This window comes from Cataglyphis hispanica, chromosome 1, assembly GCF_021464435.1.
Source record: "Cataglyphis hispanica isolate Lineage 1 chromosome 1, ULB_Chis1_1.0, whole genome shotgun sequence".
Taxonomy (NCBI): Eukaryota; Metazoa; Arthropoda; class Insecta; order Hymenoptera; family Formicidae; genus Cataglyphis; species Cataglyphis hispanica.
The window spans coordinates 10,944,003-11,201,516 of NC_065954.1; the positions used below are offsets into that span (position 1 = coordinate 10,944,003).

Here is a 257,514-nt window from a genome sequence, read left to right on the forward strand (position 1 = left end):
CAGAAAATTACTGAACAAAAGTGAAGGGAAATTTTTTTTATATATTGTATTACATTTATGTGCACATAACGATTATATTGTATTATCTTAATACTCTTGATTAAAACTAAATGATGAATGACATAATTCCTTTTCCAATTTTAAAAGTACACGTTAATGCATTAACGTCGATATATGAAACTCTGAGGTTGATATACTCTTTCTTTGATCACAACTTTAAACATTTTTTTTATCGCATCATTAATGATCATCATTTTTTGCATGATTGAACGTATGCTCGCAAACTGGTACGTTAAATAAATAATTGCGGTTGCTAATACGTTCAAAACAATAATATAATATACGTGTGTGTTGCAAAGTAAGTTTCGCGAGTAACAGACGTTTCGACGTAAAAACGGACACAATCGTTGGACGATATATAGAATAGTCGCGAGATTCGCCGCAACCTCGAATTAATTAAAGCACGAGATGTGGGAAGCTCTCCCGTGTTAGAAACGTGGCTGTGCCCGTTCATGCGGCATGATTACAAATGGTAGAATTTTGCTCGCGTTAACCGCCAGTGTGTTCTTGGCATTGAATACGACATCGTCGTAGGGCGCCTACGGCATTTTCGCCTGCCCGATGTGATATGTTAATTTATTTGCGTTAATGCACTGTGTGATCGCCAAGAGTTTCCGAATCACTCTCGTATGAAATCTGTCCTGTGCTTCGGATGTTCTTAAAAAAATTATTAAAAAATATATAAATATGACAAATAATAATAATAATAATAATAATAATGATAACCTTTTTAATAAAATTGTATGTATATTCTTACTTCGTTTTCCTTCCTTCCTCCCTCCCAATTTTTGTTTCTTTATGTTGTTGTTTACATTACATTTTCAAAGGACCGATATGTAGGTTATCTTTATTTACTTTAAGAATCGAATTTATTGCTTAATTAAATATTTTATCAAGTATACATCGAAAATTATATACGCTTATTTATAATATATATATATATATATATTTTTTTTTGTAGTATAACATAAAATAATTAGATACAGAGATAAATGTCTTTATTGTTATGAAAGCTTGTAAGAATTAATAATTAAATTATTAGCGTAAAAAATATGTGTATATATTTTTATATACTTTGCAATATTAATGTAAAAAATACTTTGTTTTTTCAAGAAACTTATCGATTGTCAATGAAACGGCTGTACTATTACTACAGCAAAGTGTTCATAATTTAAGAAAATCTGGCTAATACCGCGCATTGTCTGTGGATATATATTCTGAATAATGGTTTTTAATAATTTAAATTGAAATTCATAATTCATGTCGCTGATTCGGTTTGCATTTCTGGCTTGCTGATATTTTCGCTACGCACTTCGTCACTTTTATATTTCTTTTCCTCAAAACGCCGACTACTCTGTTGTCGCATAAGAAATTGGCTCGTACTCTACGTCTTACGTGGAAAGAAAATAAAGCTGAGCGAGAGATTATGGTCGTTTCTGATTTATAAGTCGCGACTATATTATATATTAGATTTCACGATCGTAGAAAAGATGTTGCAAGATGCACAAAACAGATGCATCTATGTGCATATGCATTTGAACTGACTAAATTTTTGTGAAACAAAACAATATTTTTTAATAGAATAATCTTTTTGTTATCAAACCTTGGATAAACATCTTCTAATACTTAATTTTTTTATAAAGTTTGATCTTTATGCTTAAGTTCAATGATTTTTTTTTTTTTACAATACGATGTTATAAAGTAATCGAAATTAAATAAAGAGACTAGGATTCTCTTTTTTCTAATTACATACCTAAAGTTTTATTAAAACAAATCATGTTTTGATTCTGAGATTAATGTGACGATATTTATATTATTTAGAAATTTCAGATGTAATAGATAAGAGATTAATAAGATGTAATAAATAATGAGATTAATGTTTGATAAATTCAATATTGGAAATTGGTGTGACTTTTGCAGCATAAGGCAAAATTGTGATGTATCGTTACTGTTCCATGGAATATCACCTTTTACTATATCGGTATTGCAGCGCAATATTGTTCTGACCAGCCTTTGTGGCTTCATCTGCGAATATCGTCGTATTTTCCATTCAATGGGATATGACATATCCTTTGTGCGTCTATAATTGGGTAAATTAAATTTTCCGTTGCATGCTTCCCCCGCGATTAAATCTGATATGTAAAGATAACTTAAAACGATTTTTACAATTTTAAAGGACATGAATATATATTTCTTATATTATATATTAATATAGGATTAATTTTTTTATTAGTTTACATTTTTTTATTAATTTGTGAATACATGATATTATTATGCATATACGATAATAAAAATAAAGTATAATGTTGCTAATGTTTTCTTTTAGTCACTCGTGTATTTAAGGATGTTCTCGTGTATTTAAAGATGTACAATAGTAGCAAAAAATTGTCAAAATTAAAAAGAAAACATGTTTCTTACCGTTTATACTGTTTGAAAAATTAAAAAAATAAATTTGGGTTATGAGGAAAATTAAAAGTATCGCAAAATAATATGGATTTTGACGTCTTCGTAAAGAAAATAGTTTTATATAAAATTTTTTCTTATTTATGGCAAAAACTTTTGATCGTGACTATTCTCTGAAACCAACTGCAAAAACAATAAAAACGAGTAATTTGCAGAAAGAGAACAAGAGACAGATTTTTCTACAATTTTTAGTAAATAACTTTTAAACGAATTAGTGGATCTAAATCAAATTTTGCACAAATATTTAGCAGAATTTCTTTAATATATGAGAAAATTTTTATTTTATTGGTAATATTTTTCTTTGTCAAAATTGTCAATAAGTTCTACAATAGGCGATTTTCCATAAGAATCAATAGTAACTTTAAATTTAAATAACTTGCAAACCATTAAGAAAATTGTGCTTAGTTTTTGCACAAATATTTAGAAGAAATAGTAGAACAATCTATAAAATTTTAATGCTTTTGTTAATATTTCGATATATGTCACATACATCCTTAATATAGCTACATATCCAAATAATGATAAGTTTTTAATAATAATGATGATGTTTTTTGATTGGTTTTATTTATTTTTGATAACTATAAATTAATGTATTATTATTACTGTTTTATGATTATATTGAAACCATACTTAAAGAAAAATATTTTTTAGGAAAGTCGATGTGTATGATAATATTTTGGTCAGACACAGGACTGTGTGCCTTTTATGCGTTTCTGTATTTCTCTTCAAAAGTTTACAGTATCTCTTGCGTAATATTTTCCAAGCTACAGCACAGGCCAGCAGAAAGTAAAGCTAGATTCGCAATATAAATCGAATATCCCGAGACCAACGAGAGCGAAACGAAGCAAATCGGTTTCAGGCAATCCTGAAGAATCGAAATTGAAGTCATATATTTTCTTGAAAATATGATCATCCGGCAATGTTGGGAGAATATCAGAACACATGAGAGACAAAGCTCGCGTTAGAAAAATTTCGCCGAAACAGCTTTGGTTTATAATAGAAATTTACACCGCAAGAGTACGGGACTTCTCTCATAGAACTTGTACATATGAATATTTTGTCCAAGTGTTTCTGGTTTTCAATAAAAAATATTTTATTAAAAAGTAATAAATTTCCGCAAAATTTTTTGTTATAAAAAGAAGAAAAAAATGAAGAGCTTTTTGCATGTATTATAAGTGAAGTCTATACTTAAGTTCAAAGATTTTTTTTTTACAATACGATATTATAAAATAATATCGAATTAAATAAAGAGAATAAGATTCTCTTTTTTCTAATTGCATACCTAAAGTTTTAAGACAAATCATGTTTTGATTCTGAGATTAATCTGAGGATATTTACATTATTTAGAAATTTTAGATGTAATAGATAAGAGATTAATAAGATGTATTAAACTTCAAAATTATAAATGTGTTAATCTTGTTAATCCTACAATTTCTTATCGTGCAACAAGCATCAAATAATACTAATCACATGATAAATGCTTAATAAATGACTTTCTGATTTTCATTTTAATGCTGCAACATAGGAAGGGTGTTGTACGGGTTCTTACGGCTTCCCGTATCGATATACGCGCAGCTTTCACGGCCGGATGAAAAACGTGAAACGTAAGCGTATATGGCGAGCTCGATTGTCCGACGTCGAACAATGAGAAGGGCCATACAATAATGGCCATAGGCATGGTCTCGCGCGTTGAATCGTATCGTTGCTCGAAAGTCTCGCTTTATATGTCCCTCCTTCCGCGAGAACCATGTCCCCATCATGGCATACCTGTAATAATGCAGGGTTATCAGAATGTCCGAGCCGTTTGCTCCGCGCATTATGAGCCGGCAGGTGGGCGAAGTAAGCGCGCATTTTCCATCCCTCCCTCCGAATGCGTACATTTCTCTATGGAGGTACAAACTGCATGGTGTTTCTCGCTTGCGTGGATTTCAATTGCCGTTGAAAGGTCAGCGGTCCGTGAAGAACCGTATTTTGACCCAGGCCAGGGGGCACCGTTAATTACGCGACGAGTTTTTGCGTGAAGTCGTGGAATGCAAATATACGCGCGTTCGATGGTGTAAATTCATTTATATTATAAGGAATGACGTTTCTGACATACTTTGTTATCTATAAGATTTTTCAGTACTATTTCTCATTACAAGAGTTTGTCATTGATTTTTCTTTTTCAATGAATACATTTGTCTTTCTATTTCCGAGAACGATAAAATTATAACTCTAATGTTTAATTCAAAACTATTTTAATTTTAAAGGCAAATTTATAGTTTCTACATCTAATTTTCGTGAATTTTGTTATTTTATAAAATTGTTTAATTAATCTCCTATTGTGATTATATGCAAGATTCTATGTCAGTCCGGAGATTCTCTGCGTCAAATTACATTCATCGGCAGAAGGTGAGACCTGTAAATCGTACAGCATATCTTTAAATTCCACAGACAAATTCTTGCCCGTGTTCAAGCAGCAACATTTTCATTTAGAGTTCTTCCTTCATTAATTCGCATATATCACATCAAATATGTGTGCCATACGCCCTGAAAGTTTCAATTTTGTCTCGACGAAGATATATAGATTTGCATCACAAAAGAAAAAGCATAATCTTAATTTTCATTTTGATTATAATAGCAAGATAGTATCTCGCGGCTTTTTCTTTTCACATGCATATTAAGATAGCGAAAGAAGTCATTCTTACAGATAATTTCTATCAAGTGACTTGAAATTATAAAGAGAAGAAGTCCCGATATATATGACAGTCTTGATGCAATCAAGATTACAATTTGCATATATTTGAGTGTTGAAACACAAGAAAAAATTCCTTGTTATATCAAAACAAACATTTCCAGATCAATTCAGATGATTGAATTTTTAATCGGATAATAACGTATTTGATTTTATAGATATTGCTTACAAACATAATGATTCCTGCTAATAAAGACATTGTAAGATATCATGTAGAAGATTATCCAGCTATTATTTTACTTTCACCTATGAAGGTGCCAAAATAAAGTGAGAAAATAAATAAATAAGAGAAAAATTTTTTTATCTAATATAAGTTATATAAAAAAATATAGTTAAAAAATAAAAATTTGACAGAAACAATATAAATGATTTTTAATTCTTTTCGTCGTATAGAAACCATATAATAATTTATGTTTGTTTCTGTTCATGAAATAACAAAATATTTCAGTTTAAACATGCCATGGATAAATATATACTATCATATGTGTAATAAAAGCTGTTTTGAAAATTATTGTATGTTTTGTATTTTTAATTAATTTATTTTCACTGCTTTGATATTATTTTATAAGGAAATAAATATATGCAATACTTGCTATCATCTTTCAAAATAGGGCGGGAGAAAAACATAAATGTTTACCATTGATCGTCATTAATCGTAATTATTCGTGTTTGATCGGCTTACTTGAGAGCTTCAGGGGTCGACTTTAACGAATAACGAAAACATCTTACTGCCTAGTCGGCATGTAACTGTTGTATCTGACGAATCCTAGAATAATAACAGCATGCGCCGCTTAACGTTGTAAGTTGTATTTTCTTTTAACATTATTTCTTTCTAATGTATCATATATTATATTCTATTAAATCAAAGTTTAATTATATCTATATAAACATCAAATTTACATAATTACAATGCAATGAATAATAAGTAATAATAAGTTTACATGTCTAATAATGTTATGCGTGCAAGTTTCTAATTTTACAGTATTTTACTATATAAAAATAACAATAGGAAATTAAAAGTTTTTCTTTTCTATCTTGCTTTAAATGCTTTTGAAACAACCTTTGTGATTATGTTTACGTAAATAAATGCAAAGATTGTTGATCTAGTTTCTGTTTCTAAACTATTCTGTTGAAAACATTTTACGTGTCATGTATACAAACATAATTATATGTCTTGTAATTCGAATTTATGGGATAAGTTCATGATGTTGTTAACGATGACTTTTTCAAACGTAGCAGTATTTCTTTATTCTTATTGTGAGATGATTATAAATTAATCACTTGGTTTTTTGCAGATATTTTAAAATAATTGTCACAATATTTGGCGTTAATGGTTATATGTACGAGAACATACCATGTGCTTCATGTATTAGAAATAATGACGATGAAACATATTACATACATAAGGAATTTTGCGATGGGTGTATTCCAAATTTTGACAATTACGGTATATTAATAAATACCAATACATAAGCAAAATCATAGTATCAGTCATTTAATTATATTTAACTGTGCATTATTATGCAAGATATCATTATTATACAAGATATCTCACGAGGAAATCGACGAACATCTAGAATGTGTTCTAAAGTCATTTGCAGCAAAAAAGTTGATATGTACTATAAGTTAATTCGACTCATTTATTGAGCTATAAACAATTTTATTAATATTTTAGACAAAAATTACTAGGCATTTTTAATTTTTATGTAATTATTTTTATGTAATTATTATTCACTTAATCAGATTAATTATTGAAAATCACTTGACACTTTTAAATAGTCTAAACAATCAAAATGTATTCGAAAATTTATAGTAGTAATAATAATGTATGGCTATAACCTTGCCACTACCCAAACCCTAATCTTCGATGCGAAAGAAATATTTAGAGTCACATACTGCGTATCTAACAGAAATCGATGTTTTGAAAGAAACGGAATCGTTGTCAGAAATATGTGTTACTGACAAGAATTAATTAAATTCTTTGTATCTCGATAACCGAGTCAAATTGATCTATAATGTATATTAACTTTTTTCCTTAGACTTTGAGAACACATTTCTAGAAATTTGTTGATTTCCTCGCGACACATCTTGTATATAGCATATGATGAGACTATCGCAATTGAAATGGTTTATAGATAAGATGTATTAACCTAACATATTGCAAATATCGCTTTTATGAATATGAAAGCGATATTTGCAATATGTTAGGTTATTTTTATTTATTTATTTATTATTTTATTTAAAGCATTATTTAATCTAATATTAATCAACACGATATTTTTGTAAACAAACTTAATTTCTTTCTTAATATTTTTCTAGATTAGAGATTTTTATCTTTTATTCATATATTTTATATATTTGTCTTTTATAATGCAAAAATTAATTTATCATTTTCGTGATAGCAAACGTGTAGATTAAAATTCAGATTTAAACTTTTTTTTTTATTGATAAAATATATAATTTTATATATTATTCTAAATATAAATAATAAAAAGAATATATATATATATATATATATAGTCATGTAAATTTTAATTGATGTTACTCTCCGTTTTTTATATTTAGGATATTCTTCTTTAAATTATTTTTTAAAGATATTGATGAACTATACCAAAAGCATTCCCAATGAGCCATGCACTGATTTTTACGAGTTAATCTGCGGTAGTTGGGACAAAGCTAATTCTCTATTTCACTCGAAATGGTCTATCAAAGACTATAACGAATATATGATTTATTATCGTATAAAATGTATGTATTTATCTTTCCACTATGTAATATGTAATTAAAATCTCACATATACAAATAATGCTTTGAAAAGTGTTTAACAGTATTACAATTGTCATAAAAATTTAACGATGAAATGATAGCAATGTAATATTACAAGTTTTTTTTTTTAGTATTTTTAGAATATACAACATATAATGATTCCCCATTCACAAAAACAGTCAAACAATTATATCGATCATGCATAGATCAAGGTAGAAAATAATTGTTATTTATCTCATTTATTCTTATTAATTTTTAAATTATTTTTTATTCTTTCTAACTTTTAATTAAAAAGTTTTAATCTAAAAATTTCATAATATGTTTACAATAATTATTAATATTAAACAATTTAAAAAACTACATTACATGCGTGTTTTTCAATGTAGCTTAATTAATTAGTAATTATTAGTAGCTATTTTTTTAAATAAATTTTAAAAATATGTTTCCAATTATTTAATACCATTTTTATCTTTTCATATCTATTGCATGGCAGACTCTCTTGAAGAAAGAGGGATAAAACCCATGCAACAAATGTTGGATGCCACTGGAGGATGGCCAATTTTAATGTCTGAAGAAGAGTGGAACGCGAAAAATTATACTTGGCAAAAGATAGACAATAATTATTTTAAATTATATACCTTTTCTATTTTGTTCAATATATCATATTCAACTGACTATGATAATCTTGGCATATTTGTGGTATATATTTCTATTTACATATATTTATGTATGAGTATGTGTTTTTTGTTTGCATATATGGGTATGATATATAGGTACGAATTTTTCCGTGAGCAATTAGCTTTAAATACGCACTCTTTATGACACGGAAATAAAAAAATTGCTAAGCCGATGTCAAAAATGCTTTGATTTTAGTCGAAATTATGTAGGAAAATGATTTGGGTGTGCGCTAAGAATATTTTGATAATAGTCCGATTTATATTTGACTTGTCCACATAATGTAAACAAATATGGTTACAGATATATCCATCTCTTCTGTCTTACGGTGACAAATTAAAATTTGATACACAATATATATATGAACATTACAATATGTATTTAAACACAATAATGAAGGTAGTACGTGCTTTTGCAAAAAATAAAGGAATTCGAATTCCGACAAAGAAACTGCGCAATGATGTAGAAGACTTAATTAAATTCGAAATATTTTTAAAAAATGTAATTATTCATCTTAACATTATGCAAGAAACTTTACATATATATAATATAAAAACCGTGGATACACTCACATATATCTGCTTTAACATTTGCATAGATTATTGGACACAAAAAAGAAATCATTGGAATTGGTAATAAAATGACGATTGCGGAATTACAGGAATATTACGACCTTGCGGGAATTCAACATGCTACAGCAAAGGTAATATTAATATAAATATCATTTTTACAATAATTAATATAAATAATTAAAACGTTTCTATTATTGATATTGTTGTATGTTTCCTATATTCGATTTAATATAAAATAAAAAAATAAAATTTATGTAAGCTTTATCTATTGGACAAAATATAGCATAAAATAATATTCTTAACAAAATATAGCGTTAAGTAATATTCTTAAGTTGTAAATTCAAATTGTAATATTCAAAGTTGTACATATGTATTAATATGTGATATTTGTCTTTTAATAAAAAATAGAGTATTAACATCACAATATTGCTATTTAATAAAATTGTTTGTAATCACATTTCTATTCATTAATGTTTATAATTTTTTTGCAATATACAAATTTCATTTTATCAATATTATTTTAGATTAATTGGTTTGAGAAAATACAAATTGCCTCCAAACTACTTGGCACAACTGTAGATGATTCTGAAACTGTCCTCGTGTTTAATATAGATAGTTTACATAAATTGGCAAATTTGCTAAGTGACACACCGCAACATGTAATCGGTAATGTATCAAACAATATTTCGATTATAGAAATGAAAAGTCATACTTAATTATTTTTCCACAGTGAATTATTTACAATGGCACGCCGTGAGTATATTTATGGGTAATTTGAATAAGCAAATGAGAGATATTGAATTAGATCTTTATTATGCATACAATATTAAACTTCACGATAAGATAAAACAAGAACAGCGGTGAGTTGTAAATATTAAATGTGAATACTAAATGTAACTTTGGATTTTTTGGATAGAATTTCAATAAAATATCTTTTTTTATCTTGTAGGTGGTTAAAATGTATTCGAGAATTTGAAATGAAAAATATTTTCATTTCATCGTATATGTATAATTCAGAGACATGTTCAGTGACTTCAATAATAGAAATTCTAATTGTAAATTTTTATAAATCCATTCTATTTAAAAATATTAATTAAAAATGACAAAAAAATTTCTAAAAATTATTTTCGCTATTTAAGGTAAACGACTTATTTAATGACATAAAGAATGAGATGATGGATTATATAAAATCTTTAATATGGCTAAATAATTTGACAAAAAACTTTGTGGTAGAAAAAATTAATAATATATCACTGAACATTGGTTTTTCTGATTGCTACCGGAATCAGAAAATACTGGCGCAAATGTATAAAGAAGTAGGAATCTATTGTATACATGAAGTTAATTTTTTGTTATATAAATAATTATAAATGCAAATAACTTGAATTTGTTTTAGTTGAAAATTGATGACAATTATTTCACAAATATATTGTCTATCATAAAATATAGAAATACGATATTAAAACAAAGAAGTTTCCGTGAATCTGCGCATAGAGATAAGAATTCATATGGGTGCATTTTTATTATTAAAAAATTATTTAGCTTTAATCAAACATGTGTGTTGTTCATTTATAAAACTATATTATACTTATAGGTGGCCATTTGATCTGTTATTTGACAATTTCAGTTATGATCAGCAATCTAATGAGATATGTAAGTTTGCAATTAGCGTAAAATATTCGGCGCGCGATGTATGACCCAAATAAAATTTCACACGCACACATAATTTATTTTTTTTATAATACTTTCAGATATACCTTTTATCTTCATGCAAATTCCGTATTTCTCATCAAAATCTTTGTAAGTGCAATAAAATATAAAATATTATTAAGAAAGAAAAGAAAAATCTTATTTTATAATTTAAAATTATAATTTATTTTTCAGTGCCCCTAATTACGGCGGAATAGGTTCGGTTATCGGACAACACTTGGCTTACATTGCAAATTTGTATATGGGTGAGTTTTAACTTTTATATAATAAACTTTCAACTTCATTTTCTATTTTATTTATTTTATGGAAAACTTATAGGATTATATTTTGACGATTATGGCAATGTAAAATATGATATTGGAGTCGTACAAGCTTTGGAAAGAAAATCAGAATGTCTCTTGAAATCAATTATGAATAACATTAAACAATATCGCAGTGTTACTCCAAATGTAACAACCAAGAATCTAGAATATATTCAAGTATGTACATCACTGTATTAATTTATGATAAAAATTTGCCTGTTCATATTAATATTTATTTCTTTGATAACATTTATTATAACAACTAAGAAGTGCAAAAATATAGGCAAAATTATGTGTGGCATATAATCATGAATTTCTAGTAGCTTATATTTTATAATTACAACAAATTTACATCGATCGGATTAAAATTGATTTTAGTTGTATGAAAATCTTGCTAAGAATAGAGCATATATTAACACACACTTCATTGGCACACAAATCGCTTTCATGGCATTAGAAAAAAAAATGTCATTATCGATGTTAAGCGACATGCAAACAAGTGACGCAGCTGCAGATAGTTGCTGCCAATCAAAAGACTTTCAAAAGAAAAGTATAATCCTGGAGAGAATGTTCTTTTTTAATAATGCAATGGTAAATTGAAAATATGTCTAGATATATGTATATGTATATAACATATTTATATAACAAATTTATATACGTATGTATTATTATAAAAAATCATCCTTGGTTAATTAAAAATTTATAAGTAAAAGATGATATCAAATTATGCTGTAGTTATCGAGAACTAACAATAAGGCTACAATCACTCCAAGGTTGATGAAATGCATATTTCCTCCGTTTTTTGCCAACCTGGTTGGCAGCAATCAGGAGTGAAAGTGTTTTTATTTCTGAGACTTTTTTGTTCTATAATTTGTATAAATTATAATTGGATCTACAATTTGTATAAATTATAATTGCATCTACAATTTATTTTAAAGATAACATGCGGGACAACACTTCCTTATAAAGAAGATTTTATTAATATCAGTACTACTAAAGCGCAAATTAATAGCAATCTGGCTAATATAAAAGGTTTCTCTGAGGCATTTGATTGTCCAGTAGACAGTCCGATGAATCCTAAATTGAAATGCAAAACTTGGGATAAGGAAACAAATTAAAAATAATGAAAAAATTTAAAAATTCGGATGACATATTATTGACAATTCTGATAAAGCATCATCATAATAGAGTTTCCATGAATATAACAACGTCATTAATTGCTGCCGCGCATAATTTTTTTTCTTTACAAATAGGCTAGCACATCAAAAATACAAAATATGATCAGAGATAAAAAAAATTGTATCAGATTGTCTTATATAATTAAACATTATATATATACATATTACATATATTTTAATATACATACATACATACATATCTATATATGTATATGTATATATATATACATGTATATTAAATATTATATATCTATTCTTTTCTCTATATATTTTATACATTATATATATATATATATATATATATATATATATATATATATATATATATGATACTTTTATGCAATCTTCTGTTGAGCCTTTAATGTGCGTTAATACAAACGTTTTTATGACACGAAAATAATAGCAGCATTCATTCAAATTTTAATTATTTAACGGCAACTATAATTGTGAAATTAGAAAAATATTTGTAACATTTATTATCAATTTTTGATGACTGATTGAAACAATGATGACAAGTTAGTATCGTGAGCATTTTGTTAATGTATAAAAAATGTACAAAAAAATAAAGAACATAAAAAAAGATAATTATGCAAATATTGGATTTCATATTTCAGACTTTCACAGAAAGTAATTTATTTCGCAAAAATAAATGTACAAATGTACAAACACATACACACACAATCAGTTTTTAAAAAAGTCTTTTTTTGCAAAGTGGGCACATTTCGGACTATATTGTTCCAGCAATATATGTTTTCGTCAAATGATGTATTTATTCAATGATTTGTCTTAACAATTTATTTTACCATGATATAAGCTATATATATTTAAATTGTTGAGTAGAATAGTAATATAATACAGCATCATTAAGTCATACATTTTAGGATAAAACACATTATATTTTACTATATTTTCTTTTTTTAAATTTCAAATCTTTTTTCATTTCTTTTTTTACTGTGAAAAATAGAAAAAATTAATAAAATAATCAAATTTTACATATATGAAAGAGAGAGAGAGAGGGAGAGAGCATTCTTTCACGTTTCTCCTAATTTTTTTAAATAAGGAGAAATATATCGAGAGAGAATATTGCATACTGTCATATTAAAACCACGACGGAACAAATTTCACTCATGATTGTAAAGTTCTATCTTCTTATTTTTTTTTTTTTTGCTCCTATGTGCTCCATGTAACAGGCCTTAATGACGAATATTAACCTACTTTTAAAGCTCTTTTTTTCTTCGTTGTAACTCAAGCTCGTGAAAACTTTAAATCGCTGGCGGTCGACTCGCTGATGGATCTAATCGTGAATGGTGCGAGATTTCATTTGACTCTTTAACGATCAGGGTCAGCTAATTACTTACCCGACGCTATTTGTCATTGGCCGGGACGTTATTAGAGTTTGTTGAAAATGCTCTTCTTATCTGTAAGTTTTCGCGCATCTGAAATTAGTAAATTTATAATTTAGCCGGGGGCAAGTTAGATCGAAAAGTTTCTCGCTTATGTCAAACACAAGACCGAGACAGAACTTTTGATAGAGTCAGTTTTGGTATAGCTGTCATTTGAAAGAATTGAGAAAAAACTAATAAATAAAGATGGAGATGGGAGAGGAAAATAAATACATATTAAATCAAATTGATTATTACAATTTTTTTTATAAATTTTTAATTTTATAAAACATTTATATAATTGTTATAAATTCTAAAAAATATCAACACTACAATTACTAGAATCTTACGTATGATTTAAAGTTCTAGATAACTTTGGTCTTTGATAAATTAAAAAAGCTACAAAGTATATTAAATCTTTTCTTGTCTCAAATTCGCAGATGTTTTATTCCCGAGGGTATGTACGTGCGACACGATTTCTCAATGAGTTACCAAAGCTCAATCTGCACAAGTTTTTCAATTTTGTGCTCGTAAACTGTTATTCCAACAACTTTTGCAAATTCATATAGTATTACATTTATCAATAGTAAATAATATGCAACTGTTAGTATTAAATAACATATCTATAATATTTATAAAATATAAATATATACTATTTTTCTTTGTGAAATAGTAAAAATTTGTAAGCATATTATAACTTAATTTTTTTAACATCTTTGCAAATAGTATCAAGAAAAGCACACTCGCGACCGGATATTTATGTCATGCGCGAAAAAATATCTCGCCATCTCCTCTCCTGATAGAGGATGTGCTTGTCTGACGCGGAAGCGATGGGATGATGGAAAGTTAGGCGAAACTGAAAGGGTCTTACTGCATTTCATTCGACGAGCATCGCTAGCAATATCCTGCGTATCATCGCCGACGAGCGCAAAACTCGTTTCTCTCGCGCGATGGCTCCCTTCTCTCCCTCTGTCACCTTGCACCGAGACGGACTGTCAAGACGCGATGTCCCTGCGAACTTTTCAAGTCGTACCCGTAAACACATTTCTTCACGCGGACGAAAATAGGAGCGGGTAAAGTTTCTGGTCTGCCGAGAATGCACCGCCATTCGCACATACTTCCTTTCTTTGTCCAAAAATTAAAACCAATGTAACTTTGCTGAATCCGGATCGCGATGATGTAAGAAAAAATTTGTCCTACGAAAACACGAGAATGTTTAACTTGACGCGCGCCGTCTATATAGCATTAAAAATTAAAGTCGGCAAGATCAATGAGATCTTAAGAATGTTCTGGATGTACAATAGTAGCAAAAAATTGTCAAAATTTAAAAAAAAACATATTTCTTGCGTTTATACTGTTTAAAAAATTAAAGAAATAAATTTGGGTTATGAGGAAAATTAAAGTATCACAAAATAATATGGATTATTTTGATGTTTTCGTAAAAAAAAATAGTTTTAATTAATATTTTTCCTAATTTATGGTAAAAACTTTTGATCGTGAATATCCGTTGAAACCAACTGCAAAAAAACAATGAAAAACGAGTAATTTGCAGAAAGAGAAAAAGAGACAGATAATATTTTTCTACAATTTTTAATAAATAACTTTTAAACGAATTAGTGGATCTAAATCAAGTTTTGCACAAATATTTATTAGAATTTCCTTAATATATGAGAAAATTTCATTGGTAATATTTTTTCCTTGTCGAATTTGTCAATAAGGGCTTCAATAGGCAATTTTCATTAGAATCATTAGTAACTTTAAATTTAAATAACTTCCAAACCGTTAAGAGAGTTTGTACTTAGTTTTTGCACAAATATTCAGAAGAAATAGTAGAACAATCTATGAAATTTTAATGCTTTTGTTAATATTTCGATATATGTCACATACATTCTTAATTCTAATATTTGTTTTCAATTGTTATTTGTGAATTTCAATGATAAATATGATATGTGTTTTAATAATTCCCTATCGAGAGAAATTGTAAATCTTTGACGATTTAATTAGCATTTTTATGAGGCATGCGTGTCAAGATATTTATCGTCTTATCTCGCGGATGGACAGCTTTATCCTCTTGGGTATGACTCGGCTTCCACTTTAAGGAAGTAGTTTTAAATTGCTTTGTCGCGACGTGAAAGTTTGCGCTAATTTTGCGGATCTAGTAAACTTTTGGCATGACTGTTATTTCGGCTATTTTATGAAAATTCATGTTTGTTCACAATATCCTCGCGCGAAAACTATCTTCACGAATAATATTATTACCATTCCAATAAAATATATTATTTATAATTATTTAATTTATTCATAATTTATTACATTACTTTTTTTTTACAGCCAAGACAAAAGAGAAATTCTAAATAAAGCAATGTTTTTTTCATTTTATACACATTAAAATTTTAAAATAATTATTTCTCGTGTTTGTAATAAATAATGTAGGTGAATAAGCTCGTAAAGTTTTAAAATTGAATTTCACAAAATTTTTATTTCCGTAATAAATTAAAAACTACAATCGTAAAAGTTCTTAATGCAAAAATTTCCAGTGCAATGCAATGATATTTCTGTCCAACAAGTGGTCGGATTGAAAAATACGGATATTCCAAGCATGGATTTAATGCGACCATAAGATGCGATAGACGAGTATGGAAAAAGTCGATCGAGCAAATGTTGAAACGAAACTAATCCTACACGCGCATTTCGATAAAATGTCTGCCGAGAGTTAAGAGCATTAAAGCGAATACTTTATCGATCGTAATACATAGCAGAAAGCTGGAGCTCCGAAGAATTCCATTGCACTCATGCATTGATACGCGTAAAATGCATATTATTGCAACACATTGAACAACTATTAATGACTGTGATAAAATATCTCTTGCATAAAATAAACAATAAACATATGAAATACTTTATCTATAATATATTGAGTATTGCAAATATTTGTATATATCCAATTCAAATAATTATTATTTCACACATCAAATAATTGAATGTGCTTGAAATAATAATATTATAATATAATAGTAACATTGAAGTTATCCGAATGATTTAATTGAGAAATTTTTTCTTGTAATGCGTTTTTTCATTATAGATTCTTCTTTAATGTGATTGAACTAAAGCTGTGCTGGTTTTTTAATACTACGTAACACATTCTGAATAACGTAACAAGATATAAGTGCACATTTTGCGTAAATGCAGTGTCGCCCTGGACAAACGTGGAAGCGTTTAAACTTATTTCCTGCTGGTAAAGGCGCATAAGCGGCCGTAATAGATGGAAATTAATGCGACGAATTAGCATTTTAATTCGCTATCGCCGGTGCAGCGAAGGGCATCGCTTTTTTTTCTCTCTTCAACGCGAACGACTCGACGTGAAGAGAATCACTGCGAACATCGCCCCTATATTCCTTTAGTGACGTAAATATTTTAACGGGTCGAAGCAAGTGGTGAAGTGCCTTTTCGCCTCTCCAACAGTTCACCGCGATAGTTCAATCCTTGATACGAGTTTCGAGAGAGGAGAAATACACTTTTCGAGCAAACCCGGTCGAGTATTTGCTCGTTACGTTTCGGCAGTAATCACTCGTGCGAGCTAAATTTTCTTCTTAATATTTAGGTTACTTTAAATTTGCCTTTTTTTTCAACAGGCGATGATAAAATTGCCATGTTTCTTAAAATGCTACAATATACACAATGTTTTGATAATGTCACATCAGTCAATTACATAAATTACATAAATTTCGTTATCAGATATTTGTGTAAAAATAAAAAATGTGTACCGTAATTTTAAAATATTATAATAATAGATATTTTATGTGTTTAGATGTTTTATATATTTTATATGTTTTAGATTTCAAAACTCTCTAACATGACTCAGCTAATCCTGAACTTAATTTGGCGTTTCTTGAAAAAATATATCCAGAGGTTTACTAATACAATAAGAGAAAATAAAATTTTCTCTACTTGGTTTTTCTAAACGAAACCATCAAATTTTGCGACGCTAGATTGCTTTACGAATCATACACTTTCGTTAACTGGAATCGCAGAAAATTGCCGTTGCTGCATTTTGTCGAGAAGTAAGTTTTTTCATCTTCTACTACATTACGAAAAGTAAGAAAAGAGAATTCGAGTAATTTTAATCAGAAAAGCGAAAGTCTGGAATTCAAATATTTCAAGACTTCAAAAAAATCAGTGAATTAAAGCGTCTATTGATACTAGGATTCTTTTTTATTCTTTTTCACGAAGTTTCAAAGACGGAAGTGCATGTTTAAAAATTCTTGGTTTAAACATTTAAAAATCAAATTGAAAAAAAAATTTCTCATGGCGTTAAAAAATATACAAAATAAAATAAATATTATTAGTAAAGCAAATGTAGTAATATTTTATTAAAATATTATAAAATTAAAAAAATTTAATTAATTGGGATTGAAAGCAAACGAATTTATGTGTTTATATGTCTATATACATTTCTGTATATCTATATTTTTTTTTTTTCAAATATAGCAGATTATAAATAGATTAGATTAATTGGAAAGTATAATATTCTAGAATTTTCATATTATCGTCAAAATCTCTACTGTCATATTTGTGAATCTACTGTCATATTTGTTAATATATCTAGTTCTACAATTACATTACGTAACAAGTTACGATCGTTTTAATCTGTTTCATGAAATCAAATATACTCCTCTCATTTTATCCCGTCGCAACTGAAGCAATAAATCACAAAGACATTTCAAACTCTGTTTAACAATAGGTAATTCAGTGATGCTTTTACGATTGTTTGCTGTTACTTCGCAAGTGAGTTCATGTATCGCGACGCGTCCGAGTGTTACATAAAATGTGATAAAATAAAATCTGCGAGATAAATCGCAAATCTCATCTCGGGCCAAGCGCGATCTGCGAGGTCAGGAAATTACAAATATTCGCGACAAAACTATAGATGTATCGCGTACGCAACCGAGATCGTAAAAAAGGAACGAGAATTTCGCATAGCCGAGAGATACGTACGACCGAAAAGGTGAGAGAAGGTAGAAACAATGAGAATTTGATCGTGGAGTGCCGCCGTCGGGACTGAAATGGAGCAGATGGCAGATGCAAGAAGCGAACAGTCGCATTAATATTTATTCTACGTACGTCGTCTTTCGTGCTTTCAACCCCGCGGCTCTTTTCCTCCGCGGTAGCCCACACGCTCTTGCCGCGATGAAAACTTTTGTCAAGGGAGAGAACCGTACTTCTTCTTCTCTGTTACATACCGTGTGTTTGAGTATCAAGCAGCGCGGTAGAGTGTCTCGACGTCAAATACCTACATACGTAAAAAGAAAAGACAGATCAACTAGATTCATATCATTGTCTGTCGACAAATATCTATCGTTTCTCTTTGATACGTAACTTGAGATATATTTAAAAATTCATAGTTTTACGCACAGATAAACACAATTACGTTTTGCTAATAAAAAACATGTATAATCTGTTTATTAAAAGATCGTAAAATGATATAGCGGAAAGAAATGTACGTAAATCTTGCATTAATTATAAAAAATTGTTAATACTAAATTTAAGAAAAATTTTAATAACAAACTTTTTGAGACTTATATTGAGCATATGTATCTGCTTCATATATTGTGTATGTATATAAACAACCATTGCATATACTTATGACTACACTTTTGAGGACGAAAGAGAAAGACATAAATTAATTGGAAAGTAAATTCCATTTCTTAACTGCCTTGAATATTAAATAATTTTTAATAATAAAATTTCAATACAATTTTTCTTAGAAAAACACTCGTCGTTAATTACGCCAAGTGTTGTCTTACTTTCGTCTTTAAAATCGTCTTTAGGCTAAACGTAAATTTCTTATCTAATTTTCTTTGACAGAAGGATCCTTATCACGGCCAAGTGATCGTGTCAAGGTAAAAGGTCAAATAAACACTTGATGAACCTAAAAGGTTTCTTGCCCAAAAGTTCTTGTATTTGTCGGTATCCTCATGCTATATTGTATCTCTAATGTGATTAAATCCTCATTATGGCCGCGGCTTGTTTGCTGTCGAAATTCGCTTCTAATAACGTCACGATACGGCGTGTTTCGCGAGAGCGTTTGCAACTGAGAGCCGCTTAGCTCACGAGCACGAAAGCGCATCGACGAACTTGTAGAGCTAGAGAGCTAGTCGCAGACCCAGCTGTCCTGGCAACTTCGTCTCGAAGCGTTTAAATCCATAAATTATGGACGGAAGGACATAACACCCGTGAAACATAACTAGTGAAAACGTGTATCGTCGATGCCTATTGTCAAACATTAAATTATATATATATATATATATATATATATATATATATATATATATATATACATATATACTTCTCTAATATATATATATGTATATATATTATATAAATTAAAAAACAGAGATGTTTAAGAACTAATATATTTATATATATACATTAGTTTTAAATTTTTCTGTTTTTCTAAAAAATTAAAATTTTTCTTATAACATATATATATATATATATATATATATATATATATTTTTTTTAAATATATATACATATATATATTTTTTAATGCCTTAAAATTAAAATGTTTTTGAGAATCGAAGGATAGCCTCTCTCTCTCTCTCTCTCTCTCTCTCTCTCTCTCTCTCTTTTTGCGATGCACATATAATGCATAAATTGATCTTTCGTAGATAAGCTTCGAGCTTTTCTTTACAGACAGATAGATTGGGATCGAAGAGTTAAGCTGCAATTTTGCTTCGTTAGCGTACGAAGCTTAAACCTAACTACTCGAACATGTGCATTATTAAGGTAACACCGTTAATTGATTCCTCGCTTGAGATCCGCACTTGCATATAACCATCAGAGATCACGTACATTGGCATGCAAGTATCAATAACAACTGGCTTAATCTCCGTCTTGATTAGAGTAATAGCATAAAGGAATAGTCAAGCTTCGATTTTCACAGTAAGTCTGAATGTAATCGCACCAAATTAGAGAAGCAGCTTATATAAAGTAGTTTATTTCCCCGCACTCTGTACTTGAATATCGGAAATATCAAAACAAAATGTAAAATGTATTTTATAAGTTATGCAAATTATATGTTAAACAAAATTTTGATATTTAATAGTTTTTTTTTTACAATTTCAATTTAATATAATTTTAATTTTTAATTTTCTAATAATGACAATATATTAATCTTTTAACAAATCTGCCAATTTCTTGATGCAATTTTTGTCTTTTAAATCTCATTTCCCATTCTTCAGTATTTTGTCTTTAATGTTTTGCAAAATTATTTTAATATTTCTCTTTTCTTTTCGCGATTTTATTTTTTTTTTTTTTACACAGTACTCGAGATTAACTTTTATAGATGTACAAAGGAAGAAGATTTAATTTTATAATCCCAGCGATTCGTAATAAAAAAAGTAATGCGAACCGCACACGTGTATACGAGTATACGCGTGTGCACGAAAGTATATATTTACCCGACGCACAGCTTTCCACGTAGAATTATTTATCTGACAGCATGCGCGCTCGAGAGTCTCATGAGAAATCTCCAGATTCGCGTTAGCCGTCCGGACAGTAATTTCTGGACGATAATAAAAATGTCTGGCCAGACCACGCCTTATCATTTGCTTAACAATTCGTGCAATTACAATGAACGTATGTGGAGCACTTCTCGGACACTTAACCGCGGAGAGAAACAAATGCGTAAAATATGTGTGTATGCGAAGCGAATTTTAATGCAATCTATACTATTTGATAACGACAAATAAATAACATATAATATAAAAAATAATAAATAAAGATAAAGCGAGAGCAAAATTCGCATAAAATTTATGCGAATAAGATCTACAATCTGAAATACAATGGCGTATATTTTAATAATTAATAATGGATAATTATAAACAGGATACGATTTGTCATTCATTTAGAAAATATGATATCTGATGAAATTATACATTGCGCAAAATACTGCGTATCGATTATTGAAGTTTTCCTGAAATTTAATTTAAAACGCTGCATCCGTCACACGTAGATTTTCCCGCGGACCATATGCCACATATATGATGGTTGATCGAGCAGATGCAAATATAATGCGGACTGCATAATGCAATTCAAGGGAGCTCGAGAGAAATCGTAGTCTTCTTGTATCTAGCGCGAAATCCAATCTCCAGTTTGAATACAGCCGTCCCTTGGATCGAATATTTTGTCTCAGGCGTACCGTATTATTATGAGCAGACAAATACGCAGGATAAAATAAATATAGGAAACGTATTTTATATTTTTTATATATAAGCACATTTAATTGAAATTAATTTTAAAACAATATGATAAAGAAGATAAATAATTTTGTTGGATATAATTGAGAAATTTTTATTATTTTTTTGTTTAAAAAAATCATGTATATATATATATATATATATACATATAATATAAAAAATAAATATAAAATATAAAAAATATAAAAAAATAATATAATATAGAAAAACTTTGACAGAAACTTTGAAATATTTTATTGAGATATCGTCAAACTGCATTGCTCATTTTGGAATGTACAATTCTCCGAAGTAGCTGCCGATCCTGCGGCGTGCGAGACAGTTTCCGATTCATTAGCGCATATAATTAATGGCGAGAGCCAATGTTTCGCAATTTCGCGGACTCAAATTACTTTGAAACCGCACGTCCTTCAAGATAAAGTATTCGTCTATCTTGGCAAACATTTGTGTACAACGAGAATATGAACGATTAAGCGGGTTAAATATGATCAGTTTAACTTGCGCAAGAAACCGTATTCGAGTGACGTTAAATCATCGCATGTTTTCTTGCTTGTCGCTATATGCAGATTAACAATTTACAAATTAACAGTTGCAGTAAATCTTGAATATTATAAATAATAAATTTCCTCTCCCTTGTCTCGCGAGCAATGTAACGTTCGTATAAAGGACATAAATATCTATTATAGTACCGTAATGTCTTACAGTACATCATACACAGTCATACCTGCAGTTTCGTCTGTTCTGTAAAATGCCCCATTTATATGTTTTAGATGTTAGACGGCATTTCGGTATCTTCATGCCCGAATGAACTCGAAACTTAAAGATGAAATACCAATCTTTCGCGTATATATTTTTTGCCAAACGCACAGCGACTAACTGCTGATAAAGCTGAATGATGCATAACAGAAGTAGCTGACGAGTAATATTGACAATACAATACATTAATTACAAGCCATGTCACTGACGTGTTGTACTTTGCTGCAAAGAGAACGTTATAATATTTATTATTTCATCGTAGATATAAATGAAAATTGCGATAAAAACGCAATTAGAAATATATTCTACCATTATTCTTACACATCGCAGAGCTTATAAATGGAATTCTGACAAAATGTACTAGCGTGTTTGCATCTAAATTGATAATTAACTCTGCATCCGGCTACTGTACCCGTCTTTCGCTTACTCCCTCCTATCCGCCGTTCATTTATTATCACGATGGAACACGATGCGATACGTCTCAATCGGCGGGAAAATATATTCCCCGATTTTGCCTGATAAATCCGCTTGCGACCTCACCTCGCTTCATCATTCGCGGGTAGATGCGCCCGGCAGCGATCGATTTAATCTTTATTGTTGGGAGGATGATTAAGGTGGTCGCCTCGAATGTAACGAAAGTCGACTCGTCATCCATTTCTACAGGCTGAATCAGCTCGTTGCGCGCATCAATAATTTCAGTGGTACGTGAATGGAGTCGATCGGTACCGATATCACGTCCAGCTACGTGCCGGCACAGGTGCAATCTCTGGAATATCGAAAAAAAGTAGTATCCACTACGACATTTGTGACAATTTGTGAGCTTTTCGGAAAGAAAGTTTCAATATTGACTCATCAATTTGCCCCAAATAACGGCAGTCCTTTTATGAGAGAAGGATCTCTTGATGATAAAGTAATATCGAACGGGGAATCGTTTGAATTAATTTCGAATTTTACTTGACAAAAATGCAAAATATGCAATAAATAATAGACTTGAGACTTGTACATTTTATTTTATTTATTATAATGCAAAAAATAGCGTTAACATGCGCATCTTTACAGCCATCGGAATTATGAATATTAGATTCTACAATTTTATTTTAAATCTGTATATAAAAATAAATGCATTCTTCAATTTCCCAATAGCCAATTCCCAATATAAATTTTGTAATATATTGTTCATTGAAAAGCACTAATAAATGCGTAGATATCTAATCTTATAATAGAAAAGTAAAAGAATATAAGTCTGTTGAAAAGATGTAAGATCTTACTGTTGCCGTAAAAAGGTCCCCGGTCCTATAATAGCGAATGCTGAGATCGGGACACAAAAGATAACGGGTTGTTATAACGTCTACGGTGCAGTTGCAGCCGACATAATAAGCTCGAGTAATTCCACTCCATGGAGTCACGATCGTCCTTACCGGGCGCTCGATAACCGGGAGCTGCTGGTCGCCGGACATAAGTAATGAAAGGAGGAAACCAAGTTTTCCGAATGCTTCTCTCGTCGGGCGGATGTAGGAGGCCAAAGAAGGCAATGACTCTCGTGTAAAAATGGCATGGAAGTTGAAGAGGAAGAGGGGGACACAAAATGCTGCCTGGAAGCAGTCCAGCTTTGTGCTGCGGAGACCACGTTCAACGACGTGTTTTACGTAACTCATAATCACTCCAAAGTCTTATTCGCGGTGGAACAAGACGCCGATAAAATTTTCTTATCGTGAATTTTCCCACGTTGTCTTAAGGATGTTCTGGATATACAATAGTAGCAAAAAATTGTCAAAATTAAAAAGAAAACATGTTTCTTACCGTTTATACTGTTTGAAAAATTAAAAAAATAAATTTGGGTTATGAAAATAATTAAAGTATCGCAAAATAATATGGATTTTGACGTTTTCGTAAAAGAAAATAGTTTTAATTAATATTTTTCCTAATTTATGGCAAAAATTTATGATCATGAATATCCTCTGAAATCAATTGCAAAAAACAATGAAAAACGAGTAATTTGCAGAAAGAGAAAAAGAGATAATATTTTTCTACAATTTTTAGTAAATAACTTTTAAACGAATTAGTGGATCTAAATCAAATTTTGCACAAATATTTAGCAGAATTTCTTTAATATATGAGAAAATTTTTATTTCATTGGTAATATTTTTTCTTTGTCAAATTTGTCAATAAGTGCTACAATAGGTTTTCCATAAGAATCAATAGTAACTTTAAATTTAAATAACTTCCAAACCATTAAAAGAATTGTGCTTAGTTTTTGCAGAAATATTCAGAAGAAATAGTAGAACAATCTATGAAATTTTAATGCTTTCGTTAATATTTCGATTTATGTCACACACATCCTTAAAAGATACACGGATTAAAATATATATGAATAAAAAACGATTCTGTAAAACACAAAATATATAATCTTCGAAATAAAATAGATGGCTTTAAATAATTTTAATGAGATTCTGTGTTTCTTTTTTTATTTTTTATTTTTTATTTTCTTAAATTATCTTGATAATCTTGATATTTGTGACTATAATTAGATGTCAATATTAAAATAGAAAGCATGTAATTTACAATATTTTGAATACGAATATGGAGTCGCGATTGAATAAATATGAATATATAAAAATGAGAAGATGTGAATTTAACAATTAAAATCAATCTTTATATATCAGAAATCAAAAACACTTAAACATAAAATTATATCAGACATTACTTTATACATTTTTTAGTTATAATAAATTTTTTATAATAAATAAAACAAGTTGTACAAAATAATATCTAGTACACAAATTATATATTTCACTTTTTTATCAAATCAAATTCAAAGTCGATTTAAACTAATTTTTTTATCTTACATTTCTTTCATAGATTCATGTGTCCTTTTTTAGAATTTTTGCATTGCGCATCCACTTACTATAATACTTCTTTTATTGGTAATCATTATTATACTTCTTTTGTAATCATTATTATACTTTCTTCTTGTTAATCATTGCAACAGCTTTGAAAATCACATAATTATTTTCTATCCAGAATCTTACGACTTCTCCTTGTCGTTACGTAGGTAAAAATAAAGAAACGGAATGGTATATTATTTTTGGCTGTTAAACGTCCCTTTTTCACTATCGGAGATCGTTAAGCGTCTCGTAAATCCAAGTCGTAAAGACGAAACTTTAACACAGGTCTTTCAGCGACTTCTTTCTAACGTGCTGCGATATATAAGATTTTTGTCTGAAATTTGAAATTTTCTGATTACGCCTGTAACAACCTCTGCGCTTTTTTATTAATTCAACCCTCTGGAGAGAGAAAACTCTGGAGAGAGGCAAAGGAGTAATGAAGGGGAGATTATAAGCTAGAATATACGTTGTAGAATCATTAATATTAAACTCTCTATATTAATATAGTTAATATATACGTACACACGTGTACTTATATAGCAATTATTATTATATATTTTATTTAAATATCCTTGTAAGCTTTTATAATTTTATTGCATTTTAACAATATTTGCAAATATAAATATTAATATTCAACTATTGTAAACATCAAAATTCTATAAAAAAAAAAAAAAACTGAAAATTACATGTCTTTATACAAAATAATTTTCTCTACGCGTATACTCGCTTTAAGGTATTAGATTCCGCGGACTCGACGGATGCCGATTAACTCGGAAAGACCGGGAGATTTATTACGAGTGAATTTACAATCATTCGTGGTGATTTCGAGGCGTCATACATGCCGAAAAGCGTATGAAATCGTTTGGATTGCGCTGTGAAACAGAGGCGTACGTTCAACACGGATGTTTTATTCATGCGACGCGAGGGCGGTCCGCAGCTACGACGAATATGGAGCATCGTGCCCTCGAAAAGGATAAGATCCCGTGAAATTGCCGCGGATGATAAATTTCAGTTTAAACGCCAACATGCACGGTTTAAGGTGTTGCATTGCGCTGTTCCTGGGAACAGAGGCGACGTTGTCTAGTCGTAAGTGGCGAACACGGAACAGGATGAAGGGAGCAGCTCTCCATGGTACATGAAATAACAAGATGTTCCATTTTTTTCTTCACATAAAAGTTTCACAAAAAAAGTAGCAAATTTCGAAAGTTCTAACGGATTAGGGATTCAGTCTATTTTAGAGAGTCAATAAATTGATTTCTTTTTTTTTTTTACATTTTTTGAAAGTGTGACTTTTGAAGAATATGTCCGTCAAATCTTATTGAAAAGTTCGCAAAATTGACAAAGTTAATTGCCAAAGTGAATTGCCTTTAAATAGAATAGCGCGTATGTTTTCAAATGGATCTGCGATCCTTTTAGGCGCGTTTTTCTCAGCACACTGTTTTCACAGTTGGTTGAATACCTCTTGACACTAATTGATCAAATAACTCCCTTTTCTTTTTAAATAAACGAGAACACTTTTTGGAGAATATTTAAATGGAATTAAAAAAATTAATAATTAATATTTTTTATACTTTCATGAAATTCATAAATTTCAGCAAAATTGAAATATTTAATTTTAAAATAACTACCTTGTCATTTTTTACTTTTCAAAATAAGAATATATGTAAAATGCCAAAAAGATCATTTTCCAATATTCTCCAAATTTTTTTTTTTTTTAATTATCAATTTTTCGTATTACTAGAGTAAACTGGGCCTTTAAAGGAATAATTCTTATTAGAATAAAGATTGATTTCACTGAATATGCAAAGTGACATTTAATGCACTTATATACATGCACAATCATCCTTCTTCAATATTATCATTCTTTTTTAACTTATGTTTAATATAAAATTTAAGTTTATCGCTTTCCGATATATGCGCGACATAATGCACAGTTCTAACCATTACTCAATAGCCAGCAATCCATAAATTTTCGTTGCACCTCGTAGCAATTTAATTTGGAAATTTTGCAGTGTGCAGTAAGGCTCTCAATGGCATCAACGTCCGAACGGAGACTGTGGTCGTATATTAGATTTCAGCTCTAGTAATCCGTCTTTCATCGAAGCACGGTTTCGCGCCGTGATACGTTCGCGGAGAATACTCAAGCTCCGTGCAACGATTCTCGAATAACGCCCGATCGATTATCGCCTTGTCCATTCGTTGCTCAACGTGAATCGAATGTGACTTTGAGATATGGTGGTACTTGGATCGTGACAGACGACAACTCGTGGAACAAATATATATATATATATATATATATATATATATATATATATATATACTTGATGCCGTGATTAACTAGGTTTCTCCTGGATAGAGATACAATTGTCTCAACGTCTGCTTCTGCGTCGATCGTTATTTATTTACTGCAGCAATTTATAATGATTTCTCTTGGGAAATAAATGTCAGTAACAATTGTATAAGCATTAAAATAATTGTAAGTGTGATCCAAAGGAAAAATGAGCTTCTTATTTAACGAAATTAAAAACATTACATAATCTTGTATTATTTATTAAAGTTTATTAATATTGCTGTCTATATATGCAGACATTTCTTTGATAATATTAACAAGAAAAAATATCAGACATCGAGCGCAATGGGGATATAGTGTAGCAATTGAAATAAATGATTGCACGAGAACGAAAGGCTTCTTGTTATGTACGTTAAGAACGTGCGGCGAATTTTCTAGAGAATTTCCGAAACTTTCCAGACGCGCATACGACCAAAAGATAAGAGACAATACAGCCAAGATTAACTTAATCGCTGAATATCTAAACGGAAATATCTTTTTCTAAATGTAATTTCAAAACGAAGTTTCCATCGTAATGTGCTTGAGTAATTTCGAACTTATTAAGCGGATCATAAGGTAATACTCGTATTGAGATGATTCCTCGGACACTTAAATCGTCTAGGTACACACTGCTGGCAGTAAAATACACATATATATATATATATATATATATATATATATATATATATAAGATTGTAATTTTAATATATATTTAACAATATATATTAAATATATATTATATTATATATATTAAATATTATATATTATATATTAAATATTATATATTATATATATTAAATATATATTATATTTAATATATATTGTCCAACAATATATATTTAAATAATATAAAAATATGAAAAAAAAATTCAAATTACAAAATATATTTAAATAATTTTACATTATACATTGCACTGATATTCGCGAACTATATCCATCACGTTGCGAGCGAAACGTTTGATAGACCGCGACACGGAAGCGGGGGAAATACGCGTGCCTTCAAAGGGAGATCTATCGTCCCCGGGTTTAGCAATTCGCGGGGATGAAAAGGGAGGGTTCCGTATGCCCGCTCGGGGAAGAGCATCTTCATCAATCACGTTATACGGAGAATCTGGAAATTCCGTTCGCGGGACGCGCTAAACGCTTTCACGTGTCCCAATTTCCGATGGCAGTCGGCCGATGCATACCGCGGCGTGCCCGCGAGTGTAGTCAATTTGTTGGAATATTTTTGTCAGACACTTTCTCTCTCTCTTCTCCGCCGCGCGGATGCTCTAATTGTCGACTTGACCCAGGACATCTATTTTCTGCCTTCCCTGATTTTTTTTTCCTCCAGAAATCACAGCCCGTCTCCGGAGAGACAGCGAGGCTATAAATAATTCTATATATGCGAGTTCCGTAGACTTTTTTTTCTTCCCATACTATCGCGATGCAAGCGTGCATCGTAAATAGATAAAATCGATTCTAAGATTTTAAAAGCAAATTTTATTTTAGATAGTTGATTACTTATCATTTCCTTTTATGTAAGATTAAAAAATATATGATATGTAGCTATTTTCAGAAATTTCGAAAAGTGACTAATTAAATACTCATATTTTTTTCTATCATCGTAAATTGAATTAAATATTAATTCAATGATAATGCGTATTGGAACGAAAAAAAATATTGCAGTTCTCGTTGTGTAGAAACTCCCGATAATCAATTATGGCTATATCCTTGGATCGCTGACGAGAAGGCTGTACAACTTTAAAAATACAATCGTATAATGCAAAATGTTATGTAAATCAGTCTCTTGCAACGACAAACCACACGGTTCACTTTGCTTCTCCCGTAGTCCACAATCTCGGCACGATGTAGAGATTATAACTGGATCAGTCTGCGTAGGGAAATAAATTTGATTCAACGCGGAAAAGTTTTCTACTCTCGACAGCGTTTTTTAGCGCCGCATTACCCTCATATCTTGAAATGCTTCTGCTCTTCTCCACTTGTAAGCTCTCGTCTTACTCTAAATGCTACATAAGGATGCGAAAGGACACTTAAGCCTGCTTTACGGAAGCATCGATTGCAGAAATATGAGGTTTATATTCTTTCAAAGTATAATTAGTTTTATGGTACGGAAATTAACGATGTAATAACTGAAAGAAAAATAACGATAAAACTATATATACTGTATATATACATACATATATACATATATGTGTAAATTTAAATAATTTAATTTAATATGTTGTAATTATTTTTTTGAATCATACTTTTATAATATTAATAACTATATACAATTATATATAAAAATAACAGATTTATAATATTAAAAAATTGGAAGCGTGAAAATACGAATAAATGAAAAATTGATTTCTCGTAGAAACGTATTCGAAAATTATTTTTTTTCGTTATAGCAATTAATTTGTTCGAAATACTAAGTTTCAATTTTGTTTTAAGCAAAGTTTTGTGTTGGAAAAATTAACGAAGTAATAAATAAAAGAAAAATAATGATAAAATTATATAAATTTAAATAACGGTATAATTATTTTTTACACCGTGATACTCTTATGTAACATCGCAATATTACAAAAATAATAGATTAGTAATATTGAAAAATTTGAAGCAAAAATGCGAACAAATTGAGAATTGATTTATCAAAGAAACGTATTCTACGAGAAAAATATTTCTCTCTCGTTACAGCGCTTAATTCATTCGAAATACTGAAATGCAACTTCGTTTCAAGTTCTTGCCACATATTTCTCTGGCATAATACATCCACAAAACTTTGCGGGGTAGCTGCGGAGAAATGATTAGATACGCGCGAAATATGTGTTGAATTATTTACCGTGACAGTGATAAAACCGACAAGGGTAATAATTACGTTTGCGCAGTTTAAATTGCATTCCATACCGTAATCCGCATTTCCGTAGCGCGCCGGCCGCGCTCTCGTTTTATATCACCCTCTCTTATACATTTCTGCCATGCCATCCGCCTTCACGGTATATCTTGAAGCTTTGTTCACGAGCGCATGCATGAGAAAAAGTACCAGCGGCAGGATCTCTCGGTTTTATCAAATAGCGCACGTGCGCCATTCTTGCTTTCCGTAGAATGAATCGAAGGAATCCGCGCGTTTGTATTCGAGATCCGCTTACAGTCACAAAAGGGATGTTGCGTAAAACTGCCAAGAGATATAGGAAGAGGGATATGGGGACTAACTCAAACTATAACAAACGATAAGTTGAATTTATTTATTTATTTGTTTCAAGCCGCGATACTTTTTCCTTTTTCTTTATTTGTTTGAAAGTATACTTTTTTAATTTTGTAAAATTGTTATGCTTTAACAGCTGAAAAAATGAATGACATTTTGTAAGTCGTGTGAGGAATTTTGGAAAAATGAGTTAAGTACATCAAACGATACTAAATTGCTTTATTATTGAAAAAAATGGCGTTATTGTATACATATATTATTCGCGTTGCAAGTAAATTAAATATAAATTGCTTTTCTGGAAAAAGTAATTTCACGCATATTAAATTTTTCGTTAACGCATTCTCTTGCAAAAATAAAACCTTGTTGCTTTATGTGTAATTTCTCGGGAAATTTCGGTAGAATTTATTGAAAGCTTTAAAAACATATAGCCTCTAATAAATATCATTTAAAATAAATTGATTTTGCTTTTGAGATAGAAAAAAAGAGAGAAACAAATAAATCCAACAAATTTCCTGTTTCCTACATTTCGAATGTTTGCAAAATATCGAGAAATCGATAGATTTTATTGAATTCACCAGACATGCTTTTTAAATCATCAGCTAAAAATATATCAATTCCTGTGATATTAAATCATAAATATGATATTTTCAGTGAAAAGGACACGTGTGCGTTATGTATGACAATGTTTTATAGTTTGGTGCAAAATCATAGTTAGTTCGCCACACAGCAAATAGTGCATTAGGTTACCAGTTGACCATGCTAAGACCTACCGCGTTGTAGGAAAGATATATACCGCCTTTTGTAAGTCGAGACGCCGACTCCTGGCTTAACTGTAACTAAGAAGAGCACCAGAGCAGATCTCTATCGACCGGCGTTTTCACCGACCAAACTCTTCTGTTTCTGTCTTTAATTTTATTTAATTACAATTAATATAATCGATGAGCTTGCCTTCCAAAAGAGGACTCTTCATTTTTTTTTTTTTATTATAAATACACAAAAATATATCTCTAGACGCGCATAAATATATAAATACAATATTTTGAAAAACAATTTAGATTGATTGTCAAAGCCACGTGTTGATATACATATATATTCGTGTGAATCATCGGTGGATCTTGTCACTGATAACTAACATACCGTTTTGACGATGCATGGCCATTCTCCGTTTCTGGATCACGAAACATATATACATGCGGGGTAAACAATACTGGCCACGTGTATGTTCTTACGTGTTATGCAGGTATACATGCTCGTCTTTCAACTTAGTTGACAGAAGCTGCTTCAAATCCGTGCGATACTAACAGCCGTTAAGAGCGTGTCAATGACATCTCTTCTCGAGAATCGATGCCGTGATCTCCTGTAGCACCTGATTTGCAATTAATCCGAACGTGCAAGAGAAAAACAGTTATATATATATATATATATATATATATATATATATATATATATATATATAGTATAAGTCGACCGGAGTTTTCACCGACCAAGCGGTTTCTCTCTTCATTTTGATTAATTATAATTGATGATCATCGATAATTAAAGAACCATATATTCGTTAGTAATGTAATATGCATAGACATTTTATTTCATGTTTATATATTTTACGAATTCGCATCACGTATGAGGGAAAATGAGAACTTCGTAGAACCCAGGAAATGGATTCGCGGGGTGCTTTACGAGCCGTGCATCATATGGGGAGAATTCGCTTCGATTCTCGGGTTTCAGGGTAGGCACAAGACGCATTGACGGAATTCACAGTGACCGGAAATGGAAACACGAGAATATGAGAGAGAGAGAGAGAGAGGCAGACAGAGAGAGAGTCTCGGAAGATCAATGTCATAAACGAGTGAATAGCAAATAAAATTTTAGAGAACAAAAGGTAAAGGAGAATATATAATTAATCATATTCTCTGAGTACTTAAATTTTTTTTTATAACGACGTAATATCGTTAGGCTATTATTCATATAAAAATCAAATCTTTTTTACGATTATATCGTTCTTGTGTTTTCGAAGCTTCAGTTTCGAAAATAATAAAGAAAATATTTTCATTTAAAAAGAAATAACAAAAGAAAATGGAAATTGTGTATAATTTCCTTTAAATTGTTTCAAATTACATAATTATAATTAATATAATGCACACGTCAAAATTTTAATTTTGTTCATGTTTTCAAAAGCTAAATACGAAAATGCTTGTTTATCCAGTTTATCAGATAAATTATTATTGCAAATGATTGTTCTTCTCTTTAAACAATAATAACAAAAATAATAATAATAATACATATAACTACATTATAAATATCCATAATGATACATCTCGTATATTACAAAGAAGTTTTTAGGCTTTTTGTTCGTATCATTTAACCATAAAATTTCGTAATTTGATACGTTTAAAAATTACATATCTTGATCCCTATTAAGTAATGATTCATTTTTATATAATTTCTATTCTTTATTCTCTTTTTCACATTTAATATGAAAAATACAATCTTTTTTTACATTTTATAATATTTTTTTTATAATTTTCTATAATAAGATTTTTTAAACTTTAGAAGTAATATTAATTGTATTGAGTGTAGTAGTGCGATCCGCATGTAGAAATTAAAAATATAAAAAGAAAATAGAGGACAATAAAATTTACATAATTAGTTAAAAATTAGATGCTTCAAAAGATACGAACGAGTAATTTAGAGAAAAAGAAGAGAGAAAGAGAAATGGAGATCAAGAGATCATCTTTTGAATGAAAGTAACTTCAAAGGATTAAATGCTTTATGAGGAAGTAAGTAACTAAAGTTGAGTTTCGCTTTAAAATTTTAAAACAGCAGTTAGAGCAGAAGAGGCGCTGTAAAGTTACAATCAGACAATAGGATACATGTATTGTAATATTCCGCATTGCGGTCTATTTGCAAAAGGATTGGTATCTACGATAACGTCCTAGAAAAGATTCAATTGAAAGGAATAAACTCGCATTAACAATGTTTTGAATCTTACACTGAGAAAAAAAAGTTGTTGATTTGATTAAATGTGTTCAAGTGATTATTATTTTTTTAATTGAAATATTTAAGTATTTAAATAAAATACGACATGTTAAATTTAACATGACGTATTTTGACTTAAATACTTAAATATTTCAATTAAAAAAATAATAATCACTTGAACACATTTAGTCAAATCAACAACTTTTTTTTCTCAGTGTATGAAGTGTAATATTGCCCGCTTATTGAAGTCGCAAATAAATTTTTGTTGCCGTTATTTATCGATAACAAATTCACTCGATCGATTATACTGTCTCTGAACAATCGTTTCAGTACTTCAGCACTTTGCTTTACGCTTGCAATAGTAAGGCAAGTAATAACATAATCCGATTTGTTACTTCCAAGAACTTAAATGTAATGCTTTGGGTTGCCATGGAAATCGTGTGTTTCATCTCCTAAATACATATATAATGGATAATATTAGTACATCATTAGTTTTCGACAGACTGCCACGATAGTTCGTATAAAAATATTAGTAAAATATTATTTAATATTCAAGAATTAAGCTTAAAATTACGATTAGATCTCATTTTGCGTACAAGCATGTGACTTCACTTTCGAAATGGATTTTAATAAATCAAGATGTTTTGCTCAAATCTTCTTTGACGCGCAATCTGTGTTTATTTGCGACTTTCCGATCTTTCCAAACGTCGAAAATTCAATCGAGACTGCAGTCAATAATCTGAAAGTTTTCGGAGATTTTACATCCACTCCATTGTCCAATAGCTCGTACACATACATATAACACGTGTCATATACATAGTTATGCAATCGCAGTTTTCGCAATCTTTTGTACGGACGTGTCTTCGTAACTTGTCCTAGTGCCGCGCCTACTAAAGAAAGTAATTTACTTTACGTGCAATCAGATTATACCAAATTATTCAATAAGTGTTTTTTTTTAAATGATCTCTTTTGATCTCGCTCGTGTATTCGTTGCGTGCGAATTACGCCTAATATATGAGGACTTTTCTGAAAAGTTTTTATTGAGAAACGCGTACGCATAAAGTGCTTGTATATCGTATACAATAGCAATCATAAAATAATAATGTTTGTGTGTAAAATTATATACAAATTCTTTTTGTTGAATTTAATTATTCGACGTAATAAGTTTGCGTATAAATAAATTTGTGCTAAAATTAATATCTTTTTACGTTGCACATGTGTGATAGGATCTCAATTTATTATTGGGAACGAAATTGCGAAAAGAGAAATTTATTCTAGAATCACAAAGTCCTCTTTCATTTCCTTTTTAACATTTTAAACATACAATTAATTATTTTGTTATGTACATTCATTACTTTCGTCAACATGTGAGACGAGGAGTATAAATTTATTATTTGTATAAAATAAAATTTGTATAAATAAATAAAATATTTATATATATATATATATATATATATATATATATGTATGTATACAGGGTGTCCTGTATAGAAGGTACAGAAAATAATTGTTTAAAAAAAAAATATGCAATTATTTGCAATATATTTTTATAACAATTATTTATTTTTTTTTACACCATTTGATTCATCTTATTATTCTGTACATAAAAGTATTAAGATACAATTATCGAAAACTAAATAATTTCGAGATATTTTATATTAAAATATGTCAGATTAAGATTCAAAATAACTCAAAAAATCCTTAATAAAAAAATACTTTATTATAGTGTTTTGAAAAGCTCTCAAGATAAGCCACAAGAATATGCAATAAAAAATAGGGATTTCCATTTAAGAAATTAAAGGTGTCCTTGACTTGATCTTAACGATGTCATCCAAAGTCAAATCAATGACATCATCTTATGTTCCCCTCAAAACCATACAATTTTTGTTCAAAACGTTTTTCTCTAAAATGCTTAGCTTTTGAAAAAAAAGAGGTGTACGGGTGATCTAGGATACCCTATATATATATATATATATATATATATATATATATATATATATATATATATATATATATATCAGAAAAAAGATGTAAAGAGATTCTCTATGAATTGATATAAGTGTTGATTATTCGCGGAATGAAAGCGTAAATGTATATGGGTTGAATAATTAGTCAGTTAATTTGTAACGCGTTTAACGCGACTTCTGTCGATCCTCGAAGTTATCTCTTGCAAGTAGTGACAGAGAGGATTAATTAAAGAGACGGGGGACGCGGAGAAAGGGGTGTTCTTTTACGTCTCTTCAAAAGAGGCAGAGCAGGTATGCTCTCTCGCTCGCACGAGAAAAAAAAAGAAGGAATCTTCTGACGCCCGTGATGTGCGAACGTGGTGGATCTCTTTATTTTATGCAGCTTTACGTCTCCGCTTTTTTTTTCTACTTTTTTCTGTCTCCTTCGCGCGCATCCTGTCCTCTTCATTCTATCACCTGTGTTCCATTTACAGTCCATTTTACACGAACAATATCTAGCTAATGAGAGACAGTGATCTTTTAATTTCAAAATTGTCCGTGTAGCTTTTTCGTAAAACGTAAAAGATGAAAATGACTAATATCTTTGTTTTGAAAAATGCTTCTGGCTTCGATTTAAAAATGAAAGAAAATTTACGATTAGCATAATTTTTGTTTAAATATTGCTTTCTGCAATTTGTCAAATTTTGTTGAATGTAAATTTTACGATTTCTCGAAGAGTCTGCTAAATTCGATAATAAATTCACGCTTCACCGTTTCCTTCTGAACAACCCTCTTTTCAACGATTACTGTATTAGAGGACATGAAACAATATCTACACACGTATATAAAAAGCCGACTAATGGAGTATCAACATTCGATGGGGTGTTAAAATGCGATCAGACCCGATTGCATCGAAAAAGAAGAGTAATTCATGGAAAAGAAACCGAAGAAAGTCGCTCTTTCTTCGATTTCTTTTCCGGAGTAGCGTCTCGTAATCAAATCACCATTTCGCCAGCATCGTGCATATATATGTATACGTACTCTGTTTCTGTTGCGGATTCGGTCGCTGTCGTTATTCTTTGTTGTTCACACATTGCTTCAGTCATCTATCCGCCAACGCGGATGCTGTTTGTCTTACCACGTTTTGTATCAAGCTACATCACGGCCGCATCCATTGCGATGTACCCAATGCGCATACAATTCCTCTCTGTCACTTTATCTCTCTTTCTTTCTCTCTCTCTCTCTCTTTTTTTCTCTTTCTTTCTCTTTCTTTCTCCTTCTCTCCCTCTCTCTTCTCACAGACACAGTATTGCGGAAAATCGTGAATTTATTTCTTAGGCGAAGAGATTTTCACCAGATTGTTTTTTTTTTTTCTTTTACTTGCGTTCATTTGTATCGGATTCGTCCATTTCCGCGATCGACCATTTCTTATAAAGACACGGAAAACGAAAAGGGAGACGCTAATGAATCTATTCAAAGTTATTGACGATTTAATTTTCCGAAAATTGATAACAATCTATTGTTTCGTTTGAAATCGTATGGAAAATTGTATTAATATAAAAAGCCATGGACAGCGGTAATGAGAATTTAAATAATAAAAAGTCAATTTTCACTTTATCGCATTTAACGAAGAGTATAATGTGAGTTAAATATATATTTTAATAAAACCCAGGAGAGATATAAAAAAAAAAAAACATATTTAGCTTTTATGGTTAAAAAAACTAGCAAAGTTAATAATAAGTACAGTCATGAAGTTTTTCTAAAAAATTCTCAGATTGAAAAAAGAATGACAATAAACATAATACGTATTAATTAGAGAATAGATTCATTAGTTGTTAAAAATCTTACGCCTTTCAATAGTTTTGATCAGCACTTCACTAAAAAAAAAAAAATTTTGCGAGTGCATTTACATGTAAAAAAAAATAATAAATACAAAGATAAATATAATACATGTCTCTCTCTCTCTCTCTCTCTCTCTCTCTCTTTCTCTCTCTTCCAAAACTCATTTCTTTTTATTATAAAAATATTATCTAACATTATATAATTGTTGATAAGTAAAAAGTTTACTCATCAAAAAATATAATATTATTCTCTCTCATATCTATTATAATTATTATGATAAAATTTTTTTCAAGTAAAAGCATATATATATATATATCAATCTCTCTTTCTTCTTCTTTTTCTCTCTTCCCATATTTTATCCCATTCTATTCGCTGTACTTTCTCATCCAAGGAGCTATGATTTGGAGGCTGCTATGTACATCACTACTTATTCTATTATTCCGCAGCTCCTGCATAATATAAAGTCACACAACTGAGATAGCAACGAGTATCATTCTCGTCTGTGAATTGCAGCCTTTTTTTCTCTCTCGCGGTTTTGCTCTCACGCCTATGTATTTTCCAAGTGCACTGAATCTTGTTTCATCTCTCGGAAATGCGCATCACTGCCGGTTAGAGACGGTGATTAAATAACTCATCGTCACTATTTTGCTGCATATACTGTAAAAAAAAAAATATTCAAAAGTGTATAAAGAATAATTGTGTAAAATTATACAAGAAATAATGGAAATGATATATTTCTATTATTTATTGTATTATTTCTACATGATTCAATATTTTTTTTTATTAGTATACATATCGCGCTATAAAATAGTTTTAAAAAATTTTATAATTACAAGTGTTAATTGAAATGATATCAAAAACGCCACCCAACTTGTTTATTTAACGTCTTGTTTGCGTTGTGACATAAAAACAATAACAAAAAAAATTGACTTCTGCTCGACGACGCGTTTTACTTTAATTAACGAATTCACTTCCGTTTTCCGTTCCTTCGCGGCAGTGTCTTTTCTAATTCGAACTTCACCAGCTGGCCTAGCCTCGAGGGAGCAAAAGGAAGCCGAGATTCGATCTGCCCTATTTTTATCCGACCGCGTCACTTGGATGATTTCAGGTCCCATAGATAACTTCCACTCGCATACCAGGCGTTTCTCCGTTAGCATCAAAAATCGAGTAGATTTTATACGGTATTTTCTTAAGATTAGGCTTAAACGTTACCGATGCAGAATACTAATTATTATTTTGCAAATATTTATAGTATATTAATAATAATATGAATAAAACATAATTCACGTAAATTGATTTTTTAAGCAAAATATTTTTTTTTTTATATTAAACAAAAATAACATTTTTATTAAAAAGGAAGCATCGAGTTCTTTTATTAAAAGATTTAATTAATTAATTTCTCTTTTTATATATGCGCATGTGAATTTTTAAATTTCAATAATTGATTTATATTAAATACTTTATGTAATCATAATAATATGTCGATGTCAAATCTCTCATCATGTTAAAAGAATGAAGTTGATCAATTTTAATAATCTGGCATGGAAAACGTCAAATCCAAAAAATCAAATCAATCGGCTAAGCCGCTTGTTGAGAATATCAATCGTGATAGGATAATCCGATGACAACTGACTCTACACGCGTTACGTAATTTATATGCACTTATTATTCATGTCATTGGCAATGCGGGTATTGTGTCCATAGTTGTGAGAGTAAGAGAGAGAGAGAAAGAGATAGAGTAAAAATTCAAACAAATGTTGCATTACTCTGTACCTCGGTTGCAAACTCGATCACGTCCATCGTTTGTTTCGAGTAGGGCATCGATAGGGCGTTTCTGTCGAATTCGAAATAGTATTTTGATCTGTCTTCTGGCATCCGGTTCCGATTTAGTAAGCATCGCATGCGTCTTAAAGGGTTTCATCTGTCAATGCCGTGTAAACGGAACGTTAGGAGTAAACGCAAACCTGTGAGAAACGTGTGGCGGTTAAAGAAATAGATTTTCTGCGGTTAGAGAAATAAATTTTCTTCCGAGATAATTTCAGTATAATACATTTTGGTTTACAAATCTCAACAAGTACGAATAATAGAGCAACGTAAACATTATAATGTATGATGGATGGAATAAAATGGTATAAAGCTGATTGTAGTAAAATGTGAAGCAAATTATAAATATTTTTACACGAAATATATTCTTGATGTAAATAATTATATGTTAATTTAAAAATATAAAAAAGTCTGATAAATAAAATAATATTAAACGAATGGGAAAACTGTAAAGAAAATAATTCTCTATAGAAAAAATGTTAATGAAAAAGATTATGGATATTTTGGCATAATATTATTTTTCATTTAATCTTTAATGGATTTTTAATGAAATTTTCATTTAAGGATTAGTTATTAATAGATGTAATATTAAAAACATATTACATAAAGTTTTTTTCGAAAAATTTAATATAACATAAAATTGATAAAAAGTTATTTTCAAACAATTTATGACAAACAATTTATAAATATATATTTAATTGATTACACTCCCTTATTTGAATCTTGTATCTACAAAATTTTCAATTATAAAACCTTCACATTTGAGCGGAATTGTATTTCCTTTTCTTCTTTCATTTCGTTACACAAAAATTCATACCGTTAATAGAAAATTATTTATAAAGTTTATCAAGTTGTCAGCCGATTTGAATATATAAAGGTTATTCAGGTGCTCGTTGCGCTTCGAGGTATCTCAAAGGTGTCGGCTTTGTTTTTGCATTTCAATACTTTCTACTCCGACAAATGGTGTCTTTCGTCGACAAAGCGTGGCGGCTTTAAAAATAAACTTTACATAAAGATGACAACTTAACGAGCAAAACTCTTTTCTTCCTACGCTTTCTCAACAAAGACACATCAACGAGCACAGATGCAAAACTTTTTAAAATCTCTCTTTTTATAATTTTTTGTAACATGAACAATACATTATTTGAGGCAATCCTATTTTAATGATAAATTCAACATCGTAATCTGGAATCAAGATAAAATATGTTATATTTATTATTGTTAATCAATTTTCCTCATCTCTCTATTGTTCATATTTGTGTGAGATAGATTCTGCGTATGTCGGTTTATGCGCTTTATTTAGATTTTATTATTCAATCACCACGGTGATTGAGTTTTCTTTACAGAAAATCGCGCAATAGTTTATAAAAATGTATTTTTTTTAGCGTGATAAATCACGAGTGAGATTTTTTGGAAGTACCTCTCGCAGAAAGAAGTCATTAACTTTTCGATTCGCTTGCTTGTCTCTCTCTTTCTTTTCACCTTTCTTTCTAACTCGCGCAACTGTCGAGAAATTATTTGACACATTGTAACAGCAATTCCGTCAACCTTTCATGTAATACTGGACTGCTGAAAAAGCTCATTTCAGAAATGTTTTACCCTAGAGATGTGCTTTCATGTACATATGTACATAGATAGACGACTGTGGATCTATTTGTCGTGAATTTCAATGTGCGATAAATGCATCGTTTTGCATGTAGAAAGTCGAAACGGTAGATGAGGGCTATAAAATAGTCAGTAGAACGAAAAGAAATACATTTTCCGATAGTGATTAAATGAGAGATGGAAGATTACGACAGGATTGATCTGATTGTAAAAAAGATTTATTACTGTTATTGCGTATCATTATATGAATAAAGAAATTTCTGAGGTTTTTCTACATACATACACGTGATATTAAAATCCTCCAGCAATCGCATCTCATTTATCTCACAATATGATATCGCGATATCATAAAATATAAATGTAATAATTGTATATAATTAATGTTTGTAAATATAATAAAATTATAATTATTATATATATACAAAATAAAGAATATTTTTTATTGGCATGATAATAAGCAGATTAAGTATGCTTATTAGGAGCAAATTTATTTGACAAATAGAATGTTTTTTCTCGCTCATGCGATCACATTTTATGCGATCATAAGTTATTTCGTCTCATGATATTCTTAATAAAATTTTAACCATAATTCTCTACTGCGAGAGGAATGACCTCTTAAAACTTCACAATCATTTTCCAAATTTGGTATTCATCGAATTGCAATTGCTCCAAAATTGCGAGCGCGTTCATCTAAAAGAGAGATTCTGCTCTCTGCGTCTTTTTCAAATCTATCTTATACACTGGCGATTATTTTAATAAAAACTAACAATAAGTCCTTGGATTTAAAGAGTGCTCCAAGTGAACTCGGGATCGCGTTTGCTTCGCGATCATTGATCCGTTTCGAATATACTATATGAGCCTTTCAGCAGATTGATTTTGATTCCTGATCACGCTCCAATCTTGAAAAGCGAACGTGACCCGAGAAGTAACAAAGGATAGAGTTAACAAATTCGATAGTTTCAAGAGTGCTTAGGATAGTTGCTAAGTTTTCCTATTGATCCAGTGTTGGAATATATTTAGATTTTGTGATTATACAGGGTGTCGTAAAAATTTTGACACACCCAAAGTGTGAAGGTAGATTAGGCCAAACTGAGTCGAAAAGTCCTATACCATTTTGCAAAATTCGCAATAGTTTTTGCGTTATTAATTAAAATATGTGAGCTAATGAGCGCGTTGAAACGTACACAAGTAATTCATAATTCATAATTCACTTTTCGACTCAGTTTGGCCCAATCTACCTTCACACTTCAGATGTGTCAAAATTTTTAGGACACCCTGTATTTCCGTGATTATTTCTGAAATAATCGTGATGATTTAAATTGAATTGCGAATATACATAATGCCCGCTGATTAAATCTTATTGCCAATTAATATCTGATGATGATTTGAATGATGTATCTTGTCAGATATTGGTATCGTATTACTTGGATATGTATTATACGTAAAAGAGTGATGTGCATAAATAAATGATTGATCTCTTTTTTTTTATGTGTAGTAGTGCAATTTGTAACAAAAATTAAAAAAGTGCAAGGAAAGCAAAGAGTAAAATTATTATAGAATTAAATTAAAATCATCATGTATACAAACAATTTATTAATATTATACCGCAAATATTTAGCAGTAATTTTATACTCATTACGATACATTGAATTAATTTTGTTAATAGGAGTGGCAAGCCATGATTGAAAACTGTTTATTGCGATGTGTGTGTCTCGCTATACATACGAAATGCTACCTGGAAATTTTTCTGGATTTATTCTATAAAAAATGTTAGGCTTACCTTATTTACAATTTACCTCTACGTTGGTCGAGCACACAGGACGGTCACGCACCACCACCGAAAATGTTGACAAAATTGCAAGAGTCCTTCGTGAGGACCGTCGCCAGATTTAGTCCCTTGTGTGACTTCTTTCTATTCCCAAAAATGAAACTGAAGTTCAAAGAACGACATTTCGAGACAGTACACAAAATGGAGAGGATGTTTCACAGCAAAAAGATTTTCAGAGATAATTTGAAGAATAGCAAATGCGCTGGGATGGCTATAAAGTCACAGAGAGACTATTTTGAAGAAGATGAAGGCGAATTATAAATAAAATAAGCCTAACATTTTTTATAGAGTAAGTCCGGAAAATTTTCGATAGCATCTCGTACATATAACGTCTAGATAAATTAATAAGCAGTCGCGCGACGGGGCGTGCATTAAGACTGCGATTTTATTTATAACCATGGCCGTAAAAACACTGCATGACGTCTTTCAAAATTGTTATAAATCGATAGCGTATAATGAAGTAAAGTTAATGTAATTCAACAGCGACATAAACATATTACGTCAAAAATGTCTATTAAAAATTATATTTTTATATGGTCGCAACCGACGAAGAAAAAAACAATTTAATTAATTAAGTTATACTGTATTATTATTAATTAATTAGTATTATATTAATATTATACTGTAATATTATGTATTGCGTAATGCGTACATTTATTGTAAAAATATATTAATAATTAAATAATTATATATATTAATATTAAATTCTATAATCTCTACAAATCCTCAAAATAAAACAAATGATCTCTCATTAACCGATGTATAACAACAGAGTTGATAGCATTGAAGAAACATTGATCTGTAACATAAAATCATAACAGCATTTAAAATAATCATTATTTCAATAAATTGTTATTGTGTGTAAATTTTATATTCAATGTGTACAATAATAATAAGCAGATATATAAATATGAAATAATAAATAATATGGAATAATTTTATAAAGAGAGGAACTTTCTTTTTAAATAAAAATTTGTGTAAAATTTATATATAAAAAATCTCTTTCTTCAATTTTCTCTCTCTCTCTCTCTCTGATTTAAATTATTCAAAAAACAAAAACAAACTGAATTAATGCTCGTATGCAATTTATGTATTTATAACAAATAATAAATATTCACCTCAGGATTACTCACTCTGCCGAAGCCCGATGCCTCTCCTAGAGCTCTTCTTTCTTTTAGATTGTCAGAGTTATGTTATTAGGGTTCGTTGATTCATATTATACTCGTGAGGAATTCATACACTTCAATAGGTGCGATACTTTGCATTTCCGCACTTAGACGCGTGAGATTTTGCATGACACTCCCGACTTTGAACGCGCGACATTTGCACTCTCGAATTAATTAAGTCACGAAAAGCGATATCAATCAGTAAAGTTAAAAACTGCGTTATTTAGCTTTTCTTTTAGGATAAAGCTTTCAGGTACTTTTTCATCAACATCAAGATGTACCCGTTGGGTGAATTATATAATATTGTAATATTATACAGGGTGATATGTAAAGGACGAAAAAAAAGGTTCAGGATTTTTCGACTCATTTTTTGATAAAAAATAACGCTATGTACTTAGTGAGCGGTCTTTAGATATCACCCTGTATAATTTGTATTTATTTTATAATTGAAAGTTTATATATCCTTATATAAGATTTTAATATAAATTTACAAATTAAAAATAAAAATAAAGATATTATTTGCAATAACTATATTATATTCAAAAATATAAATAAACTTGCCGACTGTTCTTACGATAGATTTTGATCAAATGAATCCTTACGCATACTCGACTAAATGAATTACGCGATCTTGATCCGACTGACAAATTATATTTTATTCGACAAAAAATTTTAAGTATCGAAGTATATTTGATTCTAAGCATTATTGGAAAAATAATTATTGCTTATAAGAATCGCAAAAAAATAATAATTTATAATTTTTATCGCTTCGATTTCTACAATACGATACCCCAATAACATAATAAATGCATAAACAATGCAAAAATGCGCTTCAATAAAAAGCAATCGTTACTATAGACGTATATTGTTATTATTATGTATTGTTTATCAAAAATTAATTAATTACGAATTCTTTTATATGTGACGTTTCAAAAGTCGATAATAAACAGAGTGCCTCGTACCATTACGAGATTGAGGAGAGCGCGTACATAAGTTGCGCGACGCGATGACAACGCTGAGACACGTGAGCGAACACGTGAGCTGTCATCGTCACGTCGCGTGACTCGCGTGCCCGCGGGATGCGATCACGCGCCTCACATATGACTATAAGTGCGTACGCGTTACATGTGCGTAGTACGTAGTAGCCGCGACCTATCCTATCCTCTCTCCCTAACCCCCACCCCCTCCCCCTCCCCCCACTTCCGCGCGTGCGTGTAATCACTCATTCACAAATCGCACAGTAAGGACTCTATGGAAAAACAACGTAGAAAGATATACAACAAAGATAGATCTTCGAGCAATCGCGCGCTCTTCTCTCATCTGGAAAATGCAATTGTCAGAACTTCTTGTCTATGACTTATGTGATTTAACAGAAACGGAAAATTCGCCATTTCCCATCATTCATCTTTCTTTAAAATACACTTTGGCTAAAAAGATTATTTTCGTGCATGCAAATCGCAATATGTCCGGCTTATTATATGAAAATAAAAACAGCGATGAGATTGCATGGATCGTTTCTAATCTTTCTCAGTAATCTTAAATTGATGCTCGAAGAAAAGGCTGATCAAGACTGATATTAGACTGAATTCTCCCGACATCCATTATGATTATCCATTTGAGACAATTGAACCACCTTATACTCTTGCTTTCATTGCCAGTTATCAAGTACATTGAGCTTCGAATATACCTTTGTCTATCGAGTTGCCAATGTATTACTGAAGAGAAAATAGAAGAGAGACAGAGAAATAGAGAAGGAGGGGTAGGAGGAGGGGGTAGGAGAATGCAGTCGAATTACTTGCAATAATGTCAGACACACTCGCCTAACTTCTCGATACGTCGGATCCTGCTAACCCCTTGGGGAATGTTCGAGAACCTGATACGCTCGACCTATCTGCTCGATTAAAGAAATCGATTCCTCACCCTCTTGACGCTGCTGAAAAGATCATACGAACACATGGATGATAAAGTCAATTTCAAAGTTTTTCTTTTTTTTTTTTTTATGCATTTTAATAGATATTGTTTGTAGAAATTTTGAGATGAAATAATATTCTTATAAAATTATTATTATATTAAAAAGTACATATTAAATTTATGATAATTTAAGAATTTATAATACACATAAAGTGCACTCTAAATAATAAAATGATAGAAAATATAATATAGTAATAAAATAATTAAATAATAAAAATTATATAATATAATAATAAAATATTAAAATAAAATAAAAATAATAAATGTAAAATTATTTTTCAAATTTTCAGTTAATTTCATTCAACGTATGTATTTTTAAAATAATATTATATTATGTACTTATGCTTTTTCACTGCTTTGAAATAATTCAAAGTATAATTTGCTGAAGCAAAGCAAAGCAAAAAAAAAAAAAAGAAATAGCGAATAATAAAATTACCTTATAAAACTCCTGACATTTATTAAAATTCTATTTTATAAAGCACTGATATCGGGAAGGACGTTATTTGATGGAAATGATAGAATCGAATGCATTTTGATTATCCAAGTGGAGAGAGAAATGATGAATTACGAATCCGAATACATTTGCTTAAAGTATATAGTGACGGAGTTCCGATCGAGAGCAATCCCATCCGCAACGGCCGCTTGAAAATATCTGTTTTCCAATAATCTGTCAGTAGCGTAACCGCGTTTACGCGTCGCTATCGTTTTTACGAGTGCCAGTTTTTCGCAGAGACTCTCCCACACTGTCATAGAAAAGAAATCCGCGCTTTCTCGTGCTTATCGCGTGTGTGCACACACTTCGATGCGCTATGAAACAGGAATGCCGTGCGATAATGCATATACAAAAATCAAAAGATAATTGTTTTTATTGCGAAATGTCTCTCATATTTTTTTTTTGTTTTATTTTGATCTAATTTAGAAAATTTTTAGTAATCAACAATTAATATCATGACATTTTATCAGGAATATGCGACAAGTTGGCTTAACTCTTTTCTGTTAACAATTTCCAATAACTTTCAACAAATCCTTCTCTTCTACTGTAAAGTAAATCCTTTTTTCTATACCATAATTTAAAAAATAACTAATAAATATTTTCTAATTTAAAAAATAACTAATGAATATTTTACGAAGCTTAAGTTTCATTAACTTTCGTATTCCGTTCTTGCGCGTTTCATGACGTGGTCATTCATGGATTAATACAGCGAATGGCAAATCTGATGTTATATTGAAATTAACGCTAGTTTCAGTAATAATATCATTTATATAATGCTAATGTTATTTACATATAGCGTTCATCCAACACCGGGTGATCACCATGAGCATTATTCAGTGTCAACCGGTCTGTTATCTCGTGTATCACGTGCGAATTGATTAGTTGGATAATATTCTCTTATCATGTATCAGTCTTAACCTCTCGGGAAGGAGAAGAGGGGGGGGGAGGGAGGAGGGGGTATGCTTTCATGCAGATGAAATTACGTGCAAACATTAATCACGTAGCGACCGGTCATTTCTGCGATATGGGTATCTCGGGGTCGGTACTGGCTATGAGCACATTGTTATCATAGAAGGCCAATGAATTTTTTGCTACAACTTACAAAACACATCAACCACAACACGTAAACATCGCTTGATGTCTCGACATCATTTAAATTTTTCGTCAATTATTTCACTTCCGTCAATTATTTTGCCTTCCCTAATTCTTTCGACTAATTTCTTTTTGCAGCGCAATTCCTTTTCATATATATGTTTTAAATATAATTTGTAGTTTTGTAATAAATTAATCTACTTCACATTGATTTAATTATTTTATAATGAATTGATTGAAAGTATTAGAAATTATTTGCAATTAGCAAATGTTATATATTTATTATATAATAATTTATTAACAAGTTTTTGTTGTTTTTATTAATAAAAGATTCTCGGAATTACTGATGCAAAAGGAAAAAAGACGTACTTAGAATGAAGATGTATGTAGCAAAAAATGTAAGACTATAAAGATCTAAAGTGGTTGTAGCTCAAAGTTATATATCATACGACGGGCTTCTTGTAATTTCGACATATTAGCGAAAAAAGTACATAGAGTTTTCCGAGCGCTGAACTTTCGTCGGCGGCGAATTATGCCTCTCTAAATCGTGGCTGCTTACAGATTTTCTTCGTATTACTCGCTTAGCATAAATTTGCATTCCTGGACGAAGCAGGCAGACTCGGGGCGGCCGAACGTCATTCATATCAGACGATGACGCCAATGTTTGGAAAGTTTGGATGGAAAGGTCGGGAGAAAGAGAGCACTGAGAGAGGAATTTAGGAAAATATCATAACTATACACATGCATAATAGCATGTGCGCTGTAGTAAACGTCAATCAGATTTATCTGAAATTTATTTAAAAATTTACAAATATTTAAAGTTTGTTCATCATATTCCTAGCAAAGAGTCTCACACAAAATTCGAACTATTTATTGCGTTTTCTTCGTGTTATAATTGACGGTAAATAAATTTAGACATACATAGATAATGAAAAGTTTTAGTAATATTTTAGCAAAGAATTTTGAGAAATCGTATTACTGTTCAATATTTTGCTCTAATAGCATTATTTCTTACAAAGCCACGTGTTTAAAATTTTTGTTTTATATTAATTATCGCTGCTTGAGTTATTTCTCGTGATCATTGCTGGAGATGAGTGAAGACATTTTATCATGCGCGCCAGAAGATTACGTTGCAGAAGCAAACGTGTCCCGACGAACAAACCATATCCCGTAAACCGTAAGTACTCACTTTGCGGCGTAGAGCCGTCCGCTCGGCCTGGTTGCAGCTCGCGTGTGCTTCTAAGCACTCAAAAGTAATAGAATCTCCAGTTTCTCCTTGCGCAGATACAAGCGGAAACGTTCCACATTTGACGCAGTAAACGAAAGGAATTTATTGTCGCGACGTGGAGAAGACAGTGAAACGCGTTTTAATATTACTTTTGAATGGAATATAAGAAATCCGATGTCGTGGACTGTCAACGATTGACTGTCAATGAAATCGTCATCGAAATTACTTATTAAAAATTAATTATTTTTCTGTCAGCCATCACGTTAATTATGTATAATTCATTATGTGAATAATTTTTTTAAATAATTTTTTCTTAAAAAAGATTATACTTTTTGTTACACTTTTTGGAATCTAACATAATAAACATATTAAAATATACTTTATTGCATTAAATTATTCACACTTGTTAAAATTAAATTTAAGTTTAATAATGTTATTATTTGTTAAAAGTATTAATAAAGTAAACAAAAAAATATTAATCTACCGGCAGAGAGATCAATTTCTTTTCTTATTCCAGGATCATATATACAAGTAGACAAGGAACTATACAGGGTGTCCTAGACTACATCCCTTTTCTTTCAAAAACTAAGCATTTTAGAGAAAAACAAAATTGAACATATTTTAATATAAAATATCTTGAAAATTATTTAGTTTTCGATAATTGTATCGTAATACTTTTATGTACAGAATAATAAGATGAATCAAACGGTGTAATGAAAAAATAAATAATTGTTATAAAAAAATATATTGCAAATAATTGCATATTTTTTTTTGAACAATTATTTTCTGTACACCATTTGATTCATCTTATTAGTCTGCACATAAAAATATTACGATACAATTATCAAACATTAAATAATTTTTGAGATATTTTATATTTTATACTAAAATATATCAGATTAAGATACAAAATAATTCAAAAAATTTTTAATGAAAAAATACTTTATTATAGTGTTTTGGAAAGCTCTCGACATAAGCTATAAGAATATGCAATAAAAAATAGGGGATTCCATTTAAGAAATTAAAGGTGTCCTTGACTTGACCTTAATGATGCCATCCAAGGTCAAATCAATCAGACACATCTTATGTCCCCCTGAAAACCATACAATTTTTGTTCAAAACGTTTTTCTCTAAAATGCTTAGTTTTTGAAAGAAAAGGGGTGTACGGGTGGTCTAGGACACCCTGTATACCTTAGGGCTCATTCACCTAGTCGCTTGTAACCTGATAGTATGTTATTATCTAACGGAAGCTGCAAGCTATTGTATGTCGTATTGGCGTTGCTATCATGGATCGAAGAGGGAAAAAGGTAGGATGAGATGTAAAGCTCGAAAGGCAACGATAAGAATAAGAAAAGCGTGGATTGTGAAAAGCTTGAATGTGCCTATCTCGAAAGAGTCTTACTACGGAAAGCAATAAAAAAAAAGTAACAAAGCGATGAGAAGTAGCGCAATGTCTCTCATTGTCAGTTTGCAATCAATTTTCCTGGTATTTTACATAATAAATACATCACTATTTAATCATTATATGCGATCGTAGTATAAATTATATTATACGCGACAAATTTGAAGGCCGTGCGTTAACTTTGGAATGGCAGAAAAATCGAGAAAGGCACAAGATACATCCAAAGTATCGACAGTCGATGGGAAACACGCGACTTTATGAATGGGCCTTCATCCCGCGCGAAAGCTGCGAACACGTACGACGTAGTGCAGTGACGTGTCAAAAGTCGCACGTGAGATTGATGAGGGTCCCCCGGGGTGGATGTTGCGGCCTCTCGTCTCGAAAGTCGCATGTATTCGACTCTTTATACGCGCATGGCACATGCCATGTCCAACGGGTGTTCGCTTCAAAATACGCGGTCGAACCGAAGTTCGACATCAGACATGAGTTTATCGACACGGGATGTGGAGATATGTACGTATTTTATGCCTCGAGCTTCGTCGCGGCGACGATGTTGCTTCGTTAATTACAAACTCCCCTCTCTCTCTCTCTCTCTCTCTTTCCCTTTTGAATAGGAGGTCATACGCGTATATAGGAAGGACATACATGTATGTACTATCGTCCCCATCGAAGTTTCCGCGGACACGTTTAGCTGACCGGACGGCGAGTTTGGCCGGGTGCGGACACCCTGTAAATTCCGCCCTAAAGCAGATTTCGTCGATTATCCAGAATGTGCTTCGAGAGCAAGTGTGAGGTGCAACAAGTTTTATCGTGCTGGCCGACAAGTGCTACGACGGCGTGACAAATCGCGCCTAGTATTTCACATTTTATGCTATATAAGGAGCGATATCGTAGAAATAAACGACGTCATTTAACATTGTTATAGCATATAATACCGTATTCTGTCTTTAATTAAACGCGCGGAGAAGATGATAGGAATCTGAGATGAGACTTTCCGTCATCGAAATGTGAATTTGACCTTATCGAAAATAAAATTTTAAAGGCGACGCAATTTTAAATGTATGAGAACGGTCTGTGTAAGGATCATGTTTATTCGACTGTAGCACGCATCACAAATTCGAAAGATAGACGTAATGGACGGAATCGCATAAAATAGTAAGCTTTTAAGTTTATGGGTCAAGAGGACAATGATATATATATTTCATATTTTCTACCCTCTTTTCCGCTATCTTCTATACAATCTTCGTAATACTAATACTAAAATATAAGTGCGCATCATGAATTATCTTTGTGCAGCAATGGAATTTATTTCGTTTTCTGCTGCTTTGTCCAAACGGGAGAAATGTTATTTTTTTATTTAAGAAAACGAGATGAAAATTTTCGAGAGAGTACTTAATATTAAAAATCATGACCATTTTATATTACATTTCCGTCTTTTCACGGTTAGAATAAAAAGATTGTAAAGATAAAGGATAAATCTATATATATACGGTAATAAATAATTGAACGTTCCTCTAAAGTTTCCTAAATTATAATATTGGGCTTATTATTATTGAAATTTATATTGCTACTTCGTGTCGGCATACCAGACGGAACCTATTTCCAAACGTAAACTTTGCAAGTAAAGTGCTTCCTGTGTAGAGATAAGTCGACGGGAGCCAATATTCAAATCACTTGGCAACCATTCCTCGATCTAATCCCAGCACCGTGGGTGGCGCACGGACGAACGCGAGATCACGAGAACGCACCTGGCAATAACGAAACGGTCGTGCGGCGGGCCCCGATTTATCGGTTCTGGATAACCTGGTGACATTTACCGGCGCGCAGCAATAAATCATAATTGTCGCACGGCTGACGTATTCGCCGATACACGAGAAAAGCAATGAGGATCCTCCGCATCCTCCCGCCCGCCACCAATGAGCCACTAGATTAAAGGGTTCGACGATTTCGAATAGATTCGTCTTCCATCCTCTCCCTCGCGAAGGGTGCTTCAAGTTGTCGTAAAATATCGCGCGATTTATTCGCGGCAAGCGTGCTCCTGACTGCCGCGAAGAGTGCGCGATGCGAAATCGATGACTATTAATGCTTCGCGGGAAGGAGCGTTTTTTTTTTGCAAAACCGTGCAAAAAATATGGGTTATCGATTTGCATGAATTTATATTTCTGATTTGCCTGATGAATAGCTGCGGGACCTTGAATTTTTATTGATACATTGATACACAAGATTCTTGGAAAAAATCCTCGCGATATCTCTCTCATAAAATTCAAATATATTTCATAGCTCAAGTTGTATGAAAAAGATATTTATTTGAGAAAATGAATACATATAAATAATGAAAATAAAACGAATTAAGAATTTTTAGAAAAAATTTTTAATACATAACATCATAAGATATATACGCATTTAATTGTGAGTTGATTTTACTCTGTATTCATTCATGCATTTCTTACAAAACATTATTAAATTATCTTTTCTGTATTTTCTGTATCTATTATTTTCTGACTAAAATTCTTTTGAAACATCGATTGTTGTGCTTGTGGTGCTTTCTGTATTCAAACGTGCTCGCAATCCGTTTTCAAACTGTCTACAAAGCTGCGAACTCCAAACCTTTCTCCCTGCGCATGGAGTTTTGGAACGACGTTCAAATGCTTATCAATTGGCAAACGCAGTCCGAAAGTGAAAATTATAGCAACGCGCAAGGGTTCGAAGTGCGAGAATAAAGTTGCGCCCATGCTCAGCATTCTAATGCAAGTGTAAATCGATTGAGTAAATTGCAACTTTTGTATTGAATTACCATTTCAACTATTTCGACGAATACAGTTTTTATAAGATAAGATAAGAATATAAATTGTCAAATAAATTTACATTGATTTTTTTAAAAAATTAATTAATTAAATTCTGGCACAAAATAATATGCGATTATAGTTGTGCAGTGTGTAGATAATAAAAATGTGATGCTAATATATTATGTAGTTTATCTGAAGAAAATATCAGCGGCGAATATAGTCGCATCACATTTTTCATTTTATAGTTCATTTTGGCAAACGACTTAGCATCTATTTTATTTGATCGCACGATGTAGAATGCGTGATGTAAAATGGAAACTGAACGATTCAGAGGCGACGAATAGAATGCACAATCTTTTCTTAGGAACGCGCCGAGTTCCTTCTGCGTGACATGCATTTATGTCACTCACCTCACGAAAGATTTATTTTCAACTTTCTACGGAGAGCCACCAACTTTACTGAAGAGTAACTACCATTTTTCGAATATTTTGCGAGCGTTGCCACGAAACGAAATACATGAACATAATTCATTACTGCAAGCCAAATTGTACACATTTTTATCATTTATTATTTACGAACATGGTATGTTAAGTATAAAGCAACAGATGCTGGAAATACAATTTTATTTGCATTTTTTAGGAAAAGATATATTATTTAAAAAAATTTTATTTTTATTAATTTTAATATTTTTGTGTTTACTCTATAAAAGTGCATTTATGTTATATTGTAAAATAAGCATATATATATATATACATATGTATCTTGTATATAATATAATATATATAACAATAAAAATAATATATATATGTATGTATAAATCATATAATTTTATATTATCTTTCTTTTCTAATATTTTTCTTTTCAATAATTGCACTAATATCGTTGAGAATTGTGTCTATTATTGAGACTTACAATTGATAAAAGCATGTACGTCACCGATTATGATGCGTCGATTATAGATGATACTTTGTACGATAACACGGTTTCGCTGAATTTGAGTTTAACCAAGCTGACACTATATCTTTGGACAATGTTAAAGGGTCTTGTAAGTTTTGAGCGGCGCCGCCGCGGTTGAAAAAGCGTCTCTTGTTCGCGCGGTTCTAGTAACCGAAGTCGCTAACGAGGGAGCCGTCGCTTTTACAGAAATCTTAAGGATTACCGATCCCGTCATTCTCAAAGTCTGACATCTCGTATAACGCAGGAATCTATTTTTTTTTTTTTTCCCCCGGTCTCTTTTTACGGCGCAAGATGATCTGCCGTTTCATGGGTTGACAAGATAAATTGATACGTCAGAATGTTTCTCTCTTAGCACTCGTAAAATTCGCTGATTACTACAACCGCTTGTCGCACTGCAAAGAGGGAACAAACGATTGAAATTATCTACGTTTTATTAACGTTTCTTAAAACGGTTGTTGAAGAACGTCCGGCACACACGCACCAAGCGACATTTCTCTTGGAAGCTTCTTTAGTTAAGTTATACTGGTCTTGGAGTAGCAGCACGGCGCGGAATTATTGATCGGTGATATTTTGATTCTCGTTACCATGCAGCAATGCTCTCACCTTCTCCGCGTCGTGTCTCACCGTGTCAAAATACTTGTGAATAATTCCAGGCAGCGGCGGAGAAAGAGAGAGAGAGAGAGAGAGAGAGAGAGAGAGAGAGAGGGACGACGTCTCTTCCGCCGCAGCTGGTAACCGAGATTAAACCGCATCCGCGATAACCGCGAAACGAATCCTCGCGAGAATCGACCTTTCAAATTGGAATGCACGCTGTCGTGTTCGATGCAAACGTAATACTCGTCCGCATCTCGCGCCGTTATATAACTAGAATACCTGATATCTCGGCGTCGACTATCGTTAAAGTGGTCTCGTAAACTCAAATTAAATTCGTTAATTTTTTATTTCTTAACGCCGTGTGTGTGTGTGTGTGTATGCACTTGCCGCTCGCGCGCTCTCTCGTTTAATTTATCTCGCTATTTTTTTTTTTTGTTTCTTTTCGGTACCTCATATTTCCCGCATCCTTCAACTTCGAATTTCGTGCCACAAACTGCGATTCAGCAACGGATTAACGTCCAAATGCATCCAAATGCGGTTTGTACAACTGAATCAAGAGCTATTTGAGATAATGATTTTGGGATTTATTAGTTTAATGACGTAACACACGATTTGAATTGAATAGCATTGTAATACATGGTTTACATTTAATCATGAGCAGCCAACCCTTACAATTATTTCAATGTTGGATTATTCAAGCATAGTCGGTCTTATTATTCTTACTTTCATGAATACGTACTGCAGAAATAAATGTTATAAATATTATAATAGTGTGTAAACGAAATATTTATCAATAAATGAAAATATCTCTGCATATATCTTGGAAAAAGTTGAAATGAGAATATTTGTTCATTAAAATAACATTTAATTTTATACAAAGATATTCTAACAGTAAATCTGACGTAATAAAAAAGGCCAATTGCTGTTACCTGAAATTATTTCTGCTCAACAAAAAGAGAAAAAATATTTAAAAAATGTTTAAAAAAGTAAATTTTTTTTTGGTCACATTTATGGATGATTTTTTGTACCAGATCTTGAAACATTTCGCCAGCCTTGAATAATACCTTGAAGCTTATCGCGAAATACACATAATCTTTGTACGTCGAAGCGGCGAGATATGCATGAATGTGCTACATATGTCGCGGATAGTCGCGCTTCAGTAAATACGCGGCTTACGCTTCTCTCGTGATGCGCGGCCGTTTCTCACCGTTTCTTTTACTTTTCCTTCACCGCCTCGAGTCGACGCAATCTGACAAACAAATATATTTCAAACCGCCGTCCGTGAGAGGGGAATGGGGAATTCGATTATACGACGTAGCCGGGTAGTAGCGAAAGAGCGAGCGAGGCAGAGGCAAAAATCGAATCGCGGAATATAGAAAAGTTTTCTCCTTTCGAAGAAAGCTTTAAAGTAATTTTAACAATACTGATTTATTAAAAATTTTTTAATTATGAAATATATCGTTTACTATCTCTCCCATTATTTTATATTTTATTTTAATGTCGGGAAGATGACACGAGATATTATATTTATTGATTGCTCGACTTTTAAATAGCAAGTGCTCTCATTTTCTCGTTCGCTTGACATGATTCTTCAGATCCCTGACTGATCAGAAAGACTTTTTTCATACAAAATTTTTTATTATGTTAATTATATGTATATTTAATGAAATTTATAGAGAAAGGGTTTAATAAAAATTATCCGATTTCCAGCTTGTTTCATAATAAAAAATAAAATAATTGATGAGAAAATTTATAGCATATTTGTTGGTAGTTATTGCATATCGAATTAAGGCTTAATCTAATTTTTCGTATTTTATGCGCGGGCTGCGCGCTATGTATTCGATATAAATCTGGATTGAGCGGGTTAACAGTTTCAGAAAGGATCGTTTTATAATTCCGCGGAGGCCGCAACGGGCACATGTGTTTCCTATGGGCGTCGAACGGTTCTTACTGGTACCCTTTCAGAAATCGATCCACACAAACACGCACACAAACTCCCGACAAACGTCCCCGCGCGGCAGTAATATATCACTCTTTAAGACCTCGCTTCGGGAGGAACCGTGAAATACGACGCACCAGCAACCGCGGCGAGTGTTGCAAGAGGCATTACACGTAGCGACGTCAGGAAAATCTTGACTGGGCTCCCGAGAGAAAATATTTTACTTAGAGGATCCAAGAGGCGCGAGCGCGTGGAATTTATCGTCCATATTATTACGCATGGGCGCGCATCGCGTTGAGAGAACTCGTACTGTGTTCGAAAAATATTTCGCTTCAATTCGGCTGTTTTCATTCGCACTCGCAATCGCGATAATACGACTCGCAAGTCGAATGCCATTATCTATTTAATTCAGTTTCGTTCGTGTAAAATTCGTTTGCGTCGAGATTAATAACGGTTGCATCGTAATTTGTCACGTTACCCGATGGAAAACAAAACGCTGCTGTTGTTTACATTCACGGTATTACAAATAAAAATGAAAACAGCTCTTCCCGAAATAATTGCCACTTTCGCGTGGATGAGTGTTCCTCGATTATCGATCGGATTCTCTCGCGAAGAAAGAATTCGCCGGCAGGCTCTCGAAATTCTCTCGCCAAGCAGCGGTACACCGCAATTCGCACGAGCATCCTCGTTAAGGGTGCCCCCTCGACACTTTATACACGGGTCCGATACGCTCCCCACCTACGTTTCTTCCGCTCTACTTTCCACAAGAGTGCGCACATGGATCCGCATCTCGTGGAGAACAGGCGTCTCGGCGCCCGATGCATCGTAACTAGCGTTGTAGCAAGAATAATTGGCACTTTGTGCGCGCGACTGCAACTCAATCGTGTGCATCCCTATGTATTTTACGAATTTTGAGCGCGACCTCTCATCTGTTAATCTCGAAAATTTACTAAATAATATTTCGAAAGTTAAATCTTCCCCATTAAATCAGGACGTTTTGATTTATTCAAGAGCTTTTTAGATAATTCAAAAATTTAATGAAACTTTATAATTTAAAAAATTGAATAATTTTAAGAAGCTTTTATCGTATACATATTGAATATATAAGATTATCAAAAAAATAGAGATTTATTGATATAAAATAACATCAATGTTAAGCTATTAAATTGAAAAATCAATTAAATTTGATTTCAATGAAATTAAATATATAGTTTCCCTTTCAATTATTCCAACAATTTGATTCTTAATTACATTTTGTTCGCACGAACAACAAAAGAGATAAATATAATTTGAGGAATGCAAACTTTTCTACTGGCACATCTCACTTTTCTTATTCTTTTGTCTCTCTCTCGATCTAGCAATTTTCCCATCTTTTGACTTTGCAGCCCATCCTTTTCAATGCCACGCCGTGTAAACTAGCCGAGGTGCTGAAAGAACGGACGACGTGGAAGCGAGCGTTTTCCTTATTTATGGGCTTCTCGGAATTTTCCCGCGGACTTTAACGCCACCGTCACCTGTCTAATTTATGAAAAATTCCCAGGCCCGAATTTACGGAGCGTGAAGACGTAGATCTCGGTACGTACGGTAAAGAGAATGACAGAGAGACGGACGTTCTTGCTCCTCTTTATGATTTAATTTTACTGCCGGTTTGATTGCTGGCGGAAATAATATTCTATCTGCGTTGATATAATAATCAATGTGAAATTGTGTTATATTATTTTATATCATATTATTATATTATTATACTATTATACTATTTTATAAATTGTGTTATACTATTTTCTATTATTCTAAACACGTGATTAAAAAAAGTTTTATGAATATAAGCGATATAGTTTTATTCAAAATATACTATCTTTAATTTAAAAAGATTTACAGATTTGTTACAATAAAATACTGAAAAAAAGATTTGGCAAGTGTAAGAATATATTATATCGCCTATAAATATTTTCGACAATAGAATGTATTAATTTATTGTGGAGAAATTTTTGAAATTGACTTAATTATAATGTTTTCGAATTATATGAATATTTATTTTTGTATTATGTGCAAGCACACACATAAAATAACTTAAAAAATTTTTTTAAAGTTGATATATGAAATGTTGCTATATTTAATTTTATATCTTTTTATAATATACTCTCTCTTTTAATAATTAAAACATAATTGCATATTTTGACGAAAAAAAAAAAGGATAAAAGCTAGAAACGCTAGAGATATATGCATAAATATGCAAATTTCTTGGAAAAATTGTGTCTAAGTTAACTTTATTTTATTTTATTTATTTTTAATGTATGGGATGTTTTCCATAACAATAACAAAATATTTTTTATTTATTAATTTTTTAAAATCTTTATTTTAAGTTACAATCAATCTCAGCATTGTTGCTCGAATATAATGAAATAAATATTATTACCCGCATCTCGATTAAAATGTTTTCAATAATATTTTGATGAGAAATTTTTGTCATACATAACATGGATAAACTTTACAAATAATTTTTTCATATACGTTGTATATTAAGCGTTTCATCTTCAAAGTTCTTCTTCTTCTTCTTCTTCTTCCTCTTGAAGATCTTCAAAGTTCATCGATTGTTAATTCACGACGTTTTGTGCATAATGCATTACTTGCTTTTCGACTTACTCAGAGAGAAAGAGAGACAGAAAGAGAAAGAGAAAGAGAGAGAGAGAGAGAAAGAGAAAGAGAGAGAGAGAGAGAGGGGGGTGAAAGAGAGAGAGAGAGAGAATAAGATAGAAAGCCTTTTTTATGATAAAAAATAAAAAAATAATTATTGTACTTGTAAAATTTTTAACCATAAAAAATAAAAGGCGCAATAATTAATATACTGACATGGGAAAGAATTAGGATGAGGTATCGTTCTTTTGGGCACGAATCTTGCCGCGGATTATTTTAGGAAGACCATTAGTTTTGTATTTTGTGCAATTTTACGGCTGGCAAACGACCTCGGACGAATCATGAAAGGTTTTCTTTGACGCCGTTGTTTTATTTGAAAACGGTAGCCAATCATCGATGTATCTCGGATTAACGTTTAATGCTGAAACGGATAGAGAGCATTTTTTTTCTCGTATTTTTCATTCGCGAGTACGGCAGTTTCTGGCATTGCGAGAGTTTAGTCGTAACGATGATTTACGTGTCCCGTTTGCTTTTTGTAATTGACATATCGAGCCAGATGGTGTACATTGTTGACAGTTTTACAAAACGAGAAGATTTTGCGAATAATCAACGCGGATTTAGCGGAACATGTTTTGCAAGAATAATGTTTCGGAATTATAACAAACGAAACATGAAAAACTATATTTATACTTATGATATTTTATATTATTTGTACGGCCTTTAAATTATTATTATTATTAACTAAAATACTATAAGCGCGCGCGCCATTTATGTGTACTTACATATTAACTTTAGTTCTCCGTTTTTACAAATTAAATAAAAATTACACAGGCACTTAATATTTAAACTATCAAATCAGCAGCTAAGTTTTGACAAGTTTTTATTGCTATAATTATATTCATGCACAGTGCAGCGTCAAGATAATCAATCAGCATCGCTGAAAAGGGATAACAATACTGCGAATATCGGTTTAACATGTCTTTTTAAAAGTGAATATGTCGATGAGAGCTATTCACGACACATTATAAGAATGTTATACGTACGTGTGTGTGTGTGTGTTATATAAAATATTACAAATTTTTTGTAAATAATAATAGACAAAAGTAATAAAAAAAAATTGCGATATTTTTTGCAATATTGATTTGAGCATAAAAATGTTAAAAGTTTTCTTTTTATCTTGCGGGGATGCTATCCAGAACTCTAAATAAAAAACCGGAAATGCCAAAAAATTTTTCCCACTTGGATATATCTTTATATGATACATAAAAAATTGATTTCCCAAACACGAAAATATATTCTATTAGAACTATTACGTTTTTCTTTTAATTATCTTTAAAATTTTAAAAAGTTTTAATCATTAATAGCGTTAATTAATTCTTTTGTTGCTATTCATATTGCCCGATGATACGTATATTGTCAGATTTTCGCAGAACGTCATGAAAAAGAATCTCTTGCAATATTAGTTAGAGCGTAAAAAATGTTAAGAGTTTCTTTTACATCTCGTGAGATGCTACCTGGAATTCTAAATAAAAAGTTGGAATTGTAAAAAAATTTATCTTTGAAATATTTAAAATTTCGTATGTATGTCATAGTACAGTATGTCAACAATATGGTATTTAGCCTTGGCGACGTAAACATTGGCGCGTTATTGTTTACATATGGCTTTGTTATTATTCATTCGGAGATATTTGAATAGAACTGTAGTGGAGTGAGACGCTCAAATTCCTTTCCTGTGTTATCATTTGCACGGCGATATTAGAGCAGTAAGTAGTAGAGCACGAGACTCTGTCAAATTACTTTTCTAAATACGATCGTGTGGTAAAATAATTTGATATGATAAATATTAATTATTATAATCTTTTACGTAACGCATTAAATAATATGTCATTATATCGCAATGATAAAACTCGAGGCGCGTATTTCGTGCGTGATGTTACACTGATGTTATAATGAAGAAGAGACAGAAATCAAAATTATAAATTATTGGCGATCTTTTGCTTTTTTTATAAGCAATAATTATTTCTTTAAAAATACTTAAAGTTTAATTATATTTTGTTCAGTGTTTTTCCATTTAACTTTTCGATTTAAATATGATTTGGATTAAGAACACATAATAAAATAGTCGAATCGCAGGTCAAAGTAATTAACATAATGATAAGCGTTGTGATATATTAATCATCGTGCATAGTATAGATGCGATGATCGCGCGGTTAATCTTGAATTTCGGTTCGAGAATTGGCTGTTTGGGGGCACGCTCTGCTTTGACGAATGGTTCGGCCTGAATCGGTTAGAATTTGATCGATTTTGGAATCGTCATTCCCTTCTCTTATATCGTTTATCAACAACTGATGACAGTTGGCTGTGCTTTATTAGGTTCGATTTTCGCTCACCAGAGAAGCTGATCTTTCATTTTTTAAGTGATTTAAATTGTGAGCACTTACAACATGGGTATCTTCATTCTCAACCCTCTCTCAGCCTTATGATAAGCTGGTTTCAGTCTGTATGATAGAAACTTGGTAGTTTGTATGAAATCATTCCTAATGAAGTTCGAGTCAGCCCTTGATGAGGACAAGCGCGGACAAGAATTAAGTGTCGATTCCATCAATCGATTTCGAATCCCATATTACGCGATTATTAAAAAAAAGCTCCAAATATCCGTCGAAACATTTTTATTTATCATACCTTTTTTCGGATATTTTTCTTTAAAATTTTAAAGAAATGCACCAATAATTTAAATACTTTTCTTTACAATTGAAAAACGAACAATAATGACTCTTTTGATCATAATTGTTTGTATTATAAAACTTAATAAGTTTTAAGCCAGAAATATAAAAAAAAATCAATTTATAGTTCTACTTATTCATACATATCCAATACTTATATATATTTTTATATAACATATGAAAAATTATGATGTTCGAAAGGCAAAAGTCTATTTTATTATATATATAATTATATATTTTATTATTATATAATTATTGCATTTTCCTATAGTTTTAATAGTTGTGTTAATTTTAACATGTTCTTTCAAATCTATGGAGTTTCAATTATTAATAGCGTTAATTAATTTTTCACACACATGCAGTGTCGAAATAACATGGAGGAAAAGAGGCAACAATATTTGCGAGTATCGATTTAACGTGTTTTTTTAAGAGTGGATTTACAAATTACAGAATATAATATTTAACTGATAAATTTCATGCAGAAAGAAAATTTTATATTCACGAAAAAAATATTAAAGCATTTAAATAATGAATTTTAATATTATATAATTTCTTAATTTACATATTTGCAATAAATACAAAACAAGAAATATAAAAATCTGAATTACAGCAACATTCAGCATATTAAATAACTTGGTAAATAATTATATTTATAACATTATTCAAATAATTTTAGACTGTTTGTATTGACTACTGATAATTGATGTTTAATTAATTTATTTCATTTGTTTGAATTATGTATATTTTAATTTTTTAATTTCTTATTTAAAAAGCATCATTTTTAATTTCTTATTTAAAAAAAATGGAAATATTTTTATAAAAAAAGCGATATATGTTTTTTAATCTTTTAATATATTAATTTTTTTATAATAATATGTTAATTAATAAATAATGTGTAATAATGTGTATAATAATATGTTAATTAAATTAAAAATGGTACCCATCATAATTTTTTTTTTCATATAACATAAAATAAATAAAATAAATAAAACTTTAACTAAAATATTTGTTTCAATTATCGTTTTAGAAAGTTTCTAACAATTTAAAACAATTTGAAAATAATTGAAAGCAATAAAAGATTCAATATTCGCTGGCAAAGAGTTAAATATAAAAGTTAAATATATAAAAGTTAAATATATTTACTTTATATATTTTTTGTTTTTTCTGTTTTAAAATATTGAAACTATATAACTTTTTCATTATTTTGTGCATAATCTCGCAAATCCTTTATAGATTGTAACATATGATACTTAATGGAAATCCAATTGTAATTTAATAGAGTAGCATGTGATACATTAAACAAATAGCTGAATATTAATTGTCATAAGCCTTTGAGAGAAGCAGACTCAATCAATAAGCATGTTGTCTATCAGGGAAACATGTTTATCATCGTTTCGCTGTCCCTTCGTAAGCTGGAACCAAATGAAACATTATATCAGACATTTTGAGTGTGCGGAGTGTATTTTATGAGCTTGCCTTGTTTCTCAGGCTTGTTTAGAAGAAGGAACTTTGATATGCGCGCCGAGGTTGCATCGTTATCCAACTCACAATATTCTCCAAAGCTTCGATAAATTTTTGCAAACTCTTGCAATACCGTTATTTAAGGAACAAGAAGCAAGTATGAGAGAAAATTATGTTTTGCACTTGTTGTTTTAAAGCTGTAAATCAACTGAGAAACCGAAAACTTGGTAGAGAATGATGTTTATTCTCACGATGCTTAATTATATCGTAGTTTTGCAAAAATCTTTCTTTAATATCATCCAATCGTTAGTAAATGCAAAATAGATCTCGTATAAATTACATAATCTTTAATGCAAAGAAAAATTATTAAATAATTATTGTGTAGTTTTGAATTATAATTTAAAAAATAATAAAAATTATACCAGTTTTCTTCGTGACTTATTTTTTATATCTATTATAAACAGTCTCTATAAATGTAACATTCTCCTCGTAAAAAGATGGAAAAGTAATAAGCTGGGATGTTGAATCGAGGTCGGTAAAATAACTAAAACACTCCGAATCTTCAGAATGTGCGCTTTATGAGGATGCTATGGTAATGTCTTTAGCGAAATTGGCATAATAACATTAAAGACATCTTTAAGTTTTACGAATTAATAATATTATTTTTGCCGTTCATTTGTCTTATTTTGTTCAAAATGCATTTGTTTCATTTTATTATGTACTTTCTAAATTTCATATATTTTAAATCCATATAATTTTGTAGCAACATTCAATTCTCAAATAATATATAGCGAAACATTTTTCATTTTGAAATATGATAAATATTAATAATTTTAAATTTTATTAAAAAAAAATTATGTAATTTATATATAGAATATGAGATAATATATATTGATATACATTTGATATTTGATATTGACATTTTATTCTACTATATCGATATTTAGATAAAAAAAGACGTGCATAAGTTGAAGTGCAAAAGAGTTTATAAATTATGTTAAGTATAAAGTGTTAAAAAAGTAAAAGTACTACGTTGAATAAAGTTTCTTGAAGGAGTTGGAACGTTAAAACGCATCTTTCACGTTCGAGAGATTGTCTTACAATGTAGAATGTATAATCTGCTTTATTTCGTCTGCATCTTTCGAACGTTGCGAAATAAATTTCTCCAAAATCACTTACTTACCTCTTGACTTCTTATTTCGGAATTTTCAATAAAAATTTTATATCTATATTTACTATTATATATATATACTATTATAATATTACAGCACAGTAATATTGATTACTGACAGCAAAACTTATTGACAATCGAAGAGAATATTTAATTTTTTATGATAATAAAAAAGATTTAACATGATTCCTCTATTGAATGAATATTTTTTAATAATGGAGAGTTAATCAGTAATTTAAATACATCTTATCTGCTTTACAAGATTTATTTTCGACGGTTATTTAATTCGCAATATCTTCTGATATTTCGACCTAATCTGTGCTGACTATACAAAGTTTCTTATAATAACAAGAAACAAGAAGTCGAGTAAAATAATTTACGCAATTACCTAGGCGTTCGTAGACAAGTCAACTGTAACTAAGATTTAAGAATAGATATAGAACTTCAACACGAAGTCGCGTTCTCGCTTTTCTCTAAACCCGAGAGTTTGTTCGCAACATTTCTTCTCTTCAATGCCGTGTTTTTGGGCAACCGAGTGAATGAAATTAAACTCATACGCGTATCGACCAGACGTCTCTCTTCGCGTATTCTTAGATCGTTCTTTTACGTTGTGCTCCAATGCACATGGCCCTCTTACACTCGACGTACTAAAGCTGTTTGTTATCTCTCGACTACACCGCGATGCATCCAGAAAAAAGCCTGTTCTTACATTTTTGTCATGTGTATAGCTAATACGTAGCACATATAGCACAGAAGTGCACTTTATAAAAGGCAGAGATTGAAATATTCATTCGATTGGTCTTAAAGTGCATCCTAATCTTCGTATTTTATTCGATATGGAAGTGATTGAAAATCACAAAAAATGATTTATAAAACAAGGAATTGCTTAAATTTTTCATTATTTTCAGCTACATAAGATTTCACTTACATAAAATGAATGATAAAATAGATATTATTTGTGCATTTCAGGTTATATAAAATGCAATGGAAACACTAATCTACGGACGATTATATCATCTTATATTATTTTTTCTATGTAAGGAAAGATATAAGATGATTTAATCATTATATCATATTTCATTATAATATAATAAAGTTAATATCCATTTTGTTATTCATTTCATTTTGTGTTGCGATGTATGCGTGAAAATAGTGCAGAAGATGACCAAGAGAATTATACACATTGAAATTAAAAATTGCAATGGAAAAATTTGTTGAGAAAACTAAAGAAAAAAAGCTAAAGTTATAATAGAAAAAATTAATTTGCAACTTACTTTACTGCAGAATAATTGTTTACCAGTTTTCATCGGAAGCAAGAATAATAAAGCTTGATTATAATTCTGTGTACACTTTTATATATTACAAGAGAAAACTACATACTAATAAAATTTAGAATGTACAATTTAGCGTAAAATAACTGAAAACGTTTACTGCCACACAGTCGCGTCAAATCTTTATATTTAATGATTTTTTTTATATATGTGTCCTGTCGGAGATTCGAAATGCTGTGTATGAATCACATCTTGAAATACGACGTTATGCATATTTATCAAAATAAATAGATAAATAGATTAGTTTTAGAATTTTCCAGAACATAATTTTTAAGACATGCTTTCGAAAAGCGATTTTATCGCATATTTTCCCTTTAATCATAATGTCAACATTTATATTTAAATTTTTTTTTCTTTACTCCCGCATTATCAATTTTTAAAATACACATTTATTAGATTATTAAAGGATATAAAATTGTATATTTTATTTTAATGTTTGGGATAATTTCCAAGTCTATTTTCTTTCAACAAGAAAATATAATGAGTTTTTGTACTTTTCGGAGTGAATTAAATTTCAGAGTTGCAGATATAGAGATAACTATATAATAATTCTGTTAATTTAAATAAATTTTGCGTTTTTTAACAAATTTTTTATTTACAAAGACGTATTTTTCTCATGTGAAAATTAAAAATTTTAACAAATGATGACAATCTTTTCAAACAAAATTCACATTAATTAAACAAAGCTTCCTTTATGAGGAAGCAAAAATTTGGTGATTAAAATATTATCCAGTAATTTTATGGCTGTTAAAAAGTATTTGTTAATAAATGCTACATTATATTTTGATTATAATTGTAAAGAATATATAATATTATAATTAAAGTTGATGATATATTAATATTTAATGTAACAAAAATTTAATTGCATTTATATTGCGTTTGTTATCTATATATTTTATTATTATATTTATATATTTTTTTTTTCTTTCTTTGGGTGCATTATTAATATAGTAGGATTTATATATCTTTGCCAATGTTGGACATCAAAATAAAATTATTATAATGCAACATTGAAATATTTAATCAAATAAACTATAGAAAGAGAAAGAGAGACAGGCAGAAAGAGAGAGAGAGAGAGAGAGAGAGAGAGAGAGAGAGAGAGAGAGAGAGAGAGAATTAATATAATGTAATAACTTGCATACAGTTTATTTACCAAATAAAAGATGTTGCTCTCTTTGCCTTATTATTGATTGCTCCGTATATTCACTTGCGTAGATACAAATCGATCGAATAAGCAGCTAATCATTTGCGTTCTAATTAACATGACACGATAATCTCTTGTCACATGGTACGGTACTCCTGATGATTACGCGTGATATATACATATATTTAATACGAGTAAATAACGCGGAAAACACTTTTCTTATTTACTATCTATTAATACATGTCGATCCAATTCGGCATTGTCGAAGTATTTGTTCGTGAATCGGATTCGCTCTCAACTAGAGAGAGAATAAAACATTTTGAAAAATAATCTCACATTCCATGAGACTACAAGGTAACTGCTTAAAGAATAGCGAATATCTCTTACATCGTAAGCAAGATCAGGGTTATATGAAACATTTTATAGCTGTATAGAAAGTACATTTGTATGTGTGAATATATTTATCATTTCACATATCTTCACATTATCTCCAATCCTATTCTAATATTTGCATATTCTCTTATATGTGCATATTGATTTTTATTCTTGATAAATATTGTTTAATTAACGATTATATATGTATATATTTTATACATTATATATGTATATTTTAAAAATACGCAAAATTATTGAAAAATCAGTAGATGCTCGATTAATTGATGATAATTAGAAACAATAAATATATTCAGATATAAAACTCGTGCTTTTAAATAAGGTTTGATACAATTACAATGATAGAGTTTATTATAATGAATTGCTCTCTCTCATTCATTATGCGAATGTGACACATAAATTCATTGCTTATTCATTCATCTCGTCGATAATTTTGATGCTGTTGTATCATCCAATCGATCGCGATTTGTCATGCACGAATCTCGATCTATTTTGACGAATGTTAAATAATGAATAATAAATACATTATTTTTAATCAATATTGTGTGTGATACATGTATATATTTTATGTACTTTAGATCAAGAAGAAACCAATAATCTACTTTCGTTTTTCTGTTATTCGCATGTAATCATATATTTATTGGTTTTATACATTTTTGACAAAACATGTGACGTCTCGCATGAAGACGAGCTCATCTCGCAGCCGAAAATACAACGAAAATGATACATCCTGTATAGAGGGGCGAGAGAAGCCAGCGAGCCGGCGAGCGGCGAGCGGCGAGCGCGCATGCGTCGATCGGTCGTCCCCACTTGACGCGACTTTCAGAAGTCCCCCACCACCCGGTTCAGTCGCGCACCGACCACCGAGAGAAGTGTGTGTTTTTTTGTTTTCGCTCGCGCGGTTGATCGCGATTGTCGTTTTGACTTCTGATAAATTGGATTCCGTTCTTCTCGGAAATATCGTGAACGATCTTGCGACGCGAATGGCAGTATCAAGTTCGCGCCTCGGTACTTTGTGATCCCAAGTATAATATAATAATATAATATAATATGCGAGCGCATATCGCTTGACGCCGGTTCGGAACAATTAGATTGCGTGCAATCGTGCGATTTTGTGATTCTAACGATTTCAGCGATAATTATGGATGATTGCCCGTACGCGCGCACTGCGGCCCACATCGCGGTCGCTCTGAGTGAGACGTTATTACGTCACGCGGCTTGATGAATTGGCGGGAATCCGAGAGGAAGAATCAGTGTGAAATTCGCGCAAATGCAAATCTACCTAAACAACGCGTCGCTGGACAATATGGCGTATCGTGGAACGTGCCGATGCCGTCAAGCTTGATCCAAGTAGACCAGCCGGAATGATCGATCCGAGTTCGACGACTTTGCGGCGGGTGACCCGTTGACGTTGAATGGCGGTATCTTGATCTCGCGCGGAATCGATGACCAACAGTGCGGGTGGTGCGGCATGTCGGTGCGCTAGCAGCAGCATACCCGGTTGTGTGACGTCGTTGTAAAAGTTGACTGATTAGTGTGACGATGATTTTAATCAGTGCAAGGAAGCGGCGAATAATCATGATCGTGCTGGCGGTATCGTTGCTGCTTCTTCGGGCTCATCGAGCAGCGGGTTCCGAACGTTTGGGTGAGTCAGGTTTTTTTCCTTTTTGTATCTAGAACGAAAATTCTGAAACAGCACTGTTGTAGGGAAATTTAATTTTGGCGTTGCAGGCAACACGCGAATGTTCGACTCGTGACGAATATAAACTGGGAATTTCTAGCTTTAGCTTGGAATGTGTATCTATTTCTTTTTTCAGTTATTATTTGAAATCAAATATACTCAAAAGAGAAAAGTTCGCCAAGAAAGAGATTCACTTTTAAAATTTTAATTGATTTTTAAATGCTTTTTATGTGATAATAATTCTTCATATATTTGTCTGCAAATATCCGTTATGTATATTTAAATCACGATTGGCATAAAATATTTTTTTTTTATACATTATATATAAGCAAAAATTGAGTTCTACAAAATCAATTTTTGTTTCGTTAAACATTAAACCAATTGCTAAATAGTATACCATAATTCTTTTTTATATTGGAAAAGAGAGAAAATCACCAAAGGAGGTTTCGTAAAGATAATCAAAAATGATTCAAAAACAGAAATTTTTCGAGTATAATGCGACTGATAAAAAGATGTCTACAAATTTTAATAATAAAATGTAATATATCTTACGTTAACTTTTATATTCAAAACTACTTTAAAAAGATAATTGAGTTATCTGTTCTACTTTTTTGCCTTTTAGTCGGATTAAGATGACAAAAAATAAATAAAAGAGAACATAGAAGGGAATGTAGAATAAAAATTCTTATCCAGATTTAATGCGAAAGTTTTAGATTAGCTGAATTAAATCGCGTCGTTACTTAGTCTGGCTGGAGGCAGCTTCATATGCGTTTAATTAAGATATTAGAGAGTAAATTGAGGGAATTGCCGTTCGGGAGATGTTGCATATCGTTCGCGTTTAGTCTCCTCTTTCGCATTGCCTAAGGCACTATGCACACGCAGTCCTGTAATAATTAATATAATCAGACCTAATGATGTTAAAATCGATATCTCGTCTCGTGGTATCCGGGCGGAGTTGGATGTTTACTCTCTTTTCGGTTCATAGAACAAATTCCGCGCCATAAATCATGGATTATTGTGAGGCATGAATTAGTTGCGACTCAACCACTCGTAAAATTAATTCTAGCACGTAAAATCGTTTACGCATATAGATAACAGTTGTCGAGCGCGTTTTATGTCGGCATGTACGTTCGCGATTAAACGAATATATCGTGGGATTTGTAAGAACCACCCGGTTGTATCCGGCCACACTGCTATGACAATTTACGACGGTACGTATATCGTTGATTGCCAATTTGTTGGGGGATTAGCGATTAATTCGTTAATAATTAAAACTGAGAGATAGATGTATTTAACGTGACGATTTTCGAAAACTTAAATTTTTTGTCAAAACTTTTGTAGATTTTTACGTAATGATTATTAAAACGGAAACTTACAAACTTATGAATCTGGTCGAATTTTCCGTTGGAATGTTAGAGCCTTGAGTGGCAAACCACTGTGGAATTTCAGTATACAAAGTCGAAGTATTAGGGGGTTATAGGTTACGTTAAAGTTATTAGCAGGAATTCCAAAAGAGCAGCGTTACATAGGAGCTGAGATATTACTTTCTGCAGTAACGTACAATTTTATATAGATTGTGATTAAATCGATTAATCTATCTAGCTTTAATCTTGTATTTTTGCAGCGCTAATTATTTGGAACGATCTGTGTAGGAGTATGCCACAGAAATATTGAAATAACGATAAATATTATTAGTAATTTACAATTTACAACGAATACATAAATCTATTTGCGAATTGTTCGATCCGATGGTGTTAAGATTAGCGATTTCACGATTTATTACTTGAAGATTTTTCTATTTTTCGCTAATGCACATCTGGATCGTATTTCGTTTGTAACGCGAAGCTCCGCTGAAACTCTAGTACTTACGTCCGAAATACTAGATGATGTCAATTGATCAGCGGCGCGATCGAAAGTTGCTCGGTGGTGCACACCGTCATGTAGGTGCTAACGTGTGCGAAAAGCAGAAGGGAAAAAGGAAAAAAAGAAGCGAATAAAGACGGGAGAAGAATGGACAGTGCATTTACGCGGGACGGATAGCCGCGCGGGAGGAAGGCGCGTAATTACGCTCGTAAATCTATCGGATGTTTTCCAAGAAGAGAAAAAGAGTCCCACCGATGGCACTTTATCGATAGCCCGCGCGCGCGCGTTTTCATCTCGCTCGTAAATTCTTATTATAATTGGCGCGATTACAGCGACGGACGGAAATCGCGATTGGCGACGATTGGGGAGGGAAGAGGGAGGGTCGTTGCGGCTGCTGCCTCGGTAGTTGAAAAAGTCGCCGCTATCTCTATAAATCGTTCAGAAACGACGAACGCCCGCGGGCTTACGTATAGTTGAAGTTTTACCGATTCGCGTGAGCGATACGTGAAGGAAAAAAAAAAAAAAAAGAAGGCTAGGAGGAGCCGGCGAAGAAAGAGCTTCGCTAGGTAATGTGAGAACATTCGGCTTAAAGGGCTCGAGACGCGCAACGATCTGTAAAAAAGTTATATGAGAATGTAGAGATAGATATTCTGAAATCTCTGTGTGTATGTATATAGATCCGAATCGTGTCTCCTTTTATAGATTACTCGAAGCAGTATCGGAGAATGTGGGATTGAGTATAAACTTGCAGAAAATTTACGTCGCATTACTGGCGCCAAGGCTTTGCGCTCCCGGGCAAATGCTTTATATGTAACAAAATCTTAATTATCTTGTTTGAATATCTTTGTCGTCCTCTCCTATAAATTGCATAAAATCTGTACGAAATGAGGTCACGAACTGCAGGCGGGAATGCGCACCTATCTGCATTTCGCCGGGAACAATTCTTCCGTGCTCATAATTCAGCGCTGCCAGCGAAAAAAACGGACAAGTCGTAATTTTCACTCTTTCGTGAAATAGATTCGAATATTCGAAAATTAATGCAAGATATTTTATATTCGCAACAGTCGCAACCGGTGAAATACGAGTTCGGTCCGGCTATGCGCTTCGCGTCGAAAGCTGTGCGAATACCAGCGAACAGTTTCGATTAAAATCTCTGAATTTTCTTTTCATCTCGTTTCGATATCTCTACGATGGATCTTTGTATGTGTCGTAAGAAGAAACAAGGAGTGCAAATATAAATTATAAATATAAATTGATACTGTTATTAATATAAATAATATTACATATTCTTCGTGTATAATTAATTCCTTATTATTTAAACTAAGTGGTAACAGATTGCCCTGGAATATCGCTTACCGTTCGCATTAATATTCATAAAGTTACAGATGCTTGTATGAAGTAAAACAATATGCTTGCATGCATAATTAGTTGCTTTATTGCGCAGTTTCAAACGTCGAATATGATTACATTACGTTATATTGTTTGAGAAATTGTTTGGAATGATTGGGAAAATCCAAAAGACGATTTCCTGTAAAATATTCTTTTTGAGAGACTTTATTAGTTTGATATATTATATACTCTTCTATATGCTTCCTTAAATATTATTTATCACATCATGTGTATCGTGTTTTTCGACTATGAGTGACGTGTATGTGTTTGCCAATATCGCAGGTGAATTCATGATCGACGTGATAAACGCGCTTTTGTCGTGTTACTTTCCTATTGACATCTTCTCTCCTTCTCAACCCTCCCCACATTCAATCTCGCACATTCATTCTTTTCGGGATAAAAGTTTCGACGGGAGAGCACTTCGTTTTCAAGCTTTCCCATTTCCGTTTCCACCCTCGTCGCCTTACGGTCGCCGCAACAGAACGCCTATTTCTCGACTCTCCGATTCAGCAAGTCGCATAGCAATAGCGTAGCGTTGCTCTCGGCTACGGTTTAGTAGCGGTCTACACTTCGCGGAAGTGCATTTTACCTATTGTCGGGTTGGCTCGTCTTTCTTTCCGAATTGAAAGCGTGCCGAATCTACGTATCCGGCCTCGTGTAAATATCCGGTTGCATGCACGTCGCTTCTACATCGTTATTTGTAATGCCAAGGCTGCTTTTCGTAATGCATATTCGGCATTTGTGATTTTGGACGACGCATCGTCACGATATTCGTATCCGTATTTTCGTTTAGCGGCAAGTTTTTCGCGTCTCTTTTCAATTTTTAGCAACTTTTATAATTTATAAACTTTATATTAATAAACTTTATAATTTATATATATATATATATTTTACGCATTTATTTTAAATATGAAATTTTTATCACTTTTATCGTGCAGGATCAGTGAAAATTAAATTTCCCTTGATTAGTTTGATTTTATCTGAACCTATCCCGATTTCCTATCAATATTCTTGAAAACAAATAGGAAGATCCAAAAGCTCTGGTTGCTGCTTCGAAATTGCGATTCTGACGGGCGAGATAAGGTGCACAGCTGCATGTTTTAAACATTAGGATACGAGAGGTCAAAGTTCACTCCGAGATGCAACGAATGTATTACAAGCAAGTCGCGGTAACTAGATTCACGATTTTCCAATGATCGAAATACGCCTCTTGCTGGCCGAGAAAAAAAAGAACAGCACGACGTAGCAGAATTTTCTCTTCGTTTTCTCTTGCTCACTCGTTTCGCGAATTACCATCTTCTTGAAAGATTCGCGCAAGCTTTTCCAAACTACACGCTCGCGCACGCGAAAGCATGCAGTTCTTACCGAATTGGTTGTCATCGCCTGTACATGGCAAACTAGCGTAATTTCGATCGATGAGAATTTATGGCCAACTGACCGTATCTGTTTATCTATTTAGCAACACACGCGGCAACATCTACAATAGATAGATATAATTCGCGATGCATGTGATTAACGGGGAATTATTCGGATGACGCGAATCATCTCGCGTCGCGTTTATCCTTTACGATTGATGAGGTGACGCGCGAATAATTTTGCGAATTGAATGTGTATCGGGTATGCTTGTGAGATAATTATTAGCCGTTAATTTGCAATCGTTGCTATTTGCCTAATGCTTATCGTATATGCGCATTTGATAATTTATTAATAATAATGTATGCATAAGTAAACGTGACATGCTCGTCAACAGAATTTGGGGAATAAATCCATCCTTGATGCAAATTTCGTCTTGCAGTTGTGCCAATTAGGATCAATCGTGATTTCTAAAAAAATGCTCTCGAAACACGTTCATTAATATTTACTTTGCACACGTATTATGTATTTCATTTTTATTCTAAATATATTGTGATGAGAATCGATCCGGCTATTTTAATCCGCGTTATTCCAAGGAAATGGGAAAGCAAATGAATATTAAATTGTGATTTTACAGATTTAGTTAAATTTATAATTAATTACAGCGTAAAAAATATAAATGACATTACGGTAAAGATTATTATCCTATACATTTTAACATAATCTGTACGGCTTTCAACTTAGATTGCTGTATGCCTATATTGAAGAAGTTGTATGTACACGTGGCTTTTTGGGGCATCCAAATTCCGCAACTTTTGTTAAATAGCTCTGCTCAGTGACGAGCGTTGGAGCGAGTTTCTCAATTAGGATCTCCAACTTGGAGGAAGCTAAAAAGATTAGGCGATTCTCGCTGTTTTAGTCGAAACTGTTTGCCATTTTAGGCTGGAGAACTTGGTATGATATCGGACTAGTTTATTTTATTATGTCGAATGCTACACATCTGCGATCGCACACATTTAACCCTCTATGGGCCCGTGTAACTTTCAGGTCACATTTCAATTTATCGATATTTTACCAAATAATTATGCAAACATTATAGGCCGCGTGACTTGAAAGTCACATAGTGAATATTTAAAACAAATTTTTTTTTAATTTAAAACAAAATTTATTTAAATTTAATTAACATCAGGACAGGATTTAAAACAAAAATTCGGCCCATAGAGGGTTAAGTTAAAAGCAGATGTAACGGTGAATTTTGTAAATTTCTACAATTAAACAATGGCAGTATTATCATGTATATTACAAATTGTTTTATGCTATTTTCTATTGTTTATACACATTAGTTAGCGTTGCTTGGTAATTTCAAATAATGCGATTTTAACAAGCCATGAGCACATTGTATTAAATCCGTGCGCATAAACCCACTTTTAAAAGCTGCATTATCGCGCTAAGCGCACATTTGTTATACGGTAATGGTAGAAATTGAAAGCTGAAGCTGGAATATTCTTTCGCTGGTCAAATTAACCGATGCCAATCGCTTTATAAATCGGAGCGTACTTGATAACCACGTATCGCTATTTCGTGTCCATTTTACCGTAAGCTATTCGCAAATTTATTGCGGCTATAGATTTGATCAAGCTTTTCACACACGTGTACCACGCGCTTACTAATACGATACTATTTAACGGCGTCGCGTCTGATTAATCAGATTATTTGATAGTAAAAATATAAAAACTAAAAATATTCAACGCCAGCAATTATAATGACGAAAGGCGCAGCTCGGCGCAGCTTATAACAAAGAAAAAAAACGTGTCGGACTTTTACTATACGAATTAGTTTTTATATCGGTGATTGTCATCCATCAATATGTCATATAAAATTTCGCGATATTGTAAAATATAATATTTCATCAAGAGACAGTAATGTCTCGCACCGATACGTTATTAACGCGCGAGATTTCCAAACCTCTACTTTCATTAATAATTTGACGACGTAATAACGCGACAACATTAACAAAAAAAAAAAAATATATTTACATGCTATAAAATATATTATATGACGTTGACGAGATATTTGACAACACACATGCAATTACTTCTTCTTTCTCTCTCTCTCTCTCCCTCCATTTCTCTAGCTTAGGATTTTATTTAAATACTCGTTTGATGCCAGATTGTTATGTACATGGACATAGTTTGACGTAACATTGCCATTTCCATGGGAACATTGAGAAGAGTTTGCACAAAGAATTAGGTGCAGCATGCGGGCGGGAAACGGGGGCAAGTAACTTCCCGAAAACCGGGAAGAGCAGGATGGCGCGCAATGTTGCCGCCGGGATGTGGCGCTGAATCACGGCTGCATCTGCCGTATATTAGTTTCCATTTCAGTTTCCCCAACTCTCGAATTCTCCTCCTTCGTTCCTCCATGGCGTGTGTTTACGCTTTTCCCCTTTACACGCGAAAGCGGCGACGAGGTTGTTTCTGTAGCTACTTAAAAAAAATATATATATATCCTAGCCGCAACTGCTTAATTAGAGATACTAGCGGTCTAATTATACTCGTGGATGGACTGGACGGTAGGTTGTTTCGTGCACGTAGTGTCCACAGCGGAGAATTTCATCTGATGGTTTTTCATTCCGCCGACCAATTAATTTTTACGCGCATTTTACGTGAATACGACAACATATGTTTTGCTTTCGTCGTGCGAATAAAATTGTCACGGTCGTTTAACGAAGCAATAATTTTAATCTTTTAAATGGGAGCAGTGCGGAGTCTTTTGGTACGCCTTTATACGGGACATTTTTTCACTTACTCATCGTTATTAGCAACTACATGTATAGAATATATATTTATCGAGGTATTATTCCATTATTAAATTTGACCTCCGTTTTTGGATATTTTTGATAAATTTTTTTTACGAGGCTGTTTATCTTGAACGATTCAATTTCAAAAACGCTCATAGAGAGCTCGCTTTTTCTCTGTTTGGAATTTTCAACCACTACGCGCTTTTAGTCGAAACTTTTTAGCATGATTAATATATGTGATTTATATAATATACATATGACACGTCCGCCATCTATCAATTATGATCTCCCAAAATCAGCAATCTCAAAAACTTCAGCTATCTTCCAAAGATAAGTCTCTAAAGGTTAATATCGTTGTTTCTAAATGCCTTTAATAGCGATGACTTTGCCGCGAATGGTCCGGACGACGACACTTTCATGAAAGGAAAGACAGGGTAAAAGCATTATAAAGAACCATCGTGAGAAGCATTCTCGCAAGATTGTAGCGCGTGAGAAGAAACAGAGATAAGCTTTTATTGCATGGAGACATATTAAAGTCGACATATTAAAGCTCCCGAATCAACTGTGTGACGTAATTTTTTTAGAGAATTATTCAATTTGTTATATTCTATAATTTCACAGCGAATGATATCGAATGATATTCAGATAATTAGAGTTATTTGACAAAGAATCATAGGATTTGGGATTGTCGAATGCCATAAAAAAACATGAAAGAATCAAGCGCTGCTGAAAGCTTTTATATAATTGCATGATCAAACACGTTCTAGCTTTCCAATCGAGCTACGATGGAAATAAAATTGCACGCTTCATCTTTAACTTCTCCACTTCCTCTGGCAAAGAATAACTGACGTATTTTATTTCATGGTAGAGAAATGTATTCGAGTAACGACGTATATATAGATTCGGTGAGGACGTGCATCGCGACGTGAATCTGAATGGGAGAGAGAGACACGCTTAGAAGAGACGTAGAATTTTGTTGGAGAGTCAGCGTATCTTCAAGATTCTCGAAATTAAGGAAAGAGAAATTGATATATTATATATTCTTCGTGGAAAAGAATAGAGATTTTTCGGTATCTCAGAGCATATCACGAATACATAAACACAATAACTGTATGTTATCATGATCAGCGAATTTACATTGCCATGTATCAATGAATGCAATTGGATAAAACGTGTTTTGTGCGATGGTCAATTGTCTTTGTATTATTTATATCTTTCTTCTCTCGTTCGACAACTCGTTTTTCTCACGATTGACTAAATTACGAGAGTTTGCACTTAACCTTAAGTGGCTATTGCTGTTGGAAAGTAGCTGTATTGCAAGGTGCTTGGCAATGACACACTTTGTCTAAGAACGATAGTATTACAAATAATATTTATTGTTGAATAAATTGTTTTTAATACTTTCCGACAAAGAACGTAGTAGCTGTTTGAAACAATTATAAAATATTTTTGTATCAATATTTATATTTTTATTATTTTGCAATATGCAAGAATATGAAAAATAACACGGAATATTAAAAATTAATAACTGCATTGATCGATATCGATTATACTAAAAATAAAGTAAATAGAAATTCTGCATGTTAATGTTGCTTTTAATTCGTTATTTTTGCTGTGGAGTTTTTGGCAAGTGAGAATTTTTGAGGAACGATGCTGCCGTTGTACGAACGGCATTCGGTTCATTGACCAATACTTCAATTTCATGGTTCATGACATGATAGAATGCGCAACAACAGATATTTTTTTTAATTTTTTCTATTTTTATTTATAAATAATGTCTTGCAGCTACTCTTGTAACATGTTTATTGTTTTTCAATAAGTATGTTCCCTTTAATAAATTCAATAATCTCAAATAGATTTTATATTTTAACACGATAAAAATGGAAATTATAAAATATAGCTGATATAAATAGCTGATCTCTTTTTTAGTACTTCATGCAAACGCGTACGTCCTATATATGCATTACACGTTTTCAATTAAATAAATTACCAGAAAGTGCTTTTGATAATGTAACATTCAGATTTCGTAAAATCATTTCCGAATAATTTAATAATACATATTGTACGCAGCACTGTGTATGTTTTTTTATTTGTTATAATAATACATATTTACTGCTAATTATGCAAATATTTGTAATGGCGACACGAAGAGAATATTCCGGAATTATAGTAATTACGAATAAATGGTATGTGCTGATATATTCTTCATGAAGGCCTTGTAAATTATTTTGATGAAAAGCAACAGTGAAAATATCATGTACCTTTTTGCTCTCATTAGTCAATAATGAATTTAATATGATACATGTATATAAGCAGAGATTTCTCTATTCTTAAAAAAATGTAAAAAAATTTGAAATATATTTATTAATTGATACACACACATAGTGTTAGAGCGAGACACTTTATACACTAATGTTTATAAAACAGAATTAAAATTAAAGAGTTAACAAATATATTTACGCAGAAAGGGAGCGAGAAGAGAGAATGGGGGAGAAATGGGTTCTATTTAAATAAATTTACATATAAAATTTACATATAAAAATGTAATGTTTATTTTTGTATACAATGTCAATCAATAATTTGCTTGAATTTTTTTCTCCATGAATTTTTTCTCTCTTGAATGTTTTATTTTATATTTAATTTCTGAATCTCATCAAAATAATGTTTGGGATAATAGATTTCCATTTTGGCTGTGTGCCATGAAAGGACGAACGACAGAGGAGGAATGGAAAGTCACCGAGCAGTCTCACGCGACTTTGAATATTTTTATATCTTTAAATTCTGAATTAGTGGAAATTCAGCACGGTAACGAACATATTGGAATGTCTCTCTGAATCCAATCGCTTTATCTTTTACATTATTTCACGGTGAATTCTACTTCCATTTTTTTTTGCGATCTTTCATGGTTCTTTTATTTTGAGATAAAGTTTTTAGTTTTCCCCTACATTCTTTAAGCATTTACATTAGTTATATAAAAAATTGCATTCTTTCTTATTTATAAAGATGTAATATATTCTGGCAGATAAAAATAGAAAATAAAAATAACATTATTTTAATTTGAAAAATAATGAAATATTCATATGTATTACGAAATTGTTTGAGATAAAATTCAGAGAGCCTTGAAGAAGATTTCAATTAATATTTTATGGCAATATTAACACCACATCAATAATTTTCTTTTTTTTTTTCATATATTTCTTTAGATTATAATTGAAAACTGTCTGATTAAGCCAAGTCGTTATTTCGAATATTTTATACGATAAAGTACTCGAAAGAGTACATGGGTCACTTCACATGCGAAGGGAAATTGGTTTGAATGCGGATGGAAAAAACGTGTCTCTGTTATAAATCAACCTTTTTTTCCCAGCGGAGAGCGTATTCGACTAAAATTTTGCCATCTGGATTCTCTTTCGATGTACGTGAGATACTTCATTACTATCTCGCTTCCATTTATAGTGGGAAATGAGATCCGCGTCGCGAAACCTGGAAAACAATATTGCGGAAATATGTAGTTCCAAATTGCCAGACATTTTACACTTTTTCTCGATTAGGAACTTTCAGACGCATTTGTCAAGATACAGGTCCAATATAAAAATCTATAATTTTCACTTTTCTTTTAACGTAATGTTTGTGAAATAATATCTCATTAAAGATTGTAAAGCAGAGCTACACTGTTATCATTTCTGATATGGTGCAAAAATAATATCAATTTCCCAAAAATTTATCCCGAGTATGTTCTTATTGTTTAAGCTCCCCAAGTTTTTAACCTTGAGGAAGTTTCTTTTTCTTTAAACGCGGAATAGAGGGAATATCTCTTTTAGGATAGATCTAAGATCATGAAATAGCGTTCCAAGTTATCCGTGGGATAAGGATTTCTACGAGAGTAACTCGGCGTTGCTCTAGCACTCTAGCTCATTCGTAATCCGTGAATAATGAGCTTCACCCTCGGGATCTTAATCCCGTATTGTGCGTCTCTGTGGATTAGCTCATTTGAGTATCCTGCTAGATATATACATAAATGCAATAATCCGCGTAAAAATACGAGAATACGAACAGTTTATTTGGTATGAAAATATTTGCATATTTACGCAATTTATTCTTTCACACGAAGATAAAAGTTCTTTCTATAAAATAAATTTTAATAAGAGAAATCGCAGTTTTTAAATATTATAATACAATATATATTATATGTAATTCTCTTTACTCTCGTATGATCCCTGATTGCGTTACATTTTAAATTATGTCTATAAATTTTAATGTGCATGAGAAAGATACATTGCTTTTGAAATATCGTAAGAACGTTTTTGCTTGCAAATCGGATTCGAGAAGCGCTTTAATATCGCGCATCTATACTTAATCCAGAAGTAACAAACTCTATCTCGACGATGACGCTTCTTAATCCCCGTATTATCCTACGTGTCTACGGGTCAGGCAGGCACATCCTTTTAAGCTCTTATCCCCGTGCTCGCGAAAGGGTGGGAGGGTGGGGCGCGGGGTGCATTTCATAAATCCTGGCGCAAAAGATAAGTGGGCCTTGAATGTCTCTCGTACCGCTTCCTTGGCAGCGGTTCATGATTTGCCAGAATCTTCTCAGACATTTCGGTGCGACAAACGGAGCGGGAGCTACGACGGTTATCGCAGTTTAAAATAAAAATCTTAATTACCATCGAGTTTTTTTTTGCACGTGTGAAACGATATAATCTGTTTTACGTTACTTTAAAGCGATATGATTAAATTTATCGAATTTCTATTTAAACTTGATAAAAGAGACTTATAATAATCTTCCTTATCATTTATTAAAAAAAAATATTGAGAAATAATATAATCGCTTTTTCGATAAAATACTTTTGAAACAATTACTTTCGCTTTGTTGAAATTTTACAGTACAGTAAGTCGCGTGCTCTCGCTGACGTTATCAATTTCTTGTGTTCCGTGAAAAAAAAAAAAAATGGAACGAGTACTTATTCAGGCTTTTGAAGCAGAGAAAAAGAAGCATGTCGTAAAAGAGTAGTATAGCAAGTGTGGCTAAGTAGACCAGACAGACTCGTAGCCTCTCGTGATAAATGTAAGGTGACACGTGACCGATAGAGTGGAAGAGTGACACGCGACAATAGGGGCGATGTCTATAAGAAGAATCGGGTCTAAGTCCACCAGTCAGTGGGCCAGGAATACCCAGTTTGCAGTTACCTGAACGATATGAAGCCATAAACGCGATAAAGAGCCGGATGTGCTTCGACCATACGCTCGCCGGAGCGTCGACGTAATCATCGATCCGGTTTCTGGAGTGCCGTAAAGTTGGTCCTGATGGTTCGGCACTCACCACCCTTGAGGCGTAAACGTTCAGCCTGCAATTTGCGAAATATTTGTCGTTATCTTGTTGCACGCTTTGCATACAAACGATCGTACCCGCATTGCCCGCCGGATGATTGGCCGATCGATTGTTTGTTTTGTAAATTTCACCATCGTTCAGATTTGAAGGAATTTACGAGGCTCTTTTAGAGCCTTTTTGTGTGCACAGGCTTCTGTTTCGTAAAATATATGTGTAAAACATTTTTTTTTTTTAATTTAGACATATTTAAGGTGCTCACATTCTAACGCGTATTATTTAAAAATATATTAAGTAATTAGTATGCTTTTAAATAATGTATGCTGGTAATATTTAATAATAGCTTTATTAATGTTTGCGGCTTAATGATGCCTCACTAAGTCTCCTGTAGTAGTTGCTAATTGTGGCTAATCCCTTATAAACTTAATGCTTACTAATTTATTATAATTATCTCAATCTTGATAGATGCGAAATTTATCAAGAGTTTACCTAGTAAAATGAGTAAGCTTTCGAGAATTTTCTAAATGAGCGCAAGCATTAAATAAATGTTTAGATATTCGGAATAATTTATTTATATTCATATGAATACATTGATGACATATGAATATTCTTGAAATATTTCTTGAAATACAAGAAAATTGCTGAAGCATAAAATTTTAATTCGATATCATAATTTTCAATGCCTCTTATCTTTTTGAACGTTCTATACATGTTCTTTGGCATCTTTTAGTCTGCGAAAAAGAAATAACATATATTTTTTCTGTTCTCATAAAGTGAAGTATTCAATATTTTGATAAAAAAAGAAATTCTATGAAGGAAAATGCGATTGATGGAGAAAACTTTGAAAACATCTAACATAGACGATGCATAAGCAGCAACATAAACAAGAAAGACGAAGTGACAATCGCGCAAAAGTTACAATCAACGCTGAGACTTTATTCTAACAGTAATAATTACATCATCTTAAACAAATTGCTGAGATCTGACGGTTACAAAGGCGCGATGTAGTAACTCGTGCAACTTTAATTCCTTACATAGTTTTGTTCGTGCAATGATAGATGCGAGGTACAGTCGGTGCAACACTCTAATTATATTATATGTGGCGTGTAAAAGCGTAGCCACGCACGATTTCAAGCATCTTGCTTCGCTAAAATTCAACATCGCCGATGCATACGTAATAGAATGAACCGCGGAATTCTCGCCACGCGATCGTATAAATCCGTTTGTTAAAGTTTTCTCCGCGTCCATCGCGCGTCCCACTTTTATTTCAATGTTAAAACTCGCGGAATTATTTATCGTGTTTTTTTTTTTTCTATACGCTTTTAAAATAACTTTCCTGTAGCAGCTTTCGCAACTCACCTACGTATTTAATTCTTGACATGTCCTGATTCAGCAAAACATTGCTTGTATTTATTCTCTTTATGCATATCATCAAAGGATTGTTAAGACTCTCCATTAATGTAGCATCGTTGCCAAACGTTTTTATATACGTTAAAATATATTACAAAATGTAGAATGTGTTATATTATATAATAATGTATACATATAAAATTTTTATCATCTTCCGAATTTTATGTGTGAAGTAAAATCAAAGAGATACATTATATGGATCACATAGCATAATGCATTAACGTTATTATTTCGACAGTCTCATTCCGTCTGTGTTATCGGATCTCTTGGACTAAGCATATATGTCGCAATGCCTTGTGGTTTCACCGGTGAAATCAACCAAGTGCAAGTTCGCTAATCTCATTGTAAGCCGGAAAATCGCCTCGAGGCCCACAAACCTCGAAGGATTAACACGCACGGAGCAAGGAAATCCCGACAGGGGTTTCTGACGGGTTTCACAGTTCATGTTAACGAAAAATTGTGCGATCCGGGATTTCGAGTTGGATATTAGAAATAGGAGTTCTGTTATAGACATAGATAATGATGCATAAAATATGACTAAAATGATATAATTATCGTATTGATTGCATTGTATAAATAATTTGAATACACATATTTGGGAAATAATTAATTCAACGACATTGTGAAAGTTGGAATCTCGAAAACGTTAATATTTATTAAATATTCAAATTTAATAAAATTAAAAAAAATTATTATAAAAAAATATCAAAGTGGTTTATGAAAATTGCGTAATAATTTACGCATATGCAAAAGATTGGATTGTGTGAAAATTTAACTAGATTTATTTATTTATTTATTTATCCGATATATAATATAATTTTTATATTTATTTTAAGAGAGTTATACATTATATTCTTAAAAAAATATTATTTTAATAATACATAAAATGTTTAAATTCTTTGTATTTTATATTTTTTTTTTGTATTATTCATACTCCGGGCCTATTATTGTTATTATTTTTAATTTTTTTTTTTTTTTACAAATATTCAGTTCTTTTCTCTCTTTTTTTCTTTTTTGTAATTAAATAAAATAAGAGCAGTTTACACTTTGACGAATATCAAGCAAATTTATTTTTCAGTTTTTCGATTTTTTATAATGGGTTGGGAATATATTACATTAACCAGAAATAATCCTATAAGTTATTATTTTTATATTGAAATGTCTCTAAATTATTTTAATGCTGGATGAATATGTACATATATATTATATTTTAGTGTTGGACGGATGTATACATATATCTAAGATATATCGTAACGTGCTTTTTGTGACCGATTGAGGCTAATACTATTTTTGTATATCGAAGGTCTCTCAAACTAACAAATCACTCAAGCTATTTATGTGTACGAGGATGGTACGATCAGTGTCGCAAGCATCCCTGCGGCTTGGTCATCCTTGATGCGGTATGGGGTCGACGGCAATATCCGCTCACAACGTTGTTAAGTTGGGTCGGAGACTGCCCCGATTGCAGTCATTAAAGTGCAGCACGGCGAAGCCGGTTTACGGCACGCTTTACTAAATCAAATTTAAACTCACGATAAAGTATAGGACACGCGTTAATAAGAAGTCGACGCCAAATTTCGCGTGTTCCACATTTTCAACTTTTCCGTTATTGGTAATCGATCCATAATCGATTAATAATCCACGGCATTTCCAACTTTCAATTTTTCCATTGCTACGGCAGAGACACTTTAATATAATTGTTCTTGCCTAATGCAGTTTCGATTTTACATTTATTTCATAATGTCATTGTGAGTAAATTACAATTTAGACGTTTATGTTTGTCCAAAACGATGGCATTCGAACAAAAGTTGTGTGAAACATAATTAGATGTACGGATAGATGAAAGCGGTAGAAGCACTTACGACTTTCAAGGAATAATAAATTACCTAACAGACAAGAATTGTCTATGGCGGGGGGGATTTAGAGGCGCCCTGCTCATTTGCAGTATACACGATCGCCCAATTAAGCTGCTTCTTTACTTGGTCGGACTGCCGCTTTGGAACAATATAAATCGTTATCGCGTTAAAAGAGGTCTCAGTGTTGGCGAGGCGAATGGAAAAAGTTTATCGGTCGGCCGGATAGAGCCATCTCGGGGCAGATGGTATGGGAAGAAATCCACCATTAGTCTTCCCGACATTTTCATCGCGAGCGACCAATCGCTTTCCCTTCCGGAAGACGCATCCTCGGCTCCTTCAAAAAGGTCTATTCGCGTACGATGATTATTATCGTGCCATTATTATCGTCGTCGTTATCGTCGTCGTGATAATCCTTTCTCACTTTTCTCAGCGAGATAATGATTGTCTCGCAAGTCTTTTTGTTAGCGCGATGAAAATTTGATGTTTACCCGGACGTAAACTCTTGCCGAGAAAACTTTGGCAAGTGGGCTAGCTATGTTGAGAAATTATCTGCATTAGTCAATCGTAATCATTATACCTGGCATACGCCGGAAGTGTAAACGCGTCTACCAACTGACCGCCAGCAATATTTTCCGTGATACAATAGCCTGCTGTTGTTGGACGATATGTTTCGCAACACTATGGAGTTTTATATTTCTAAAGATTGGCGATGAGAGATTTTTCGTAGAAAGAATTTACGGTCGGCATTATCGATATTACGTGTCTAAAGCTCGCAAGAGATACTGAAGATAAAAATTTCGTTTTGCTCTCGTCGTACAATATTTGTGTACGCTAAAAGGATTTGTTAAAAAGGATGAGGTGACTTATTTAATATCGGTGGGAAAGAATGTTTGCCGCGTAACACGTTGATCGTGTACTCGATATATGTTTTGCGCGCTTTGATATTTTTCCATCATGGCCACGTTCCAAGTTGCGCATTTACCGTTTCACCATATAGATAGTGAGGGAGGATAAAAAAATTGGAGAGCGAATCTCTAAGAATACAAGCAGAATCGTGATAAAGGCAAAACGAGGCGAACGAGAAGAGACGCGAGGAAAAATGGATCTGAGATAAAATAAGAACGCGGAATGAAAAAAATGAGAGCGGTGAGGAGGAGGAGGAGGAGGAGAGACGAGCAGAGAGGAAAGATGAGGAGAGGGCAGGACGCGAATGATATTATGCATAATATCATGCACGTGTGTATGCCGTGCACATAAGTAATACGTTATCTAGCATTAGCTAGGTCATAATCGTAAGCCGCGATTACATTGGCGGGCATTGCATAACTCATAGCATGCCGTAGCGTGCCAAAGATTCGATCCTGCGTGATCATTTCTGATCGGTATTCGTATTACGTGAAGCAAATATCCGGTGAGAAGCAATTTGCTTATAAAATATCCTCCGTACAGTACGACGCGATTGCCTCGAGGTAGATTATTATATTTTCAATATTAATAAGTTACCGCTTATACGTAGTTTTATTAATCGTGATAAGCTTTTTACGCGATGGACTTGTAATTGAGATTACGCCATATATATGCAATGTGTATGTATTACATCTATGAATAAATATGCATTATTTAATGCATATGAATACATTTTTATTTTGTATATTTATTATTGTTAGATTATAATGTACAAAAAAAAATTAATAATGATTTTATTCTTTCATAGATAATGAAGCAGCATTAAAGTATATGAAATGAAATAGATTTATTGAGATACGCATTTGTGTAATATAATTTGATCACAATATAGCCACAATATATCTTTTCCACGTTATCTTATAAAACATTAGTGAAATTCTTATGAGTAAAAAATTTTATCATTTTCTAATGATAACTCATTAACTAAATAATAAATTATATTTTTCATGGATTGATATTTTATTCATCTGCATGAAAAGTAAAATTTCGAGAGGAGAATTTAATTTTTCAATTCATTATAAATTCTCGTATATTTCCTTCGACACGCGCGATACGACGTGTTAAGCTGTTTTCTCGGATTAATTGCGGGTTCAACATTTGGAAGTTGTACACACGAGACTCATTTAGCTGTTCATTCATTCGAGCAATCAAAAGCGAAAGGTTACACGGCGTGGAATGAGTTTAATGTAGCAGATCGGTGGTGGGATAAAGGGATTCGATCAGTTCCCTCTGACACACGCCCATTTCCCATTTACCGTCGGGAAATGTCATTACTTTCGGCAAACAAGTGGCCGAATTCGCGGTGCGAAAGCCTCGCGTCACTACTCTGAAATATTTACGGCGCGGCCTTTTATGCGAAGCGCATAAAAGAGCCGCTCTACAAAAATTACTCGCGTCAATGTAGTCTCCCTTTACGGTTACTTTTACCGTTACCGTCTCGCTCGGGTTGGTTCCTGGGTCCTTGTGCCGCGAGCGCGGGATATATCTCGGGATATGTCACGATTACCCTGATTGAGAGACTGCGACAAAAACTTTATTTATGTAAAATGGTTTGGTAGTTTGTCATATATATTGCTGTATACATATATTTTACTCAGCACGCGTGACACGAATATGATACACAGAATATACAATATATCTTGATACACACATATGTTTTATATAATAGCGTAAATCTGCAGCAATCAAGTATTTCTCTTGCGGTTGTCACAATTATGCAATCGCATAATTATTCCGCGAAGTAATTTTGCTGATGATTGATTGCTGGCTATCGCGAAAGATCGATTTGCCGATCTGTCAATGAGAAGCGTATCGTAACATGCCCGGGCGTAATAGGACCATAAATCGCGCTGGATTAACCGGGATGCCAGAATTTAAATGTCGGTGCGTCCCGGAGGGCTCGCAGAATATACGCAACAACTGACTGTGTATGCACATAGATGTTAGCCTTCTTTGATCGATGAGGCTACGGGACCAATGTTGTTTGGACAATTTTGAATAGTTTGTTACACTGTGTGAGAGTCACCAGGCCAAGCACCAAAATTAGCTAGTGGCTTTATTTTCTATGGGGAAGTAAGGGAAAGCAATTAACTACCAAACATATACACGCACATGAATACATATTCTCTGTCGCGAGGAATCAGAATAAATAAAACAACTTAAAGAGGAATGAAGTTAAAGATTGGAAAATTTTATATTCTATATATACAAATATTATGTATTGTAAAGTGCAGTGTTATATTTATATTACATAAATACACGTTTATTATTCGAACGTTATTATATAAATATTGTAATTAATTTTGTTTGTTTTTATGTTATGTCTTAAAAATGATGAATCAAAATGCAGTGTACATTTTAGAATAGAAAATGTTAGTAACTTTTTTGTAAACGAATAAAGGAAATATCAAGATAATTTGAATTCTGACAAAATATATGAATAACATTTATATGTTTACGAGATATTATTTAATCTGTGATATTTTCGAGGGGAGTGTATGCGGAAGCATTTTTTCGTGACGCTAAAAGTAGCATAAGAATTTTGCAGTTCTTCTCTCTCGCGGCGCGGAAAATGAGATTTTAAAAATAAGGAGAAACTAAGAATTTCTTAATTACAGTCTCGTTTTATAAAAGTATTATTTCTTTTTACGTGTAAATTACGTGTGTCTGAGTTACAATATTCCTCACAGAGCGCGACGCGCGGGTCTCATCTTTACGACCGATCCAGGCACGTAATATGAATTTTTTTTAGTTATCTTGAGCCATGCGTGTCTCTCTCTCTCTCTCTCTCTTTTTTGGAATAATTTCCTGCAATCTTAACGTTGGATTTTTTTTTAATTTACCAAGACGAGTCGTTTAGAAAAAGTGATTTCTTTGAAAAAAAAAAAAAAAAAACATTCTATTAAGCATATTTTAATTATTCAACTTGGTATAAATCAATTTAAATATTATTGTGAAATTAAGATAATATAATTACTTATAAAGTTAACATAATAGTAAATTTATTTACTATATAATATATTTACTTATATTTAATGAATAAACTCTGAATAATCATATAATTCATTATATTTATTCACGGGCATTAAAAAGGGTTGTACTATTAAACCTCTCATGTTAATGTAATTGAAAGAAGAAATAATATGTTTCTGTTATATTTTATAGAAATAAAAGTAGAAGCTCCTTTTTTTTTCACGAAATTTTTGTGGATTTTAATGTTAATTAAAATTCTGTTCATAAATACGTTATCTCGTTTGTGTTGAAAAAAATTATGTTAATTAAAGTAAATCCTCTCAACTGATATTTAAATAATATTTCATTAGTATAACCGAAATATGGTTAGTAGTATGTATACGCTTTTCGGATCTAAATTTTAATTATGCTGATCTTGTCCCCTTTAAAAACGAAAGTTATCTTCATTATTTTCACAAAGCGAGAAGAGTGAAAAACGCGTTTACAGAAGATATTGTATGAAGTTCTACATAATGTTCCTGTTTCCTTTTTTCACATATAATTTATTATGACAAAACGTGTTAATAAACATCATAACAAACACCTTAACAAGACGTTGAAATTTTCCTAAAAAAATCTTGATCAATCTAGATATAATAAATCTGATAGTATTTGGATGAGAAATTTTTTGATCACTTACTAGCCGTTTCGATATTACAACTATAAATGGAAAATTTGCAAAAATCAAAGACTGGATTATGATGTATAGCGCAAACTTATCTCGTCTGCCAGTTGCACCTTACATTCCCCTACTCTCGTACTCGCCGTATATGACCGGGTATTAAATCACATCGTCTGCGGACGGCATTGTGCTACGGCATACGCACGCGGCATAGCGCAGCCTAATGCTCTCGCATGCGGCACAATAGCGGCCTGTACACTGTTTAACGGATGACTTTGTCATAGGAAACGGAACGAACGTTACGAAAGTTCGGCGGACGGGCATTCACAGGCCCCCGGTTCCGAGGGCGGACTTTTGTTTTAAGACTTTTGTCACGCCGCGACGAGAGGTCGACAGAGGGGTGGTACCTCTCTTCGTCGGCGAACTTCTCGGCTTTCAGACGCTATTGTCTCTCTCTTGCTCTCTCTCTCTCTCTCTCTCTCTCTCTCTTTCTTTTTGCGAGCACGTATGGCGCGCATGCACGATGCATTTTCACGCTTCCCATGAGCTCGCCCGTCAGTTTTTTACGAAATTTACTTGTTACGTCTGTCGGAAGGGACATTTTTATTTGAGTCTATTTTATAAAGAGGAAACTAGAAATATATATAAATTAAAATAAAAAGTTTAAAAAGGGTAGTTTAAAATTTTTTTCTTTAAAAAATTATAAAAATTTTATATGCGCATATAGAGACAATTATTTATTTATTTATTTTTTGTTTACATTATCGAAATTAATATAAATATAATGTACAAATATAATTCATAAATTTTGCTTACAAAATACATAAATTTTATATACTTGACAAATATAAATTGTCGCGAATATCACACACACACACACACATGTACATTGTATGCAGAATACTTTTTTATATCTAGGAATATTCTTCTAAAAAGAAGAAGAAAAAATTTTATAAAAGCCTGAGCTTGTGTGTGATATACTTGTTTATGTTGTAATATGTGCAAGACTTCATTCAAACAAGGACGCCTTTTATTTCGCACTCACATATGTTTTAAAGGAAATAAATTGCTAGCTGGAAAATACAATATGGGAAAAATTATATTTTAATCGATCGCATTACGTAGTTTCATCTGCAAATTAACGCTTTTTTATTTGCTTTTTATTTTAGATAACTCAATAGCGTTTAATTCGAACTTAATGATTATCTTTACAGGAAATTTTATTTCGAATAAATTTATCTGAATCTCGTAAATTTATTTTGGCAAATTTTTTTTTTTCCCGGAACAGGTTTTTATAGTTTAATTTCTTTTTGTATGTCTTTTCATTTTTTTTTTTTTCCATCGTAAAAATAAGGAAATTGTGCGTTCGCAAGAGAGATGGGCGTACTTAAATACGCCATTAATGCGCGATTTATGTATACGTGAGGAACAGTATAAAACGGAAATCGCCATTAGCAGGGAAAAGCTCTGAACGAACGTCACGTCTCGGAAAAATCCTTATGTCTACACTCCATTAAATCGTTTTATCGGCTCGGTGTGTTTGCTGTAGGGATATAAACGTGGTTACTAATCGTGGACGCGCACGTAATGATCGTGCTCGCTGAGCACGTTGTAAGGAATAATAAATTAATCACTATAATCTCGTCGTCATTAGGCCGCTGTATATGGGTCTTCTTCTCCATCTCTTCAATCTTTCCGTCCACAGGCTTTAATATTCTCATTAAATGTATCTATCGATACGGAGCGCATTCAATATTTTATTAAGAAATTTGCTAATCGTTATTTATTACTTACTCATTCTCGCAAATAACGTCACCTCAGATAGGATGCGTGGCAAACGTTGCTCCATTTTTTTCGCAATAATCGTAAAATGTACGTATCGCTCGTAAAAATAAACTTTATTATAGCTGGACGATAAATCATATTATATTTATTCTCGCTTTTTTGTACTTGATTTTAAGACGAGTAAGTTGATAGTCGTGAGCCGTTTCGACTTGGGAAGAATTGAAAGCGATGACTGCCTCGGCTACCAGTTTCCCGGAACGGATTCAACATGTAGGCAGGGAGATATAGGGCTCGCTAAGACAAACAACGCTGTAGTTGTAACACGTTTTAAGGAGATCCGGAATCTCATTGCTTCTCTTTTACGGCCTTTTTTTTCCTCTTTTTCTTCTAGCTTCTCCTACAAATAGTTTATCTTAATGCTTCTCTACTTAACGTCAAGAAAATATCTCTTTGCCTTTTATTGCCACTACGCATCTGTGCGATAACGTTTCGCTTTTTAATTCTCAGAGGCACGAAAGGCTGTGAAAAATTTATATTTAATATTGTATGTATATTCTCATCTTATTTTCTGGACTTTTACGATTGTAATTACTTTTTTACGATATGAATTGGATTTTTTGCAAATCTTTTTTACAAAACTGATTGCATTTTAGTAAAAATTATTTTTAATTATTTTTTATAAAATGACTAAGAGAAGAAAGAAAAGAGTGCAATGTATTTAACGTCGTATGATGATTTTTGTATTCCGAAAACGACGCATCTCTCCGTAGAAGAGACGCGCTTTCATTGACTGCAAAGTGTGCGTGTTCCGCATGCGTGATTGCTCGGCGACGATATTCTTTGTCGTCGTTGTTGGCGGTCTTGGCAGTTAACACGTCGTTATTCCCGCAAGTCTGCCGGCTCGTTATCGTCAAAGATCTCGGCGTAGATGGGAATGGGAAATCGTTTACTCGCCCTCTTCGCAGCTGAAACTCTTTCCTAATCTGCCGATATCTTTTTCAAAAAACCTTTGCTTCTTCATTCATCGTCACTCCAAATGTGTCATGTCATCAAACCATATGTGTCAATACATACATTTTCTATTTTTAATGTTTTTTAAGAATTAAACAAATCTTTCTCCACAAGAAATTGAAATTAAACGAAAAAAAGAAAATGGGATTAAATTAATTGATTATACTTTTCTGCACACGAACTGTAATATACATATAATTACAATAAGAGTAAGTATATAATTATACGTAATATATAATTTAGTTTTTTAAGAATTAAACAAATCTTTCTCCACAAGAAATTGAAATTAAACGAAAAAAAGAAAATGGGATTAAATTAATTGATTATACTTTTCTGCACGCGTACTGTAATATACATATAATTACAATAAGAGTAAGTATATAATTATATACATAATATATAATTTAATTTTTTATTTTAAATTGTAAGGATAATTAATTGGGATATATTACATGAGTGATTAATGTTGCAAGAATCGCGCTTGTTTATCGAGACAGAAAAGAAATTTTCAATAAGTTTACGGATTATATTGTAAAGACGATCATGCACAATCTATCTCGCACGAGTCCTCTTCTTGTTCGATTGATTGTTCGCGGAATCATCGGGATTCCGAGAATGGTCTGGCTTTCGAAGCATCCTGAAAAAAAAAGCGGGTCGCTGTTCCGCATGCGTTTTTACGCATTCCGGAATGTACACAGCACGGTTTCGTTCTTCTCGACAGTTAAGGGGCGCGGAGTTATAAACCTGTCTTCGCTTACCATCGCGAGAGGCATAACGGCCGGACAAGATTCTTACTATAGCATTAGTTATATACATTCCCTAGGGTCTTCTTGTGCTTCAGCGGCAAGAGCGAGGGCGAGGGAGAGTTGCGTGAAAGGGGCTGAGAGAAAGAGAGTGCGAGAGAGAGAGAGAGAGAGGCTGCCGCGGTCGAGAGAGACCGACAGATATAGAGAGCTTCATGTAGAGCTGACTGCATTCGCTTGCGGCTATATAATTCAGAGACGTACCGTGCAAAGTTTAGGATAATGCGCTGGTGCAACGGTGATGGTCCGAAATCGTGCACGAACGAGGTTGTTTATCGTTGCAATCGTTATAGAAGTAAACTTCCGAACGATCTCTCTGGTCTTTATCCTCTCATGCGCACAAATCCCTTTTGCATCCTATCACTTGCATAAAGTGATATAACTGATATAAGATAAAATAATGTTCTCTTTATATGCGATTATTTATTTATTTATTTTTTTTTTTTTCTTTATTTACGAAAGATGTACAGTGCGTTTGCTTATGATTATCCGCTTACAATAATACGATCGATACACGTTCGGTCGTATATTTCGAATAATCGGGAATTGTGTTTTGTATGGAGGATCAGCGTTTTTTTTTTACCTCTATTCGCGAGGAAACGAACTAGCTCGGTGAAGAAAATTTATGCTGACCGCTTTTCCGATACCGGGAACTCAGATCTGGTCAGGTATAAGCAGCATTGTGTTCTCTTCCGTGTCAGGCGACATCAGTGTGACAAAAAAAGAGAAAATTAAGAAATCGGTTTAAATTGTGAACGGATTTCTTGGTGCATGGTGGGTATACACATAGTAAGAAAGTGAGTTCTGCAAGAGATTAAAAATCGAAAAGCTGACTAATACTTATGATATAATTCTTAATATTTAATTTAATATATAATGGAATTATTTAGTGATTTCTTTATTTCTCACTTTGCTTAATTAATGCTTAATTCAAGCTTAATAATTAATATTTTGGAATTGAAACTTTAATTTTAAATTATAATTGATTATATCTATAATTTATTATATTATAAATTATAATAAATTATAAAATATTAAAAATTATAATAAAATTTGTAATTGAAAAACCACTTGTATTTTGTTACAGCGTTAGGTTTAATTTATTAAATACGTATTGCTTTACATGATGAGAATATCGATTTAATTTTTTATATATTAAATAATATCCATTATGATTTTATCGATTTTGCAAACAAGTTAATTCTATTCAATCTCCCTCGACTTTATTCTATTGCTCTTAGATCTATCTAGAGCCATTGAGAACTTGTAATTACCACGTAGAAACCGCGATAATTATTTCTCAAAGCGAAAGCGGTGCGTCGATGGTTTTCATCATCGGCACCAAGGAAAGGACCGATTGCGCGGCTAAGTCACGTGCTAAGGGAACAATTACGATGCGCCGAGTGCACCTTTTATCCGCCTCGTGCTGACTATACTACGACGACAGCGACGCCTTAATCTTGTCGCGATATCGCCCGCCGCGATTCACTCTTTATTCCTCAATGCCGGCGAAACGAGTCGCTGAGGGTTGGACAAAAGGATACGCTTGAACATTTTAAGTTCTCGCACAAGAAGGACCGTTTTAATTATCCGTCGAGGAAAGGATGTCGTAGATAAAAGGAAAGACGCATCTTTCATTTTGGTTTTCTTTTCTTCAGAATTTTGTCTCCGCTTAAATGAATTAATTTGTTTCAATAGTTAGCACTTTTTAATCGGTTATAATGCCTTTGTGTGATATTAATTGTCAGTGATCCGATATTTAATTTTTCGAATTTTTCGTGATTTTTTTTTTTTTTTTTTTTTTTTTTTAATAGATTAAATATATATTTTATTTTACATTATAAAGAGCACTTTTTCCGTTGCAAACATGTATGGCATTTGACAAAATTTTTATTGTAATTTTTTTAATAAATATTTATAAAAAATTATGAAAAATTATAAAAAAAATGATAGAAATATTATACACATGATAGTATGCCGAACAAAAGTAATAGTATATTTGTTTATTATTATTTTTTTATATTACTAAACCGAAGATTAAATGAGAGATTGTGCAGTTTAATTTGACATAGTTATGCTACGAATCTCTAGAAGAATTGAAAATGTCACGTTCATCAACGACCTGACTTTCTGTACGTCACGGAATATTCTTCTGATCACGTACTTGTTATTATAACAAAAACTTTTCACTTCGAAAAAGATGCAGCTCTTGAATTGTTTACGTCTTCGAAATAACGATGTAAAAACAAAAAGTTTTGAGATGAAAGTTTCGCAAGTTGTTACGCGCGATAGAACTTACTGGATGATTGTCATGCTAATTAAATATGACACAATTCTTGATACAACAGTATTTGATAGAAATTGTAGTTATTTGAAACTTGGGGTGATTTAACTGTACTTAATTTAATAATTAAATATTGTTACAAATATAATTTACTTACTGCCATTATAAATATTTTTTTTCAAAATTAATAACAGTATTGTTTGATTTTTTTCATAATGTGTGTTAAAATGAAAGCTTTTGTTGGAGAGTTTAATTTAAAAAAATCTTTTTTAAAAAATATAGAATTTTACTTTGTAATAAACTGCGAAAATTATTTTATATTGAAAAACTTATAGAAATTTCCGACATCATTTCTATATAGATGAAAATAAAATAAAAATTTATCTAAGAATATTTATCATATATTAATATTCTATTAATAAATTACAATTAACTGCCACAATTGCAACGATAATAAATAATAAATAATAAATAATAAATAATGTACAATATATATGTTTTAGCAGCTATATACCAAATGAAATTTATGATTCTTCACATGTACTGAATAGTGAATATAATGTATGCGACAATTGTTTACAATTCCTGCGAAATTAAAATTACGAATTATACATGAATAGAAACTATATATGTTTCTCGAGCACTGTGATAAATTAAAAATAAATATGCAAATCGTGTAGAAAAAAATTTTTTAAGGAAAAGATTAAACAATTTTATATATATTACATTGTAATTTCGTCAATCAGTCGATTTATGTATTTACACAGTTTTTACAAGCTACTAATATATCAGCATCTGATGTAAATATATAGGTATTGATTGTGTAGTGTGTGATATTTGTAATGTAGCGAAATATATTAATGTATATATATATCGAAATACAGAATACAATGAATAAATTTTATGACATTTAAGCGTGAATCTCAGTTAATTATATTTACTATGGATAAATATATCGCTTATATCATAATGCTGCTTATTAATCGAAATTATTAACATATGCTTTATATGTATTACATTCTGTAATGCGTAATTATAGCGGCTATTTTCAAAAATGATTAATATTTTAATATCAATCGAAATGGAAGGCGCGCACATAGACATGGGAGATATCTTATATTATCTTATAAAATAACGCTTGTCACTTTTTTAGAAATCATATTTCTCACGAGACAGGGATCTAAAGTCTTGGATTTATATTTCATTATTTGAGTGTCAACGATCGTAAATCCAAACGTGTCGTAAATTGTCATCTGCAGTTGTGTCATTTTCATTTGACGTTACAGAGCGAAACGTCAAAGAGGATTCTAGGCGTCAATAGTTTACCTTTGAAGGGTCCTTTCTATACTTTTTTTATTAACTTATTAGCGCTTGAATGAGTATATTTTTTTCATTTACGTATAAATTTTTTAAAAATTTTATAACAAATGTAAGCAATGTTTGTACATGTTATTGTGCATTCGATACACGCGAGGAATTGTTAATTTTATTTTACAGGTAGCTTACGCATGAATATGACGTTATGTTTAATAATGTAAATATATACATAATATGAAATATTTAATAGCAATTATTATCTGATGTAAATATTGTCTCAACTTAAACTAATAATATTCACAGTGACGATTCATCTTATTTTTATTTTTTCCCTAAATCCGAAGAATTAATATTGTGGGATACCGAGGGAAAGAAACAATTAAACTTTAATCGTAGAAAAGCAAAGAAATTTTATGCCCAAGTGAATAAAACGAGGGTGGGAGGGGGAAGGGCTGACGACCGCGGTCAGTGCACTCTTCCACACCGACGCAATACTAATGGCTGATTTAACGAGTCGCAAGGGAATGAAAATCACGATATATCGACGCGGCACGCGAACGTTGCTGGGATACCTTGCCCCATTAAGCAAATGACGCCCAAGCCTTTTTATTTGTCATAGATCATTGTGTATGTAAAGTAGGCACGGAGTAAATTGGCATAATCCAAAACTTTATTTCTCTCCGTAGATATCAGCAGAATTTTCTCCATTTTCTCTGCATAGATAGATCAACGAAATTTTCTTTTTCTTACAGGCGTATTTAAATTTGGGAAGAATTTATTTACCTTGAAATGATCTTTATTTTTTTTTTATTTATGAAAAAATTTAAAAAAGTTTTTGTTCGAGGATGTTTAATTTTCTCTAATTTTTTGAAAATCCACCTAAGCCTTCTCTCGCGACAACTGTTAGTCTTGTTTGCTTTTAATGGATTTATGATTATGTTGTGCACCTTGTCTTCTTTGTTTGTTTGTTTATTTCGAACGAGTTTTTAATTCGTTCAATCCTTTCTGCTGTCGGAAAGTACTGTTATTCAACTGGGGTAACACCCGTCTCATATATTTTGGTCAGAGCTAATATATTTCGGGTGCGCTCGTGCAGGTGCATGTGTATACGAGCCTTCGAATTTATGCACGCTTATGAATACGAGGGCAATGTATAACGGACACAGATGGGGGGAGGGAGGGAGGGAGGGGGTGAATGTATAGCCGCGGTGCCGTCAAGAATGAATCATCCACCATCAACATTTTCTTACGAGGATTTATGGAAAGTAGCGCTCCTTACATACCTGAGAGAGCTGTAGAATTTTTTACTTGAATCTTCTTACAAGATGTTTCATGAAAAATAGAATCTCAAAAGTTGCATCTCTTCTAAATTTTTATTCATGATTTACCTAATGAATGTTGCTAATTACTTTATTGTTACTATACTGTTACTTTTTTATATCAAAAATTTATGTATATATCTCCGTAAATATTAATTAAAGCAGCAAATATTTTACTTTTGTATAAATAATTATAATTATTGTTCTAACGCTACAACGGATTATCAGTGGCCAAGGTTTCGTAGCACTTTGAAAAGACAAACAGATTTGCGCAAAAGTTAGTACTATATGTACAAAGTGTTATAGATAACATAAATTAATCTTAAATATGCTAACGCACGTTATTCTTCCGGTCGCGGCATTGCATTGGAACTTTCGAATATTAAAAAATAAAAATTTATAATAATAATGGAAATTAAAGGAACTAAGGAAAACAAAATTCTCCGCTTTTTCCAATATATAACTCTCTCTCTCTTATCGTGTAGTATTTAATTGATTAATCTTATGAGTTTTTTGCTTGGCACGAATCGAGAAGCGTCGATTCGCTTGAACAAAAGAGTATTTACGGTTGTCACGCACTTGTTACCACACAGTGGTCATTAAATTTCTACAAACGATTTCGCATCAATAGACCAACGATCTGCACGGACATGGAATTCGGAAAAGGCGTGGGGATACTCGAAAAACGCGGATGAATGATCGAATTGTTCCGCTCTACGAATTTTACCCGGAGAGAAACGTTCAATACCCTTCGAAACTGACCCATTTTTTAATTCTTTTTATACGCGTAATTTGATGATAAAAGAATATGAATGTGTGTACTCGGAAATGTATGCTCTTTGTCGATCGTTTTTCTTCGCATATGTGGAAATGCTGAGCAGCGCTTAAAATGCATCGTTTGCTGTTTTCTAGTAACTTGTTGGTTTTTATCATTTATTCTCTTAGATTTCTCTTAGATTCTTATTTCTTTATCATCGAGTTATGTAGCTCATTTTGTGGAAATCATGGGTGGGAATTAAGTCGTCGTACTATTGTATCATTTATATCAGTCACACAGTGAAATGATCGATCAAATTTTCTAATGTGAGAAAAAAATTATATATTTTGGAAAATTATTATGTGCGACGATCAAAAATGATTTTTGAGTTATGGCATTAAAATGAGTTTTTTTTTTATTTGTTTCAGGTATGTATACTGCAGCAATCCTCTCATTTTTATTCATCCTTCATAATATTTGCTGTATATCTTTTTCCTAAGGATATGTGAGGTATGTTAACAATTTTAAATATTAAATAATTGCGAATTATTATTGATATTGATCCGAAGTATTACATTAACGCGGTGAAATATTTTTTTATTTCGCGATTAACTTTAACATAAAATGAATAATGTTCATTTTTTTTTTACAACTTGACAAGCTTGATGTAAGCTAACAAATATCAGAAAAAAACGTAATTTTATCAACATTTTTTAAATTTATATCATTATCTAATATACGTTACAAGAACTAGAAGAACTGTACTAATTCACTAATTATAATTCTTCAACTTATACATAGCGTAATTAAATTCTCCGTTTACTATTATATGAAAAAGTAATATTTCTAACTGCACTTGTATAACATGGAAATGTAATCCGCAATTCGAAGTCCCTTGGCTTGATTGGACATGAATAAAAACGTGCGGTTAAACGAGGGATGAGGAAAAATGAAAAAAATTATATTACAAAGCGCGAATTGATATCCGCTCTCAAATTACTTGACCGCGGCTGCAATACGCTGGGAACGTACATTTTCATTAATCATTTTTCGATGCCGCTCAACTTTCATTCCAGATAGATAAATTTCTCACGTCAATGCAGTTTGCGCGTAGTTGGTGATTTTAATTGAATATTTTTTTTGTTTTTCATAAAGGGCTTTGTTAAAATACGCGCGTGTGAAAAACTTATAATATTCAATTTTCGATGTTGCGAAAATTTGCGCAATTTGCAAACATTCGCGCGCGGCTTAATTATATAAACACAGTGATGTACAGAAGCTAATATTTCATTATTTAATAAAAGTTAGTTTGATGATTTTATACTTTTTGAATAAATATTAAAATAGCACTAACTGTATATCTAAGTCTCACATATATGTTCTACGATTTTGTGTTTAAGCGTTATTTTATACGTCTTGTATTTTTATAAAGCTATTTTTATATATCTTTAGTTTTTTTTTTTTTGTTTCAAGTTATCTGAGGGTTATCTGGAAGGTAATCTAGAGGTTAAAGTTCTTGCATTTGAAACGCGCTTACTTAAAATTAAAATAGTTGTTGCAATATGAAAGTCCATTCTATCTCTGGAAAACGTAGATTGTCGCTATTTAATTTTCATTCATTTAACATTTTCATCTCGGATTCCATAACTTTAATTCGTTACGGTAACCGTTTCATATTCTTCGACTTCAGATGAGTCGTCGTCGTCGTCGTCGTGGCTGACAAATTGACTTTGCAGTTTTCCTCGTCGGGTAACGACGGAAAAATATAGAGTTGAAAAAAAGTTTACATGCCATAAAAGCTTACCTGGTCGATGTGTTAGAAAATTTTATTCCCCGCCGTCGTATCATTTGAAGCAGCTGGGGCTTTCCAATTTACGTTTCAAATGCTACAGTTTCACGTGAGAGACTACTTTCTACTACAAGTAATTAATCTCGCGCAGTGAATTGAATTACCTTCAATTAACTCGACAATTCAATTGCATATGAGTTAACAGATGAGAGAAAAAAGAAATGAAAATGGAAATTTTTATCTTCGAAAATGACACAGTCTGTTATATTATAATTGGTACATTGACACTGGTACGGCAATTAAATTTCGTACGTTTAATTTCTCAAAACTAATCGGACTGTTGGAGCTAATGGGTTAAATCTCGCTCGATGCGAGAGCGCGGCCAGTACTTCGGAAGCATCTGGTAACCATTCGCGGCTTTAGAGTGGAAGCCTCTTGCCGCTTGCCAAAATACGGAAATGAGGCCGACGTTTCTCGTTTTGCGCGGACGTGGCCGAAACCAGCCGGTAATCGCCTATACTTATTTCCTCGAGAATGTAGTCCGGCGTTTAATTACTCGCTACATGGAACACGCCTAGTAGGTAGATGGGTAGGTACATTTTCCGATTGCACGCGCGTTTAATTCGGAGTTTCGATTGCGGCGCATTACAGACGACGGAACGTGCAGAATCCCTTGATGACGTTCTTTCGTTTTCGATAAAATATTGGAACGAGTTCGCGGTGCACTTCAATTTTTTCTTTTTCTTTTTCTTTTTTTTTTTTTTTGACAAACAATCAGGAAATAAAAATTGACCGTTTTTCCAATCCGTTCTCTCTTCTTCTCGCGAAAGAGTGACAATCGAGTATCCACAAATATGCCCAGCAACCGATCGCTCTGGTTTGTCCAAACAATGGGATTTAATCGAGATATCGAGGATATATGCGGTTAGTTTCGTCGTATGAATTTTTTCCAACTCGACGTAACTGCGATGTACTGAAAATACACTGCAATACATATATTATGCATCTGATTTTATTTGCGACGGTTCTCTGTAAATTTTGCATTTATGTGAGACTTATTTGTCTTTGTATAATGCATTAATGTTAAGCTAACTTTAGCTAATCTAAAATTTACGACAAAAATCAAGACAAGAATCGTTATACTTTCATTGTTAAAAATGTTTTTTATATTATACATAAAATTAGAATTAGAATTTTGTTGCGAATCTAAGGCAGGTTTTAATAGTTTATTTTAATTTATTATAACAACTCTTTAATTTAAATTTACGGTTTATTATCATAATTGATAAAAATATGGCAGAACAAATATTCTTCTTAAATTTCATAAGAAAGTTGCTAAAAATTATGCATATCGCAAGATTCGAGTGGGATTGTTCAATTTCGTTCACTGATACCAATTTGTGATATCATCGATGCGTTGAGCGACATTGTGGCGCTAGACATTTAACCTGTCAGCAATTTGATCACTCGTTTCATCCTCGCGGAAAATGGGCGAAAATCGTTTCATCTATTTTCAAACTCAGTATGAACATGTGATGTTATATAACGATTTTCTCCTGTGGAAAAAAGATTTTCTTGTTGTATTTTACGAGCTTAACTTTACGAGATAACCGTACATGTAGCTTTCAAAAGATATATATTTCGATAAATATTTTTGAATTATCTAATTTAAAGTAATCTTATTTAAAATTTTTACAATACAAAATCTTATTTAAAATATTTGTCATAACTTTTATGCATAAAAAAAAAAAAAATGATGATAATTTTGGAGCATCCCAAACAGTTTTAGTAAGGAAGAAATTAATGCCTTACGAGTTTCGAATGCTAACAGCAATGCAGCGATTAACTTCATCGAAAGCTTTACGAACTCGAGACAAGGGGCACATGTGGCTGAGTCGATATCTTGAGAAACTCGGTCGAGTGTGTATTTTCTCGAGAGAATAGGACAAAATCGTCGGTTATATATCGACTGCAGTTTGGTCATAAAATAACAGAGGAGAAAGAGATGCAGGAGAGGGTTGCACGAAACGAGCATGTATATAAAATGCGTGAACTTTTCGGACTCTGAAATTATCTCGTCTTAAAGGTCATTCTCTCATTTTTTTTTTTTTAAGTTAATTAATTTTCAGTTTTACGAGAGGGAGGGGGAGAGAGAGAGAAAGCATTGCAGAAGAAGTAATTATTTTCTTTCTCACTGTCATGTTGACATATTCCCGACATTTATTTATATGCCCTTGTATTATTATTTTTCTAAAGATCTCGACTGTTTCGTTCAGTTTTGTTTGCTTCTGACACAGCATGTATGCCGTTATATACCCGCACATAAATGAGAACACCAAGCATCGGCAGCACGTTTGTGTACAGACCGAAACGAACCCTGCACGTTCTCTAATCAAACTTTTGCCGCAGCTTCTCCTTTACGCGATAACGATTCAGTAAACAGTTACGATGCAGGTAGCCGCTATCTCAGTTCTTCCTTAGCTTTCCTTACAATCGGAAAAGAAGTTACGATAGACTTCTTCGCAATTTATTTTATGATACGCACGGAATGAGTTAGACGGTGTATGATATATGTTTCTTTGATAATTAAAAATAAAATTCGATATTATTCTTATGAACTTTATGGTTTCGATCTTTTTCATTTTGTTTATTCTTTTTTTTTCTGACGTGTAGAAGTTAGAGAAATGTAGAAAAATTAAAGAATAAATTTCGGGAGGATTAAGTATGCGATTTTAATCCAGAATGTGACAGACAAAGTCTGTCATCTTGTTCCAGACTACAAATATGGAAACATATATCGTAGAATTGTCTCTAAAAGATTCAGTAATTCTGTAATTATATATAAATATTCGCTGAGGATTGTTTGTAATTATATATGCTTTCTGCGTTAATCGACTTTTTTTTTAATTCATGACATTATTATTTTCATAAAAATTATACTGTTAAAGGTGACAACTCCTCATCTCATTTTCTGAAGTTGGCTTTAGTTATCTACCCAGAGTTTGAATATACGAATTTTTATCGCTCGATTTTAGACTTTTTACGAGATTTCATGACGCGCGCGCGAATTACTCGTAAGAGTCAGCTTTGATAGCAAAGTTTTTCTTCTTAGTCATCGTGCATAATAAAACTAGAGTAGTAGAAGAAAGAAAACGAGATAGCAATAAGAGTACGTGTATAATACGCGTTATAGAGTCGATGGTGCGATTTGCATCTAATATTTTTGTAGCCTACATCTAACCTATTTCCCTATTCGTCCATATCGCGAAGTGTTGCTTAATTTAAATTGGAATAATTTCGTCATTATTTATTATATATAAATTAATAAATTGTGCGCATCAATTGTTTCGATCGCTCGGGAAAATTGTTTAAGAGCTCTTTTCCAATACAATAGTAATTATAAGTTAGTAAAGCGAACTTTATTAGGAAGTAATAGCTTTTTCGAGTTTTTCGCGAGAAAACTTCTTCATCGATTCTGTATAGATGTAACAGAACTGTTTGTACCAAAATAATTAGTGCAATTGAGAGTTAGTTTTGTACTTTAATTTACAAGATGCATTTAATTTTTGCCAGTAAATAGACATTTTTGAGAACCTTTAGACATGATTTTTGCATTATTTTATGCATTATTTTATGTTTCTTTGGAAAGAGAATTCTTCTATGAATTTCCCTCGCAAAGGTGCTACATGTACGATACATGTGACACGTCAATCTTAATAAATATTGTCGATTTTCTTTTAAATTTTCTAAAATTTTCCGACAATATAAAATGCGAGAATTTGTATTATTTTGCATTATTTTTGTACGAGATATATTATTGTCATTTGCTCATGTACTTTGCAAGCTATTTGTTGTTTAATATCTGAAGCATTTATCTGTCATTATACGTATTATTGCACATTGCTATTGGCTCTAATGCACTTAGCGTGTTATTATAACCACGTGACTGCGTTTAATTTACGATGGTCGGGAGTTTGGCTAGAAGGCAATGACCATGTTTTTCTCACGTGCCGATAACGATCCCGCAGACGAATCGCGCGTTGAACCGTAAATTATATGATCCTTTGCAATTGTTTAGTGCAATCGCCATCAGCCCCGGGGTTTGCGAGCAACACGAATAAGGGTGTGCCGCGGATCTACGGCAATTAGTTGATGGATTGGGTGTGGCAAAGTAATGTAGATGGGATATTTCAGATGAAAGTGTCGAATACGACGGAAACGCAGTAATGGTTCGAAAAGACTGAGAGAGAGAGAGAGAGAGAGAGAAAGAGAGAGAGCTAAGAACAAGGCAATGAACTGCCGTTTTATTATGGATATTGAAGTAAGATTGCCACGAAGAGATTTGGCTGACGTATATAGTTACTAATCACTCATCAGTCGACGTGACTTCCGATGTATCGTGAAAAGGAGCTATCTAATTCTTTGCCAAAGCATTAACAAGTTTTATTCTACATCTTTTTTTCTCAACAATGGTTGTTAAAATTTAAAAGATATATCAATTTTCGAGTTATATGATAAGCTATCAGTCGAGGTTTTGTATATAGAGAAAGCATGGGAATTTTCGCGATTATATTTAGGAGTGAGAATTATATAAGAAAATTATATAAGGAATTAATTTAACCTTTAAGATTTGATTTGATTAAAAAAATAATGTTAATTTTTCTAACTTTCTTATTTAAATCTCTATCTTTTCAACATAAAAATGTCAGTTTATTCGGTTACAAGATAACTTGGGACGAGTAAGATTTAAATTGAGAGCATGAGTGATTGGTTATTTAGCGCTGTCAGTATTATTAATGAGAGGCAGCACTCGGACATATATTAAGAAAGTTTATTGAATCGGTCGCTTGTTCGTGACGTCAATTAGCTGCTTTTCCGGATCGGAAAGTCGCGAGTTTGAACGTCAAGTGTCGGATAGTGAAATTATTGGATGAATAATTAATTAGCTTTAGCTGCGACGAATCCGTAACGTGTTCGGATGTGTCCTATATTTGAGATAAAAACTCGCCAAACTGATACTCGCATTAAGCTTTCTGTGACATTAATGAGATTTCCATTTCTATTTCAAATGTGAAGATATCAAGATGACGAATACAATCGCATTCCAAGGTCTTTCACCTTTTAACCGAGAGGTGAATATTCTCTGGAAAATATTCTTTCCCAGAATTATCAGAGGTAAAACATTTATGTGTATGCGTGTGTTCAGCGATTTATATCTAAAATTATAACTCTCTATATGAAATGTCTGATGCATATGTTAAAATATTTCAACTTTTGACACACACACATACACATTATATGGAAAAATAAAACTTTATTACATTTAAAATGTGTTTTGGAAGCATAATATACACAATATATAAAATATTAACGATCGCAAATATCATAAAATGACATTCATAGATTATAAATGCACTGCAAATGTCGGAGATATAATGAAGTAAATATACCTATATCTCGTTTGGATGAACGAGATTTTGAGGATGTGGTTGGTGGAAATGTTTTTAAACGACTGCGTAAATCGAAAATAGGAAGTTGATGGAGGAAAATCGATTTTTATATTCCCTCGTGTCGTCATTCAAATGCAGATATTTACGCGCCGAATTGAATATGGCAGACTGTTTTGGATATTCCTCCATGTGAAAATCTACTTTCGCGTGCACAATGTCGTCTCGTTCTTCCATTACGTTTTTTCCCATTTATGCGCACATATATACATGTGTGTATATTTTCGTGACACACAATCATAAAATGATTGGCATTCATATAATTCGAACAGGAGGAAAAAGTATTTTCAATGTCAAATTTTCGAGTCTCATAGGAGAATGGCCTTGAATAAGAAATTTTTATTATCTGCGTGGCTTTCTTCGATAAAAAAATATATTCGACGCCATGAATAATTACTAATTACCATGACGTCAAAGTATATTTTTTATTAAAGATTAAAATTACATTCGATATGTATTGCGTGTATATATGTGCAAACTATACAATTCGATTTTTTTTTTTTAATTTTTGTACACGCTTTTTTCTCTCAGATACTCGTAAGCCGTGTAGTAAAACCTACGGTCTGATTGCCCTTGTGGGATCGAAAGCGAAATAACATGACAAATTTCTCACACATTCAATTTACGGTGGCCTCCTTTATGACCGGAGCCCACGGGAAATACATGTTTAGAATTTCTTTTTAGGATCGGTAGATTTTTATACTATTTTTACGGCTGTTTATTCGCACCTACCTCGTACAGTCCGTTCATCGTTATAATGACAAAAAGCGTTTGAGAAAAGAACAAATTCACGATGGCACATTTGGGAAACCGCAATATGAAATTTGTCCCTCGCGTCACGTTCGCAGTCACATTTTATCATAAGGTCGTTATCTTTGTGCAGCGTGAGATTATTTCTTCGATTGTCATAATGATAATAAAATAGAACGTACAAATAAAAGAGAGTACACTTAAGGAACAACGCGCAAGATATGTGTAATCTTAATTTTTTTCAGAATTGAAAATTTTGATAAATTGCGTGATATACATAATGCATAAAAGTTGCATAAAACTTTTTTTCTTGTAGACAGTAAATGAGCTATGTCTTATTGCGTGACTTGTTTGCATAAAAATAATAATGCTTTTTTTTCCACGTGCAAATTTGCAAAATTTACATTTACCACAATGATTATTGCAGTGACTTTTAATTGAAAAGTTGGCACAGTCCTTTTTTCTCCAGAAAATGAAATGAACATTTGGGCTTACAATGCACAGAAGTAATTGCGTTGCTCGGCACGATCACAAATTTCCATGAATTTTGCTTTCACCTCCCGGCACGCTGCAATATTTAAGTTTTCCTAAATTTGAGCGAATTTTCGTCGTCTCCTCATTATTAAAGGATAGATTTTGTTCCTAATATTTCGCGCAACAAGGAGAGAGAACGTAGCCGTAAGCATATTTCATGAAAACGATGCTAAAGTTTCGCAGCAGTTGGCGACTGTGTGAGAACATATACTTTTTCATATTCCGCGAATTAATTAGTTGAGGCACACTTGCATTAACGTCACTAGAAACGTGCTTGAATCTAACGTGCATTTTTTCGAGATAAATAATTTTTCTCGGCCATTTAGCCTCTCATTGACCGAGAGAGAATGAGTGGCCGTTTGAGTTTCATATAGTCCAATAACCCACACGTTTCGGGCGCTTTTCTCCATGATGAAGATATCCTCACCCCGGCAATTCTTGGCAAATGGAACAAAAGTTGGCCGAATTTCGTTGCAGCTGCAAGTACCGAAATGTCGCATTAAACTTCCATTCTGGCATGAAGTTTCCGTCTTCTCGCGGGAGTTCGGCATGCCGTGAATGTCGATTTTCTTGATTCGATTAAATTTTCCCTGCTTTTCCCGCAACTTATAGGGAACAAATTTTACGCTCCGGATATAACTTCAACTTTGCATGCATATTTTAAAACATGCTTCGTAGATCTACATAACTTGTCAACCAACGATCTAGAGCTTCTTAATAATATTTATCATATTTTCACGAATTTATATAGCTACAGAAAAAGAAATTTTCAAAATTCATGAAAAAATATCGATTGCAGTATAGTATCTAATATTTACATAAGTTTTAGTTTATTAAACTAGATCAAACAATACTATTTTCATCAGAAGATAATTGCACAATATCATAACATTATTAATTTTAATGAGTATTAAAATTATCCATGCTAATAATAATTTACTATGAATGTCATACTCATATTTATCATGACTCAGCACTGGCTTTTATCGTCGTTTTAATACCATTCAAATTCGATGATCTAATAATGTATACAATAGCATAGCGATTATTTCTAACATTGATCTGATATTGCGCTAATGATATCGGTTTGATTTATTCTAGTGTGCTATCGCATATCACAAGGAATATTATATGGAAATATCTAATTTTTATTTTAAACGAAAAATTTACTTTAATAATTTCTAATAAAAATTCTATTATTTGTGATGCAAAGTTTGCAAGAAATCTGTATTTCTTAATTCTAATTTCTGAGAGTTTGCTTTTAATCGGAGTAAGATTTGGTTTGGCTGTATCAGCAAGAGAGATATAAGCGTGGTGTCATCGCGCGCTTCTTCCGACTTGGTATATTTGGTTGCATCTTGTGGTAATTGCCTTTCCTCAGAAGTTCACGAAGAAAACGAAATCTGCAGCGCAAGGAAAATATTTAATTTTGTTGAGTTTCACGATGCAGTGAAATAAATGAGATAAGAAGGTAAAGAGAACGAGCTTTCTATTCTAAAAATGAATTCCCGATACCTTCTTTCTTCCGTTCATCGTCTTTTAAAATATTTCAGTTTTTGCTGATAAATTGCGTCCGTTATCGCTAAAGTTGGGCAACAATTACGACATTGTATTATACAAGAAGTCAAATACTGTAGTAATTGTTCGTCGCTCTCTGGAAGATTGAGCATGTCACATGACTTGGCATATATGCCGAGTAGAGAAATACAACAACTGCACTTAAATAGAATTAACGTGATTAAATGTAATTAGAATACTGGCAAAGTTTTTTCGTATTATATATTTTTTGATATAACAATTATTACAAAAATATAAAGGCATTATATTTAAGTGATTAAAAAAGATTACGCAAATTAAATGGAATTTAAAACATGTACATTAACAACATTTAAAGAGAGAGAATTCTATGAATTATATTTAAAAAATACTATGCTAACTTTATAGATAAAATTACTTTTTTCTCTTTTCTTTTTTTCGACATTTTGTATAATAGAAGAGTTAAAAATAATCAGCGAGAAAGATATGCAAGAAATTCTGCTGTCAAAATCTCATTTATTATCTCCGATATCATCAATATCTGTCAGCCTCAAGAAAACTGGTATATTAAAAAAATCCGAGAGCGATCGATAATCGGGATGGATAATGCACGACAAATCGGAAATGCATGCGTCGGAAAAATAATGGAAAATAGAATCGAAATGTTATCCGACAATGAGCAGTGTCATTGATTTGAAAATTATTAAAATTATTTGAGCATCACAAGTTATGCCACTCGATCATCGATAAGTAGTCATCATTTGCTGACACGTGAGAATGAAGTGCCTTCAATGATATATTTATCTTGATATAAATACATATTATAATTTACATTATGGAATTTGCAAAAATGTTTTTTTTTTATTTGTTTTTATATGCATTATTATTAAAATGCATTTTTTATTTATTTATCTGATAACGCAGGCATTTGTGTCACAACTTTGTGCATAACAATTTGTTGGCACTTGATAACATTTTTCATTACCATTATTATTAATGATAATTAAATTTAATTAAATCTCTTAAATTTGTGATCTCGTCACAATATTTTTTTCATTCCTTCCTCCGCGCGTATAATATTATACGCAAAAAACGTAGACGTATTTTGTAATTAGAATTATATATTTGTTATGAGTTTAAATGTATCATTATTTTTATAATATAATGAAAGCTATGAAACAATTATAAGCAAGTTTAATTACGTACCTGTGATTATTGAGTTTTTTAAAAGTTTTCTGAAATATCCCATACTTTTGACATTTTTTTTAGAGTGTTAAGTTTATAAATCTATAAAAATCTGGATTCTCTAAAGAAAAAAAAAATTAAAATAATCGAATATCTTCTTTTTTTCATTTTTAAAGCAGATCTTCAACACACAATCAACACGTGTGCGCACACTAGGTCTAGTAATTACTATATACAAAAATCAATATGAGATAAAACTTTTGTATAACGTAACTTATCGTGAAATTTTCAATATTTTAAAAATCCGTTTTTTAATCCATCTAAATCTGATCGTATAACGGCGATCACGCACGCGACAGTATTTGTTTGATCGTGTCGACGATTTGTATGCTTTTAATCGTTATTGTATGATTTTATTGATCGAATATTTCAAATAACGAAATGGTTGATCAAATTGATGTGTCGGGGGAATAGTTGAGAGATGAGAATAGGAAAAGAGATTTTATATATAAAATTTATATATAAAATTTAATATACAATCGGTACACAATTCAAGCGGAGTAGCCCAATCGCAGAGAACAGTCCAATTGCACGAAACAAATGGTGCGCGACTTCGAGATGCCTCCTGTTGGTTAAAGGAAATTTTCCGTCAGGTCGAGGGAAAACTCGAAATGCAACTAACACATTTGCATGGCCGTTCCAGAAACTCCTAACCACTTTGCTCGCAACTTGGCTAAGACTCTGGCCAAGACATCGTAAGGACCCTAAGTTGCTTCTGGAAGGAGGATTAAGTCACTGCCAGATATCTTTGCGTGCAATAAATAAATAAATAATAAATATATATATATATATATATATATATACATATATTTGCAAATATTATCTAAATGCTAACTGCTTTATTGCATTCGATATTTAACACTGTTTATTAAAAGCTTATGGAAATGCATTCGGTCGAAATAACGTAACAAACTCTAGAAACACAAGGGAAAATTTTGCATACAGAAATGTGTTTAGCTGTTGATTATTGGAATTTATTTTTTTTATATTGTAAGTGTACAACGTGTATATCGTAAATTTTTAATTTTTATATAAAAGCGTGAAAAATGGACACATGTTTTTTCAGCAGTTATATTTAGAGAAAGCGACTTAATTAATTTTTTTATTTTAATTATTTTAATATTTAAGTAGAAACCAGTGGAATTTATTTAATTCAAAGTAGAGATTATTTCATCGAATTTTCTTTGTTTTATATTTTAAACGAAACTTCACCGTAATCACTGTTAGTTTAATATGCAATATGACTTGGCACGTTATAATCAGCAAATATCACTGTAATTATAATAGCTGTTTTGTCATCACACTCTGAGCTTAAGCTAATAAAAGATACAAAATTAACGACGTGCATCTTCGCTTTCTATGATCATACGGTGCATTACCGGCCAAATAATGCATTTGCGTATGGTAACCACAATAATGGCGCTAATGGGTAATGACATCGTTGATAAGCACCTCGTATATTCGTATTAAATATTCGTATTAATTAGTGACGGCCGAAATTCTCTGGCTGATGAAATACACTACGCATACGCGGAGATTTAAAATCGTGCGTACTTAGAAAATATCGTGCACGCCGCGGCAGTATTTTTCAGCATTTCCGTTTATTAACGAGACTACGCACGTTGTTCCGTACGAATGACTGCAATTTCCGAATCGGGAGCGTACGCGCGATATAAAACGTGATGTTTCTGGCCGAGCAGTCGCGTTAGAATACAAAAATCCCGGAGGGAGAAAATGTCGGCATATTTTTTTACCGAGCAAATAATAGTCTGATTTATATTTATTCTGCTGATATACTTTATACGCGTCGCTACTCATAATTATATGACGCGGAAGCATTCTTATTACGATCGGGATAACGTTCGTTGGGAATCTGCAATATTATATCTGTTGCACTATAGTGTGAATAATGAGATTTACAATTGAAAAGATATTGCGTACACGCGTAAAACGGATACAGGGGATATACGGTGAATAGTTAACAGCGTGTAATGTGTATGGCGATTCGAATATATGGCGTGTGCTCGGAGTGTAAGTTCCATTTACACCGCAAACATTTGAGCTGACGATGAGCGTCACGTTTATTTCGGGATACACGCTTTTGCGATTTCGTGCACAACGAGATGCATTGACATGTAGGTGCGTCGACAAAGCCGTGACAATAGATAGCTTTGTTGTGACGTATCAAGAAAAATGAATGCAGATCTTGTTGATGTATTGCGATAAAGCCGAGCGCGCGTAAATCATCCCAATGACGTGTCGAATCTCACGTCGGTGTTCCCGCTTCGTCACTTCGGATTTATGTAAATTACATTGATTGACTCCCGTCGTCTACCGGCTTAATCCGATTTTACGCTTTGCATTTTGTCGACGCGATAGTTCGCGCCAAAACTTTGTCAGGTGCTGGAACTGTTTTTCGTCGAGCACGTCATCGAGAGGAGGAATTTTCTGATCGTTTCTACAAAAGGGGGTCGTTTGACAGAGACTTCGAATCTAAAAGGGATGTCTTAGATAAAGGCCGGATGAATCTTGAAGAGTGCGATTTTTCTTCTTGGAATACATTATCGTGATCACGTCGATCAGGGAAAGGTCGTGCGCGCGAAAGCAGTCTATAAATAAAATTTCAGGTGATTGTTCCATCTTCTTCAGTCTTTGACAAGAATATACTGAAAAATATATTATATATTTTAATAAATAAATCTATTTCCTTCTTGTCTTCTCTTGAAATAATAATCTACTTCTTTCATATCTTACTTTTGCGGAAATATGAATTATAAAAATACGGAAATAAGATAAGGTGTGACGGAAGGGGAAAGGAGAAAGGAACAATCTGATTTTCCTATAGAAGTTATTTACATTACGATGACTTCAATTGTGTTCTTGAAGAATCTTGAGAATTGGATATATTTGAAGAACAAAATGAGAAGAACTCTGCTAAATTCCTTCTCTGTAATTTAAAAATAGCGATTCCGAAGAATTCCGATTTCTCGTTCACACTGAAAGGTTTTTCTCTTCTATTTAACTCAGTCAATTATCTTTAAAAATACACACACACACACACACACACACACACACACACACACACACACACACATATATATATATATATATGTATATTTATTTATTTACTTATTTTATGCAGTGCGTGATTTTCTTATTAATTTGAATGCAAAGATAATTTTTGTAAGTTATTACATTAGCTTTTAGTTTTTAATATAATAAAAGAATTATTGCCGATTGAATTTTGATTAAGTACTGTCAAATAGATGCAATCTTTTTTAGATATTATTTCATTATTATTTATTATTAATCAGCAGTAAAAAGGATCTCTTACTATGTCCATTAGCGATTATGACGATGTAATTATTCACTAACACGATTGATGCATGAGCCGCCGAACATGCGAATTGTTGTTGAATAATATATAATACCTTATCTATTCCCGCACATTATAATAACATGATTGATCATAGAATGTCGATAAATGGATTGATCATAGAATGTCGAACTAATTATAATACGAATGTAAGCATCGTTTCGATAAACTTAATATATTTAATTGGATGGGTTTAATTCTTGACTGATACTTTTACTGTATATTATATTTTTTTTTCTCTCTCTGTCTCTCTGTTTCTTTCTTTTTTCTGAGTTTAATTTATCTTTAGTTAGATATAGATATAGTAATCGTAAATAAATAGACATAATAATCAATTAACTCAGGTTTTATGACTGAATTGACATTATAAGATATTACTCAAGATATCTTTTTTTTAACATATGTATATTTGTATTTGTAAAACGGGAATATCATTTATAAATTTATAAATTATTAATATTAATTAAATTTTTCTTTATTTTTAATAGGTTTAAAGTTCTTGATAATGTAAACAAGTAATGATGGCCATTAAATCAAAGAAATTGTCTCAAGACAAACTAATAAATAAATTTATGTAGGTAGTATTTTTTTGTCCTGCGAAATTTTTTATTGTGTTTGAATGAATTTACAGTTTTACATAAATTTTAGAAAGATTTTTATGTTTTGAAACAAAAGATATTGATCAAAATGAAAAATAGCGACTAGAAAACGTTGTTATAAATGAAATGAAAAACTTACGAGTTCCAGAGTTCTATTTGTTATAAGATAGTTTCCGTACAGTTTTGTAAATATTTATGCATTTTAGCAGGAGTTCTGTTTGATAACGAATGAACAAAAATGTATATGATAAAAAATTTGATAAATTTATGCCGCATATGAAATTAAAGACAAGACGTTTACATCATTTATTATTATTTGCGCATATGATTTGCTTCGATCTTTCATTCGACGTATCGCCTTTCATTTAGTCAGAACACCAGCGACTTGATTACACGGTGGCATAAATCGGGCATGTTGGTTGCAAGCTCGCTCCAGAGATCTCTAAGCTCGTTGAAGGCGATGACAAGTTCGACCGTTCTCTTAATGACAATTTCAATCGTTTAATGAATGGTCCGCTTGATCTCCCGTATCACAAAGACACTTGGCAGGTCGGATACACATGTCTACCAAGGGACGTTCGGGAAGCTTGTCATCCACGTCTGTTCCAAGCAGTTGTCAGTATTCGGCGGAAGGGAAGGAAATAGGGAAAAGGAGATCCGTCCGGAAGGATATGCGGCCAAGAAAGACAGAAGGGAGAGAGAAATGGAGAGGACAGTTGTCGCCTCGTGATTAGAGCTTCAATAGTCCGGCGTCGTAATTACGGGACGTAGGTGCGCATGGATGAATGTGGCAATCTGCATGGAAGTGAAAGGGAGAGAGAGAGAGAGATAGAGAGCGGATGAAATTGGAGATGAGGAGAAGTTTGATGCAGTTCTGCCGCAATCGCAGGGTCACTAGCGCGTGTTAGGCGATGGAAGTGGCTCCGATACTTGAGAAGGCCGAACAGCGCTTAACGTCGATCTTGGGAGATAACTCTCTGTGATGAGGTCGGCTATTATTCTCGAAGGAAACCTATCCATCTCGATACGGTTCGTCCCTTCTAACTTTGGAACCGTTGTCCATTAGCAGACGGAGTGGCCATGACAAACGTACAAAAATTGAGAGCGCTGCATATAGTAGGACAATCAAATCGCTTCAAATAATTTCGGATAAATAGATCATCAGGATCAAATATTATCGAGTATGTTATCTTTTTCCTGCGAAAATAATTTTATTTTTTAGAGAATTTTTTCTCATTATATCGAGAAAAATACTTGTTTAGCATTCATTATTTGCATCATTCAAAAATATAAATTAAAATATTTTAAATAATAAAAGTTGTTTATATATATATATATATATATATATATATATATATATATAAATTTTAAAATTGTTTACTTACTCCAAAATAATTTTTAAATATATTATAATTCTAAACAACTTTTATTATTTAAAATATATATATTGATAGAGTAATTATTTTTTCTATTTTCAACAGTAAAACGTTTTATATATTGATAATTAATATAATTAATATATATATATATATATATATATATATATATATATATATATATAAATGTAATTTGCTGTTTTATTTTGAACATATTTTATTATTATATTTCTTGTAAATATTATTGCTGCGATATGATGTATGAATTTATTTATGTTTTATCATTTATTTTTTCTGCTGAGATGCGTCTTGATTTTGTTTGAGACATTATTAACGATTTTAGATATAAAAAAATTTTTTTATTTTTTTTTATTTTTTTATTTTTTTTTGGTTTCGAGTATTTATATTCCTAAATTCTTAGCGCAATCTTTCTTTCTCTTTCTCTTCGGAGGGCTCTTAAATTCTTCGAATCGCGAACACAGAGGGGAATAGGTGTCTCGTACTCTTTAGAGTTCACCGGAACTTAACGCCCTAGTCACGGAGCCATCTGTTACAGTTGGTCAGACTTTCACTATGTTGAAAGTTGTATTTATTCGTTTGAAAGAACCAAATCTTTCATTTTTACGAGATAGCTAAGAATTAACATTATATTGATGACAGGCTTGTTTTCTATGAATTATCTAATCCGTTTAAACTCGATTTTTTTCAGCAATGAAAAATTTCAGTAATGAATAATTTAATATTACTTAAAACTTTAAATATATGATAATTTTGTAATTAATTCTTAAATTTAAAATAAAGCTTTATTTTTTCTCTGCCTCTTCTTATCATTGAAACTTAAACTACATTGATAATCTCCATATTTTTATTAAGAATAAATCTCTTTTAAATTAATCCAATATGTAGTCCGTACGTGAAAGGAAGTACAAGGAGCGTACTGTATCCTACATATAGATAGTGGGACATCTCTTATCGATTCGGATATCTCGTTCGTACGAGTGGTGGAAGTTAACGGCCACGCGTTACAGTTGTGGATGACATTTAGCTAAATTGTATTTCGACTCTTGACCTATAAAGTGTCAATAAAATATATATAAATTGCGCATAAAAAAGAGAGAGAGCACTGTTACATTGTAGAAATCGTAAATGTTTTTAATCTTTGATGTGTTTGATCTCGGGGGTGTTGCAGCATAAACTTTCCAAGCAATAAAAAGAAAGATAAAAAACTTCGCGCAGTGTTCCGCAGTTTAATTGTGCTTTCAAATTAGTTTCATTTAATTATCATTTTCTTCTTTAAAATTATTTCGATAATAATATCGCTGGTCGTTTAAAGTTATATTAAATGAATCTCGAGATGTAATCTTTATTTTTCAATACGATTTAGTAATACCTTTGGAAATATCAAATATATACAAGCTACACATAATTTTCCATATTGTAATTTATAATAAATTTTACTAGTTAGCGTGGAAATTGTAATATGTAAAAATAGATTTATTATTACATAAAAAGAATATTCATGGTGTTTAATTAAATTTTTCATGTTTTGTTAAAACTTTTGTTGATTTTCCATATTGTAATTTATAATAAATTTTACTAGTTAGCGTGGAAATTGCAATATGTAAAAGATCGATTTATTATTACATATAAAGAATATTCATGGTGTTTAATTAAATTTTTCATGTCTTGTTAAAACTTTTGTTGATTCGGGATAATTTTTTATTGATATCGAAGAAGAACGTAAAAGTTTTCGTGAATGAAGACTAGCATGGTAAATAAGCAGTTTGGTGCTCAATGTGGCGGGTGCGAAGAATCCCTGCGGCCAAAGCGAACGAAAGTGCCAATCCATTCTTCGAAGTAGTAAGACGGTATCGCGTCAGTCAAGAGAGTATCCCTTGTGGCCGCAAGGAACAGCCGAACGTGATCCGTCGTCTTTGCCGAATGCTCGTTCGTGCTTGCGATTGTACGTGGGCCGACTGCATGTTTCGGCAGTGCTGAAAACCATTCATGCGTGAGACTTCGCAATTTTTGCAAACCACAGGTGCGTTCGTCCGTTTATGCACGTGCAATCATCACGAAGCTGTAATATTTTTTTTTTGTATATCATCGTGTACACAATATCATTTTATCCCATATGTTCAAGAAAGGTTTTTAAGATATTTTAAAAATATCTGATAACAAGAGAAAATCTTTGACAGCTGTCGAGATTTGATTTTCTTAAATATAAACGTGCTAAAAACCTTTTCTTGTCGGAACGTCAAAAAATATTTTTGGATAAAATCATTCAAGAATTCAGTCTGTCCTAGCAGTATGAATAATCGATGATTTTTTGAAGAATATTAGAAATTGATTGTTTTGAAGTTTTATATATGTTTTTGTTATGTTTAAACAGTACGTCAGTATTTTTAAATATTGGACATTTAGCTTTTCTTTTTCGTTTATTATAAGCTTTTGCGCATATTCAAAAATGCATTTCGACGATGTTGACATGCTGCTCCTCTTGTAATTGTATAAAATAAAAAAAAAATTCGATCTAGTTTTATTTCGTAAAATATATATATTTTTGGAATATTGAAACTTTTTCTAATTTTATGAGAAAAAAATTGAAAGAAAGCAAAATAGTGTCATTTTAAAATTAGATATTTTAATTTTTGTTGAAAAAATATTTTTTGAAGATGAAAAAAATAATAAACATAAATTTTTTAAATTTTCATTAGATTTAGTAGTAGATTCAGAAATATCCTACAGAATACAAGAGAGAATAGATCGAGTTTTTTTATTTCAGACGATTATACGAGGAACAGCTGTTACAGTGTCATTTTTAAATACGCTAAACGCAAGGTCTTGTATTGAACAAAAAACCAAATATTCGAAATTTAAAGATACTGCTTAAACATCAACAGAAACGTATGTAAATTATTGTTGTAAACATATGTAAAAAGATCAATTTCTAATATTCTAAAAAAAAAGAGTTCTAAAATTCCTCAATTTTTTATACTAGGGTAGATTGGTCCCTTAATAATAAATGAAACATTTGTATAATTAAACCTTGATATATGCAGAGTTGCGTTGTATTTGTTATATTATTTGATGAAGAAAATATATATACATATATATTGCGAGAGCTCGGGCGGATCATACACAAATATTCTTCTCTCCGCCCAGGGAGCGGAGAGTACACAAAAATTAACGTGGAAAAGGGTCCTTTAGGCGAGGGCTCAAGACTTTCCAGCTCAAGCACGGAATTCGATTAGAACTTGAGATTCGATTATACAACGAGATCTTTCCTTCCCCCTTCCGTGTTCTCTCGCGCATATATATTCGCACCTTGATCGATTCCACTTTGCGCCAGAGAGATGCTGGGAACCGTACCGTATATCCTTCGCCGCATTTCTCGAGTAAGATACGTACAGCCTTGTGTGTAGACACACGCGCGTATGCGGCATGACACGCTAATGCGATTCCCCGCTTGTTTCTGTCAGGCGTTCACGTCACGTCACAGCATCCGCGATCTTCGAATCGAGTGGTCCGCGAATGACGTATGTGTTCTACCAGCGACACGCATCGCGCCGCGAGGTGTAAAGGACGTGTCAGTCGCGCGCGCTTATTTCCATTGACACGACGTGATTGTTCTTTTCGCGACTCCCAGCTTTTCGCAGTAGCCATCAATGATTCGAATTAATGTAATATGTACTCAAATAAATTTTCACCTCTCTCGTAGGATAAACACGAAAATTTCCCAACGATTTATCATAATTATTATACTCTCTCTCTCTCTCTCTCTCTGTTTTTTTTGTCGATAAAAATTTTATCCAGATGTGTCTTTTAAATTATTCTGGTTTGCATTATAATTTGCTTGTTGCAAGAATGATTAAAAAATATGGGACCACTTTTCGTTTGTCTTTTCAAAAATAAATACGTAAGTGATATATGTATATCCGATAGTTTAAAATTGAAGTTTTAGAATTCGTTTATCTTTCTCTTCTTCTCTCTTTTCCTCTTTACTTCTCTTTCAAAGAAGCATCGCCTTTTGCAGACCAGCGTAAATATTTATGCGATTACTCGAGGACACGCTTTGTCGGGAATTTTTTGTTATTACAAAGGACATCAACTTCCTTCGACATCTATACGAAATGATTCTCCCGTCGTTCCTCTCTTTACTTTCCCGTCCCATTTTCTCTGTCTGAGATATCCCATCTTTCAGATTCTATAACGGGGCCATGTCGTTTAGCCAAACAGACAATACTGCCGGCAACTTACGATCGATACTGATGGAGTTTCGATTGAACATCCGGACGCCTTCGTATTGTTGGAATAGACTGAAGACAAGACTTGCGATTTTCGACGATTGATTGACAAGATTATCTGAAATTATTGTCTTTGCTGATCGAATCTCTCATGAGTTATTCATAATCTAGACGTATTTTGGCAACAATTTGAAACATGGAAAAGGATTTGATGGCCAATATATGTCAAATCTGAAATTTATATGAAACCGATATAATTTGGATGATTTCATACATTTTGATACTACAAAGCATATGCGCATATATATATGTGTGTGTGTGTGTGTGTGTGTGTGTGTGTGTGTGTGTGTGTGTGTGTGTACATTTATGAGAGAAATATAATAACTCATTCGTGACGTAGACATTTGAACTTATTGAAATTATGTCAGCTTCTCTCATGTTGTGTTAACCTATACTAATTATTAATATCAAAATAACAAAATTTGAAAATAGGAAACTGATTTTACATCATTATCGAAAGCTTTACGGATATTGAAACATTAATTTCCGTGAATGGATTTATCGTTATTAAATTAAATATGCGATTGATGATCAATATTTCAATTTGTTGCACAGAATCTGTGACATGCGAGAGTCAACGGGAATCATTAATAAAATAAAATGAAACGGGAATAAAATAAAATAATGGAGATAAAGAGGTGCAATAATTTCGTGGCGAGTGTCTGTCAGGCGAGTAGAAACGAATCACGACGCGATATCCGAAAATGATCTGTCCTCGACGTTGATTTGTCAAGGGGGGAGACGATTCGCGTTATCGATTATGTTCCACGAATATCTGACACGTCCATCTTCATCGCGATGCGATGAATATCTAGGATTTCAAACGAAATAATAGGGACGTCGATACAAGGATCGCATTTCATTTATGTCAATTCGGAGTGTTCTATTCGTATCACGGTACGTTCTATCAATACTTCTGCTAGAATAACCTTTTATATAGACGAGATATTTTACAATGTTATAAAAGTGGTCTTCTTTCAATAGGGATTCTTGATTAGGTTTATTTTCAAATAAAATGTACGCATTTTAAACTTTTTTTAGAGTATAAAAAAATAATAAAATCACAATATATAAAAATATATATTGCTTAATTTAATTAATTATATTTTTTTATATAAGTAAAGCAAATATTTTTTTTATCTGTCTTAATTTTTATTTAATTTTTAACAGAAGAAGGCAAAGAAATTTAAAATAGAAAACAAGAATGTTTATATAAAATATTTTGCCCCGTTTATATGAATGATTCATGATTATAAAATCAAATTAATTATTAGTATATTAATCTTAATCCTATTTGAAATATGTTTAACTGATTTTAATCAGAGAGAAATAAACATATTATTTATATATCTCTTGTTGCAGATTTTAAATACTAAATTAAAATAATTATTTCTCTCAATAATTAAATATTTACTATATTTTTATGGATTTGTATTATCATTTTATTTTTTGCTTCAGTCTCGTAGATCAATTTTACATTTATTTTTGTTATTTTATATTATATTAATTATTTTTATAAATTGGCGTTAATTAAACAATGATCTCTTTTGAAATAGATGCTTACAAAATATTTAAAATGAGACCAAAAAAGAATATTTGAAATAATTAAAGTGCGTGAGCGCAAGTTTGAATAGTTTAAATGCTATTTTATAAGGAATTTTTGATGATTGGTTTTAAATTATTGTTTTAATAATATTATGGCATTTTAAATAAATATCTTTTATTACTTATTAATCTTTAATGGAAAATAAAGAAATTTAAATAAAAAAATATTTTATTTTTTAAACAAAATTTTAAATGATTATTTCATTTCCAATAATATTTGAAATGATCATCATATTGACTTTTAAACAAAGATCTTAAAATATGATTTAAGAAAATATTTGATTTTTTATTTCAATAATATCAGAAATCTCTCACAATCAAAATATTTTGAAGCAAATACATTGTGACTGGACTTGAGCATCTAAATATCACATCTCTCTTTCTCTCGCTGAAATATAATTAAATTATACATATATAAAAGCGTTGCGGGTCGTAGAAATGCATAAGATAGAAGCAGCATACGATATTTAATTACTTATCATTGAGCATGCACTTATTGCGGCATTGCGGAAGTTTCTTTTCTTGGCCGCATCAAAGACAAATACGAAGTTACGAATGTCTCGATAATTGCAATTTAACTAATATATATCTGTCGGGGAAAAAGTCTGTGAAAAAATAAAAAAAACACGGAGGATCACTTAATCGCTATTACGCGCTACAGAAATATGAAGCTTTTGATCAGTGACGTGAGGAAAAAACCAATCATGTTACGCGCGCTTTTGCGTGGATCAAAAACGAATTGCACGAAATAAAAATTGTATTTATCGTATTTATTGTGCAAAAAGCGCGCCAACGCGTTGTCTGCTTTCGCCCCTTCGCATCGCGGTATGTGTCAAGATGCGAATCACCGTTATCGCAAATGCAGATGACGGAACGTGCGATGCGAGCTGGCGAGATAAAAGATTATATTTTTGGCGTCTGCTCGACATTAATTAATAAGACGCCGCCGTTAGACTTTCCCTTTCTCCCTTGATACAACCACCACGCTCCTCTTTTACGGCGGGGCATTAATATCACGCGGTTGATCATCTGCGGGCCTTTTCGGGTCGGTGCTTTTGTTAGCGTTCTTGACTCCAGTTATTCCTCGGTTTTTCGGTATTTCAACGCGCGCGTTGTCTATTTTCGCCCGCTGCTATTCTCGCATACACAACGCGAAGAGAGCGTGTCTCCCGCTGTTACTATGCACCTGTATTCTCGGGCGGCATGAAAATTCTATATGACTCACGTATATTCGGTGAAAAAAAAAAAATAGCTTCTCTGATGTTTGGCCGTGCTTGTCGAGATGGAAAAGCACGCCCGCGATCAATAAACTATTTTCGTGCGTATCGAGAATACTGATAGCGTAGACGGATTTTGTTTATCGGCTCGTCGAGCGAGTCATTTGGGATGGATACCTATCATTTATATGCACCACGGTTGTTCGCGCGTACCCGAATAATTTGAAATTCTTATTAAGAATTTAGTTAATTAATTGGTCGAATGTCCTAGCTCTTTAGTTAAATTATGCTCTTCCTCTCTCCCCTTCCCATTAAAATATTTCATAATTATTATCATTCGTTCACTCGATAGTTAATTAATAATTAATTTATATTTTAACATTGAAATTGCGCAGATTGCGTTATTAATATCGCATCAAATTCATTGATTTACATGCTTCAATTGCGTACATTTTTCTTGAAGTTCCGCTGATCTCATTTGCTCCAGCATCGAAATGAAAAATGAAAATTATTAGATTTCGGAATAATTCTTTCCAGAGTTTTCGGAAAATTCCGCAAATGAAGTTTCATCGTCACATTGCCCAGTGCATCGTATACATCAGACAACGTAATCGATAAGTATAAGGTTAAATGCGAAGGAAGAGGAAGAAGTCGAAAGATAGTTGTAGGGAGAGAGATTTCTCTCTCCAGGCAATCGCTTGAAATGAAGGAAGTTCGTATGTATTGTGATTGACCTCTTTGATACTTTGTCCTTGTCGATTATAGATTTGATATACTATGGGTTTTCGAGCAAAGCGAATAGTTTTATCTGATTTAGTAGAGAGAGCATATATATTTCAAAAATAGAAAGAAGAATCGTAAAGTACGTTTGTGATTTTGCGTATGTATATATGTGTGTGTGTGTGTAGCTGCGAGTCTATCGCTCTAACAAACCCATTTAAATTATTGTCGATGATGATAATGTAATTGGATGATCAAGATAAGTCAACGAAATTATAAATATTGTATGAATGATAACGCGTTGATATAAGTTGAATGACTTTCATACTGATAAGAGTTCGCTATTCTTTGATGATATTTTTTTGTATTAAAGATAAATGATGACAGATGTGTATCAAAGAACTCTTTCAATCATGAATACGATTGATTCGATTGATTTTGTGAGGATATTTTTTTAGAAAAGAGATTTCATTTTCTGTGAACTATATATCCTTTTTTTTCCACTACTATTTTTTTTTTTTTTTTTTTAGTGACTTGACACATTAAATATATTTCTACCCATTGAAACTCTAAATTAAAATCTCATTAAAATCCATATAAAATTAAATGTGTAAAGTCAGATATCGTTTATCGCTTTAATAATTTTATTTTTAATTATTTATATAACATAAAGGCACCCTTGTGGTACTTGAACAAAAAGATCAATAGCAGGAAGATATAAAAGAATTCGTATATGAAAGCACGTAATACAGGGCGCTCTATAAATTTTTCACACGTATTCGAATAAACCAATAAATGAAAAGACATATTGGTCGAAATGTAGGTCGCGTATAAATGTTCAGTTAACCCAAAATATCTGCGTGTTACTGACACGGTGCGCAAAAAAACTATACAAACCAGATATACGATAATATATCTTTATTCTTTCTCTCGCGGATTGTATGAATAATTCCTCGGTGTCATAGAAATACCATTTACGAGAGTCCGAAGAGTGCAATGAGTTAATAAATCAGGGACAGATCATTTATTCCTTCCTTCACATTCGTACAATTTCGCTCTCCCACAATCTTATCTGCAAACAAGAAACATACTTACCTATTAGCCGAATTACCTGGAGGAAGCATTGCAAAATCTTCCTAAAAGCCAGATCGCTTCATAAGTTTCACGAGCGAGACAAATCGCCGCATTTACGCTCGCGTCTATCTCCTCGTCGGAGACGGTGAAATGGCCCCTTTTGGCGTTTCTCCCGCTGTCAGACACAAAGGGAAAAGGGTGAGGAAGAGAGAGAGAGAGAGAGAGTAGACGGGAATCAAATGAGCGTCAGATAATTAAGCGGATTTGGGCACTTTCAGACTCAGGAACCACTCCCATCCTTTTCTGGCGTGCGTTTCATCTCTTTCTACGATGGTTAAACCGCAGGACGCGAGAGCGCACGACGATTAATTACGAAAGATTACGCCTTGCGACGAGCCCTCGTCCGTTTTACCTTTTCTTCTACTCCGTCTCTAACGTGTCTTCAATGCGTTTTTTTTTTTTTTTTTCTTTGAGTAATACGGAGGACATTGTCCCCTGCGGATAATCGATTCTCAAGTACGGCCGGTCGATCGAACAGGCGCCTTCGAATGCAAGGAGAGAAGATGCGAAAAGTCTTACTTCCACTTTTGAATAAAATGTATCGTATTTTCGTAACTTGTGAGGTGCATTTGTCTACGTCGCGTAGGTAAAATGATATACAAGGTGTTATGCGCGCCTGTGCCGAATAATATTTTACAGATCGATTCGTTGACAAACTTACATTCGAAAAGATGTTATTTGCCATCATTTTTGAAATTTCAATATTAAATAATTTGCTAATTAAATTTCGAATCAAAATTATGTTTAAAAAGAAAGTTCGTTCCGTTATTCATTTATGAAATTTAATTTATGTAATTGTTTCATTTTCAACCGAACTTGGGATACTTCGTATTATATTCCCTGAATGCATTTTTCGAATTAGACAAAGATAGTCGGTATCGAAGCGATATGAATCTGAATCATCGAGAGATAAGGCTCCAATGCTCAGTAATACAGTGTTGTAAGGCTTTGGCAAAAGTTTAGAAAAGGGCTCGGTATTCCCGTTACGCGCGCACAATATCTCGCGAAAAGCTCGCAGGAAGCCCAAGCAGCCATCTCAGGATACGATCGTATCCCAGGAGCCGATCCGCCGACTACGCGCGGAATTCGATGGGAATGAAATTTACGCGCGCCGATACGAGATTCGAATCGAGTTCCATCGCGGCGGACTTATGGTGGTATAAAATTTCATTTCCGTGTAAGATTTCGAGGGAACTCTATCGGTAGATGCTTCGAGAACTATAGAATTAAGAAATAGCTGCGCAGACGATTAGATAACCATGGCGAAATACTTGTAAAGATATTCTTATCAGCAGCAGCACACACACACACACACACACACACACACACACACACACACACACACACACACGTACACAGGATGGAATTAATTCGTGTGTAAAAAATATAGCGCACTAAATTGACTTTTATAAGCACTTGAGTTAACTGTAATTTAATAGTTTAATTATGATTTTATCTTTATTTTCTTCTGCAATTAGATAAAATACAGCAACATAAAGTACTTATTTAGTTTTATAAAATTATATTTTGAGTTTTATAATTTTTTATACTTTTTTGTATAAATTTTTTAAAAAATAATTCGGTGAAATTATAATAGATTATCGCATTAAAAATTTTAACTTCTTTTACCGAGGAAGGTAAGACCTGCGTCTTAAATTTTCATCTTTTCATGTATATATAATTAGAAGGAACGCAAAGAAAAAGAAGGATCGGATAATAAAATAAATGATGAACTTTGGAAATTCGATCGAATGTAACTCTTGCAACGATGGTTTCTGCTAAATAAATGCCTAATTCTCCGTTTCTCTGATCCGCATGTTCGACATGTATACATTATTACGTGCAGTGTTGTTATTCCATTAGCGTGTTCTTGGAGAGTCTCGATAGGCCGCGTAACAATGTATTGATTTGCCTGAGCCTTAATTATCACGGTTCGAAGGAATACGCCAGGCGGAACAACGCAGTAATTTCCTCAGCCTCCACAGCTAACGCAGCTGATGACGTATATAGAACAATACGTGGTTCGAATCACTGTCTGCGAATTATTTACAGTATTGATGGGCTGCAACGCGCCGTCCCTGATAAAGGCATTTGTCATCACGCGGCTTTCATGTTCGATTATCGATATGTCCGGGTTCATTCGATGGACGGCATGCTGCTGCTGATTGTCGATGGGTATTTATGAGCGATCGTTTCCTACTTCCGGTGGAACAACTTGCTCGCGCGAGCGCGTTTCGTTATGTATGTATTTCGAGATTTAGATACTGAAAGCTTTGTTGTATGGACAAATAATCAGAAGATTATGTAATTATGCTTCGCTGCATTTAGGATATAATCAATTTTTTAGGATACAATAAATTATTGTCGACGGAATATTTTTATCCTAATTTATCCGCGTAAAGACGGCAGTCTGTATTTATAATGTTAGCGATAAGATTTTAACTTTTTTTTATTAAATTTTTAATTTTATTTAATTTTAAATCTTCATTAAATCAGAAAATTGTGTACGATTATTTTACATCAATTATAGTCCAAAAGGCTATGCACAGTTAATGTTAATTCAAGTTAACATTGTATTAAATTTGGAATAAAAAAGGATGGCTAAGAGCATTGACTGCGCGAAATGCGATGAAGCCGCGCGCAAAAGCGAAGATGTGGTGAAAATATAAACTAAAATATTGCGAAGGTATAGGCGAGGAAGTTGTGAAAGTATGAATGAGAAAATTGAAGTGCAAGCGAAGAGTCTTTACTTTGGACCTGCTTCGCTTACACCTGGACCTTGTCCTAACGAGTCGAGCGACACACGATACATTTTGTCATATCGTTAAGTGATTCCCATCAAGAAACTAATCGAAAGAGAAGCAATAAAACCGCTTATCGCGAGTAGTCAATGACAATTACCAGACCGAAATTACGGAAAGTCATTATAATAAATTTCGCGTCAAACAATCCAATGAAATATAACGTGATATCAGGCACGTGAAATAACCCGAAACCGCAGTAAGCGTGAGATGGACTCAAGAATGAGGAGTGAAATAAAATTTTGTACGAGTAAATGCTAATAAACAAATATATTTTTAACAAAAACTACACGTCAACTATTTTGATCTATTGAAAATCGGTGAGATTTGTTGGGCAAATTTTTTTATTCGGCGAACGATCCTGAAATCTTCGTGCGTCATTCGAGGCATAACAATGTATAATTTTTGTATAGAAATTGAATTAATAATATAATTCCGATTAGATGACATATTTGAGAGATTTCGTTGTATATAAGAGAGATTGTGAGAATTTTTTAATGAGATAATATAAATGAGAGTTATATAATGATAATCTAGATGAAAAGTATATTCATGTGTATAGGAAAATATGCTAGAGAATTTTGTGAAAAAAAAAAAAAAACGCAAACCAAGAATGAATGAGGAACATTTTAAAATTGCTCGGCTTACAATGCAACCAACAACATCTTCGTTGATCTAGCTTTTCCCATTATCCGTTGGTCAGCAGGGGAACATTTGTTTTTGGACGCCATTGTTTTCAGTTTGCCGCATCATTCGTGCAAGTTTCTCTTTCCTCTGTTAGTTCGCACATATGTTTCTGCTCTCCCCAAAGTATCGTCCGTATTTTTTCCCTCTCGCTCTCGCATCATAGTGGTCGACTTTTTTGTTTGCGGCGCCAATTAAATTTGTATTGGTGTCATGCGGGTGACAATTCGGAAATGAAACAAAAAGGTAGAATTGTACGTCGCTTTTATTCACACGTCTACTAACAGGTGTAAGCATGCGCGTATGGAATACAAATAAAAAAAAAACCATATCCCGTTGGGACGAGTTTTTATTTTGCCGACAAATGCGATTAAGAATGCATCGTCAAATATACGAATAGCCGATTTTTTAACAATTGCAAGCTCTGTGACGAGATTGATGAGATATTTTGTCTGCAATTAATAACTTTACATTCTCCATATCTATCTTCATTTTTGACATTTTCTCTTATTAATTTAAATTTTAAATTAACAATGTGGCAAATAAAATATCCTTGAAAAATAAAAAAATGTTACGCAAAACATAATTATGTTTACTTGCAGAGAGAACGTAAATTTTACAAAATTTTAAAAAATTTAAATGTTCAAGTTTCGTATATTCTACTTGATTAAATATGTATTGCAATCTTTATTGCATGTTTGTTATTCAAACTACGAATGAAACGATATGTTCTTATACGTACATTTTTTCTTGTTATATGTAAATCACGAAAACTGAAAAAATAATGTAATGTTTACAAGTAATTCTCACAGATGTATTTATTTGTGCTATACTCGAGAATTTGTGTTTTCCATTTACTAATTCTTATTGACTTTTATTTCTAAAAGTTTTAATTATTAAGATTTTTCTAATTTTAACATTAACAGATAAAGGAATAATTATTTAATAAAGAATTAATAAAGGAATTTTATTATTGATTTGCAAGATTGTGATTTGCGTATCAGATTGAATTTTTTGAATTTATCTTCATTTTCTTAAATATTAGATTTTGATTTTTTTTTGAAACTCTCGTTGCATATATCTAATGTGATGGCAGTAGCATGCCAATGTAACTGTGATAAAATATATACGAGTGTATTTATACGACCGAACTGGCAATTTATTGTTTGATTGTTCTATCACGACGTTTCGACCATATGGTTTTGGTTCTTATCGAATGAACTAAAATAACAATATTATAAATAATGATAGTCACGTTACAGAAATGAAATAAACGGAATTATGTACCTGCGTTATGGTTAAAAAGTAGAAAGAGAAAAATCGAAATGTCAAACTGACATTGTGACAACCACTATGTTTGGGATACTGAGAACGACTAAATGACCTCTATTAATCTATCGTATATGTTGTTTAAATTCTCTGTGTCTTTTTGAGAGTTAATAGTGTTGTCAAATTTTTTAATAAAAAACATTTCAGCTATTTCTCTCTTTCTTACATGTTTTTCAGTATGCAGAATATTAGGCGTTGACCAATCGAAGTCATAATCAAATTCTAATTTGTGTTTGCTAATTACGGAAAGATTACTTGCGCGCATTTTTATATTATTAAAATGTTCCTTGACCCGACCTGCTTAAGTGTCTTTTCGTTTGGCCAATATACGAAGTGCTACAGTTCTTGCAATTTATTCTATAAACAACTTCCGTTCTATTACTAATAAGCAGTTTATTAGTTTCCTATGATTTATCTAAATGTCATCTAACGAGTGATAAAGAATGATAGAAAGATTACTCTTATACATATCTTCATATTAGAAAATGATGGGCTTATTAGAAAATGATGGAACGCGAAAAATAAGCTCGTAGAACCTAATTTATAAATATCTGTACAGACTAACAGATTGTGAAATTGTTGACAACTAAAATTAACGAACCATGGATGCGTCCATTATTGCAAATTTGTAAATATACATCTTGCTGCAGTTTATTCGTTTCATATCATCCGTGAAAGCATTATTATTCGTTATGTAATCCATATAGCGGTTTGTTGCCGAAAAACTACGTTCTATATAGTCAATATAAATCATCGGATATCACCATTGATGCACATCGATGATTTTGGCGAGGTAATAACTTTTACACGAATTCGATCACCGCGTGTCCCCCGCGAGCGACGATAAATTCTCTTATTAATATATGACTCGCATTTCACACGCAATATGCGTTGTATATCTATCGAGCCATCGATTTTCTCTATATATCAATTGTATAAATATAGAATTTATTCTACCACCTGCCATTAATTATGCATAAACATTGCAATTGATAAACATATGTAACAAGATGTTTTATATCAGGCGAATGAATTTAATTTGCAATTTATTTAGCGATTATGATTAAAAACATTTATATGTGCAAAGTATCTCAAAATATATTAATTTAGTATTAGAGTATTAGAATATTTTTAATTAATATTTATAATTAATTTATAATAATTATATTAATTTATAATTGAGTATTAGAATATTTTTTTTTTTTTTAATGTAAGAATCATTAACAGTGCGACAGAGAGGGAGAGGAAGATAGAGGGAGAGAGAAAGAGAGAGAGAGAGAGAGAGAGATAACGATTAATTTATTTAATATTGAATTATATTTAAAAAATGTAGACTTTATTCGCAATTATTTCGATTACTCCTATGTCTTGTTTTCAATGGTATATCGAAATAATATAATTTTAAAGCAACATATCTATGTATATAGTTGCGACACATGCGCGTTAAGAACAAGCAGGCTTAGGTCGCTGCTCGAAAACTTGTCTCTCTTTTCTCTTGTGACCCCAACCCCGCTTGATTTGCCGATTGCGATTTACTTTATCGAATCTGGTGAAAAGAAACTTTCTTCCAAAGCTAAAGAAAGAAAAGGAAGCGAAAGATGCGAAGCGAATCGGAACCTTCAGAATATCCCCTGCGTCGTAAGTTACTAGTAGCTACGAAAAACTTACGACAGGATCGTATTAATCTTATCCTGCGGCTTCCTGTCGTGACTGGCTCACGTGAGTTCACAGATTATGCGTCCGCCGATCGATCATGTAATATACGGTACGATGCGTCTTTCACAAAGTGGTTTTGTCAGAATAAATTTAAAATCAATACACGATCGTATTGACATGGCCTATTAGCAGCTGTCATAGAATTATGTTTACATCCATTTTTCATACATCACGTCATGTTAAACATCATGTTATACCTCCTATATTTTTTATATTTTTTTTTAATTTAATCAAATATAAATTAATATTAATTTAGTTTGATTGAAATATAATTGTTAACGATTTGTATAATTCGTGTTTGTTAGAAACAGCATGTGGGCTGCTGAAACCTGATCAAGTTCGAATAAATGAAGTCAAATAAATCTAGTTAATTCCAAAAATAATTTCTTGAAATATTAAAAAATATATAACATTTATGTGACGATTACGTAAAAAAATGTAGCTGAAATAAAGTATGACATAATGTATGAAAGTCATTATAATAAAATTCAAAGTTTATTAATAACAATGCATTTTTTATTTTTCTCTGTGGGTTTAGATTGTAAAAATCACTGAGAGTTTATAATAAAATTTTTTTATAAAGTTGAGAAAAACAGCATATATCTCTTTTTGTTTATGTTTAAATTTTTCACACATAGATATCAGATTCATGGGAATATGTGATGCCAAAGAGTACAATGCGCTATAATTTTGGAAAATTGTATTACTTTTATTGTATACTTACAGAACTATATGAGAGATTTGCACTCTCAAGGAAAGAACTATTTCACGTATCTGGAAAGTTACATTACCGTGTCGCTGTAACTCTTTATTATTCACGAAAATTATTTTCCGCGTGCTCTGCATCCCGAAAGCAGTTTCATACAGTATTCTCGCACGACCCGACATGATTAAGTTCTCTCTCTCTCAAGGAAGAAATATTTTCGCGCTGTGATCAGAAAACCCATATCATCAGACGGCGCTAAAAAGTTATTATTGGAAGGACGAGATTATTCGATGCATGTACTTTGATGTAGGAATTTTGTTTTACAAAATTGCGTACTTGTGTGTGTAAGAGTGAGTGAGAAAATTTATTCACTATATTTTCTACTATCTAATTTTGTGCAATGCAATCTTTTGTGCGTTTTCTTTAAATTCATTTTTTTATTTCTTTATTTTTATATTTTAAATTTTATTGTTTAATAATGCGAGCAATTTTTTTTATATTTTAAATTTAATACTATTTTAATTAAGAATTTTAAAAATAAATATATGTTATGTTGATTATATATTTCTTTTTTTTTTAATAAATTTGAAAAATAAAATTAAAATTCTTAATTAAAATAGTATTAAATTTAAAAATTTTTATAAATATTTTAATTTAAACAAAATTATTTAATAGATTATTTTTACCACTGCTGCTTATTTTAGTCTGCATTTTAAATGTGTCCAAAATGATAATAGTAGCATAAGAAATAATATTCTCTTTTTTTAAATATATCATTTAAAAAGTGATGGCGCGATTTATATTTCATATTCCGCATCATATTTTATTTTGTGAGGGTATATATGTTGCATGATATTTTTATATTGTAATAACGTTCTTTTCGTATAGGGTGTAACCACTTCACGCACGATAACATACGTGCACGCTACGTTGCCTTCTTCTAATCAGGTCATACTCTACTTTCGATACACATACACACGCACACAATAATACAAGAATGACGTAGCCATGAGGTGAATAAAACATGCATCATAAAAATTTTTTTACGGGCAACGGCTTATTTCAGCGATTCATCGGCAGTTAATCTAACATAATTATGCATATATATTTTGAAATATAGCATCATAATATTAAATCTATAATAAAAACAAACAAATTAGCATTTGCAATAATCAAAAAATAGTAACAATTGTATAGATATTTGAATGTTTATTATAAATAGTTTGATGCATTTTATATAAAAACGAAAAACTTAATAAAAATACAATAGCAAATTTTATTTTTATAAATTTTATAATATTTCTATATTGATTCTACTTATGATTAAACAATTTTATTTTATCTAATACTAAATATCAATTGCATAAAAAAAAGCTGGTTAAAATTATATGTCATATGTTATTTTAAAGATTGTTGTGAAAAAAAGTCAGTGCATATTAGGATACACAGAGAGATAGAGAAAAGAAGAAAAAAAAATTATTCTTTATGTTATAATTTTTTTTGTTATTTTATATCGCTACATATTGCTTGCACATAAATATATATTTTTTTATATTAACAAGAATAATATAAAAAGAAGAATAGAGAAAAAAATAGTTGATTGTAAAATACGGATTTGAAGAGAGACTAAAATGAACATTAAACTTTCATAATAAATCTTCTTATCGAACGTAAGACGAAATTAATTTTACAGAAATATTGATGCAATATGGTGATATCGAGTCTTTTATCTTTGCATTTTGCGATGAAGTTATATATTAATTAAGCATCTTATAACTTTATAACATATTATGCTTTACGAAACAGTCTAATAAACAAACTCCATAACTTTTTTTAAATAATACAAGCTGTGGAGTACTCGGATACAAATAAAATGGTACCATAAAATAAAAGAATTTTAATAAAGCTAAATTATTTATCAGTTGTGTCAATATAATGTATTGTTTGCGTTGTACAATATGCTATGAATAGAACAGATTTTAAATAATTATTACAAATTTTCGGTTTTCTAGTATGAAAACTATTTTAAATAAATCGCTTTTATACAATTATACCAATAAGCTACTATAATCTATTATATTGCAATGTAAAAAGTATTTTAAATTAATAATTGATAATCTTTTTCAATGTTGCGCGCAATTGAATTTACGTTTCACATGTAATGTTTCATGTAACCGTCTTTTCATAACTGTTGATGTGCGAAATAAACGCGCAAAATCAATCGGTGTATAATTTCGTCAGCTAAGCGTCGAATGCTAGCGTCAATCATTTTAATTCGATTTGAAAAAGAATGGTAGAAATTTCAGTTGCGCCATCGTGCCGCCAGGCTAAGTCGTATTAGTCGAGGGAAAAGCTTAAAGAGTCAAAGGGTATATATTGCCGAGCGCGCCGAGCGCGGAAAATCTTTTCCCTCTGCCTGCTTCTCCTCTTTCCACTCTAACTGCAAACGAGTAAAAATCAAAGAGCAGGAGGAAAAGGAGCAACGTACCACCTGGTACCTCGCATCTTCGACGTTCCAGCATGGCGTTGCGCAGTGTTCCTCTTTGCATTCCCTCGAGTTCCCTCTTTTGCTTCCTATTCTCTCTGTTACGTTCTTCGAAGTCGCTTTTTGTCGCACAGAAATAATCTTCGGCGTACTGCTCAGTATCGTATTATGGGGACAGTAAGCGGACTATCTTTACTATAAGCTTAACTTCAAAGTAATTCCCGTCGTTGCTTAATAATGTAGTGGCATTTGCGATATAATTTGTATGTGTGTGCATATGTGTGTGTGGTTGGTTTTTCCGAAAGTATTTTTCATTTTATAATTCTCTTGAAGTATCTATTTAGATATTTTTCTAATATTGTTTATAATCTTGGTTTTACAAATAACTTATCTTATTTATAAGGATTTTTATTTATATGTATATATATATATATATATATATATATATATATATATATAAGATGTTATTAAAATGCTTTTTAAAATAATTAGAATTACGTAATTATGTTGAAAAAGATTTAAGAATTTATAAGGATTTTTTTATTTTTCAAAGAGAGAAAAAATTTTAACAGTGTTTTTATCGAAGTAAAATGAGTAGAGTAAAGCTGCTCAGGTGCTACGTAAATGCAGTTTTTCAAGTGTGCCATTCTCTCATATGCCGCGTTCTTTTCTCGCCTTGAATACGAAGAAAGTCAGAAGAGATAGAGCCCGAAGAATCTTAATCCACTACTGGCCGCATGTGCTCATGTGAAAACATCCTTGCTTTCTGATCTGTTTTTAGCGTCTTATTGTCTTCATGGCACGAATGCTATTTCGAAGCAGCTTCGCATGCCTGCGAGATCGAAATTCTGTTTGTGGACTACTTTGAATATTGTTGTTTTAGCAAATCGTAAAATAATATTTGACATTTTTTTTTTTTCAAACCGATATTGATTTTTCATATGTTCTTATCAGGCTTTTTTTTTAATAGAAAAATACAATGTATATCGATTTATGCAAAATAATTATTTTACCGAGTGAATTCGAGAGAATTTTCTACTACAATTTGTTTCCCCCAAGATTATTTAACCTAGATTTTTTTGTATACTCATGTTGATATTTTGACTTAAAGACTGTCGATTTAGTGGAACTTTTTTGTCTTTATCAATATCAATAAATTTTTTTATATTATCGTGAGTGATGTGTTGATATTTTAGTAAATAAGATATTTAGCGCTGAAAGAAAATTTTGGAAAACAAATTATTTTCATTTATTTTATAACAATAGTTATATGTCTAATTATATGTCTAATTATATATAAATTTTGCTCTTTTTTTTAACTCTCGCGTTTTTATGTTTTGATGAAACGTCAAGTAAAAACTTGTACCGCACGAAATAGCGAAATAGCACAACAATCAGAGAAATAACAGAGAAATAAAATGACATTTTGTTTTGACATTAAAAAAAAACGAAGCTTTACATGTTCGAACGAAATCACATTAATTTTTATAGATCGGAAATTAAATCCTGGCGCATACGGTGCGTCGCAGGGGTCATTCATAGCAGATGGCAGGTATATCGTTTGGGAAAACAATAAAGTCACAGCGCTGATATTGCCGCGCTTGATCGCGATTCCGTTGTGCACTCTCTCTGTATTGTAATAGTTTCCGAGAAGCATTTTTCCGCAACTTATTGCTCGTTTCAGAGAAATGATAGTAATTTTTGCGCAATATCTATCTTTTTTCCAATATAGTTAGCGCGCGTTCAAAATAAATTAAAAAAAAAAATCTGACTTTTACTATACATTTTTAACGGACGTAATCCGCTGCAATTTCCATTGCGATCCACTTTGTAGAATTTCCCGATCATAAATGTAAATGTTATTTGGAACGAGATTTTTATGAACACGTGCGAAGTCAGCCGGCTGCAATCGACGCAAATTTCTATCGAATGTCGTTTCGATAACGGTACATCCATTGGGTAAACTCTGGCACGGGAAACTGCGCCTTTGCTATCTCGGACAGCATTCGGATTTCCGTTTCAATTTTTGAAACTCGTGCAACGAAGTGCTACTAACTTCTCAATTGCCAAATAGGAAACAATGATGCTGCTTCTTGTAACAATAATACTGATTGCCATCGCTTTTGGATAAAACAAACGAAAATATATCTTTACTAAATTACATTTTTAATTAATTTTTATTTATTATATATATATATATATATATATATATATATATATATATATAAATAGAAAAAGAAGCAATATTTTTATATATCAAAAGTGAAAGATATTTTATTTATATTAAAAGATTAATTTTTACGATAATTTTTGTATGTTACATTTTACGTTTGTGTGTTATAAATGTTTTTAATTTTTAAAACAAAAATTTTATAGCAAATATTAAATATACAGAGTATCCGGCGTCAATCGCATCACCCGTCGTATGCAGGTAGAGCAGATAAAACTGAGGAGAAAAGTCCTGCACATTTTTTTCTATAACGCTTAATAAGAGAGTTATTATTGAGTAAAGTCTGGCCAATCATCGCCGATCTTTAGCCGGGCGCACGTCAGTAACGCGCTGTAAACAGCTGAGCGCTCACGCACACATGCCAGGCGCGTGACTCATTGACGTACGTACAGCTAAAGATTGGCGCTGAATTATGAAATATATATATATATATATATATATATATATATATATATATATATGCAGGCATTTGTTTATTGCACTTTTACAAAACGTATATGCACATATAAATGCTTTTCTTCGTTGCCCAACTCAAATGCATTCCTGACACTATTCTAGTACTCGACGGTAACAAGGATCGTTATTTTTGGGCAGATGGAACTGCGAGAAGCACTCCAAACTTGTTATCGATAGCAGTCGCGAATGTCATAGTTGCACTGTGGCAACACGACTGATCGATGAAGCTCTTCTAACTGCTTCGCTGTGCTTTGCAATGTCCGTCGTGAAATAAAATGGGTCATAAAAATATCAGAAGCAGCACTGTGTGAAGGATGCATTTGTGTTTTTCACGAGGAATGTTTTCTCACGTACGGGTTTAACAATTTCTTTAATCTCGTCTGACTTTACGATAGATTTTACAAAATAGAGGCAGCTACGAGAAATTGTTGGGATATGCCTGAGAGTGCGGCGATCTCTTCATTAAAAATGACATCGCGTCGACTAAAATAAACCTTTATTCTATTAGCGAGCGCGGTCTACGAACGCAAATTTTCATCAAGCCGGTCGAACATCGAGCTCCAGATATTAATAAAATCACATTCATATTTTTTTTCATTTTTTTATATAATCATTTATGTATCGAGAAATTTTATATAAAATTTTTTTATAAAGATGCACGATACTTATGGATATAAAATATAAAAGAGACTTGTTCGAGGTTTATTAGCGAACGTGTATTATTGATTTTTTATATGAACGGTAATTTATCTCGAGTTGCTTCTACCTCGAGGGGATTGAAGCAACTTTATATCTTCGGTGACTATCTATCTTGCGGATGCATTGTGTCACTTCTTTTTTTAAAGTACGGAAAATTGTGTTTTCGGGCGACAATGCTCTCGCGAGAATTTTCATTTCGCCCGAAAATTACTCTCATATGTTATGTTCTTACCATAAGTCAGTATAATGTCAGAAATTCTTAGTATTATTTTTCTCGACGCCTTTCTCTTTTAAGATAGGATGGAATATCAACTATACATTGGATGGACAGAAAAAAAAAAAATGTCTTTGCTTAGGAATGAATTAATGTTTCAAAGGTGCATGTGCGCAAAAATGTGTGTTTCGTTGTGAGAGGTTTATTTCATAAAGCCGGCACGACAAATTTTCTGGCAATTCCTTGCCGACGGCATGGCGGTAATTCGCGCCGGAGGGATCAGACGTGCATCGTATGACACGGTGCCATGCATACAGCCGCATATTATACGTGGTGTAGCGTGATACGAGAGAAATGCTCGGTGCGGAACCAGAGAGAGAGAGAGAGATAGAGAAGATGGCAGTAGGTTAGGCGAAACGACACGAAGGTCGGGTGCACGTGACTAGCGCATACCTTTGAGGTAGGAAAGCGCACATACACAGAGACACATTTGCACGTGCCCGATGTACGTCGCGCGTTTCTGGAGTTGCTGGATAAGCTGTATGTTCCCTGGAACTGATAATAATTAGACGAGCGCAGCGTCTTGGGCGAACAATATGGTGACGTAGACCGCGATTACTGCTTCCTTTGAGAGCGACGAGCTCGATGTCAATGAAGGACGTTCGAGCACCTCGTGTTAAAGGATTTACTGTGTTATGGAGATACGCTGTAACTCCGATTTTTGATTCTAATCTGAAGCCATTTTCAGCAAACGGTGCATCATGTATCAGTCACTAATCACTATCTTGGATGTGAAAAATTTATTAATTTATTAATCAAAAATTATTAATTCGTTAATTTAGCTATCTATGTCGTGACCAAAGTATATTACACATTTTTAGGACAGAAAAAAAAACAGTAACAAATAATCAATACTATCAACAATTTGTAGTTTAGCGAGTGTGCTCTTTTATTTTAATTTCAAGTTAATTTCTCATGCACCTTTTAATTGAAAAAGTAAGGTAGAAGATTTCTTGATAAAATTACATTTTATCTAAAAGCTCTAACTACTTCGAAAACAGGATACGCGATAGATTCTGGATTGTTTGCCGCGAGCAGCGATTTTTCCGTTTGCGAAATCGTGGAATTAATTCACTCCTTTTCCCAGATACACACTCGGAAGATAGGAACTGATCTCGGCTCCAGATATATTGGCTTCCATTGTCATAGACTAAGCATACCGGGTGCTCCCCGTAATGGGAATGCCTGGCGCGAGGGATGTACTGACTGACAGCGGTGGCAGCGCAGTTACATCGGCGATCGCGATCACCGGGCACATAAATTCCCCGCGAGACGCGTGTGACAGCGTGGCACCTAATCTATTTAATCTTACGATGAAAAATCGTCCCTCCGCGACGCTCGTTTCGCTTATCGTATTATTATTCCTCTTACCGCGTTGTGTTTCTCCTGGAAAGTATCCATGGCCACATCGGTAGGATGACTTACGGTCCATACTCTTACGATCCTTTTCCGCCGTTCGTTTATTATCCGTTTTTCCCTTCTCATCCACACGGCGACGATCGTACAGACGAGCGGAAAAAAATGGAAAAAATAAACGAAATTTTTAACTGCAGGAGTTATTTCTGTTCCATGAACTCGTTTTACGAAAGTAGCCGCGATTTGTTCCGGAGTAATGTCGCGCGGTAACACGGGAAAGCGATTAAGGTTGGAGACTAGAATTTACTCTTTAGCGCCTGATATAATGGATTGTAACACAGGAAATCTCTTACCTACAGACAATTTAAACATTTGCTACAATGGCGCCGATAATATTCTTGCTATCGATTTTATAAAATATTATCGATGCCCATCTAAAAGAGCTTATTTAATTCTTTAATTATCGAGAGATAATTTTATTATCCCCTCTCGGGCACGATATATTTCATCGGGGATTTAATTAGGAATAAGCGCGATTTTCTCACATTGTCAGGTCATAGATTATTCTTGTATGTCGATATCGATATATATATATATATATATATATATATATATATATATATATATATATATAAATTAGTAATAAAAAATTCATGTATTTGAAATTAAAGGTGAAATTGAAAAATTAAAACTCCGTCAATAGTATTATAAATATTGAAATTTCGAATACCGTAAATGTTAAATGTGTCGGTGCTTTAGCAATTTTACAGAATACGCTTGAACCGCATTGCATGTACATAAGACGCGTCTCCCGCGACTCTTGACCCAACCACGCTGCATTCATGAGAATGAGATTATCCTACAAGAGTAGTTTAATCTCGCAAATGCGATCGTGGGTGGTGGGTTAAATACGCCTTCATCGTAGACTTTAGATACATGCGTAAAACACGAAATTTCTCATTTTCCGCTGGTCTAGCGCGAACGTGGAAGAAATCACGAATAAAATAGGAAATTCCAATTATGTGAGAGAATATTTAGTAGCATTCTCAACGCGCATTAATCAGCCAAATTGCCACTGCATATTTTAACGATAATTTCTATTAATTAAGTGTTGTTACATTTTTTAAATGCTGGAATTGTATGGTGAGGGAATGGAGGAACATAACATTAAGTGAACTAAATGGAGACGAAAAAATTATAGAAACCGTATTATTTTCTTATTCAAAAATAAATAACCTATAAAGATACTTTATGTAAAATTTTTTTATATTTTATTTCAGTACATTTTTTATATGATTTATAAAGAAAAATATTAAAGATTTCCTGTTAAATCGCGAAATATAACTAAAAAATTATATGCAACAAAAATAAATATGATAAATTATTATTGATTTATTGACACCCACTTAACGTTTGCTTGATTTAAACGATGTCCAATGATTTTCGAATATAATATAAAAAAAAAAAAAAAAGAAAAAAAGGCGGAGAAATCGAAAAATGATAACGTATTAAATTAAATTGAAATTTAATTAAAAGATTGAGAGGAAGTTATGCGATTTATTTTAAGTGACACTCGGATTGGTAGCCATTAGTAAGCGAGTCACGCAAACTTCTCGATCACGGCACGTAATTAAGTGTCCTGAAAGGCTTAATATTTATGATCGCGTAAGAATCAAAAGATTATGAATCATTATATCCTTTCATGTTTCTGCAACAGTGAAGATTGGAGAACCATTAATCCTCTTCGATTCCAAAGATTAATTAATCAGTTTGAAGGATTATGCGAAGGCTTGCTTAAGCATGTCACCATTGAAACAATTTAATTAAATCTCCGTAACGAGCACGGTCGTCTTTCGTTGGGTTCCCTTGCTTGCTACTGTCGTGTCTTTTTTGCGTTCTCTCCAAGGTCTTTTTCGAGGACCTGAATTCTAAAACAGATGTAATTCATGTCCATCCTTCGTCGTAGCGACGTAAACGACTATCTCGAAATTTATTTAACGTCCACTAACGTCACCGAAATAAACGAGCATCATCGTTCTTCTCATAAATATGTAGCTTCTTTCGCGCGCAAGTAAGTTAAGTAACTTGCACAATGTTTTACGTACAAACAAGAAAATTAATTCTCCCAGATAGATATCGTGTAGAACGTATAACAAAAAACATATTTATAATCTTAAATTATTTGTTAAATTTATAAGCATTTAAGGAATAAAAAATATTTACATCGAGAATCTTTAGATAATATATCTTCGGTAATTATACGCTTTATTAATGTGATTGCGAAAGTAAACTATCTTTAATGTATTTTGTAATAATTTGCGACGTTAAATAATGTTTAATGATCTGTCAAATATTTTAATGTGTCTCTAAAATGAGATTTGCTAATTTTCTATCTCTTTCTTTTTGTCTTGTCGACGGGTCGAACATCTTGAACAAGTACGTGGTGGAAATTAATTTCCTACGTCTCGTGGCAGCACGAGCGTCGGAATCTGTTTAATCAGTAGCAGTAACCTTGCTTGATAAGGCATTAAGAGCTGTAGACCAAATTAAGCTATTATGTTTGTTAATTAAGGGTTTCGCAGTCTTAGAAGGCTTCGGAAAATGGTGAGTCTCTGAGATATACTATCGGCTTCTGTTACAGCCAGAAATTACCTCAGAGCATCAAATAATCTCAATGAACTTTTATTTATCTTTGAATAACTTTTTTTTTGATAAATTATTGTCAAAAAAATTACCCTTTAATTCACATATGCAGGATGATTTTTTGGTTCATATTTGTTAGTAAAAATCTATTTTGGAATCTAGTTCGTATAATGTGAAATGACAAAATTTATTATACGTGTGTATTTTTTTCTCCAGCAGACATCGAATAAATTAAACTCGAGCAATTCCCTGCCATCGAGATTAAATGAAATCACGTGAAATTTATGCGCACGCATATCACGTAATCAAATATATATATTTTTGGATTACAATCTGCCATATATCCGAAGGTATCCTTGGGATAAAACTCGACGCGAAGAAAATCCTTCATATAAAAATTCATTGCTTCGTTGTAGAAACGAAACTAAATAAGAAGGTGGGAGTGGATTCTGAACAGCGATGATAGAAGTCGATAAACGTAATTTCTTGTTTCGAAAATTGCCGAGAAAGGGGAAAAAGTAGAACATGAATTTATGTATGTACTCGACACCTCGGAAGAGAGAAGGAGTTTACTCTATTCAGACACCACTACTTTTTATTTGTTCCCAGACTTTCTCATTCACTTTATTACACTTAGTAAATATCTACAAAATGTACAATTATGACGTTTTTATGCGACACTTATTTCTTTCTCGTAAAGCATAATAATTACAATAACTTGATACGGTAACATAATAATTGTCATCGTATTAGAATCGTTGAACGCAATCTACATTTAAAATATTAAGCAGGACGGACATTAATGAATTAGAAGTTTTAAAAACTGAACTAATTAAAACACCAGGCAGATGCGAAATATACATGAGATTGTTAAAATAAAATAAGATTTTATTAAAGTTAAATTAAAATATTCAGCGTTAAATATAATATATATGTATATGTGAATAAATTAATATAAAAATTTTTTTTTATAACTCTTTATATATATATATATAGCATCACAATAGCAATAACGATTCAGATACTTCTACTCAAATAAGTAATAATAGTTTAAATAAGTAATAATAGTCTAATCGCATAATCTCGCACATATGTTTGATTTTTATATTTTGTTTATAATGAATGATTATTTTTTTTTAGCCTTTCTTTAAGAAATTATGTTGATTTTATTATAATAGAATTATAATAAAATCAACATAATTTCTTAAAGAAAGGCTAAAAAAAATAATCATTCATTATAAACAAAATATAAAAATCAAACATTGATTTTATTATAATAGAATTATAATAAAATCAACATAATTTCTTAAAGAAAGGCTAAAAAAAATAATCATTCATTATAAACAAAATATAAAAATCAAACATATGTGCGAGATTATGCTATTAGACTATTATTACTTATTTGTATCGTCTCGACGATAGAAATTTTTCTTGCATTTTTTTAGTTCGCATTTTTCTTATGACTATTTGACGTTCCGTAAAATGTAATAGCGCTTTGTCGTTGCATGCACACGTTCAACTTATCCACAAAGACGAGCGTCGAGACGTGCTATCGACCATTTCGTGCGCCGTGCATCTTAACGTCATCCCGGTAAAATCTCTCATATAACGTCAGAAAATAAGCGATGCGCGCTAGGCGCGCCTTACATTCGCTTCAGCGTAAAATACAACGAGTATAGACAATGTCGTTACTTAGTTGCACGCGGAGAATTATTCTTCGTTTGACGATCGCGTCAAACGTCGGAGTATAAACCCGGATGCATATTTAACCGGTACCTATGGTATTCAGCATAACTCCCGGTCGAGAGTACGCGATGCGACGTTAATTACATATCTGAGAGGTCTTGAGAAAGTTTAAGCCGCGATTATGTACACCCGCCGTGTATTAAATATTAACGATTTAGCTCTTGTGTGTGACGGGGCGTAAACCATTGTCGAGTGAATTTCTCGTCGCAGACGAGCTTTCTCAAAGGTTGCAAAGTAAATTAGCCATTTTTTAAATTACATATACAAACTGAATAACTTTGATTAAATTTCTTGTTGAATTAAGATGATTAGATTTCTGTGTACATCTAGTAGTTTGCAATTTCAATTAAACGATAGAAATAAAAAAATGGTATTATATAAACGCAACGTTATGAAATAATTAATACAATTCTCTTGGCATAACGTATCTGTTCATAAAATATTTGCTGATAAAACGGTACGTCTCATATTTTTCGTATAAAAAATTGCCGGTAAAGTTGGCGATATTCGATTTCGTTTTATAGACTCGCAGTAAAAATGTTCGGGCGTTGTCTCGGCCGTTCTATTCTCGCGAGTCGTTTCACGTTCTTATATGCGCGATTTCACGGCGGCAAGAAATCGTAAATTGTTCGTGCGCGGTACAAAATGATCGATTCTTCCGCACGATCGATCCGAATTTGAGAGCGCCGAAAACGCGGCCGGATAATCCAGTTTCCACTAGTTCGAGGGATGCATCGACGAGCGGGTCTTACACTTCGCTGATCTACCTACATATTCCTGCGCGTAGAAACGAGCAGGATAAGGGGATTTCGACGAGAGACGATCGCGTCGAAAATTCCGCGCTGTAATAATCGCGCATGCTGATAGCGATCTACGGATCGTTTCCGAGATGTGCGAAAATTTCCACAAGCGGACCTTTCTTTCTCTCCTTCGAATCGAGTTGCGGCTATTATGTCAGACCGGAGACCGAGCTTGGGCGAAGCGCCAGAAAGTCAACGACTAAATAAATATATTGTTCCTTATAGATTTCCTTCTGGAATATGCAGTACAAACGAATTCTCGCCGATGATAATCTTGATAATATGTATGCGTGCGTTACATTTTAATTTTTATCTGTCGACAACATGAGACATGCCAAAGTATAACACTGAGATAAACAAAATTAATATTCTTTTACATCTTCTAAAAAATTCTTTATTTTGTCTTTATCAAATTAATAATTTTTTTCATGATAAATATCTATTGTAAACATACGTAATACATAAATTTTTTTTCTTTCTCTCTCTCTCTCTCTCTCTCTCTCTCTCTCTCTCTCTTTCTTTTGATATTTGAAAATATAATTATTAATTAAATTATAAATTTGTTATTTTTGAATTTGATGCAAAATTTGCTTTTGACATTTTATCGATAATTTTCCTTGCAGGACTTAACGGTCTCTTTTGTATGCTCTTCTTCTCAAAGATAAAGCTTCAAAAGGGATTTGCTAATTTCTAAAAGCTTTCTGCGGAGAACGGCGTAAGCCTTGATCAAAGCTTTTGCCATTTTGAGTCCTATCGACAATTTAGTGTCGTGGTCGCCCGATGCGCTGCCGCATGAATATTTTAGGGCCCGTTCGATCTACACAGTAGTAAACTGATGTAAACTAAGTATAGTAAAACGTTCCACCTTGCCGTGTGTCGGAAGTTTGATTAGCATGATCGCAACGGTGTTGCTTAAAGCCAAGTAAAATCACTCTCTAAATGCACTTGCAAACCTTGGCGGTTTATGGAAAACTGATGTGGAATTTTTAATACATCATCGCTCTTATTCTCCTTTTATTTCTTAATAAAGATTCAGATTTGATTTATTTTAGTTGGTCAAGATAATTATTATCTCGTAAAATATGCGAAGTGAATAAATTATGTGCACCAGCTATTATTTTAAATTATATATGTATAATTGATACGAAGAATTTAGTACTATATATATATACATATAATAAAATAAGAGCGTGGATTTAATTATTAATAGAAATTAATCAATAATATATAATTATTGCATTGATCAACCTCATCTTAATTTTCATTCTTATATCAATTATTCTCGTTTATTTTAAAATTCACTTATATTTTCTTTTATGATAATTACATTAACATTTAATATTAATACGCTAATAATAAATAATGTAATAAATAATAGCGTGAAATGCACGAAAGTGTGATAGTCGCGTTTTCACGAAAGTAATCGCGTGAAAAAGTGCCAGGGAAAAATAACCTTTCCAGTTTTTTCTCCACGATCTGAGTTTGCAGTTTTTCAGCATCCGCATTCCCGTTTTCTAGGCTCGGTTACATTCTCTACCAACCATGCAAACTATTACAGTTAGTTGAGTCTGACAAAGAACTTGATAGATCGTGCGTAATTAGAATTACTACATTACTCGCTTGGAAAAGGGGGCAACGGTGTAACATGATTAGCCTTTTTTATCTAACTCACAATACTTTGAAGAATGTTAAAAAATTTATTATGCATCGCGGAATTTCAGATATTCCTTCCTTTTGTGCAGTTATTTCCATAGTATTCTCCTCTTGCTCTCATTTTTCCCATCGTTTTCCGCGTCGAATTTCAACGTTTGATGCATTGAATAGATCAAGGAAAAGTCGTAGAAGAATTAACTGAGGACGTACAAAGAAAATTTTACATTTATATTATGATATAAAATGTAATAGTATATACCAGTACGTTTGTGTGAGTGCCGGTACGTCGAATAGATGTGTGAAAAAACGAATAAACCCGAGTGAGAACGCAAGACGGGACTTTCCTTATGTACCTCTGCGTGCAACGCAAATTTCCCATCCTATCCGCTATGTAAATTTACGTGAGTTTGTTATCGCGAGTCGTTCGCGACTTTGCGCGTCCATTCCCTCGTTGGTTTTCCCTACTTTCCTTCCCTTTGACTTCTCTTCTCCCTTCATTTTACAGAGCTTGAGCTTTTAATGTACCAGGCGACCCGAATAGAAGGCGTACGAAGTCACTCCCGTCGTAAATACAGCGAGTACCGTATTTTCCATGAGAGAACGACCGGTAGTGCCTCTCTCTCTCTCTCTCTCGCTTTAACAATCGAGACAGCACTTTGTCTCGAGTGCCACAGTCGAAAATTAACTACATATGTGCACGCGCTATCCGAAACAGTTCGACTTCGACCTCCGACAAATTGCTAGGAGCATGAATCAGCAAATGATATCTCAAAGAATAGTCGCGCGATTGACGACAGAGCTTAAAGTTGAATAAACTCTTATTTTTTTCTTATTATCTTGGGGTAGAGAGTAATTTCGAGGTAATTTGAGAAATTTCGGTGTACAAACTTGAGATTGTAATGGGAATTAACGACTATTAATTCTCCCCTCCTTAATTGTCCTCGAACAGGATGTTACGTAGTAGTTAGTATAGTAATTCCCATTTAAGCAATGTTCGTTAATCTTTTGGTTCACCGCGAGACATTGTAAGTACCTCGAGAAAAATCTTTGGAATAATTTGCTTACGAATAATACAGTATTATTTAGTTACTTTTTTAGTTACTTTAGTTACGAAACATTAATGGTGATTCAACAGTATTTGATTTGCATCTATAAATCTAAGACAATAATTTAATATTCAACCAAAAATGACGATGCTCGGTTTGCTAGCAGATATGAATATGAATATGAATATGAATATTGCCGATACGCATTATGATAAACAATCATTATTGAAACAAGTATTATGTTGCGCTATGTACATAGGTAAAATATGGGAACCTTTTATGTTGTAATGTATTAATATGGGAATCATTAATAAGCAATTTCGTATGTCTCGATTTTTCCTTCATTAGTCATATTGTATTATTACATATATATATATTCCGGCATTTACTCGGAAAATTTTATTTCATTGCCGTGAATTTATCTCGGATGAAGCATCTCTTACACACTTGTGATAATATTATCTCAGGCTTCACATTCTTGAAATCATTATTAATGACTTGCGGGCTTTTTTACATTCCATTAGGAGCGAAAATAGCGCAGACGGGCAATATCCGCGGCATTTGTGCGCCATGCCTGCGCACATTTTAATGAAAGCTTACAGATAAAAAGAAAAAAAAAGGGAGAACTCTCTGAGTACGTCGAGTCATCGATAAGTTGAAGGTTTACTTTATTTTCGACTCTCCAGAAGCGTGCTTAAAAGCTTTTTTATTCCCGAGCGTATAATTGATCGTGTATTGATCCCCTCTCTCTCTCTCTCTCTCTCTCGCTATCAAAAGAGATGCATGCAGAGCGAATGAAAGACGAGGCTTACAGCTTACCCGAGTCTACTGAAAACACACAGTGTTAAAAAGTGCCTGGGATCTTTTTACACACGCCTTGTACCGACGAGAAAGTAAAACGACGCTCTTATATCGAGGCGTATTTCTCTTTGTAAGTGGACGGCAAGTGCCTCCTGCAGCGGACTCTTTTGCGCCAATCGCTTCTTCTTGTCGAGAAATACTGTGCATCGTAATACTCAGAGAGACGCGTACCATCGTGAGAGAATGTTATTTCAAATCGAAAATGTCAACGCTCTGTCGGTCGCGCTGATTCTTTTACATTCTTCGCGTTGGATAGAGTAGGAAGATTTCCTCTCGAGCTGCAGTTCTTTAGTACTATGGTCGTGCATTTTTCCTTGCAAAGATACATTTTTATCTCGCTATACAGGAATGGGTGTAAATATGAATCCATTTCATCTCTTTAATATTTAATATTTAACATATATATGTATGTCTCTACATATATCCGCGATTCAAAAAATTGGACCTTTTATAATTTATATTCATCTTTATATATAGTTTGAATTGTTATTTATACTTATTTTAGCTTTATATATTTACCTTTATATATAATTTGAATTGTTATTTATACTTATTTGTACTTATTACAAATTAATAATATTATTTAACTAGAATTTATAAGTTTGGGAATTTTTATATTTTTGAAAAGAATGGTACGAAATTATATACATTACGATATTTTTTGTATAAATTTATATTTTATTTTACATTTCTGTTTTATTTATTTATTTTTTTTTTGTCTTATGTTAATCGTCAATGTTTTAAGCGGCACCCTCCTCTTAAAGATTTGCTGCTATTATTGATACGAAAAAATCAAAATTCATTTGTAAAACACACTCGAATTAGGATATTGAATGGAATCACTTGACGCATTTCCTGTTTACCACACTGCAAATGTTAGTATATTGTATGAAGTGCAGTTCAAGGATTACCGCCGTCTATCTTCTTAAAATTCCGAGGCGTTACACAAGAGCTGTAACAAATGCACTCCGATATTTCCTTCTTCATAAAGAAAAGAATTTTGACAGAGTGTCTTCTTTGTGCATGTCTAAAACATGTATAAAACATGTTTACTTCTTCCCGATGTGCTTTCAGTGAAACGCGTCTAATGTCAGTGGCAGACGCGCGTTGCTTCGATAATATTTTGGAATGGATAAGCGCGATGTCAAATTGAACCTAATGACAAATGAAATCAGATGTCGCAGAATTTTTTATAATATTTTATTTTTTCTTTCCTGATTTAGATATAATTAAATAATAGGCGCACGCGTTTATTATCCTTTTTTCAACGATTTATAATAATTGTAATTTTTTTCTATAATTTTGCATAACTCTTATTGTATGTAAATACGAATTTTACCGAGTAATACTTATGAATATTGTATTCTAATTTATTTGTTTTCGTATATTTTATAGTATTGTATGAAAAAATAAATTATTTGTATAATAAGGGTTTAAAAAAAAAACAATAAGAATCAGCGCGGTGATTGTTTGCACGTGAAACAATTTATTAAATATATATAATTCTTTAATTAATCATTCGAATGTTACGATCTCTTATATATTGACTGCGACGCATGATTTGATTTCTACGATTTATTATACTTTGACAGCGATTCGTGACTTTCTGTAGAGAATTATTTCATTATTTTTATTTATTTATTTTTATGATATTCTTATCATCTATCTCTTTTCTTTCCGCTGAGGATCCAAATAAGGGATCGAAACATAAACATTCGAATGATTAGTTGAAGGATTATATATATATTTAATAAATTGTTTCACGCGCAAACTACCGCGCTGGTTCTTCTTGCCTTTTTTTAACCCTTATTATTGTTATTGGTGCCTTATAAATATTTATTACTTATATATACATATATGTTTATTTTTCGTGAATTTTTTAGTTTTCTTCTCCGAGTATTTCTGAGAAAATATACTGTGAAAGTTTAATACGAATAGAAAATAAATATGTAGAGAATGTAGAACTTGCAAAATTTTTAGGAAATTTTATTCTGTGTAATACATGTTTAATCGCGCTAGTAATTCAACAATCTTGTTACATGCAGATTGTTTTCTATATTTCGAGGATAAATGTCTTTTTTTTTTTAAATGATTAATAAGTTAGTCTTATTCATCTTTAAATTTTTTAGCTTTAAATTTTCTTCTCTTTTTCTTTCGAGAGAAAGCTTGATTTAATTTCGCAAAAATGTAAAAAAAAACATTGAAAAAATAAAATATCTAATAAATGTGAGCACGCGCATTCTCTGGAAGTTATCGAAGGATAAGAGAGAGAGATAGATAGATAGAGAGAGAGAGAGAGACAATTTCGAAAGCTCAATGCATTTTGACGCGACAGTACGTCACATTGTTGCGCGCTGCGTTTTTTGACATGCCTCGCGTCCATGAACGCAGCACAATGTGCTGTTCGTTCCTCTGTTTAATCCATTCGGGGTGCGCGCAGGAAAATTGAACTACGCGTGAGGGGAAATCATTGACGCGAACGTCGAGAGAAATTACTTCCGTGCCGCCAACGCGTGAAATGACGAAGGAAACGAGTTCGCTGATCGACGCTTCACGTCGCACTGGCCGCCGATAAAAATAGAATATCGCTTTTTACTGCACTCACATATGCGATTAATAATCGGTCACACACGCGCCCAATGATAGGGGGGGGGAGGGGGATGCGGTCCTGATTAAATCCGTTGGGAGGAATGTCGTTATCCGGCGGATAATAAGTGATAACAATTTGTGCGCGCTGTCAGGTCGAGTCTATCAATTTTAAATGTGGTCTGCTGCTGACGAGAGAATGGCCGTGCCAGCGATTCCGCAGCAATTAATTAAATCTTTAAACTGATATATATGAATAATAGGTCATATCGAGTACAATGTATTCGCGATCAAAATCTGGTAATATATATTAATTAATTTTGCTGTAGAGTAATTTAATAAATACTAGTTGATGGGTATATAATAGTTAATGTTATATATATATATATATATATATATATATATATATATATATATATATATATATGCTGGTATAGATAATTGGCCGTGCACTTAAATGATGTTACAACATTTGTAATATCCGAAAGTTAGAATATTATTTCTGGAAGCTGATGATATAGTTTTGATTATTAATAATAAAGATTTTTAATTGTGAAAAAATTTTTTTGTAGAAAAAAAATATTTATTTAAAGAATTCTTTTTAAATAACACACATATTTAATGTATATAATTATATTTTCATTTGCAAATTTCTTCGATTCCAAGAATATCTTTATTAAGCATAATAAATGTAATATTTAATTATTCAAAAAAAGTTTTATTAAAGCTTTTGACAATAACGTAAGTAAATTGAAAAAGAAAAATCTGACTATATCTAATTATATTTGGTAAGCTTTTAACAATAGAATGATCAAGAATAACAAAAAATCTCGAATAATTTTCTCTTCTTTTCATTTACAAGAAGACTGTGGTCAGAATATTCTATTATCTACGTAATACTTACATATCTGGAAAAAAACTGTTTTCACATACTTATCATTTTGTAAAGATAACGTAATGAAATTTTTTTTATGAAGAAATATACAATTAAAATTGTTCACTATATATAATCGATGATTAATATTAAAAACTATATGTATCAGCTTCTAGAAATAATATCATTGGAGAGAAATTCAATTATATCCAAGTGTAGCGCACTCATACTTTTCGATGCGTTCATTATTATGCTCGGCTGGAAAATATCCATTAACTCCGACTATGTAGATAATGATCAATAACAATTTATACGCGCGTTGTCCCGACGTATCAAGCTTAAAACTCGTGCTGTCGATAAAGTACGTTTATGAAGGCGCTTATTTTCAATTAGTTCGTAAATTGCGCGCGTGTTCTGCGTGAAGTTACTATTTTTCTGTGAGTACAGGCAATGATAATCACCATATCATTTATCAGCATATCGCGTTACAACAAGGACGGAGGTTGCATCCTAACTAACGTAGTTGTTCGTTGAAAATACAGAAGTGTACATTGAATGTATATAATAGCGTTACATATATAAGCGTTCATGTGGAAGCGTACAGTAAACGCTAATAAATCGATCAGGTATGACTTTCTCATGGAAAATATCCATTAATTTCCAACAAAGTGTAAATGATAATCAGTAATTATTCGTGCGTATGTTCTTTTTCCGATAATATTCAAATGCGATGCGTGTCGCCTTGAATTTTAAACGCAACCCGATACATATGAACACGCACAAAATGCACCCACGAAATCCGTTAATAAATACCTTTCGGTTAATTGTTGCATGAATGAAATGGGATATTAGATTATTGCGCCGCGAAATTTCAATTATTCATACTTTAAGTACAGACATTGTGATATTTCGCAGAATTCAGTATTAATTTTATATAAAAGAACAGTATTGTATGCAGAGTATAAATATCTCTTAAAACGCTTTTATAAAAATTGTAACATTTGATTAATGTTTTTATATTCTGAATGCCCATAAAAGAATTAGCTTTTTCGCGAAATCACGATATTATTATATTAGCTGCATAATTTGACTTTACTTTTAAAGAGAAAAATTTATTCCACCTCATTATCAGGAATTTCATAGGAATTTCAATCGATTTGTAAACGAGACTTATAAAGTTCGAGTCGGTTTCTTACTTAAATAAGTTATTGAGCGGAATAATAGAATAATTAAATAAAAATCGTATATTATATACAGCATATAATTATTTAATATAATATATTTTTATTGATAGAGTGTACATTAATTACATTAATTATCTCCAAAATTTTCTTTGTATTCTTTCTATTTCAAAATGAGTATAATAAAATTACTTGATAAAATTACTTATAAATAAAACGTTACAATCGTGCATGTAAAGTTTAAATATACATTACAACATTAATAAGTAATTAACAGTAATTTTTACATTTCATTGTACTTTTGTATTATTTTCTTAAGATTTGACTTTGTTTATTCTTGCTGCATTTATTTATAAAATGCGATTTGATACTCATGACGCTTAATGTGGGAAGCATAAAAAGCTAAAAGTCAGAGTGGCTGCACTCGTATAACGACAGAGAAGAAGCGAGAGAGAAAGGAAATGACTACGATGCCCTAGCTGGTCGAGTTCTGAAAAGTTGGCATCGTTTCCAGATTTTAGTTGTTCTGCAGAACGAGCGCTACGGGGCGAGTTTCGTACAAGCTGCCTCGTAAGCAGCTCTAGCAGCACGTCTTCCGGTTTCCGTTACCGTGGAATCGGGACGAACATTGATCGAATCTAGCTGCAAATCTAAACTAGCCATTGGCTCTCACGATTTGTACTCGTCGACACGAATGCGGTCAGCACACACAATTCAGCTTAAATTCCATAATTCCGTATTTCAATATAGAACTTTTTTATACGATTGTACATATCGAGATAAACTTTATGCATACTGCGATAGCTTTTTATTTATTTTCGCGGTTGTTTACACTGCGAATAGAAACATGGAAATTTTATACATGTACATATATTTTTTTAAAAAACCTTTATGTGATTTTAAACGCTGTATATTTGTTAGAATATTGACAATGAAATAGAACCAAAATATTATTAATATCAAGGATTTTTTCAAGGGACTTGTCAATTGCATAATTAAACTTTCTATGAATTATGGGTTTAAATTTTAATAAGTATTTTTTTAAGATATTATTCGCGCATATATGTACTTGGCATTATAATATTGGATAAATTGACATTGCGAATAAGCTCTGCAGTGCATATTTATCAGGTGCTATAGTCCCTTGGTGTAATTGGATATTAAATTAATCTCAAACATTGTAAATCGTGCTTCATGCGGTTTCGCAAATGCACATTAATGCACAATTAGAGAAGTTTCGTACGAATAGTTGTTGCAAAATGTAATCGTTCGTATGTGTCATGAAAGTTAGGGTGATTTAATTAGTGCGGCAATTAAATGGACATTATTATAATTACATAATTATTGTGATTACAACGAAACGAAATATTTTTGCTTGTATTTCTATGGAAGCGCCGTTTTCAATAAATAATGAGGATACTTCTCGTTATTCCTATATGCTGTTTTCTTCAAGCCATTATCTTTTAATGATTTCTGATCGTGATATCTGCAATCGTCATAGCTAGATAACATCAAGTTTTTACAAAATATCATGCTTTATTCTATAGTAAAAAATCATTCAAATTCATTAATCGAAATAATTACTTATTTATTTAAGCTAAATACTTTTCTATATAATTTATAAAATAAACCTGAAAAAACGTATGAACAGTTTACAAATTTTAGAGTAAATACAATATATATTATTTTAGAATAAATATAAACACACACAAAAGTTTTTAAATTTAACTGCATTGCATATATATGTATTATATACATTTTAGAATAAGATTTTTCCCGCGATTTGTAATTGTACACAATTATCGCGAAACTATTACAGTCATTATATTCTTAAACTTTCTTGCTTGTCCTCGGTGTGTTTATATTGTTTCATGTTGTTTGTTCTATCGGAACAACGATACTATAATCCTCTGGTAAGCTTTCGTTTCGAGGAACCTTAAACCTTGGATTAGAACTGGACGAATTAAGTCGAACTATCTCTACGTGCGCGTTTAATTTAGATTGATCTTTCATCGCGAAATATTGCGTCGTCCGTAACACATTGTCTACAGTGAGAAAAAAAAGTTGTTGATTTGACTAAATGTGTTTAACTGATTATTATTTCTTTCATTGTTAAATATTTAAGGATTCAAATTAAATACGACATATTAAATTTAACATGACGTATTTGACTTAAATATTTCAATTTAAAAAATAATAATCAGTTGAACACATTTAGTTAAATCAACAATTTTTTTTCTCAGTGTAGTAAAAATGTATAATATCTATAAAATTTATCGGATCAGTCATTTCCTGTCCACTATATAAAGTATAGAGGAAGATATAAGGAATAGAAATGTATATTTAATATATTGAGTGAAATAAGACAAGTTTCGTTATCTGTACTTAAAATCAGCTTGAAATCGAAAGGATTAGTGAATAATACAATTACACATTATCGTTTCAACATCACTTTATTGATTCTCTCTTTAAACGAGATAGGTACGTGTGAGATGAAGTGGCACTTAATCGGGATGAGAATCATATGATAAAACAACATGCTGAAAATAGAGAGAGACCGACCTGCCATTCACGTCAAGTTACGAATTTACAAGTTGTTTTTCAGCTTTTGGCTTCCTCTTTTCATCTCGGTTCGATACACTATCTACCCTAGCAGATAAATGGGCCTTTTAAATAATGCGTTTCCCCGCGGAAGTCGCGCTCGTAAGGTTACAACTGAATAAACATTCGAATCCACCGTTCTACTTCCGCCGTGTTCATCCGTTACTAGCGCAACAATTTACTTCCGCGGCCGTGAGTTATTCTACAGCTTGTCGCCATAAAAGTGTGTGAGCGCAATGTTCGTGCGGTGAAAAGTAGGATGAGAGCGAAATTGAATAACCCGGGAAAAGAGCATTCGACAAAAACGTCTTGGCACTACATCTGCTGTTTATGCATAAAAAAATATTTGCTTAAAAAAAAAAATACTTTTACTTTCCAAAATTTTTGATAAATATATAATGCGAATTAATTATATGTATATTCTTTCTTTTTTTTCTTTTTTTTTTTTTTTTCTCTAATAGAACGATAATTACGGATAAATTCGTAATCTTTTCAAGAAATTTTTTTTTTTTTTTTAAGATAGCACCTTTAAATAATTTTAATACTTGAATGATAAAATTAAGTAAATAATTTTATTAACACATGTAATATAACAATTAGTATATTTAAACATTATTATCTTTCTTTCTTTCACATGATCTAATTTTGATTTTTACATAATACATAAATATATAAGAAGATAAGCTTCTTATGAATTATTTTTTAATTAATAAATTTCTTTAATAATTTCGATAATTGCGATTTATATGCGTATTTATCATTTGCATATCTGAAATGCAATAATCGTGCGTAAATGTCATTAAGTTTGATTAATCCATGATATTCTGGCGTTTAATTTCCGCGCAAGCTCTCGTCATAATTATAGAAGATAAATCAGAATAAGCTGTTGTTCGAGATAACCATTAACCCAGTTTTGATAATAAGAGCATGTTTCGCGCGTAATATTTTCATATACTTTTATTTATCTACTTGCATATAGATGCGCGGCTGTGAATAGACGTTGATTAAGTGGATTAGAACAGTGAGTGAATATGGAAATAGTATTTTGTATGAGATGACTTTATCCTTTAACAAGGAAAATACGACAAGATGCCGCGAATTTTATTACAGTGAACATTATATATAGAAAGAAAGAGAGAGAGAGAGAGAGAGAGAGAGAGAGAGAGAGAGAGAGTAAAAATAGAGTGAAATAATTTTTCAGACTTTTAAACGAAAAAAGAAAGAGATATCATACATTTTCAAATACATGAAACACATTTGAAAGAAAGAATGCTTGATTATAATATATTTTCTCAAAGCTAACAATAAGTAAAATATGAAAGCATTGAATCTTAATGTTTCATATAAAGGCGTGTTTATTAACTTGATTAAAAGATTCCATAATTAATATGTGATATGAATATATTACATATAAATAATATAATACAATTATTCAGTATTTTTTTAAATATTTTGAGCGTTGTTATCCGAGTTTTGTCACAGTCTTTCGTGTTTTTCTTCTTCTATAATTTACGTAAGCGGTGATGATTTGATCATTTCAATAGACAGGAACGAAAGAGAAGTTCGATATTCGGCGTATGTAAGTACCTGGCTTGGCGAAGCTTGGCTGATTAAATCTAATCGGATCGCGATACGAAACTTCGGGCATTCTTTGCCGGTGAATTGTACGCGCGCATTCTTCAGAGATGAAGGGACATATACAGGGTATCCGAAAATTCGCGCAACACCCTTTAAGGAAAGATAGTGTTATGCTGAACAGAAAAGTCCTGTATCATTTTTTTCTATAACGCTTAATAAAAGAGTTATTATTGAGTGAAGTCTGGCCTATCATCGCCGATCTTCAGCCAGGCGCACGTCGGTGAGCTGTCATAAACATCTGAGCGCTCACGCACACTACCAGGCGGCTCATCGACCATGCGTCCAGCTAAAGATCGGCGATGATAGGCGAGACTTCACTCGATAATAACTCTTTTATCAAGCGTTATAGAAAACAATGATACAGGACTTTTCTGTTCAGAATAACACCCTCTACCTTTCCTTAAAGGGTGTTGCGCGAATTTTCGGACACTCTGTATATCAGATCGCTCGGTCATTCCAATCACGTAGTCGAGTTACAGCGGGGTCTACCCCTAAGAAGAAGATTCCGAGTGGTTGCCGGTGTAGTTCAGCGCTTTACAGTTTGCATACTCGTTGATTTACGGACGTGCACTACGAGATAGGGCTAAGGAATGTAATAGCGGACCCTGGGTTTGTTATTGCCGGCGCAACAATCGTTTGTATGCATTACTCTTTGCGGTGCCTGGCTTTATGCATATAATCTAGACGCCAGGATTCAAGATGGAGGTTACCAAGACGATGTGTCGACCATATCGGAAAACGTTGCCGTGGTTCTCGAGATTTATTACGAATTTTGCCGATATAGGAGACGACAAATTATGTAACGTCACGAATATATTACGATTATGTATTTGTTAACACATAATTGTCTTTTATACAATAAAAAGTAATTTAAATTTTCACGGAAAACATAATATTACAGTGTTTCCCCTGTACGTTCTCTGTGAAAATTTAAATTATTTTTTATTAAATAATTTGCTCTTGTTTAATAATACGGAGAAAGCAGAACATTGAAGGTATAATCGCTTTAGTTTGTTTTTATAAAAATGATATTTTTAATTTTATTATTTCGATACTTTATCATCACACTGGGAAGAGGTCATTAGTAACTATGAAAATTATATTGTTCAGTAAATATTAATAAATTTATTATCTTCTTTTAATTCAAAAACGGACAGAACTTTCCGATAGATCTCATATAATAAAATTAATAAATAATACTTGAGAAAGAGAAAGAAATAGAGAAATAAGATAAAGGATATATCATTGTCTTTAACGAAATCTTTGGAAGCGTCAAATATTTGCGGTTGAACGCAACACAATTGCGAGTATAACCGAAATGGGGGTTTCGCGTTCTTCTTTAGTTCTACAAATTTACTCAACAGAATTGGAAAGCGGTACCCCCGCACTTTACCATCGTGTTACCACGAATGTGTCTCGTCGCAAGTGAAACTATCAATATCGGGTCAGATGTTCCTTCGTCGTCACGTGAATTATCGACTTTGCTCGCTCCATCCTGCTGGAAGGAGAGCTTGAGAAATATTGAAGAATTTGCATATTTCGCGTTTCTCTCGAACGTGACTTGTTCACGATGTAACTAATAAACATCATTATCTGTTTTATTTTTCATGTTTCTCATCGGGACATCGGTTGGCTGCGCTCATCCACGACTGCTGATAACACTCTCTCTCTCGATGGTGATGGTGACGGCGATTCTCTAACTACGGTGATGGTGACTGCGATGTTACACTAACGTATTGGTGATGGTGACACGGACATATATACATACATTTTAATATATTTGCTTTATTTATTTTGCTCGGAAAAATATTGAATTTGCAAATGCAATGTCATTATTGACTACTCTTATTAATCATTCATTAATGCTTGAATTATTATTATTAATAATGTTTGAAACTGTTCGTATCGATCGCTGCGAATTTTATACTGCGGAATAATATGAATATTGCACATTTCGTCACGCATTATTCTACTACGCGCGGACTGTTACTATGCACTATTACAATCATTTCGCCATTTCCTCGGAAACTTCTGCAACTATACCGTCCCTTTTATTGGCCTCCGCTTGCGAAATTATCGCGCGAATCTGCATTTACATGCTGGAACGTCTGCGGTTCCGTCCGCAAACTCCATCGTCACGAACGATCTCCGCGTTAAATTCCGCAAATGTTGGCTGCTTCCCCTGCCTCGCTATGTTAAACCGCGTATCGTGTGTAAACGAAACGACACTGCTTTTGCTGCTGGCGAATTGTCGCCATTGATACATCCGTGGCCGCTCTACCGAACCAATTCACTTTGGCTGATCCACTCATTAATTACTCTCGATCCTCTTAAATTGATCACTGTTGTGGCGGCGATGTCATTACGGCTCATTGCTCGATCTTCGATATCCGACCTCCCGAACTTCCCGCGCGCGTCTTTTCTCTTATATCCTATAATTTACGTATGGTTTCAACGTTACCCTTCAATTTATTATAACGCATGTTGTGTGTCTCATTAATTTTTTTAATATTTATAACATTAATATTTTAATAATATATGCGATTTTTTATATTTTAATATTTACGTTATCGCCGATTGATTGATTCATATGACATTTCATTTTTACGTCATTCGCGTCGCGTTAATATATATATATATTTTTTTTTTTTAACTGAACAGCTTTGTTGTCAAGCACCCTGAAGACCTATCAACGCGCCGCCTGCGACGAGGAAATGATGACGTTGAAATGCCCACCCGGTACAACCATCCTTGTCGAACACGCTCAGTATGGAAGAACGGGAATGCATGGCATCAGCAAATGCAACTCGTCCGTTCCCCCGATGATCGCGGGGGAGGACGAGCCGACGAATCACACATGCATCTGGCCGCAATCAGTGCAGGTATGTACCAATGAAATTCTCCTATTCCGCATAGGTGGATGCCGATTGAGCGAACGTATACGATTTTTGATGTTTATTGAAAATTGTTGTTGCGCGTAAATGCATTAATTGTTTTAATTGACTCGAGAGATAAACGAAGAAATTAAGAGAAATTTTTAAGACGATGATTTATGATTTTGTTTGAAATATATTTCTATCGCATCTTTGCGAAAGCAGAACTTTAATTTTTTCATTTATATTTCATTTCTTTGTTTTTGAAATGTTTTGATTAAAACTTTTTGATATTTTAATATTTATTATTAAGTATCCAACTAATAAAATAATTTGATTTATTTTCTTAATTAATATTAATAACTATATTTTCTTAATAAATATTAATAACTGTATATATAATCATAATGTTAGTCTTAAATAATTTTGTCAATCTTGAAATGTAATGAGCTTTAATGCGACATATTTCTTCTGTAATAAGTTAAAAGCTTGATTACACACATACAAACTCTCGTGTATCTTCCGTGTAATAACGTAGCGTATAAACTTCGCAAATTTGCAAGACTTGGTAAGACATGATCCCACTCTTCCGCGGAAAGTTTAATATTTGGACGTACTTTAGATTCCGATTATCTCCCAATTCTGCCTCTTCAGCACCCGAAAGGAAGTTTTGCGGAGTCTAAACTCCACGCTGCCTAAACTCGGAAGTTTCAAAGAATTCGAGCGTCGATCAAATATGGGATCAGTTATATCCGTTTTATTATAGCTGACATTACACGATTGTTCATTGCACCTTGATGTAACTGGGAGACTTACGTTCGCCACATCTCCTCGATTCTTGCGACAATATTTTTTTCATTTCTTGATCTCCTCGTTTCGAAACTTTATTCGACATATACATTTATTGCTTTCTCATTTCTAATAAAGAGAAGAATATAGATGATATATTCTTCCCGCGCGTCCTCGTTTTCCTTTCTACTCCGCATGATTACCAAACCGGAAAGAATCGTAAACCGGATCCACCCCCCTTCTGGAGTTAACCTCCGTACGCTTCAAGCCTCGTAAACTTCTCTCGGGTGCGTGACTTCGTGCATGAATCTCAGCACACTTGTTTTTATCTTTTGGAAGATTTTACATAGACTCTAGATTGCCGCAATCCTTTCTATCGCGATTATTTTTCCTTACGTATTCATATTGTCAGATGTAACACGAAAAGTTAAGTACGATGATTTAGGAACTTTTCGTTAATACAAAAATAATAGTTCTGGATTAACTGCTTATTAGTAATTTAATGTTTCACAATTTTTTAAATAAACTAGCTTTAACTTTTTTATTTGACATACCCACTAAAAAAGGATATTCAAAAAATTTATTTCTTCTTTATATTCAACGTAAGATAAATTGCTCCCTTCTTATTGCATTAAGGATGAGAGAGAGAGATTTGGAATATTTAGATTAGATAAATTCGAATGTTTTATGTATTGTTGGAAAGTAACATGATAGCTTTTAAAATAATAATTATTTTAAAAGGGAGTAAAAATATTATTATATATGAATAAATAAATCTACTAAATAAATGTAAAGACAATTTTTGTAGAAAAAAAAACAATCCTTCTGCACGGAAATTGCCACACGATTTTCATATAGTCACTTTTGACATTTTACAATCACATTGCATTTAATTTTGTCTATTCATATCATCATAATAAAAACGTTTCACAATATTAATCATAAAAATTATTTTTGATATTTTTTTTCACAATGTTACTAAAAATGTTGAAAAATTTCTCACGCGGCGAAATACTTTTAAATTATTCTATATAAATTTACAAATCTAAAGCAAAGTGAATATGTATATATATATATATATATTTTATACTCTCGTTTCCTTCTCTGCGTTTCATTCTAAATGGTTTGAAAATTGCCAGTGAGTTCGTTTTAAGGCGAGAGCTTCGTCAAAGGCGACGAAAGTGCAGCAACTAAAATATAACTGTAAACATCATGAAAGTAGGTTGCGCGAAATTTTCGCAAGGATGACGATCGATCAAGTCGGGAAGCCCGGGGAGAGAAACGCATTCGCGCACGTGGATTTACTCTCTCAATAGGAATGCACGACGGCTCCGCGGGGGAAAAGTACGTGGAGAATGTACCCGCACGAAAACTTGTTTTCTTTGAGCTTAATTCACTGGCAATTACGGATCTCTCGCGCGAGGGCGCAAAGAGAGAGATACGTCCCGCGTCGGGTTAAAATCTTGGTTTGCGGAATAATGGCAACTGACCTGAAAACGATGCAACCCTGTGTTTCGCGAAGCGTGCGACTGACAAATTCATTTGAGCTAAAAAGAGACGGAAGGAAAAAGGGACAGAGAAAGCGACTCGGCGGTGTAACGAGGTTGTCGGTGGTTGAGTAACATGTTCTTAGAAATACGCCACGCTTCATATAATATATATATATATATATATATATATATATATATATATATATATCTTTTTTTTCGATATTAAATTATCCATTTACGAAGCTTGTAATTTGATTTTGACCAAGCGGAAATCGGGTACAGGATCAGTACGATTCCGCTGTCGTATTCCGCGGTCGAATTCTTTTCCTTTTTGCGTTTGACGTAATACTAGTGAAGAAAATTTCTAGATTTATGTCAGCGCGAACGAAGATTTTCAGGAAGATCAGGCTCGTTTCACGGCGATCCAAAATGATCCCGCTTTCTATTCAACAAGAAAAAAAAAAAAAAGTGCCATTATTCGCACAGCATTGCGGTATAATAACTTACCTTGGGTACATACAATAAAAATCTCCCGCGGTATCCATCGGTTTGCGGTTTTCACAAGTCCACGTATCGATTTCATATTTCATATTCCACCGAACTGAGGAAGGAACCATTGTACGATCTCACCCGCATGCGAAAATGGAGTAACTCTTTTATTTCGTCGACGATCTTATCCTCCTCTGCAAATCTTGCTTTTCACGACATCCGCGCTTTCTCTCCCACATATCCCGATATTTTTTAGCCACTGGATATATACGTACGGATCTGCGAACTTCTCAAAATACAACTACTTTTCATGAAATGTTATAAATTATATTTAAATCTTTTTCACATTCCTTTACACACATATGTCATTATCGGAATTGTCTTCTTCTTTTTTTTCGAGTTTTATTGGCCTGGACTGATCCTAATGAATGATGTCAACAACAGAAAAATTAGTAAACAAACTTTGTTAGATAGGAATGTTTATCAGCTTTGAAGAATTATTATTATTTTGTTCTTTTCTAAGGAAAAAGAGAATAAATAAGATAGACGTTAATGTTATACTTAGAAATAAGAGAGAATAGAGGAAATTACGGAAATTGTTAAGAAGAAAAGAATTTTTTATTATTCTTTTAACAAAAAAGAAATCGAGCCCTACTGCAAACCTAGCTTTGCGATGTATTTGTGTTAATCACTCTATTCGTATTCGTTTTCAACTGGATTTATGGAGCTTTTAAATTTTTCTTATGGACAGATTGTAACGTATAGAGCGAACCAATGATGCGATCGATAATTCAAAGGTCAGACATCGCGGAGGGATCTTTCTCCCGAGCGATTTATTTGGTCTCTTAACAAAGGGTTGACCCATAAAACAAGTCTATAATCAAGTGTGCGTAATTTATTGTATTTACTGCGTCCTCTCTCATATCGGATCAACTTGCGATCGCAGTTAGCAGCGAACGATTTATAGAGTTCCTTAAAGTACTTTCATCTCCCATTTGTCGCTTTTTACTTTAGAAGGAAAGTTTAGATGGAGTTTAAATCAGCTCGGTCCAACATAAATTCAACAAATGGAAGTTGGAAGCGGTTGCAAGTCTCGTATTAACGTGATCATTTGAAAACCATACCGAAAAAAGTATCTAATCTGTTTATATATATTATACTCTATATACAATATTTCATCCCATATATGTATAAATGTGATAATGGGAGATAAATAATAATTGCAAAGTTATTTTTCACGACAAAAGAAGTCCCATTGAATTATATAAGATTTTTTTAATCAATTCTTTTGTGTCTTTTTTTACTTTCTCTCTCTCTCTCTCTCTCTCTCTCTCTCTCTTTTTCTCTAATACAATTTAAGATATTCGATTTTGAAACGACGTGAAGAGGCATTTCTACCATATATAATATACTTCCAGTTTCGATTCAGCTACTCTATATCGATATCCACGCATCTAGCATGAAGGAATCAACGGTATAATTCGCTCGAGAACGCGATCGCTCGCATCATTGCTTCCAGCGTGCTGCTCGGGGAGCTTGCCTTCGTCGCGCTGCTGTTTCCTGTGCACGGGAAGGAATCAGCGCGCGGCGGTACTTTCCTCCGGGTACAGAGCTGCATCGGGAATTCTCAAAACGGAGAGACGCGTATCCCTGAATGAAAGCGTGTATTCCCTGTAGAAGGGTTCGACCCGAAAGTGGCTCCGTTCCCCCTCTCTCCCCTCCCCTCCGCCGAGCGATTCGAATCTCGCGAAAGGGCTTTTCCGCGCGAGTGCTTATTTCCAACCCCCCTCAATTTCCTTTCTCCCCCGCTCTCTTCTCCCCGAGAAACTTCTCGGCGACATACGTCACTGCTTCCATAAAGAGGAAGGAATTTAAAGTCGCACCTTATGTCGGAATAAAAGTGTACGTCACGCGTGTACGTCGGTAGGCGTTCTCTTTCCCAAGAAAAACGTGTATGTAAATCGCGACGGCTAGAAGAGAAGATCGAAGAGAAGCGAGAATAAAACAAATATAGATAACGAGGAATGGTGTGTTTTTTAAGAATTTTTTTTAAGAATATTACAAAAATTGACCTTTTCAGCGTATTACATATATTTTTATTGATACTTAAACAATATGTTAGTATTTTTAAATCTTGAATATTTAACTTTTTTTTTTTTGTTTAATACAAGCCTCCGCGCGTAAGAAAAATGCTTGGTTCGATGGCGTAATATGCTGCTCTTTGCATAATTATGTGAAATGAAAAAAACTTGATCTAGTTATATTTAGCAGAATATTTTTCGGATATTGAACTTAATTTTATTAGAAAAAAAAACTAACAAACTAATATCATTTTAAAATTAGATATTTTAAGATAATTTCTTGAAGATTAAAAAAATATTAATTATTAATTTCTTAGATTTTAATTAGGTTCTTAGTATTTCAACAATATTTTGCGGAATAAAACTAGACCGAGTTTTTCTCATTTCAGACAATAACACGAGGAGCAGCATATTTGTCGTTTATAAACACCCTAGTATAAAGAAGCTAAATATTTACGATTTGAAAATATTGACCTACTGTTCAAACGTCATCAAAAACATATGTAAAATATCAAAAAGATCAATCTTTAATATTCTTCGCAAAAAAAATTCTAAAAATTATCAATTTTTTATATTGCTAAAGTAAACTAGGCTCTAAGCGCAAATGGATAAAAGGCGCGCGCGGACAAATCGAAAAGATCGAGTGTCGAATAAACCGCGGATTAAGGAAATCAGATTTGTTTTACAACACAAACTTTGTGTTGCGAGATACGTGTACCTTTCTAAAGATTGAGACGCGATACGCTGATCCTTCGGTTTATAGTTTCATCTTTTATGTATCGCACAAGAACTCGCGATGGTTTTGTGGCGTTTTGTATATTTTAAGCGCATTATGTATGTGTATATATACCTTGAGAGAGAACATGTTTTTATCGCCCATCATATAAATAATAGGCGCATAGATATAACAAGCGAGTCTAAAATACACTGGAAAATGTATCTTTTTATAGCTTTATGCATCTTATTATAATACAATCGTATTCGTATATCGTAGATAATCCTATTATCTCACGATAAATCGAAATTAATTCGAGTAATATTCTATTGCCACATCAGAACAGTTTCATCTCGCTTGCATCGAGATTAACTATTGTTAGTTTACGGTATCGCTTCCTTTACAATAACAACAAGAGAAACGTAACAGGGAATTACGCGTCCTGACTTTGGTTCTCTGGGGCGAACTTGCACAACGGAGTTGTACGGTAAACATTTACGTTATAGTGACGGACGACACGGACATGGGATGTATCGATAGAATACGCGGAAAATCGATTTCTCCCGCGGGAGAAAGCCGCGCCGCGTGCACGTGAAATGCGAGAAGATCGGGGGAAACTCCGATAATTAGATGGATATTGTACGTACATATGCGAGCACACCGTGGGCGATCGAATCGCGCACATGGAGAATCCCAACGCGGACGTGTCGGTAGCAGCTTGAAACCCGGAAATGTAATTTCCACATTTCTCTCGTATAAGGCAGACGGCGCAGGGAATCTTCCTTCACCTTCACCCGCCCCCCGTGGGCGAAATATGACAATCAGCGAACATTTTTTCCTCGCAATTTCGCGAGCGAGTTTATCGATTTTCAATTACCGCGCGCATATGGCATACATGAGTGAATTTTATGTAACCGAGAGTAAAAAATACGATAATGTATGTGCAATGGAAGTGTTTTTAGCAGCATAAATCTGATATTAAAATGCAGATATTACATTATATTTTTATGTAATTATTTTTGTTATACTAATGTAAATTAAAATTTGAATAAATGAAATATTTTTAAACTTGGCGATTAAAGATTTAAAAAAAAAAAAAAAATTGCTAAAACTTTTTTGCATTTTTTTAAATGCATCTTGTTTACTTTATACGCGATCAAAAAAATTGAAAGATAAAAGCTTTATTTTTTTTAAAACAAATGGATCATTTCCGTATTTTCTATGCGTGTATATAGCTGCAATTACTACATCATCGCAATTAAAATTACTGCTTGCTTCATTAAGATACGCTCTGTAACATTGTAGGATTCCGTTTAACATAATTAAGCACAGAGTCGTGTAACTCGAGTCCTTGCACGCAATTAGCCGATTGAGAATGGAATCCTAGGAATCCATGGCAATGTGCGGATATCGTCAACGATAGTGTCGGATAATCAATGACTCTTGAGGAACACGAAATTCGGTCAATTGTGCCAATTCGCCCTTTTCATTCGGCCGATGTGTATTACTGCTTGGATGAAAGTTTTCTCAATTAAAGAGCCGGAATCTCCTTTTTCTCTACGCATTCGTTTGCGATATCCTTCTTTCCGCCATTCGGTTTCCGCAGAATTTGCCGCATTTCCGGGTAACGTCGAAAATGCATTGCCGTGGAAGCTGGAACACGATTTCTGCTTTAATTTTTTTATCAAGGGATTGCAATAATTTATCATACATATCTTTATTTTAATGCTCTCTATTTATTCATCGGAACAATCGATATCTGCGTCCTTTGCAGTACGATATTTAAAATGCGGAAGTTTAAAACTGATATCTTTTTTTTTTTTTATGCGTACTTTCATGAGAGCGGTTCATCGTTTATTTCGTCGATTTATTCTCGCGTCGCAAATATTGGCACAGACCATACAATTTTATGTGCAGGTTCATATCCCGACGATATTAGTTTTACTCGTGTATCCAAGAGTTTTTCATAAAAAGGCAAAATTAATCTCATTTCAAACTGGAACTCGCGTCGGTCAAAAGGATATGTCATAAAATTAAGTCGCTGTAAAAACGAATGGATTCAGTTGCAGTTGTCATAATTTGTTCACCTTTATGAATATCTTTTTTAGCCTTTACAATTTTAATAATTGTCGTAAAAACTTCTTTAATTTTGAGTTTTGACTTTAAAGCATCATCGGACTAGATTGCTTTGTTGGCATATCTGTTTGCGTGCGTTATTAAATTTCTGTGTCGAATTTATGTTTTTTTGCCTCACTCATTCCTGCAATTAATTAATTGTTGTATATTTTTATATAATAATATTTTTATTAAAAAGATTCTTATTATATTAAATAGGTATAAGAGATTTTTAACAATTTTTATATTTTTATTATAATTTTTGCAAACAATTCAATATGCGATATCTGATTCAAAATGGTTATTCATAATATAATATATATAATATAATGTTTATTTTTTTCGACTATCAGAAATTGGATAATTTTTTTTATTTTATTGAAAATATTTTTTAAACAACAGTCTAGCGATTAATTTAGAATCATACATAAGATATTGTTTTCAAAATTTATTACATTTAGAAAAAAAATTGTTTATTTTTAAGAGCTCAATTTGATATCCGGTTAGAAAAAGTATAGAGTTACTATTTTTTGTAATATGTATCGATTTCCATCGCAAAGTGAGCGGATCTTCTCAATGATGCGTTAGCACTCACTGTTACAGAGGGTGGTCGGAGTCTGCCAGAAAAAGCGGCAGTGCAAGTTTAACACCAACCCGCAGACCTTACAGGGCGACCCATGTCCCAGACTGCGAAAGTACATCGAGGTCGCCTACAAATGCCGTCCCTGTAAGTATTCCCTCATCCTATATGTGCACATAGATTTACACATCCGTAAAGATGCATGGGCGAACGTGCACGAGCAAACATGAGATCGAAGCTTCGAGAAGATTGTTTTTCCCCGAGACAACTGATTCTTTTTCACGCGAACATTGTGCATTAGGTCGGCTGCTCGCCGCCTGCATAAGAGTAGATGAAAATTTCACGTGTGACACACATGACGGATCGCGGCGAGAAATAGCGGAAAATTTTCACATGCGACGTGATCAGGCAAACCACCTTAATTTTGACGAATTAGAATTACTGTGGCTAAAAACTTTGTGAAAATTTTATCGAATCAAAGTTTGAAAAATTAATATATTTTAGTATATATGCTGGGGCTTGATTTTTATTACTAAATTATTTCTTACATTTCTTGGCGAATGCTTTTTTTTGCAATTAGACATTAGCGGCTGAGAAGACATATTAGAAAATTTAATTTTAACGACTTTTTTGTGTTTCTTCCTGAATGGGATTAATTTTGATACTTTTTTGCTTTAGGCAAAGTTTGTAAATTCCGGGCTGCTTGTCTAGAATAGCGAAGAATTATGAGACAGCGGTGCTGAGGATTTCATTGTAGTTGGTACGCTTTACCTGCTTATCGCGAATAACGCAAAAACGTTGGTTTGAACCGTAATGGTGATATTCGAGATCTATATATACGCGGTCACATAGAGCACAATGACGACAACCTGTTGCGGAGTAACAAGCTCTAAGTAATTTTTGCTCCGAAGTGTACTCTGTAACTCCATCGCGTTTCACATTCTGCTAGATCCATGGCTGGTTTCTGCAACCACGGTTTAAGCCACAGCCATCTCATTGTTTACTGCACACACGGTAAATCCAGGTGCTTTTTCGGGGAGTACCGTTGGCAGCGTTAAATCACTCTCCCGAACAAAGGTGTATCAGTTTCGCGTGCTGAAAAACGCTACCGGTAGAATGCGGACGCAAGAAATACGGTTTCGTAACTGGTCCGTTTTAACTCAATACGATACGAGAATGTTGGACTTGTGTTGGTTTTTTCGTTATCTTAAAAAAAAAAAAAAAAAATTTAGGCACGAAACGTTTCATTGTGTAAGATAGATTGTATTTAAAAAATATATATTGTGTGCGCGAGTGAAATTTATGCTTTTTCGTTGTACAGAGAAAATTTAATGAAAAAGAAAATACAATTCTTTTAATGCAGTTTGGTTATTTATGGAAGTGGAAGCGACTTATGGCGACTTAAATCACGGATTAAACCTGTTGTATGTTTAAAATTGACCATATTCTTTTTATGTCATTTGCATTATCGAATATGTAGTTGATAAAATTGAAGTACAATAAATATACTGTTTTCTATATTCTGTTTTCATGTAACGATGTATTGTTAACTAGCCTCAGCAAATAAAAGTTATTTCGATTTAAAAAAATGCATTGCTCGTGCGCTTTGAAACGAGCGTAAAAACGTTTTTTTTTTTGTTTTTTTTTTTTCTTTCATGTTTTTTGCCTTTCCTCCACAAGCATTGCTAAAAATAGTGAAATAGAATCTGTTACAATCCTGCAGCGTGACGAATCAATTTTCGAAATGGCTCGTGTAGAGCTTTTCACTGCTGATATCAAGTTATCAAATTTTTATTGACTATGTACATATCAAGAATCGTTGTTCATCGATAACTCTCTATTTGGATATATTTCAATTATGTTTCTATTAATATAAATTTGATAATTAATACATTCATAATTAATACAAATTTGTATAAATTTATATGATATTAATATACATATTATTATGATATAAATTAATATGAATCTAGCAATTATGCGTAATATGTCTATTGATATCTCTTATTGAGAATAATCAAAAATATAATAAGAATTCAAGCGTTTTAGATTAATACAGTTATAGTAATCAACAATAGGCTAAAAATAATTTTTTTTATAAAAAAGGATAAAATATATTACATCTATTTTATTAGAAAAGTAGTATATTTTTATCAAATAATATGTGTATGATTAAACGCAATAATAGATTATGATTTAACACTTATTTTTGATTTTTATATTAAGCATAATTACGTTGCTAATTTTTAAATTTTAGTCTGTATTTATAACATTTTTAAATTTATATATTTAACGAAGGATAAACTGATATAACGAACTGTGAAAATGCACAATGAGATTAACATCTAGTAAATAAGAGGGGAAATATTGCTTGTGATACGTCCCATTCTTATCTTATCCTAGAGCAACTTACAAGATAGTTTTTGCTTAACAAGCTTCGCAATCAACCCGCGAGATCGTTTTCAGAAGAACAGCGAGCGCAGAAGCGTGAAACACTTCAACGGATACCAGGAAAAGTTCGGCAAACGAGAGTACATATTATAGCGGGCGGGGTTGAGAAGTTTTCTCGATGTATTTGCGCCGTGTAATACAAGAGACAATGGCTTTGAGTATCGCCTTGGGAGCTTTCCCGTCTTTAAGATGTCTGAGAATAATCTTTAACGTATATAAAAAGATTTCGATTCACAATACAAGGAGCATTCAAAATTTTTACATTGGGCGAATGTAATGTATCTAACGAGAATGGATAAACAAATTTAACAGAGATATATATTTAGGGCTGACTGAATATGTTTTGTTGACTTCAAAACGCTTAAGGATGTCCTGGATGTACAATAGTAACAAAAAAATTGTCAAAATTAAAAAGAAAACATGTTTCTTACATTTTTATACTGTTTGAAAAATTAAAAAAAAAAATTTGGGTTATGAAAAAAATTTAAGTATCACAAACTAATAAGAATTTTGACGTCTTCGTAAAAGAAAATAGTTGTAATTAATATTTTTCCTAATTTATGGCAAAAACTTTTGATCGTGAATATCCTCTCAAATCAATTGCAAGAAACAAAACTGAAAAACGAATAACTTGCAGAAAGAGAAAAAGAGACAGATAATATTTTTCTACAATTTTTAGTAATTAACTTTTAAACGAATTAGTGGATCTAAATCAAGTTTTACACAAATATTTATTAGAATTTCCTTAATATATGTGAAAATTTTTATTTCATTGGTAATATTTTTTCTTTGTCAAATTTGTCAATAAATGCTTTAAATAACTTTCAAACCGTTAAGAGAATTGTGCTTAGTTTTTGCACAAATATTCAGAAGAAATAGTAGAATCTATGAAATTTTAATGCTTTTGTTAGTATTACGATATATGACACATACATCCTTAAAAAAGATGCACTTACTATACAATGTATCGAGCAATTTAATATGGCAATACTAAAATCGATTGCAGGCAGACAAGTAGTACAAGTCAATATCATAGTAGACTGCCATTAGATGGATTAGTTTTTGAAGAGAATTGAATTTTGTATTGTCTCTTTTCAGTAAACATTGCATCATTTAATAATAAATGCATTTATTTATAATATAAATTTTTATTTTTATTTATTATTATTAATTTTATAGTTTAAAATTGTATAATAATATAAACATTTGATTAATATCTTTATTATTTATATAAAAGCAAGTGGAAACTTATATACAATGTAGATCTATCTTTTTCTTTTTTTTTTCTTTGAAAGAAATTATCCGGGACATTAAACAAGTTAATTCGTACATCGTTTTTCGCGCTAATAGTTCTGCGGGATATAGCTTAACTACTGCTAGGTAATTTTCTGGCTGCAAAATGATGTGTAGGAAACTATAAATGGAAAAACCCAAATGTTGTCTCGTGAAACGTTCATTTTGCGAAACTTTTATCTCAGTATCTCTTTCTTTTTTTTTTGTGAAAATATGGTGTCATATGCAGTGGCGAAATAAAGACCATACGCAGCTGTTTAGAAAGCATGCGCTTGCACTTTGCAGTTCGCTAACGCACGCAAAGGAAATATGACGATAATGGCGATATTTTAAACGAGATCGTCGAGAATTTATTTTTGCTCTAGTTTTGTTTTATCCGAACAGCAAACATATTTCTCATTGCAACTGCACAAATTATTTATGCAGCATCATAATATTTTTACCTCATTTAAATTTGTTGCATATGCGTTATACACGTAAAATGTCAGAATTTACATTTCTATACTTCTATCTAATTATTATGACATATTCAAATAAGCCAGAAATATGTTGATATTATTTTCTGACAGTGTAATGTATGTATGCTTAAATAAAATTTAATTAATATGCAATTATATATTCCGTCGAAATTCTCCGTCTATGGTGCATTTGTTAAAAATGCATAATAGATGACGCGTGTATGTGATTTAATGATTTTTAAGCATTTTATAAGCCCTTTTTTCGAAAGGGAAGAAATCCATTATATATACCTTGTGCATATTCCTTTCATACAAATTTATTATATGTATACGCTTTGCTTATTTACATCTATCCAACTTTATCTGAGAACGAAGCGCGTGCGCCCGCGCTTGACACGCTTGTACGTTGCTAACGCGGTTGTCCTCTGTAATACATCAGCGGGACGATTACATATTACACGTGTCGCGTTACGTGCCAAAGCCAGCCGACACCTCACGCGCCGCCCGCAAATCTATCCGACGACAACACGTGCCACTTATTGCGCCGCTTATACACGCACAATAAGCCGCGTATACGTACGTGCTTAATCCGTCTAATTAGTTTTTGCTTCGTTCATTCGACCGATGATCGATGTAATGACGAGTAAACGAGATTGCTTCATGTTTCGCCGCGTCGCGATGGGACCTGCGACGCGTATAAATGGACACTCGGATTGCAATCGGATAGTATTCATGTGCCTGAATTGATCGACGAATATCAACACATTTTTTGATATCTCGTTTCTCAATTTCCCTTTATGTTGAAACTTTGAAAAAAAAAATGGTTGCAATGAAATATAATAAATCTTATCGCATTGCGTAGAATGATAAGAGTGTTTATTATGAATGAATTAATGCAGGCCGTCTACTTATTTCTGAAAAACATGGAAAACCTGAAATTTTTTTTTGTATCTGAAAAAATCAAGAAATTTTCATGGAATTTTATTGGGATTCAGGGAAGTGAAAAAAAAATTTTTTGATAGTTTTGCTTTTATATTGTATAAAGAATTGCTAATCTATTAATAAATCAATCAAATTGTAAATTGTATGCTTAAAAAATATATGTATATTATATTCAATGTCTTAATAAAATATTGAATATGAAATATATATTTTTTATTTTAATGTGTAGTGATAAAAAAAAAAAATAATAAGCGGCTATGTGTTTTTCATTTGTGTGATTGATGCACATTAGAAAATGCATATAATAAAAAAGACTTATTTTAAAAAGTTGCAGCAAAAAATTTTGAAAATATTCTGAATTTCTGAATAAGAATATCTAGAAGAGATCGGGAAATTTTTAAATATAATTTTTCTACAAAATTTAAGTAGACACCCTGTTAAAATGTGTGGCTTAATCATTTTTAGCACAATATAATTGTGCCGTCTCTTATTACTTGCCTCAAGTTTCTTTAAAACGAATCATTATTACATACGCTTTCTCTCTTGTCTGAGAATCTATTAAGACCATTCCTCATCCCAAGCTCTTTCGATTTGCCGGTCATCTTTGACATATCCCTCTTCCACATTATTTACCTCCATGCTATATCGATACGGTAGAATCGGACAAACCTTGAAAAGAATTCCATTCGTCGATGTTACACGGGCATCCGACGTGCCATCTCGGAAGAGAAGGGCACGTATTCGCTCTCGCGATGTTCCCCCTTTTCCTTCTTTTTCCTCTCACGACGTACATGACGGGGGGAGGGAGGGAGGGAGGGGGGTGGCATACATACGTGGAAACTGTAGATTTCATCGGGATGGGTGGGGAAGGGGGCAAAAAGTAGGTCGATCGAAGCTCCGGCCTTTTGCTGAAAAAGCTCCATTGTCGCTTCGAGTGGACCGCCGTCGAGGGAATTACCTCCTACCCCTCTTTACATTCTTCTTCCCTCCTCGTACCATCGTCCCTTACGGTGGAGCTTTCTTTTTTCTTTTTTTTTTTCCTGCCAATTAAAGCCACCAAACTGGACGTCTTCCTCTTTCTCTCTCTCTCTCTCTTTCTCACATACTCCACGGAGGATTCTACGGCAATAAGGAAGTTCCGCGAGCTCTCTCGCCCATACTATGAATCCGTTCTTCCGAGCGAAATTTCACGGGCCATTGACGCTCCGGGTCTTTGATATGCCTGCTGGAGAACGCTGGTCCTTCCTAGGTGGATACAAGTCTCGAGAGAAAAAGAACTCCGACAGGCATCGCGCGTGGCGATTTTTGCTTTGCATATAACGTGACCGTAATAGCGTGATTCTACATAGGGAAATCTTGGAGACGTGAGAACTAGTGTAATTTTATGCTGATGACGCTGGAAGATTGTATGTATTAAAGAGGATAGATCTTTCTCCACTTTGTAAAATTGCCTTTTATAATAGTGCAATTTATCGCGATATTATCCTTTGTTATAACCGGAGATGGTTAATTTCAATTAGCTTAAATTTTGAGCACTATAGTCGGAACAATTGGATACGGGGATTTTATGCCAATTATAAAGGTTTAATGTCACGAATGAAATACGCAGATGAAAAGAATATATATTCTTCTCATTGTATTCTAGAAAGATTTTTCTTTGTAATAAAATAACGCAAATATATTTATAAAATGGATTTCTATCTTATATAATCGCATCGTACATTTTAAATTTCCATTTATTTAATAAAAAAAAAAAAAGAAAGAAAGAGAAAATTAATTTCTATTTTATATCTCTGAATATATAAGGTCGTATAAGATTATATCGATACATCTGCTCTCATTAAAACTCTCTGTCAGTTACATGTACATAAAAGCTAAAAATAAATAAATCCAAAGGAAAAAACGCCATTTTTTTTTTGTTAGGGAAACGAAAATATGGGATGAGAAAAAAATATGAAACTAAAAATAGGTCAGCCCCGATGGTATAGCTCGAATTTATGGTATCGTGAACGAAAGACAAGCTAGGACAGCGGATTATCTGATATCGTCACGTTGCTTTTGAGATACGCTAACGATCTTGATATGGTTATTGCACGTCAAATGATGTTCGCGCATGTAATCTTGCCTTAAATCGCGAGACGGCGTTGGGTGGCCGTTGGTCTTCCAAGCGGAGGAAAGTTCGAAAGGCAACGGGACGGCGTACCATCGTAAATCGCCAACTCAATAAAGCAAGGTATAACACTTTATCTCGGGCATAAGTGCGCCCGCCGACTTTCGTGCGTGGCTAAGAAACATGGTCGCGGTATGAAAAGATGTTGCCGGGTCCGTGGGTTATGGTCAAAGTTGTTCTTCCGCAACAAAACCGCGATATATCAATGTGTTGCCGCGCCTTACCAGTTTCACCCGCACTCGAATGCGGGCGAATTTGCCCGGAGGGGTGAGTGGGGAGGGGGGAGGCGGGGGCGGGTGTTCGCGTCGCGCATCTAGAATTTTTATTGCCGATATTGTTCCGTAACGAGACCGCGGTTAATAAAACGTTTAATTGCAAGTTTATGAGGGTGGCGTAGATAAGAAAATAAAAGGGAATTCTCTTTTATTTTCGAGAGAAGAAGGAAAGACTTTATTACCGCGTTTTCAACCAAGGAAGACAGCGGATATTACGATTTTTATTGGCGGAAATTGTTTATCAAATTTATGCAAATTTAGTTAAATAAAACATGGTGTCTTCTTTATGGAGAAATATGGAAAACATGGTATTTTGGGAGATTTTTTTTTTTTTTAAGAAATTAGATAATTTTTTCCCGTCGAATATTATTGAGATTCGAAAAATTAAATTCTTTGTTTGATAATTTAAGCATATTGTAAAAAATCTATATTGTAAAAAAAATTGACAATCCAAGTGAATTATGTGTTTAAAATCTATTATAAATATATATTTATTTTCGTTTAAATATTTAATGTCTTAACGAAAGATGCATTATATATTCTTTTTATTGTAATTTTTAGTAATGAAAGAATGAAAATATTATGCAAATGAAAAATGTTTATCTTACGAAAGCTTTGCATTTTATCAATACATTTGCAAATATATAGCACTTGAAATTTAAATAACTCTGTGTTCTTCCTTCGTAAAGAAGAACACTTGAAAACGTATATAATAAAAAAGAACTTATATATTTTAAAAAGTTGCAACGGAAAATCTTTAAAATATTTTTTTTACATAAAATTTTGAACAATAATATCTGTAAAGCCAGGAATTTTTTTCATAAGATTTTTTTATAAGATTTGAGAGAGAGAGAGAAGGGAGAGAGAGATACCCTGTAATATACTTTACAGGCTTTCAATCGATAAATATCGTAGCTTTAGTTATTGGCAATCTATTTATTTATTTTTTTTTTTTCGTGCTAATCGATGATTAAGCTTTTATATAGTAGCAAAAGTATGAATGGCAATGAATGTAAGCGAATATTGCATTTCAAAAATTTGCCAAAGTTTGAACTCACCCTTACCCACATTGACGTAAGACCATTTACATCGGCAATCCGTAAGGTCGCAAACTGTGCATCCGCCGCAAGAAACTTTGCAGAGCGACGCGATTCCCGCGTAGCAAAGATCGCAAAAACGTACTATCGGCAGCTGCAAGCCATTCCGGTTCATTGAAATTCGCGAATGCATTACGTGACTTGTAACGAGACAAGTAGACAGCGTCTGTTTCACGTCGAGGGAACATTCGTTCGTAAAAAGTGTATCTTCCACAATTGAGTTCTCGAATCGCAGAATTTATGATTTGTCGCACACTCAACGCGAAACTCTGAGAAGAATTATTTTTTCTATTTTCTCTCTCTCTCTCTCTCTTTTTTCTCTTTTTCTCTTTTACCGCACGAAATAAGCAATAACGCGGTCGCTCGCTAATAAAGCACACTTGAAAATTGCATTTTGGGCGGACGCTTTATTAATAGCCAGTTTTGTGTGATTTCAGACGAGTTCAGGAGTAAAGTGGCTTGCGAGAACGATGTCATCAATCTCGTTTGCTTCCCCAGCCAAAGGGTTGTGATCTTCAGCGCGTCTTTTGGCAGAACGCAATATGAGTCCCTGCAATGTCCGCAGCCGCGGGGCGTGCAAGAGGAAAGTAAGTACCGTTTCATTGATTAATGATATTTTGCGTCTCCATTATTTATATAGAAATTATTCCATTTAACGCGATTTTTTTTAATATTTTACTTTGATTACGTCACGCTCGTGACACTTGTCATCTGTTCGACATCGTATTACTTGTTATTAGAACAGCGAGTAATCGAGCATAAACTCGCGATCCTTAAACGCGTCGTGAACTCCTTCGCGTATTTTTCCCATTTCGATGTAGTCTCGCTTTTATAACGTGTCGTTTCGGATATGTCGTTCATCCTTGCAGAAAATAATAACGCGCAGACACTTCGAAGTTATAGTCGACGTTAAGGATTTATTCGAACGATAAATACTGCATATCATTAAAATAATGACATCCGTGAGTACAGCTTAGCATCTCGTGTATAAATCTCGGTTGAAAGACGAGTTTGAGCGACAAATTACAACATTTTTCAATATTTCCGAACGATATACAGGATATCGATCGATAATCTCTGCCATCTATTTTCTCCTACTTGCCGATGAGTTTTTCGGCGGAAGTGCCTCTTCGAGTCGATGTTTGTCCTAGTTTATTGTCATACTTGGCGGCGAGATTGCGACTCTTTCCCTCCGTGGTCGCCGAAGTTTCGGATGAGGTTTGCGCGCGACGTGAAGAGAGAAAATTAAAGTCGATTTTCCCGCGGGGTTAAAAAAGAAAGATGAGTGTTTCCGAACAGAATGGGGTGCAAATTCAATGACTGGCGGATGCATTCGAGTATCAAACATGACTTTCAATATCGTTTTAGCTTGTTAATTGCGTTTATGGGACGCGCGTTGCGTTATATTTGAAGAGAGATCGTTACTTTAAATTTAAAAAGAAGGAGCGAGGAACTTGTCTCTCGTTTTATCAGAAAGAAAAAGAGAGACGTGGTTTTATTTAACTTTTTTAAAGTAAATTCTTTTAACTAACGAATAAATGCTCCGAGTCGACCAACGGCTCGTATTCGCACAACGGCTTTTTGTCCCGTTCAATCAATCGATTCCTACGAAAGCCCATGGTTGCTCGGCTCTCGCTGAACGAGAGAACATAAACGAGAATGGGTCACCGCGAAGACCATTGTCGTGTTCCTAGTGAAGTGCTACTTTGACGATACTGTCTAACTGTGAAACATTTAAACGTTAATTCACCAGTTAACGTTTAAGTTTTACAATTTTATTCATTTAGGTTGATTTTAGCGTTCTTTTATCTTTAATATCACTTCTCGTATCTCGAATCTTAATAACAATTTGAGATTGTTTTAGTCATTACAATAATCTTTTATGTATATGTGAGGGTGAAATATATAAATAGTTAAATAGGTAAAAGAAAATGATATTTAAAATTGAAAATAAAAATGTTTACATAAGCATTTTTTCAATTAAATTATAAATATTTAATATAAAATAATAATGCATTGATGCTTAAATTTTTTCTATTCGAAATATGTTGAAACTGTGATATTTTGTGAATTAAAAATGTAACAAATATATATATATATTTTTTGTTAGAGAAATTTTTAAGAATCAACTAAAATAATTTTTTCCTTGTTATATAAATGGTAAAATTTGAAAATATTATTTTCACGAATTTGTATTTTTATTTGATTTATTTCTCATTTACAATTCATATCTTTTATTGTTAGATTTATTTATATCATATTATTAAATTATGTATATTTAATATTTTTTAATATAATTATAATATTAAAAAATTATGTTATTTATTAAATTCAAATATATGTAATAGGAATTTTTTAATAATTTTTTAAAATTATTATTTTAACAATTTTAATTATTATTTTTTAAATATATATATTTCTGTGTATATATACTTTTTTATTATTTTCACGGAACATATATATAAATAATTTTAAATAATATTTTATTTAAATAGAGCACATTATTTAACGATTATATATATATATCAATAATTTTCAATTTACATTTAAAATCTGCTCATCATCTGTTTAAACAAAACTAGAGACCAAAGAATCCTCTATGAGCTAACTTTATGAGAAGAAACTGTATTTACTTGTTTGTTTTTTGATACTTAACGGAAAATATCATTTCTCCTCTCTTCACAGGCGAAAGAAATTCTAGTTTCACAGCTGTCTGAATAGCCTGCTTCTGCTCTCGATGAGCCAATAAATCTCTCCGCTCCTCGCAATTCCTTGGTCCATTCGTCCGGTCATCATCCACCAGCTCGTAGAACGAGGTACCCTTTAAGAGTAGGTCGAGTGGTCACTTGCCGCTTAAACGGCGACAATAAGGAACGAAATCAGCGGAATGCGCCGCGTTATGTTGTAGCACTTTTTCGGGCTTCTATACTTCCAATGCCTCGCGGTCGCTTTGATATACCTTCAGTAGAATAGCGCTACGTCGTCACATTTTACAACGACGTGAGCGCGGCACGTATATTTTCTCTCGCACAAAAGAGTATCGAAAACTCTCCGGAGGCTTCCTGCTCTTCTTGGATTGCTTCTTTTCTATCATTCTGTCTGTCAAGTCAGATCGATAACGTCTCTCATTCTTTTTTTTTTTAACACAACTGTACACATATTGTCGATCAGCTTTTCTAGATTTTTTGTTTGATAGTAGAAACAACATATGCAGTGCTCTTCTTAAATCATAAACAATGCATTTATAAGCAGAATCCTTTCAGATAATTTTTAAATGTTTAAATAGGGAGAGTGGGATCTCAACAAGTCTTATATATCATTATTATTTATTTATATTTTATATATTTATATATTCATATATTATTAGTATACATATATTTTAAAAATGGAAAGATAATTGCATATATGGAAATTGCTTTATAATTAATATTTTTATACATTATATAATTTCCACAGTAATATAATTTATTTTGAGAAATGTATTAAGAATGTGATTTTTCTTTAGCATATTTTTTTAACTTTTTTGATATTATTATAGTTATATTGTTACTGTTATAGACTGCATGATGAATTTTGCAACGGAAATCGTAATGCAATTATGCCACGGTAAACGACGATGCTCGGTGGTAGCTAACAGCACAACGTTTGGTCGACCCGATCCTTGCAGCCCGAACAGCAAGACCTATCTCAAAGTCGTGTATACCTGTGGTGAGTGCCGAAAAGTTTTCACATTTTTAATTCTACTGTCAGTTGCATGGAATTAATTAATAATTAAGCATATACAGCGCGCATCCCTTAATACCGTGGTTAATGATTTAGAGCTAAGGCCGCGATTAATCCGCACATTTATTTCTTGTAAATAATATAAATAAGCTGTGTGCTAAATTTTAATGAGAGATAACAATTTCGGCTAATATAAAAAGACACATATCGCAGCGTTATAGCTCGCTCACGGAATGATAGACAAGATAATCGAGTAGCAATGATAGTGCAAGTGACAGTGTGGGAGATATAAAATCTGTCATGTACGCAAAAGGAAAAAGAAAATTCCTTATAAAATTCCTTATTTAAGCAGAAAAATTACACGAGCGTTTCTTTTCTGGGAGAGCGTGACCGACGGCGATTCAGAGCGTTGCAATCCTTAAAAAGTAGAGAGAAAAAGCGATATCACGGACCATGCAATAACGTGTTCGGTAGGGGATTTATCCGAAGCTCGTTGCACAATGGCGTATAATGAGCGTAGCAGCGCTCTTCTTTGAAGAGAAGTTATTTTATTGCGAGATCCAGGGCGCGGCTTGGCAGCAGCCAACCAGCCAGCCAGCCGGCGACAGTTTTAAACAGAATGACGTCGTCGCGGAGGTCTTGCCATCTCAATCCGGAGGATGGCATTCGTACTGAATTTCTTGACATTTTTAATGGGCACTCGACCGAGGAAATCGGTACAGGTTTCTTCGCCAAAGAATAGCGAAAAGAAAATTGTTGTGAAAATTGTTGACGGAAAACTAGCGGACGGTATCACCGTAGCGTATATTTCGAGCACAACGCCATTCCTCTCTTACGAGGAACTAAAATTTCCATTGTTCTGATTCGAGATGTAATTTTTAATCTGCAAATTTATTCGTTTATTTCTATAACGTTGGTCGAGATATACATTTATTCGTAATAATAATCCGTCGCGAATTTCTAAAAATGCGTGACACACGTACAACGAATTTGCAATTGTGTCTAGCTGCAAGAATTTGCCTTTCAGTGTACAAAGTCTTGTCTTCGTCGCGACAAAATCCTCCGATCTCTTCAACAGAAGCCGCACAACGAAGGTGCAATAACATTCTTCGCGAGAAATCGCGCATACGCAATTGAGAGAAAGAGAGAGAAATGTTAACACAGGAAAAGTTCTATTCCATACTTGTGCTAGGAGCTTATATGACACCCTCGCGAGATCAAAAAGAGAAAGAGACACGCGTGAGCCTTCGTCCCGCGATGATACTCCACGCTCTAATATCTTTTATTCTCGCAGGTGAAATTACGCACTCTGTATTTTGTCAACAGGCTCTTGTAAACAAGTATTACTTTCTTGCGGAGTACCTCGTTTACATTAATTGTAAGCATCTTTTATCTCTTTAACAAAGGAGCGAAAACGGTGGAAAGGAAGCCCTCCCCTCCCCTCCCCTCTCCCCCTCCTCCCCCGTGTTATGAAAATACGCTGCAATTTTTCTTGGGGCATGTAAAAGTTATTTTTACCGTGGAGCAACACTGGCTCACGTAAACTCGTCCCTATAAAACTTGGAGAATCGCTAACGAACGAAATCGGAGGCAGAGGATTGGGAGATTGTTGAGAATATCAAAACAACATTACGCATAATGGATAATATTACTTCTTAACTTGATCTTATTTAAAATCGTTTAAAACACATTTCTCTTTAATCTTACTTTAATAGAATGTTTACACGATAATCATATTCGCTTACCAGATGGTGTAAAATTTTCATTTACATACCTTTTGATCATTTATATAAAATATGGATCGATATTTTTTAATTATAAAGATTCTCGAGTCACTTTCGCATTTTTTCTTTTACCTGAAAATCCGTTACGATTAAAAGCTAAGTGCCTCTTGGTAATGGAAGGATGGTAGTGGATCGCGCTGGCCCTTTCGTGACTCGTCGAACGTCAAATTACCGGCCGTAAACGACCGGTGCACGGATTATGATTCGTGTGATGTAGCCCGAGAACGCATTTGCATATGTCTGTGAATGCACGATGCGAGCTCATTAGTCAATGTCACTTCGGTTCCTGTAACCGAACGGGAGCGTTTACGAGAGAGAGAGAGAGAGAGAGAGAGAGAGAAAAGAATCGTTGCTCGGTATTCTAATTTGGCGGCGAGTCATGCATAGTTCTTTGTTGGCACGCGGCTTTCCCAATAGCTGCGAGAAAAATATGCGCATTCGTTAGGATACGTGAAAAAATTCTAGAAATAAACGGCCGGCTATATCCGCGATCGCATTTATTGGTGATCGGACCCTCTTGAATATCTCCGCAATTTGTCGCAACACAACATATTCTTAGAGAAATATACTTCTAATTAGGAATTTATCGATAAAACGTTTCCTTAAATGCTTAATATTTTTTTGCTTTATTGAGTTTTTTGGATGTAATTAGTTAATGTTCTTTATTCGAAGTGAAAGATGTGCGGTTTACCTTTGTAAAAATAAAAAAAATTTACGTGACTTCGAGATAAGTATGTTCCAAATCTTTATTAAGTAGTTGAGAAAGAAAAAAGTCTCTGTGGGATATATTATACTTATTCGTCAAATTTGATTCAAGATAAGTTAAAGCATTCTGAGGCGAGAGTAAACGTTTCTCCTTATTTATGTATGTATGCGCACACACCGCCAATAGAGAAAAAGTCTTCGGAATAATAAGCTGGGGCGGAGATAAGAAAGTAAGATTTCTTTCTCGTGAATCGAATCTTTTTGTAGTGAACTTTGGTTTACAAGAAAAGATCGGATTTCATTAAAAAGGATCGTATTTTCGGAAATTATTTTACTCGACCAAACATTTTTTTTTTTTTTTGGGGGGGAGGGAGGGTAAGATTGTCACCAAATATCAATCATATATATGAAAGCAGGAATATTGAGATTTATAATTATATTTTACCAAATTATATCTCCATTTTATTTGTTAATTTTATACTCTTTTTAATGATATAGAAACAAATTAGATGGGTCACCGCGTTTATATTTGTGCGAAGAATAACATAATGTTTTCAATTTTACATTATATACTACATTTATTTCTTTCTTATCTACATATATCATAAAAAATATAAAAAAACTGAAAAGGAATTTGAATTTAAGGTCGAATGAAGCAACCGCGGATACATTAGTGATGGTATAAAATTAACCGTATAGCGGACGGGCAGTGCCGGAAACATTCTTTCCATTGGCTGCCGTTTCTGTTGAATCGAACGACGATACCCAGAACGAAATCATACGTGCTTTCCGTTTTATTCGTATCATATCTGTAAAGCGTATTCGTTGCCTTCTTTGCTGAATTCTCCATACTGGGGCATTGACCCGGAACAATTATCGGACGATCTCAGAGTGTAATTGGATTCGCATGAATTATCAATGTACATCAAAGTCTCCCTCCCTCTGACCCCGGCATGAATGCAGACCGTACTCGAGTTGGAAGTGAAGCTCTGCAAATCCGCAAGCTCTTACCGAGTCTCGATCGATCATTGAAATGATCGTCGGAAATATGCTAATCAATTACGATACATTCCTTTTTCGCCTAGGATAATATTATTATTACTATCGTATGACAAAATGGCTAGAGAGCGGAGAATAGAAATTTGCAATATCCATTATGTTCTTGACTTGTCGAAATCGATCTCCGTTCTGTGTTTTACGTTTGTCTTATCTCTTATACCTTACGTATATTTTTTTTCACCAATAATATGAACGTAAATTGTCATCGCATATTTACGAAACATTTTATTTCTTTTGAAGGAAAACCGTAATTATTTTTGAATATTTTCATCTTATCCTGTATGGTTCTTTATTTTTATATATATCTATTGAAATATATATTGAAGATAATAAAATGCATGAGACTTATTTGTAGATATTACGCGAATATAAAGTTGAGAATGCAATGGTTACTTTTTTTGCTGATATATATATGTAGATATATAAAAGTTTTAAATGTCACAGATTAATTTATCTACGTTAAACACATATTTTTCCGCAAAGTAATGTCCGCGAAGCTGAAACTTAAAAGTCGCTTTTTCAAGCAAAAGTTATTTACAGCAGAAGCTATTAAAGAACTGTGCTGGCAGGGATAAAGTAAACTTTGGGAGGAAGATTATTTAAATATTTCTGATGATATGCGAACTTTTATAAATTATTGGCTGCAAAAAAAAGAGCATCATTCGTATTTCTGTTTTCATTCATCAACTTTACTTGTAGTGCTTTATTAACCGCAAATTTAATTCGTTATTGACCCTTTCACTCTAACGTTGATTGTCTATAACTTTTGATTGTATAGATCTGTGGTACAAATTTTCATTATGTTTCCAAGATGCTAGAGAGAAATGCAGGGAGAATTTATTTATTTTTTTTTTTTTTTTTTTCTGTCATTTATATAAAAAACGGTTTGATTGATCGAAAAAGAGATTATTTAAATTTCTTTTTTCTTTTTAAAGCTATATGTAAAAAATACTAATAATTTACCTATCTACTTAATAAATTTACAATAATTAACATTACAACTAAACTTTTATAGAAAATATTTTGCTTATTGAATCATAAATCATGGTAGCGGTTATTAGTTAACATTACGGAATAGGGAGAAACAGATAACTTGATAATTCTCTTCAGTGTACGTGTTGTATCACATGTTGTTATTATCCACATATCTCTCTCTCTCTCTCTCTCTCTCTCTCTCTCTCTCTTTCTCACTCTATAACTCTATCACTCTCATTCGCTCTCAAGCTCTGAATTCATCCGATCTCACTATCCATTTCCGCGATACAAACTGAATTATCCCTTGATTTCACACATGGGATCTTCTTGACAAAGTGAATGTACGTACGTCGCTCGAAAGCAAATCAGTCCACGCTTAACGACGTATGAATACATCGCTTAATCCCATGAGACGTGTATAACGCTTGATATGGATCAATCGGAAAAAAGCTCACGGTATATTTTTGCCTCGTCACGCAAGCACAGTCGCGCAGTTAATTATTCCTTGTTTTCCGCGAGACAATTACCCGTCCATTGATTTCTGTATCTTTATACGCGTCATTCACAGATACAATTTATGAAAATATCTTTTAATTATATTTAAAAGACATTTTAAAATTCAATTATTGAATATCTAATTTGAATTATATAATTGCATTAATAAGTGAGCTTAAATAATTTCTTAGACGTTAATTGGGCAATTTCATCGAAAGTTATTTTCCACAAAACTTTAATGGAATTTATTCTACATTTTCGCAAACTTCCAAACATTTCTTTTTTATTACTTTTTCCCTTTAATATAAATATATCTTTAAGATCTAAAATCCTTTGGAGACAGTGTTTTAATGGGATGATTAATTAAAACTGGCATTTGGCTGCCTTTACATAATATCCGTTCGATTTACAATAATAGGAGTCATTGATAAGCTTTGTGCCGCTTAACGAAGCATCTATGCATCAAGGCAATTCGTCTCAATTGAATTTTGACACGCGGCTGAAGAGCCACGTCAATCAACGATAGAAAATCAAGCGCTCGCGTAGCCACGAAGCTAATTAGGGATCGAAGTACTAACTCGATGGCGTATGGCTATATAGCTATTTTACATCGCAGTGTTCACCGCGAGGTAATGATCCCTCGAGCTTCAGCCGTTAATTCGAGCCGTGATAATGAAAAATATCCGCTCTCGTCGCGAATGAATAATCAATTCAATTCGCGTGGAACAAACTCGTTATTCGACATTGACTGATAATTTACATTTTAACCGTATGTGTTTCACGTATAGTATGTATTATAATTTGCAAATTCTTTGCCTACTCCCCCTAGGATTCTGCTATCTTTCTTCATAATCAACGAGAATGTATTTAGTATTTATGGCATTGTATAGCTCTGCAATATATTCTCATTAAAATTGCCGCAAGCTAATACATCACAATTTATTTCGATTTCAGAGACGTATCTTAATTAATAAATAACGAAGGGACATGCAAGGTTGTTCGTGATATGTCATGTTTTAGAAATACATATTATTTCTAAAACTTTCTATTACCGCGAAATACTTGCGAGAGAGAAAAAAATTTATATAGTTGTATGTTTGTTAGAGGAAAAAGCTGTGTATTATATTAATCAGCATGCACATACGCATGTCCCATGAAATGAATGTAAAAGAATAAATTTTTTAGTACCTAATAATTTTTCATGTCCTATGAAATAAATATAGAAAGCAAATCTTTTTGCGTACAAATACAATTATATATTTTGTGATATGTATTTTTATATATAGGACGTTTCCCGAAGATAAGAAAAAAATTTTTGTGAAACAAGCGCGTTGCAGTGAGTTGTATGCAAAAGATTAAGAAACGCGAAGTTTGAAATTAAACTAGATTAATTTTATGCTACTCTGCCACGAATTCTCGATAAACAAATTTGTAAATGATTAAGTCATCATTCCTTCGGCTTATCATTATTAATATAATTTCCATATTTGTTACATACATACATTATTAGTGCATCTGGATATTAATAATTATTAATTTGCGATTGTCAAAGATTTTGATATGCAAATAATTAATTTAATACTTAATAATTAATTAATGTAATAAATTAATCATAATTAGATATATGACAAATAATAGCATATCTATATAAAAATCTGTAAAAACTATCTATAAATATCTAAAAACTGAATTTCGATTGTTTTAAAACTTTGAGCACAGAACGAAGGAAGAGACCAAGCCATGAACAAATCATCCTTTGGATATACAATATTCTATCGCGCGATATTCTCGAGGCGCTTTGTCGCGAATCTCTCTTTTTCTCTCTCGATTTCCATCTTAAAGAGTGGATTACGCGCCACGTGGTTGCCTCATGTAAAATTAATGAACTAATCTTGCGGAGCTGACCTTTTATCTCGATTTTACCCTGGATGCCTTCGGAAAAAACAAGGCGCTATACATACACGACTATCAGTACAGTTAATCGATCGGTTGCGAAATAAAAACACCGCATATAAACGCGGTAAATAAATTTTGTTAACTTTAAACGACCGGTTTTCTTCGTTCCTTTGTTTCGCCGCGAATTTACATTTAGTGACGCACACTTTCGGCAGACTCGGTTAACTCTAGACTTTGAGTGGCATTTGCCGATTCTCTTTCCAGGCCGGTTTCCGACTTGCTCGTATGTGTGTGTGTGTGTGTATGTATGTGTCTGTGTGTGTGTGTGTGTGTGTGTGTGTATTCATAACAATCCCCGACAGTCTGTACAATGGCGCGCGTAGCCGGAAGCGCTTTTAAACCATTATACGCGTGGTGCGTGCATATATTGTACGGGCGAGTAGGACTTCTAGGTTTAGGCGTGGGTATAATTTATCTTTCAGCGCGACGTGCGCTAATTTGCGCGCTGTATACTGTCGACACTTGAATTATTCGATTACGTTTAACAATTCAGGTCGATCAATCGCTATCGCTTTCAATGTTCGCGCACGCGGTGATGGTTTCACGCGATTCGGACATCCATATTAATAAATGCCTTAATCTACATGCATTCGATTATTATGTAATGAAAAGCTTTTGTAAATCGTGGCATTACATGTCGTAGGATCCGACATATTTGTGATCCATTCTTTGGTATGGTATATGAAATCGGTCGCTTTCAGTAAAAATGATAGTTTAAAGAGTAAAAAAAAATAAATCTGTCTTTTCGATATATTTTATGCAGTGTTAATGCTAGTAAATTGTAGTAATTAATAATACTCATGAATGAATTAATAGATTATAATTATTGATATAAATAAATTATATATATATATATATATATATATATATATATATATATATATATATATAAATATCAGCTTTATAAAGTTAACGTACAATATACAAACATACATTTTTAAAAATTGAGATTAGATTTGAGTAATAATAATTAATAAATTAATACATTATCAGCGAATATCTTAAATAAAAAAAAAATTAATTTTGAAATTTATATATTTATAAAAATTGGAAATGATGAACAGATTAAACAGAAAATCACAGATAAATGAATAGATAAAATAACGATTTTGAAGTTTAAAGATAATATATCAATCATATATTTCTACATGGATCACTTAATATTCTCTATTTTTGAAATTTCAATTTTCTCTTTTCGATATTAATTTGGTATTCAATCCTTCCATCTTGTTTTTTGTCGAAAAGCCACTCACAGTCGGGAATTTGTTACGCGATCGAGAAACAAGGCAGAGCGTTGGTCGTTGAATATTTCAAGATAGCAGAACGTAGGATCTCGTCCCTCAGGCAGTATCGTTGGTTTTGATTGCATATTTTAGATCACGAACTCGTTAAACTCGCCGAATTTGACACGATCGCCGGTGTTTTTTGAGATCGAAAACATAGTGAGTTATCCTAGGGATCGAGCTCTTTACTCCTATCATTTTATGTAATTGCTGTTATATTATAGAATACTAATAGCTATTTTACTTACAATTTCATTAGCATTTTCAACTTGTCGCGCTCGCGATCTTCAACAAGTAGCGATCAATTTCATTCGCCAGATTGCTTTGTAATTTTTAAAAAATTCTAGTTTAATGTGCATTATAATAGCAAGCGCGAAGAATAAAAAAAAGTAAATTAATAGGTTGAAAAAAATAATTTTTTAGGGAGAGGAAACAGAAAGTTTTTACAATTATGTGTGCACATATTAATTTATTTTATTTTATTTTATTTTATAATAATTATTATTAATTAAATAGATTATAAATTATAATAAAACAATAAAAAGTTACATTAAAAAGTTATAAATTATAATTGCATGATACATATATTGCAAAATAAAATGCAACTTTTCTAGATAAGAAAATATTGAAAGAATATTTTTTTCACTCACGAAAAAATTGTTTTATATTTATTTAATTTTATAATTATAAATAGTAATATTTATATAAAATGCTTTTATATATTTTTGTAGAAAATTTATATTTTGCAAATATTAAATAATACTCTTCCTTTGTTCGCCTGATTTAAATTTCTAAATAAACATATCATTAAGTTGACGTAATCTCTTTCGATGCGTCAATCAATTGTCTATTGTTTCTCTCCCATTTGATTTCACTAAATATTACGAGGCGCAATATTGCAATTTGCAGCGAGGTTTACAGATCACCGCGAAAGCAAGTTTTCAACAAGTGGTCAAGTCTTGGCGAGATGTCTATCAACTTCGGGGATCAGATGTACACGTAATATCAAGCTGAACGTTTATCAACGCGCTGTCGGTCATGATCAAGTGGTGTTTGTTCGTGTACAACTCCAATAATTGAATTCATGAACTATGAACGCAACATACTGATCGTTTGCACAATTGTAAAATAATCTGGCATATATTGATACTATGTTTTCAATTTATGATTTTTTGATATTTTATTTTTGATTTTTTATTGTAATTTTTTTTCTCTTTTTCCTTTTTTTTCCATATATCAGTGTAAAATAATCCATGCTTTCCTGGTTCGTTTCTATAAAAATCATTGAATTTCGAGAGCACGCTATTCATGCACACTATAACTTTTCTTTGATTGTATATCACAATCAACTCGTTTTGATAGGGTTCTATTCACATCGGTAGCTACAGTTTGTTTTAATCAATCTTTACTGCGACTATACTGCGTTAGAGAAAGATTAGCAAGATATAACTCATCTTGACGTTTGTGCTTTTCTTTCATGGCGCCGACATTTTTCATCATTCTATGTGGCGTTTTATCTCACATAATACAGAAATACAGATCACAAATACAGATCACAAATACAGAAATCACTATTGTCCGTTTTTTTTTAAATGCCACTAGCGTAAATCGTTTGAAAACTCATTCTACGAGTAATCTATATTTCAAGATTTATTTAATTACATGCTGAAAGAAGGATATTATTTAAAAACTTATTTATTTATTTATTGTAAATTTCTATAAATAAATGTACAGTGATTAAATATGTGAATTTTTTTTGCAGAAATTTGTCGGTTCAGAAAAAAGAAGAATAAAATTTGCTCGCGCTCTAAAGGAAAACAATGATAAAACACACGTTTGTTCCGGTCGGTGAAAAAACAATACTTAATTATAGAGAGTGCGTCATCTATTACAGAATAAGAATTTTTTCTCTTTTATTGGATTCTAATGAAATAAATAAGAAAAAAAAAAACTGTATTACTGTAATTTGTAACACGGACAAGGAATAATCTGTTTACTAAATCAGAGCGTTTTCTTTTTTAGTGGCGACGAATATATTTTAATATAGTAATAATATTTATTGATATACTTTTATCATACCTATAATGTTTTATCTTATAAGAATATTAATCCTACTAATTAAAGATATTACTAATTAAAAGTATTAGTTGCGGTCTTGTAAAGGCCGTGAATTCTAGATATTAAATAAGATAGATCTTTTGTCGTAAGACTCTGCGATTGTGTGTATGATAATTGCTACAGCCTCTTTCAGTATAGATAAAAACGGCCACTTTGGTCTATTCCTAAGGGAGTGCCATTTTTCAACTAGCCATTATCTTTTCTTAAAGTTTTCATCCTGCTCCCCAAAGTCCATCGCTAGGTCAATGCATAGATAAAATAGAAACTAGTCAGAACTCGTTTTTTTTTTTTTTTGGGGGGGGGTAATGTGTCTCTCTTATCATAAAAATATTCCGTGAAATGGGCTTCTTTCAACCTCTCCCCTTCCCCCTTTTTAGACATCGAAATACCATAGATCTAACTCTGATGGAACAAGCATTTTTTTTCACTCTTCGTATGACTCTTAAGGTAGCGTTTGCTAGGAAATGATTTTCCTTCGTCAAACTGGCGGGAATAGGGAACAGGTATTATGCGAATAGACGCGATGAAGTGTAATCTCGTAGCAAGGAATTCTCGCTAGTAACCCGGGAAAAGTTTTGTATTCATACAATTTCTTCTAACCTCTCTCGCGCGTCCTTCCTTTATCCGGTCGCGATAAATTCGCTTCTGTTGACGCGGGAATTGAATTCTCTGCAGCTGGGTATAGCCGAGGGCTGCAACTGCAGAACCATCGAACTTTTTCGCGATGGTCTTCGGGCGAACCTTGTAGATGCTTCTGATCGAATAAGACTCGGGTGCGGCCGAGATTGTCGCATTTGCCAAATAAATGCGGTCGCTACACGTGAGATTCGTCATATTGAAATTCTCTACAGCAAGACCATCCGTTGCAATTGCATTATAATTGCAGTGCCATGCTTCAGAGGTTTCCGCGTTTCCACCGACCGATGCATCGCATTACAAATGCTACTTTGACCCGGGATAACGAGATACTCCAGTCGAGATAGATCGTCTCGTTTTAATATCGGATTTCAGGATTATATACAAATTGTGGCGACGCAACGAAAATGCATAATAGATTTGAATTTGGTTGCAATTGTCAGTGTTGCTAGAGGCTATATGTATATACATAATATATTATACACATATAAAAAATACACACACACACACACATATGTATACATATTTGATTGTAGAATAATTGTCATTGTTTTTAATTTATAACTTTTTGATTTTTTCATATATAATATAAAATTTTTGATTGATTTATATATATATATATATATATATATATATATATATATATATATGAAAAATAATCCGTTGTTTTTAATTTATGTTTTTAATTTATAATTTTTTGATTTTTTTTTTTTTAATATAAATATCTGTATATGTTTTGTGTGCGTGTAAATATGTGTACATATTATTTTTTTTAATTCTGGAAATTTTCTGAAATGTTAAAATTTAACGCAAATTTTTTGCAACGCAGAGCATTTCGCAAAAACGTAAAAAAGCAAATCGTCGAAACGAATCGTGTTACTCAACGAGAATGAAGTCGTACAGGCGCGTAAAAATGAAATATTTCACAATTGTTACATTATTAAATACATTAATACTTAAATAAAACGACGTTCGTAGATCCGATATCGTGATTTTTTAATTCAAACGGCTCGCGTTCGACGAAAATCAGCGTCTCGACGCTCATGGAAGACGATCGTACGACCGTACGTACCGCTGACTGAACCATGCGTGCGAGCACGCAACTCACTTTGCTCGGCAAGCACTTTGATCAAGGGACGTGGATGTCTCGTGCCGCGCCGCTGCATTGCCCAACCGTGCGCGTACAATGCACGCAGACACGTGATCTCACGCGCTCGCGAATATTGAGACATATGCACGCTCGATTTACGCACTCCTCTTCATTCGCACTCAATCACACGCGACCGCCAATTGGGAAGTGCACCCGGCCGAGATTAACGAAGCCCTTTTGCAAATGAATTCATGGGCGGCTCCCTCGTTCGCTCGACTGTGACCGCTTTCAAGATATATACATGTATATACCTTTGGGAGAAAGAGAGAAAGAAAGAGAAGCGGAGAAAGGAAGAGAGATGGCATCTTGGTCTGAATTAGTGCCGCTTCTCAAAAAAGAATTTTTTTTTTATCGCAAAGAATAAATATAGATAAGACCGCAATTTTCATACTGATCATTAATTTTTAACGTGTTTTTATTTTCTTTATTTTATATGTAGTTTTTTTAAATTCTTTTAAAACTTTTATTAAAAATAATTTCAATAATACTTGTAAAAAAACGAATTATTAAAAATATTTGATGTACATACATATTTTTACAATACATTTCTAAATTTTTTTTTTATTTTATTGCATTTTTATTACTATGTTTGCATAGCGATTATAAATAAATTAATAAAAATTAATTAAAACTTTATCATTACACTAAATCAATATAAATGAGAAAAATTAATGTAATAATTAATATAAATTGATAAGCTCTCTAGTAATTGGCTAATCTTGTGCGTGTGTGTATATGTATTTGCGCGAATTTACTTTTTTAACATATAAAATTTATTATGTGTAAATAAATTATTTTATATATATTACCTAAATTATTCATTTGTTATTCACGAGAGTGACAACTATATCCGAGCTCGTATACTACACTTTTAGAATGGAGATCCGACGGCTTAAAGGTGCGAGTTTTTCCTCCCTTTGCGTACCGAATGAACGCACCTGATGCGACGATGGTGACTGACATGCATGTATCGCGCTTGTCACCCTCGCCAGTTACGTGAAACAGGATGGAAACTGTTCACTGGTTCGTGCAGGACTTTACAACACCGGGACCGTTAAGTGGTTGAAGCGAAGCGAAAAATGATTCTCTCGCGTTTTCCGCCAGTTACAGAATGCATCTTTAATGCATTTTCGCTTGCAGATTTCGCATTTTCTGCATATATTCTTAATGCAAATTTGCGAGATTTTTAGTTTACTAAAAAATACGGATATAATAATGTTGTTTTTCGCGCAATGAAAATTTAATAATTTTCAAATAATTTTTTATCCTTGTAATTGACGAGCAGAAAAAAATTCACATAAATGATTGATTTTATGTTTCTCTCGCATTTCTAGCAGAAAAAAAATTTCTAATAAATTTTTAATATGTATTTGAAATAGTAATAAATAATTTAACTATAATTTTTCAATTAATCTTTGAATCTAGGACATTGCCTTGCATATGCATTTAATATGAGCGCTTTAAACTCGCAAATTTTTTTGATCTTTCGAAGAGCCACACCTACACACAATATAGATAACTATTAATATAGTTTATTGATGCGAAAAATTATATGAGATTTTTTATTTTATATCTATCTGAGGATATTCACATTTTTGATGCTTTTGTATATCGTTGTATTTTTATTTATACATTTTTTCATACTCTATGTTACTTTTTATTATATTTTTATAATTTTAAAAGAATTTATATTACATTATTTACAGACTTTGCATGCTAAGAATACTTAAAAAGTTATACATATAAAATTATCTATTACTGATTACGATTACTGATACGAACTTATAAATTTGTTGGGAGGAGTTGTGTAGAGTGTGAAAATATTCTTTATAGCTGCAAAATTTATATTATATTGTCGCGAGCAACGAACAAAGCATCGCTGCAAGATAAAAGATGTATAAGTAATCGCAACATACATCGTTCCTAGGATAATACAGTGACCGGCTGTATTGCGATAACAGAAGTTTGAAGTAATAATACCGGTTCACTTTGTGCTTCTGCCATGACAATTACAAAGTTATTATGCATGACGCATCCCTTGTAATAATCGCCTTCGGCCTTTTTGACCAGGCAATTGCATTCTATTTTGTCGTATATTCTCTCTATTCAATTCCAAGTGAATCACATAGAATAACGATGGACGGAGAGAGAGAAAGAAAATGTAGTATAAAGCCATATATATATATATATATATATATGCCGGTAGTAATTGTAAAAGTGGACCCGGAATGAATATGCAAACAACAATATGCAAACATCACAATTCGAGTTCTAAGCGAAAACAGAAAGAAATAAAAGGCATGTGAAGAGAAAAGAAAGTAGAAAAACAATGTGGAATTTAGGTGGAAACGCGCTAAGATCAGCGGTGGAAGAATAATCCTCGTTTGTCTATTCAAATGCAATTCATTTGAACGTGAGATTTTCGAGAGAAAGTTTTTATTGTTGTGTCAATAGCGGTAGCGCAGTAAGTGTGAAAATATAAAATTGCCCTTTTTTGTTTTGATCGGTTTATACATTTAACTTATTATTTTCTCTCCAAGTGAGAACTTATGATAGTAATAATATTTTTTACAACATAAGAAATCATCACATTAATTAAAGTTGTTAAAAACTAATCGTTATTATATTTAAATATTTTTATAGATTTGATTAACATTAGTATTTAATAACATCATAATATTATTTTGCACAATTTTATTCTACAAACACTTAGGTACCCACCTTACAAAAGTAGGGAGTAGAGCCTTGTTCCGACAAGTAGCCTTTGTCCGAGTACAGTCAGCCGCGAATGAATTTGCATACTCGTTTGAACTGCATATGTATTGTAATACATTCCGTGACCGGATTCAAATCTGCACACTGGTTTTTACTCAATATTGTCGCTCGCGCGTGGCCTTTGTGCGAAAATTGCAATTCAAGCTTTCGGTTGTTTTACACCCTTTTTCGTTTTCCCTCGGGGTATCTCTAAATCAGTGCGCAGCGGAATGTTTGCATTACTACGACGAAAAACTAACAAATAAATATCGAATATTTGAGTTGTTTTTAATAACTATAATTTTATTCTTAAATCCATTTTTTATTTTCAAGAAATATAAGAATTTGTATTTTTTTTTCTGAATGCAAAATGACACAGTTATTCATCTTTTACAAAATCATATCAGATGTATATAATTAAACAGTTTTGTTATTTTTAAAAATAGAAAAGAAGGAAGAAATTTTTTTGTCCAATCATTTCAAGAAAGAAACATCACATTAAAAAATATATATATATATATATACAGTATCTTCGTAAAAATTATGCGGAAATGAATTAAAAACGATAATATTCTTTTTCCCATAAGATAATTATTTCTAAGAGACATTTGTGTGTTGCATAAATAGATTAAGTTTTGTATAAAGCGCTTTTATAAAAAAGAAAAAGAAAAGAAGTCGAGTTTCTTAAATGTTCATAAAAGTTTGTTAAGTCAACAAAAGTAGCCAGAAGTAAATGAAAAGGATTCGGGCGCATCTTTAAGACCTGGAGCGATGCCAGACTTATATGATAAAGCGGAACTTTTATCTCGCAGCAGGTTTGCTTTATGATGAGAAAACGAGAGAGAGAGAGAGGAGAGAAACAGTAGATAATATCGAGAAAGAGTATAGTGTAAATAAACTGATATTTTACGTGTTAGCGTGATACTTGTGAAAAAAGTTCTCCTCTCGCATTTGAGTAATACGCATGTTCCATATATATATATATATATATATATATATATATATATATATATATATATCTATGTATATGTGACAGCGCGTGGTACATGCTTATGCGACATGATGAATGAAGATGGATGATTGACTCGATTAATAAGATAAGAAAAGTCATTAGAACCCTCAGAATTCTACGAGGAATTTAATACCTTGCCGAGAATAGATATGTGAAGAATTTGAAAATGAATTATGATATATTTTTCCAAAGGGCGCGTTCTATTCGAATTCACTGGGAACTTTTATGATGATCTCACGCGAAAAAGCTGCGGTGAGAAAAGCTGTGCGCGCCGCGCTTTTTAATCTCCGGCCGTAATTTACATTAACTTTTCTTCTGCTGACAGTCAATTGATGTTTTATTCTTATCGCTTCACGCAAAGCGTGTATAATTAATAATCGTGACCGGTACGCGTTCGCCTTTAGGCGAGAGCGAAGTGAGCGATCTATCGCTCTTCATTAATCATCGCCACGTTTACACGCCTGGCAGCCGCATCCGCATGCTGTCTCCCATCTCTTTTTTTTCCCCTCTCTTCCCTTCTCTTTTATATTTCTATGTAAATATAATTTGTGCGAGAGGTCGATGAAACAGGGTCACCATTGTCGACTGGTTAGCACTTTTTCGTGTGACAAAACGATTTTGCATTTCCTGCGGTCAACGCTCCTGTTCCGGCAGTGACACAGTACAAAACGAGTGAGGGCAGGGAGAGGCGCGGAGTGGTTGTTTGGGCAAAAAACGACGGGCGTGAAATTTTCGATAGCGATGTATAAACGAGCGTCGAGGTCCGTGTTTCACGGGGATTTACATACTACATTTTCGATTACAGCGTTTAACTTTTTCGTTTGTCAGTCTTGGGGGGAGATTTATCGCGCTCGCATGATCGCTTCCGAAGGATCGCGATTTCATTTTATCGGATATGTCATTCGGATCCTTCTCGCACACGTTGAAGGGTGAGCGACGCGCCTCGGCCAGTCGTGGATTTCAATTCCTTTTTTGTGCACAATTAAAAAACATGGCGAGCATTGTGCAGGTCTGATGGATTTTTAGCTGACATGTCTAGGCCGACGTGTTTAAATGCGCGATGTGGAGGTAGACGAAATAAAATTTTGCGAATTCGTTATTAAAATATACTGCAACTTGCTTTCTCAAAAAGCACACAAGCCTTTTGCGGACGCGTATTTAATTATATTTGAATCTACCGTAATTACTGAGAATTATACGTATATTTTTTCGCACTCTATCTCTGTAAACAGCTGTCTTTTTTAAGGAAACTCTCATAATATATTTCGTTTCTGTGTATAGATCGGAATACATGTATTTCTCCTTGTAGTTCTCTACCGAGTTTCAGACATTTATTAAGGTAATTTTCGCATCGGCGTCGGTGCTGACAGCGGAACGGATGATAAAGGCACGAAACGACGTGCTTATGCAATATCCAAGCACTGCAGCACCGATGGTAAGCGAAGCGTCCTTTCGTCCGTACACATATGTTCCTAATTTCGCAGGCGCGGCCGACGTACATTTCGGTCCATTCAAGATCATCTGCGGTGTATGCCATTACCAAGTGTTGTCTTGTACTGATCCGATTTCCCAGAGTATGTTCGGTGTCCATAACAGAGATACACACAGCGGAGAATATCTCTCGAGATTTATCACGATAATAAAAGTATTGTATTTATAAAGAAGCAGCATAATGTGCGTTATAAGACGATCATTGCACATACGTGCACTAAGTTAGCTTTGAAAGATTGAACAATTAAAGGAAAGGAAACGATACACATATCTTCGAGAAAAGATTAAGATGTCTTTGTTTACACAGTTTATTAGTCTGTTGCGTAGATTATATTAATGTTTGTAGCAATTGTTTATAGCGAATTTTATTAAGTCTTACATTTGTTTTTTGACAAGAAAATCTTGTCGGTGTCTTAATTAGAGAGTCATTTAAGTTTCAAAAGTGAAAAGAAAGCTTAGCTTTCAATTAAATTGCAATGGGCACTTTAACTTGGGAAAAATTTAATTAAAGCTTCGTAATTATTGAAATATTCATTTTTCAAATTTTTAACATTTTGAACAGAAGTATATTAATACAAAGTGATAATTAAAATTTTATAATGAAAGCTTTATTTTGATTTGTTATATATAACAATGTTATACATTGGTTCAATTTTCTTGACGCATTTTGCTGGTGATAAAAATAGATTTTTTTTACAACAATTGTTGCCATTGTCTTATTCTAATACATCCATCCTGAGCGCTGATTGACTTTTATACGTGAAAAAAAAATCAGACTCACTAAAAAAAATATTTATTCGATATCGTTCAAAAATGGATTAGCTTGCTACATTTCTATACTTTTAAAACTCCAATTGTTTAATCTTGCTGCCTTATTTAAGTCATTATTTTATATAATTACGTAAACATTTTCGATGGAATTAATTCATTTGATAGATATACATTTTGCGTCATTATTATGAATTTTAAAGTTTTGATAAAGTTTTCAAAACAAGACTCTCTTAAATGGAATCAATTGTTACTGGTATTATCATTGATAGCACTTTAATTATAAATATAGCACTATAAACAGCAAAATCTCAGAAGACTAATTAGTGGAAGTAGCTGATTTTTCAGTAAAATTACTATCATAATCAATGAAATTTAAAATTGAAGTGCCAAATGTGAATGTTTTCACAAGATCAGTGAAAAAATTATTAATTTTTGATGAAATCTTATCATTGCTCCAATCAATGACATTTTCACAGATTCAGTTTGAGAAAGCATATTTGAAAGAAAGACAATTGGCGATTGAACGAAATGTATCGAAATACGGAGATTTATTTGCAGTAGGAGATACCTTTACACATAAATTCTCGTATCTTACACTGCTGCTTGTACTAATCGCGGAATCTCTATCGACCAATGGAAATTTGGATTGATTTCGAAGTGCTTTCATCGTTCCGTCCATTTTACCAAGTTACATTGGGGATCTGTGGAATCTCTCGATCGTGCGGGATTGAGAGGGATCCTCTCGCGCATTACGGGAATCTTATTAACGAATCGCGACGTAGAGAGTCGTAGAATTTAGGACGTCTCTAGCTTTGCCAAGGTCTACACGATATATCTCACTGATGGGACTTTGGGGAACAATTATTGTCGTCCTGGACCCTCCCGTCCTCATTCCGGCCGCCTCCACGATGAACTCATTGAAGGCTTTACTGCCGTTCACTGGCGAGCACTCGATTCGGCAGGACGAGCGTCGTGATTCATGATCTCGTCGTGACGGAACGGTACTTGAAACTAACATCTGGAATATGTGGATTATCGATGGCAATCTTGCCGCACTTGCCGCACTAATTTTGAGCTTTCAATAATATGGATAGAGTTCAATATTGATTCCAAAATTTTTTGCGAAAAGTCAAAATTATAATTTAGTTTCTTAATCGAATCATTTTTTTTAAATACTTTGTTTAATGTTAATTAAAAAGAAAAAAAAATATATATATATATATATATATATATATATATATATATAAATATCTATATGTGTACAAATATCTATATATGTGCATTTATAAATGCTTAAAAATTGTCGTTAATTTTTTACGTCGCTTAAAAAAAGTTCGAGAAAAATTCGAGAAGCAAAATTAAATATTGTGACGATTAATTTGTATTCATCTTTTGTTAACTATGAATATGCAAGTATTATATACGATACTTCTGGAGGGAATGATAAAATTCCAGGATAATATCTTAATACTCAAAAGTTCAAAAGAGCAAATCTGACAAAAGCTTTTCATATCGTAAATTGCTGGTTCTCATAATTATTATTACTAACCGCAGCTGAACGTTCTCTATCCTGCAAACTGGCGATTGTAGCGTCATTACAACGATCTACGTTAAACAGTAACTACGGTACGTAGTAATGAATTTTGATATACCTGATATTGTCTAACGTGTTGAAGGATATCGAAATAACAACTGAAGTCTCTGCATTTTTCTTTGTTGAATAAAAATAAAGCTATAATTTTCATCTTTACTAGATCTTAATTTTCGTCAAACAAGCTCGTCTACAATAATTAGACGATCATGCGATAAGTGATTATTATATTAAGTTACGTGCACATACTATGGCGCATCTCATCGAAATATTTCCTTTGTTGCGTTATTCTCGCTCTTGTAAAGTTCTAATATATCCACGCAGATTAAAGCTTCGGTGTACCGACACAAAGTAAATTTAACCCGCATTTACGGCAAACTGTACCGCGAAATTGGTATTAAATTACTGTAATTAATTGCCGCGAGTAAGCTACACCTTGGTCGTGTACGTCATTACTATGTGTTTCTGTTCTCAGCGCATACGGATGCTTTAATTTATCGGCTAATATAAATTAAAGGCTTAAAGAAATTAAGAAAAAACAAGCTGATATAAGCACGGAATTAATCTAAAAATCGAAGCGTATATAATTACTTAATAGGTATATTAGGTATATTAACAGATATATTATGATAATAGAGTATAATTAGCAATGGAACTTAAAAAACAAACTGTACATAGGATAAAATTGCTAAAATCTTAAAAACGAGAGTTTTTAAAAATAGTTTCTGAATAAATTATAAAAAATAATGCATCATAGTTTATACAAAGATACGCTATCATTTTTTATTTAATATTTTAAAAAATTTAAATATTTACGAAAAGACAATCTATATTCGCAAAGAAAGACGATATAAATATATATATTACATATAATTTGCATATAACTTACCTTCTTTTAGCAATCGGGAAAAAGAGATATAATTATTTTTTTCATAACATGAAAATATATATGGATGTATTTATTTAAAAAGTTTGTTTTGAATTTACATGACATGGTTCTGAAGTTGCTTTCAACCCAAATGTCTTTATTAGTGACATGATACTTTGTTTAATGCTTACGATGGTAAGGAAAATGATATTTTTCTACGATACTTGGCGCATAATGTTGCACTATAGTATCTCAATATCCTTGTCCTCTCTCTCTCTCTCTCTTTCTCTCCACCCTCCCCATTATCTCCGTTCCATTATACGTGGACGCGGGTCATAATGTATTCGCTCGGTTTAAAGTGTTCATGGCTATTCTACGCGCGCGAACGCCAAGACTGGATATAATCCGGGACAGCATATACTGCTGCCGCAAAATTGGTGTTAAATTACAATTATTAATTGCAGTAAACAAGCTAAACATCGCGCCCCCCACCCGCTTCACGTACTCGCATCATTTGCCTTTAATCCAACCATGCTTGCTATCCACGCTTCGGAGATTATTGTGCGGAAATTTGCAGACAAAATGGGGCGGAAATAATTTTGAAACGATCTGGGAAGATTTTAAAGAAAAATCAAGGATATTTCGGTCGCATGTTAATTCACTAACCGATATCTTCTTCAGGCCAGTGTTAATTAGCTTGGAGAAATTTTGTCCCCGGCATCTTTTAAGAGAATATATAATATGATAATGGCAAAAATAAATCAAATGTTATTATTTGTAATTAATAAATAATTCACGTTATATTTATATCGATAGAACATACGTAACATTAGTCACATTTGTAAAGGTTTAATGCAACAAGTCTATTTTAAGAGTTCAAAACTTAAAAATTGTGTCATATATTTTTTTATTTTTATTTAAAAAATTGTGAAAATGATTTTATAATATATTATATTTGGATTTTAATTGAATGAAAGAATAATGAGGGGGGTGGGCCGCAAGGATCATCATACTGATTGACTGTTGTTGTATCTGCGTACTTTAATTGTATGAATTTGCCATCGTCCAATCCACGATTGCCTTTCCATGATTCAATCGACCGATGCCGTTTCTCGAAAACGTCACGGACATTGCTACATTTTATCACGTATATGTTATTTTGCGACTGCTCCGTGCCAGTTATTTCATGTCGTGGGATTCACGGGCGTACTTTTAGCGGGAGCGCGAAGGTTTATTGCAAGCATAGCGACGCGCGTGCAAATGAAAAATAGGGGGATAGCATCGAGTAAGCACGATAACGACTGCGTATCGTGATCGGTAGCATTTCATTCCGCCACGATATAGTGCGTATACGCGCGCGCTCGCTCGCTCGCTCGCTTGCAAATGCAACGTTATTACTGGCAGGTATTAGCCGCTGCGTACGCACACATCATGAAACGGATTTATTTGCGAGCGAGCATAGCGTTAACGTTTACGTTTCGATCCGATCGACGCTTATCCGCACTCTATTGCCTATCTATCAGATTCTGAAGCGACCGCACAAACTCGTGGGAACTTCGATACGAACGCAATGCGAGTAGAATGCGTGAAATAGACTGCGGAATTTTTCTCTCTTCATGTAAAACGCAAATCCGAAATGATCGATGAATGTCGCATTTTCTATGCATATTCGCATTGATAAATGATTTTATAAAGAACGAAATTGAGCGCACTTGGTATCTCGCTAAAAAAAGAATTATGCGCGCGCGGAAAATGTAGTAAGGTTTATTTATTTTTTTATTACTCTATTTTTTGCTCATGAAACATGCATCGCTATCCCGTTTCGAATTTTAGCAGTCGCGAGCTCTTAGCTGAAATCAATACCGATCCGGAAATGATTTTATCTCGATGCTCGTCGTCGTCGGTTCCGGATTCTTTCCTTATATCGACTATCTTGTACGGAATGGCATTTCTTCCCCCATGTATATTTGATGTGTCGCTGATGGAGTCCATTACACAACGAGCAGACTCCGAACTCTCTTTTTCCGTTCCAGTTCCGAGATCGGTGTTACGGAAGCAATACGAAGGCGAGGTCGAGCCAGATGAGCTGGAGTTGATACCCGAGTTCGAGGAGGGCTTCGACCGAGTGGACTTTAGGACGGAATTCAGCCCCAGTCCGAACCTCGAAGGACCGCAGCCGCAGCCTCGGGACAACGTTTCCAGAAATCTTCCGACCGTCAGCTCATCCCCGCCTCGTGCACGGACCAACAATGACGGTAAGTAATGCCAAGCGGTTTGTTTCATCCTGTTAATTGGGAGCAAAATGCACAACACATCGTGGCGAAGATGCATTTTAACATGCATGTAGCACGTATATTTGTAACATTTTAATTATGCATGAGAGCGAGAGAGAAAGAATAACAATGGTTCATATATTCTAAAATGTATAATGCCCAAGTATACTTTGATATAAAATTTTAAATTTTCCCCATGCAAAATGTTTACGGAGCGTTTTTTTAAAGATTTTTTTTTTTTAGTTAACCATTTATTTCCCGTCTTTCTCGAAATGAAATATCTGAATGGCATGCGAAATTTTTGCACGTGTGTATCTCGCATGATTCGAATTTTTGCATGCTCGCATACGCATCATTTATGAATACCAATCAATGTGCGTACCATATATCAGACATTATCAAGCGGGCGTTGTGTTCAGGTAATACACAGGTGAATGTATTAAAGGCGATTAGAGCTGACTATTATGTCGAGATTATGAAAATTTATTTATTTTCAAGTTTCTCCGAAGCATATCCGAGCAGTTGATTAATTCTGCCCATTTATAAATAACCGTATAATTGTGTTGTAATTACATGCGAGTGACGAGGTAAATTATTATTTCCATGACTAATTAATCTTGACGTGAGAGCGTCGAGAGATCCATTTATACTATACATTTTGCTACGTCTACAATTGCGTTATCATGATATGCATAGCGAATTTTTTCCACGATAAAATTGTATTTTTATGGATGCGTAAGATGAAAGGGAAGGGGAAATAATTAAAATACAAAGCAAAAATAAATGTTTATCGCGTATTGTCCGAAAAAAATCGTGTGTTTGTGTGTGAACAATGATACGAATATTTAATATGCAACAAATCACATTTAAATGGCGCTTTGACAATCGAAATTGTGAATGGAAATTTAATTTCAGGTTTTCTTGTGTTTTCCGTCGCGTTAATTTTTCACCGCGTCTCGCATAAAGGGATATATTAAAATCCATTCTCATGCTTCCGTTCTTTTCACAACAAGTTAAAAAGACTATTGACGCATTGAAACTTTTTTCCCACTTTTCTGTTCCCATCGCGTTGCGTGCTACGTAATAAAAATGGCACAAAGCAAGATTCGTCTTAGAGCCGTACTCTCATTATTGAAAGTACCTGAATGTATATGTAACTACTAAATAATGTTCGCAATGAAATTATTTATCAATATGATAAAAAATTCAATTTTCATACAAAGAACTTGTTTCATTTTTAATGTGTATCTTTCAGAGCAGCATTATAAAATTTTTTAATAGAACAATGGCATTCTCGATCAGCGCGCGTGTTGTTTATATAAATTTTTTGATTTTTTTACTTTGATGCTTTATAATATAAGCTATGATGCAACTCATGTGTGGAGAGCGCGAATCCGATATTAAACCGAGCCAAGTTCTTCGCTTAGGGCAAACTGATTTTATTAACGTCAAATACAACGAATAGATTTTTTGATCTTTTATTATTATCATCGCATTTTGACGCATTTCAATCCTACATCCCATTTTTGTCCGATATTTAAGCCCCGGTGTGATATAGCTTCCCGTGATATAACTCAACGTTCGATCCGCCATGTACGCTGCCAGTGATGCGGCTCAATATTTAGGCCAATGCACTTGAATGATTCATCCCGACATTTATTGTCGGATGCATCTCGAGACGCATTTGAACATTTTAAAGCCCTATTACAGCGGAGTTTTTTCTTTCCACTTTTGTCACTCTTCCCCCAACTTTGTAAAATACCATTATCCTATTGAATATAGAACTTCACCGCTAAGACCAACTAACTAATGGAATAAACCGACCGTTTCATCGGTCGGCGGGGTGAAATCAACTCATTAAAGCACAAGCGGAATTAGGTGGGTCGATCGGTTCGGAAGTTTGGCTTCAAAGATCGCTTGACCGGGCACAGTTCTGTAATTGGATATGCATTCACTCGAACACTTCTTGCTGACACCTTTGCTTCGTGGCCCGTTGAATTATTTACTGTTGCCTTTGGCTATTCACTTCAATAGTTTCTACAAAGTGAAAAGCAATGTACAAAAGTATGCATTAGAATATAACAAGGAGAAATATATAAATATAAATAGAGAGGAAGAGAGATCAAATAATGAATATGAAACATTTATTATGTGTATATATTTTTAATTAAACATGTACATATAAAATTCTCAACTTTTATTTTTATATTTATAATTTATAATTTATTCTTGATATTTATATAAACACATATTTTAATATAATATGTATATGGATATATTTCCATCACGTATTAAAATTGTCATATTTGCCTGGAAAAAAAAAAAAAAATTATTATTCATATTTTCATATTTTCATATTCTTATCTGCTTATTTAAACGAAAAGATAAAACAGGAATTTAAAAGAATATGGAATTCCAAAGATAAAAACAATAATGCTAAATTGCTTGAATGCAGATTAAATATGACATATCAGTAATCCATTATACTTAACACCGTAACATCAATATTCAATGTAATATCAATATGTGATGAAACAATGAAATACATCTTGATGTATATGCATATATGTATATGTATATATATATATATATATAAACACACACACACACACACACACACACACACACACACACACATATATATATATATATGTATGTATACATACATAGTATATTATATGTTATCTCGTGGCGAATATACGGATAAATGAGAAACTCAATCTCGAAGCAATAACGTTTCGAGTATTTATGTTTTGCAGACATAATTCGAAGCTGAAGCATTAATTAACGCCGATAAAATTGACAGAAAATTAAGCTATAAATGAGAATACGCTCGATAGGATAAAAATAAAACGACTTGTATAGATTACGTTTTTAACATACTATCAAGAGAGAGTTATTATTAATAAAAAAGAGATAGACTGTATTAATAAAAAATTTCTCTGTTTTATAGCCGTTAAAAAGAGTTACTGTAGATTTAAAGTTTTCTCGTGTAATCCTTTTTTTATAATGTATCCATACTTCATAGTCGTACCCTATAGCTGTTAATTTTATAAATATCCACCTTTGTCTAGCATGTTGTTGCTAACCCTTGAGAGCATATTTTTAATATCAGAAAAATGCTGTATCGTTTAAGTCAACAGATAGCTGGTTATCAAGAAAAAAATAATATGCATTGATTAATCTTTAAACATTATATTATATCGAAGCAGCGTATATTTATATTGTCAAGTGTGTATCGTTATGCAAAAATTCGCAGAGATAAAAACAATTATAAATATTAAATGAATCTTTTTATCGTGATTCATTCGAAGGGGAAAGAGAAAACACGCTATGTTTTCCCTCCAGTTTTGGAAGGGTTATTTTGGCTTCTACTTATATACGTGACGCGCGGTCAATAGCTTTAATGAGGTTCGTCGACGAGGCGTATATAACACGATGCGCTAAGAGACCCTTCGTCTCTCCGTCATTGTTTCCGCGCATAATGACTGCGTCGCGTGTGTCGCTTTGATGCCCGCTTTATATTATCGTAATTGCGTTATCGTTGAGCAAAATGAGCCCATACAAACCAATCGGAATGATTTTTGTTGGCAAATGTTTATGTGTTACGTATTTTGTTTTAATTGTTACTTTATTTTACGTTTTAAAATACGTAATAAGCTTTATATAATAAAATCAAAAGTATTTTTTATCTTAAATAATCTACCTTCGTAAATTTTTACTTGCGTGCAAAGAGTTAAAAGCTATTATCCATTTGAGTAAAAAGTACGCGACAATGACCAACTTCTTATCAGTTTCTTATCAGTGTATAAAAATTCGATTATAGAAATTCCAATACAAGGAGAAAATTGATTTTGATGAAGTTACTTTAATTGCAGGCGAAAAAAATAATTTATATTTTCTATATTATTTAGAAGAAGAAATTTGTTCGGAATATAATATATTATAAAAAAGGGAGAAATCTCATCAAAATTTATCATCTTCAATCAAAACATTGCGTCCATCGGTCTCCTCACTCTCATTCTCGAGGGAACCATGTGGTCATGTGTAAACGCAATCAGAAAACGGGGGTTGCGATACACAAACACACACTTATTTTGTTCATTTGGCGTTTCCATTGACCTGTATAAATTGAAAGAAAGAGGGCGAAGGTCTTCATAAAAGACTGAGAGATATGAAGTCGGCGAAGGCAAAGAAGTGATATAAATATATTGTATTAAAGCTTATCTCATACGTGAAATCCGTTGAATAGAGTACATTGTAGCATAGAAAAAGATCCGTTTAATTTCGTTCTTTAAGTGAATAATTGCACCAAGAATTACAAATTATCTAGAGAATTGTACAATCTGGAAAATAATGTTTGCAGTGATTTATGATATTTAGATGATCAATGCTATATGAATTCTTGAATTTTGAAGAAGAGAAAACATTGAGAAAAACTTATTCTATTTTATTGTATTATCTTTTATTATATCAATTTTTCTATTATCGCGCAAATGTTAGCGTAAATATTTTAATAATAATTTTGTTTTATTACAACCAAACGCTTCGAAACTAGATTATTTCAGTTTTTAGCAAGATATAATTAAAACACATGACACAATATATTTCTTATGTTTAATATTTTTTACGCGTCATTTTTTCTTTTCTTTTTTTTTTGGAGAAGTTGAATTCGTACAGAATAGAAAGGTTAATTTGCAGCCTCCATCTATTCGAGATTAACGCGTGGGCATTCACTAAATTTCAAGCGAGATTCCACTGAAATCGGCCGATTACGCAGAAGGTTCTGCGCAGCAAGGCCTCTGAATGGAACACGCATCGCACTATCGGAGCATATAATTCAAGCTTCTAATTAAAAGCGCTCACACCTAGCTTTCCGCTGCTTCTATCTCGAAACCGTATAATTTTCCCGACCACGTATACGCGAAAGGGCAATATTCGTTAATCGGGTCTTGAATTCTCCAACCTCATTCGAGCGCAAAGAAATCTCCACTTTATGACGGGGGCTTTATGTGTATGTTCTTGAAAAACTATCACTGGTACAGAAAAAGAAATGTCGACATAGCTCGCCATCGAAAAGCAATATTCCATGCATTCCCGGATGTTATCCAATTCTGTAAAGTTCTATAAAGTGCCACAATCTTCTTCCCATTCTCCATCTCCCTCTTGTATACTTCATCTTTCCGAAAGAAAGTGTTGTGTTATATTTTCGAGATCATTAAATAAATAAAGTGTCCTATCTGTCAATTTCATACAAAAATTTTTTTATTCTATGATTTAAATGTAAGATGCTCTTTCTTTTATTTTAACATATTATTATGCATTTGACATCTCTTTAAAATTATTATAACTTTATTTAAAGTCCATTTAATTTAAAATATATAAAATTCATTCATATGTAAATTTTTTAATAACATCAAGTACTGATTTTTTAATATGAAAAAAAAATCCAATTTAAGCGATTGTGAACAATCAAAACATTTAAAATAACATGTATTTTTTCACTCGAAATGTATCAAATATTTTGTTTTTGACATACTTGTTTATAAAGTTCGAATTTTTCGAAAAATAAATATCCAGGTAAAATATTACGAATAAAATCGTACTGTACATATCACTCTTTTTTATCACTACGATATATTAAAAAGGAATGGCGCATTTTATGATAGCCCGTATTTATAGGCAGTAGAACTTCCGTCGGGATCGGTTTTTTTCTTTGATCAAGATTTCGTCGGGCTCTTTCTACTAGCCGTCGTCTACGCAAAAAGGGTTGAAATGGCGACCGTCCATGGGGAAAAGGTTGCGCATCGCGCCGGCGGTGCGGAATATCGGGCGCGCCGGATGTGCATCGACCGAGATTAAAGGTGAAAGGGGACGTCGAACCATCGAGGGGAAAAAAATCTCAGATAAAGTTAACGCCATCTGATGGGGAGTACGATATGTGAACGATGAAAAACCTGTGAAACCCTCTCTTCGCGTCTGGCAGTGTAATCTCTATCTCTGTTTCTCTCTTCTCTTCTCTTCCACCCTTCTTTCTCTCTCTTTCTCTTTCACCCTCCCTGTTTCCCTTTCTCTCTCTCTCTCTCTCTCTCTTTCTCTTTCGTCCTCCCTGTCTCTCTCTCTCTCTCTCTCTCTCTCTCTCTCTCTCTCTCTCTCTCGTAGTAGGTCAATTTCAGCGTCGATCGTTGTCGACGACACGTTTTACTTCGCCTTTGCGAACTTTATCGAAGGTACCGCGGGTTCTATCGCGCCACTAATTAAAGGTAATGATCGAGTACCTCTACCTCCTAAAGACATGACTGCATCCTCTCGCTCGTCTATCCTTACCAGGTTAGATCAGAACCGAGTTAAAGTCCGCGAATGAATCGTTATATAGATACTGCATTGCGCGAAGAAGATTAAGAGGAAAACGAACAATTCAGCCGTAAAATAGAAATCCACTGTAATCCACTGTGTAATGAAAAAGTCAATATTTTTTCTCGATATTCATAAAAATACAGAGACCTCATGCGAGACTGAATTTGAAATTCTAAACATTTATTGAAAAAAAAAAAAAAATACGTTTCGAAGTTACAAAAATATACGGATCAGACAAATGTATAGAATGTAGTAAGACTTTGTGAGAAGAATTTGAAAAGGTGCATTGAAAGAACTACTGGCGAGAGAGAAGATTATATAAATTGTCATCTGACATATCGAAGAGGAAAAATCTGCTTGAACTTTTCCGTCTTACTTTCTTCAGAATGGCGCGCCATTCTAAATTTGACACTTTCTATTCCAAGTTGTCCGCGCGGGCTCAGATGGAACAAAATATTCGTAAAATTCTAGGCGCAGACAAGCGGCATCGTCTCGTAATGTTTCACAATTGATCAGATTGACGAAATTAATAATTGAACTTTTCTTTGCCGGTGAGCGGATGCGCTTAGCGTTATCGAGCGAAAAATGATATTAAAAATCAAACTGATCTGCTGATATTCGATGTAAGGAAATTTGATTCTTTGATACTCGTTCAATTAGATTCAGAAATGTACAAATTGCGTCTTGAAACTTGTTAGATTATAGAAAAGACAATGATTAACGGAATCGTGGGAATGGATCTTGATTGTCGCGGAGAAGATTAATGTTGTTTGTGCCTTTTATATTACATAAACATTCCATGTTTTCTCTTAATAAATAAAATTTATATATTATATAGTCATGATCAGAGTCACATATATTAAACGAATATTTTAAGAATATTGGAATTTATATATTTATATTTTATTTTATCAAGATAAAGCTAATTAAAAATTTTCATACATTTAATACAATTTACTTTCATATATATATATATATATATATATATATATATATATATATATATAATTTCTCCATCATATATTGTAATATAAAATAATTGGTAGAATTTAGAATTAAATTAAATTAAATTAAATTAAGTTTTTATAAAGAAATTTATATAATAATTAAATCATTTCAGTCTTTTTATATGGATATATTTAATTTTGCGCAAAAACAATTTTCGTGTACGTGTGAAGTATTTATAAAGCGCGCGAGCGTATGCTAAAATTTATGGATTAAGGATGTTCTGGATGTACAATAGTAGCAAAAAATTGTCAAAATTAAAAAGAAAACACGTTTCTTATACTGTTTGAAAAATTAAAAAAATAAATTCGCGTAATGAAAAAAATTAAAGTATCACAAAATAATATGGATTTTGACGTATTCATAAAAGAAAATAGTTGTAATTAATATTTTTTCTAATTTATGGCAAAAACTTTTGATCGTGAATATCCTCTGAAATCAACTGCAAAAGACAATGAAAAACGAGTAATTTACAGAAAGAGAAAAAGAGACAGATAATATTTTTTTACAATTTTTAGTAAATAACTTTTAAACGAATTAATGGAGCTAAATCAAGTTTTGCACAAATATTTATTAGAATTTCCTTAATAGATGTGAAAATTTTTATTTCATTGATAATATTTTTTCTTTGTCAAATTTGTCAATAAGTGCTGCAATAGGCGATTTTCCATAAGAATCAATAGTAACTTTAAATTTAAATAACTTTCAAACCGTTAAGAGAATTGTACTTAGTTTTTACACAAATATTCAGAAGAAATAGTAGAACAATCTATAAAATTTTAATGCTTTCGTTAGTATTTTGATATATATCACATACATCCTTAATACATACATCCATGAAGCTGTTTTATCGCACTTGAATCTGCGCAGCACAATATAGTGATTATATAATACACTTACGAATAATAGTTCGAAAATATTAAGAACAAATTACGTGACATTGACATTATTAATGATTATTTATCGAAATCCGCTGTTACAATGTAATACAGCGTGATAAACGGATATCGTGTCTTTTAGTAAATGCGGTGTCACATTTTAGGCGAAGAAATCATTACAATTGTTCTGCGCCGACACGGACAAATGAGGATTAGCGCATATTTCGTCGTTAGTAAAGATAAGAAACGGCACGTTTCGCGCGTTAGGCTACGGCCATTCCCGTACATTTAACCAGCAAACAATGATAGAACTTAACACTGAAATTGGATGGCTTTTAATCGAGTGGAATGTCTGGGGACAATCTTAAGTTATCGTGTTTCGCCGTCGCCTTGACGTAACTAATTAAGTGAATCGTGTTAGCTCACTGTAAGAGGGCGCATTCTTGTTTCTCCGGTACGTAATCTATACGAGATTTTATTCAATTTTTCATGTTTCAATTGTAACGTGAAAAATATCTAACAAAATAAAAGAGAAGAAAGAAAGATATTAAATTAATAATAAAAAATATAATAGATATGGAAATATCATAGTTACTGTAATTCTTTAATTATGCAAATCCACGCCTAAGATGATTAATATTTATTTGTAAACTGCTTTTCTTTTATTAATAACATTATTCAATTTATATATTAATAATATAATATAATAATATTAATATTATACCGAGCAATTTTGTCTTTAAATGAATGCAAGAAATTAGATATACGTTATTATATATATATATATATATATATATATATATATATATATATACTAATTTTGAAAAATGATTTTTACAACATAACACATTGCTATATATAATGGTAGTTGGCATATTCCATCATACGTGTAGCAATCTTACTAACACAAGTTAGGCATACCTGAAAATTTAACCGAGCTATTAAATGGCCATTCGGGATACGATATAACGGTTCTATATGGTAGATAACGCATACCACCGGGAGGATGTCTTCCCATAAAAGCTAGATATTGTATCTGTGGCGGAGATTGACGTTGGAACATTCTGCCGCGTTTTGTGCAAACGTTGAGTGACATTTCATCAGGAACAGAGCCATTTCCTCGTATTTATAAATGTAAAAAAAAATGGCGAGAACATTTTACTTTACTTTTTCTTATTTTACTCACATCACAATCGCTATTTATTATAATAATGTATGCATAGTGTCAATAAAAATTTCGGAGAAATATATTAAATAATTTCGGAGAAATATATATATTAAATAATTTTAAATACACACATACAAAAGATAAAAAATATATTTATTTTATCTTTCCATATATTATATATGGAGAGATAAAAGATAAATAAGATGATAACTCTTATTAAAAGCAATAGGACTAAAGAAATAGGTCACTATGGTTCATTAAATATCGTTGGTGAGCTTGCATCGGCAAGCTACAACAAGAATGTAATACGGCCCCGTAGGACAAAATCGCTTTAGTAAAAGTTACACAGCTTGATGAGAGCTTTCAGGACAAACGGAACTTTGCTCTCCCTTCTATTTACATTTTTAACTTGCTAGCTTCTCTCATACGGACTAAGCCACGACCTGTTAATTCCGGCTTTGACCACGGTAAAGATCCTTTCGTACTGCCAAACAGGATAAAATTTGGTTTTATTCTGTTCTTTTCTCTCTTCGTACATAGCAACCTTAATTTCTTTCATTTTTACCGTTGTATAAAATGTATTCTACACAATTAGTCAAAACTATCTTTACAATGTGAAGAAGAATATATTCATTTTTAGAATATAGTTTTAAGATTGCCGGATATTTTAATAGGTTTTATAAAGAATTTTAATTATTATAAGCATTAATAAAAGGAGAATTAATGAAAGTTTTTAAGACCAAGATTTAATTTTTTTTAAAAGGTTATAAAAATTTTGCAAATAATTTTGCGTGAGAGAAAAATGATTTCTACAATCTATGTTTAACATGGATATAATGTATATAAGTTATTTATAAGTCATTATATTTATTCTCTAAAAATATTAAAAATGAATATAATGATTGTCTCATATTTTTGTACCTCGTTATTTTTTTCTATGCTTATATATTTATTATACAGTATACTTTATTCGAGACAAACGCAATTATAGTAAGATACTTCCATTCAATATGGTGCACAATTTGATATCGATATGTGATATGTAAATTTCTTAAACGTTATGACATAACGGAGAATTCGTCAACAAAGTCAATGCCAGTCATTTAATAAAGTTATACATAGTAGTTAGTAAGTTTCGAGACCGTTCTCTTGCCTACAAACTAGACGAAAAGCTGTCTATGCAAAAGCAATTATCGAACAACTGTCACGACATCAATATCTATCAGGTGAACTACTTAGAATTGAAACTTTTATGTTCATAAAGAGAAATTGTTGATTCTTGGATCGAGTTCTTATCGCTAATCAACTTTGAAAGCTTATCGAGCGATAAAATTTGCTTCAATTTTAATAGCATATTATATTAACTGCAATAATTTCTATTGTTTTAATCAGTCTTAATTAATGGAAATTTATTATGAATATGAAATTTTGTGTGAATTTCATACGATAATATTGTTTTTAAAGTTTGAATTGACTTAGACCATTTTCAAAATTAACTGAATGTCCTATAAATGACTTAAAGCAATAAAGAACTTTGAGTTTTATTTGAAACAATAATTTTATTGAAATAATTCGTGAACATTTATTAATTATTTTTAAACAGTAATCCATTTTTATCATTATTTCGAGTATTTAAGATTCTTAAAATGTTCCTGAAAAACTGGAGGGATGTACGGTAGTAAACTCATAATATCTTTATGTTTTTCTTCCGATACTGGTCTAATGCTGGTGTATAATGGAAGTAATTTAATATTTCCGTATATTTTTGGTCTTCCTCTTTTAGGTGAAAGATCCAAAACGTGAAATGTAGAATCATCTAAAGAAGTTTTATAAAACATTTTATAAGGTTCATTTTTCAAGAATCTCATCCATTGAATTTGTAGCCAAGAGACAGATTCGCCCGCGGTATTTTTTACTCTTCTTGTTATTGTATCTTCTAATGATTTCGTTGAAATAAAATCCGGCTGCGACATTCGCTTTATCGAAAATGTATTGCTTCTTCTGCACTTTTCTATCAATTCATAATAATGCTCAGGGTTGTATAAGTAATTTGCTTTTTATTTTCATTTCTATCAACCCAAAATCACGATCATTCGGTAGAAAGGAATGACCTGATACCAAAAATTATTATTTTATTATTATTATTTTATTATGTAGTTCAGAAACGCGTCAAAGAAGGCCACGTGCCATTTTCAAGTTGTTTATATAATTTCTTTAAATTTTGACTTAGACCACTTTCATAATTAACACTAAATGAATTCCATATAATGTTGAAATTACAACCACTATCTAATGGTTCATTTTTGACAATTTCGTAAAAATTACATTGAATACATTTAGTTTAAACTAATGTGGTATGAAATAACTGATAAACTCATTTTTTTTAAATTTTGACTTAGACCACTTTCATAATTATGGGCACAATTGTTGTATTTAATACCATATCGTATCTTTAAGCGGAAAAAATATAATTGTTGCTTTTCAAGCAATCGCGATAAATTAAAAAAAAAAATAAGAGGGATTAACAAATTTAATCAAATATTAGACTGAAATGTTCGAAAGAAAGATTTATTTTATCAATTGAATAAAAATCAAGAAAAAAAAAACAGATAACATTTATGACAATTTTGGTTCATAAATGAGCAGCTTTGCAGTAAAAATATTTTTTTTCTCTTTTTCATTGCGTAAAATATTGAATATATTGTAAGCGTTTTCCGAATGAACACTCCTAATAAGAAACGTTTAAACTCATCGAGTTTTAAGACAGAGATATTTCACAGTAGATTTCACAAAGTGTCATTCGCTGGCGTAGCTTCTTCAGGCAAACGTTACGACACGATTAACAGCCGCTATTAGTGATTGATGTTGACATTAGTATCAGAACTGGGAGTGATATGACTATTTCACTACGAGTTGCTACGCCAATGATCGATTCGAAGTCAATATATTGACACCACGGCGATCCATCGAATGTCGATTAGGGGTGCCCTGGAACTTTGGTTGACTCGTGCGATGACAGGAGATATCCCTGCTTTATGAGCCTAACGCGGTGCGATATTTTATTGCCTTCAAAGTTCGAAGCGTTTTTCGTAGCGGATTTTACACTCACGTTTTCTATCATGTAGATTTACGAGTTGCGCTTTTGACTACTTGATAATGAATTGTTAAGTTTTTTTTTAATCAAAGACGCGATTAATTAATTAAGCTATATGTGTCTGTGATCGATGAAATAATTTATTTATGAAACGTAAGTAGAATATTAATCTGAGAGTAACTTATCTTTTACTTAAATCGACAGAGTGATTAATATCCGGAAAATCAATATTTTATTATATATATATATAGGTATAAAATTAAGCATTTATTTAATCTTAACTGAGTATGGAACATTGTTGTTAATGATTTATTAATGATATACATCTGTTTATAATTCATATACAATGTCAATATTTAAAATGTACGAATTATATGTTAATTTAGTTGATTTTACATTCTTTAGATGTATACAAGAGGGATAGAAGTTTTAACATTATTTCTTTAATTATTTTTTAAGAATTTAAAATTGTGTATATGTGTGCGTCTCGAAAATAATTTATTTATGAAACATAATTGGGACATTAATTCAAAAGTAACTTATCTGAGTGATTTGTTCATTTATTTGGCAACGATTTTTTTTATTATTTAGATGTATACAAACGGAATAGAAATTTCAATATCATTATTTTAATTATTCTTTGAAAAATTTAAAGTTAATTATATGTAACGATTTTTAAAAATTTTCTTTTTATGTAAAATGTTGAAATATGTTAGAGAATCATTATTATGCCGTATGTATCGTAAGGCAGATCCGAAATTTTACATAGCGTATTACGCCTATATATTACAGGTGTCGTAAAATGCTCGCTCTTTTCGCGACGTGTGCGAAACAGGTGGCGGTGCAGACCGGTCGCGTGATTCTTCTTTCGGTCACAGTATACGTAGCTCGCGCGCGACTCGCGGATGCGAGCAATAATTTCAGCGCAGCTCCGAGACGTAGCTCGCGTTGGCGGGAGTGCATAACACTTTTCACAACAGAAATTATTTTGTCGACGAATAAAAATGTTTACGCAATAAAAAAAGCAACGCGTTCTCTATTTCGTCTACGATAACTTTTCGGCTTTGTCACGTTTCGTTCACCGGTACGCACGAACACTCGTTCGTTCGTCCGTCCCTTTCGGAATTCTAGGTAAAATATTTTTTTTGCTTTCTCTTTTTTTTTTTTTTTTAATAATGGATGCGTGTTTAACACTGTTTCACTGCTCGAGTGCGCAAATATCTAATTTTACGCGCGAAACGAAATTGCGTTTTGCAATTTCGGGAAATTATTTACAGCGGGGAGATAATTGAGTGCTGTTTTTAAATATGTTTTTCAACACGTACACGTGATTTGCTCGCAGGATCGTTCTAATATAATTTGATACTCGTTGCTTTAGGGCTGTTATAATAAACAAATTAATTTCTGTTTATAATACCGGCTATTCCATGTATGTAAATTACGTTTTACGTCACAAGCGCAATATGTTTTGCAATATCGAATATTGTGATGCGCCATCGTGAATATAAATTTTTGATCATCTTGTTGCGACAAAAATAATTTTTGGCGATAAACCTAAAATAGTTTATTTATTCAGTTTATTAAAAAGAAAAAGTAAATTTTGTTTTTGGTATAATATACTTACGCGCATTAAAAACAGCCGAGATATATATCCGACTGCATATGTATGTACACATATAACGCTATACGCATTGCATACTTTATGAAGAATAAAATGTGAAATGCACGCTACTGAAATTAAACTTTCATGGACGATCGATTGCTATCTCGAGCGAGAGGCACTGATTTCGCTTCGATACTCTTAAAATTAGTCCACTACCATATTCTCGTATTACTTCCTCTCGAGCAATTTTTTTTATTTTTTACACTCCGTTTAAGCGAATTGTTGCATTTACCGTTAATATTTTTAGCTCGCATATCTTATGAAATTCATCTAATTTTTACTTCACTATCTTAGGACAGAGCTTTAAACTCTAGAAAAATATTAATTACTTTGATATTAATTTTATTATACATAAAATTGATACTAGTTATTATAATCGTATTTATATTGTATCTGATTAACGAGTAAAAATTTATATTCGTTGTTATGACATTGAACAACATTTTTTAGATTCGAAATTATAACGAAAATTCGAATTGTTCTATTAAACTTCTTACAATCAAAGAGCATCTATTTGCGGAATCGCGATTCTTTTGCTACAATATTTCCAATGAATATTAATTCTAAATTTGTAATTTAGTTTTCTTTGATGGCATAATTACTCAACACCGACTGATTTCATATCCACATTACTTGCTACAAGACGCAAACAGAATTACGTAACTCTATGTTTGAAGATTCACGTCAGACGCAGCTATTATCTGGCCGGCTGAGTAAATTCATCAAAAGACGCATAGTGGAAACTTGCAATGTAATAGGATAATCAATATTTTGTGTGCGTATTGCTGGCGAAATATTTTTTTATGAAAAGATTTTCAAGAATGCTCCATGTAAAGTGAGTTATACATACTCTATTGAACTCTGTCTTTACATTTCTTATCTTCGCTTATCTTCTTCCGAGCACCGATAAAAGTCTTATGAGCTGCTATATGATAATCAGATTTTATTAAATATGTAATCGAAGATATTATATTACTATAATTAAATACATCCTTGTAAAGATGATCTCTAATAATTTGCACATTTTTAAGACTAAAAATAAAATTTTTATGTATGTATTTAGTTATATGCGCGCGTCACACAATTGATACATTGTAATACTAAATTCATTGTATTTTTTTCTATTTCTTAGCTTATGCTAATTTTTATTTCAAAAGAGAGAGAAGATATCTTTATTATAATAACATATTAAAACAATCTCACTATTAAATTTATTATGTAAATTTTATAAACAGATATAATTTGTTCGTAAATGAGAGAAGAAAACTTGTGCGACGGGATAGAAGCGAAATTCCGCGACATCGAATTCCGTCATCGGCTAATTGTAAGCATTCCCAAGTCACTAATTAGAAAACTAGGAACTGCGAATGTTATCTCGCTTGGGAGAGATAGCAGTCTTAGTGCAACAACGCGGCTTGGAAGAACTAGGACCATATTGTTTGAATTATAATGTAAATAACTCGAAGCTAAGACATTAGTAAATCCCCCGATGAAACGGAAACTTCCCAATGAACGTACTAATTCCGTTCTATTTAATATACGGTATGTTAGCAACTCGTGGATGTGCATTGCAAAAATATGCTAAATAATACAGGGGGAAAGATAAAATAAACAAATTTTACTCCATTCCTTAGCTCAAATTTTAACATAATTACATAATTTTTACACGAAGTATACAAATGGCTTTAATAAATGTGTATCTCAGCATTTACAATATGCTGATTCTTTCTTTACTTTTATCGCGTCAGCAAAACTGCTTCGTGAGACCCGAGTAATTCATCATCTTCAAGTCTGCTTGAATCAGTCGTTTTATAACGAAGCATATCGTGCGTGGTTCTAGAGTACAGAACAAGGTAGTAAGGGGAATTAAAAATATCTCTTTAATCTCATGAATTTTTTTATGGATTAATTTTTATGCTAATATTTAACAATTCGATAGCGTTCAAGAGAATTATATAACTTTTTTTTTTTTAGTAAATATTTTAAAAATATTAAAACTTGAGTGTCGATAAAATTTTATATTGATACTCTTGCAATATTTTAATATACAAAAAAAAAAATTCTACTTGGGTCGAATCGCGCGAATAAGCGGCAAAGTCAACTACGTACGATCTGCGCATCGAATACTTTCGTCAATTGTCAACAAGGCAAAAACACGGACTACTTCATTCGTATATCTTACTCCAGTTCTATTTTCCATTGGCATTTGGAGGCGCTGCGCAGAGTTCTTCCCTGAAAAATAATCCGGGCAAAAAGTAAGTCGGAAAACCGTGCGGCGTACCCGCAGATACAATGTGCCATTTAAGTTCCGCGATCCATGAAGAGACACAAGGAGGAGAACGACTTGTCACGAGTTTCTCGGGGCTTTTTTACGTGCTTCAGACTCCGGTCGATAAATGTAACAAAGATCATGAATTTTAATGACGATTGAGTGACTAATCCTGTTCCTTAAATCGCAATCCTCGCTAAAACAATGGTACTCTGGGTGACGAGAGACCTGTGCCGGACAGCTCCCATGATTTATTCCGTAGAGACTATTAGAGGACGTTACGATGTGATCAATCATTCTTGCCGTGGAAGTTTGCTGGAAAAACATATTTGCATTATGCATATCGGATCGCGCAAAATGTACGTTCGCTAGAATTTAACAAAGTGTAAGAAAGCTCTCTCTGTTACATTCTTTTAATTCTAAATTTTAATGTTACAAAATTACGTTAAGTAATTATTATTTTTATGCCAAACATTAATTAATGATATTTTAAACTTGTTTAAAAAGAAGAGCATTTGCTAATATAAGATTATGGAATTTATGTATTTTGCTGCTATAATTTAGATTACTATTATTAGATTTACAGAATACAAATTGCAATTTCATTTTAAAGCTATTGAAAACAAGCCATTTTCACGCTATAAATTTGTGTAATTATAACTAGAATAGACTGTTATATCGCGTAATGTTTGCTCATTTCATTTATTTTTCATTTGCGAGATAGACAGCTGTTCGCCATGTATATTTTACTTCAAACATTGTGAAAAAATAATATTGCATTTGGTGAAAGGTTAATAGTATCTTTCGTTGTGAATAACACAGTGGTTAATCATTTTTTATTGATAGACTTCTCATAATAATTATCTATATAATATTTTAAAATGCAAGAAATTATATATTGTCGTATTATACAATTTATTTCATATAAAATTCTTCTAAAAGTCTCTAAACCGTAAAATTTTGCGATATATCTAACACAATACTTGTTTAAGGTGTTGGTTATTGATTTAACGATATGTAATGTTTTATTCTTTCCGATTTTACGAGACACTTTCCTACATCTGTCATCGCTGTAAATTTGCTACATAATTTACACAGATTTTACTTTGACGCTTTTATTCTCGAATCCGAGCATTGAATTCAATATAATTTCTGCGAGTTTAAATCGCGATACTATAAATAAAAAAATATCTTGACTTTTTCGAGAGACAAAATGGAAATGCCAAATTTGAAGATTCTTTCTCTACGTGCGGAGGATTCTTTCTCTCCGTACGAAGGTATACATATATATATATATATATATATATATATATATATATATATATGTATATGTATATATATATATATATGCAGGGTGTCCTAGATCACCCGTATACCCCTTTTCTTTCAAAAACTAAAGAAAATATAAATAACTGTTATAAAAAAATATATTGCAAATAATTGCATACTTTTTTTTAAAAAACAATTACTTTCTATACACCATTTGATTCATCTTATTATTCTGTACATAAAAGTATTATTATACAATTATCGAAAACTAAATAATTTTCGAGATATTTTGTATTTTATATTAAAATATGTCAGATTAAGATACAAAATAACTCAAAATATTCTGAATGAAAAAATACTTTATTATAGTGTTTTGAAAAGCTCTCGAGATAAGCTACAAGAATATGTAATAAAAAATGGGGGTTTCCATTTAAGAAATTAAAGATGTCTTTGACTTGACCTTAACGATGCCATTCAAGGTCAAACCAATGACACCATCTTATGTTCCCTTCAAAACCATACAATTTTTGTTCAAAACGTTTTTCTCTAAAATGCTTAGTTTTTGAAAGAAAAGGGATGTACGGGTGGTCTAGGTAGGACACCTTGTGTATATATATATAATATCGAAAATTGAATTTGGCAAGATTATAATGTTTCCAACCAGAGCGTTGCCCGTTCTTTCAAAGTCTCATGCAATCGCGAACTCTCGTCACTTTCCTCCCCTCATACGTGCCGTCTGAATACGTTTTGTTTTCTCGCGTGCACAGTGGACGCACGGTTGAACATGTTAAAGTCGCTCGGTATCGGGGCGAAACATTTACCCTTATCGCCTTTACCGCCCATGGTTATCCAGGGGGTTGCAATGGCGAGCGACAACGGGGTTGATAATGCCGCAACCACATCGGGCGCCGTCGGCGCATCCGGAAACTGCACTACCGTCGTCTACGCGTTTCCGGAAGAGGAGGATCACCTCGTGGTTGGATACCTCAATGAGTGGATCAATGCATATTCCTTCATAACGAGTGAGTACTACACCATCGGTTGGTCGTTGTATTTTCAGCTGGTAAAGTATGCTGTTGCAAATCAACCTCGATTTATGCCAGGGTTGGATACGGACAGGGTAGTTTGTTCCACGAGCGAGGTTGGCGAATGATATTTTAATTGTTTGAGCATCCTGCGTGAAAAAGGAAGGGATCATTTTTGATCATGCACGGATTGATATCGAAATTAGTTCAATTTTGACTGTCGAAAGTAGATGTATATCTTTTAATTTTTAGCTACCACGGATGGTATGAAATTATTTTTCTCTATACGTGTATTCAAACTTGAACTAAAGTCGAAATTGATCGATTTGGGTTTTAGTCTTTCAATTTTTGAAAACATGTAAAGAATCATGTTGAAATGATAGTTATCGATTACTGTTTGGCGAATATATGCATTGTGTGTTTGGCATTGTTTCTAGTTACAATAGGTGGTATAGCATGTTAGTCGAATTTTATTTTACTTTTAATTTACAATTTTGAGCTTTTTTCGAATGTCATGTCACGCTTGTATTTGTATACATAAATCTACAAATTGGACAAAAAACGAACTCACGAATAGAAGTTATTATCGACATTATTGTTCTTTTTTTATTATGACTATGCTTGCATCTGCTTTTCGATATATTTTACAGGGAACAAAAGTCGAAAAGAAAATCTAAAGTGTGCATTTAACATGATCCCTGTAGACAACCAAGAAAAGTTTTACCTCTACATTATCGTATCGGTCAGCGCCGGTATCTTGCTCTTTCTGGGATTGGTTATTGGCCGCCTGTTAGTCAGCCGGCATCGCGCCAAGAGGGATGCAAAGTTCCATGCGAATAACGAGGCTCTTCCAAATGGATTCACCGACGATATTTCCGAAATTGATGCGGATATCGATCTTACCACACCGGTCGCAGTACCAATGCAAGACGCAAGGTAATTTTTTTTTTTTTTTTTCTTTTTTATTGACATGAAAAGAATGAATCCTTTAATTATTACGTGAGTGAATAAGATCTGAATTATTCTCTTAAGCGTATTTAGATCTTCAATAATGTTTGTCATCTTAAATGGGGATAAGTTTTATAAGACACGGTAAAATAAACACGGTGTAATGAAAAATGTTTATTTGAAAATGAAAATCGAAAATCTGTTTTGAGAATTTTCAGTCTCATATTTTAATCTCCAATAAATAATTTGCATTGCGGTTTTTTATTTTATCCTTAGTAATGTGAATAAAGCCTCGAATATTTTATTACAATTTTGCCTCTCTCTTAACTATTGATTATGCTGTTTCATCTCTTGTAGATTGTCCGAAACTCAGTTGGCCGAGAGGCTTCACGGCGAACGTTACTATGCCGATACAAGGATACCTCTGTCGCCAACGAGCATCCACGTCGCGTCGGTGCCTCACGCGACTAACACGGGGATGCGCGTCGATCTTGGAAATCATATGGTTGGCACGGATAATCTTCACACGATCCTCCGCACGGAGAATCCCCGGAGCCTCAACAGCAAAAGCTATTACTACGGCTGACAAGAGGAAGGGGTTGTCCCGCGCGAGGGACGACCCCCGTCCTTGAGCCCGGTGCCGGAAGTAAGCACGCGAAAATATTGCTTTTAAATTTGAGGGAAGACGCGCAGACTTACGGCAGAGGCTTATTCGTCGCTTACACCGAGCCGCTGTAAATTATGCTGTTGAACTTATGGAGAAAATTGTGCCATTTATATCGCACCGCGAATTACGGTAGATAGTGACAGTGCAATCTCAGATTTGTCGAACTAACTTTAATGACAAGCACCTGCTGGGAACTGAACAGACTTACACCCTGCGGATTTTTCTATGTCTGCAAAAGTGTCGTCCATTTTTCGGGATTCGCGCAAAAGTTCTCGAGGAGTGTATAATCTATCGTCGGCAAGGGGAGAATCATATAGTCACGACACATTGTTTTGTTGCAATATTGCAACGAGAACGTGTAGCGATATGTTAAAAAAGTGTTGACTTATAAATGTGTATAAATAAGAATGCTCGAGCGAGGAGAGGAGAAGGAGTTTTTCCGAATAAAATTGGAATAGTTTTAAGGACCATCGCAAGCATTTATGTTATATTATGCATTTAATCGCTCACGACAGAGAAAGAATGATCTCGATTATGCAAGCAGACACGTGAGAGAATTCGAATCTGGTCACTCTTTCGAATACGAATTAACAGACGAGTATCAAGAAAATAGACGTGTATTACTGATGATATTTATTTCTATGAATTACCAAGCTGTCGACGGATTTTTGAGTTTCGTTGTTTAATATAGATAGAGACATATCTTGCGAAGACTGTGTTACCGGACCTCGATATTCGTCGATCGAACAATCTACTCTTACTGTATATCTTGTATTCGCCGTATACTTGACTGTTATACCCTCGGTAGAATCTCACTAAACGAAATGAGTTTCATGAAGCATATCGACTGGCCGGTAACGTTTCTGCCGACAAACTTCTGAAACCTTTGATTTGCGCGATCTAGGTATCTGGTGACCAGCAGTGAGTCAGTGAAAGAAATCACCGGGTCAGGCATTCATCTCGAGAATGTCGACAATATGGAAAGTAACATTGATATATTTATGAGTAATATTTTCTATATAATTTCGTCAAACGAGATTTGTGTTAGAGCAAAGAGTTTCCTTGTGTGAAATCTATAACGCGATCTTGTTAGGAAAAAAAACAAGACCTAATATTAATCGAGGTTCTTTAAACCGATCACCATTCGCGCGCCAGCTGGAAATTATCGACCAGTATGACTGTAGGAACAGCGGCCGCACGTAATCACGCCCACACTCAAGAAAAATCTCTCAACGAACTTACAGCGGTTTTGTATACCGAAGCTACGCTGCCATAGTCGCGAGACGATTTTTATAGAAATTGGTACGTATGTATGTATTATATATCACGCTGTAAATAGGGTTGTGTGATGTAATATATGGATAAGTCAGCGAGAGGAACGCGCGTAATAAGACTTAAATCGAAACGGTCGGAGATTGTAACTGAGGGTCGCCCTTTGTGCCATACAATCGATTTTGCAATCGTCCGGGAAAGCGGGAGAGCGCCTCTCTGTCAGAGCTTGCGGAAACTCTCCCTCGTGGATAAGGAGATTAGTAATAATATAAGCAGAGTTCGGATTTTTCTTCCATGTAAATTGGTATGTGGATTTCGACCAGCGATGCGCAATCTTGTTTGTCACGTGTCATCTTTCTCACAATTAGCTATTGATCGCAGAATTAAATATAAGAATGATAATCGAGTCGCACACATCAATTAGTGAAATCGAAATAGTGTGAGGATGTTAGTCGATATATATATATCGATAAGTTTACGTGATAGAATCGATGAATATCAGATCTCAGAAATTTATTCGTCATAATTGAATGCAATTTTAAAACATTTGCATATTTTTTAACACAAGCTCAATATCTCTTCTTATTTCAGAAATATTGAATTTTAATTTCTTCAGGGCATATTCTGACTTTATCGAGCACAATAATATAATTTATCTACTTTCTCGTAGAAAAATGAATCGAAATCCCGCGTCACGTGAGAAGATATTATGATAGATTGCGCATCCACGGAATTGCACTGTTGTTCTTTCTATCATTAGCCACGTTAATGTGTAATTTCGCTCAACTGCCCGTAGTGTACAACAAATCCGAGCTCCAGCAAACCCTGCCTCCCTCTTTCGTTCTCGTTGTTTGTACGTCGTTCGGTAAGTCGTAATCCCCCGAACTCGCATACAGTCGTCGTTATGGCAAATCGATCTCGCGGGTATCCGGCGACGCGGAGTCGCATTTTCGACACATCAGCGAGGTCGTTAACGTAATAACGCCCACACTGATCGTTATCTTTAAGGGCTAAGTCATCAATTAGGTGATACGTCGAGGTCGCCGTATGAACATCGCGAATGCCATATAATTTGACACATCTCGCACGAGGAGCACGATCGTCGGGAACATATATATATATATATATATATATATATATATATATATATATATATATATATATATATATATATCATTCTCACCGATTGATTTTTCACGACCGTATATATCGAGGCAAAACACACATGCGAATCTCACTATACTCGTGCGAGAAAATTAAACATATTTTTACATGAGAGTATAGTAGATTTTTGCATGAGATCTACTAATTTTTATATATGATTGGTATTTTTTTATTTTTTCTATTTCTTGAAATACTTCGCGAAGGAGAGAGATCCGTTAATCGACATTTTTCGACACCTCTCTCTCTATTTATTTATCTTTTTTTAAGAATCTTTTCATTATCTTGGGCGAATGAGTACAAGGGCTGTCCATAAAGAAACGGAACTTTAAAAAAAGCCAAATGCAGTGACGTGGGGCCATCTACTTTGTAGTGTCTAGTGGAATTCTTTAATAATTTTCTGACACTACGAACATGACGCTATTGTTTTTAGTTTACGTTTTATGGTGATTTAAATGAGGTTATGTTTTGCGTTTGTGGCGTTTTTTTTTTTTCTCTTTTCTTTTAAGATTTTTTTGCAACGCTTGAGAGAGTCAGTGAAAAACAAACGACCGGAGGCGTGTGCGAACGATTCAATGCTGCATCGCGACAATGCATTCACACAAGCGTTATTTTTTATCAACGAATCTTTCACAAAACACGCGATGACTATTGTCCATTTCTCTACTTTTCGTTTCGGATCCTTTTTTTAAAGTTCGAGTTCTTTATGGACTCTTGTATAAGTAAGCGGGTAGATTATTTTGAAGATTGGGTTGAGGCCATTGAAAAGAATTATTTTGTTCCACAAAATAAAAATTGATTTTTTAATCTCAAAGTTCTATAAAACAAAATTCTATATTATAATTATTTTTATTTTAAATAAATCTTCATTGCAATCAAGTCACGTTTAGCAAAACTTATAAAAAATATTTTCCAAATTAACTTGTGTTTATTTTAATACACACACACATACACGCGCGCGCGCGCGCGCGCGCACACACACACACACACACACACACACACACACATATATATATATATATGTCTATAATTTATTATCTGTAGCTTGCACAAATCGTACCAGATATAACACCAAAGATCGCTCTCAAAACAAAAACAAGCAATATCGCGAGCAACATCGATAACACAATTTCCGTGATTCTGTGACGCGGATCGCAAGGATGTAACCGAACGTGTAATCGAGCACCGACTGAAAATATAATTATCGGATGTCATCATCGCGCGGCGAGATCTGAAAACTTGAAAATGAGTTCTCCCGCCGTCCAGATGCAATTACGTACGCCTGCAGGTGCCCGCTTTCTTTCTTTCTTCTTTTTTAGATGGTCAGCATTAATTAAGGTTTATGTATATCGCAAAGCTGTACCAGAAACCGCCATTCGGGAGAAAATCCTCTCTCATCAGAGAGAATGCTTCTTCTTCGTTATTATTCTTCCACTTCTCGCAACGCTCGTGAACCCCTCGAGCTTTCCTTTTGTGAGGAAACCCCTGCGGAATTTCAGCCCCTTGTATTTATGCAAATAGCGTTATGTAACACGTATACGTCCCGAGGGACTCGAAAACCCGGAAACACTCGTCACTCTCGCTTTTATTTTCTCCCTCTTCTTTTATTATTATACCGTTATTTTCATTTCTTTTATTTTTGTCGAGACGCGTCAATAATATCATTCTTTATCTACAGCTCTTTGAATTCTGTTCTATAAATGATAGACATCTCATTCTCAGAATACAGTAACGCGTTCCATTAATATGTTGCGTTAAAAATATCGCCGATGGTTCAGCAGCAGAGCAATCGATGTCGCTATTAAAGTCTAAATTTGTCTTATGCTAACTTATGAGACTTTAAATATATTTTCTTATCAATATATTTTTTACATTACACTTTTTGTATTTTTCTTTATTTTGCTGATCGTGTCGCGAGATCAGAAAATAAAAGTAATCCCTCTAGGGAACTGTTCCACATTTATTGTTCGAATGACGACGCTTTTCGTTTACCCATCAGTATTTACTTGACAAGACGCAAATCGCAAATTGCCGCAAGCGTTCGTCGTCTGAGATGCAAATTAGCCTCGTGTAAATACGTGTATATTATAGGAAGGATCCCTTATACGATCTACCTTAACGCTTGCCTCGTCATCTTCCTATTTTCCAAACTGCGCTGCTTTTCATTGCTAGCGGAATCTTTGAAAATCCTTGAAAATCCCTCATTATCGATAGCGAGCTCGCGGTTGTATTATTTATCCTCGCATCCCATCTAGCTCTCATCCAGCGGGGACGAATGAATTATACCAAAGACATTTTATTGAACGGCGATCGATCGATCAGCGATTGGAAAAGCCGACAGATTACGCACGTATTTCTTTCACTGCGGATTGTGACTGACATTACTGATAAAAAAAAGAAAAAGAAAAAAAAAACAGGCAAGTGATATTTTGTTGAGAAATTGAAATTTTTATTCGCGTAGAACGTGTATTATATATGAAATAGTGCGTAATGCTGTAATAATGGTTTGTTAATGGACGAAATGTTAGGAGGTAATGCGATTATGTGGAGGAAGCATTTATCATAAATGCTTGTAATAAACATTTGTTCCACATCGCCGTTACTACCCTCTATTATTATGCTATGCATTAATGTCATTACACGTTCGTGCAATGCTATCGGAGAATTTTGCATATAATGTTATCGCGCTATTTCAAGCACATAAGCGTACTAAGACCTACGAAATAGGATACTGAAAAAAATAAGTTTTTCTTCTTGACCAATATTTTCTTTTTCTTTTTCAACTGATAACGCTAATTAACAAAACACAATCAGGACAGATAGTGTAAACGAATAAAGGGATTCGTGTGCGAATATTGCTGATACTCTTGCAAATTTTTATTACGCCTTTTACCTCTCTCGTTCGGTATTAATTAGTCTATTCTCATTGAAGCAACCTTGTTCGGAGTGCCTGATATTAATTGACGGGAAGCGTCCATAAATATACTGTACGTACTCGCAACCTCGTCGTCATGCAAATTTGCGCGAGATTCTTCGCGACAAAATTGTCATTTAATAGCAGCAGTTTATGCTCGCTCGCGTAATTCTAGTTTTATATCCTTATAAAGGAAGTGAGAATCCGCGATGCCGTGAGACTGCCATGGAAATACGGGGAAAACAATTTCTCCAGCGAGTTAATCGCGAGTGAAAAAATCACAGGATGTACAGTTTCATAGATCTTTTGAGTTATAAATTTTTAATTATTGCCCGATATACACATCGTCTGCCGTTATATGACTGAGTATTTCAAGCGCTCTTATTTTAGGTGACAAAATGGTGCATGTACGTACCGTAATATTGCTTCGCGTTAAATAACGTTAACGTTTTGTATGTAGACAATGGTATGGAAATATCACGAGTGTTTAAAGCGTGCGAGAGTAAAAGAGAGAGAGAGAGAGAGAGAGAGCGTATATGCGTGTCATATTAAGACGTTTTCATTGTAAGTATCACTTGTAAGCAACACCTGTAAATATCGTTGTATTATAAATAATGGTGTAATCCGTTCTTTCCCGACTGCGAATCGCACGTTTTTACATTAATCGAGGAACACGCGCCGATTTACGAACGGCGACTTGATAAATTGTTATTACAAAACAATAGGTACGATGTACGGCACACGTATATAAGTGTGAGTTAATATTTTTGTTATAAAGCGCGAAGCCAAGCGGAGGTTCTCACATAAATAAATCGTCGTCGCCAGGGAAGTTTTGAGCCACGCATCATCATCTGTTAGCGTTTGGGGCGACTATGGTTTTCTTGAACTTTCAAGATTAATGTTTTCAATTTTGTGTAACTATCCCTTGAATATGATTTACAATTATAATAAATGACTTATGGACACAATGCAATCTCTATACGTTCATTAATTCAATTTATTTCTGAAGGAATATTTATGTTTTTGAGATAATGAAGATTGCGTGGAAAAGTACAATACAACACGCAAGGGAGAATAATAAATGAGGCTAGGAAATAAGTTTTTATCGCGATTTAACCTTTATTATTGTGCGTATATATATACTTACGTCATTATATATTGCGGATTATTTTATATTTAAAGCAATCTCATTAAAATGAAAAAGGGGGCATTTTTAGGATCAAAATTTTGAATGAAAAATGTCCGGAAAAAATTTTTCAGTGAGTATTGTATATACTGCCATTGAAATTTACAATCACTTCTCTTGCACCATTTTCCTAAGCTACGGAAAACCGCTATTGTAATACCAAGCAATGATTTATAAAACAATATATATATATATATATATATATACATAGCGCGAAAACAATAGTAGCTTAATACGTACATTCTCTGTCACAATTAAATTAATAGCCAAGTGCATACATGCGCGCATATATTATCGATTAAGGATTATATTTACAGGCGATACGTCATAACGTATCGCTCTCTTCAATCACTTTTGCGAAACACGGATTAGCGGTTTTAATCGTAGCAATATACGAGGGGGAGAGGGGGAAGAGCAATAAATGGGTGGACGCATTGCACGTGGAATTCAACCATTCTCATGGGAATGCAGCCGCTCAATAATAAACTGATAACCAGAGCTTTGAACTTGTTTTGCGCGTTAATTGCTCGTGTATTGGCAGATAATTATGCGCGAGAAAGTTGCTTCGCGTTTCGCTGAAACTCAAGTAACTGTCGATTCGAAACTTTTGCGTGCGCGCGAGCGCTTTTTTTCTTGCTGTATGCGAACTCAATTTAATTGCATCGGAAAATTTGATTGATCAATATTCGCTCCGTTTAATTTTCCTCTTTTTTTTTTTTTTTAACTTTGCCGTTGTGATTTTTGCTGTTGAATGCTTATCACAAATGGGATTTAAAGAATTTTTCATTTAAATTCTTTGATATTGTTTTGCTTGACAAATCGCAATTTGTTTGAAAACGTTTATCTTAATCGTTGTTTCTCTTTACTTGGGATGGTTAAATCACCGTGTCGTTGTGTTTGCTGTAATTTATTGGACTACTGTGTGAACTGCGGCAATAATACTTTTTATTGTCTAGCATAATGGACAGTGCAAGAAAGGCAGTTATTTCTTCAACTTGCGGTAATTAAAATCGTAGAGTGATATGATCAACCGAGTATTTCTGCGAATTAAATTGTTTGTTCATATAGCGTATATTCGCTGCGCGTGAATGATAATCAATTTGAAACAATGCAGCTTATTTGTACGGATTTAATTATCGATATATAATAAGTTGGCTTCTCGGTATCAATTTTTATGTAAACGAAAAATTAATTAACCTGCTCACGATAATCAAAACAGATAACGACTAATTGTTTGAAATGTGCGATTTAGCATTCAAAAATGATGATAAGAGGATAGAAGATTTTTAATTTTTTAAAACGTAAAAATAAAAAAAAGGTACCAAAAACAAATTTATGATACGACAGATATTAATACATGCATACGTACACATATACAAAAGTGTATGTACATGCGCATTTCTTGTCTTTTCTCAAATTTGTAAATGGAATTTATCGATAATGTTATGGTTAAAATTTTAATGTTTCTCTGATTATTTTGCAGCAAATACATTGGCAAAAAGTAAAAATAAATCAGATAAACTTTTGAAACCGCTATTAATTATTTTCACATTTTTTTTCGCAACACGAAACGTGACGCGATTGATATCATCAAATATGATGACACGGACATACGAGGCCACAAAACGTGGAACGCAATGCAATTATGCAATGCTATAGCAGGATGCGGGGGTATAAAAAATGCATGCTGTCGCTAGACCACATATTTGCAGACTTATAAATGCACGTCTGTATACTGGGTATACGATTGAGGGCACAACGTGCACAGCTTGGTAAATCACACGTGATTATCTTTTGTGTCATATTTTTTGCAAAGAAAATAGATAATCTACATACGTCGCATATTTTTTTTTCCTCCGAGTAAAAGAATAATTCAAATTTTAAAAACTTATTTAATTAGTATTAAATTAGACTGTACGTATTAGACTGTACAGCAAGTCCGAGATTTAATTTTAGCCTTACATTGATGTCTTATTGATAATTATGAATGTATAAGTACGAAGCTTCTATAGGAATAATTACATCTTGATAAGAAAAGGATCACGATCTGCAATCTCTGCCGTCACGTAATCTGATTCTAAGAGGAGGATTCGGAGGATCATTGTGTTATTTTTAGATCAAACGACTTCTTTAGCAAGCACCCACATTTAAATTTTTTTTAATTAAATTTTTCTTTTCTTTGGATTTTTTATTTAATTATGTGCGCTTATCATATTCATTGATAATTTTTTTCTACATTTTTATAAAGACATTTTGAATTTTGATGATTTGCGGTGTTATATTTATATGCAACAGGCGTACATAATATATAATTGGCATAAGTACAACTCCAAAGGAAAGACTACGTGTTGCATTTCTCGATTTAAAAATTCAGTTTTCTTTCTGAATGATACAGCATTTTGTTTCTAAGAAATAAACTTATCATTGCATTTATTTCGAGTCAATTAAAAAACGGAAACTGGCAACACCGCTGGTCACGTTAGTTTGCAGGATCGAAGATGTAATTTTGACGGGATTCCGATACGAAATCGGCGAGCGAGCGTTCTTCCTATGATGAATGATTCAGAAAGCGCGCAGCGCTTCTCGCAGACTCTCAATGCGCGACGATTTTTCTCTCTCCCGTTTCTCGTTGATTGCTTTTCCGTTTATGTACGTAGCAGCACCGACGTCCGTCCCGGCTTTCCATGTCACTCGTAAAGAACGGCAAAACGTCGAAAGCTCTTTTCCTCGCGACGACATTCGCCTCTCCCTCGTCATTCGAACGGCGATCTACGTGACGACGACATCTTCCCTGCGGTCGCAATAGAAATACCATCGCGCGATTCAACGTCGTGCAATAACGCGAGAGAGCTCCAGGTAAGTATATATATTTATCAATGTGGATGCACATAATACGTGATTTTATATAAACGAAGTCAGTGACCTATATTTTACATGTGTTTCGTGGCGCGATTAAATCGCGCGAATATGACCCGCATGCTGTAAAATAACATCGTGATCGTTCCAACAATTGCGTGTATTGTTGATAACGTTATGCACATTACCATATAAATTATGAGACAACAGAGGAAGAATAGTTTACTGACTGATAATAGCAATTTGTTTAATTAGAAAAACAATATAAATTAGTGGGAATTAGTAGAAGTTCACATTTTAGGATCAAGACTTTATCATAAATATATATATATATATATATTTTATATATATAAATGAATATATTTTGAGATTTGAGATTTAATATATGCTTCTTTTTAATTTATTCTCAATCTCTAAAAGTTGACATTTTTCATAAATAAATGACACTAGATTAATCAAGCGGTTTAATATGAATTGTGTAAAAAGAAATAATAGAATAATGGATTTACATCAAATTTAATCATCAAATTTTGATCTTTTCCGATTTTAAACACTACAGTTGTCATTTACATTCTGTTGAGCTGTCATATGTTTCAGATTTGATATATTAATCGCGGAAATGTTGCAAACAGTCGTTATTTATGAATTTGCGTGTCTAGATTCGATTATTATTTGGAAAGTGTTCCCTTGAAAAGGAAATAATTACAGGAGTTAGAGGAAGAAGAAGAAGATGAGACTTGCGAGCAGCTTCAGCATTACTTGTACTCGTATTACGACAAGTGCAGAGTTAGCGTAATATTTCGTAAAGTACTTGACCTCGTTTCAAAGTCTCGCTCTGAATCGTCCAAATTCCACTTAATCCTAAATTGCTTCTATCATATTTAATGACCCTTTGTTGGGTGTTTGATTAATTTTGAAAATTTTACTTATTGTTAGATTTGCATTTAAAAATTTTCTCATTTTTATGATGTAAGATATAAGAAAGGTAATCTTATAAGAACCAAATAAAATCAAGAATTCTACTAAATTTGATATTAATTTACTCTAGGATTATAAGACTTTTACTAAGTACTATCTTCCTAACTGATAATTTGAAGCGCCATTTCAGTTTTAAATGGAATTTTTGATAGCCGAAGTTATGTAGTAAAATTTCCGGGACGGATCCTGACGAATAAAATTTTACTCGTTTCCTTAAAGCTTAAATATTCAAAGGTTTTATTTCATCTGCTGAGTGGGGGACCAAACAGGACGAAGTTCCCGAGTTAAACCGAAAGCCATGGCGGACACCTGGCGTGGCCCACTTTACTTTACTTGCAAAGTTTACATGGACTGAACGGGAAGCGTTTCCATAACTCAATAGCAAAAAGATAGAAAGTAACGGAGAACGTATAATGATCGAATAAATTTAGCATCATAGTAGAGAAAAGATATAAGAGAGAAATATCAATCATTTATAATTAATTTGAATTACATTTTAGTCAATCTTCTAACTGACTACAAAATAATTAAGAGATTTTAATAAAGTGATTATAGGATATGTTTATAATATATAAATTGTTTTATTTGCGTGCAGAAAAAATTATCAAAAATAATGAATTTTCATGACATATTTTATGTAGCAACGAATTTTATGTTTTCTTTGTATCGGCTTCCAAGTATGTCATTTATTCTTATCAAGATTATTTCGACAAAAAAGAAAAATATATGTACTGAAGGTAATTGATTAATTCCCCAAAGAAGTCGCGAGAATTGAATGAATTTGAAAAATATTTTATGTTTCCGCTCCGAAATATTGTACGTTTTGAATAGTTTGAGAAGATACGACTTAACAAATTCATCGAAATTGTACTTTTTCACTTGCTACGTTTGCAAAAGAACGGATAAGGCGACGAAGCAGATAAGACGCGCGCGAAGAGAGGCTATAGGTACTATTTGCATAGAATTACATTCAAGATGAAATACGTGAAAAGTGTAAGTGGACCATTACTAGCATCATACTCTTGAAAGTTTGCAGGACGCAAGAGGGTTGATACGGAACGAAGAAAAGACGCTTGTGTATTATCTGTGCGCGCACATACACAGCTGAAATACTGTATTGGATTACGTGCGCCTAGCAGTAGTAATTGGAATGATACGACAACACACACAATCATCGATTTAAAAATAAAACCATTAGTATGACACATCGCTCGAAGGATAAGATCGATAGCTCACGTGCATTAAGCATTAACTTATATATCTAATTTTTTTATATAATATATTTCAATAAAATCGTATAAAATACACGCACATCGATGTCACAAACGATAAATTTAATACAAGCTTTATAATGTATAAATTAATATATTTATTATTATATATAATTTTGTGATATTAATATCGTTGGCATTAGGATTATTATCTGATAATGAAACGCTTGTACTTGACTCGAAAATTACGATTATCGACTTGCAGCCATTACTGTGCCTAGGTCGATACACCGATCAAGATGGTCCGCGATGTTCCTATCTCGGCGGCTGCCTATTCATTCCTCTCTCGATCATTCCTGCATCAACATTCACGTGTCCGAAGCGGCTCATGCGTGAATGATGGTAAGCGGCGTGTGCGTGGGCGAATTATGCGTCCCGGGACGTGTAAATACGCCGTCAATACGCTGCGGAAAGGTGCATATAATCAAATTTCGCTCTCTTTCTTCGCATTTTTTTCCTCCGTTCATCTCTCTATTTCCTACTACATCCCGCCTAAGGAATTACAATGTAGGAACGTCACGTCTCGCGCGACGTGCTATGAATATGCAATTGTGTGGGTGTACCGATGGTGGGTGTAATCCTCGCCATATGCGATCTACCTGACGCGTAACGCACATTAGCATTATTGTATTATGCGAGAAGCATTGTCCAACGCTCTATAGGTCAACGAAGACTTTATAATTTGAGTTCGTGGCACTCGAGAGCATCGATAATTATTCGCTCCGATTAAAATGGAGGAAAATTGCGGCGAAGAGGAAAATTCTCTTCGTATTCTCCAAATATGTTGCAATTTAGCCAAAAGGAAATTTTTTTAGAAATATTATGCTTTGATTATTAACGATTGTCTGGAAATTGCAAATATTATAATTGCACATCTCGCACCTGACATGCACGTATGATTGATTCGCGAACAAAGCCGTTGTAAAATATGGCTGTGAAGAGAGAGAGAGAGAGAGAGAGAAAATAAAGGTGAAAAAATGATTGGATAATCATTCTTGATATTACGCGATATTGTCTCACTAAATACGGCGATTCTGTTAAATCGCCAAGTTATTTTCACATGTTGTTTTTCGCACGGACTATTACAACAATTTGAAACGGAAGGGGAGTAGCGGTGAATTTGAATTTCAAACACAGGACGTAGAATATAAATAGAAGTTTGATATTCTTCACTTTACAAAAGATGTCCTGGACATGAGTTGCTGCGTGCGCAGGATAGTGATATAAATCATACCTTTCTACGTTCTGAAAAACAAAACGCTTTGTTAAAGTACTTAATGTAAATCTTGCTACATTAAGGCATTTTTTGTCACACTAAAAAGGATAAAAGATAAAACTTTACATCATGCACGAAAATATAATGCGAAAGTTTTTTTCATATCTCTTCATAAGTTGTATCTCACTTTTTCATTTAACTACTCAAATAATTTTAAATTTTGACGCAATACAATTTAGATTATATCTTGATTATATCGTGTTTTTTATATAAATAATATTTTATTTACGCTAAATATGAGCATTTTTAATTTATGTTATATCTTTCCATTTTTCTATGATTCTTGTTATCATATCTCGTTAACGAAATAATGGTAAATATATTATTTACATGATTCTAGTCGTTCGTTTTTAATATCACATTTCCGCGTTTGTTCGTATATAACAATCGCCCGGCATTATATAAGATATCAGCGGCAGCCAGTGTGCCAAGGCATTTACAGTGGATATGCATTTTCCGTTTTCATCTGTAGTACCTCTCACCTGCTTCGTCAGCGAATGCAGACTTCCGTCAATGTCGCATAAAAGAGGAACGGTCGAGTATCCTCCGGCTATGTCGGAATGGCGACGAGTCGTTCGATATGCGTCTCTTTGTCTCGCGCCTTCACTCCTGACAAATTGTCTCGTCCGAGAACTTTTTCGTGCCAGTAACGTCCTGTAATGTTCATCTCGCTGCAGTTTCGAGACGAGATCCGCGAGTTTCCGAGAGTAAACCTGTACCTTCCGCGACCGTTAAATTTTTACAATTTCCCGAATACGCTTATACAATGTTTCTGGTTCCATGGAAAATCTCGCCGAAGAAATCCAGTTTTTCCCTCTTTCCACTGCTTGTCGGATTATAAAGTTGCTATTCAAACGAACTAAAGAATCTCTAATGTGCGCTTGCATTTTTCTTTTACGAAATTCTACTACAATTTTTACAAATTATTTCATTATAAATTTTCATTCAATGCCATTTCCTATTCAATCTTGATCTTGATTTCAATATGATCATTTATTTATGCTTTTAAATTTCAATAATATTTTATTGTATAATTATTAAATATTTATTAATATTTATTAAATATTTTATTGTATAATTTGTACATATTAAATATAAATATTATATATCATTAAGTATACAGAAATATTATACATTAATTATTTTAACATCAGTCTCTGTGTAAATAAATCTCTTTTTTCAATTCATTAATATATAATTAATGAAAATGTTTGAGTTTTGTACAAAAATATTTTACATAAATACTTTCTTTCGATAATGCAGATGTGTGATAATTGTGACTTTCCGGATCAGGAAGATCTCGTGTTTCAATTCAGTTCGCATAGTATATCAATGCATAGAAGGCTCTTCGAGTAATTTCCCGCTTTATAAGATATCCGATAAAAATCTCATCATATGATTCGGCGCAGCTACCTTGTAAGCTCACCCACTATATCGATTTCTCATTTACCACCCTTTTACACAGGTATAGTATAAAACTGTTTTTTTATTAGCTATGAAAAGTGCACTATCATAATCAATTTTTTAAACTTAGAATTTCCTTACTAGCGAATATCGACCTTAACAACCTTATAATTTTGTTTTTTAGCTTGAAATTGGTTTAAAAAAAATTCTGGGTATTATTTTTTTCAATTATTTTTATTCTTTTTAAATTAACATTTAATTATACTATATCCGAATTAAATTTCTTGTAATGGAGATGCTAGATTAACGAAAATCTCGATTACAGTGTTAGTATTACCGTACAGTTGATGAGCAGACGATATATATATATATATATATATATATATATATATATATATATATATATATATATAATCTAAACTTATATATAAAAAATATTATATTGAATTTTTAAAATTAAGCATTAAATATTTTAAAATAAGCTCTATAAAATATTTTTATGCATTACATACATAATGTAAAATGAGTCGCGAAGATAAGTATGCAATTAATTTTACAAATAAATAATATATTAAAATTATAAATTTTTTTTTATCCTCCATAGTTACTTCATCCTTACCATATATTTTTTCTTCTAATTTTTTTTTCTTGTCTATCATTTTCTTCTTATTCATGGTGCTCTCTTGCGAAACTGCAATTAATTACTATCGCGCACTGATCATTATAGAATACGATTATCGATTTAAACTTTATATAGCACTTGTTAATCATATAGAACGTTCCACTCCCTTTATTTTATACTATATATATATATATATATATTATAACGGGAGAACACAAAAATCACTGTTATACGAATATGCGATCTGTTCTGTTAACTGGGGTGCGATTAATTTCGATCGAATAAAACACACATGAAACACGCATTTCAATAGATAATCGATGCACAAACGTTAAATTTGTAATAGTAGCAATTTATAATATTTGTTGATTAAATTATAGAGATTAAAATATAGAATCAATAATGATTGTATTTAATTAAACGTTCCATTTAAATTGTTTTGTAAATATTTTGTTAATAATAGAGAAATTCGTAAATAATTTTATATAATAGTTAATTCATCATTATCATGCGAAATATTGAATATATCACAAACTAATACATACAGAATATCTATTTTTGACGAATAACGAATCATCAGTCGCAAATGTTAATTAATTTTAATCGCGCAGGTTAATAATCTTCATGTCTTTAAAATAACGAGAAGAGATGATACGTTAATAGTTAATTTGAAATTGAAGGCATAGATGTTAATTTGTGACATCTTAAGTATTTTGTTGCGACAATCATATATATAGTATTATTGTTACACGATATGTGCTTCTCGCATGTAAACAATAGCGCATGTAAACAATATCGTTTGCAGGACGCCTGTGACCCTGTCATTCACGTGGCGAGAGGTGAAACTCGAGCGCGCGAGCAGGAAGAGTTGCGTGACGCGCTCCGTCTATCGTCCATTATCTTTCAAAATACGATTGTAAAGAATATCGGAAAACGCGGAGTTATTTCTTATAATTTTAACAATTATTAACCGTGCGATCGATTAAGTCTCACGATTATCACATCTTAACTAATCATAATTCCAATTCACGTAATATCAGAATAAAATTGCCAATTATTTTTTGCTTTTTCCTCAGTTATTAACAAAATGTATTGCCAATATATACAAATTGATTTGATTTGACTCGAGCATTATTACGACGCGTTTAATTATTTAGCGTTATTATAATTAGTCTTATTATTAATCTTATATTTACATGTTTATCGTGGATCTTAACTTTGATATTTGGTAATCTCTAATCTTTGTTAAAACATATATTTTATATGATTTACTTGATTGTGAAATATTAATCGTGTAACTTTGATTATCTTGTTGCACAAAACAAAGTGCGTCACATGTCACGTGCAATTAATATTGAGAGTGCTATATAAAGCATCGGTCGTCGTATTCCAATTATTAGTGCGCGATCGTAATTAACTGTGTTTTCGCGAGTATGTGATATAAAGGAGCGAGCAGTAAATTACGAACTAGAGAAGGGAAAGAGGAAACTCAGAGAGACATCGGAAGCAATTACGAGATAAACAGTTTATATGTTTGTTACTTTATTATCCGTTATTTATAAAAATAACTTATTCGCGACAATTGCTTTCTTTACATCATTATTATTATGTAATATGATATTTATTAAATATTCTAAATCTTATTTTAAAATATTTAAAATATCTAATAAAATATTTATATAAAAAATTTAATAATCTAGAATTTTATATAAAAAATATTTTTTAATATTATTTAAGAAATAAATTTCTTTTTCCTTTATATGTATATTTTATACGCCAGCTCATATTTAAAATAAATTTATTGAATATTTATTTAAATTGATATTTATTTAATTGTGCTCAATAATTATTTTTTATATTATTAATTATTTTGTTTTTTGTATAACTTGGATATATTTGTATTTGGATGTATTTTATTGATTAATGCTATGTTTTACAACTTTGCTTTTACGCACCCTGCAGATGAATATTGAATTATATTTTTTTAATTTTGAGGTATTCTTGCGACAACAGGCGACGAAATTTGCGACAATAATAATCACAAATATCAATAAAAATTTTAATTTGAAATAATCCAATAGTTGAAATCTCGCATTATTAATTCTTATGAAATGCTTGAAAGATATATACATGATGTTTCAATTTTCAATGTCATAAATTCATTTGCGAAATAATATAGCAAGAAGGTTTTTGAAAGATTAAGTTTTTATTTTAGGTAATAATTTGTGGGACAAAAAAATTTATAATTGGCCAATCAAATGTTACATGTTGATAATTGCCTGTTTTAAGTCGTGCGTACAATAGTGGTCACGTACTTCGAGACTTCCATTAACTTGGTAATTTAATCACGAAAAATCAAATTCGAATGTATGAAATAATTAAATTTTGATTTATTACTAATTTATTGCTTTAATTTCACTAATTTTTTTGCACGCGAAATAAATTTTAAAAAAAATTAATGATACTCCGATGTCCATATCGCTAAAAAAAAATGAACTATATTAACTATGTTAACGTAGTTCATTAATTATTTTTTCGATTTTGATATCAAAATACAATATTTTCCAAGTTATTTAAATTTGAGATATGACAATGTCGAATTGTTGATTGTTTAATTTAGAAAAATATAAATTGTGATTTTTTTAAATAGAGACGCGCAATTTTATATTATAACAAGATAAAAAAATAAAAAATTTCTAGTAATTTTTTTTTTTTTGAAAGATAAATATGCGCATCTCTCCAATTTTAAATTGTAAATAAAAATTATTATTTGCTCGTGGAGCACATACAACTTTCAAATCTATTTATGGTGGCTTCTGAAAAAGTTCCTGATATAAGATTAGTACTCTTCTTGCATCAAAGTCTTCAATTTCGGCCAACTCACACATTTGATCATTGAGTGTTTTGCCGTTTTCCTGCATCCTTGAAACGCTGGAGAACTCCTTTCCTTCTCTCTGTTATAGTCGATCACGAAAAATACGTCCGATTGAATGGCATTCTGGGTGGGAGTTGCAGTAAGAACAGCGGCGTTGTTTACATCCCTGCTGCAAACAATACAGAAATTGCTGTCAGCGACGAGCTCAGCATAAAAATAAAGTTATAAACAAGATTTATATTTTCCAGAGTTTCAAGACGACAGCATTTCTTATTTAAATTGTTCGAAATGAAGGCATTTACAGAGCGTACAAGAACTTTTTATAATAATAAACAACAGATTTATATGAACATTTGTTTCGCTAAACGCTCTTGTAAAAGAATTATATGCATGTATGTAAATATAATGTGTTATAATGTATCAAAATGAAATTATTTTACAAATGACAAAGCAATACAGTGAATAGAATAGAACTTGGTTTCTCCTTCGGATAAATAAAATTTATCGTAATAAATAGTAGCGAATGTGATAAACGGTTCGAGTTACATACCATGCTGATATACCTCAACTACGTGCACGATATACTTGAAAAGCGTTTTTTCTCAGGCCGTTATTGCCGAGCGAAAGAGAGCGCGTGTCACTGCATGATTTATGCACTATAGACTACGCGAATCCGGTTTATGCAAATATTATTGCAGCTGAATTGGTTTGGCAGAGAGCCCGATCGCGCGCGCCGTTGAATCTTCGTCAGAAAGGACGTACTCTTTCAACGTCGCACACCCACCCTCGAGAAGAGATTCATTTGCGAATTCCGATTTGTGTACGATTCTCTGCTAGGTGTCTCGGAAAATAATTAGGCCGAACGTATTTGGCATGCATCCACCGAAACAGTTTCGCCAAACGTGAGAGATTAAATATGGAATCGAGGCATTAGTGATAATAGGAGATCCATAATATAGTCTCACCTAATTTATGGATTATGGACACTCTGCTCTTCCTGTAAAAAGATCATCGAATATAGCTATAGTAATGTATGTGATCGTCAATTTTGTACAAGAAACATAAGAGAGGAAAAAGGGAATATAGCATCACTTAAAAATTGAAAATATGACATAAAAATTATTTATATTAATTTGATGGCTTTAAAAATATTTGTACTTTGCGGGTATATGGCTACGAATTAATAAAAGATATTTTGAATGGATAACAATCAATGAATACGCGCTTGAAAGAGTTTCACGACATAATCATTTACAGCGATACAATCGCTGTCACGTAACTTGATCGAGAAGCGCACATGGCGACAAGAAAAAAGAATAGGGAAAAGCGCTCGGGGACGCGGAAAATCACTTTGCCGAGAGAGATTATCGGTCGGAAGTCCCGAGATAAAGCGTCGAGAGAGTTCGCGGGATGTGGAACGACCACTCCGTTTTGCAAAAATTTGCGACATCGTTCTCGATTCCGCGCGGAATATTAAATTACGGAATTCCATCGAATATTTTCAGCATAGCTGTAGGGAAAAATTAAAAGACCATGATACGCATATATGAGAAAAATCCGTGATATATGCGTAGTACTGAATGATATGTAATGTTACGAAAAAATCTAGTTATGATTTTATACTTTGGCGCACGATATAACTTTGACGTTTTTAACACAAGATACTTTTCCATTATGAAATAAATCAATAAAAACAAGTGATTTTATGGTAATAATAAATATTAACATTTAATGAATAACTTAATTAAATGCAGAGGATATCAGAAAAAAATTACATGATATGAAATATCATATCAAGTAACTTAATTTCTTTGAAGCAATTGAGATATATTATAATATAATATTATATCAAATATTATAACGAAACAGAATTTTCGACATACGTTATGATGTTTGTTAGTGAATTTGAATGCCAGGAAACGGTTAATTATGATCTTCTACTGCTTCGAATACTTATTTTACTTGGTGTACATGTATTAGTACAATATATATATCGTTTTTTCCAGGTCACTAATTCATACTCTGGACTAAATAGCTCACGTTCGTGTTACATTTCATTTTATACTTACGTGGTATAATATATCTCCTGGAGACGGTATTTTAGATCTGCAATGCTTCTAATTTTTGATTGAATACATGATGACATGTAATGTGAAAACCTAAAAATATAGACTATTAATTAGAGTATTAAAAAATTTACGAAAACTATGCACATATGATAATGGCAGAAATTATTTGTTCTTGAAATTAATTGAAAATAAAAATCGCAAGATCAGAGTGTTTGTCTGCTTGTATCTTTTTTTCTTTCTTTATCTATCTTTCGAGACTACAATAATTTCTAAATGCAAAGTATTTAAAATTTATCAGTTGGCTTGTCGCATATGTCATACGACAGTTTTGACAATTTTCATACATCACGTTCGAACGTCAATATTCCGTGAGTAAATAAAATTTTCACTCTTACAAAGAGATACTAACATAACAGTTACAAGATCTCATAAGTCTATTTTTACGTTCGAGCGCGTTTTATTTTTTTCAATTTCGCAGACAGCGATCGATAATTCATGTACAGTCGATTGGCAGTTCTGGATAGCTCTCTCTTTGAAGATATAGAGCAAGCGACATCGGAACTGTATGACAGTATGAAATCTAAAATCGATTGACGCCTCGTACATCGCGAATGATAATCTTCGCGTCGATCTCGTGTAAGCACTACTTCGACGCATCAAAGAGCTCCGACACCGATGCGCGCAGTTTGCACCATTTCCGCAATTCCCAGTCCTTCACGTCGTGAATAATTTCCTGTTGCATTAATATATTATCGTAAAAAAATAAAAAGAGAATATATAAATAATGTCTCATATATATTTTATTAATGATTTTTTTTTTTGTAAAAGATAAAAATATAAGATAAGTTTAAAATGTGTTTGATTTAAATTGAGATATATAATTTTCTTTTTATTTAAAGCTATAAAAAGTTTAAATGTGTCATATAAATAATTTAGATCAATGATATTTATATTATACTGAAATTGTATGCGTGAAATGTATAAAATTTCAAATGTCATTATAGAAATAATTACTAAAATTCCATAACTCATTAATGATGAAATGAATGTCTTATTTACATTCTTGCTGCCATCTCGATTATCATAGAAAATTGGCATTCCCTTTCTATTCTTGTATAACAATACTAAGAAATAAAAAATAAATCATACTCCGTATGAATATACAATCTTGATGCTAAATAAACTCCCGCATTTTCACGCGACGCGAACGTATCGGAACGGAATTGGCATGTTAGTATACCTGACGATATGTAGGTCAACGGCTGTATAATTTGCAGTTGCATGATTAAGTGAATAGTGGATGTACGCTAGTCTCGAGGAGAACACATCGGCCGTCTGATGAAAAGGGACAGAATCGCGCGCGCGATACACATTACCTTGACTACTTTAAAAACATGACCGACTTGTAGTGTTACGTGATCGATTTATCTATACGCGAGTGAGACGATATTCCGTCGTACTGAGAAGATTAATCTGACACAATCTACAAAATCTACATAGTGCAGTGATTTATTGGTGACGACCACTTTGTTGGATACATTTCAAATGTATATATTGAAAATAAAACTATTTAAATAGTGTGTCTTGTTTAAATATAATAGTATTTACATTCTTTTTGTGGAAATAATAGATATATAAATAAATACATAGCAAATATTTTAGTTGAAACGGAATAATTTATAAATCGAATCAGACATTTCTTTATTTGGGGAATCATATCTGAAATTTTCGAATTTGCATCGACTGTTTTAAATACTTTTTATATTATTTTATTTCAAAAATTATTTTAGATATTACTTAATAAGGGAGGTAAAAAATTGTTGAAATAAATATCTTTTCAAATTATTACTATTTAATTACAATTTAAAAAAATATTAATTAATAATTAATACATAATTAATAAATATAAACAAAAATGGATCGAAGAAATAAATAAATTGAAAAGATAATAATATTCAAATATCTCACTAAACACATGTAATGAAATAGCGATTTAATTAATTGAAGTTTCCAACGAGAAAAGGTATTGAAACTATTTATTTCTAATTTTTAAAATTAATTGAATATCTCAAATAGGATTTTAATTAAATATAATAGAAATGTGAAATATACTAATCATTTAGCAGGAGGAAGTATATACAGCTTATTTTAAAATGTATTTATTTTTTATTTTCAATAAAATGTATATTTGTTCATTTCTGGTGAGATGATGACGGGGCAACAGGGTAGAAAAAATTACATAATGTGCATATCTCTGTCGAGCGATTACACGATATATTGACGCATATACAAAGTTCGTGATCGCGGGGGTACACGACACGGATCGGGGCGCAGAAACCGTGCAAAACCGGCATACTTACGATATGAAGGCGTCGAAGGGGTAGATGGGAGGCACGAGAGAGGACAGCGGATGACAGCGGCCGATAGTTATGCAGGGCGAATGCCAGTATAATCCAGGTCAAAGTTATACTCATCACGCTTGTAAACTATAAAACGATCACAAGCGCAACGCGTGTCCCTCTCCTTTCGCCACCCTTGTTATGTCACGAATGACCTGCTTCGCGTAAAATCCGACCGATAACATTAACCTTTTCCACGCCTTCCACCCGCTCGCTTGAATTCTTTATCGCTCCTGATTTGGAACGTGATACGAACGATTGGATGAGGACAGTAATATAAGGCATCATTTTTTATCATTAAAGAAAATTAGTTTGCGAAAGTGCTGTCGCTGCCGTAAACATTATTTAGAATTAACTGAAGAGAACTCAAGAGTTATTCTCTTGAATGAAACATCAGTTAACTTTAACTAATGTACATAGAATCATTACCATAATGTAATCTAACTTTCTCCGTTATACAAAATATTACTTTAATAAGATTTCGTAAAGTGCTAGGTTCACAATCTTGCGTGTTGAATTTATATATTTCTATTCATAAATATACGTCACTATTTAGCGATTCACATATCACATATAAAAAATAAGAATATACAAAGTGAGAAATCGAAGAAAACACGAGGTGCACTTTGATATAATTAAATGCAGCTGTTCTGTAATTATTTCAAGATGAATTATTCTCATTATGCGACTTTTCCTCCTTCTTCCCAATGTATGCTTACCAGCTTGATCCGAATTACAGCGCTCGCATATATTGAGGCAGGAGCTTCGGGTACTTTCGAACTATCGATTACCACTGAAAAGTATACATACCGTGTAGCCGAGCCGCAATACGCTGCAAAGTTCGGGATATAATGAACTTGGCGAACTTTCGATATTCCGCATCCTCGGAAGGTCGTAGCTACTTATAGCTGCCTTCGAGCACCTATTGAGATTCTCGGATATTTGGAGAAAAAAAAAATTTCTCTCTACAAAGGATTAATTCAGGTGACTATCAAGTAGATCTACCCGAGTATCGCCGTCAAGTACCATTGTGGAAAATGGTAGAGAAATCTGACTTTCCACGAGATAAGAGAAAAAAGATTCGCCCCTTGTGAGGTCTGCTCCTCGACTCGTAACAAAGGAGATTGGAAAGATCGAGGGGAAAGTAGATTTAGATCGCACCCTCTTTCTCGAATTTTTTTCAAGCCTTACCGATAAATCTTTTTTTCGTGCTCTCTCGCAAGCAGCGCGTTCGATTCTTTGAAGATTTTTTTACTACACTTTACGTGAGACTTCTGTCTATCATTTTTGCGAGCTAAAATCACTTCCTGGATTAAGATTTTATTCTAAATAAAATTGAAGATTTTTTTTTAGAATTTAAAGGATCTTAAGCACGATTGCGGCTTCAGAATTCTATCGAAAGTTTCGTGTGGGTACAACTACTTAAAAACACACACGCACACACATGCAGTAATCTCGTGCATATTTAACGAACGTTAATTTACATGGAGATTGTTACGCTCGATGATGGAGAGAGAGTTACGTTAGTGTTCATTCAAGTCTCCACCGCGCCCAGGAAACTCAATGGGCCGATGGTATTCGATGGTACATATACCGGGTGTGCCACGCCCTTGCAAACAGACAGCCGTTTGTCAAGAGTGACGCAAGCCCCTGCGATTAGGTAGGATCAGGAACGGAAAAGGGTCGCGCGATAGGTATCGATAGGATAGGAAGAAAAGGGTGGTACGATCAATGGCTGGGTCGGTCGTCGGGAACGGAATAAAAAACAGTTCGATTATGAGGGAATCGACCGAGCACGCCACTATACTGCCAACATCCGGAACTTAAATGGACGACGTGTATGCAATTTCAAGTGCCGTTACTATTAACGGGACGTGAATAGAAGGTGAGATATTCGTGGTCACGATCGAACAATCTCTTTTTAGACTACGACGCTAAATTTGCGTTGATGCAAATGAGAAATAATTGTGCGAGGATTATAACGATCTACATTATTAATGCCTATGTGAATTTGTCTAATAAGCACAAGAGTTTGGGACAGCTGTTAATATTAATTAATGACGACAAAAGACGAGAGAAGATTGTCGTAACCGGTAAATACGGTTGTTTCAAGAAATAACAGTCGGAAGGAAACTCGAACACTCAATTTTCGCTTCATAGTACTCCTGGGATCTTGTTCCGAGAATGGAGAACATTGTGGGATCTACAACGATGCTTCCGCAAAAGCCACAGTCATTCTCCAAGAAATTCGTGCAATACGTGCAGATTTACTGCTCGTAATGTACATGACGCGGTGGCCATAAAGACTGGCAAGCAACAAGGAAAAGATAAAGGAGACCGTGTATGTAGCTGTCGTCATGAATAGAGATTAGAACTGTAGTAGCGGTAAATAACCTAGTTTTACATAATATATTAAATGGAAGATCTGTTGAATCGAAGATCTCAGTGATATCATAGAAAATGATATAAAATTATAATATGTCTGCCAAGATTTAATATTTAAATAGCTATTTTTTCGACTACTTACTTTTATTTAGTCAGAGAGAGGCGCGGATAATCTGAAATTAATAATTTAGTAAGATTTTTATACAGATTATATAATTGAACATTGAAGTGATGAATAAAAATGTATTTTCTATTTTACTATAATTAATAAATTTGAGAAATATTTTTCAGTAACATTATTCTTCGTGTCTTTTGAGGAAGCTTGCAATTTTACCATTATTAAAGAGGAGCTATTTAAATAATTTTAAAACATGTTTTCTTTGTATCACATGATTTTCAATTTAATAATTTTCATTAATATTTTGTGTATCAAGAGGCATACATGCGAGAGAATAATCGGATAATAAAATATTCGTAACAAAAATAAAAATGATTTATAGTTGCGATACAAAAGCTTGTAAGTAAAAGATACCTATTTTAAAGTAAGAAAATTAATTCTTGGATAAAAGGAAACTTTTGATACTTTTTATATAAATTTGCATTTATATACAATGAACGGACGATTTCGAAATCAAAATAAAATCGAATTCGAGAGGTCAGTTTTAGATACTGTACCCTAAGGCTTCACATTGTCAAAGAATTCCAGGGGTGCTTTGTACTGCGTTTCTTGAGAAACTTCTATAGCAATTATAAATCTGCCGCTGGGAAAATTTTCCAGCTGCTATGACATAAGGAGATGAAAGACGTGTGGAGTTTTATAAAACCTCATATATATCACTTTTATTGTTCTAAATGTAACATACTTTGCTGCTTTTACAAAATCAGGAATTTCGTACATCGTACATATATAACATCCTGCGTTGCAGTAAGTAGCAATTCATCGACAATTTTCTTTTTTTTTTTTCAAAGCTTTTTTGGGGAAACGCGTTTGATTATGCGGCAGTTGTGGCGACGACAAATTATCACGTCATTTGTAGTCGTTTTGAGTTAAAAAATCGAAGAGAGAACTCCTCTTTAACAGTAATATTTAACGATAAGTATTTTTTATTGTAATTTAAAACATAATGTAACCCAGCAACTCGATAGTTTAAGATGTGGTATAAAAAAAGGATTGTAAGTATTAAAATTTAAGATTTTAGGAAATTTAAAAAATGTTAAAAGAAAAGTTTCTTTTTGAATAATATATGTGTAAAATGTATACTTTATTTTTTTTTTTTTTGTATTTATGAACATTTATGTAAATGTAATTTTTTTAGGAGTTTTATGTTATATCTACAGGTTTTTTTCTATTCATCTTTAACTCTTAAATAAGATATTGATAACTAAATATCGATGGAAAAACTTTCCGAAACAATCGAGGAACATCGTGAAATTAAGTTGTGATGAAAATAAAAATGCAAACTTTTTGATGGATTGACGTTTCGGATGGAAGTTTCGCCAATGGAAACATATGTTTTCTGATGCAAACGGAGAGGGCAGGTGTCCCGGCGATAAGCAAAGATTTTTCGATGGCGCGAAATGTATTGATGACACCTGTCCAATCGCTATCTGCAGGCGAGAGATTTTTAGAAAAGTTTTGCAGAGAGGAAATGATATCTCGTCGAATGGGGATGATCGATGCGGAACGGGTCACCAGGAGTATACATCGCTGGTTATTGAGCCATCTAACCGCGTTGCGCGCTATTACTCAGCCAAACACATCGACACGCGTCGAACAATATCGCGTTATAGAAATATTAATATCGAATATTACGTTTTATTCGATTGCAAACGAGCATATAAATAATTTTTATGGCTCTACAAATTATTTAAACGGTTTAATCGGATGTATACGCGACGGCAACAATTTGCGAAATTCCGTTCGCAAAAGTAATTATTCCAAGTTGAAAGAAATAGGAATAATTACTTTTTGTATTATAATTTGCTGTATCTTGTCCCTTTAATTTTTTGAGTTTTTTTTTTGTAAAATAATATATATATATATATATATATATATATATATATATATATTTATATTGAGAATAAAACAAAATATTTTTAAGTAGATAAGCATGAAATTATTTCAAGAAAACATGTATTTTAAATATTTGTGGGATGAAGGGATGAAAAGTTCAATTAAATTTTTTTGTTTATAATTCCATTACACATAGTCCCTCGTGACTGACATTGTTTAAATCATTATCAATGCACTTGTAACATGATTTGCAATCAATTTCAAAAATTAAAGATTCCGGTTATCGCATATGGAAATTTCAATAAGAAGGAGGCAGCCGCTGAATATTGAGAACTCGCAACAAGACGAGGTAATCCGCAAAGCATAATGACAAAGCACGAGAACCATATCGTTTCTGAGATTGTTCGCTCCGTCGTGGGGATTGCCTTTGACTTCTATAATCTAGGTTAGTCTACAATTAAGGTCAGACCGACAAGGTGAGATGCTCAAGGCGAGAAGAGACGGTGGAACAGATTGCATTCGCGCAAGGCATCATGCATTCAACCTGACGGAGCGATTTGCACTCCCCAAGTCGATTTCGAAACTCGGACATAAAATTTTCCAGATACTTGTCATAAATATGCATGCGTTTTATTATGGATGAGTAATTGCTTCTTCATCTATTATACCACAGGAAATTTAAATGCGATAAAAAAGAAGAAAATACAGGAAATTTTGTTTATTATATATGTATATATATATATATTAATCCAAATTAATCATATTTTAAAAGTTTTATTATATTTGTTTCTTTTCTCTTTCTCTCTCTCTCTCTCTCTCTCATTTTTTATTTTTTTATCTTTTTCTTCTTAATGTATTCTAATTAAGGAAATAACAATCTGATTTTCGTATATATTTATTATCATAAAAAAGGATCTCGTATTATTAGGATCCAAAAGGCATCACGTGTCCATATTGTCGATCGCCACGTGACAACCGCCAACATCGATGAATTGCTACCACACGCAATACGCGAACACACATCTTACAAACGTCACGGTAGAAATATCGATTTCAAATTTAATTTTCCGACATATATATATATATATATATATATATATATATACATATACATACATATATACTTACAAACACACATACATATATACGTACATATATATATATATATATATATATATATATGTATGTATATATGTATGTATGTATAATAATAAAGTATCTCACAATCGATTAAACTCAACAGTACTATATGATTAGTAGAAACGAACCCTCTGCGATTTAGACCAGCTAAATGCTAACATCGGGCGGCTATTTAACGTTCTTAATTAAGTCACGAGTGATACCATACCACATTTTTTTATCTGCGCACTCCATTCAACGCGAATTCGAATCCCTTGATTAATACTAAAGCTCGTCTAGTTTACGTTGCGCGCGTTTATTCGTATATTCGCAACGCATGTTTATGTGTGTTTATGTGAGTAAGTATATGTGTGTATGTTTATATCGCTTGTGCTATTTCAAAACGCTACTAATTACAAGTACATTTTATTAACTCTGTATTTATTTCTCTTTATACCATGTGATTTCCCGCCTCGAACTGCGAATAAGGTCCATCGATCGTGCCAGACGAAACGATCTATTGATCGTCGATGATTGCCTCGATCACGCGATATAATGTCGGCATCGGCTCGTCCTAATATCGCACGACATCGAGATCCGAGCATCGCGTGTCGCATACGAGGGGGAAAAAAAAAAAAGTATTCTCTCTCCGATACACCCTCCAGCGGCGACCTTGAAGGCTATCCTCCAGATCGCTCGCGAAGTCAACGTACAAAATCTTTAACGAAGTTTCGGCTCGTTCATTTGGTTAGGTATATCTAGGGTATGACGGTAGAATTAGTTGCTACGAGACGCGTTTTCCCTTCCCACGCTCGTTACGTTACTATATAATTAGTATTTTCTTTTTTTTTTCTTTTTTCTTTTTTCTTTTTTTTTTTTTGGTTCTCATTAAGCTCGTGACCTTATTAGTGCGGGTCTTTCTCGTAGCATGATCGGGGCTTTCCTACGGTATTAATATGCAGGTGGTCTCAGAAAAGTGCCGATCGAACATGCATTAACGATAAATGTGCACTTGCAATCTGCGTAGGTCGCTTGATTAAATGCAAGGCACAGACTTGCTTCTTCCTCCCTCCTCTTCCCCCCGCCTCCCCTTCTCCGCGGCACAAATTTGCGGATACTACCTGCGCATTTTTTTCCGAGACGATCAACATAATGTAGGAAAATCACTATAACTGCCCGCGCTTAACGTCTACATTTTATTCTTATCGATGAATCGCGGCTCGATTTGATTTTTAAGGATGTTTGATTGGCCGTGTCGGGGTGCGTCTTTTGATTAAAGTTTTGCAAGCCTGGCAGTGCCCATATAATTAATTAAACGCGTTATCGGGGCACGCGTCGAAATCGCCGACACTCGATCCCGCAAAATGTTCTACCAATTTCCGATCGAACGATCCGATTCCGATTAATTAAACAGACGCGTGCCTTTATCGTCATTTTACCGAGAGAGTAGAATATCTATAACATTTTTTAAACTAATTTTTTTTTATTCATGGAATGCGCGTGTTGAGAGAGAGAGAGAGAGAGAGAGAAAAAACGACAAATATAACGACAGTTTTGCATTTGTTTACTTTCCCAGTATATTTTGTATCTGTTATATACCTTGTAATTATTTGAATTGTTTTGAATCTGTACAACTGATAGCGAGATATTTTAAATAATTGCAACAAAACGAAAAATTTTTTTCAAAATAAATATAATGTGAATGTTGAATGCAGAACATATTTCAATCATTGGTGGCAAAACATAGCTATCATATTATATAAAACTATTTTAAGATTAAAAATCAAATGGATTAATCATAACATATTAATAACGTAACTGATATAAACATTTTAATATATTACTTGTGTGTACTATCTGTTATATAAAAAATACATATAACTCAATATAGTATTTAATCAAAAGCATACAAGTACCAATTAAGAATTCTGTTGCTATTGCACTTTTTACTGCAACTTAACAGTACCATAACTTATTTATTGTATTGCTCTGCACGCGCTATATTTAAAAAAGAAAGCATTTATGCGCAGCAGTGAGCAAAATGTATTTGCATTAATGCATCATGGTGTCGACGAATGCAACAGATGGCATACGGATTAAAAAAAAACGAGATCGATTACTGTTTTTTATTGCCGTATGTTTGCCTTGAAGGATTATCATCAGCGCATATTTTCTTTAGCGCGATCCTTATTTAAAAAAGCCATCTTTGATAACGACATTATTCTTCGCGACCTTTACGATATCAAAACGTCGTGGCACAATGGCTACGTAGAAATAAACTTTTACAACGAAACGGATGCACTTATGTGTGTGTGTTCGCGCGCGCAGATGATACATGTAACATTCCTTTGCTGTCGTTAATTGATTTTTCTCTCTCTCTCTCTCTTTCTCTTTTTCTCCTTTATGCAACACAAACATCCGATTGCCCCAGATTCTCGTTCAAGATACGTGATTCATGAAAACGAGCCATCTGGAGCATTTGCAGTGCTGTGTCAGTGTCTGCGATCAGATACCTTGGAAAAGTCGCGATTGCGAAATAACATTATCGATGAAGCGCGACGTTATTGGGACGAAGCGATTGGGATCAAAGCGCAGCGTTATCGCTTCGCGATTAATTAAGTGCGATTAACAATCGAGTTGCTCGAGAGAAATCGTGGAACACGAATAAAAAATATGAGGTGCTATCAAAAATTTTTCGGGCTTACTCTATAAAAAATGTTAGACTTATCTTGTTTACAATTTGCCTGAATCCCCTTAAAAGTAGTCTCCTTGTGACTTTATACAGCCACCCTTCTGTCATGCTTCAAATTTTCTCTGAAAATTTCTTTTTGCTGTAGCGTGTAAAGCATCTTCTGCGATTCAGTTTTGATCTTTTGTACCGACTCGAAACGTCGTCCCTTGAGCTTTAATTTTCATTTTTGGGAACAAAAATAAATCACAAGGGGTTAAATTTAGCGACGATCTTCATGAATAATGCTTGCAATTTTTTCAACATTTTCGGATATTATGCTGATGCACTGTTCTTCGAAAGGATGGATTTACAAATTGTAAATAACTAACATTTTTTATAGAATAAATCCGGAAAAGATTTTCCATAGTACTTTGTAAATAAAAAAGAAGTAAAAATAAAATTGATATAGACTTGTTTTCGCTCAAAATAATCTTAATAAATCATAAATATTTTGAAATTAGAAAAGAAGTATTGTAACAAAGCATTTAGATTTTGCATTGAATGCATGTAGTTTTGCAAACATGATGCGTATATATATATTTTTTTTTTAAATTTTACATATATTACTGTTCCGCGATTGACTTAATTTGATCGTTGAAGTTTTTAGTAAAAGGCAGAAAAAGAAAACGACCCTGTTCTTACGATCCGTCTATACAATAAAGAGTAGAACATTTACATCAATGGAATACTTTACAACGATTAGACTAAAGTGGAATTTTATCAATGTAGGAGATTTCATAATTATAATTCTCTTATAGACTTAATAATAAAATCTTTTTGTTTCTTTAGAATTACTTATTAGATTTTTATACATAAATCTATACCACCGGCGAATAATTATTTCCGAATATGAATCTCGAAGAATTTTTATTCTTCCCAACTGAAAGTTTCATTGTTTTGTGTAATTGTTGCGGTAGGCTATCTAGCATGCGACAATGTAATGCAGCGTTCGATCTCTTCCGGTTCCGCATAATGTTATCGTGCACGTTGCCCGTCGACACCTAGTGTTATAAATTTTGCATCGATATTTAGGCGCAGATTCAGCATGATATCGCATGATTCAGCTGGAAATCTAAAATTCGCAAATCTGGCAACGATATTACATTGTGTGATGCGCGTTATAAAGAAGTTAATATATCTCTAGTGACACATATAAATTTCCATTTCAAGTCGTAGAAAAGAGAACTTTGCGAAATTGAAAGACATGTTACATCATAATATCGATTCTACCAAATAAAGTGATGATTCCTATCAAAATTTATATCATAATTAAAAGCATAATTTTACATCATCCAATCAGTATACGCGAAGCCTACATATATATTATTTTTCCTTTTGACTTCTACAAATCCGAATCGCGCGCATAATGATGCAAACATTTATATCTGTGCAATTCCAAGGGAACTCGACGCGCAAATCGCGTTGCGTGCTGCGGCGAATTTCAGTAGTTCCAAAAACTATTTGCCTCGTAAGCAGAAAGAAGCACGCGAGCCTCGCAAAACTCGGCGTATAAATATAAGTATAGGGGTGGAAAAAAGAAAGGAGAGGAAGCCATTGGAGCACGAGAACGCTCGATTATCGCTACGAAATATTTCCGAAACAATCCATGCTTATCGCGCCCAAAGCTGGTAGCTTTGTTATTTGTGCTCAAATTAGTCTCAGATTGCGCTTGAATTAAATAGAAAACGGTATGAGTTTTGAAAGAGAGAGAATTCTATGTTCCGCGGATTGTTTAGATCGTTTTATCATCGATAAAAGTTTACAAAGCAAAGAGGGCATTGTGTTTAAAATTAAATTATATTGTAAATAAAATTACGCAACAAATCGACTTCCTAAGAGTCATGACAGCGTGAAGCAATATTAATCACATCGTATGATACACGGAGAAAATTTACAGTACAAATTACATAAAAAATACACTCCTTTTTACAACATTTATTTTAAAGCTCGAATAATCGAGCTTTAATAATGCTAAAAATCATGATTATTTTTGATTATTAATTAATACAAAAATTGTAAATTATACGTTTGTGAATAATTACACCTTTATAAAACATAATATTATATCGAATAAAAATATTGCACGTGATTTCTCTTATATATTAATATGTTTCACGATTGCAAAGTTATAGTGTAATATTTTCTCCGTTTAAGTTTCAAAATAATTAAATCTGACAATAGCAACTGTGTACCGTTTTCTATAATCCAGGATAATTTATGACGAAAAGCGTGTGATACTTTGTTACAAAAAGGAAATCGAGAAGAAATCACGCGAATCGGTAGACACATAATTACAATCGAGAAAACCGTCCCGTAATAGACTTGACGATAATAGATGCAGTCTGTTGAATCTTCACTTCGAGTCAAGTCGGATGCACGACGGCGGGTATGCATATTTTACTGAGATGGATGCGTTTACCGCGAGCGCGTACAATGTAATACTTAACTCGGCTCGTGGGCTACATCTGCTACCCTTCGTACATTAATCCCCGTCGAGTCTCGCAGCTCCCATTAAGCGAATCCACATACAAATGAACCGTCTTTGAGCGTGTGCTAGACATTGCCTCGAGAAATGGATACGATCATTTATCGGGAGCCAATTTGACCGTGAAATTAAAATTTGATATCCGCGGGGAGTTGGGCTTATACTTTTCCGGAGACGTAAATATATGAAAATATTGCGATTTACATGGCAATTTGATAAGTAATTTCAACGTAATTCTCTCTCTCGTATACTATTTACTGATATTCAAATATCGCGTAATCTCTATGCAAGGACGATTATTAGCACAATCTGTTC

The 257,514-nt window shown here is 32.7% G+C and overlaps 2 protein-coding genes across 7 annotated transcripts; both read left to right on the plus strand.

Annotated features, from left to right (window-relative positions):
• The first annotated feature begins 5,951 nt into the window (after positions 1–5,951).
• Positions 5,952–12,641, plus strand: LOC126849926 (membrane metallo-endopeptidase-like 1). 2 transcript variants are annotated; one of them, XM_050592343.1, is made up of 18 exons: positions 5,952–6,056; positions 6,553–6,704; positions 7,823–8,005; positions 8,155–8,235; positions 8,517–8,722; positions 9,002–9,199; positions 9,297–9,401; positions 9,795–9,936; positions 10,001–10,130; positions 10,220–10,325; positions 10,410–10,586; positions 10,667–10,782; positions 10,865–10,923; positions 11,022–11,070; positions 11,155–11,225; positions 11,299–11,459; positions 11,661–11,873; positions 12,221–12,641. In XM_050592343.1, exons 1-18 carry the CDS (start codon positions 6,040–6,042, stop codon positions 12,398–12,400), a joined length of 2,346 nt encoding a protein of 781 aa, XP_050448300.1. In that variant the 5' UTR covers positions 5,952–6,039; the 3' UTR covers positions 12,401–12,641. The 2 variants fall into 2 exon arrangements, with proteins under 2 accessions (XP_050448300.1, XP_050448310.1); XM_050592353.1 differs by lacking the exon at positions 8,155–8,235.
• Positions 12,642–68,634: 55,993 nt separating this feature from the next.
• LOC126850343 (protein eva-1 homolog C) lies at positions 68,635–229,477 on the plus strand. 5 transcript variants are annotated; one of them, XM_050593240.1, is made up of 10 exons: positions 68,635–68,788; positions 68,897–69,408; positions 160,039–160,259; positions 168,518–168,656; positions 177,633–177,782; positions 180,754–180,903; positions 203,600–203,821; positions 222,310–222,564; positions 223,272–223,503; positions 223,873–229,477. In XM_050593240.1, the coding sequence occupies exons 2-10, from the start codon at positions 69,306–69,308 to the stop codon at positions 224,099–224,101; spliced, it is 1,701 nt and encodes a 566-aa protein (XP_050449197.1). In that variant the 5' UTR covers positions 68,635–68,788; positions 68,897–69,305; the 3' UTR covers positions 224,102–229,477. The 5 variants fall into 5 exon arrangements, with proteins under 5 accessions (XP_050449197.1, XP_050449186.1, XP_050449207.1 ...); XM_050593229.1 differs by having other exon boundaries at positions 68,635–69,408; XM_050593250.1 differs by having other exon boundaries at positions 68,635–69,408; positions 168,533–168,656.
• The last annotated feature ends 28,037 nt before the right edge of the window (positions 229,478–257,514 follow it).

Coding starts and splice junctions, on each gene's coding strand:
- LOC126849926 (XM_050592343.1), top strand. Junction 9,402..9,794: donor TTCAACATGCTACAGCAAAG/GTAATATTAATA, acceptor ATATTATTTTAG/ATTAATTGGTTTGAGAAAAT. Junction 10,131..10,219: donor AAGATAAAACAAGAACAGCG/GTGAGTTGTAAA, acceptor TTTATCTTGTAG/GTGGTTAAAATGTATTCGAG.
- LOC126850343 (XM_050593229.1), top strand. CDS start 69,306: ATGATTTTAATCAGTGCAAGGAAGCGGCGAATAATCATGATCGTGCTG. Junction 69,409..160,038: donor AGCGGGTTCCGAACGTTTGG/GTGAGTCAGGTT, acceptor TTAACTGAACAG/CTTTGTTGTCAAGCACCCTG. Junction 168,657..177,632: donor CGCCTACAAATGCCGTCCCT/GTAAGTATTCCC, acceptor GTGTGATTTCAG/ACGAGTTCAGGAGTAAAGTG.